At 48.2% G+C, this 217,500-nt stretch overlaps 4 protein-coding genes across 4 annotated transcripts in view; all 4 read left to right on the top strand.

Moving 5' to 3' along the window:
* LOC129694204 (uncharacterized) overlaps positions 1-761 on the top strand; it is a 6,361-nt gene extending 5,600 nt beyond the window's left edge. Inside the window, exon 3 of the mRNA XM_055630921.1 lies at positions 1-761. This exon is cut by the window's left edge and continues 229 nt beyond it. Within this exon, the coding sequence (XP_055486896.1) occupies positions 1-25 (25 nt within the window). The 3' untranslated portion in view covers positions 26-761.
* A 22,952-nt stretch (positions 762-23,713) lies between these two features.
* Positions 23,714-43,526, top strand: LOC129694205 (allograft inflammatory factor 1-like). The gene is made up of 6 exons (XM_055630922.1): positions 23,714-23,842; positions 32,418-32,479; positions 39,682-39,748; positions 41,035-41,076; positions 41,982-42,144; positions 43,226-43,526. The coding sequence occupies exons 1-6, from the start codon at positions 23,830-23,832 to the stop codon at positions 43,308-43,310; spliced, it is 432 nt and encodes a 143-aa protein (XP_055486897.1). The 5' UTR covers positions 23,714-23,829; the 3' UTR covers positions 43,311-43,526.
* Positions 43,527-51,310: 7,784 nt separating this feature from the next.
* Positions 51,311-195,541, top strand: LOC129694216 (protein PRRC2A-like). Its single transcript, XM_055630932.1, is given in 36 exon segments — positions 51,311-51,492; positions 72,589-72,764; positions 79,455-79,632; positions 88,085-88,205; positions 89,905-89,977; positions 96,017-96,160; positions 98,620-98,858; positions 104,023-104,108; positions 106,039-106,178; positions 108,293-108,383; positions 112,028-112,208; positions 118,209-118,569; positions 122,246-122,418; positions 126,328-126,688; positions 129,700-129,922; positions 131,690-134,005; positions 136,835-137,049; positions 146,489-146,637; positions 147,802-147,970; positions 149,855-149,940; positions 152,100-152,336; positions 160,272-160,505; positions 164,028-164,114; positions 166,605-166,706; positions 169,020-169,191; positions 173,091-173,206; positions 174,902-175,066; positions 177,672-177,791; positions 177,793-177,809; positions 180,344-180,590; positions 183,158-183,268; positions 186,701-186,913; positions 187,023-187,120; positions 189,497-189,518; positions 189,520-189,591; positions 191,668-195,541. Coding segments are annotated over 35 exon segments (7,644 nt in total). The 5' UTR covers positions 51,311-51,492; positions 72,589-72,649; the 3' UTR covers positions 191,878-195,541.
* A 21,624-nt stretch (positions 195,542-217,165) lies between these two features.
* The window catches only part of LOC129694215 (uncharacterized), a 10,145-nt gene continuing 9,810 nt past the window's right edge, over positions 217,166-217,500 (top strand). Inside the window, exon 1 of the mRNA XM_055630931.1 lies at positions 217,166-217,421. Coding sequence (XP_055486906.1) covers positions 217,244-217,421 — 178 coding nt within the window. The 5' untranslated portion in view covers positions 217,166-217,243. The remainder of the gene's footprint in view (positions 217,422-217,500) is intronic.

Below are 217,500 nucleotides of genomic sequence, written 5' to 3'. Positions count from 1 at the left end.
CCCGCTTTGGCCCATATCCCTGTAAACCCTCTATCATAGATTCATAGAGTGATACAGTGATTCAGTGTGGAAACAGGCCCTTCGGCCCAACTTACCCATACCGGCAGCTACACTAGTCCCACCTGCCTGCGTTTGGCCCATATCCCTCTAAACCCTCTATCATAGATTCATAGACTGATACAGCGTGGAAACAGGCCCTTCAGCCCAACTTAACCCATACCGGCAGCTACACTAGTCCCACCTGCCTGCGTTTGGCCCATATCCCTGTAAACCCTATATCATAGATTCATAGAGTGATACAGCGTGGAAACAGGCCCTTCAGCCCAGCCTGCCCATACCAGCAGCTGCACTAGTCCCACCTGCCCGCGTTTGGCCCATATCCCTGTAAACCCTATATCATAGATTCATAGTCATACAGTGATTCAGTGTGGAAACAGGCCCTTCAGCCAAACTTGCCCTCACTGGCCAACATTCCCCATCTACACGAGTCCCACCTGCCTGCATTTGGCCCATATCCCTCTAAACTCTCTACCATAGTCATAGTGATACCGTGTGGAAACAGGCCATTCGGCCCTACTTGCCCACACCGGTCAACAATCCCGGCTGACTGATGAAGGCCAATGTACCGAAAGCAATTTTTGACCACCCGTTCTACCTGCAATGCCACTTTCAAGGAACTATGCACCTCAACTCCGAGATCCCTCTGATGTACAACACTCCCCAGAGCCCTACCGTTCGCCATGTAGGTCTTGCCCATGTTAGACTTCTCAAAATACAACACCTCACCCATGTCCCAACTGTCCATTTACCTGTCTAACTGTTTCTTAAACGTTGAGATAGTCACAGCCTCAACTACCTCCTTAGGCAGCTAGTTCCATACACCCACCTGTGTGAAAAAGTTACCCCTCAGATTCCTTTTTCCCTTCACCTTAAACCTATGTCCTTTGCTTCATGATTGCTACTCTGGGTACGGGATTCTGTGGATCTACCCGATCTATTCCTCTCATGATTTTGTACACGTCTATAAAATCACCCCTCATCCTCCTGCGCTCCATGGAACAGAGACCCAGCCTACTCAACCCCTCCCTGTAGCTCACACCCTCTAGTCCTGGCAACATCCTCGTAAATCTTCTCTGAACCCTTTCAAGCTTGACAATATCTTTCCTATAACATGGTGGCCCAGAACTGAACACAATATTCTAAATGCGGTCTCACCAACGTCTTATACATCTGCAACATGACCTCCCAACTTCTTTGCTGTTATAAGAAAGAACTGCAGATGCTGGTTTAAATCGGAGGTAGACACAAAATGCTGGAGTACCTCAGCGGGTGAGGCAGCATCTCTGGAGAGAAGGAATGGGCGACGTTTCGGGTCAATAGACAATAGACAGTGTTTGCAGGAGCAGGCCATTCGGCCCTTCGAGCCAGCACCGTCATTCAACGTGATCATGGCTGATCATCCCCAATCAGTCGAGGCCCTTCTTCTCTACTGTTATCCTATACTATGTGGGGGATATGAGAGAGAATGGGAAATGAGTGAGACCAGGGGGTGATTTCCGGTAAGGTTGGGTACGTGTGACCAGAACTGACTGCAAACAAACACTACACACACCCACCCACACACACACACATAGAGATTAAAAAATGTGTGAACTTTATGAGCCAGTGGATTGGTTCAGTGTGAGCTCAGCAGACAGCTCAGAGGCGAGGTGTTGACTTTGTACACATTCATCATCATTCCTCACAACAGACAATAGACAATAGGTTGAGTGCAGCGTAGGTTCACCAGGTTAATGCCCGGGATGGCGGGACTGTCATATGCTGGGAGAATGGAGCGGCTGGGCTTGTACACTCTGGAGTTTAGAAGGATGAGAGGATATCTTATTGAAATATATAAGATTATTAAGGGTTTTGACACGCTAGAGGTAGGAAACATGTTCCCGATGTTGGGGGAATCCAGAACCAGGGGCCACACATACACAGTTTAAGAATAAGGGGTCGGCCATTTAGAACGGAGATGAGGAAACACCTTTTCTCACAGAGAGTTTGAGTCTGTGGAATTCTCTGCCTCAGAGGACGTTGGAGGCCGGTTCTCTGGATGCTTTCAAGAGAGAGCTAGATAGGGCTCTTAAATATAGCGGAGTCAGGGGATATGGGGAGAAGGCAGGAACAGGGGTACTGATCGGGGATGATCAGCCATGATCACATTGAATGGCGGTGCTGGCTCGAAGGGCCGAATGGCCTACTCCTGTACCTATTGTCTATAGTCTATCCAAACTCTGCCCACAGGCCTGGGTAACATCCCGGTGAATCTCTTCTGCATTCTTGCCAACAATGGCATCCTTCCTTTTGTTGTACATCCATATGATTTCATTTACAAAATACTTGAATCTGAAATGTCTGAAGAAACGTCACCCATTCCTTCTCTCCAGAGATGCTGCCTGTCCCGCTGGGTTACTCCAGCTTTTTGTGTCTACGATTTAAACCAGCATCTGCAGTTCCTCCCTTCTTCGGCCCCCTTTCGGTCGAGGCTGACCTGACCATGGGTGTCTCCAGGGTTGGAGGATGCCTGTGCGTGACTTTGTTTAACGAGGGGAGACTGGTGCACAGACGGTCCTTGACAGATCTGGGTCAGGATCCAGTGGCATGGAGTCCAAGACGACCTGAGACCCTTTTCTGCTGCAGCTTTCATCCGCCTTCCCAGCCGTTGTGACGCTCCACTAAGGTCAGCCATCGTCCTCCGCCTGTTCCACCGTTGAGGTCTTGGTTGGATCGCTCTATGTCAGAGACCTCCCCCTCGACCTTACCGCCATGGGTGGCCCTACCAGGAGCATCGCTCCAGACGGCATCGCAATCAGGATCTCAGGACCACACACGCTTCTCCACCACCACAAGGTGACAATCCACGGAGAAGTGGTGCCTTCCAACATATAAAATATCAAAGTTAACTTCCACAAACATTTAAGAAGATGACATATTTTATTGTCTATTCCACTTCCTGATTACTATCCGGAAAACATTAAACGTTAGAATTATTCATGGACTCAAAACTAGAGATTAAATTATAATGGAGATTACGTTACCCTCGCCCTATTCCAGAACAAGGGGTCACAGTTTAAGGATAAGGGGAAAATCCTTTAAGACCGAGATGAGAAAAACATTTTTCACACAGAGAGTGGCGAATCTGTGGAATTCTCTGCCACAGAAGGTAGTTGAGGCCACAGTTCATTGGCTATATTTAAGAGGGAGTTAGATGTGGCCCTTGTGGCTAAAGGGATCAGGGGGTATGGAGAGAAGGCAGGGATGGGATACTGAGTTGGATGATCAGCCATGATCATATTGAAGGGCGGTGCAGGCTCGAAGGGCCCAATGGCCTACTCCTGCACCCAATTTTTATGTCACTATGTTTCTATTTGTAAAAAAAACCTGTCCCGCAAGTTTCATTTAATTTTTTCCCCTCTCACCTTAAAGCTACGCTCTCTCGCAATTGATTGATCCAACCTCGGATAAAGGCGTTGACTGTCTACCCTATCTATGCCTCTCATAATTTTACTTGCTGTAACGTTTTAACACAACATTATCCTCGACGGGCCGAATGGCCTCCTCCTGCATCTATTGGCTAGTATTTCACCCACACAAAATCGGCAAGTGATAATCACAGCGCTAGGTTGAGCAGCGACAGAGTTGCTGCCTCACAGCACAAGAGACCCGGGTGCCGTATTTACGGTGTTTTTTGTACGTTCTCCCCGTGACCACGTGAGATTCCCCGCACTCAAGAGACGTACAGGTTTGTAGGTTAGTTGTCTTCCGTAAAAAAATATAAAGAATCCTTTGTGTGCGTAGGTAGACCAAAATTCTGGAGAAACTCGGCGGGTGAGGCAGCATCTATGGAGCGAAGGAAATAGGCAACGTTTTAGGTCGAGATCCTTCTTCAGTGTGTGTTAGTGTGCGGGGATCGCTGGTCGGCGTGGACTCGGTGGGCCAAAGGACCAGTTTTAATAGACAATAGGCAATAGGTGCAGGAGGAAGCCATTCGGCCCTTCGAGCCAGCACCGCCATTCAATGTGATCATGGCTGATCATCCCCAATCAGTATCCCGTTCCTGCCTTCTCCCCATATCCCCTGACTCCACTATCTTTAAGAGCCCTATCTAGCTCTCTCTTGAAAGTATCCAGAGAACCGACCTGTATCTCTCAACTAAACCAAATTGAAGTTCCGACCATTGGTCTTAAGATGTTAGAAACTCCAATCGATCTTATCATAGTTTTAGCTATCATTAATATTTCTCTTTCTTTTGCAGATTGTCTTGGTCTTCAGAGGTAAGTAGACGTGTCAGATTCATTTGTGTTTTATCTCTTGCATTCTTTCTGAATTGGAAACTAACCGTTTCACTTGCGTTCCTCTAATTCCCACCAAATTGAAACACTAACGTCTCTTCCCGTTAAACCTATTTGCTAACATAAATGTTTTTCCCCCTTGTACAGGCAATTCCTTAAATACATCGCTGAAAAGTCAACAGGTAACTAACTCTCTTCTGTTTTGCAAAAGGAAATTGGGGGACAAATGAACAATAAGCTAGTTCGGTATTCCGAAAAACGCAAGTAATTATTGGATTTGTCAAAATTCATTCGAGAATTTAAAAAAGCGAACGGGGTGCCTGGTAGCGGAGTGTAAAGGTCCCACTAACGCCACTTTTCAGCGACTGTCTTCGACCTTCAAGCTCGAGGGCACTCGCCTGAAAAACCTCGAGCTGGATCGACCGTCAGCGATGAAACCGCGAGCCGGATCGACCGTCTACACACACGCACACACACACACACGCACACACACACGAACGCACGCCCAGACACACAAACACATACGCACACACACACACGCGCACACACGCACGCACACACGCGCACACACGCACACACACACACACATCGCAAAGGTGGGGGCCAGGGAAAGCGGGGGAGCGCTGTCTGAAATTCACACTTGCGATGAACAGGAAGGTAAAAGATGGCTGCACATGTACGGTAAGTCTTTTAGAGAGCGCGGAGAGGGGGTGGGAGAGAAGGTGAGAGGAGGGGAGGAGGGGAGAGAAGGGGAGAGAACGTGGGAGAAGGGGGGAGGGAGGGAGGGAATGAGTGGAGACACGTTTAAGAAGCCAGGCAACTTTTAATAAAGTTTAGCGGACATTTAACATTACCTGTCGGTTTACTTACCTTTTTTTACTTGTGGGCATTTTTCAGCATTTTGAAAAAAACGCCGCGACCTAGCTGAAGCCTCGAGTACACGGGGTCCACTCTCGAGCATGAAGGAGAGTTAGAAAGACCTCCTACGACCTTGTATCGACCATGCTGCGAGTATGTCGAGGGCAAACTCGTCTGAACTCGCGAATTAGGTCGCCGCAGTGGAACGGGCACAGCGAGAGGGAGGGGGTAGATGCGAGCGGGAGGTGACGAGGACATTAAGAACACTCATGGGCCTGTCCCACTTGGGAGTCATTTGCGATCACGCAGATGGCGCGCGTACGTCCCAAAACCTGGGGCACCGCGCGCGATCACGCGTCACTGCCTACATCACCACGCACCATGCTCGCATAATACGCACCATGCGCGCGTGATGCGTAAATTATGTCGCAAAAATGACGCGCAAATTACGCCCAAGTGGGACAGGCAGCATCTCTGGAGAGAAGAAAGGGGTGAAACACTGTCTAAACTGATAAACTCCCCGATCATACTATTTGTTGTTAAACTGTGGTATTGTAAATGTCGTGACTTTTTACAGCACATGATGAATGTGAGATAATTAGGTATCTGACGCAATGATAATCTAATTTCCTTCCCACAGACTATATGATTATGGATGAACCAAAGAAGCACAAGGTAATATAAAACTTGTCTACTTACTTTCTTTTTGTGTGTTGTCTGATCCTTTGTGCCTGTACTGTTCTTGCAAGCAAGATTTTCATGCATACATTACAATAAAGGAGAATTATTTTCTACCTGCAGCCCATGGATCAATCATTCAGAATTAAATTACAACTATTGATTAAGATTATTCATCTTCATCTATCTATCTATATATCTATCTACCTATCTATCTATCTATCTATCTATCTATCTATCTATCTATCTATCTATCTATCTATCTATCTTCTATCTTCTATTATCTATTATCTATTATCTCTATGATCTATCTATTATATATTAAAACTCTGTGGCTGCCGGCATCCGTCCATCCGGCTGCCTTTCTGCCTTTTGATTCGTTCCATCGTGTGATGTCACAATGCCCGATACTCGCAGATGTCCAATCGGAATGGATTCATTTACATATGCCTTTGCAGGAGCCCCAGCCCCTGGTGAACGTTCCATCGTGTGATGTCACAATTCCCAATGCCATAGAGGGAGTACAGAGAAGGTTCACCAGACTGATTTCTGGGATGTCAGGACTTTCATATGAAGAAAGACTGGATAGACTCGGCTTGTACACGCTAGAATTTAGAAGATTGAGGGGGGATCTTATAGAATCTTATATTCCTATGTTTCCCTCTCCTCGCCCCTCTCCCTCTCCCACCCATCCCTCTCTCACCCACCCCCCTTCATTCTCTACCTCACCCCCTTCCCTCTCCCCTGCCCCTTCTCCCTACCCTTCTGTCCCTCTTCCACCACTCCCCTACCCCTCCCTCCCCACTCTTCCAATTCTCTCCCCCCTCCCCCCTCCACTCTCCCCCCTCCTCTCTCTCCCCCCACCCCCCTACCCCCTCCCTCCCTCCTCCCTCCCTCCCTCCCTCCCCATCCCCCCCCCTCCCCCACATCTCTCTCCCCATCCCCCTCTCTCACCCCCCACCCCGCCCTCCTTTCCCTTCCAAATCTGTCCCGTTTCCTCCTCTCCCCTCTTCTCGCCCCCCCCTCCCCCCCCACCTGTGTGTTTGGGGGGTGGTTAATGTGAGTGTGATGCCGCAGCCCCCCCCCCCCCCTCGCAAACGCCGTTGAGGAAACAGACCCAACGGGTCTGCACTTGGTCTAGTCTTTATATAAAACTCTGTGGCTGCCGGCGTCCGGTGTCCGTCCGTCCGCCTGTCTGCCTTTTGATTTGTTTCCATCGTGTGATGTCACAATGCCCAATGCTCACATATGTCCAATCGGGATGGAACCATTTACATATTGGTGCCTTTGCACCAGCCCCAGCCAGGTTCCGACCCCGCAACCGTGCTTTGGAGGGACAGACCCAATAGACCCAGGTGGTTAGTGTGATGCCTCACCCTCCGGATGGCAGGCGGCAGTCTGTGGCTGCCGCCTGCCATCCGGCTGCCGACTTTCTGCCTGACTTGTGGCTGCCAGCCTTTGATTCCTTGCTACGCCAACACCAGACGCAGAATCGCCAAGATTTTTTCCATTTCGGTAGAGATTTCACTTTTCATTCCAAGTATCCACTCATGATTACATTCATTTCGTCGTGTTTATGTACACATTTTTTTAATCAAATCCCCCCCCCCCCCCCCCCCCCCCCCCCCCCCCCCCCCCCATGTCAAACAAAACTGGCTTCTCACCCATAGAATGTGGTTGAACACCCAGAATGCCCAATGTTCACAGATGTCCAATCGGAATTCACTCATTTCCATATGCCTTTGCAGCAGCCCCAGCCCCACCCCCACCCCCGCAGCCTGTGTCATCACGTGTGTGGGAATAGAGAAGTCGAAGCCCCCCCCCACCCCACCCCCGCAAACGCGTGTTGGGGAAACAGACCAAATGGGTCTGCATTTGGTCTAGTAAGTTATAGAAGCAGAATTAGTCCATTCGGCACAACAGAGGATGTACTACCTGCAGTAGCTGAGGAAGCACAATCTGCCACAGTCTTATACGGCCATCGTAGAAACATAGAAACATAGAAAATAGGTGCAGGAGTAGGCCATTCGGCCCTTCGAGCCTGCACAGTCATTCAATATGATCATGCCTGATCATCCAACTCAGTATCCTGTACCTGCCTTCTCTCCATGCCCTCTGATCCCTTTAGCCACAAGGGCCACATCTAACTCCCTCTTAAATATAGCCAATTAACTGGCCTCAACTACCTTCGGTGGCAGAGAATTCCACAGATTCACCACTCTCTGTGTGAAAAATGTTTTCCTCATCTCGGTCCTAAAAGATTTCCCCCTTATCCTTAAACTGTGACCCCTTGTCCTGGACTTCCCCAACATCGGGAACAATGTTCCTGCATCTAGCCTGTCCAACCCCTTAAGAATTTTGTACGTTTCTATAAGATCCCCCTCAATCTTCTAAATTCTAGCGAGTACAAGCCGAGTCTATCCGGTCTTTCTTCATATGAAAGTCCTGATATCCCAGGAATTTGTCTGGTGAACCTTCTCTGTACTCCCTCTACGGCAAGAATGTCTTTCCTCAGATTTGGAGACCAAAACTGTACGCAATACTCCAGGTGTGGTCTCACCAATATCCTGTACAACTACGTAGAGTCTGTCCTCACTTTCTCCATCGTGGTCTGGTTTGGCTCAGCCACCAAGCACGATATCCGGAGGCTGCAGCGAATTGTCCGATCAGCCGAGAAAGTTGTTGGCTGCAACCTTCCCTCCAGTGACCAACTGTGGAGTCAAGAGTCTGGTCAAGAGAGTTTATTGTCATGTGTCCCAGATAGAACAATGAAATTCTTGCTTGCAGAAGCATAACAGGATATTGTAGGCATAAATACAGAACAGATCAGTGTGTCCATATACCATAGAATATATATATATAGACACATAAATAAACAGATAACCTGCTAGAGGCAGTTATAGTTCAGAGTTTGTTTGAAGTTGTGTTTAATCGCCTGATGGCTGTGGGGAAGTAGCCATTCCTGAACCTGGATGTGGCAGATTTCAGGCTCCTGTACCTTCTACCTGAAGGCAGCAGAGAGATGAATGGGTGGCCAGGATGGTGTGGGTCCTTGATGATGCTGGCAGCCTTTTTGAGGCAGCGACTGCAATAGATCCCCTCGATGGTGGGGAGTTCAGAGCCAATGATGGACTGGGCAGTGTTTACAACTTTTTGCAGCCTTTTCCTCTCCTGGGCTCTCAAGTTGCTGAACCAAGCCACGATGTACACTGCAAGGGCCAGGAAGCGAGCGGGCAAGATCATCTCTGACCCCTTTCACCCTGGCAACAAACTCTTTGAATCACCTCCCTCTGGAAGGCGACCTCGGACTGTCAAAGCTGCCAGAGCCAGACATGGTGTGAGCCAGACATAAAAACAGCTCAATAACCAAAAGTCTGTAGCCTCCTTTTGCTCTGGTATTTTATTTAATTCTTCACATGTTTAAATTATAATGTTTTATTTTTAATTGTCTATGGTATATCGTGTTGTTACTTGCGAGCAAAGCACCACGGCAAATTCCTTGTATGTATACATACTTGGCTAATAACATTTATTCAATTCAATTCAAAAAAGGGAAAGATGAAGGTGTAATGTTACAAGTGCTGAGAAAGTGCAGGTATAAAAAAGCGCAGGGGTCATAATAATGTTGACCGGAAGACTAGGAATGCATCCTTAGCATTTTCACGAGGATATTTCCAGGATTCTAGGCTTTACTTTGGACTTCAGAGATACAACTCGCAAACAGGCCCTTTGGCCAACCAATAAATGTATTCAATTCAATTCAAGTCTACTCCACCTTTCAATCATGGCTGATCTATCTTCCCATCTCAACCCCATTCTCTTGCCTTCTTCTCATAACCACTGACACCCTTACTATCTATCTCTGCCTTAAAAATATCCATCGACTTGGATTCCACCGCTGTCTATGGCAAAGAATTCCACAGATTCACCACCCTCTGGTTCAAGAAATTCCTCCTCATCTCCTTTCTAAAGGTACGTCATTTTATTCTGAGGCTGTGGCCTCTGATCATAGACTCTCCCACTAGTGGAAACATCCTTTCCACATCCACTCCAACCAGGCTAAATGTTATCTCTGTACCGCCCACTACCCTGACTTCAGTCTGAAGAAGGGTCTTGACCCGAAACGTCACCAATTCCTTCTCTCTCAGAGCTGTTGCCTGAGTTACTCCAGCATTTTGTGTCTATCTGCTCCATCCAGGCCTTTCACTTTTCGTTATGTTTCAATGAGGTACCCCCTCATCCTTCTAAACCCCAGTGAGTACAGGCCCAGTGCCGTGAAGCACTCATCATCAATTAACCCACTCATTCCTGGGATCATTCACGTAATCCTCCTCTAGATCCTCTCCAGCTGCTCAAGGGAAAATTAATTACACTGGATCTGGCAATTGAGAAGTTTTAGAAACATAGAAACATAGAAAATAGGTGCCGGAGGAGGCCATTCAGCCCATCGAGCCAACACCGCCATTCAATGTGATCATGGCTGATCTTCCCCAATCAATAACCCGTGCCTGCCTTCTCCCCATATCCCTTGATTCCACCAGCCCCTAGAGCTCTATCTAACTCTCTCTTAAATCCATCCAGTGACTTGGCCTCCACTGCCCTCTGTGGCAGGGAATTCCACAAATTCACAACTCTCTGGGTGAAAATGGGTTTTCTCATCTCAGTCTTAAATGGCCTCCCCTTAATTCTAAGACTGTGTGTGGCCCCTGGTTCTGGACTCGCCCAACATTGGGAACATTTTTCCTGCATCTAGCTTGTCCAGTCCTTTTATAATTTTATATGTTTCTATAAGAACCTCTCCCCTCATCCTTCTAAACTCCAGTGAATACAAGCCCAGTTGTTTCAATCTTTCCTCATATGACAGTCCCGCCATCCCAGGCATCAATCTTGTGAATCTATGCAGCACTGCTTCAATCACAAGGATGCCCTTCCTCAAATTAGGAGACCAAAACTGTACACAATTTGTTGTTTAGTTTAGAGATACAGCGCGGAAACAGGCCCTTCGGAACACCAGGTCCGCGCCGACCAGTGGTCAGCCTGTACACTAACACTATCCTATACAATAGGGAAATTTGCAGAAGGCAATTAACTGACGTCTTTGGAGGGTGGGAGCAAACCGGAGCACCCGGAGAAAACCTATGCGGTCAGGGGGAGAACGTACAAACTCTGTACACACATCTATCGTCAGGAATTGAACCCGGGTCTCTGGCGCTGTGAGGCAGCAACTCTACCGCTGCGCCACCGCCCATATTAAGAAATGGTCTTAAATTGCACATAGGATTCACACAGGAAATTGAATGATATTTTTAGTAATGAATTCTGCGAAAAGCAACTGTGAGCAGACTGAACAATGTGGCATCATAGAAGCATAGATACATGGAAACATAGACAATAGACAATAAGTGCAGGAGTAAGCTATTCGGCCCTACGAGTTAGCACCGCCATTCAATGTGAGCATGACTGATCATCCACAATCAGTAGCCCGTTCCTGCCTTCTCCCCATATCCCTGACTCCACTATTTTTATGGCCCTATCTAGCTCTCTCTTGAAAGCATCCAGAGAACCGGCCTCCACCACCCTCTGAGGCAGAGAATTCCACACTCACAACTCTCTGTGAGAAAAAGTGTTTCCTCGTCTCCGTCTAAATGGCTTACCCCTTATTCTTAAACTGTGTGGCCCCTGGTTCTGGACTCCCCCGACATCGGGAACATGTTTCCTGCCTCTAGCATGTCCAAACCCTTCACAATCTTATATGTTTCAATGAGGAACCCTCTCATCCTTCTGAACTCCAGAGTGTACAAGCCCAACTGCTCAATTCTCTCAGCATATAACAGTCACGCTATCCCGGGAATTAACCTTGTAAACCTACGCTGCACTCCCTCAATAGCAAGAATGTTCTTCCTCAAATTAGGGGACCAAAACTGCACACAATACTCCAGGTGTGGTGTCACTAGGGCCCTGTACAACTGCAGAAGTATCTCTTTGCTCCTATACTCGATTCCGCTTTTTATAAAGGCCCACATGCCACATAGACAATAGGTGCAGGAGTAGGCCATTCGGCCCTTCGAGCCAGCACCGCCATTCACTGTGATTATTTCCTTCCATCACAGTGAGGAATGTGGGGAATCCGCTGTGGTGGGTGTTTATGGTAACTTTTATGTGGTTGTGTGTCTTGTAGTTTTTTTTAGTATGGATGTATTGTCTATTGTCTATTGTCTAAACAAGTTCCACTGTGCCTTCATTGGTACACATGACAATAAATAGACCTTTGACCCTTGAAACCTTTGACCTTTTGAGAGATCAGCCATGATTGGATGGTGGAGTAGACTTGATGGGTTGAATGGCCTAATTCTGCTGCTATCACTTATGACCTGATGAACTCCACATTTATCATAGGTAGACAAAAATGCTGGAGAAACTCAGCGGGCGAGGCAGCATCTATGGAGCGAAGGAATAGGTGACATTTCGGGTCGAGACCCTTCTTCAGACTGATGTGGGGGTGTGGGGGGGAGCGGGAAGAAGAAAGGAAGAGGCGGGGACAGTGGGCTGTGGGAGAGCTGGGAAGGGGAGGAGAAGAAGGGAGAAAACAGGGACTACCTGAAATTGGAGAAGTCAATGTTCATACCACTGGGGATGGATGGATGGTAAAATATAAGGTTGTTGCTCCTCCAATTTGCGGTGGGAATCACTCTGGCCATGGAGGAGGCCCAGGACAGAAAGGATGGATACGGAAAGGGAGGGGGAGTTGGAGTGCTGGGCCACCATTAACATTATTCTCTCTATTTTCAAAGCCCAAAGGGAATAAGCCTTCAAGCTCCAACCAAGAGAGGAAGAAGAAGGGAAAACAAAAATCACAACAGGCCAACAGGGTGGAGGATATGCAGCGTGGCAATGTCCAGTAACTAAAGACAACCCTACTCTTATTGAAAAAAAGCATGGACCATATTCAACGGAGTCGTGAGCAGACAGTAGCTGTACATCTATTGTCTCTACCTGAGATTTATTTTGGGTTTTATTTCGTATTTTCCCATTTTAGTCAAGGAAACGTGAATATTCTTTTCTTTTGCAATCGGCGGCACAATATGCCGACTGTGCACTTGTGTGTCGTCCAAAAATGTCACTGTGCTGTGAATTTGTGGCAATAAAGAAGCATCGAACCATTGAGCTAGGAGCAAGTAACTGCACCCATTTCTGTCCAGGAGAAGATGGAGAGGTTGCAATGGACGGGGTGCAACGGACGTTTAAAAAGACAAAATGAATGAATGATTGAATGAATGAATGAATGAATGAATGAATGAATGAATGATGAGTGAGTGAATGAATGAATGATGAATGTGATGAGTGAATGAGTGGATGATGAATGAATGAGTGGATGATGAATGAATGAATGAATGCATGATTGAATGAATTAATGATTGAAATGGTGAATGGATGAATGAATGATTGAATGAATGAATGAATTAATTAATGATAAGTTAATGAACTAATCCCTTCCCCCTGCCTTCTCCCCATAACCCCTGACACCCACACTAATAAAGAATCTATCTATCTATCTGTCTATCTGTCTATCTGTCTATATGTCTGTCTATCTATCTATCTATCTATCTATCTATCTATCTATCTATCTATCTATCTATCTATCTATCTATCTATCTATCTATCTATCTATCTATCTATCTATCTATCTATCTATCTATCTATCTATCTATCTATCTATCTATCTACCTTCAGGCCCCTGGTTCTGAACTCCCCCAACATCCTGAGCCACAAGACTCCCCGAGCCATCAGACTCTTGAATCCATGTAATGTGCCGCCACTGTTATCTATTTTATTTTTTTATCTATTTTATCGTTTTGTTATTTTATGTTGCACGGTGGGCCAGATGCAACAAAATTTCATTCAGACTTGCATTTGTTGGTGTATTTTTGAATGACAATAAAGTCTTGATTGATTGATTCATTCATTCATTCATTCATTGATCGCTATCGGGTCCAAACCCTTAATAATCTTATATGTTTCGATGAAATGCCCTCTCATCCTTCTAAACCAGAGTATACAAGTCAAGACACTCCATTCGCTCAGCATATGACAGTCCTTTATTCTGTCAAGTCAAGTTTATTTGTCACATACACATACGAGATGTGCAGTGAAATGAAAGTGGCAATGCTCGCGGACTTTTGTGCAAAAAGACAAACAACCAAACAAACTATAAACACAATCATAACACATATATACCTTTACATAATAAATAATGGAAGGGAAAACGTTCAGTAGAGTTAGTCCCTGGTGAGATAGGAGTTTACAGTCCGAATGGCCTCTGGGAAGAAACTCCTTCTCAACCTCTCCGTTCTCACCGCATGGCAATGGAGGCGTTTGCCTGACCGTAGCAGCTGGAACAGTCCGTTACAGGGGTGGAAGGGGTCTCTCATGATATTGTTGGCTCTGGAGTTGCACCTCCTGTTGTATAGTTCCTACAGGGGGGCAAGTGAAGTTCCCATAGTGCGTTTGGCTGAACGCACAACTCTCTGCAGAGCCTTCTTGTCCTGGGCAGAGCAATTCCCAAACCAGATGGTAATGTTCTCGGACAAGATGCTTTCCACCGCCGCTGCGTAGAAGCACTGGAGGATCCTCGGAGAGACTCTGAATTTCCTCAATTGCCTGAGGTGGTAAAGGCGCTGCCTTGCCTTACTCACGAGTGCTGAGGCGTGTGATGCCCATGTCATATCCTCGGAGATGTGGACTCCCAGATATTTAAAACAGTTCACCCTATCCACAGGATCCCCATTTATCCTCAATGGAGTGTACGTCCTCGGATGATGTGCCCTCCTAAAGTCCATGATTAGCTCCTTCGTTTTTTTGATCTTCAAGAGGAGGCTGTTATCCTGGCACCAGAGTGCTAGATCAGCCACCTCCTCCCGGTAGGCCTTCTCGTCGTTGTCTGAGATCAGGCCCACCACCACAGTGTCACAGTCATTCTAAGACTGTGGTCCCACGTCAAAAAATATGGTCTGTATAATATTTTGAATTGAATCAAGGAGTGTCTAGCATTTAACAAGCAGTGATTTATATATTGTAAACTTGCATCCCAATTTCATCCCATGTGCCTTTTATTTTGGATTGAGCCAACTTGTCTTCCCATGCTCATCTATATAATTCTGAAGACGGGACTTCAGTATCTAAGAGGATATTATAAATATAAGATACTAATTTATTTGTGTTGGGATGTCTATTAAAACATTCATCTGCGTATGTAGTTTTACATAGTCTCTAAGTCTCTAAATCTTACATAGATGCAGGAAAAATGTTCCCAATGTTGGGCGAGTCCAGAACCAGGGGCCACACAGTCTTAGAATAAAGGGGAGGCCATTTAAGACTGAGGTGAGAAAAAACTTTTTCACCCAGAGAGTTGTGAATTTGTGGAATTCCCTGCCACAGAGGGCAGTGGAGGCCAAGTCACTGGATGGATTTAAGAGAGAGTTAGATAGAGGTCTAGGGGCTGGTGGAATCAAGGGATATGGGGAGAAGGCAGGCATGGGTTATTGATAGGGGACGATCAGCCATGATCACAATGAATGGCGGTGCTGGCTCGAAGGGCCGAATGGCCTCCTCCTGCACCTATTTTCTATGTTTTTATGTTTCTAAGGTGCAGATATCTAAAAAAATTATTAGCGTGTAACTTGTATTTCTGCTGTAGATCCTGAAATGGGAAACAAAATATCGTATTTGGTAAAGGTCTCCCACAGTCTTAATTCCATGGGTTTACCATTGAACAAATCCTCTATCTAAAACAGTCGGTTTAAATAAAGAGTTATTTGCAATCGGGAGAAAAAGCGATGAATTACCCATTTTTAGAGTGGGTTTTAATCGTTCCCCCATACGTATAGTACGATGTATAATCGGATTTCCACCGTATGTTTTTTCATTCATATTAATCGGAGCTAGAAGAATCAAGCCTATTTCTCCATCTTTAGCCAGTCTAGCTGTTGATCAATGTCATCCAGGCAGAAGATAATATTTTTAATATTAACTGCCCAATAACAAGTTTGGTAAAGCTAATCCTCCATTAACTTTACTTGCATAAATATATGTTATTTATTCTGTGGTTCTTATAGTCCCAGATAAAATTTCTAACAATTAAATCAATTTTTTTGAAGAATTTTTTTTTCAGAATCGATTGGAATAAGTATAATAATTGTGGGAGAAAAATCATCTTTATAGCATTCATTCTACCAACTAAAGAGATGGGAAGTGTTTACCAATATTGGATATTTCTGGGTCAAGGAGAAACATTTTCTTTGAATAAAGAAGTATATTTCTTAGTCACATAGATTCCAATGTATTTAAACTTGTCTTAGGCGATTTTACAAGGATACTGTTGGAGTATAAGGGGGTTTTGTTCCATCATTGGCATAATTTCGCTATTTTTCCCAACTAATTCTATATCTTAAAGGGCTCTTAAAGATAGCGGAGTCAGGGGATATGGGGAGAAGGCAGGAATGGGGAACTGATTGGGGATGATCAGCCACGATCATATTGAATGGAGGTGCTGGCTCGAAGGGCTGAATGGCCTACTCCTGCACCCGTTGTCTATTGTCTATTGTCTATTATGAGTTCTAAGTATAACCAGCTGGTCTGTGTTAGTGGGTTTACTAGGAATGATGATGAATGTGTACAAAGTCAACACCTCACCTCTGAGCTGTCTGCTGATCTCACACTGAAACAGTCCACTGGCTTTTAAAGTTCACACATTTTTTAATCTCTATATGTGTGTGGGTGGATGTGTGTGGTGTTTGTGTTTGTTTGCAGTCAGTTCTGGTCACACGGACCCAATCTTACCGGAAATCACCCCCTGGTCTCACTCACTTCCCATTCTCTCTCATATCCCCCACAGAGTATAGCATAACAGTAGAGAATAAGGGTCTCGACTGATTGGGGATGATCAGCCATGATCACGTTGAATGGCGGTGCTGGCTCGACGGGCCGAATGGCCTCCTCCTGCACACATTGTCTATTGACCCGAAACGTCGCCCATTCCTTCTCTCCAGAGATGCTGCCTCACCCGCTGAGTTCCTCCAGCATTTTATTCTTAAACTGTGTGGCCACTGGCTCTGTACAATGAATCTGAGGACAGTGGGTCGAAGGGCCTGTTTCCACGCAGTATCTCTAAAGGCTCCAAAGTAAAGTCTATGAAGGAACTGCAGATGCTGGAAAATCGAAGGTAGACAAAAATGCTGGAGAAACTCAGCGGGTGAGGCAGCATCTATGGAGTGAAGGAAATAGGCGACATTTCGGGACGAAACGTCGCCTATTTCCTTCGCTCCATAGATGCTGCCTCACCCGCTGAGTTTCTCCAGCATTTTTGTCTACAAAGTAAAGTCTACTTGGTTTTGCTGCCTCGCACCTTGAAGCCACTCCTGTGCTGTCAACACCAGTCTGGGTGTTGAAATAAGTTCAAACTTCATTGTTAAGGCCCTAGTTTGGAGGTCTTTTATGTGGTGGGTGGAGGGGAGGGGAAGGGGGAAACTTTATTTCTTAGTCCCCTACCTGGTCGGAGAGGCGGCTTCCCTCCGAGCAGCTTCTTCGCCCCTACTATCGAGACTGGAGCGGCGTTTCCTGTCTGTACCGGCCGGGACGGCAGCTTCGGCGGCGGTACAGCGCTGGGACACCAGCACAGAGCGGGCGATGCCTTACTGGGACGCCGTGCGGTAAGCTCCGGAGTGCGGTTCCCGCCGACTCCAACATCGAGGAGCTGCGGCTGCGGAGCGTCCAGCCGCGGGCGGGCGGGCGGGCGGCGCTGGATTTAAAACACCGCGGAGCCTGGGGTCGAGATCGCCAGAGACGGGGCTCCAACCAACGTGGCCTGAGGACTACGGGAACCGCGGTCTCCGGGGAGGGAACAGCTGCTCCAGACATTTCCTAGCCGCTGAGGAATGTTTTACCCAACGCTTTCCGGCAAAGAGGGCCTGAAAACATCGGACTGGCTGCGGAGACCACAAATAGGCCCCGACCTCAGGTGATTCACAGAGGAAGAGGACTTAACTTTCTGATGACTTTCCCCACAGTGGAACATTTTGATTCTGTTGTGGGGGGACGTTCTTGATGAATTCTATAATGTGTTGTGTCATTTTTCTGATTTTTTAATTTTTCTATGGATGTACGGAAACTTTATCATTTATTATATGTGAAGCACTTTGAACTATTTAAACGTGCTATATAAATAAAATGTACTTACTTACTTACTAGTTGGTTCTGTGTGAAGTTGGTTGGCACCATGATCTTTGATGTGAAAACCAACGGAAAATGTGATGCAGACAGACTTTATTAATAGCTCAAGGTTTCAGCTAAACCATTAGCCTGTTTACAACCTTCACCACTCCATCCGTTTGTCCATGTTGTGAAACATGTTCACCCCCCCCTCCCCTTCCACCCTGGGCCGAAGGACCTGATTCCACGCTGTATCTCTCTAGTTCTCTCTTGAAAGTATCCAGAGAACCGGCCTCCACCGCCCTCTTAGGCAGAGAATTCCACAGACTCACAACTCTCTGTGTGACAATAGACAATGAACAGGAGACGATATCTCAGAGAATATTGTGGCGTGCAGTTTTGCTCTCCTAATTTGAGGAAATACATCCTTGCTATTGAGGCAGTGCAGCGTAGGTTCACCAGGTTAATCCCCGGGATGGCGGGACTGTCATATGAGGAAAGATTGGAAAGTCCGGGCTTGTACTCACTAGAATTTAGGATGAGAGGGTATCTTATAGAAACATATAAAATTATAAATAGACAATAGACAATAGGTGCAGGAGTAGACCATTCGGCCCTTCGAGCCAGCACCGCCATTCAATGTGATCATGGCTGATCATCCACAATCAGTACCCCGTTCCTGCCTTCTCCCCCATATCCCCTGACTCCGCTATCTTTAAGAGCCCCATCTAGCTCTCTCTTGAAAGTACCCAGAGAACCGGCCTCCACCGCCCTCCGAGGCAGAGAATTGCACAGACTCACAACTCTCTGTGAGAAAAAGTGTTTCCGCGTCTCCGATCTGAATGGCTGAGGAATCACTTTTCCAGGATGAGGGGGGGATCTTATAGAAACATATAAAATTATAAAAGGACTGGACAAGCTAGATGCAGGAAAAATGTTCCCAATGTTGGGCGAGTCCAGAACCAGGGGCCACAGTCTTAGAATAAAGGGGAAGTCATTTAAGACTGACGTGAGAAAAAACTTTTTCACACAGAGAGTTGTGAATTTGTGGAATTCCCTGCCACTGAGGGCAGTGGAGGCCAAGTCACTGGATGGATTTAAGAGAGAGTTAGATAGAGCTCTAGGGGCTAGTGGAGTCATGGGATATGGAGAGAAGGCAGGCACGGGTTATTGATTGGGGACGATCAGCCATGATCACAATGAATGGCGGTGCTGGCTCGAAGGGCCGAATGGCCTCCTCCTGCACCAATTGTCTATGTTTCAAATTGATGTGCAAATATTGGGGAGGGGGCGGGGGGGAGTTAAGTCTCATTCGACCCCACGACAGAAGGGGAGGAGTTGTACAGTTTAATAGACACTGGGAAGAAGGATCTCCTGTGGCGTTCTGTTTATTTGAGAAGGAACTGTAGATGCTGGAACATCGAAGGTAGACAAAAATGCTGGAGGAACTCAGTGGGTGAGGCAGCATCTATGGAGCGAAGGAAATAGGCGACGTTTCGGGTCGAGACCCTTCTTCAAACTAGTAAACCTATCTCTTCCCACCTTAAACCTGTGCCCTCCTGTTTAATCTGTCCTACTACTGAAAAAGACTGTGACTGTCTCCCCTATCTACACCACTCCTGGTTGTTTACAACAGATAATCCTCCGACATTTTCACCACCTCCAATGGGATCCCACCACTGGCCACATCTACCCATCTCGTCCCATGTCGGCTTTCCACAGAGACCGCTCCCTCCGTAACTCCCTGGTCAATTCGTCCCTTCCCACACAAATCACCCCCTCTCCTGGTACTCTTCCTTGCAACCGCAGGAAATGCTACACTTGTCGCTTTACCTCCCCCCTTGACTCCATCCAAGGACCCAAGCAGTCGTTCCAGGTGAGGCAGAGGTTCACCTGCACCTCCTCCAACCTCATCTATTGCATCCGCTGCTCTAGGTGTCAGCTGCTCTACATCGTTGAGACCAAGCGCAGGCTTGGCGATCGTTTCGCCCAACACCTCCGCTCGGTTCGCAATAACCAACCTGATCTCCCGGTGGCTCAGCACTTCAACTCCCCCTCCCATTCCCAATCCGACCTTTCTGTCCTGGGCCTCCTCCATGGCCAGAGTGAGTCCCACCGCAAATTGGAGGAGCAGCACCTCATATTTCGCTTGGGTAGTTTACACCCCAGTGGTATGAACATTGACTTCTCCAATTTCAGGTAGTCCCTGCTTTCTCCCTCCTTCCCCTCCCCTTCCCAGCTCTCCCACAGCCCACTGTCTCCGCCTCTTCCTTTCTCCCCCCCCCCCCCCCCCCCACATCAGTCTGAAGCAGGGTCTCGACCCGAAACGTCACCTATTCCTTCGCTCCATAGATGCTGCCTCACCCGCTGAGTTTTGTCCACCTGCTGTTTGTTTGGTCAGCTCCTCATCTTTAGATAGCTTGCTGCTACCCTCCTCTGGCTGCGAGTGGCACTGCAGGTTGAGTAGGCTGGGTCTCTATTGCATGGAGCGCAGGAGGATGAGGGGAGATCTTATAGAGGTGTACAAAATCATGAGAGGAATCATAGATGCAAAGAGTCTTTTACCCAGAGTAGGGGAATTGAGGACTAGAGGACATCGGTTCAAGGTGAAGGGGAAATAATTTAATAGGAATCCGAGGTGGACAAAAAATCTGGACTTTGTGTAACTTTGTGTAACGTACCCTTTCACACCTTACCCTTCCATATCTCTAGTCTCCCTCTCCCCCTGCCTCTCAGTCTGAAGAAGGGTCTCAACCCGAAACTTCACCTATTTCTTAGCTCCATAGATGTTGCCTCACCCGCTGAGTTTCTCCAGCATTTTTGTCTACCCCAACATCGGCAACATGTTTCCTGCCTCTAGCGTGTCCAAACCCTTAATAATCTTATACGTTTCAATAAGATCCCCTCTCATCCTTCTAAACTCCAGAGTGTACAAGCCCAGCCGCTCCATTCTCTCAGCATATGACAGTCCCGCCATCCCAGGGATTAACCTGGTGAACCTACGCTGGGCTCCCTCAATAGCGAGAATGTCCTTCCTCAGATTTGGAGAGCAAAGCTGCACACTCAGCGCTTTAACTCCCCAGTCCCAGAGGGGGAAAGGATAGTATGTGACACACTGGCCCCCTACACAACACAGATCCGGAGGGGGAGAGGACATCGTGTGACACGATGACTCACCCAGTCAAAGAGATTGTGTGCCTTTTTCCCCACATGAATGACGAGTCAGTGCTTTTATAAATATGTTTGCTTGTATCCAGCCATCCTCAGACTTTGTTACACTCTGACTTCATCCCGTCAGCTCGGAAATATGTGCGGCTCATCGCAAAAAATGAAACATTTGTAGGCAACTCATCCCTTCCCACCCAAACCACCCCCTCCCCAGGTTCCTTCCCCTGCAACCGCAGGAGATGCAACACCTGTCCCTTTACCTTCTCCCCTCAACTCCGTACAAGGACCCCGACAGTCTTTCCAGGTGAGGCAGAGGTTCTTCCACTTGCACCTCCTCCAACCTCATCTACTGTATCTGCTGTTCCAGGTGTGGACTCTAAAACATCGGCGAGACCAAACGCAGATGAGCGATCATTTCGCTGAACACCTCCGCACAGTCCGCCTTAACCTGCCCGATCTCCCGGTGGCTCAGCACTTCAACTCTCCCTCCCATTCCCAATCCGACCTTTCTGTCCTGGGCCTCCTCCATTGTCAGAGTGAGGCCCAGCACAGATTGGAGGAACAGCACCTCATATTTCGCTTGGGTAGTTTACACCCCAGCGGTATGAACATTGACTTCTCTAACTTCAGATAGCCCTTGACTTCCCTCTCTCTCCATCCCCTCCCCCTTCCCAGTTCTCCCGCCAGTCTTACTGTCTCCGACTACATTCTATCTCTGTCCCGCCCCCTCCCCCGATGTCAGTCTGAAGAAGGGTCTCGACCCGAAACGTCACCCATTCCTTCTCTCCAGAGATGCTGCCTGTCCCGCTGAGTTACTCCAGCATTTTGTGCCTAACTTCAAGTCACAGAGTCAGTTAGGGAACAACCCCTCCGGACCATCCGGCATTATTCCACAGCAGAGATGGACACATAATGCTGGAGTAACTCAGCCAGGGCCGGATTTAGATGAAGAGAGGCCCGAGTCTGTTCCACTTGTGAGGCCCCTCCCAATCCCGCACCCCCACGACTAGAGGAAGATGGTCCACCAGATTGACACCGACTTGCAGCCGAGCGTGGCCAATGAGATAAGGGGCTGGAAAGCTGTGCATATTTATTTATTTATTTATTGCCAGTGCTAGTGTTGAGTTATCGGCTTAAAACACTGTTATTCTGAAATGGAGGGGAAGGAGAATTACTGAAGGGTTGCTTAGAGACTATAGTGCGTTGTGACAGCATATGTATGACAGTGTCAAAAATATTATACACTTGGCCACAGGCCCCCTAGATTTCGAGGCCCGAGGCTTCAGCCCATGAAGCCTAGTGGTAAACCCGGCTCTGAACTCAGTGGGACTGGCAGCATCCCTGGAGAGAAGGAATGGGTGACGTTTCGGGTCGAGAGCTTTCTTCACACTGAGAGGCGGGGGGGGGGGGAGACTAGAGATGTGGAAGGGTGAGGTGTGAAAGGGTATGTCACACAAAATGCTGGAGCAACTCAGCGGGTCAGGCAAAATCTCTGGAGAACATGGAGAGGTGACGTTGGGGGTCGGGACCCTTGTTTTTATCAGTGTGAAGATGGGGTCCTGCAGGTCCTTGTTTCTACAACCCATTGGTTGTACAAGCTATGAGTCGCACTGTGGCGCAGCGGTAGAGTTGCTGCCTCTCAGCGCCAGAGACCCCGGTTCGATCCTGACTACGGGTGCTGTCTGTACGGAGTTTCAACTAGACTGAACTAGACTGGAGAAAAAGAATGGGAGAGGTTTCAAGTCAATAGACAATAGACAATAGATAATAGGTGCTGGAGTAGGCCATTCAGCCCTTCGAGCTAGCACCGTCATTCAATGTATTCATGGCTGATCATCCACAATCAGCACCCCGTTCCTGCCTTCTCCCCATATCCCCTGACTCCGCTATCTTTAAGAGCCCTATCTAGATCTCTCTTGAAAGCATCCAGAGAACCTGCCTCAACCGCCCTTTGAGGCAGAGAATTCCACAGATTCACAACTCTCTTTGTGAAAAAGTGTTTCATCATCTCCGTTCTAAATGGCTTACCCCTTATTCTTAAACTGTGTGTGTAGCCCCTGGTTCTGGACTCCCCCAACATCGGGAACATGTTTCCTGCCTCTAGCGTGTCCAAACCCTTAATAATCGTATATGTTTCAATACGATCCCCTCTTGGCTTGGGTATAAATTGGCTTGGGTATAAATGGCAATTGTCCCTAATGGGTGTAGGATAGTGTTAGTGTGTGGGGGTCGCTGGCCGGCGCGGACCCGGTGGGCCGAAGGGCCTGTTTCCGCGCTGCATCTCTAAACTAAACCAAACGACGCACACAGAAACTTGTTTTCTTTTTAACAAATGGCCTTGTGGGAGGGAGAAAATAAGGAACATTTACCCTTCGAAAAGCCATGAGAAAAGTGAAGTGTAAGCAGCAAGCTAATGACATCAGCAGCAGGAAGTTAAAACGATTCAGTGTTTCCTGAGTATCATTTGAGATCATATTTTGGAGCGAGCGAGAGAGAGAGCGAGTGAGAGAGGGAGAGGGAGACAGAGAGGGAGACAGAGAGAGATAGAGAGGGAACAGTGAGCAGAGTGCAGCACAGCCTGCTGATGGATCGTCAAGGTAGGAAGATCCTTTGTGGTCTATCTTGTGTCAACTGGGTGAAAGAATGGGTTGACTGGGCTTTCACTCACTGGAATTTAGAAGGATGAGAGGGATTCTTGTATTCACTGGAATTTAAAAGGATGAGAGGGTTTCTTGTATTCACTTGAATTTAGACGGATGAGAGGGACACATAGAAATGTAAAATTCTCAAGGAATTGGACGGGCTAGATGCAGGAAAAATGTTCCCCATGTTGGGGGAAGTCCAGAACCAGGGGGTCGGTGTTTCAGAATGAGGGGTTTAGGCCACTTAGGAATAAGGAATGAATACTTATAAGATTGTTAAGGGTTTGGACACACTAGAGGCAGGAAATATGTTCCCGGTGTTGGGGGAGTCCAGAACCAGTGGCCACACAGTTTAAGAATAAGGGGTAAGTGATTTAGAACGGAGACGAAGAAACACTTTCTCTCACAGAGAGTGCTGAGTCTGTGGAATTCTCTGCCTCAGAGGGCGGTGGAGGCCAGTTCTCTGGATACTTTCAAGAGAGAGCTAGATAGGGCTCTTAAAGATAGCGGAGTCAGGGGATATGGGGATATGGGGAGAAGGCAGGAACGGGGTACTGATTGGGGATGATCAGCCATGATCATATTAAATGGCGGTGCTGGCTCGACGGGCCGAATGGCCTACTCCTGCACCTACTGTCTATTGTCTATTGAGATGAGGAAAAATCTCTTTGAGCCAGAGAGTTGTGAATCTGTGGAATTCTCTGCCACAGAAAAGGCAGTGGATGTTTTCAAGAGAGAGTTTGATTTAACACTTCGGGCTAACGGAATTGAGGGACTATGGGGATAAAGCAGGAACTATAAACAATAGACATCTGCGGTTTCTTGCTTCACATGGAATTAATGCAGATCGGATCAACAAAATTGTGATTTTGGGTTGGGACCGTTCTTCTGATGACCCATGATGTTACTCCAGTATTTTGTGTCTTTTCAGTCAAAATATTGTGTTTTAATAACAAATTCGATTGTTTCGATATCCAAGACTAAGGAGATAGTGATCGACTTCAGGAAGCAAAATTGTGTGCAGTTTTGGTCTCCAAATCTGAGGAAGGACATTCTTGCTATTGAGGGAGTGCAGCGTAGGTTCACCAGGTTAATTCCTGGGATGGCGGGACTGTCATATGTTGAAAGAATGGAACGGCTGGGCTTGTATACTCTGGAGTTTAGAAGGATGAGAGGGGATCTTATTGAATCATACAAGATTATTAAGGGTTTGGGACACGCTAGAGGCAGGAAACATGTTCCCGATGTTGGGGGATTCCAGAACCAGGGGCCACTGTTTAAGAATAAGGGTAAGCCATTTAGAACGGAGATGATGAAACACTTTTACTCACAGAGAGTTGTGAGTCTATGGAATTCTCTGCCTCAGAGGGCGGTGGAGGCCGGTTCTCTGGATGCTTTCAACAGAGAGCTTGAAAGGGCTCTTAAAGATCGCAGTGTCAGGGGGTATGGGGAGAAGGCAGGAACGGGGTACTGATTGGGGATGATCAGCCATGATCACATTGAATGGCGGTGCTGGCTCGAAGGGCTGAATGGCCTACTCCTGCACCTGTTGTCTATTGTCTATAATTAACCTACAAACCAATCAAGAGAGTTTTATTGTCATGTGTCCCAGATAGGATAATGAAATTCTTGCTTGCTGCAGCACAACACAATATGTAAACATAACACAGAACAGGGGATAAAAGATCAGTGTGTCTATATACTATAGATTATATATATACACAATAAATAAACAGATAAAGTGCAATAGGCTGTTATAGTTCAGAGTTTGTTTGATGACATGTTTAATAGCCTGATGGTACTAAACCAAAGATAGACACAAAAAGCTGGAATAACTCAGCGGGTCAGGCAGCATCTCTGGAGAAAAGGAATAGGTGACGTTTCAGGTCGAGACCCTCTCGCTTTCAAAATCGTTTCGCTGAACACCTTCGCTCATTCCTCCTGGTCCTATCTGACCTCCCGGTTTCTAAACATTTTAATTCCCATTCCCACACTGACCTTTCTGTCCTGGGCCTCCTCCATTGTCAGAGTGAGGCCAACCGCAAATCGGAGGAACAGCACCTCATATTTGGCTTGGGCAGCTTACACCCCAGCGGTATGTCTATGTCTATGTCTATGTCTATGTCTATGTCTATGTCTATGTCTATGTCTGACCTGAGACGTCACCCATTCCTTCGCTCCAAAGATGCTGCCTGTCCCGCTGAGTTACTGCAGCATTTTGTGTCTATCTTCGATTTAAACCAGCATCTGCAGTTCATTCCTCCACAGTATGAATATTGATTTCTCTAACTTCGAGTAACCCTTCCATCCCCTCTCACTCCATCCCTCCCCCACTCATGTCGTGCCAGCTTCAAAGTACTCTTGTTGTGTCTCATTGTCAGTAACTCGTTTTCACCTCGACCACAGCTAACAATGGCCCGTTTGTTTATCATCGTTACTTTTTTTGCATATCTTTCATTCATTTGTTCTGTAACTCTCTACATCACCATCTATATCTCTCGTTTCCCTTTCCCCTGGCTCTCAGTCTGAAGAAGGGTCTCGACCCGAATGGACATTCTTGCTATTGAGGGAGTGCAGCGTAGGTTCACCAGGTTAATTCCCGGGATGGCGGGACTGTCATACGCTGAGAGAATGGAGCGGCCGGGCTTGTATCCATCACCCATTCCTTTTCTCCATAGATGCTGCCTGACCAGCTGAGTTACTCCAGCTTTTCGCATTGATTCAAGTTTCCCCTCCGGGTTTTTCAAGTCTTGGTGAACAACACAGACAACCAAGTGAAAGAATAAATACAAGGGGGGAAAATAGAGTGAAAATAAAAGTAACCTTTTCTTCTTCATCCAATTTTCCACGCTGCCTGCAAAAATAGTTGCCACAAAGTCTAAAACTTTTGAAGGACAACCTGTTGACCAATTATTTGTATCCCACTCAAGACAAAATTAGCAACTTTGGAGAAGTAAAAGTCATTCTGAAACAGTTTTGCAAAGTTACATGCCGACCAACATGTCCCATCTACACCCGACTACCCGCGTTTGGCCCATATCCCTCTAAACCTGCCCTATCCATGTCCAAATGTCTTTTCAATGTTGTTGTACAAACAAGGAACTGCGGACTTGAACAGATAACTGCCACGGGTGCTTATAGGCACACAGGTGTGATGGGGGGGGGGGGGGGGGGGGGGGGGGGGGGGGGGGGGGGGGGGGGGGGGGGGGGGGGGGGGGGGGGAGTAAAACTGATAGATAGTTGGGACAAAGGCCAGTGAGTAAAACTGAAGGGTTTTAGTTTTAAAGCTACTCCAGTACTTTGGATGTCAAGTTGGGAATAGGAGAAGTACAACGGGATCTGGGGGTCTTTAAGAAGGAACTGCAGATGCTGGAAAATCGAAGGGAGACAAAAGTGCTGGAGAAACTCAGCCGGTGCAGCAGCATCTATGGAGCGAAGGAAATAGGCAACGTTTCGGGCCAAAACCCTTCTTCAGACTGGGGGGTCCTTGTTCATCAGTCATTGAAAGTAAGCATGCAGGTACAGCAGGCAGTAATGAAAGCGGATGGCATGTTGGCCTTCGTAACAAGAGGAGTTGAGTACAGGAACAAAGAGGTCCTTGTGCAGTTGTACAGGGCCCTAGTGAGACCACACCTGGAGTATTGTGTGCCGTTTCGGTCCCCTAATTTGAGGAAGGACATTCTTGCTATTGAGGGAGTGCAGCGTAGGTTCACCAGGTTAATTCCCATGATGGCGGGACTGTCATATGCTGAGAGAATGGAACGGCTGGGCTTGTACACTCTGGAGTTCAGAAGGATGAGAGGGTATCTCTTTGAAACATATAAGATCATTAAGGGTTTGGACACGCTAGAGGCAGGAAACATGTTCCCGATGTTGGGGGAGTCCAGAACGAGGGGCCACACAGTTTAAGAATAAGGGGTAAGCGATTTAGAACGGAGATGAGGAAACACTTTTTCTCACAGAGAGTTGTGAGTCTGTGGAATTCTCTGCCTCAGAGGGCGGTGGAGGCCAGTTCACTGGATACTTTCAAGAGAGAGCTAGATGGGGCTCTTAAAGATAGCAGAGCCAGAGGATATGGGGAGAAGGCAGGAACGGGGTACTGATTGGGGATGATCAGCCATGATCACATTGAATGGTGGTGCTGGCTCGAAGGGCCGAATGGTCTACTCCTGTACATATTGTCTATTGTCTATTTATAATTTTATACGTTTCTATAAGAGTCCCTCTCATCCTTCTAAATTCCAGTGAATACAAGCCCAGTCTTTCCAATCTTTCCTCATATGACAGTCCCGCCATCCCGGGGATTAACCTGGTGAACCTGCGCTGCACTGCCTCAATAGCAAGGATGTCCTTCCTCAAATTAGGAGAGCAAAGCTGCACGCCACAGTATTCTCCGAGACCTTCAGTTTCCCCCCCTTCCCTCACTCCCCCACACTCCAAAGATGTGCAGGCTCGTTGTTTAATTGGCTTGATGTACGTGTAAAACTGTCCCTAGTGTGCGTGGTATGGTGTTAGTGTGCGGGGATCGCTGGTCGGCGCGGACTCGGTGGGCCGAAGGGTGTGTTTCCGCGCTGTATCTCTAAACTAAACAAACGTGTATTTACGTGTGGGAAGGAACTGCAGGTGCTGGTTTAAACCGAAGATCGCCATAAAGTGCTGGAGTAACTCACCGGGTCGGGCAGCATTTCAGAAACGTTACCAATTTCTAAACTGAATTGATGGATGGGCAATAAAATAAATGCCTGCATACATTGTCATAACAAGCATTAGAGTCCGCTGCAAAAAGCCACGTGCAGGTCACACCGCAGTCTTGATGATCTTGCGTTCTCTGAAGAAAGATTAGCGTCCCTCTTGTGTGCTCACCACAAAACCCTTCACCTCAAACGTGTCTTGTGGCTCAGTGGTGCAGCGGTAGAGTTGCTGCCTCACAGCGCCAGAGACCCGGGTTCGATCCTGACTACAGGGTGCTGTCTGTACGGAGTTTGCACCTTCTCTCCGTGACCTGCGCGGGTTTTCTCCGGGCGCTCCGGTTTCCCTCCACACTCCAAAGACGTGCAGGTTTGTAAATCAATTGGCTTCGGTGAAATTGTAAATCGTCCACTAGTGTGTGTGTGTGTGTGTGTGTGTGTGTGTGTGTGTGTGTGTGTGTGTGTGTGTGTGCGTGTGTGTGTGTGTGTGTGTGTGTGGTGTGCGTGCGTGTGTGTGTGTGTGTGTGTGTGTGTGTGTGTATTCCTGGATGGGGTGATCGCTGGTCGGCGTGGACTCGGTGGATCGAAGGGCCTGTTTCCGTGCTGTTTCTCTAAAGTGAAGTACTAAAAGCCTCAGGAATTCAACAAGGCGAGCTAACCGTTGATGCATGACATCAGGTGTACACGACTAGCAGAATTCTCACCCACAACTTGCCCCAAGCTCACTGTTATTGTGCATGTGCGTGCCTATATGCCTGTGTGCGTGTGTGAGTCTGTGTGTGTGTGTGTGTGTGTGTGTGTGCGTGTGTGCGCGTGTGTGTGTGTGAGTCTGTGTGTGTGTGTGTGTGCGCGTGTGTGCATGTGTGTGCGTGTGCATGTGTGTGTGTGTGTGCGTGTGTGCGTGTGTGTGGGTGTGTGTGCATGTGTGCACACGTGTGTGTGAGCATAAAAGCATATATACATATCTGTATGTATGTATACATATACAGTATATATTGTATAGAGATATATATATTTGCATGTTATTTAATATATTTATATATCTATATACTGAACTAATTTTTTTTCCTGGTTTATTATATTGTTTACAGTGTATTATGTTTACATATTCCGTTGTGTTGCTGTATGTAAGGATTGCATTGTTCTGCCTGGGACATTTGACAATAAAACACTCTTGACTCTCGACTCCACTCAACATCCCAGTGAAGTTGCCGTCACCACGTTGACTAAAACCGACACAAAAACGCCGCTGGTCAGCAAAATCGGTTTTGCAGCCGCAAATGTGACTAATTGTGACCGACCGAATGTTGCACAGAGACCACATCCTGAAGCACGCGCTGGGCCACATCTGGCTGCAGCTGTACTGGTGGGTTGACACACAGTTCCGAACCAGCAGTTCAGAACAGTTTCACTATGTGTAAACCACCAATATTGGGCCTGTCCCACTTGGGCAATTTTTTTTCACCGACTGTCATAGCCGTGGCAGGTCGCCGAAAAACCGACGACTATTCCAACAACTGTACAAGGTTAATTCCCGGGATGGCGGGACTGTCATATGCTGAGAGAATGGAGCGGCTGGGCTTGTACACTCTGGAGTTTAGAAAGATGAGAGGGGATCTGATTGAAACATATAAGATTATTAAGGTGCTGCTGCACCCGCTGAGTTTCTCCAACATTTTTGTGTACCTTTGATTTTCCAGCATCTCCAGTTCCTTCTTAAACAAGATTATTAAGGGCTTGGACACACTAGAGGCAGGAAACCATGTTCCCGATGTTGGGGAAGTCCAGAACCAGGGGCCACAGTTTAAGAATAAGGGGTAAGCCATTTAGAACGGAGACAAGGAAACACTTTTTCTCACAGAGAGTTGTGAGTCTGTGGAATTCTCTGCCTCAGAGGGCGGTGGAGGCCAGTTCTCTGGATGCTTTCAAGAGAGAGCTAGATAGGGCTCTTAAAGATAGCGGACTTCTCTAACTTCAGATAGCCCTTGCTTTCCCTCTCCCTCCATCCCCTCCCCTTCCCAGTTCTCCCACGAGTCTGACTGTCTCCGACTACATTCTATCTCTGTCCTGCCCCCTCCCCTGACATCAGTCAAAAGAAGGGTCTCGACCCGAAACGTCACCCGTTCCTTCCCTCCAGAGATGCTGCCTGTCCCACTGAGTTACTCCAGCATTTTGTGTCTGTCTTCGGTGTGAACCAGCATCTGCAGTTCCTTCCCACAGCAAGGTAAATATACCCAAAGTACCAAGTATCCTTTCATGAGCTAGGGTACTGTCCGATTCACCTCTACCCCATTGCGGATATTGGACTTTGTCTCTGGAACTGATGCGTTACAATGCTGAGACCTACATTCTGCACTCTGTATCTTCCCCTTCACTTGATCTATGGTACTTAAGTTTAATCTGATTGTACTTATGTCTAGGTAGACTAAAATGCTGGAGAAACTCAGCGGGTGAGGCAGCACCCATGTGGCGAAGGAATAGGTGACGTTTCGGGTCGAGACCCTTCTTCAGACTGATGTGGGGGTGGGGGGGGAAGAAGAAAGGAAGTGGCGGAGACAGTGGGCTGTGGGGGAGCTGGGAAGGGGAGGGGAAGGAGGGAGAAAGCAGGGACTACCTGAAATTGGAGAAGTCAATGTTCATACCGCTGGGGTGTAAACTACCCAAGCAAAATATGAGGACTCTTGCAATTAGCCTCAGTGCCCTTTCACTGCAGAGGGTGAAAGAAATCAGAGTGTTTATTCACAGATTTGTGTTTATCCTCCAAATTGCAATGGGCTCACTCTGGCCATGGAGGAGGCCCAGGACAGAAAGGTCAGATTGGGAATGGGAGGGGGAGTTGAAGTGCTGAGCCACCGGGAGATCAGGTTGGTTATTGTGAACCGAGCGGAGGTGTTGGGTGAAGCGATCGCCAAGCCTGCGCTTGGTCTCACCGATGTAGAGCAGCCGACACCTAGTGTTCTCCCACAGCCTACTGTCTCCGCCTCTTCCCTTCTTCTTCCCGCCCACTACACCTCCATAGATGCGGCCTTACCCGCTGAGTTTCTCCAGCATTTTGGTCTACATTCGATTTTTCCAGCATCTGCAGATCTTTCTTAAACGTACTTAGGCCCAGTATTATCACTGTACCTTGGTGGACGTGACAATTATTAACTAAAATTAAATGGCCTGTCCCACTTGGCAATTCTTTTCGGCGACTGCTGGCATCGTTGACTGACGTATCAGGTCACCGAAAAATATGCGCCGTGATGACGCGTGATACGGCGGTGATGCGGCGAGATGGCGTATGACACGGCGTGACGAGGCGGTTAAGCGGCATAGACGCACGGTGTTTTTTCAAGTGTCGCAACGTTTTTGAAATGTTCAAAATCTTTTGGCGACGCTGATATATATTTTTTCTTTTCTTTTTAATATGTTTTATTATTTATTATTTTATTATTTTTATGATACTGACTGTAATGGGAAATTCATTTTGTTGTCTCTAATTGAGACAATGACAATAAATTTGAATACAATACAACAATACAATACAATATGACGTCGGCAGTCGCCGAATAAATCGCCAAATGGGACAGGCCCTTAAGACTACACTTTACCGAGGTCATTTATTGTTAAGGTAGATACTGAAAGCTGGAGTAACTCAGCGGGACAGACAGGCAGCATCTCTGGAGAGAAGGAATAGGCGACATTTCGGGTAGAGACCCTTCTTGTTGAAGGTTCTGCAACACCCGTTCCTTCTCTCCAGAGATGCTGCCTGTCCCGCTGAGTTTCTCCAGCGTTTTGTGTCCATGTTCGGTGTGCGGTTCAACCTGTGTATGTTAACTTCTGTCCTTTAAACGCCTCAGGTGGAAAAGCCTTTGGAATCCTAAAGGCCCAACAGGATGACCGTCTGGAAGCTATCAACAAGGTAAGGAGAGGGAGAGAGGGATTCAAACTGTGGTCAAAGCACCAAGGTCAGCCACAAAAAGCCAGAGTAACACTATGGCACGGCGGCGCAGCGGTAGAGTTGGTGCCTCACAGCGCCGGAGACCCAGGTTCGATCCTGACTACGGGCGCTGTCTGTATGGGGTTTGTACGTTCTCCCCGTGACCTGCGTGGGTTTTCACTGAGATCTCCAGTTTCCTCCCACACTCCAAAGACATGCAGGTTTGTAGGTTAATTGGCTTGGTGTGTGTGTAAAATTGACCCTAGTGTGTGCGGGATAGTGTTAGTGTGCGGGGATCACTGGTCGGCGCGGAGTCAGTGGGCCGAAGGGCCTGTTTCCGCGCTGTATCTCTAAACTGAACTAAACTCAGTGGGACAGGCAGTATTCTCTGCCTCAGAGGGCGGTGGAGGCCGGTTCTCTGGATGCTTTCAAGAGAGAGCTAGATAGGGCTCTTAAGGATAGTGGGGTCAGGGGATATGGGGAGAAGGCAGGGACGGGGTACTGATTGTGGATGATCAGCCGTGATCACAGTGAATGGTGGTGCTGGCTACAAGGGCCGAATGGCCTCCTCCTGCACCTATTGTCTATTGTCATCTCTGGAGAGAAGGAACGGGTGACGTTTCGGGTCGAGACCCTTTTCGACCCGAGACCGTGAGTCAGGGGAGAGTGGCCACCCTTACACGGAGATATGGATAAATAAGGGCAAGGTGTGAAAGCAACATATCAAAGCAGAAGGTACACAAAAAAGCTGGAGAAACTCAGCGGGTGCAGCAGCATCTATGGAGCGAAGGAAATAGGCAACGTTTCGGGCCGAAACCCTTCTTCAGACTGATCGGGGGCGGGGGTGGGTGGGGACAAGAAAGGAAAAAGGAGGAGGAGCCCGAAGGCTAGGGGATGGGAGGAGACAGCAGGGGGACTGAGGAAGGGGAGGAGACAGCAGGGGGACTGAGGAAGGGGAGGAGACAGCAGGGGGACTGAGGAAGGGGAGGAGACAGCAAGGGCTAACAGAATTGGGAGAATTCGATGTTCATGCCCCCAGGAAGCAGACTCCCCAAACGGAATATGAGGTGTTGTTCCTCCAATTTCCGGTGCTGCTCGCTGTGGCCATGGAGGAGACCCAGGACAGAGAGGTCGGAGACGGAGTGGGAGGGGGAGTTGAAGTGCTGAGCCACCGGGAGGTCAGCTTGGTTATTGCGGACCGAGCGGAGGTGTTCGGCGAAACGATCGCCCAACCGCCGCTTGGTCTCACCGATATAGATCTACTGACATCTAGAGCAGTGGATGCAATAGATGAGGTTGGAGGAGGTGCAGGTGAACCTCTGTCGCACCTGGAACGACTGTTTGGGTCCTTGAACGGAGTCGAGGGGGAGGTAAAGGGACAAGTGTTGCATCTCTTGCGGTTGCAAGGGAAAGTGCCCGGGGAGGGGTGGTACGAGAGGGAAGGGAAGAATTGACAAGGGAGTTATGGAGGGAGCGGTCTTTGCGGAAGGCAGATATGGGGGGAGATGGGAAGATGTGTCGAGTGGTGGGGTCACGTTGGAGGTGGCGAAACTGACGGAGGATTACTTTTTGTATGTGACGGCTGGTGGGGTGAAAGGTGAGGACTAGGGGGACTCGGCCCTTGTTGCGAATGGGGGGATGGGGAGAGAGAGCAGTGTTGCGGGGTATGGAAGAGACCCTGGTGCGAGCCTCATTTATGGTGGAGATGGGGAACCCCCGTTCCCTGAATAATGAGGACATTTCAGATGTCCTGGTGTGGAACGCCTCATCCTGGGAGCAGATGCGGCGTAGACGGAGGAATTTGGAGTAGGGGATGGAGTCCTTACAGGGGGCAGGGTGGGAAGACGTGTAGTCCAGATAGCCATGGGAGTCAGTGGGTTTATAGTGGATGTCGGTCAGAAGTCTATCACCTGCAATGGAGATAGTGAGGTCAAGGAATGGTAGGGAAGTGTCGGAAATGGTCCAGGTGTATTGGAGTGCCGGATGGAAGTTAGTGGTGAAGTGGATGAAGTCAGTCAGTTGTGTGCGGGTGCAGGAGGTGGCACCAAATGCATCAAAGCAGATGTTTAAGAAGCAGATGATGATCAAGGAAATGTAGAATGGATTATTGGTGGCTGAGTGGTGACAAAACCTGGCATACAATAGGTAAAGTTAAACAGGTGGACAGTGAGACTAGTCGGATAACTAGGGTGGTGGAGGGGATGGAGAGAGAGGGAAAGCAAGGGTTACTTGAAATTAGAGAATCAAATTATACCGCTGGGGTGTAAGCTGCCCAAGCGAAATATGGGGTGCTGCTCCTCCAATCTGCGCTGATTCTTTCCATATCAATCAAGGTTACTAGAGAAGATTATGGTTTTAAGAAGCTTTTTCATAGGCAAGGAATAGAGAGATATGGAACTTCTACAGGCAGATGAGATCAGTTGAACTTGGCATCATGAGGTCATACTGTCATAACTTTGATCATTTTCATAATTCATAAATGTCATCATTTTCTCACAGGGAGTTGTGAGTCTGTGGAATTCTCTGCCTCAGAGGGCGGTGGAGGCCGGTTCTCTGGATGCTTTCAAGTGAGAGCTAGATAGGGCTCTTGAAGATAGCGGAGTCAAGGGATATGGGGAGAAGGCAGGAATGGGGTACTGATTGGGGATGATCAGCCATGATCACAGTGAATGGCGGTGCTGGCTCGAAGGGCCGAATGGCCTCCTCCCGCACCTATTGTCTATTGTCCTATTGTCTAAGATACTGTAAGTGATAGGAGAAGAATTAGACCATTCAGGCCAATAAGTCAACTCCGCTATTCAATCATGGCTGATTTATCTCCTTTGTTTAGTTTAGTTTAGAGATACAGCGCGGAAACAGGCCCTTTGGCCCACTGAGTCTGTACCGACCAGCGATCCTCGCACACTAACACTATCCCACACACACTAGGGACAATTTTACACATAGACACCAAGCCAATTAACCTACAAACCTGCACGTCTTTGGAGTGTGGGAGGGAACCGAAGATCTCGGAGAAAACCCACGCAGTTCACGGGGAGAACGTGCAAACTCCGTACAGACAGCACCCCAGGTATCCGGCGCTGTATTCGCTGTAAGGCAGCAACTCTACCGTTGCGCCACCGTGACTGCCCTACCAGGGCTGCATTGTATCAGGCAGTTGCCCGATAACAGCTGGGAGCAAACTGTCCCTGAATCTGGAGGTGTGCGTGCGTTTTCACACTTCTGTACCTCTTGCCCGATGGGAGGGGGGGAGAAGAGGGAGTGGCCGGGGGTGAGACTGGTCCTTGATTATGATGCTGGCCTTGCCGAGGCAGCATGAGGTGTAGATGGAGTCAATGCTATGTTCTTTTAGTGGACAGAAAGTTCTGACAAAATGCTTTGTCCAAGGGTTTACTGAAGTTGGGAGTTAGCAGAAATTGGCAACACTCACATCCCAAAACCACATTTTGCTTTGAATGAAAGGGGAGTCTACAAATCACAAGATGGACCCAAACTGCTGGAGAAACTTAGCGAGACAGGCAGCATCTCAGGAGAGAAGGAATGGGTGACGTTTCCCAGGATGGCGGGACTGTCATATGCTGAGAGAATGGAGCGGCTGGGCTTGTACACTGGCGTTTAGAAGGATGAGAGGGTATCTTATTGAAACATATAAGATTATTAAGGGTTTGGACACGCTAGAGGCAGAAAGCATGTTCCCGATGTTGGGGGAGTCCAGAATCAGGGGCCACACAGTTTAAGAATAAGGGGTAAGCCATTTAGAACAGAGACGAGGAAACACTTTTTCACACAGAGTCTTAGTTAAAACAAATGTAGGTCCCTTGCAGTCAGAAACGGGTGAATTGATCATGGGGAACAAGGACATGGCAGACCAATTGAATAACTACTTTGGTTCTGTCTTCACTAAGGAAGACATAAATAATCTGCCGGAAATAGCAGGGGACCGGGGGTCAAATGAGATGGAGGAACTGAGTGAAATCTAGATTAGCCGGGAAGTGGTGTTATGTAAATTGAATGGATTAAAGGCCGATAAATCCCCAGGGCCAGATAGGCTGCATCCCAGAGTACTTAAGGAAGTAGCCCCAGAAATAGTGGATGCATTAGTGATAGTTTTTCAAAACTCTTTAGATTCTGGATTAGTTCCTGAAGATTGGCGGGTAGCAAACGTAACCCCACTTTTTAAAAAGGGAGGGAGAGAGAAAACGGGTAATTACAGACCAGTTAGTCTAACGTCGGTAGTGGGGAAACTGCTAGAATCAGTTATTAAAGATGGGATAGCAGCACATTTGGAAAGTGGTGAAATCATTGGACAAAGTCAGCATGGATATATGAAAGGTAAATCATGTCTGACGAATCTTATATAATTTTTCGAGGATGTAACTAGTAGAGTGGATAGGGGAGAACCAGTGGATGTGGTGTATCTGGACTTTCAGAAGGCTTTCGACAAGAGGTTGAATACTGGGTATTGATGTGGATAGAGAACTGGCTGGCAGACAGGAAGCAAAGAGTAGGAGTAAACGGGTCCTTTTCACAATGGCTGGCAGTGACTAGTGGGGTATCGCAAGGCTCAGTTCTGGGACCCCAGCTATTTTCGATATATATTAATGATTTGGACGAGGGAATTGAATGCAACATCTCCAAGTTTGCGGATGACACGGAGCTGGGGGACAGTGTTAGCTGTGAGGAGGATGCTAGGAGTCTGCAAGGTGACTTGGATAGGCTGGGTGAGTGGGCAAATGCATGACAGATGCAGTATAATGTGGATAAATGTGAGGTTATCCACTTTGGTGGCAAAAACAGGAAAGTAGATTATTATCTGAATGGTGGCCGATTAGGAAAGGGGGAGATGCAACGAGACCTGGATGTCATGGTACACCAGTCATTGAAAGTAGGCATGCAGGTGCAGTAGGCAGTGAAGAAGGCGAATGATATGTTAGCATTCATAGCAAAAGGATTTGAGTATAGGAGCAGGGAGGTTCTACTGCAGTTGTACAGGGTCTTGGTGAGACCACACCTGGAGTATTGTGTACAGTTTTGGTCTCCTAATCTGAGGAAAGACATTCTTTCCATAGAAGGAGTACCGAGAAGGTTCACCAGACTGATTCCTGGGATGTCAGGACTTTCATATGAAGAAAGACTGGATAGAATCGGTTTGTACTCGCTAGAATTTAGAAGATTGAGGGGGGATCTTATAGAAACTTACAAAATTCTTAAGGGGTTGGACAGGCTAGATGCAGGAAAATTGTTCCCGATGTTGGGGAAGTCCAGAACAAGGAGTCACAGTTTAAGGATAAGGGGGAAATCTTTTAGGACCAAGATGAGGAAAACCTTTTTCACACAGAGAGTGGTGAATCTCTGGAATTCTATGCCACAGAAGGTAGTTGAGGCCACAGTTCATTGGCTATATTTAAGAGGGAGTTAGATGTGGCCCTTGTGGCTAAAGGGATCAGGGGGTATGGAGAGAAGGCAGGTACAGGATACTGAGTTGGATGATCAGCCATGATCATATTGAATGTCGGTGCAGGCTCGAAGGGCCGAATGGCCTACTCCTGCACCTATTTTCTATGTTTCTATGAGTTTGTGGAATTCTCTGCCTCAGAGGGCAGTGGAGGCCGGTTCGCTGGATACTTTCAAGAGAGAGTTAGATAGGATTCTTAAAGATAGCAGAGTCAGGGAATATTGGGGAAGGCAGGAACGGGGTGCTGATTGTGGATGAGTAGCTATGATCACATTGAATGACGGTGCTGGCTCGGAGGGGTGAAAGGCCAACTCCTGCACTTATTGTCTATTGTTTGGGGTCGAGGCTCATCTTCAGACTTAAGAAGTCTTCGGTCTTCAGTCTGAAGAAGGGTGTCGAACCGAAACGCCGCCCATTCCTTCTCTCCAGAGATGCCGCCTGAGTGACTCCAGCATGTTGTGTCTATCTTCGATATGAACAGCATCTTCAGTTCCTTCCTCATTTGCACTCTTGAAATAACAACTTACATGAAAGGACTGACTAGGTCAGCGGAATTATAATGCAACAATGAAAATGATCAACTTTGAAAGAGTTTCACTTGAGGATGTTTCCTTGTGACTCAGTGTGTACAAAAATAGCAAGGATGGTTAACCCCTTGTGTACCAATGAACTGCAGATGTTGGGTCACACCGAATATAGACACAAAATGCTGGAGTAACCCAGCGGGACAGGCAGCATCTGTGGAGAGACGTTTCAGGTCGAGGCCCTCCTTCAGACTGAGAGTCAATAGACAATAGACAACAGACAATAGGTGCAGGAGTCGGCCATTTGGCCCTTCGAGCCAGCACCGCCATTCAATGTGATCATGGCTGATCATCCCCAATCAGTACCCCGTTCCTGCCTTCTCCCCATATCCCCTGACTCCGCTATCTTTAAAAACCCTATCTCTTGAAAGCATCCAGAGTACCTGCCTCCACTGCCCTCTGAGGCAGAGAATTCCACAGACTCACCACTCTCTGTGTGAAAAAAAGTGTTTCCTCGTCTCCGTTCTAAATGGCTTACCCCTTATTCTTAAACTGTGTAGCCCCTGGTTCTGGACTCCCCCAACATCGGGAATATGTTTCCAGCCTCCAGCGTGTCCAAACCCTTAAAAATCTTATGTGTTTCAATGAGAAAACCTCTCATCCTTCTAAACTCCAGAGTGTCCAAGCCCAGCCGCTCCATTTTCTCAGCATATGACAGTCCAGCCATCCTGGGAATTAACCTGGTGAACCTACGCTGCACTCCCTCAATAGCAAGAATGTCCTTCCTCAAATTAGGGGACCAAAACTGCACACAATACTCCAGGTGCGGTCTCACTAGGGCCCTGAACAATTGCAGTTCCTTGCTCCTATATTCGACTCCTCTTGTTATAAAGGCCAACATGCCATTCGCTTTCTTCACTGCCTGCTGTACCTGCATGCTTACTTTCATAGACTGATGAACAAGGACCCCCAGATCCCGTTATACTTCCTCTTTTCCCAACTTGAAGCCATTTAGATAGTAATCTGCCTTCCTGTTTTTGCTACCAAAGTGGATAATCTCACATGTATCAGGGGAGAGGTGGACACAGAGATGAAGCTTTGTCCCCATCTCCTACCTCCTTCTTCCCTCTCTTCCACCCTGTTCCCCTTCCCTTACCTCCCCCTCTCACTCCCCACTGACGTTGGGAACGTTTTTCCGTCCCCAGGACTACCTGGAGAACCCGGAGTACAACGCCAACCCCCATCTGGAGGACATGCTGAGAGCTTTCAAAGGTAACGCCGCTCTCTCACCGCGGGAGGGGAGGAGAGGGGAGGAGAGGAGAGGGAGGGGAGAGGAGATGGTAGGGGAGGGGAGGAGAGGAGGAGAGGGGGGGGAAGGGGAGGAGAGGGGAGGAGGGGAGGAGAGGGAAGGGGAGGGAGAGGGGAGGTGAGGGGAGGAGAGGGGAGGGGAGGAGAGGAGAGGAGAGGGAGAGGAGAGGAGGAGGAGGGGAGGAGAGGAGAGGGGAGGAGAGGGGAGGGGAGAGGGGAGGAGAGGAGAGGGGAGGGGAGCAGAGTGGAGGGAGAGGAGAGGAGAGGGAGGAGGGGAGGGGGGAGGGGAGGGGAGGGGAGGGGAGGGTAGGAGGGGAGGAAAAGAGAGAACATGTGGTGAGAAGAGTGGGGAGGAGAGGGGAGGAGGAGAGGAGAGGGGAGGGGAGAGGGGAGGGGAGGGGGAGAGGGAGGGGAGAGGAGGGGAGGAGGAGGGGAGAGGAGAGGAGAGAGGAGAGGAGAGGAGAGGAGAGGGGAGGGGAGGAGGAGGGGAGGGGAGGAGAGGGGAGAGAGGGGAGAGAGGAGAGGGGAGGAGAGGAGAGGAGAGGAGAGGAGAGGAGGAGAGGAGAGGAGAGGAGAGGAGAGGAGAGGAGAGGAGAGGAGAGAGGAGAGGAGAGGAGAGGGGAGGAGAGGAGAGGAGAAGGGAGGAGAGGAGAGGTGAGCAGAGGAGAGGAGAGAGGAGGGGAGGAGAGGAGAGGAGAGGGGAGGGGAGAGGGGAGGGGAGGGAAGGAGAGGGGAAGGAGAGGTGAAGAGAGGGAGAGGGGAGGGAGAGGAGGTGAGGGTGAGGGGAGGAGAGGGAGATGGTAGGGGAGCGAAAGCGAGGGGAGGGGGGGAAAGGGAGGGGAGGAGAGGGGAGGGGAGGGAAGGGAAGGGAGGGGAGGAGAGGGGAGGGGGGGGAGGGGAGGAGGTAGGAGAGGAGAGGGGAGGAGAGGAGAGGGGGGGGAGGAGAGGGGAGGGGAGGGTAGGGGAGGGGAGGGGGGGGGGGGGGAGGGGAGGGGAGGGAGGAGAGGGGAGGGGAGGGGAGGGGAGGAGGGAGGGGGGGGGAGAGGAGAGGGGTGAGGTGGGTAGGAGCGGAGAGGGGAGGAGGAGGAGAGGGGTGAGGTGAGGGGAGAGGGTAGGGGGAGGGGAGGGTAGGGGGAATGTGAGGGGGAGTTGCATTTTTTCATCTTTCTCAACTAAACTGAGGCCTGATATCTCCTCACGACTGAATCACACTCATGGGTAAATACATATCTAATTCCGCTTCCTTCCAGAGAAATACATGGAGTTTGACCTCAACAACCAGGGTGATATCGGTAAGATTCACGTTCCTCAGTATTGAGTCTGGAAGTTGGGAGGTCACGTTGCAGTTGTACAAGGCATTGGCGGGGCAGTATTTAGTTCAACGGTTCAATAAGGGGCCCACTATCTACGGAAAGTGAACCTGCGTGTCACACACGTGACCGGGTGACATCCCACACAAAGTGACACATTCCTCGCAAGAGATGAATCTTATACGTGGCTATTTTCCTTCCCACAGGACTATAACGCATGCCTGCTACAGATATCAATGTCCTAGCTTTTTAAACTTTGCAAGAGTCTGTATGATAGAACTGAGTTGTGAAAAAAAAATGCTCTCCTGTGAGGCCACACACATGACCGGTCGATACCAGTAGACAATAGGGAGAGGCCACTCGGCCCTTCGAGCCAGCACCGCCATTCAATGTGATCACGGCTGATCGTCCCCAATCAGTACCCCGTTCCTGCCTTCTCCCCCATATCCCCCTGACTCCGCTATCTTTAAGAGCCCTATCTAACTCTCTCTTGAAAGCATCCAGAGAACCGGCCTCTGAGGCAGAGAATTCCACACTCACAACGCTCTGTGAAGACGTACCGGCTTGTTGGTTAATTGGCTTCGGTAAAGATTATAAATTGTCCCTAGTGTGTGTAGGATAGTGTTATTGTACGGGGCGATCGCTGGGCGGTGCGGACTCGATGGGCCGAAGGGCCTGTTCTCTAAACTAAACCTAACCATAGTAGACAAACAGGTTTGTAGATTCATTGGCTTCGGTAAAGATTGTAATTCGTCCCGAGAGTGCAGGATAGATGTATGGTCGGGGCGGACTCGATGGGCCGAAGGGCCTGGTTGTGGAGGTTGGCGGAGCTGCTGTCGCGGGTTCGATCCTGACCTCCTGCTGCTAACCTGTGTCCCTCCTCTCAGGTACGATGGGGCTGAAGAAGATGCTGGAGAACCTGGGGGCAGCCAAGACTCACCTGGAGCTGAAGAAGATGATAAGGGAGGTGACGGGCGACATGAGTGATACCATCTCCTACCAGGACTTCGTGAAGATGATGTTGAAGAAACGGTCGGCCATAGCCAAGATGTGAGTCACTGAGAGAGACTTTCCCACCACTTCCCATCTCCTCCCCTGTCTGCTTTACGCAGAGACCGCTCCCTCCGTAACACCCTGGTCAATTCGTCCCTTCCCACCCAAACTACCCCCTCCCCTGGTACATTCCCTTGCAACCGCAGGAATGCTACACTTGTCGCTTTACCTCCCCCCTCGACTCCATTCAAGGATCCAAACCGTCTTTCCAGGTGAGGCAGAGGTTCACCTGCACCTCCTCCAACCTCATCTACTGCATCCGCTGCTCTAGGTGTCGGCTGCTCTACATCGGTGAGACCAAGCGCAGGCTTGGCGATCGCTTCGCCCAACACCCCCGCTCGGTTCACAATAACCAACCTGATCTCCCGGTGGCTCAGCACTTCAACTCCCCCTCCCATTCCCAATCGGACCTTTCTGTCCTGGGTCTCCTCCATGGCCAGAGTGAGTCCCACCGTAAATTGGAGGAGCAGCACCTCATATTTCGCTTGGGTAGTTTACACCCCAGCGGTATGAACATTGACTTCTCCAATTTCAGGTAGTCCCTGCTTTCTCCCTCCTTCCCCTCCCCTTCCCAGCTCTCCCACAGCCCACTGTCTCCGCCTCTTCCTTTCTTCTTCCCCCCCCCCCCCACCCCCCCCCACCCACATATCAGTCTGAAGAAGGGTCTCGAACTGAAACGTCACCTATTTCCTTTGCTCCATAGATGCTGGGTTTCGCCAGCATTTTTGTGTCTACCTTCGATTATTCCAGCATCTGCAGTTGCTTCTTAAGCATTTAGAATATTGTGTTCAGTTCTGGGCACCATGTTATAGGAAAAATATTGTCAAGCTTTAAAGGGTTCAGAGAAGAACCCCCCCCCCCCCCCCCCCCCCCCCCCCCCCCCCCCCCCCCTCCCCAATAGACAATAGGTGCAGGAGTAGGCCATTCAGCCCTTTGAGTCTCCAATAAACAGACTCGGGGCAGGGATACAGAAGTATAGATGTTTCGGGGGGAGACCCTTCTTCAGAAGGCAGGGATCAGTTTGATGAGGTCGTGGGGGCTGATTTAACCGCTGTTGTTTCCTGTCTCTCGTTCACAGAATAATGATCTACGAAGACAAGGCCAAGGAACCGAGAAAGCCCATTGGCTTCCCGACAAAGAAAAGCTTCAGCGACCTCCCGTGACCCATCAGTGTCCCGCTACCTCGGTCCAACCCTGCCTCCGAACCTCCACGGTACCGAGCTCCGTACATCTTACAGCCTGAATAATGATTGAATTAGTTAATGAATGAATGAGTGAATGATTGAGTGAGTGAATGAGTGAGTGAGTGAGTGAGTGAGTGATGAGTGAGTGAATGAGTGAGTGAATGAGTGAGTGAATGAGTGAATGAGTGATTGAATGAGTGAATGAGTGATTGAAATGAGAGTGAATGAATGATGTGAATTAATGAATGAGTGAATGCATGAATGAGTGAATGAGATTGAGTGAATGAGTGAATGAATGTATGATTGAGTGAATGCATGAATGAATGAGTGAATGAATGATGAATGAATGAGTGAGTGATGAGTGAGTGAATGAGTGAATGAGTGAATGCATGAGCGAGTGAATGAGAATGAATGAATGAGTGAATGAGTGAGTTAATGAGTGAGTTAATGAGTGAATTAATGTGAGTGAATGAGTGAATGATTGAGTGAATGATGAGTGAATGTATGAGTGAATGCATGAGTGAATGAGTGAATGAGTGAATGAATGAATGAATGAATTGAATGAATGAAAGACAAAATCATTCAATTAATTAATTAATTGATCAACGAGCAAACCAATTAATTAATTAATTGATCTGTTGCTTCCTTGATGATCCAATGAATTAATGAATTATTTAATTCATTGGTTAATGATTTGATTGATGGATTAATGAGTGAATGAATGAATGAATGAATGAATAAATGATACTTTATTCTCACACGTCATGTCACAAGACACAGTGATATGCTTAGCTTTGCACACGCAAGGTATGCAACGAGTTGCCACATAAAGGGCGACGACAGAGTTACAAAAGATCCCCTTTTGTTCTCCCCCCCACCCCCCCCTCTCGGTGGTCTCCACACGCCGGCTCCCCCTTGGTCCTCAGAACGCTCGTCCGTCCTCCAGCCCCATGTCATGTCTACCACCACCGGACCACCCACCCCGACGCCAACCGGTGACCCTCTGAAACTCCGCGCCCCCCCCCCCCCCCATCCCCCATCCCCCCCCCATCCCCCATCCCCCTCCGATCGCCCGGAAAGCTGGAAGGGAGCAGCGTGGAAAACCCGGGACTAATCAAACAGCCACATTAATGTGTAATAAAACACTCCGTTATGTTTGCTCGTTGCCTTTCATCAGTTACTCCGACGATCCCGGTTTCTCTTCAAAGTTTAACTCTCGCTGTTTGCAGGTGCAGCATCTGTGTGTGTGTGTGTACTGTGTTTCACTGGGAATGAGAGATTAAAGCACTTTTTAACGTACTTTTCCGTTCAAGCAGTTTGTTTTGTTAATGCACGCACTCTTGTTAATCACTCTTCTGTAAGTTTCAATGAGGTACCCGCTCATCCTTCGAAACTCCAGCGAGTACCGACAAAACTCCAGTGCCGACAAACGCTCGTCACAGGCTCACCCACTCATTCCTGGGATCATTCTTGTATATCTTCATAACAAGGGGAGTTGAGTATAAGAGCAAAGAGGTCCTTCTGCAGTTGTACGGGGCCCTAGTGAGACCACACCTGGAGTATTCTTGCTATTGAGGGAGTGCAGCATAGGTTTACACAGTTAATTCAAAGGTTCCAAGGTTCTTTATTAGTCACATACACCAATTGGTGTAGTGAAGTGCGTATTGCCAGGATGGCAATAATTCCCGGGATGGCGGGACTGTCATATGCTGAGAGAATGGAGCGGCTGGGCTTGGACACTCTGGAGTTTAGAAGGATGAGAGGGATCTCATTGAAACACATAAGATTTTTAAGGGTTTGAACACGCTAGAGGCTGGAAACATATTCCTGATGTTGGGGGAGTCCAGAACCAGGAGCCACAGTTTAAGAATAAGGGGTAAGCCATTTAGAACGGAGACGAGGAAACACTTTTTTTCACACAGAGAGTGGTGAGTCTGTGGAATTCTCTGCCTCAGAGGGCGGTGGAGGCAGGTACTCTGGATGCTTTCAAGAGATAAGGCTTTTAAAGATAGCGGAGTCAGGGGATATGGGGAGAAGGCAAGAACGGGGTACTGATTGGGGATGATCAGCCATGATCGCATTGAATGGCGGTGCTGGCTCGAAGGGCCGAATTGCCTCCTCCTGCACCTATTGTCTGTTGTCTATTGTCTATTGACTCTCAGTCTGAAGGAGGGCCTCGACCCGAAACGTCTCTCCACAGATGCTGCCTGTCCCGCTGGGTTACTCCAGCATTTTGTGTCTATCTTCGGTGTGACCCAACATCTGCAGTTCATTGGTACACAAGGGAGTTTAGAATGATGAGAGGGCATCTTATTGAAGTAGTAGTAGCCCACCCACCTCGGTCATGACTGACCATAGGTGATGCATCCTAGTTTACAGGTGATGTGGGTGGGATGTAAGCCTGGGCGATGTCATATGGAGGACAGGCTGTTGCCCATGCAGAACGTCCCCCCTCTCCACGACGCTGATCGATCTAAAGGGCCGTTACCATTGGCACCAGCGCTGCCGCAGGAGCTGCCAGAGCCAGGTTGTAGACAACGACAAACTACCTTAGAGGCTCCGACTCCGGATTCTCTCGAGGTTTACTCCTGGAGCCTTTTCCATGACTGGATATGGCCACAAGGCAGTGGAGGTTTTAAATCAGAGATTCCCCCCTCCGAGATGGACTGCCTTCCCAGGATGACGAGCCCCATCTGCCCGAGGTCTTATTGAAACATATAAGATTATTAAAGGTTTGGACACGCTAGAGGCAGTAAACATGTTCCCGATGTTGGGGGAGTCCAGTACCAGGGGACACATAGTTTAAGAATAAGGGGTAAGCCATTTAGAACGGAGACGAAGAAACACTTTTTCACACAGATAGTTGTGAGTCTGTGGAATTCTCTGCCTCAGAGGGCGGTGGAGGCAGGTTCTCTAGATACATTCAAGAGAGAGCTAGATAGGGCTCTTAAAGATAACGGAGTCAGGGGATATGGGGAGAAGGCAGGAATGGGGTACTGATTGGGGATGATCAGCCATGATCATATTGAATGGCCCGAAGGGCCGAATGGCCTACTCCTGCATCTATTGAAAACAAAAGGAAATGAAAATCCCGGATAGAGAGGATGTGGAGAGGATGTTTCCAGTCTAGTGGAGTCTCAGACCAGAGGTCACAACTTCAGAATAAAAGGACGTTCCTTTTAGTGTCCAAACCCTTAAAAATCTTATATGTTTCAATAAGGTTCCTTCTCATCCTTCTAAACTTTAGAGTGTACAAGCCCAGCCGTTCCATTCTCTCAGCATACGACAGTGCCGTCATCCCGGGAATTATCCTGGTGAACCTACTGCACACAATACTCCAGGCGTGGTCTCACTGGGGCCCCTGTACAACTGCAGAAGGACCTACATTCAACTCCTCTTGTTATGAAGGCCAACATGCCATTTGTTTTCTTCACTGCCTGCTGCACCAAATTTGACCAGGTCAGACGGGGCATCTTGCTTGGCATGGGGCAGTTGGGCTGAAGGGCCTGTTGGACTCTGTGACTCCAAGAATGAGGTGGGCCAGAGGGCCTTTCCATGTAGAACGATGCACAGGTGGTGACACTCTGAATGTCTGTCAGTCCCAGCTGTAGTCCTTCTGTCAGCCACTTGGTGGCAGTACTGCCCCACTACAGCACAAACCCTGGACTTCAGGGCCTGTCCCACTTGGCGATTTTTTTCGGCGACTGCCGGCATCATTGCCTGACGTTTCAGGTCACCGAAAAATTTGCGGCGTGAGCGGCGGTGACACGGCTTGATAACGTATAGACGCGCTGTGCTTTTTCAAGGGTCGCAAGTTTTTTTTGTCGCCGCTGGATTTTGAAAGTTCTAAATCTTTTGGCGACACTGATATGACTCTGACATGTGGGACAGGCCCTTTAAAGCTCTTTAACGTGCTTTTCAATGAATGCCGTTTCTGTTAGAATAGAATAGAATGCAATTTATTGTCATTCAAACCTAGTTTTGAACGAAATATCATTTCTACAGTTTTTAACATTACAAAACAATCCAAGACCCACACTTAACACAGTTTAACATAGAATCCATCACAGCATACTCGAGTCTCCAACATCTCCTCACTGTGATGGAAGGCAAAGTCTTTATCTCTTCCCTTTGTTCCTTCTCCCGTGGTCCAGCAGCCCAACTACAGTGTCGAGGCGAACTGGGGCTCCGATGTTAAAGCCCCCGGCGGGCGATGGTAAGTCCTGAGGCCGTTTAAGCCACGCCGGGCGACGTTAGGCCCCGGCTCCATGTCCTTAAACCCGCGATTCCAGCGGGAGAAGTCGCCGTTGTGGAGGTCGGAAAAGTGGTCTCCCACCAGGGACCTGCGAGCTCCCGATGTTCCCGTCCACCGGGTCTGCGGCCGGTGCCTCCGAACTCCAAAAGTCGGGTCGCAGCCGCGCGCCACCACAGCTCTTCCCGCTTCGAACTTGGCCAGCTCCGCGATGTCAGTTCCACAGTCTCTGCAACTGGAGCCCTCAGGTTAGTCCCGGCCGGAGGTCGCCGCCGGCTCCACGATGTTAGGCCCAACGACATCCGAGACCCGACAGGGAATAGTCGGGTCCCCGCACAGGGAAGAGATTTAAACGGTTTCCCCCACAACCCCTCCACCACCCCCCACATATACACAGCTAAAAAAATAAATAAAAACTAACTCAAGACATTCAGATTCAGATTCAGATGCAGATTCAATTTTAATTGTCATTGTCAGTGTACAGTACAGAGACAACGAAATGCATTTAGCATCTCCCTGGAAGAGCGACATAGCAAATGATTTGAATAAATAATAATGTGTCCGGGGGGGGTGGTGATTGGCAGTCACCGAGGTACGTTGTTGAGTAGAGTGACAGCCGCCGGGAAGAAGCTGTTCCTCGACCTGCTGGTTCGGCAACGGAGAGACCTGTAGCGCCTCCCGGATGGTAGGAGGGTAAACAGTCCATGGTTGGGGTGAGAGCAGTCCTTGGCGATGCTGAGCACCCTCCGTAGACAACGCTTGCTTTGGACACACTCAATGGAGGGGAGCGAGGAACCGGTGATGCGTTGGGCAATTTTCACCACCCTCTGCAATGCCTTCCGGTCGGAGACAGAGCAGTTGCCATACCATACTGTGATGCAGTTGGTAAGGATGCTCTCGATGGTGCAGCGGTAGAAGTTCACTAGGATCTGAGGAGACAGATGGACCTTCTTCAGTCTCCTCAGGAAGAAGAGACGCTGGTGAGCCTTCTTGATCAGAGTAGAGGTATTGTGGGTCCAAGAGAGGTCATCGGAGATGTTGACTCCCAGGAACCTGAAGCTAGAAACACGTTCCACCTCCGTCCCGTTAATATGGATGGGGGTGTGCGTGCCGCCTCTGGACTTCCTGAAGTCTACAATGAGCTCCTTGGTCTTCTTGGAGTTAAGGGCCAGGTTGTTGTCAGCGCACCATGCTGCTAAGTGCTGGACCTCCTCCCTGTAGGCCAACTCATCGTTGTATCATCTGCATACTTGATGATGGTGTTAGTACCATGTACAGGTGTGCAGTCATAGGTGAAGAGGGAGTAGAGGAGGGGGCTCAGCACACAGCCCTGTGGAACGCCGGTGTTCAGGGTGAGGGTTGAAGAGGTGTGCTTGTCTAACCTCACAAACTGGGGTCTGTTGGTTAGAAAGTCCAGTATCCAGTTGCAGAGGGAGGGGTCGATGCCCAGGTTACCGAGTTTGGTGATCAGTTTTGATGGTATAATGGTGTTGAATGCTGAGCTGTAATCGATGAACAGCATTCTTACGTAAGTGTCTCTGTTGTCGAGGTGGGAGAGGGCGGAGTGAAGTGCCGTTGAGATGGCATCCTCCGTACTCCTGTTCTTGCGGTAGGCAAACTGATAGGGATCCAGTGTGGGGGGTAGGCAGCTTTTGAGGTGTGCCAGGACCAGCCTCTCGAAGCACTTGGTGATGATGTGGGTAAGTGCAACTGGGCGGAAGTCGTTGAAGCTTGCCGCAGTGGAGTGTTTTGGCACTGGCACGATGGAGGTGGTTTTAAGGCACGTGGGGACAACTGCTTGGGCAAGTGACAGGTTGAAGATGTCAGTCCAGACGTCTGTCAGCTGCGCAGCACAGGCCACATACATTTAACAAGTTAACACAAGCAGCGATTTATGTAAACTCGTACTGACGTCAGCTAATTTTTAGTTTAGTTTAGAGATACATCGCAGGAACAGGCCCTTCGGCCCACCGAGTCCGCACCGATCAGCGTTTCCCGCACACTAACACCATCCTACACAAACTAAGGACAATTTTTATGTGCAGGAAAGAACTGCAGCTGCTGGTTTAAATCGAAGGTAGACACAAAATGCTGGAGTAACTCAGCGGGTGAGGCAGCATCTCTGAAGAGAAGGAATGGGCGACGTTTCGGGTCGAGATTCTACTTCAGACTGAAGAAGGGTCTCGACCCGAGACGTCGCGCATTCCTTCCCTTCAGCATATAAAAGGCATGCTCAGTTGGGTTCAGATCAATCGGGTGATTGACTTGGCCACTCAAGAATTTAACACTTTTTAGCTTTGAAAAACTCCTTTGGACCATAGGACCATTATACCATTGAACCATACGACCATTGGACTATTGTGCGGCACGGTGGCGCAGTGGTAGAGTTGCTGCCTCACAGCGAATGCAGCGCCGGTGACCCGGGTTCCATCCCGGGTGCTGTCTGTACGGAGTTTGTACGTTCTCCCCATGACCTGCGTTGGCACAGGGCCATAGGACCATTGGATCATAGGACCAGCGTAAGGCATTGGAATGCCCTATCAGCCAGCATCAGAGATCTCCAAAACATCAACACATACAAAGATGCAACTCCAAAAGCATCTCCATCTCGACCAGCACGTGCCGCACAATTGTCCAATGGTCGTATGGTTCAATGGACCAATGGTACAATGGTCCAGAGGAGTTTTTCAAAGCTAAAAAGTGGTAAATTCTTGAGTGGCCAAGTCAATCACCCGATCTGAACCCAATTGAGCATGCCTTTAGTATGCTGAAGGGAAAACTGAAGAGGACTAGGCCCCAAAACCAGCATAAGCTAAAGATGGCTGCAATACAGGCCTGGCAGAGCATCACCAGAGAAGACACCTAGCATCTGGTGATGTTCATGAACAGGCAGGAGTAGAGGCCATTCGGCCCTTCGAGCCACCACCGCCATTCAATATGATCGTGGCTGATCATCCAAAATTTCGTTCATGGTTCATGTGGCAGCATGTTTTCATCAAATGACAATAAATAAATGAGTAGACAGATAGATAAATAGACAGATAAATAAATAGATAGATAGACAGACAGACAGACAGACAGACAGACAGACAGACAGACAGACAGACAGACAGATAGATAATTAGATAGACGGACAGACAGATATAGATAGACAGATAGATAATTAGATAGACGGACAGACAGATAGATAGATAGATAGATAGATAGATAGATAGATAGATAGATAGATAGATAGATAGATAGATAGATAGATAGATAGATAGATAGATAGATAGATAGATAGATAATTAGACGGACAGACACAGACAGACAGACAGACAGACAGACAGACAGACAGAGATAAATAGATAGATAATTAGACAGACAGACAGACAGACAGACAGACAGATAGATAGATAGATAGATAGATAGATACAGACAGACAGACAGACAGACAGACAGACAGACAGACAGACAGACAGATAGATAGATAGATAGAGATAGATAGATAGATAGATAGATAGATAGATAGATAGATAGATAGATAGATAGATAGATAGATAGATAGATAGATAGATAGATAGATTGATAGATAGATAGATAGATAGATAGATAGATAGATAGATAGATAGATAGACAGAGTCCATGCTACGGTTGGGGCGGGGCCAATGCTAATATTAGGGGGCGGGGTCTATGCTAATATTAGGGGGCGGGGTCAGGGTGAATGTTGGGGGTGCCGTTGGTACAGCCGGGTATTTCTTTCCCCGGGGGGAGGGGGCGAGCGAGCGAGCGAGGAAAAAAAAAATAGTGGAGGCCGCAGACGCGGAGCGGGAGAGAGTTAGCATCCGTCTCCATCCGCGCTCCTCCGTCGCTTTATTTATTCTTTGGTATCGGTAGATACAGAGCGTAGGGCCTGGTGAACGAGCCCCGGTGAGTATTGAGGGCGGATGGGCGGGAGGATGGTGGTTTTTTCATATTTGAAGCGGAGGAGGAGGAGGAGGACGGCGCGGCCGCCATTTTGTCACAAGATGGCTGCGTCTTCAACCCTCCCTCCCCTCCCCTGGTACAAGTGCAACCCCTGTCCCACCTGGGGAGGAGAAGTTCCTGGGGAAAGACTCCTTCCCTTCCCCCCCCCCCCCCCAAAGAAAATCAAAAAAATAAAAAAAAAAAAAACTCCCCCCCCCCCCCCCCCCCCCCCAAAAAAAAAAATAACCCAAGTTTATTTATGTTTTAAATAATGCAGGGAGATTGTTCCCGGTGTTTAAGAGGGAACTGCAGATCCTGGAGAATCGAAGGTTACACAAAAAAGCTTCTCCAGATTGTTCCCGATGCAGGAAGATTGTTCCCGATGTTGGGGAAGTCCAGGACAAGGGGTCACAGTTTAAGGATAAGGGGGAAATATTTTAGGACCGAGATGAGGAAACCATTTGTCACACAGAGAGTGGTGAATCTGTGGAATTCTCTGCCACAGAAGGTAGTTGAGGCCACTGTTCATTGGCTATATTTAAGAGGGAGTTAGATGTGACCCTTGTGGCTAAAGGGATCAGGGGGTTTGGAGAGAGAGACAGGATACTGAGTTGGATGATCATATTGAATGGTGGTGCAGGCTCGAAGGGCCGACTGGCCTCTACTCCTGCTGTACCTATTTTCTATGTTTCTATAATTCTGAGTGCCAATTCCCTCTTTCTAAAACATCAACCTCTCATGGCCGCACAATAATCAGCACTGTAAAGGCCTGGGTCTCGCTTTTTACTCCAGCTTTTTGTGTCTATCTCATCTAATTAGGAGCCTCTTTACTCATTATCTCTCCAGCACCTTTATTGATGTCCCACTGCACTATTGCTCGGACCCGAGTAAAAAAACAGCAAGATTATTGTTGATGCTAAAGTATTTTTAATCTGCCCCCCACCCACTAGTCTTGGTCTTCCAAAATATTCCAAATGGAATTTAAACTGGAGATGGCAGTTCAATATCCTTTCACTTGCAAGATTACCATGAACCACATGAAGGTTGATGCATTAAAAGGGAAAATAATCATTCTCCCTCCCCCCCCCCCCCCTCTCCTGTCCTTGCGAGATTGATGCTTTAGAAGTGAAAATGTTCTTGTTATTCCCTTTATCTCCCCCTTTTTCTAGCAAGATTATTGCGAGGCCACTGAGGGTTGATGTTTTAGAAGAGAGAATGCCCCCTCTTACCCTGCTCATTTTCTTGCAAGATTATTATGAGCCTATAAAAGTTGATGCTCTTTAGAAGGGGAAATGTTCTCTCCATTACCCACTCATTTTCTTGCAAGATTTATTAAGAACCCATCGAGGTTTATGCTGGAGGAGAGAAAATATTCTTAATCTCCCTCATTTTTTGTTAAGATTATTATCCCATGCTGCTTCAGAACAGAAAATATTCTCCGACAGCCCCCTCTCCGTCTCATAGATTATTTTTTTAAAGGCCGGTTGGCAGTTGAGCCTGCCTCCATTTTCTTTATTTAGTTACTTTTATAACGATGGGTAAGATGAAGCATCCAGATCTTTCTTCGATTGCTAATATAAAGACGCTTGCTGTTTTAAGTAGAAATATCCCGAGCTTCTGTTATTTATGTAGCCTGTTTTCTTTTCCAAAAAAGGAAATCAGATTTGGTATGAATAGGCTGTTTATGCTCTTTATTTTGAAATAATATTCATTTTAGGAAGATGGGCTCTGCTTTTACAAAGCAGAAATGCCTTCAGTTCCACCAGAGGGTTTTGTATTTTCTGCTCTGCCATGGTGGCTGAATGTTTAGAGGCACTCATCGCGGTTGAAATATAATCCTTTTATTTACACAGTTCCAGCCATCCACATTAGAACATAATGTATCTTTGATGCAGATTCTAAAAAAAAATATGTGCTCTTAAAACATTTTGTTTCCCCATTGGGATTTTTTTGCATTTTCTTTTGAAATGAGGGGAACAGTTTTACTGGATTTGAGATTCTTCTGTTGTGGATATCGCTACAATCCCAAATCTCTTTCCTCTTGCTTTCGTCTCTCTCTCTCTCCCCCCCCCCCCCCCCCCCCCCCCCCCCTTAAAAACACTTGGGTTGAATGCACTATTCACAAAGGAGTTGTGTGTTAGAGCTGCACCTGGCCCTTCTGTCTGTAGTGAAGTAGTTCAAACAAGCACAAATCACTAACTGTATGGAGAGGGTTTTTGTTGGCTTCCTTGTAAAAGTGTCCTCGTATTGCTTTATTCATAATTTATTAAGAAGTCGTTAATTTTGTCCCGAATATCGTTTTGCAACAGCATTCCTCTCACATTATGGTTAACGGCCTATTCTGTGGGAATTCCTCTCAAAACTATCAGTGCTTCAACCCTGTGCTGCCCCAATAGAGGCACTGATGCCCCCCCCTCCATATCCCCGCTGCCCCCCCCCCCCCCCCAGTTCCAAGTAATCTTGCCAAACCTTTGCCACATTATTAAAATGCATGCTGTATCATTAATACCTGGCAGCATGTGTATAACCAAAATAACACGCACCTACCTGTTAAAGCAAGATGTGTATGCACATTGCTTATAATTCGCGGCTGCACCTATCTTGGGATGCCTGCCGTAAGTCAAAAAACTTTGTTCTGTTTATTTTAACCAGCTTACCAGTAGCATGATCTCACAAGTATCAGTGAGATAAATGGCTAGGTAATCCAACAAGATGGTGGAGCAATAAATGTAGGCCAGCAAACCAGGCGATATATCTCAGCTGTGTGTATGAAGTAACTGCAGATGCTGGTTATACACCAGATAGACACAAAATAGACACGTACCTCCAGGCAGTCCCAGGCAGCTTCTCTGGGGAGAAGGACTATGTGATGTTTTGGTTTGAGACCCTTCTTCAGACTGAGAGTCATGGGAGAGGGATTTGATCTGTCATTTTCACATCGTACTCTTCGATATCTCTAGACTACCTCTCCCCTGATTCTCCGGCAGAAGAAGGGTCTTGAGCCGAAAAGTCGTACATTCCTTCTCCCCAAAGATGCAGCCTGTCCCGCTGAGTTACTCCAGCATTTTGTGTCTATCTTCGATTTTTCTCGGCTTCTTGGCCCCCGGCACAATGTACAATGTACACACAGCGGAGATGGGTCTCGCGTTTCACTCGAGATGTGATCCCTTCCACAACCTATTTTTTATTTCAGTTGTGCATTGAGCTGTCAGCTCGGGTATTTTCTTCTGAAGCTCCAGCCACTGTCTACTGACTGAGCTGAGAATCCATAATTTGTGAAGCAAAAAATTCCATCTATAATTTTCCATCCTGAAATTCCGTGGCGAAGTTTCCGAACGACAAAATGTCTCAAAACCTTGTGTCTGTATTTGTACAAAGTGGTATGGTTAGTTGAGCTGCTACCTCGCTGTTCAGGTTTGTTTATTTAGAGATACAACATGGAAACAGGCCTGAAGAAAGGTCTCAACCAGAAACGTCACCTATTCCTTTGGTAGACAAAACTGTTGGAGAAACTCAGCGGGTGAGGCAGCATCTATGGAGCGAAGGAATAGGTGACGTTTCGGGTTGAGACCCTTCTTCCGACTGAGAGTCAGGGGAGAGGGATTTGATCTGTCATTTTCATACCGTACCTATCGATATCTCTAGACTCACACTCGACCCGAAACGTCACCTAAATTCCTTTGCTACATATGTGCTGCCTCACCCGCTGAGTTTCTCCAGCATTTTTGTCTACCTCCGATTTTCCAGCATCTGCAGTTCCTTCTTGAACATTTCACCTATTCATTTGCTCCAGTGATGTCGTCTGACCCTCTGCGTTACTCCTTTTTGTGTCTATCAATGGAGACAAGCCCTTCAGCCCATCGAGTCCATTCCCACCATCGATCACCCGTTTGCACGACTTCCCTGTCATCCCACTCTCTCAAACTCTTCCTGCACACTAGGGGCAATTTAGAGGATAATTAACCTCCAAATCAGCTCGACTTTGGGATGTGGGAGGCAGTTCCAGCGACCCAGGTTCAATCCTGACGTCTTGGACTGTCCGCGTGAGGTTTGCATGCTGTCCCTGTGACTGCATGAGTTTCCTCCGACATCCCACAGAAGTGCAGGTTGGTGGGTTGATTGGCCACTTAATCTTCCCCCTGTGTACTTCAGGGGTAAAAATGATGAGGAATCATTATGTAGGAAGCAGAATAGGTTGTAGGGAAAATTAGTGGAGGGATGAGATTGGCGTAGCCTCATTCTATATCAAAAGGAAAAATTGAGATATGGAGCCCCTGAAATATTTGTTTGTTAAATTGGCTTCAGAGATGCGTGTAGCTATGGCGTTTCACAACGCCAGGATAGTATTTTTGTCTATTCCTCTCCTCCCCACCCCAGATGCCGATGGTAATTGTGCTAATATTGAAGGAATATCACCTTGTTGCCTTGAGGTTGGGATTTTGGCAGAGCGAGTGATGGCCTTGCAAGCCATCCTTATGTTGTGGTGCTAAACACGAGGTCAGGATTTTGAAAGGAATTTTGTTCACTGATTTGGAACGACTCCATTTGTCAGGTAGGGCAGTGATAATTGAGATCTATTAAAGGAACTGCAGAGGGTAGAGAAAAATGCTGGAGAAACTCAGCGGGTGAGGCAGCATCTATGGAGCGAAGGAGTAGGTGACTTTTTGACCTTTCGCTCCATAGTTGTTGCCTCACCCGCTAAGTTTCTCCAGCATTTGTGTCTACCTTCGATTTTTCCAGCATCTGCAGTTCTTTCTTAAACAAAGGAACTGCAGATGCACGTTTATACCAAAGATAGACACAAAATGCTGGGGTAACTCAGCACGTCAGGCGGCATCTCTGGAGAAAATGGATAGGTGACATTTCGGCTCAGGACGCTTCTTCAGACTATTATATTGTTATTTAAGTGATTATTGAGACCTTGCTTTGCAATTCCATTTGAATTTTCCATAATGGACTTGATGGCACCCACACAAATGGCAATTTCATAACAGGTAGGCAAAAATGCTGGAAAAACTCAGCAGGTGAGGCAGCATCTATGGAGCGAAGGAATAGGTGAAGTTTCGGGTCAAGACCCCTTCTTCAGACATCCATAGATGCTGCCTTACCCGCTGAGTTTCTCCAGCATTTTTGTCTACCTTTGATTTTTCCAGCATCTGCAGTTCTTTCTTAAACATTTCTTATAACAGAGTCATTGTTTCAATGATATTATGTACATCTTTGGGATCTTTGTGGGATACTTCTACTCATGAATGTTCTAAAGTCAGTATTCTTCCATGTATTTATGCATGAGTTTGATTGGGTGGCACAGCTGGTAGAGATGTTGCCTCAAGGTGCCAGAAAACTAGGTTCGATCCTGACCTCGGGTGCTTGGGTTTCCTTCCACATCCCAAAGATGTGCATGTTTGTCAATTAATTGCCTCTGAGTGTGTGGGGATTGGATGAGAACATGCCTTAACATAGAACTCGTGTGATAGGTGGTATGCCTGCACTCGGTGGGCTCTAGGGCCTGTTTCCGTGCTGCATCTCAAACTAGAAAAACTAAAAGTCGGGGGAAATGGCCACCCAGCGGGATGTTCTATACGGTGTTTGTCATGGTGGAAGGTGGAGAATTTGAAATGTTTTAAAATTCAAGATCGGATTCCGACTTTTGTTTTTTTCCCTCCGGTGGGATAGATTATATTTTTCTTTCTGTTACTCTTTGGGTTTCTGGCTCAACCTGCGTTGCAGAGGACTGTGTGACTTATTGTGATGTCACTATGCAAGGTCTTTTATAAGTACCACTGGCTGGAGACAGGAACTCAGGTTGGGGCTCTACAAAAACGTTTATCTGAGTTGCTTCTCACTAAACTAAGCAACAAAAGCCACAGTTTCATTAACTTCTTCTGAGTAAGTCGCTTCTTTGGATCTCTCGGGTGTCACTAGCCATTGTAGGTAGAAAATATTGAAGACTGAATTAGTTGAATGTGGTCTTTTCAACAGGGGTAATCATGGTGGGCCTGGCATTTAAGTCTCTGCTTAGATTTCACATTGCTTTTGTCTATTTGAGAGATAACTGTACTTCGGTACCTTTGACAATACTAAACTAAACCTCTTGGCTATCCATAAGTTGTTGTTGGCCATGCTGACCCTTTGTAGAATTCAAAAGGAAATCCAAAAGAAATCAAAAGGAAATCAAACAGAAAAGGCAGAGGTTCGCTTGCACCTCCTCCAACCTCATATACTGTATCCGCTGTTCCAGGTGTCAACTTCTCTACATTGGCGAGATCAAGCACAGGCTCGGCAATCGTTTCACTGAACACCTCCGCTCAGTCTGTCTTAACCAACCTGATCTCCCGGTGTTTAAGAAGAAACTGCAGATGCTGGAAAATCGAAGGTAAAGACAAAAATGCTGGAGAAACTCAGCAGGTGAGGCAGCATCTATGAAGCAAAGGAAATATATGCCTATTTCCTTCGCTCCATTGATGCTGCCTCACCCGCTAAATTTCTCCAGCATTTTTGTCTTGATCTCCCGGTGGCTCAGCACTTCAACTCCCCCTCCCGTTCCCAATCTGTCCTTTCTATCCTGGGCTTCCTCCATTGTCAGAGTGGGGCCCAGCGCAAATTGGAGGAACAGCACGGTAGACAAAAATGCTGGAGAAACTCAGCGGGTGAGGCAGCATCTATGGAGCGAAGGAATAGGTGACGTTTTGGGTCGAGACCCTTCTTCAGACTGCTTTCTCCCACATTTTTGTCTACCTTCATATTTTGCTTGAGTAGTTTACACCCCAACGGTATGAACATTGACTTTTCTAACTTCAGATGGCCCTTGCTTTCTCTCTCCACCCCCCTTCCCCGTTCTCCCACTAGTCTTACTGTCTCCGACTACATTCTATCTCTGTCCCGACTCCTCCCCTGGCATCAGTCTAAAGAAGGGTCTTGACCCGAAACGTCGCCCATTCTTTCTCTCCGTAGATGCTGCCTCACCCACTGAGTTACTCCAGCATTTTGTGTCTACCTTCGAATTAAAACAGCATCTGCAGTTCTTTCTTACACAAAAGGAAATCCCGTTGTGTTCTATGATTCTTTATTTTCTTTCTATAAATCCTGGTGGCTGGTGTGGTATTCAATGATTCCTCATTTTCTTCTTATACGCTTGGATGCAAGGTGTAGGCGGGAGTTGCAATGTGATCAATCTCTCGTCCTCAACTGCTGAATAACGTGTTTGAGGGGAGGTTGTCAAGATTCTATGGCGATGCTTGTTTGTTGAAGGCTGACAGTTTGGCGCAACTGAACTTGTGGTTCAACTGAACCAGGTGATTCTCCAGATGAAGGAGATGTTTGCAATTGATTGTTGCCAACATTGAGCGTGTGGAATGGACTTTTGTCAATGGAGCCAAATTGTGGCAACTCGTGCATGTGTGATCTGTGCAAAAAGAATTTTGCATGATGGGGAAGTGCCTTTGGATAGAATTCCACAATTTTGTTCATTTACCAGGGACTTAAGAACAGACAATGAATTATTTCTTGCTCTTGTTAGCAGTATTCCTGGACCTTGCTTAAAAATTGTTTCGAAAAATGAACTGCATAACGCTGGTATACCAAAAGAAACCACAAAGTGCTGGAGGAACTCAACGGGTCAGGCAGCATTTCCAGCATGGACATGGCGCATATCAACCTATCTCGACAAGAACCTCGACCCACTGCAGTTCGCTTACCGCCACAACAGATCAACGGTGCATGCAATCTCACTGGCTCTTCACTCCGCTCTGGCTGACTTGGACAACAAAACCCATATGTCAGGCTGTTATTCATTAACTACAGCTCGGCATTTAATACCATCAACCCCTCCAAGCCGGTTACCAAGCTCTCAGATCTGGGTCTCTGCGCATCCCTCTGCAATTGGATCCTCGACTTCCTCATCCACAGACCACAGTCTGTCCGTATTGGTGGAAATGTGTCATCCTCGGTAACAATCAGCACGGGAGCACCTCAAGGCTACGTGCTCAGCCCCCTGCATTACTCACTCCATACCCATGACTGCGTAACCGGACATAGTGCGAACTCCATCATGAGGTTCGCCGACGACACTACTGTTTTGGGACGTATCACTGAGGGGGATGAGTCAGAGTATAGAAGTGAGATCGACCGATTGACCAAATGGTGCCAGCACAATAACCTGGCTCTCAACACCAGCAAAACCAAGGAACTGATTGTGGGCTTTGGAAGGGGTAGGATAGGGATCCACGATGGTGGGAAGGATCAACAACTTCAAATTCCTGGGAGTGCATATTTCTGAGGTTCCTGGTCCCAGCACACTGATACAATTATAAAGAAAGCACATCAGCGCCTCTACTTCCTGAGAAGATTACGGAGAGTTGGTATGTCAAGGAGGACTCTCTCGAACTTATACAGGTGCACAGTAGAGAGCATGCTGACTGGTTGCATCGTGGCTTGCTTCGGCAACTCGAGCATCCAGGAGCGAAAAAGATTGCAGAAAGTTGGGACCACTGACCAGTCCATCATCGGCTCAGATCCCTTCGATGGTGGGGTGGTCAATTGCAGTCGCTGCCTCAAAAAGGCTGCCAGCATCATCAAGGACGTACACTGGCCAGACACTCATCTCTCCGCTGCCATCAGGTAGAAGGTAGAGGAGCCTGAAATCTGGTACATCCAAGCTCTTGAACAGCTACTTCCCCACAGCCATCGGGCTATTAAACTCACCATCAAATAAATTCTGAACTATCCCCTTCTACTGATACTCTCCTCCGCTGGTCCTCGCCCTTAATTATTTTGTTTGACTGCTCCCATTTCCTCCAAATACAAGTCTTAGCTATGGGCACGCGCATGGGCCCTAGCTATGCCTGCCTCTTTGTTGGGTACGTTGAACAATCCTTGTTCGGGGCCTACCGCGGCCCTATCCCCGAACTCTACCTATGCTACATCGACGACTGCATTGGTGCTACCTCCTGCACCCACACACAACTCACTGACTTCATCCATTTCACCACTAACTTCCCTCCGGCACCCAAATACACTTGGACCATTTCCTACATTTCCCTACCATTTCTTGACATCACTATCTCCATGCAGGTGATAGACTACTGACTGACATCCACTATAAACCCACTGACTCTCTTGGCTATCTGGACTACACTTCTTCCCACCTTGCTTTCTGTATGGACTCCATCCCCTACTCCCAATTCCTCTGTCTACGCCGCATCTGCACCCAGGATGAGGTGTTCCACACCTGGACGTCCTCATTCTTCAGAGAACGGGGGTTCCCCTCTTCTACTATAGATGAGGCTCTCACCAGGGTCTCTTCTATACCCCGTGACGCCCTTTTCCTCACCTTCCACCCTACCAGCCATCACATACAACAAATAATCCTTTGACATTTTTGCCACCTCCAACGTGATCCCACCACTTGCCACATCTTCCTATCTCCTCCCCTGTCTGCTTTCCGCAGAGACAGCTCCCTCCAGAACTCCCAGGTCAATTTGTCCCTTCCGACCCAAACCACCCCCTCTCCGGGCACTTTCCCTTGCAACCGCAAGAAATGCTACATTTGTTGCTTTGCCTTCCCCCCCCACCCCCACCCCCCTTGACTCCATTCAAGCAGTCTTTCCAGGTGCGGCAGAGGTTCACCTGCACCATCTCCAACCTCATCTATTGCATCCGCTGCTCTAGGTGTCAGCTGCTCTACATCGTTGAGACCAAGCGCAGGCTCGGCGATCGCTTTGCCCAACACCCCCGCTCGGTTCGCAATTACCAACCTGATCTCCCGGTGGCTCAGCACTTCAACTACCCCTCCCATTCCAAATCCAACCTTTCTGTCCTGGGCCTCCTCCATGGCCAGAGTGAGTCCCACCGGAAATTGGAGGAGCAGCACCTCGTATTCCGCTTGGGTAGTTTCTCCAATTTCAGGTAGTCCCACCTGTCTCCTCCCCTACTCAGCTCTCCCTCAGCCCACTGGCTTCACCCCTTCCTTCCTTCTCCCCCCGCCCTCACATCAGTCTGAAGAAGGGTTTCGACCCGAAACGTTGCCTATTTCCTTCGATCCATAGATGCTGCCTCACCCGCTGAGTTTCTCCAGCATTTTTGTCTACTTTCGATTTTCCAGCATCTGCAGTTCATTCTTAAACAAAACTCTGAACTATAACAGCCTATTGCACTTTATCTGTTCATTTATTTGTGTATATATATGGTCTATGCTATATAGACACACTGAACTGTTCTGTATTCATAGCAAAGGGATTTGAGTATAGGAGCAGGGAGGTTCTACTGCAGTTGTACCGGGTCTTGGTGAGACCACACCTGGAGTATTGCGTACAGTTTTGGTCTCCAAATCTGAGGAAGGACATTATTGCCATAGAGGAAGTGCAGAGAAGGTTCACCAGACTGATTCCTGGGATGTCAGGACTGTCTTATGAAGAAAGACTGGATAGACTTGGTTTATACTGTCTAGAATTTAGGAGATTGAGAGGGGATCTTATAGAAACTTACAAAATTCTTAAGGGGTTGGACAGGCTAGATGCAGGCAGATTGCTCCCGATGTTGGGGAAGTCCAGGACAAGGGGTCACAAATTAAGGATAAGGGGGAAATCCTTTAAAACCGAGATGAGAAGAACTTTTTTCACATAGAGAGTGGTGAATCTCTGGAACTCTCTGCCACAGAGGGTAGTCGAGGCCAGTTCATTGGCTATATTTAAGAGGGAGTTAGATGTGGCTAAGGGGATCAGGGGGTATGGAGAGAAGGCAGGTACGGGATACTGAGTTGAATGATCAGCCATGATCATATTGAATGGCGGTGCAGGCTCGAAGGGCCGAATGGCCTACTCCTGCACCTAATTTCTATGTTTCTATGTATTTATGCTTACTATATTCTGTTGTGCTGCAGCAAGCAAGAATTTCATTGTCCTATCTGGGACACATGATAATAAACTCTCTTGACTTGACGAGGTTACGATTTGGGTCAGGACCCTTCTTCAGACCATTAAAATTAGTGTGCCTAGTCTTCCTTGGGTAAACTGGAACACTAAGAGAATGGCATGTTCCCTTACCGTGATGAACAAGGCATGCAAAGCAAAGCTCGCCCTGGTTTCCTTGTGCACACATGGACTGGGAATTCTCGAAGGATTCCAGGATGCTAATTTCCTTTTCCGATATAGACTTCCAGTTTGGAGATAGACACAAAGTGCTGAACCCTGCTGCCATTCTGGAGAAAAGGAATAGGTGGCGTTTCGGGTCGAGACACTTCTTCCGAAATGTCACCTCTTCCTTTTTTCCAGAGATGCTGCCTGACCGGCTGAGTTACTCCAGCATTTTGTGTATATCTTTGGTGTGAACCAGCACCTGCAGTTATTTTGGGCCTTGCAATTTTTAAGGCCCAGACAACCTCATAGCTTTTAAAGTGTAACCATCCCTCCAACGTGGAGGAACAATGAAAGTTCATTATAAAGACAGAAATTGCTGGAAATACAAAGGAAGTTGGGCTATATTACGGGAGAGGAAACTGCTAAGGTTTCAGGTTAAATCCCATACTTCAGTCAGAACTGGACTTTAAGGCTGAAGGTGAATCTGGACCTTCACAGCATCAATCTCTCAGTTGAATTAAACTGCAAATTGTTCATTAAATGTGCCTTAAGTAAAGAAACATTGTATTTTGCAGAGGATTGTAATCTGGCATAGAAGTTCTCTTGTACAATTTGCACAAACAAAAATGGAATTTGGAAATTTGATATTGGAAATGAGAGGCAGTTCCTCTGTTTCGGATAGAGTCTGTGTTGGTAAACATGGCTCTCCCAGTTGTCGAAACAGTGCAAGGTACTTTTATTTTGCCACCACGCTTCGTCATTTTTACGCCAATGGTCATCTATCCTTTACAACTCTGACAGTGTGACCTTATCGAAATAAAGTTCAACATATTGAACACAAAATTCTAGTTGTGACTGGACTGATGTTTGTAACAGTTCAATGTGATTTCCTTTTGCAACCTATGCCATTTATTCATGAAGTCCAGGATGAAGTTTGAATGTCATAGTTACCCCTTGAGTTCCCTCTCCTATCGGGCAAGAGGTACAGAAATACCCGTAGTCAGGATCGAACCTGTGAGGCAGCAACTCTACCGCTGTGCCACCATGCTGTCCATGTAATTCACTGTACTTGGCTCATTTACTTTTCTGTACTCTCAAACTGGCAACTTCCAAATGTCAAATTCTTGTACATGCAAATGTTGTGTTATTTATCTACAGAGTCTAACTGTTAGTGATGTACAAGCAAAATACTGCCTGTCACTGCTCTGACTGACTAGTATACTCTTGCATGTAACCCTTGGAGATCTAAGGGACACATTAGCCACGGGGAGGGTGGTGCTTATATGGAATGAGTTGCCAAAAGAGGTGGCAGTGACAGATAATATAACATGTAAAAGAGATAGTCCGAGTGTAAAGCAATATGAGCCTAATGTAGGCAAATGGAATTAACACAGATGGACATCTTGGTTGGTATGAGCGAGCTGAGCCAAAGGGCCCATTTCTGTGCTGCATGGCTCGATGACTGCAAACTTGCCTTTTGTTAGAATCCCTTTCTTCCCTCCTCCTTGATTAATATCTTGGTAGATTCCCAGAAGAATGAAGATCATTTCCTTGTTCCGATGGAAACCCGGAATTCTATTTGGGTGCAAGCTTAAGGGGCTGTCCCACTGTGGCAACATAATCCGCGAGTTCTGGCGAGTTTGCCCTCGACTCGTACTCGCAGCACAATCGACATGAGGTCCTAGGAGGTCTTTGTAACTCTCCTTCATGCTCGAGAGTAGTCCCCGCGCACCTGAGGCCTCAACTGGAGCTTTTTCAACATGCTGAAAAATGCCGGCGAGTTAAAAAAAAAAAAAAAAGCTGCCATGGAAAAAATTGTTACTTTTTTTACTCGTAGGTTTAGTCGAAGTAGGTCGTAGTAGGTCTACATGTTATTCGTTGGTTGTCGTAGATAGTCTTCAACATAGTCGAAGGAGGTAGTCTTCACTCTCCACTATTCGGTGTCCAATTTTCCAGAAGCTCATCGAAGCTAGTCTTTAACATAGTTGAAGGAGGTCTTCAACATGCCTTTTTTTTTTCAAACTCCTAAACTCTTCTAAACTCACCAATTAGGTTGCTGCAGTTGGACAGCCCCTTTCTTTTTTTGGTTGGAGTTACAGAATCCTGAAATTGGATGATTAACACCATGACTAGACATAATATCGCTGGATCTTGGTGGCAGTTTTGAAATATCTCATTAAATAACAAAGAGCCTTTGTGCGACATTTACAAACGAAAATAAATTTGACCTACTATCTATGGCTCTCATAATTTTGTGTTTCCGGTGTTCCAGAAAAGAACAATCCAAGTCTGTCCAACCAACCCTGTTGCTTCATCCAGGCATCACTGGGTTCTTTTTAAAAAAAGACACATAGTGCTTTGGTAACTCAGGGGGTCAGGCAGCATCTCTGGAGAAAATGGATGGGTGGGATCTTTCATCCCTAAACGTCACCTGTATGTACATGAAATGTTGCCAGACTAGCTGAGTTACTCCAGCACTGTCTTTCTTTTGTAAAGCAGCATCCTTGTAATCCGTAAATCTGGTAAACCTATTCCAAAGCCTCCATATCCCTTTCTGTAGTGGGGCGACCAGAACTGCGTTCAATACTCCAGATGCGGCCTAACCAATGTCCTATACGGTTGCATCATGACTCCCTGACTCTTGTACTCGGTGCCCCGAGCTATGAAAGCAAGTATACCATATGCTGCCTTGAGTAATTTATTGTAAACATTGTATTTGCCAGAAATTCTAGTGCAGCATTTGTATGGCTCCCTGCATGACTGGTTAAACCCTCATTGTGTATGCCGAAGTACCAGGCAGATTGAATTTCCATTAATAAGGCCTGCATGGTTGGTCGATTTTAAGCCTGCTGCTGGATTTAATTACAAGCTTTCGGGAGCAGGGTTACACTTGGGTTTGTATTTGTTTAGTTTCCTCTTCAGCTTTTCTGCAGTGGAGTTTTTGTATGTTGCTCATCTTGAAGGCTGCTGCTTGAAGATGTTGGAAATCTGGTTTTGAAGCACAAGAACCTCAAACATGCTTTATTTGGCACCTGAAGTTTTAAAGTCTCCTGTTCTCACTGGAGCTTCTACTTTGCTGTTTAATAAGAAATGTGGAGCAGAAAATGGGGATTTTAACTGCCCCACAGGTGTGAGTGCTCATGTTGCACGCTGATTATCTTTTGCACACGAACCTCAGCAGGTTGCTTATCAACTGGAGAGGATCAAAACTGTGGCAGATCCTGTCCTGTTATAAGTAAGTTTGAAGAAAGGTCTCTACCCAAAACGTCACCCATTCCTTCTCTCCAGAGATGCTGCCTGTCCCGCTGTGTTGCTCCAGCAGTTTGTGTCTATCTTAAATACAGTTTAAGTTTGACTTGAATTGAGGAAAAACAGATTCCCAGTTTGGCACACTGAAAGCAATGTCTCTCTCTCTTTCTCCGTCTCTCTCTCTTTCTCCGTCTCTCTCTCTTTCTCCGTCTCTCTGACTCTCTCTCTCTCTCCCTCCTCTCCTCTCTCCCTGGTTTTTCCCCTTTCCTGATATCCACATCCAATAAATGAAGAAATAAAGCATTTCCAGGTACTCGGCACCAGAAGGTGCACAATAGAAAACGGTTTAGGGGTGATGGTGGTCGAGGTTAATGCCCGACTTTACCAAGTGGAGAAGCAAGCTATGTTTGCCATGTGAGGTTCTGGAGAGAGCTTTTTAAAAAATTATGCATTTCCTTGGAATGCTTGACTCTAGACCTTGGATCAGCCATGATCGTATTGAATGGCGGTGCAGGCTCGAAGGGCCGAATGGCCTACTTCTGCACCTATTTTCTATGTTTTCTATAACATTGCTGTGACATTCTTTGGATTTCTGTGGCATCTTTAACAGCCTCTTGGTTATGTTAATTCTCCAATCCTCTAATTACAGCATTTGGTCGTGAGCCAAACCAACAATGCCTGACCAGCTCCATTTTAAAAGGCTACCAGTGTTTACTCTTTAACAATTGCAAGCAAATGACTGCCCCAAAAGCATTATTGCGATTGGATTGTAATAAAAGGTTTATCCTTTCTGCAACGTTGTGAGGTTATGGTTTAATTCGCAACATGCCTGGTGGATGTCTCGAGTTCTTTCACCATAGTGATGAAGCTCCTGTAAATACAGGGAACTCCCATTTCAACGGCTTCTTTGTGTTCTTCCAGTGACTTCTTTGACTTTCTAATTATTGCCTTCAGTGCAGTGGTACGGTTTCTTCATATAATTTACAGACAAGCTCAAACCTATTCAACTTTTCCTTTTTTGTGCCACCTGGGGCTAAGAAGACTGAAGTCATTTACAGCTTGGAATTGCTAGTTCTCTCCTCCCTCTGCCCTTCATTCTAGCTTTAATGACTCGGTGGTGAAACCTAGTGCAAACCAATCCTACTACTGAAGAAGGGTTTCGGCCCAAAACGTTGCCTATTTCCTTCGCTCCATAGATGCTGCTGCACCAGCTGAGTTTCTCCAGGAATTTTGTGTACCTACTACAATTATTGCTATGTGTATTGGAACCGCTGACCACTGCAGCCAATGAAATCTCATTGCATCTGCTTTATGGTTAGAAACAAGAAATTGCAGATACTGGCTTACAAAAAAAAAAGACAAAGTGCTAGAGTAACTCAGCGGGTCGGGCAACATCTCTGGCGAACATGGGGAGGTGATGTTTCGGATTGGTACCCTTCTTCAGGCTGATTGTGGTGGGGAGGAATGCTGTCACTTGTCAGGCTATCCAGCTCTTTTGCAGTTTTTAACTCTTTCCCCCCCCCCCCCCCTCCCCAAATCAGGCTGAAGAAAGATCCTGACTCGAAACGTCACCTATCCATGTTCTCCAGAGATGCTGCCTGACCTGCTGTTACTTCAGCACTTTGTGCCCTTTTTATTGGATTGCTTCTACTAGGGCAGCAAAGAAAGTGTGACCTTTCCCGAGGATAAGATAATTAACTGGGAGTCATCCTTGCTGGTAGGGGAAGGTGTGGGTGGTGTGGGAGGGAATGAGCGAGCAGTGTAAATTGCATAAGAACTGCATTGGGTGTGACTGGTTCATACCAAAATAGTATAGATTTCAACATTTGGCATGAGATTGTGCACTATTTGTAACCAAACTAATATTAGCTTAGTGGTTGTAAAACAATCATTGACTTTGGCTTTGAATGTATCATTTAGAATGGACACCAGTGCTCATTCTTTGAAGCCGCCCATAGTTTTATTACGTGTAGGATAGAACTCCAGATGCTAGTTTAAACCGAAGGTAGACACCAAATGCTGGAATAACTCGGCGGGACAGGCAGCATCTCTGGAGAGAAGGAACGGGTGACGATTCAGGTCTGAAGACGCCCATTCCTTCTCTCCGGAGATGCTGCCTGTCCCGCTGAGTTACTCCAGCATTTTGTGTCTACCATAGTTTTATTGTGCCGTTTTTGGGGACTGTGGTAACTGAATAATGGACAATAGGTGCAGGAGTAGGCCATTCGGCCCTTCGAGCCAGCACCGCCATTCAATGTGACCATGGCTGATCAACCTCAATCAGTACCCCGTTCCTGTTTTCTCCCCACATCCCCTGACTCTGCTATCTTTAAAGCCCTCTCTAGCTGAAAGTATTCAGAGAATCGGCCTTCACAGCCCTCTGAGGCAGAGAATTCCACACTCACAACTCTCTGTGAGAAAAAGTGTTTCTAAATAGCTTATTCTTAAATTGTGGCCCCTGGTTCGGACTCCCCCAACATCGGGAACATGTTTCCTGCCTCTATCATGTCCAAACCCTTAATAATCTTATATGTTTCAATAAGATATCCTCTCATCCTTCTAAACTCCAGAGTATACAAGCCCAGCCGCTCCATTCACTCAGCATATGACAGTCCCGCCATCCCGGGAATTAACCTTGTAAACCTACGCTGCACTCCCTCAATAGCAAGAATGTCCTTCCTCAAATTAGGGGAGCAAAGCTGCACACAATACTCCAGGTGTGGTCTCACTAGGGCTCTGTACAACTGCAGAAGGACCTCTTCGCTCCTATACTCAACTCCCCTTATTATAAAGGCCAACATGCCAATCGCTTTCTTCACTGCCTGCTGTATCTGCATGCTTACTTTCATTATTCAAATATTTTTTTTGAATTCTTGCAGTTTTCGAGGTTAATGAACTGGAGTTCAAGTGATTCTCATTGCAAGTTGATGGGCAGTTTTTTTCAAAGGCAGAATTTTCTGGCTGTGCCTTTTGGTATCCTGATTAACTCTTAAGCTTTAAGAACATAATAGCTCCCGCATTTGCTTCTTGTTTCTTATCAAGTAGTGGATAGGGTAAAATGGTGTATGGCCTACTCCTCGTAGAGTGCAAATGCTGTTTGGTACACAATGCAATCAGTCTTAGACCTCTTTCACATTCTCTCCCAATCCCCTGCTGATATCATCGTTGCTGAAAAATATAGCTAACCCTGTCCTGAATATGGTCATTGTCTAAGGTAATGCACCGTCAGCCCTTTCATTTGTATCTGTCATTCCCCGAGGGTTATGTCTTGGGTTATTTTGTCCTACATGCTATACTTCAGCAGTATCATTTACAAGTCTGCTGCCAACTTTCACAAACATGAAGACAACTTCAGCTTTGTCCCTTCAGTTTTCCGAATTCTTTGTCAATCATAGAGCTGCTTAAGTGTTGTCCTGGATAAAGGGCTGTTTACTTTAGCATTTTTTTTTGTTGCATATCTTTCATTCATTCGTTCTATATCTCTATATCGCCATCTGTATCTCTTGTTTTTCTTTCCCATGACTCTCAGTCTGAAGGCTCTCGACCCGAAACGTCACCTATTCCTTTTCTCCAGAGATGTTGTTTGACCCGCTGAGCTGTCTTATTTAAAGAGAAATTTCCCATTGGCTTGGCATTAACACAGCATGTTTGACTTGATTAAATCTTACATTCACATCCCTCCTTACAGTTGGGAGTTGACTGTGTTTGATGTTGAGCTTCATACTGGGATAATTACTCTTAATTCCATGTTTCTTTAACTGTTTTTATCATATTCCTTTCTTCCAGGCTACAGGTGCTTGACAATAGACAATAGTGCAGGAGTAGGCCATTCGGCCCTTTGAGCCAGCACCGCCATTCAATGTGATCATGGCGGATCATCCCCAATCAGTACCCCGTTCCTGCCTTCTCCCCATATCCCCGACTCCGCTATCTTTAAGAGCCCTATCTAGTTCTCTCTTGAAAGTATCCAGCCACCACCCTCTGAGGCAGAGAATTCCACAGACTCACAACTCATAACAACGGGCGGGTTAATAGGCAACCTGTTAGACAAAAGCCAGATATGAAAAGCAGCACCTTTCCATGTAATCCAGCAATGCTATGCAACCAGCTGAGTTACTCCAGCATGTTGTCTCTGTTTTTTGCAGAAAAGCATCTGCAGTTCCTGGTTTCTGAATTCCTGCAGCAATTTAATTTTTGTCTGATCAATGGTTTACTTGCTTTCTTTTGAGGTTATTTTAAATTGTTTCAAGATTGAAATTTTTTTTCCTGGTTGTTAACCATTTTTGATGTTTCATTTATGCTGTTTAAAACACTCTGAAAATAAAAAAATTATAAAATTTTTTTTTTTTTAATCTTTAAAAAAAAGACTTGCATGGTTTACACAAGAAATGTTGGATCAATAATAAGGAACACTATGGGCATTTGGTTTATTAGAGATGTAGGATAGACCATCAAAAGGTCATAAGTGATTGGAGTAGAATTAAGCCAGTCTACTCCGCCATTCAATTATGGCTGATCTATCTATCTCCTTTCCCCATTCGCCTGCCTGCTCCCCATAACCTCAGACATCTGTACTAATCAAAAATCTATCTATCTCTGCCTTAAAAATATCCTCCGACTTGGCTTCTGCAGCCTTCTGTGGCAAAGAATTCCACAGATTCACCTTTGACAAAATAAATTTCTTCTCATCTTCCAAAGAGAACGCCCTTTAATTCTGAGGCTATGACATCTTTAGTCTGAGACTCTCCAACTAGTGGAAACATCCTCTCTAGGATGTGAGAAAGGATTTGGGAGTGCAGGAAAAAATTGACATGAAATGGCCTTGGCAAGCAGGCTTAAGGAAAATCCCCCACATCTGTAAGCTTGTTGAAAGTCACATGGTAGTTAGGGATCAGTAGATTCCTTTAGAGACCAAAAAGGAAATCTATTTGTGGAGCCAGGAGATATGTGTGGAATACTTCTCGTTGTTATTCATAAGGTAGAAGGATGTGGACTGTGAGCGAAGGCCTATGTTGATATTACGGTGCGTAGTACTGTGTCAGCAAGTAATTGAAGATATTAGCACACATTAAGGTGGATACATCCCAGGGGCTGTATCCCCATATGCTATGGAAAGAGAGGAAGGCGTTTTACTGGGTCTCTGAGATTTTTGCATCTTCATTTGATATGTGTGAGGTGCCAGAAGACTGGAGGATGGTTAATATTATTCCTTATTTAAAAAGGGGGGTAAGGATAAGCCAGAAAACTACAGGTTCATGGTTAGATCAAGATTCCCGCACTTACAATTGGGACCAGAAAATGGCACGAAACTAGGTATACTGTATAAGTGCTTATTTATAGTGATACACTAAAGGGCCTGTGCCACTTAGGCGATTTTTCAGCGGACTGCCAGCGAATGCGAAGTTCACAGCACTCGCCTGAAAAACCGGGAACTGGAACAGTGACTGTCAGAGTGGAACACGAGCGCACACACACACGAGATAGTTGTGGCAGATACTATAACAACAGTTGGACAGGTGCATGGATAGGACAGGTTTGGAGGGATATGGACCAAGGTGGGACGAGTGTAGCGGTCTGAAATTCACACTGTGCAAAGCCAATGTGATACATACACACCACGATGAACAGGAAGGCTAATGGCCCTGTCCCACGGTACGAGTTCATTCCAAGAGCTTTCCCGAGTTTGCCCTGATTCGAACTCGGAGATTTACGGTAATGGCCGCTCGTCGGTACTTGGGGCTCTCGTGGACAATTTTCAACATGTTGAAAAATCTTCATGAGTCTCCCCGAATACCTGCCGTTAGCGTTACGAGCCGCTAAGAGACGTCCCCGAGCTCCGACATACCCGCTACATTCATTCTCCGTGCTTCCCACGAGTTTGATTTTTTTTTAACTCGGGAGAGCTCTTGGAATGAACTCGTACTGTGGGACAGGGCCTTAGATGGCAAGCACAGTGTACAGTAAGTCCTTTAAAGTAGGGGGGGGGGGGGGGAGGAGAAGGAGTGGAGACACTTTTAAGAAGCCAAACAACTTTTAGTAAGCCAGAGATACGCAGCTGTGACGTTTGGCAGGCATTTAACCGGTCAGTTATCCTTGGTTCTGAATGAGCCAATGAAAATGCCCGTTCAGCAAAGGCGATTAACTAAAACTAACTACGACTTCCTCGACTACCCGTAACTACATGGCGACCAATTTTTGGTCACGGAAATTTATTTCAACATGTTGAAAAATTTGCGGCAACCATACTGAGGTCGCGACTAGTTCCCTGAATGCGGGAACTCCTCGCAACCATGAAGGAGACTCACCAGAGACCACCAGCGAACATGTGGCAACCACGAGGCAAGCGCAGAGTCTCCTGCACTTGCCTAAAAAGTCGCCCAAGTGGGACAGACCCTTAAACCAAACAGAAATTCCTAGCGCACCTGGCGCAAGCTGTATCCTCTGAGTTACTCTGAAGAAGGGTCTCGACCTGAAACGTTGCCCATCGCCTTCGCTCCATAGATACGGCCTCACCCGCTGAGTTTCTCCAGCATTTTTGTCTACCCAGAATTTTGTCTATATCTTTAGTGTAAACCAGCATCTGCAGTTGCTTCCTACTTTGTTGGTTGAGTTTTGGTCATGGAATGTAATCGAGAATCTCTGTGAAATTGTACAATGCCGTCAATATGTTTGAATGAATGTTTACAGTTAATTTCTCGGCAGCTGATCGGAATATTGTCTCCCTTTTCTACTATAGAAGGAGGCACGTTTCAAGGGGTGCCTAAAGGAACCACCGTACTCAATGACCTTCCAGCGAGATGTCAGATCGTTTGGGGCAAACTGCAAAGGGAAAGGATGGAAAAACCAAGTACTCGTCACTCAACCTATTTGATACTTACAAAGGAAAGTCCTTAGAAACCCAGAAACCTACAGGTAATTTGAGAGCAATCGCGATGGCTGGGTGGTTGTTGTTGTTAAAAAGCCTGCAAGGACTTGTTCTTGCCAGTCTTTGTATATGTGTTCGTTCCTAGGAGTGCTTTGGTCCAATTTTAAATCGTTCAATAGACGATAGGTGCAGGAGGAGGCCATTCAGCTCTTCCAGCCAGCACCTCCATTCACTATGATCATGGCTGATCATCCCCAATCAGTACCCCGTTCCTGCCTTCTCCCCATATCCCTGACTCCGCTATCTTTAAGAGCCCTATCTAGCTCTCGCTTGAAAGCATCCAGAGAACCTGCCTCCACCGCCCTCTGAGGCAGAGAATTCCACACTCACCACTCTCTGTGAGAAAAAGTGTATCCTTGTCTCCGTTCTAAATGGCTTACTCCTTATTCTTAAACTGTGACCCCTGGTTTGGACTCTCCCACCTTGTTAATCTGCTTGACGTTTCAAGTATTTGTAGCCATGTGCTTTGAGACAAAACTTTTTTTTTCCCCTTGTACTCCTGAAAATCTTGAAAGTGAAGTAATACTCCTGGCCCTGTACATTTGCAATTCTGTGGCAAGTGATCACTTGGCAGGCTTTCTTTCCCAGTACTGATCCCTCACCTCCTCCCTCTGCTTGGGTATGTGCCAGTTTTGCCCTTGGTGCCAAGTAACCCAACAACAGCTAGTATTCAAACAGCACAGTAGCGCAATGAGAGAGCTGCTGCCTCCACGATCCAGCGACCTGACTTTGATCCTAGCTTGCGGTGCCATCTGCGTGGACGTTGCACATGGCTTTTCCCCACCTGCTCTAGTTTCCTCTCCAGTCCTGTGTGAGAATGATTAATTAATTGGCCACTTTAACACTCATTGGACAATCTGGGTGGAGTGTGATTGGGGGGTGGGGGGGGGGTTGGTGGTTAGTGGTGCAGAGTTAATGGGAATACAGAAATGAGGTACTACAAGTTGGTTTACCAAAAAAACACAAGGTGCTGGAGCAACTCAGCAGTCAGGCAGCATTTCTGGAGAATATAAGTGATTGGAGTAGCATTAGGCCATTCGGCCCATCAAGTCTATGCCATTCAATCATGGCTGATCTACAGTATCTTTCCCTCTTAACCCCATTCTCCTGCCTTCTCCCCATAACCTCTGACACCAGTACTGAGTTCTCCAGGGTTTTCTCACCCACCCTGTCCTAACACAGCTATTGTTACAATTTTAATGTTCTAACGTCATCAGTTTAACTTGCATTCTTGATGATCAACTACAATTTAAGTAGTTATATAATGTGATATATTGTGGGTGAGGAAACAAACATTTTTAAACATCATCCATTCCTTTTCTCCAGAGAATGTGGTGTTTTGGGAAGAATGTTTCCACCCCAGACCATCACCTATTCATGTGTAGGAAAGAACTGCAGATGCTGGTTGGAATCGAAGATGGACACAAAATGCTGGAGTAACTCAGCAGGACGGGCAGCATCTCGAAAGAGAAAGAATGGGTGACGTTTCGCATCTCGACCTGAAACGTCACCCATTCCTTCTCTCCAGAGTTGCTGCCTGTCTGGCTGAGTTACTCCAGCATTTTGTGTCATTATCTATTTATGTTCTCCAGAGATACTGCCTGCCCTGCTGAGTTACTCCATCGCTTTTTGACTTTTATTAATTCATGGGAACGCTGGGCCAATACAGTTTATTACGTGAGATGTGATTGCTAGTCTGTGTGGGTTATAGGTCCTATTTTATGACCTTTGATGCCTTTTATATACCAGTATATTGTTAAACACTATTAAAACAAATCTTGAGAATTGTGCTGCATGTAGAGAGGCTTGTGCAGAGACCCGAAACGTCACCTATTCCTTCGTTCCATAGATACTGCCTCACCCGCTGAGTTTCTCCAGCATTTTTGTCTACCAAATTTAATGGTGGTAATCTAGTCTAAAGAAGTCCAGAGAGGTGATTGCAGACCAGCACAATGACCAGTTGATCTGTTAATTTGGACAATTGTATAAACAAGTTTGGCAGACACAAAATGCTGAAGTAACTCAGCGGGTGAGCAGCATCTCTGGAGACAAGGAATGGGTGACGTTTTGGGTCGAGACACTTCACTGATGTCAGGGGAGGGGGCGGATCAAAGATAGAATGTAGGCGGAGACAGCAAAACTGGTGGGAGAACCGGGAAGGGGATGGAGAGAGTAAGCAAGGGCTATCTGAAGTTGGAGAAGTCAATGCTCATATAGCTACATTCTTTATTTGTCCCACCCCCTCCCCTGACATCAGTGTGAAGAAGGGTGTCAACCTGAAACATCATCCATTCCTTCTCCAGAGATGCTGCCTCACCCGCTGAGTTACTCCAGCATTTTGTGTCTACCTTCGATCTAAACCTGCAAACGAGTTTGGCATCTTCTTTGGGCCTGGATGCCACGTAATATTTTGCTGTTTGCGACGGGGCCCTTTCAAATGCTATCTCTGTTATGTGGTTCTTAAGTCTGTTCCTCTCCCTTGCCTTCAGGGCATTTTTATTGCTAAGATGATTTGATGTATTGTTTTGGGCTAATGCTAACCAGAAGGAGTCATAGGATTAAGAATTTTTGGAGCACCAACAGTGAAGAAAGCAGGCCAATCGATAGGAGTTTAGGTGGATTTACCTCAAAGAATATTAGATTCCTTTTCCCTTTCTCGACCAGTTTTGGTGGTAATGCACCAACTGCGCCTAGCGACATTGCGAAAGGAATAAACGGGGACAGTACAGTTCTTTTTGTCCCACATTATCTGCGATGACCATGATGCCAAGTTGATTCAATTTCTTCCGCCTGCATGCTGTCCACATCGCTCCAATCCCTGCATGTCCTTGTGCCCCGTTACAAGCCTCTGAAATGCCACTCTCATATCTGCTTCCACCACCACACTGGCAGCACGTTCCAGCTGCCCACCTGTAGAAAGCAAAATTTGCCTTGCAAGTAGGCAATAGGTGCAGGAGTAGGCCATTCAGCGCTTCGAGCCAGCACCGCCATTCGCTGTGATCATGGCTGATCATCCACAATCAGTACCCCGGTCCTGCCTTCTCTCTATATCCCTTGACTCTGCTATCTTTAAGAGCTCTATCTAACTCTCTTGAAAGCATTCAGAGATTTGACCTCTACTGTCTTCTGAGGCAGAAACTTCCACAGATTCACAACTCTCTGGGCTAAAAAGGTTTTTCATCATCTCCGTTCTAAATGGCCTAGCCTTTATTCTTAAACTGTGGCCCCTGGTTCTGGATTCCCCCAACATCAGGAACACATGCCCAATCCCTTAATAAACTTATGTTTCAATAAGAGACCCTCTCATCCTTCTAAATTCCAGAGTATACAAGCCCAGCCGCTCCATTCTATCGACATATGACAGGCCCACCATCCTGAGAATTAACTTTGTGAACTTTTCCCCTCTCACCTTGAAGCTATGCCATCTAGCCTTTGATGTTTCCACTTTGGGAGGGTGGTATGGTGTGGGGAGTAGGTTCTGACTGTCTAGCTTTCCTGTGCCTCTCATTTTCTATACTTCTATCAGGTCTCCCCTTGGCCTCGGGTGCTCCAGAGAAAACAATCCGTGCATCAAACCTTTCCTTATAGTTAATACCCTGTAATCCAGGCAGCATTTTGGTAAACCACTTCTGCACACTGCCCAAAGCAGCCACATCCATCCTGTAATTAATGCCTTGCAGAGCTTCTTACCAAAGACAACAATTGGAGCTAATTGCAATTATTATGCTCTTTCAGCTCATTTTCTGAGTCGCTTCAGTCATAGGCAACCCGCTAATTGTATCTCCACGGAAGACACAAAAAGTTGGAGTAATCTCTGGAGAGAAGGGATGGGTGGCGTTTCCGGTCGAGACCCTTCTTTCTCCACTCCATTCTCCTTTCTCTTTTTCTGCTCCCCCCAAATCCATTTTGCAAAATAACAGGACAGTCTAGCTTTTTTTTTTGTACGAGACAGAGGATGCCAGGGAGCTGAGATGTGGAATCTATACGGCTTAATTTTTAATGAATGTATGAATCTGTTAAAATGTATATAATGGAGTCGGACAGCACAACCCAGGCCCTTCGGCCCACCACATCCATGCTGACCTTTTATGCTCTTCGATGCTAATGGCATTTCCCTGCATTTGGTCACATCCTCAGCGCCAACTCTCCTCTTCGCCAAACCAACAAGACTGCCTATTTCGCAAAGAGTAATAACTTCCCAGTTTCAGTTAAACATCTGTTTTTAACATCTCCAATTTATTTTTGGAACAATAGTATTTCTCATTCAGGTTTTATCAATGTTCACAATAATGTCCTTGTTTTCCTCCTCTCAAGCAATGCGCGTAGCCTTGTCCTGCAGTTGAACTGACAATTTCTCAAGTCTCTGGGTGGTTGTGAGAGGCTGTGCTGCTGGATCTGTTGTATAAAAAAAAATAATAATAGTGAGGCTTCAGCCAAAATATTGCATGCAGTTTACAGTTACAGTGCAAACTAGGCCCTTCAGCTCACCGAGTCCACACCGACCAGCGATTTCCCCCCGTGAACTTTTCTCTCACCACACACACACACACACACACACACACACACACACACACACACACACACACACACACACACACACACACACACACACACACACACACACACACAAATTAACCTACAATCCTATATGTCTTTCAAGTGTGGAAATAAATCGAAGATCTTAGAAAACACACGCATACCACTGGGAGAAAGTACAAACTCCATACAGACAAGAACCCAAAGTCGGATCAAAACCAGTTCTCTGGCGCTCTACCGCGACGCCACCCTTCTTTCTGTCACTAGACTACCATAAAGATGCGACACCAGTAGAGAGGATGCAATGGATGTGTGGCTGGGTGTTACACAATGTTAATTATGATAGGTGGTTGGTCTGATTGGGGCGTTTATCTTGAAGCAAAGGAAACTGCAATGATGTCAAATTACGTACGGAATGAAGTAAGGCCAGGCATGTTAAATAGAACAAATTGGTTTCCCTTTAGGAAGACCTTGTAGCTTGATGTCTATTAAAAATAATTGATGAAATGATTAGAAAAAAAGGAGTGCTTAAATGTTCCACTGATGCTGGTGGGATTCTCTACCTGGCATCCAGAAAGTGTGGTGGAAGCAAAATGCCTCTAATCTTGAAACAAAATGCTCTTTGACCCATAACACCCATAACACTGCCGTGGAATCAACAACATCAAACAATATCAACATCGTCTAGTGGCTCTTTCTGTACCACATCTTTAAGTAATCATCGTTTATTAGCCAAATGGAGTTGTATAGTACTGAGATATGCCATTTGACCCACCATTTCCTTACTGGCCATTGTTCCCATCAACATTTATGCCATTTGTTCACATTGGGTCCATATTCATCTATGTATCAACAGATCATGTAGGTGCACAGAGTTTCTTGCCCAGAGTAGGTGACTCGAGAACCTAAGGACGTAGGTTTAATCTGAAGGGGGAAAGATTTAATTGGAATTCGAGGGGTAACTTTTTCACACAGAGGGTGGTGTGTGTATGAAACAAACAGCCAGTGGAGGTAGTTGAGGCAGGGACTGTGCCAACATTTAAGAAACAGTTAGACAGGTACATAGGACAGGTTTGGAAGGATATGGACCAAACGCAGGCAGGTTGGAACTGGTGCATGTTGGCCGGTGTGGGCAAGTTGGGCTGAAGGGTCTGATTCAACACTGCATGACTCTATATAGGCGGTCCTGGCTGATAGAAAGCTGAGAGCAGGACTTGAATCGTCATCACTGACTTCTTGCACACAAGGCGATACAGCTGCTAATTGACCACCAGACTATTTTGATGAAATAGTGGATTGAATGTAATTCTGATCAAAACGTTGCACAGACTGCCATTGTTTGACTGTGTCCATCATTAACCCACTATCTGAGTGGTGCAGTATGAATCGCACAGCTGTGGCTGTGCCTTGTGATTTACTCTATGCCCACTACAATATTGACCGGCAAAGCTCAGCGGCAGAGTTGCTGCAGTAGAGAGCCAGAAACCCGGGTGCAATCATGACTACAGGCGTTGTCAGTACGGAGTTTGTGCGTTCACCCTGTGACCTTGTGGGTTTTTCCTGGGTGCTCAGGTTTCCTCCCACATTCCAAAGACGTACAGTTTTCGGTAAAAATTGTAAATTGTCCCTCGTGTTAAAGACCTGTCCCACTTACGCGACCATTACAGGTGACTGCCGGTGCCCATCATAGGTCACCAAATTATAGTGTCTTTCTGGTCGCCGCTGAATTTTCAAAATGTTGGAAATTTCGGCGGCCTATCATGGGTGCCGGCAGTCAGGTCAAAAGTCAAAAGTCAAAGTATCCTTTATTGTCATTCAGACCTTTTGGTCTGAACGAAATTTCGTGCCTTGCAGTCATACATATAATAAAAATAACAAAAACACACAATAAACACAAATTTAACATCCACTACAGTGAGTTCACCAGGCACCTCACTGTGATGGAAGGCAAAAGTCTTAAAGTCGCATGTAAAGGTCGCGTAAGTGGGACAGGCCCTTTAGTGTGCAGGGATCGCTGGTCGACACTCGTTGAGCCGAAGGGCCTTTTTCTGCGCTGTATCTCTAAACAAAACTAAATATTGTCTCTGTCTTTTGACGCAGCTAATCTGAATGCCCGTATATGTTTGTTTTTCCGTTGACAGTCACCGCACGTCATGGATTGCAGAGTCTCGGTAAAGTTGCCGCTGCTCGGCGTATGCCACCCCCTGCAAACCTGCCAAGCTTAAAAGCAGAAAATAAAGGCAATGACCCCAATATTTCTTTAGTACCAAAAGACGGAACAGGATGGGCAAGCAAGCAAGAATCGCAAGACCAAAAGAGGTAAGTGCTTTTAACAGTTATCGCCCTGGACATTCGGGATAGGAGGCTGCACAGGATTCTTGTTTCTGTTGCACTAAATGTTCTTGTATTGAGATCCCAACACTAACTTGTCTGCAAATTATATTGGAAATAGCCAAATAGTGTTTTTTTTTCTTTTTGCATTACTTCTCTGGACATTGGCATTGCTGGTAAAACTGGTATTTATTGCCTATCTTTAAAATGCCCTTGTGGTGGTTCCTCTTTCCACAAATGAGCTTCTACTTTGAAACTTTTTCCACGAGTAGTAGCTCTACTCAATAACCAAAAATCTGTAGCCTCTTTTTGCTCTGATATTTTATTTAATGCACATGTTTTATTATTAATGTTTTATATTTCAATCTTACCTGTCACTGTATGTCATGTTGTCACTTGCGGGCAGAGCACCATGGCAAATTCCTTGTATGCGAATACTTGGCCAATAAACTTATTCATTCATTCAAACATTGCAATCCTCGTGGTTAAGCAATTCGAACTACAGCAACGATGAAGGATTACTAATACATATTATAGCATAGTATAATACCCGGTGATGCAGCGGTAGAGTTGCTGCCTTACAGCGAACGCAGCGCCAGAGACCTGGGTTCGATCCTGACTGCGGGCGCTGTCTGTACGGAGTTTGCACGTTGTCCCCGTGACCTGTGTGGGTTTTCTCCGAGATCTTCGGGTTCCTCCCACATTCCAAAGACGTACACATATGTCGGTTAATTGGATTGGTAAATGTAAAAATTGACCCTAGTGGGTGTGGGATAGTGTTGATGTGCAGGGATCGCTGGTCGGCGCGGACCCGGTGGGCCGAAGGGCCTGTTTCCGCGCTGTATCTCTAAACTACCTAAACAAATCACGATGCTCCATGAATTGGCAGGGAACCTGCATGCGGTTGTGTTCCCATGTGTTTGTTGCCATTGTTCTTCGTATAAAAGGTCATGAGCTCTAGAAATGGCCTAGGAAGATAATGGCAATGCATTTAATGTGCGATACCCTGTCTCCACTGCATGTCAGTGCATGGTGGAGGGAATAAAGGCTTCAAGATGGTTAGTGGAGCACCTCATTCGTCCAGCACTGAGACAGTGTGCTGCTTAGATCTAGATGTGGCCGAGTTTCTTGAGATTTGTTGGCACTGCAAGCAAGTGGAGTGTATTCCATCTGATTTGTGCCTTGTAGATGGTCGAAATGCCTCGAGTGTCAGGAAATGAGTCGCCCGCCTGCAGGATATCGGCTTCTGACTTATTCTTGTAGTCATGCTACTCGTGTTCCAGGTTAATGATGAACCTGAGGTTATTGATGATTAAAGTATGGTCAGTGTTCATGCCAAGAGTAGGTTCCCTCTTGTTGGAAGAGAACCTTGTCTGGCATCTGTGCATGACTGTCTTCTTCTTGCGTATGGTGTGCACAGCCTAAAGTTCTGGGTCAACTTGTTCTATTTGATCTTGTTTGTGCACGTCGGGTTGATTGCATTAGTCCAAACAGGGTGCACCACGTGAAGGTTGCAATCTCCCACTCCTGGATGAATGCTACTTGCCACGTACCGTGCTCGATTTGTTGTTGTCTCGGCTCGATGCATTTATTGGCTGCAAACATAATCGAATTGCAAAAATAATGAAAAATGATAGTCCTGGGGAACACTCCTAATTTAATAATGGATGGCAGAACAGTCCGTGATAAAGCAACTGAAGGTGGTTGGGTCGATTAATGTTCTGTTGCTGGGATGGTTGACCCCTCTTCCTCTTTTTTTCTACACACACTGCCCCTCCCCCCTCCTCCCTCACCCGCCCCTCTCCTCCCCTCTGCAACCCCCTGACCATTCGATAAACATGAAATCCCGGAGTAGCTCAGTGAGTCTGGCAGCATCCCTGAAGATAAAGAATAGGCCACGATCCTGCTTGGAACCCGACCTGAAAAGTTGCCTATTCCTTTTCTCCAGAGTTACTCCAGCATTTTGTGTCCATCTTCGGTATAAACCAGCATCTGCAGTTCCTTCCTACACACACCAGTTGCCCATCTGACTTCAGCCATACAGGGGTGCCTCAATTCAGCACTCATTTCTTCTTCTTATCGAGTGCACACACAAAATTAGAAGTTGTTCAGCCAGAGCTGAACACACTTTTCGGCATCCACATACAATGGTGTCTGTCTTGTCGTTTCTTGTGCGTGGTGGTGGAGAGATTGGTGGAAACAGGGCTGTGACGTGACCCCAGCACTCACTTGAGTATTATTTTGTTGGCAAGGGCAGGCACTTTGCTTGCCTCAAATTCAACTGTCTGGTCCATGTTAGGAGCAAGGAAGTGATGTCTGGAGGCGTGTGTTCCTTGTGAAATCCAAACTGGGTATGAGTGAGTAAGCACCGCTCAATCGCAATGTGGCCTAAGTTACTGATTTGGGCAATAGTCAGCTGAATTTGAATTGTCTGTGAAAGGATATACCTAGGCGACGTTCCACATTGCTTTGCCAGTGCCAGTACTATAGCTTTAGGCCACAGTGGCGCAGCGGTAGAGTTGCTGCCTTACAGCTAATGCAGTGCTGGAGACCCGGGTTCGATCCCGACTACGGGTGCTGTCTGTACGGAGTTTGTACGTTCTCCTCGTGACCTGCGTGTGTTTTCACCGAGATCTTCCGTTTCCCCCCCCCCCCCCACACTCAAAACGTACAGGTTTGTAGGTTAATTGGCTTGGTGAATGTAAGAATTTTCCCTAGTGGGTGTAGGATGGTGTTAGTGTGCGGGGATCGTTGGTCGGCGTGGGCCGAAGGGCCTGTTTCCGTGCTGTGTGCAAAAAAAAATATACGTCTTCTAGATGCACCCGGACGCATCCTCAGTGATGTGCCCTGGGGTCATCGGGTGTTTTGGGTCTCACAACATCAGACACTCTCGCCCAGGCAACCCAGCCAGGGTTGATCAAGCCCTGACTTGTGTCCCAGCATCAAACGCCCACGGATCAGCCCTCATAATAACTACTCTGCAGGGGTTGGGAGACTCTAATGCGTGGAGGGACGGGGCTCTGTGGGGTGAGTCCTGGCCTGGCTCCTCTTGCGTCTCACCAGGTTCCAGGCCTGTGCGCTGCACCTCCTTCTCCGAGCATTTCATTCTCGCCTGATGGATTTTATGGCCATGGTGGTTCATTAGGCCTTTCCGTAGCTTTATTGGGTGTCTTTCTCACGAAAGACACAGACTGGGGTGCTAACCCAGCCTTTCCCGGCTGCCGTCTCCATGCCGTCAGCTGTCTCTCCAGTAAACTAAACTGCTCTATAACAGCTTGGCTGGAGGTGCAGCTAATTCTGGAGAGCAGGCCATCAGTCCTTCAGATGGGATGTGATCTGGTTCCATTTCCTTTGTGGTATCCACTGCAGTTTCTTGATATCTCTCGGAGTGAAATAAATTGGCTGGCGCCAAGTGAGGATCTCAATAGGAAACTGAGATGCACCATCAATTCATCACTTCTGGTTTGTCATGGTTCAGCCACTACGTTAGCAAATGTATTCTAGGTTCCTCCATTGTTAAGTGTAGATAGGTTCGTGGAGCTTGCTGCTTCCTCCCCCAGTATGATGAAGCGTCCCAACCTAAAGCTTTGTCCGTCTATTTCCTCCACAAATGTCTCCTGACCTGCTCGGTTCCTCCGACATTTTTTTTCTGCTCTTTCTCTATCTTTGTTGGCTATTCTATTGACCATCACAATTCACAACTATTGTTCGGAGGAAGGGTTCTGACCTTAAATGTCACCTATTCATAGGGACTCTGCTCCGATCTGCTGAGTTACTCCAACGCTTTCTAATTTTTTTGCAAACCAACATCTGCAAGTTCCTTGCTTCATCTTCACAACTGTAAGCTTTAATCCCTGGTTGTGAGATCCACACACACCGCAAAGGCGGGGTCCAGGGCAAGCGGGGGGAGTGCTGTCTGAAATTCACATGGTGCAAAGCCAAGGTGATACAGACACACTGCGATGAACAGGAAGGTTGGCGCTGTAATTAAGATGATAGCACAGTGTACAGTAAGTCCTTTAAAAGAGTGAGGGGGAAGAAGGAGTGGAGACAACTTTTAAGAAGCCAGACAAAGTTTAATAAGCCAGAGATACACAGCTGTGAAGTTTGGCGGAAATTTAACATTACCGGTCGGTTATCCTTTGTTCTGAAAACTCCTGGTTCCGTTTTTTTTTCCCTCCAATGAGCCAATAAAAAGGCCAGTCAGCAAAGGCGATTAACTAAAACTACCTAAGGGACAGAAGTTTAGGGGTAACATGAGGGGGAACTTCTTTACTCATAGAATGGTAGCGGTGTGGAATGAGCTTCCAGTAGAAGTGGTGGAGGCAGGTTCGTTGGTATCATTTAAAAATAAATTGGATAGGCATATGGATGAGGAATGGAGGGTTATGGTACGAGTGCAGGCAGGTGGGACTAAGGGAAAAAAGTTGTTCGGCACGGACTTGTAGGGCCTGTTTCCGTGCTGTAATTGTTATATGGTTATACCCCGACTACCTAGAACTACATGGTGACCCCACTACAACTGCACCAACAGGATTATTGATTATCTCCATGCCGACCAATTTTTGGTCGCAGAAAAATGTTCAACATGTTGAAAAATTAGCGGCGACCATACTGAGGCCGCAACTAGTTCCCAGAGACCAACATCGAACATGTGGCGAGCGCAGAGTCTCCTTGCACTCACCTAAAAAGTCGTCTAAGTGGGACAGGCCCATTAGCTCTTTCTTACTGCAAATCTTTGTCACATATAACCATATAAACCATATAACAATTACAGCACGGAAACGGGCCATCTCGACACTTCTAGTCCGTGCCGAACACGTAATCTCCCCTAGTCCCATACACCTGCGTTCAGACCATAACCCTCCATACCTTTCCCGTCCATATAACTATCCAATTTATTTTTAAATGATAAAAACGAACCTGCCTCCACCACCTTCACTGGAAGCTCATTCCACACAGCCACCACTCTCTGAGTAAAGAAGTTCCCCCTCATGTTACCCCTAAACTTCTGTCCCTTAATTCTCAAGTCATGTCCCCTTGTTTGAATCTTCCCTACTCTCAGTGGGAAAAGCTTATCCACGTCAACTCTGTCTATCCCTCTCATCATTTTAAAGACCTCTATCAAGTCCCCCCTTAACCTTCTGCGCTCCAAAGAATAAAGCCCTAACTTGTTCAACCTTTCTCTGTAACTTAGTTGCTGAAAACCCAGGCAACATTCTAGTAAATCTCCTCTGTACTCTCTCTATTTTGTTGACATCCTTCCTATAATTAGGCGACCAAAATTGTACACCATACTCCCGAATTGGCCTCACCAATGCCTTGTACAATTTTAACATTACATCCCAACTTCTATACTCAATGCTCTGATTTATAAAGGCCAGCACACCAAAAGCTTTCTTTACCACCCTATCTACATGAGATTCCACTTTCAGGGAACTGTGCACAGTTATTCCCAGATCCCTCTGTTCACCTGCATTCTTCAATTCCCTACCATTTACCATGTACGTCCTATTTTGATTTGTCCTGCCAAGCTGTAGCACCTCACACTTATCAGCATTAAACTCCATCTGCCATCTTTCAGCCCACTCTTCCAACTGGCATAAATCTCTCTGTAGACTTTGAAAATCGACTTCATTATCCACAACCCCACCTATCTTAGTATCATCTGCATACTTACTAATCCAATTTACCACACCATCATCCAGATCATTGATGTACATGACAAACAACAGTGGACCCAACACAGATCCCTGTGGCACCCCACTAGTCACTGGCCTCCAACCTGACAAACAACCATCCACCATTACTCTCTGGTATCTCCCATTCAGCCACTGTTGAATCCATCTTGCTACTCTTCCATTAATCCCCAACCATTGAACCTTCTTAACCAACCTTCCGTGAGGAACCTTGTCAAAGGCCTTACTGAAGTCCATGTATACAACATCCACTGCTTTACCCTCATCAATTTCCCGAGTAACCTCTTCAAAAAATTCAAGGTTCTGATTTTTTTTCTTTTGCTGCAGCTGCACACATTAAATTGTACGTGGTTTGTACCCGTACTAAATGCTTTAATTTGCTTTAATAGTTTTCTGTATTTATCCCCTTCTCCCTGGGTAAGAAAATCAAAATAGTCCATTAGTTGCAATTTTTGAATCCGCTAGGGTTTAAGTGCCTTAAGGTTTGAATAACAATTTTAAATATTCAATTTTGGATCAGAGTATACATTTGTTTTTTTTTAAAAGGCAATAGGCAGGGTGAATGAGTGGGAATGCACATCATTTGATTTTAAAGGTGATTAGTCATGGCTGGTTGAGCAGCTCAATCTATTTTGTCCATAAAGTCCGCAGGGCTGTCCTTACTCACTAGGTTGAAGTCTTGTCATAAGCATGATATAAAACTGAAATTGTGTGAATTGTTGTTCATTCTTGGGGTGGCACGGTGGCCTCGGGGGTGGAGTTGCTGCCTTGCAGCACCAGAGACCCAGGTTCGATCGTTGCTTCCTGTACGGAGTTTGTACATTCTCCCTGTGACCTGCGTGGGTTTTCTTCGGGTGCTCCGGTTTCCTCCCACACTCCAAACACATGCAGGTTTGCGGGTTAATTGGCTTGGAAAAATTGTAAATTGTTCCTAGTGTGTAGGATAGTGCTAGATGACCAAAGGAGGAGGGCTGACTGAACTTTGTTGCCTTCCACCACAGTGAAGAATGCTGTGGTGGATGTTTGTGTTAAATCTTATTGTGTTCTGTGTGTTCTTTTTAAGTGTATCGCTGCTGGCAAATTCATTTCACTGTACCTTCGGGTGCATGCGATGAATGAAATTGACTTTGACTTTGTTTGTCGGTGCGGATTCGTTGGGCCAAAGGGCCTGTTTCCGTGCTGTGTATCTAAACTAAACTAAAACCAAACGTATCAATGCTGAGGCTTAATTTCTGGCTGTGTTCATCAAATTTGTGCTTTTTTTGGTACCAGCAACCTGTAACTCAAAATTAGTGTTTGGTCCTATTTTTTTTTTTTCTTTCAAAATGTTTACTTTATTAGTTAAGTTTGTATTTTCAGACATTTTTTTAAATAAGCGTTGACCTTGATAATCTTTAGCTTGCCTTCTGCTCTAAATCTGGTGTCCAGCATCTGCCGCCTCCGCCTCCTCCTCCTCCTCCCTGCTAACTTATTGAGAATGAGTGAATTTGTGAATTGAGGACCTTAAAACTGTCTGAAGCTCCCATCCTCAACTGTCCTTCTGTAAGGCTTTTAAACTTCCAAGCTCTCTGCTACCTTATTGCAGATGAACTACTGTGATCTTTTTCTCCAGTTCTGCCTCCTTGGCAATGGTGCAATGCGCTTTGGCTGAACCCGATTCCATTTTTTTTGTTAATACTACATTTCCTCCCAAGTGCATTTTGTTTTGCTTTTCAAAGAAACCAGAGGACATAGGGGCAGAATTAGGCCATTCGCCCCATTGAGTCTACTATTTGATCATGGCTGGTCAATTTTTCCCCTGTCGACCCCATTCTCCTGCCTTCTCCCCATAATACCCTTGCTGATCGGGAGCCTATCAATGTTTAAGGAAGAGCTGCAGATACTGGAACCCGTGATAGCAGTTCTTCCTTAAGCATTTTGTCTACTCCACTGCGAAATCTCCTCAAGGTATTCTTATTTTGAAAAGGTTCTCCTCCTCTCTCCAAAGACAGTTCTTCTTCCCGCCACCCCCACCCCCACATCAGTCTGAAGAAGGGTCTCCACCCAAAACGCCACCTATTCCTTCTCTCCATAGATGCTGCCTCACCCGCTGAGTTTCTCCAGCATTTTTGTCTACCTAAGAGCTTATCAATGGCTGCTTTTAAAAATGCCCAATGACTGTCTCCATGGATCCCTTTGGCGATGAATTCCACGAGTTCCTCATCCTCTAGTTAAACAAACTCCTCCTCCATTCTAAAGATGGTTCCTCTTATTCTGAGGCTGTGCCCTCTAGTCCTAGACTCTCCCACCACTGGAAGCATTTCCACGTCCACTCTAGGCCTCTCGTTTTCCTCAAACCTATTCAGTGATGTTCACAGGTTATAGAAGTACAATTAGGCCATTCAGCCAATCTCGTCTACTCCGCCATTCGATCATGGCTGATCTCTGCCTCCTAATCCCAATTTCCTGCCTTCTCCCCATAACCGTTCTAATCAAGAATTTGTCTATCTCTACCTTAAAAATATCCACTTGGCCTCCACAGCCCTCTAGCAGTGAGTTCCACAGATTAACTACCCTCTGACTAAAGAAGTTCCTCCTTACCACCTTTCTAAAAGAGAAACCTTTAATTCTGATCCTATGACAATAGACAATAGGTACAGGAGTAGGCCATTCGAGCCAGCACCGCCATTCAATGTGATCATGTACATGGTACGATCCATACTGTATATTTCATCCTCCTTTCCTTTTGCTGTTGTTTTCAGTACCGATGCATCGACATCTCAGCAGCCGGAATCGCAGCAGCCGCCGGCTTCACAGACGTCTGGCTCCAGTCAGCCGAAACGTCCAGTAGCAGCAACAGCAGTGGTAGTAACACCACAGGAGGTATGACTCGACCTAACTTGCAAAGAAATCCGGGTGGGACCGTAATTCACTTTGCTTAATCTTTCTGTTTGTAATACAAAATTTAGCTGTCCTTTTCTTTAAGAAAAAAAGAGGTAATTCCAGCTTTGGGAGGTAGACAAAAATGCTGGAGAAACGCAGCGGGTGAGGCAGCATCTATGGAGCGATGGGATTGGTGATGTTTTGGGTCGAGACCCTTCTTCAGACCTCTTCTCTGACTGCCCCCTCTTTAACAACCTCCTCTCTCACTGCCCCTCTCTGTGATTCCCCCTTCCCTCGAACTCTACGCTCTAGACCACATCTTAACCCAGAAAAGAAACCTATTCCTTCGCTCCATATATGTTGCCTCACCCGCTGAGTTTCTCCAGCATTTTTGTCTACCTTCGATTTTTCCAGCATCTGCAGTTCTTTCTTAAACATTCCAGCTTTGGGTGCAGTTTGTGATCAGATGGTTGCAGGTTGAAACAATAAATAATGGGTGCAGGAGTAGGCCATTCGTCCTTCGAGCCAGCACTGTCATTCAATATGATCATGGCTGATCATCCACAATCAGTACCCCATTCCTGCCTTCTCGCCATATCCCCTGACTCCGCTATCTTTAAGAGCTCCATCTAACTCTCTCTTGAAAGCATCCAGAGAATCGACTTCCACTGCCTTCTGAGGCAGAGAATTCCACACTCACAACTCTCGGTGTGAAAACGTTTTTCCTCATCTCTGTTCTGTATGGCCTACCCATTATTCTTAAACTGTGGCCCCTGGTTCTGGATTTCCCCAACATTGGGAACATGTTTCCTGCCTCTAGCGTGTCCAAACCCTTAATAATCTTATATGTTTCAATAAGAACCCCTCTCATCCTTCTAAATTCCAATGTATAGAAGCCCAGCCTCCAACCTCTGAGGGATTTGGATGATGTGCAGTCAGATGAGATCAGTTTAACTTGGCGTTATGTTCAGCACAAATCTTGTGGGCTGAAGGGCCTGTTCCTGTGCTCTGCACTTCTATGTTCTATCCCAAAGCTGTGTGGTTTGTACTTGGCCCCTTTAAATTGCCCTGATTGTGTGGGGAATGAACGAGACAGTGGGATAGCATTGAGCCCGTGTGAATGGGTGATCGATGGTCAGCATGGAATCGGTGGGTTTGATGTTGCATCTCTAAACAAAACTAAAGCTAAACTACTTATAGAACCATATAAAATTATAAAAAGAACTGGACAAGCTAAATATTTCCCAATATTGGTAGAGTCCAGAACCAGGTACCACGATCTAAGAATAAAGGGGAGGCCATTTAAAACTGAGATTAGAAAAAACGTTTTCACCCAGAGAGTTGTGGAATTCTCTGCCACAGAAGGCAGCGGAGGCCAATTCACTGGATGAATTTAAAAGAGAGTTTGATACAGCTCTTGGGGCTAGCGGAATCGAGGGATATGGGGAGAAGACAGGCAAGGGGTTACGGATTGGGAACGATCAGCCATGATCACAATGAATGGCTCGAAGGGCCAAATGGCCTCCTCCTGCACCTATTTCCTATGTTTACTTGCGAAGCTGGAATAACAATTCGAAAACTATTTTGGCATAGTTTAATTTGGAAATGAGAGATGAGCGAATAGTTTAGAGGTTGGGGTAGTGAAGTGCTAGAAATGAATATGACAGCCCAACATAATTTCTTCTCTTGCTCATCATAGGCCACCCCTTCAGCACAAGGCGGAACAAAATCCTGGGCACAGGCCAGCGTTACACATGGTGCACAAGGAGATGGTGAGTCCAAAATTCATGCCTAAATGTTTGCTTGTAAACTTGAATGCTGCCAATTCTGATGTCTTCGTGCCGTTTGTGCCTTGGAGATGGACTGCATGTTTTTTATTTTTCAAGATTGCATTCGGTTACATCATCTCCAAGAGTGTGCCTTCAATTCAGTGGAATTGCCATAATCAAATTTTACTCCCTCCGTTCATGTTTTATTTAGAGATAGACAATAGGTGCAGTAGTAAGCCATTTGCCCCTTCAAGCCAGCACCGCCATTCAATGTGATCATGGCGTATCATCCCCAATCAGTACCCAGTTCCTGCCTTCTCCCCCATATCTTTAAAAGCCCTATCTAGCTCTCTTGAAAGTATCCAGAGAACCGGCCTCCACCGCCCTCTGAGGCAGAGAATTCCACACTCACAATTCTCTGTGAGAAAAAGTGTTTCCTCATCTCCGTTCTAAATGCTTGCCCCTTATTCTGAAACTGTGGCCCCTGGTTCTGGACTCCTCCAACATCGGGAACCTGTTTCCTGCCTCTAGCGTGTCCAAACCCTTAATAATCTTATATGTTTCAATAAGAATCCCACTCACCCTTCTAAAGTCCAGAGTGTACAAGCCCAGCCGCTCCCATTCTCTCAGCATATGACAGTCCCACCATCCCAGGAATTAACCGTGTAAACCGACGCTGCACTCCCTCAATAGCAATTGCAGCATAGAAACAGGCCCTTCGGCCCACCGAGTCTGGGCCGACCAACAATCGCCCATACACTTTTTCCATCCACTGTATGGACAATTTTATCAACGCCAATTTAACTGCATGTCTTTGGAATATGAGAGGAAACCAGAGCACCCGGAGAAAACCGACGTCGTCACAGGGAGAACAGACAAACTCTGTGCAGTCTGCACCCGTAGTCTGTATCGAGCCTGGGTCTCTGAGAGTCAAGAGTGTTTTATTGTCATATGTCCCAGATAGAACAATGAAATTCTTACTTGCTGCAGCTCAGCAGAACATGCATACATAGTATGATATAACAAATGAGAGAGAAAAGAAAAGGTAGACAAAAATACTGGAGAGGTGAGGCAGCATCTAGGGAGCGAAGGAATAGGTGAAGATTCGGGTCAAGAAAAGCTGTCAAAAACGTACAAAACAGTGCAACAATAATAATACCAGTCTATTGTGGTTCAGAGCCTATATGAGGTTGTCATGTTTAATAGCCTGATGGCTGTAGGAAAGAAGCTGTTCCTGAACCTGGACGTTACAGTTTTTAGGCTCCTGTACCTTCTTCCCGATGGCAGTGGTGAAATGAGTTTGAGACCAGGATGATGTGGATCTCTGATAATTTTGGCTGCCTTTTTGAGGCAGCGACACTGATGAATTCCTTTAATGGTGGGGAGGTCAGAGCTGGTGCAGTGCTTTGCCGTCTCTGGTGCTGTAAAGCAACAACTCTACCGTTGTGCCGCCCTGGTCCGGCAACATCTCTGGAGGACATGGATAGGTGACGTTTTGGGTTGGGATCCTTTCTTCTGAAGCGCCGTCTATCCATGTCCTCCAGAGGTGCTGCTTGACTCACTGAAATACTCCAGCACTTTGTGTCACTGCAATTGACGACTCCAATCATTGATTTTAAAATGCGTCCTTTTTTTGAAGGAGGAATGCATATATAATCTACACTCTGCATGAAAGGAGTGGAGCACTTTATAATTCCCAGCTCGGGCTGATGAGGTTAAGGGCAAGAGCTGTGAGCTCATTGCACAAAGTGCATGCTTCTGTTTTGTCAGCTAATTGAAAACAAGGCAGGAAAATGCGTTCTAATTTTCTTGCTACGCAGAGATTAACCCAGTTCCAAAACCACTGCAGCTGCCCAGTCCACCAAGTGAAAAGATAATTTAACCCGAAGGTAGACACAAATTGTTGGAGTAACTCAGCGGGACAGGCAAGCATCGCTGGCGAGACGGAATGGGTGACGTTTCGGGTCGAGACACTTCTTCAGACTGATGTCAGGGGAGTTGGAGGTTCATAAATACGGAATTGTATAGATAAGGAAGTGTAAGGTGTGAAAACGGGACAAGGGGAATGGGGATCAACAAAAATGTAGAATAGATCGTTGTTAGTTAGAAGGTAACAAACAGAAAATGTAGGCGGAAACAGTCAGATTGGTCAGAGAACTGGGAAGGGGGAGGGAATGGAGAGAGAGGGAAAGCAAGGGTTACTTGAAGTTGGAAAAGTCAATGTTCATATCATACCACTGGGGTGTAAACTGCCCAAGCGAAATATGAGGCGCTGTTCCTCCAATGTGCGCTGGGCGTCACTCCGACAATGGAGGTGGCCCAGGACAGAAATAGGTAGGGAGGAACTGCTGGCATAAACCGAAGATGGACACAAAGCTGGAGTAACGCAGCGGGACATAGAAACATATAAATTAGGTGCAGGAGTAGGCTATTCGGCCCTTCGAGCCTGCATCGCCATTCAATATGATCATGGCAGATCATCCAACTCAGTATCCCGTACCTGCCTTCTCTCCATACCCCCTGATCCCCTTAGCCACAAGGGCCACATCTAACTCCCTCTTAAATATAGCCAATGAACTGGCCTCAACTACCCACTGTGGCAGAGAGTTCCAGAGATTCACCACTCTCTGTGTGAAAAAAGTTCTTCTCATCTTGGTTTTAAAGGATTTCCCCCTTATCCTTAAGCTGTGACCCCTTGTCCTGGACTTCCCCAACATTGGGAGCAATCTTCCTGCATCTAGCCTGTCCAACCCCTTAAGAATTTTGTAAGTTTCTATAAGATCCCCTCTCAATCTCCTAAATTCTAGAGAGTATAAACCAAGTCTATCCAGTCTTTCTTCATAGGACAGTCCTGACATCCCAGGAATCAGTCTGGTGAACCATCTCTGCACTCCCTCTATGGCAATAATGTCCTTCCTCAGATTTGGAGACCAAAACTGTATGCAATACTCCAGGTGTGGTCTCACCAAGACCCTGTACAACTGCAGTAGAACCTCCCTGCTCCTATACTCAAATCCTTTTGCAATGAAAGCTAACATACCATTTGCTTTCTTTACTGCCTGCTGCACCTGCATGCCTACCTTCAATGACTGGTGTACCATGACACCCAGGTCTCGCTGCATCTCCCCCTTTCCCAATCGGCCACCATTTAGATAATAGTCTGCTTTCCCGTTTTTGCCACCAAAATGGATAACCTCACATTTATCCACATTATACTGCATCTGCCAAACATTTGCCCACTCACCCAGCCTATCCAAGTCACCTTGCCGTCTCCTAGCATCCTCCTCACAGCTAACACTGCCCCCCAGCTTAGTGTCATCCGCAAACTTGGAGATATTGCCTTCAATTCGCTCATCCAGATCATTAATATACAGGCGGCATCTCTGGAGAGAAGGAATGGGTGGCGTCTCGGGTCGAGACTACTTCTTCAGACGGGGTCAGCGTGGGAATGGGAGGGGGGGGTTTAAAGCGTTTGGCTTCACCCCATCTCTGCACCTCAATATTTCCGTAACTAGAAATAGTAACCCTGAAATTATCTGCTCAGTGATATTATGATGTCATAATGTTGTAACCTGATTGGCTGCTTTTACTATAGTGGCTATGTTACCTGGTGTGCAGGTGAGTACTATTTTTAATTAAGAAACTTGCCACCTTCAATTTATCTAGTTCCAATGGATTTTTCTCAAAGAATATCTAATGTTGAAGGCTTGACCCTGCATATTTGATTTAGAAAAGAAACGCATGTAAGATCTGACCTGATGTTCATGCTTTGCCGCTCTTACAGATTGTATCTCCGTAATAAATTCAATTATCTCTCTATTTAATTTGATTTAAAGAAACAAGAAGATCGACACATAAAGCTGGAGTAGCTCAGCGGGAAAGGCAGCATCTCTGGATAGAGGGAATGGGTGACGTTTCTGGTTGAGACTCTTCTTCAGCAGTCTGAATAAAAGGAGTCGGAAGATGGGTCTCGACCCGAAACGCCACCCATTCCTTCACTCCAGTGATGCTTCCTGTCCCACTGAGTTACTTCAGCATTTTGTGTCTATCTTTGGATCAAACCAGAATCTGCAGTTCCTTCCTCCACAAAAGAAACATGAATACTGATTCAAGTACTTGCGTTCCGCTGACGGTTTGGACTTGATTGATTGCGCTTATCTCGGCTGCCAGTTGGAATCTGGAGCTGGTATGTGCGCCACAGTGGCGCAGCGGTTAGAGCTGATGCATCCCAACGCAAGAGGCCTGGGTTCAATCCTGACGGGTGCTCTCCCTCTGGAGTTTGTACGTTCTCGTTGTGACTGTGTGGGCTTTTCCCAGGAGCTCTGGTTTCTCCCCACGTTCCAAAGATGTGCAGGTTTGTAGGTTAATTGGCTTCTGTAAATTGTCTGTAGTGTGTAGGATAGAACTAGTGTACAGTGATTGCTGGTCGGTGTTGACTCGATGTGCCGATAAACCTTGTTTCCATAGGGAGACACAACCTGCTGGAGTAACTCAGCGGGACAGGCAGCATCTCTGGAGAGAAGGAATGGGTGACGTTTCGGGTCGAGCTAATATTTCTCACTGGAGACAGATAAATGTTTAAAAAGATAGGGAATTTGAAAGCTATAGGAAACAGGCAGAGCAGAGAAGTTGGGGTAAGTCAATATGAAAAAATGTGTAAGAAAGAACTGCAAATGCTGGTTTAAATCGAAGGTAGACACAAAATGCTGGAGTAACTCAGCGGGAAGGCAGCGTCTCTGGAGAGAAGGAATCGGTGACGTTTCTGGTCTCCAGACTCATGGACTTGACCCGAAACGCCACCCATTCCTTCTCTCCAGAGATGCTGCCTTCCCGCTGAGTTACTCCAGCATTTTGTGTCTAAAGTAAGCTTGCTTTGTTCTGCTTCAGAAAGTGGATGGCAGAGGGTGTATTCTGGCCTCCACTTCAGTGTATGAGAGCATAACTGCATTGTTTGAGATGCTGTTTATAGACTTTCCACTCCTGGTTACACTTGAGCGCAGAGGTACAGCTGGTAGAGTCGCTTCCTCAACGCGCCAGAGACCCAGGTTTGATTGTGACCGCTGCTACTGTCTGTGGAGATTGTGCATTCTCGCTGTGAGTGCGTGGGTTTCCTCCAGGTGCTCCGGTTTCCTCCCACATCCTTTAGTAGTGCTTGTAAACATAGCTGAAACAAAAAAGATAAAAATGTATGTGACTACTGTGTGAAAAAGTGTTTCCTCGTCTCCATTCTAAATGGCTTACCCCTTATTCTTAAACTGTGTGGGCCCTGGTTCTGGACTCCCCCAACATCGGGAACATGTTTCCTGCCTCTAGCGTGTCCAAACCCTTAACAATCTTACATGTTTCAATAAGATAACCTCTCATCCTTCTAAACTCCAGAGTATACAAGCCCAGCTGCTCCATTCTCTCAGCATATGACAATCCCGCCATCCCGGAAATTAACCTTGTAAACCTACGCTGCATTTCCTCAATAGCAAGAATGTCCTTCCTCAATTTAGGGGACCAAAACTGCACACAATACTCCAGATGTGGTCTCACTAGGACCCTGTACAACTGCAGAAGGACCTCTTTCCTCCTATATTCAACTCCTCTTGTTATAAAGGCCAACGTGCCATTCGCTTTCTTCACTGCCTGCTGTACCTGCATGCCCACTTTCATTGACTGATGAACAAGGACCCCCAGATCTTCTTGTACTTCCACTTTTCCCAACTTGGCACCATTTAGATAGTAATCTGCCTTCCTGTTTTTGCTAAGGTGGTTAACCCTTGGAGACCCTTGGACTATCTTTGATCAGACTTTACTGGCTTTATCTTGCACTAAACGTTATCCACATTATTCCCTTTATCCTGTATTTGTACGCTGTGGGTGGCCCGCTTGTCTGGCTAGCAGGCGACAAAATGTTTCCACTGCACCTCGGCACACGTGACAATAAGCTGAACGAAGCTTGGAGCTTTTGGTGTGAGAGGGGCTTCTCTTTTTGTAGTGGAATTCTGTTTGGGGTCCAGTTGAATTTTCTTTTAATAAAAAATCTCTTGTGCTCAGGTGGAAAGGGATCAAACCAACAGTCGCCATTCTCTCGCGAGGAATTTCCAACCCTTCAAGCGGCTGGAGATCAGGACAAAGTTGGCAGAGAAAGGGACATTGCAGATCAGTCGTATGGGCCCGGACCAAGCCTCCGCCCTCAAAGTAAGTCTCTGGTCTGTCTGGGTTTGTGGTTGTTTTTTTATTACACGTGGGACTTTGTGTGATATTCGCAGGAGGATCATTTCCCTCTATTCTCCCATGGGATGAAACATCCTCTCCATGTACGTTCTCTTCTGATAAGACAACCTGCACCTTTCAGATATGAATCTAGTAAACCATAAGGTCATTCGTGAAAGGAGCAGAATTGGGCCATTCGGCCCATCATGTCCACTGCGCCATTCAATCATGGCTGATCTATCACTCCCTCCCAACCCCATTTTCCTGCCTTCTCCCCATAACCCCTGACACCATCACTAATCAAACAAGAAGAAACATAGAAAATAGGTGCAGGAGTAGGCCATTCGGCCGTTCGAGCCAGCACCGCCATTCAATATGATCATGGCTGATCATCCAACTCAGTATCCCGTACCTGCCTTCTCTCCATACCCCCTGATCCCTTTAGCCACAAGGGCCACATCTAACTCCCTCTTAAATATAGCCAATGAACTGGCCTCAACTACCTTCTGCGGGAGAGAATTCCAGAGATTCACCACTTTCTGTGTGAAAAAGGTTTTCCTCATCTCGGTCCTAAAAGATTTTGCATATTCTAGCTAAAAACAAAATCACACAAGATCACACTTAATCCTAGTGCAAAAACACTATATCCGTAGTGCAACCAAAGATATTCCAATCTGAAGAAGGGTCTCGACCCGAAACGTCACCTTTTCCTACGCTCCATAGATGCTGCCTCACCCGCTGAGTTTCACCGGCATTTTTATCTACCTTCGAATTTTCCAGCATCTGCAGTTCCTTCTTAAGCATCACACAAAGCATGATTAGTTTGTGAGATGCTGAAGAATTGCGAGTTCTTCAGTCAGAAGTCGAGAGGAATTCGGAGCTTCTGGGGAGCAGGAAAGGACCTTCCAATTTCCAATTGAGCTCTTGAACACTACACAACACTAACCTCCACTGAACCAGGGAGTTTTGAAGTGTGGAACTAGACACTGCAGATGCTGGTTTACAAAAAAAGACACAGCACTCGAGTAGTTCAGCGGGTCAGGTGAACACGGAGCCTTCTTCAGATTGGAATATCTTTGGATGCACTATGGACATAGTGTTTTTGCACTAGGATTAAGGTTATTATTTTGTTATTATTTTATTAGATTTATAATGTGCTTGCAGTCCTGTTAAGCTGCAGAATGTAATAGCCCTGTCCCACTGTACGAGTTCATTCCAAGAGTTCTCCGGAGTTTAAAAAAAAAATCAAACTCGTGGTAAGCACAGAGAATGAACGTAGCAGGTACGTCGGAGCTCGGGGACGTCTCTTAGCGGCTCGTAACGCTAACGGCAGGTACTCGGCAAGACTCGCTAACGGCCGGTAAGCACGGGAAGACTCGTGAAGATTTTTCAACATGTTGAAAAATGTCCACGAGAGCCCCGAGTACCGACGAGTGGCCATTACCGTAAATCTCCGAGTTCGAAGCGGGGCAAATTCGGGGAGAGCTCTTGGAATGAACCCGTACCGTGGGACAGGGGTTTAAGAATCCCATTGCTCTGTCAATATGACAATTAAACACTCTTGACAATTTCCGCTCAATGCGTATGAGACTTTATTTACAGGCACTGCAACACAATTGGTACATTGATTTGAAGCTACCGGTGATGCCCATTTTTGTTTTAGAGATACAGCGCGGGAACAGGCCCTTCGGTCCACTGGGTCCGCACTAACCAATGATCCCCGCACATTAACACTATCCTACACCCTTTAGGGACAATTTTATTATACAATTAACAATCCAATTAACCTACAAACCAGTACGTCAGACGTCGGCAACCTACGGCCCCAGTGCCGAATGGGGCCCGTAACCCGAAATCATCCGGCCCGCAGGCGGTTTATTCCCCCACCCGTAACCATCCGGCCCACTGGGCACCCCGAGCAGCAGCCAGGTGCTGGCTGTATCACATCCTGCGCAAAGCCACCACCACGCCCGCGCACCTTCTGTGGACACGTTTAAGATGCTGGAAAAAATCGAAGATACACAAAAATGCTGGAGAAACTCAGCGGGTGAGACCTGCAAAGATTGCATGAGGCTGCCTCACCCGCTGAGTTTCTCCAGTAATTTTCGTCTACCTTCTGTGAACATGTGATGCCTGCCATCCGGGGCAGGATCCATGTGTACATGTGATAGATGTGGCCCGCCATCCGCTCACAGACATGCGTCCGCCCCGGCCCCAATGGAGAACAAGGTTGCCGACCCCTACTGTACGCACGTCTTTGGAGTGTGGTAGGAAACCAAAGATCCCGGAGAAAACCTACGTGGAGAACGTACAGACAGTACCCGTAGTCGGGATGGAACCCGGGTCTCGCTGTAAGGCAGTAACTCTACCACTGCACCACAGTGACCGCCCGATTTGTGTATCTTGTGTATCTGTAGCATCTTGACTTTTCTCCTTCCTTGCAGATGTGACCAGCTGGAGGGAGGGTGGTGGGCGGAACTTGGGTGCTCCGGGTGTCTCTTTGATCGAGGGGGAAACCAAAGAGCTAAGCTCAGAAGAAGCAGCAAGCTCTATAGCATCCTCAGCCGACCCGAAAGTGCCTGCGAGGATGGCCGAACAACCACCTAGATCAGGGAGCGGCGTGCCCCAGCAGGCAGTTCCCCAGCCCTACCCTCCACCATACAGGGGGATGATGCCGGCTTTTGTAAGTAACCAAGAACTTTGAACAGACGACGATTGACGGGTAACGGGAGCAGGAGGAAATCTTCCTCATTAGAGTTATAGTTCTACAGGGCTGTGGAGTCGTCAAGTCAGATTCCGAGCAACTTTGGTGCTACCGGAGTTGGTAAAAAAAAGTCCCGACTCCGACTCCGACTCCAACATAAATTTCAGAGACTACGTAAATCGGAAAAAAATCCCACTTTGGATTTTAGACAATAGGCAATAGGTGCTCATGGTGTCATTCAATGTGATCATGGCTGATCATCCCCAATCAGTAGCCCGTTCCTGCCTTCTCCCCATATCCCCTGACTCCGCTATCTTTAAGATCCCTAACTAGCTCTCTCTTGAAAGTATCCAGAGAACCGGCCTCCACCGCCCCCTGAGGCAAAGAATTCCACAGACTCACAACTCTCTGTGAGGAAAAAGTGTTTCCTCGTCTCCGTTCTAAATGGCTTACCCCTTATTCTTAAACTGTGGCCCTTGGTTCTGGACTCCCCCGACATCAGGAACATGTTTCCTGCCTCTAGCGTGTCCAAACCCTTAACAATCTTAAATGTTTCAATAAGATCCCCTCTCTTCCTTCTAAACTCCAGAGTGTACAAGCCCAGCCGCTCCATTCTGTCAACATATGACAGTCCCGCCATCCCGGGAATTAACCTTGTAAACCTACGCTGCACTCCCTCAACAAGAATGTCCTTCCTCAAATTAGGGGACCAAAACTGCACACAGTACTCCAGGTGATAGTTACAGTCACACCACCCACTCAGGTCAGCGTGGAGAGACTGTTCTCCACACTGAAAATAGTTAAATCTGATTTAAGGGCTTCAATGAAGGAGGATCTGGCAGAAGCAGTTCCGTTCCTGAGCACGTTATTAATACATTTTAGGTGTGTTTAAAAAGGAACTGCAGATGCTGGAATATCGAAGGGAGGCAAAAATGCTGGAGAACCTCAGCAGGTGAGGCAGCATCTACGGCTCCATAGATGCTGCCTCACCTGCTGAGTTTCTCCAATACATTTTAGGTATGTACTTTTGTAGCAAACTTAACTCCTGTGCATTTACTTTTAATTTCTATTGCACTTGAGAATTGTTTTTGTCATAATTTTGCCATTTAGCTCCTACCTGTGGCCTTAGTTTAATACATTTTGGAGTAAGGCTTTTATAATTTGTTTTTAATACAGGTACAATGGAATTTTAATTTTGTCATAGGCCTTTCTGTAATCTTTTTCTTTTAGCATGATGAATTATGTTTTTTTTCCAAGGATAAACAACAAAAAAGCCACAATAGCATAGCTACGACCATTAGACTCAAAACTTTAAGGACATGGGTTTAAAAGGTAGACTGATGGTCCTTATGAAATGCCATCTTGTGCAATGTCATCATGGCAGATTTAGAATTATTATATCTAGGAGTCGGATACACAAGAAATCATGGAGTTAGAGTCGGGTGTTTTGGGTATTGACTCCACAGCCCTGTCGTTATGAATGAAAATAATATCTCATTACATGTGATCTGATGAAGCAAACTGTCCGCTAACTGCCCCACAGCCAAATTCCTTACAGCCAAGGTGCACTTAACTTGGTGGATCAATGAGTGTGTGGTATAACAAATAGTCTGATCTCCAGCACCATCACTGGCTCTGTCGGGCAGTCGAACGTTCACACTTAGATCAGTAATCTGACTCCAGTGTTCTAGTCATTCACATGATGTTGCCATCCAGTGACAGCTGGAAGGTGCTCTGAAGTCAAGTGGATATCTTGTTTAGTTTAAAGACGCAGCACTGAAACCGGCCCGTCCGCCCACTGAGTCCACACCGACCAGCGATTCCCATACATTCCACACACGCACACACGCTTTTAAATGGTTTATCCAGTTCACCAAAGGTTTTATCATGTTGTAAAACGGGTACCTTGTTAGAGTTGTCACCTGTGAATTAGTTACTTGAGATAAAGGGCCTGTCCCACTTGCGCAACCTTTACAGGCGACTGCCGGCACCCGTCATAGCTCGCCGAAATTTTCAATGTGGATAATTCAGCGGCGACCAGAAAGACGCTACGTCTCTTTGGAGACCTCTAACGACCATAGGAGACCTCTCACGACCATACAGCCTCAACTTCTTCTTCCCCCTTCTCCTCCCCCTTCACTCCCCGCGCTCTCCAAAGGACTTACTGTACTTTTACCTTCCTGTTCATCGCGGGTGTGAATTTCAGTCATCGCTCCCCCGCTTTCCCTGGCCCCCGCCTTTGCAGTGTGTGTGTGTGTGTGCGCTGACAGTCTATCCAACTCTCGGTTTCATCATTGATGGTGGATCCAGCTAGAGGTGTTTCAGGCGAGTGCCCTCGAACATGAAGGTCAAAGCCAGTCGTTGAAAAGTCGCGGTGTTGGGACAGGCCCTTAAGGCAGCAACTCTACCGCTGCGCCACCATGACTGCACCACTGTTTCTTAAACATTGCGACAGTATCTGCCTCAACTACCTCCTCTGGCTGCTCGTTCCATACACTCACCACCCTTTGTGCAAATAAGATGTTTTTAACGTTACCCCTCGGGTTCCTATTAAATCTCTTCTCCCTTCCTCCTCCACACCTTAAACCTATGCCCCTTGGTTCTCAATTTCCCATTCTCTGGGCAAAAGCAATAGATCATGCGAGTCTCAGCTTATCCTGACGACAAATGACCTGGCCAAGCACCTTGATAGTAACGTCATCACGGATTTAGTTGTGCTGGACTTTTCTAAAGCATTTGATGTCATCCCACACCAGAGACTGCTTCGGAAGCTTGGCTTCTATGGTATTCGTTCCAACACGAAACAATGGATTTCCAGTTTCCTGACAAAACGTCTTCAGCGTGTGTGTGTGAACGGAAAGAGCTCCAATTGGCATCCAGTGTTGAGTGGTACACCACAGGGCACAGTACTTGGCCCACACCTATTTTTGCTTTACATAAATGACATCCATGAAAAAGTCGCAAGTACGACCAGACTATTCGCTGATGATTGCTTGCTGTACCGTCCAATTAAGTCAGCTGATGATGAAGATGCTCTCCAAAAGGATCTCGGTACTATGGTTGAGTGGTCACAACAATGGGGCATGCAGTTCAACGCTTCCAAATGTGAAACTATGCGTCTCACCAGAAAGAGGAATCCAGGCGAAACATCTTACAATATACTTGGTGACACCCTTGAAGAATCCAAACAAACCAAGTATCTTGGCATCAAATTGCAGAATAATCTGTGTTGGAATGGTCACTCGTCATGCAACGGTGAAAGCAACAGGTGTCCTAAACTTTCTGAGGCGCAACTTTCATCATTGTTCAACTTCTGTCAAGGAGAGGCTATACTTCACCCTCATTAGACCTTATTTGGACTACGCAGTTGCAGCATGGGACCCATACACAAATAAAAACATTTCTTCCATCGAACGTGTCCAAAGACAGGCAGCTCGATTTGTTAAACCTATGAGAGAGAAGAGAGTGTCACCAAACTTCTGAATTCTCTGGGGTGGAAGGAACCCTCTCCAAGACAGACACACGTGAAGCTCACCGTTTGACCTGTTTTTACAAAATGTTAAATGGTCAGCTCGACATAGACTACAAGACCTACACCAAACCCAAACCAATTAGGAGCAGACGAGGGCATTCGATCCAATTTGTGATCCCAGCTACAAAGACAGATGTGTACAGCAATTCGTTCTTCCCCCGCACAATTAAAGCATGGAATAATCTCCACCCAACTATAGTTACCCAACCAGATGCAACGAAATTTAAAGTAGCTCTTTCTTCCCAATAACCCTTTCTGGCTTAAGCCCTCCCTTCACCACCTCCAGTTTAAATTCCATTTGGAATATTTTGGAGGACCAAGAAACCAAGAACCAAGAACCAAGACCGTGCACATGCCTGTTCCATTCCCCTCATGATTTTGCACAAACATGCATTTATGGACCTGTAGAGAGAGAGGATAGATTTGGGGAAAGTTAAGCATTTTAGTTTTGACTGGATTTCAAACTTCAAAAATATCTCATTCATAAAAAGCAGTCGTCCATACCCAAGGGTATATCATTTGATAACCATTCTTTGAGCACGAGCCTAAAATATAACAAAACTGAAGTTGAAGCAAAGGCGTTATGAAAATCCAGTGACCCATTTCATCTGTGACCAAAATCAACATTTCAACAAAGTGAAGTGAAAATAAGCTTTGAACTAGCTGTCTGTTGGTTTGATCCAGGTCGGTACAGTTTGACCTGAAGGCCTGAACACTATCGATTCCACACTGGCTCTGGGAATTGCATCTCTTTGCCTTTGTAAACAACTCTGATGGAGTTACCTTGGGAAAGGGGCTGTGTAATGGGGGAATCAAAGGGCAGGAGGTGTAGGATTTGTAATCCAATTTCTGTCTTGGATCAATTCTATTAACTGGTATATTATTAATGTTGTTGAGAAAATGTCTGTCCTGTTGAATTGCACATCACTAACTGTTTTACATCGACTGGATCTGATGCAGTTCTGAATGTCTGAAACATGACTAGACCATACAAAAACAAATTATTTTCTTTTGAAGTACTGCCAGGACACTGGTTACCTTTTATCTAGCTTGAGGGCTCTTACCTTTTATCTAGCTTGAAGGCTCTTTTTTAAAAAAAAAAATTTAAAAAAATAAAAAAAATCTAGTAATAGACAATAGGTTCGTGCCAGCACCGCCATTCAATGTGATCATGGCTGATCATCCCCAAACAGTACCCCATTCCTGCCTTCTCCTCATATCCCCTGACTCCGCTTTCTCTAAGAACCCTATCTAGCTCTCTCTTGAAAGTATCCAGGGAACCGGCCTCCACCGCCCTCTGAAGCAGAGAATTCCACAGACTCACAACTCTCTGTGTGGAGAAAGTGTTTCCTCATCTCCGTTCTAAATGGCTGACCCCTTATTCTTAAACTGTGTGGCCCCTTGTTCTGGACTCCCCCAACATCGGGATCATGTTTCCTGCCTCTAGCGTGTCCAAACCCTTAATAATCTTATATGTTTCAATAAGATCCCCTCTCATCCTTCTAAACTCCAGAATGTACAAGCCCAGCTGCTCCATTCTCTCAGCATATGACAGTCCCGATAGTAATTGGAAACTTCTTTTGATCCTAGTCTTTTGCTCTTTTTTTCCAGATGTATCCTCCATATTGTGGTTTACCGTTTCCGACACCTTACGGACCACAGGGACAATACAGATACCCATCACCCGACGCCAGCAAGTAGGTTCTCTCTGGTTACGCTATCTTGTTATAGTGCTATACATGGGGCACGGAACCGGGAGGGGGGTTGGGGAGTTGCAGCCCCTCCGCTTTTTTGGCGAGACGTGCTTCATAAGCCAAAATTATCCGGCCCGCGGGCGTATTTTTCTCTTCTTCTGAGGACCTCCGACATCCAGAATCTCAGAACAAGCGCACGGTGAGTGCGGCAAAGCCACGCCCAGCCGTGGCGGGAACCGACTGCGCCGCCACCCTCCCAAAACCCTCCCTCCGCTCAGCGGCCAACCACAGCGCGGTTCACAGTCAACATATGGGGCAGTGAATGAAGCGCTGTGATTAGCCGCTGAGTGGAAGGGAGGGACGGTGGGCCCCAAGAGAGAGAGAGAGAGTCGGCCCCGAGAGGGGGGGGGGGGCATACTGTTTGAGTTGGGGGATGGCCGAGGCGGGTGATCAGTGATCGCTCAGCAACCCCCCCCCCCCCCCCCCCCCCCCCACTTTCAAAAACGTTCTGCGGCCCCTGCAATATAGAGGTCTGTACATTGGGACTTCACAGTTTGGTTCTTTTATGGACCGGTTCTAGCCATGTCTCAGTGGTATTTGAGCCAGAACGTAATGGTTTCATTCCCATCCTGTGCCCTGCAGCTAGTTTAGTTTAGAGATACAGCGCGGGAACAGGCCCTTCGGCCCACGGAGTCCGGGCCGACCAGTTCTTTCCCCTTACACTAGCACTATCCTACACGCTAGGAACAATTTGCAATTTTTACCGAAGCCAATTAGCCTACAACCCCTTTGGAGTGTGGGACGAAACCAGAGCACCCAGAGATCATGGGTTCAGAGTGAAGGGGAAAAGACCATGCAGGTCACGGGGAGAATGTACAAACTCCTTGCAGACAGCACCCGTAGTCGGGATGAAACCCGGGTCTCCGGCGCTGCATTCGCTGTAAGGCAGCAATTCTACCGCTGCGCCACCGTGACTGCCCTTTTAGTCGTTTATAGTGGACGGTTGGCTATAATGGACACCATTTCCACTTGATATTAATCACACTATTTGTAAACCTTCATTACTTGAGAAAAGGACCAATTTGTGTTTCTTGGGGACCAGATCTTGGTGTTCCTGCGCATGCAAAATGAAGGGGGAAACTAAAAGGTGTACAGGGCAAATTCTGAAAGCATCACATTTTAACTAGTGAGGAGGCAAGCACTGCAGATGCTGGCTTACACCGAAGATAGACACAAAATGCTGGAGTAACTCAGCGGGACAGGCAGCATCTCTGGGTGATGTTTCGGGTCGAGACCCTTGTTCAGACTGAGCTGCAGATGGTGGTTTACACCAAAGATGGACACAAGTCAAGTCATGAGAGTAATTGTCATGTGTTCCAGATAGGACAATGAAATTCTTGCTCTGCTTCAGCACAACACAATATTGTAGGCATAAATACAGAACAGTTCAGTGTGTCTACATAGCATAGACCATAAATATACACAAATAAACAGATAAAGTGCAATAGGCTGTTATAGTTCAGAGTTTTGTTTAAGAATGAACTGCAGATGCTGGAAAATCGAAGGCAGACAAAAATGCTGGAGAAACTGGCGAGTTTAATAGCATGATGGCTGTGGGGAAGAAGCTGTTCCTGAACCAGGATGTTGCGGATTTCAGGCTCCTGTGCCTTCTACCTGATGGCAGCGGGGAGATGAGTGCGTGTACCAGGATGGTGTGGGTCCTTGATGATGCTGCCAGCCTTTTTGAGGCAGCAACTGCGATAGATCCCCTCGATGGTGGGGAGGTCAGAGCCGGTGATGGACTGGGCAGTGGTCACAACTTTCTGCAGCCTTTTCCGCACAAAATGCTGGGGCAATGCAGCGGTACGGGCGCGCCCCGTTTTTTGCCAAGTGGTCAGCTGGTCTATAAAATGCCCTTCTGTTTTCTCCGCAGGTTTCCTCGTGTTCCAGCACCTCGATTACCACAGCATCCCACGCGGATGACTGAAGCAGTAAAGCGACCCTCCATCCTCAAACAGGACGACTTGAAAGAGTTTGATGAGCTTGAAAATGAGACTGATGATGGCTGGGCAGGTAAACCTCCTGAGGACTGGAAGACAAGCCACTGTAACTGCTTTCTGCTGAATATTTTGGTCTCCTCTACTAATTGGAATTCCAGGTCACACACCCCTTCCATGACACAGACATTGTCTAGCTTCTTATTGTGAACTTGTCAGAGTCAATGTTAAACCATAAAATCCTTCTAATTAATCTTCGAATTAAAAGAAAATGTGCATTTTAACACTTATTCTGCTGTCTATTTAACTGTTCTTTTAGAAACATAGAAATTAGGTGCAGTAGTAGGCCATTCGGCCCTTCGAGCCTGCACCGCCATTCAATATGATCATGGCTGATCATCCAACTCAGTATCCCGTACCTGCCTTCTCTCCATACCCCCTGATCCCCTTAGCCACAAGGGCCACATCTAACTCCCTCTTAAATGTAGCCAATGAACTGTGGCCTCGACTACCCTCTGTGGCAGAGAGGTTTGCTTTCTTTCTCTTGACCTCCATCTTCAGCGCTTCAACAGCATGGTCCAACCTACTTTTGTTGTCACCATTTTTGATTTTAATGCGTTCTTATATCTTTATTCCCATCAATGAGTTTAAAAATGAAGGTAGCAGCTTTATGGATTTGAAGGTGTATCATTTTAATAATCTACATTATCAAATTTGACTTGGGGAAACTAGATGAATGGTTCCATTTCCTATATCAACACAAAGCAGGCTGGGTTAAAGGTTAAGCTCATCAGAAGTTGGCATAACTTGAGAGCAGTAACTTTGATACCTCATGGTACTAGAAATGTTATCGACAACAGGTGCAGGAGTAGGCCATTTGGCCCTTCGAGCCAGCACCGCCATTAAAGGGGGAGTACAATGATATCTGGGTGTCCTTCTTCTTCAGACACTGAAAGTAAGCATGCAGGTACAGCAGGCAGTGAAGAAAATGAATGGCATGTTGGCCTTCATAACAAGAGGAGTTGAGTGTAGGAACAAAGAGGTCCTTCTGCAGTTGTACATGGCCCTAGCGAGACCACACCTGGAGTATTCTGTGCAGTTTTGGCCCCCTAAATTTGAGGAAGGACATTCTTACTATTGACGGAGTGTGTGTAGGTTTACAAGGTTAATTCCTGGGATGGCGGGACTGTCATATGCTGAGAGAATGGAGCGGCTGGGCTTGTATACAAGGTTAATTCCTGGGATGGCGGGACTCGTATGCTGAGAGAATGGAGCGGCTGGGCTTGTATACTCTGGAGTTTAGAAGGGTGAGGGGGGATCTTATTGAAACATATAAGATTATTAAGGGATTGGACATGCTAGAGCAGGAAACGTGTTTCCGATGTTGGGGGAGTCCAGAACCAGTGGCCACAGTTTAAGACTAAGGGGTAGGCCATTTAGACCAGAGATGAGAAAAAACCTTTTCACCCATAAAGTTGTGAATCTGTGGAATTCTCTGCCTCAGAGGGCGGTGGAGGCCAATTCTATGAATGCTTTCAAGAGATAGATAAAGCTCTTAAAGATAGCTGAGTCAAGGGATATGGGGAGAAGGCAGGAACGGGATACTGAATGTGGATGATCAGCCATGCTCACAGTGAATGGTGGTGCTGGCTTGAAGGGCCGATATGGCCTACTTTGGTCTATTGTCTGATTGAGTAGCATGTAAAACAAAGCTTTCCCCTGTGCCTCGATACACACGACAATAATAAAGCAAAATCTCTAAATTAGCGTAGAATTGATGTGAGCCAATAGAGAAGTCTGTCTGTTAAAGAAGTTCCCAAATTGCTTATGGTAGTATCATATTCAAGATAGACACAAAATACTGGAGTAACTCAGCGGGCCAGGCAGTATCTCTGGAGAGAAGGAATTGGTGATGTTTCGGACACAAAACGTCACCCATTCCTTCTCTCCAGAGATGCTGCCTGTCCCGCTGAGTTACTCCAGCATTTTGTGTCCATCTTTGGTTTCAACCAGCATCTGCAGTTCCTTCATGCACATGATATTCCAGATGACTGGTTTGTTCTTCCTCTGTTTGCTATCTATAGTTTACTATCTATAGCATGGCTTGTCTATTGAACTGGACCAGAGATGAGCAGCTGGGTACTGGGGCCAGGAGCATTACTTATGTACCCTGTACCTTTACTTCCACAGGAGCACACGAGGAAATAGACTACACTGAAAAGTTAAAATTCAGCGATGACGAAGACGATGATGATGCTGAAAAGGGAAAATCTGAAAATTGGTACGTATCTATTATAATAATAATAATAATAATAATAATAAATGTTATTTATGGGCGCCTTTCAAGAGTCTCAAGGACACCTTACAAAAATTTAGCAAGTAGAGGAAAAACATGTAAGGGGAATGAAATAATTAGTAGAGACATGACTAGTACACAAAGTAAAGACAGAATTCAATTCAAAACACAATATGAGGCAATTAATGCACAGATGAAAAGGGAGGGGGACATGGGGCTAAGGATAGGCAGAGGTGAAGAGATGGGTCTTGAGGCGGGACTGGAAGATGGTGAGGGACACGGAATTGCGGATCAGTTGGGGGAGGGAGTTCCAGAGCCTGGGAGCTGCCCTGGAGAAGGCTCTGTCCCCAAAACTGCGGAGGTTGGACTTGTGGATGGAGAGGAGACCGGCTGATGTGGATCTGAGGGACCGTGAGGGTTGGTAGGGGGAGGGGAGGTCAGTGAGATATGGGGGGGCCAGATGGTGGAGGGCTTTGTAGGTGAGGATCAGGATTTTGTAGGTGATCCGGTGGGAGATGGGAAGCCAGTGAAGTTGTTTGAGGACTGGAGTGATGTGATGCCATGATTTGGTGTGGGTGATGAGTCGGGCGGCTGCGTTCTGGACCAGTTGGAGTCGGTTGATGTAGGTGGAGCTGATGCCAAGGAGAAGTGAGTTGCAATAGTCCAGTCGGGAGGAGATGAAGGCATGGATGAGTCTTTCAGCAGCGGGAGGTGTGAGAGAGGGTCTGAGTTTGGCGATGTTGCAGAGATGAAAGAAGGAGGTTTTAATGACATGGTGGATGTGAGGCTCAAGGGAGAGGGTGGAATCAAAGATCACGCCAAGGTTGCGGGCCTGGGGAGATGGGGAGACAGTGTTGCCGTCGATGGTGAGAGTGGGGTTATTGATTTTGCCGAGTGTGGCTTTGGAGCCTATGAGGAGGAATTCTGTCTTATCGCTGTTGAGTTTGAGGAAATTATGTTGCATCCAGGTTTTTATAGCTGACAAACAGGAGTTGATATGGGAGAGGGGGGGGTTGTGGGGGGATTTGGTGCCGAGATAGATCTGGGTGTCATCGGCGTAACAGTGGAAGTCCAGGTTGAAGTGGCGGAGTATCTGACCAAGGGGTCAGTATAAAGAGTATATGTATTAACAAAACATTGAATCTAGAGCAATGTCTTTTTGATGTTAGACACAAAGTGCTGGAGTAACTCAGCGGGTCAGGCAGGGCAGCGTCTCTGGAGAGAAGGAATGGGTGATGTTTCAGGTCGAGACCCTTCTTCAGACTGATGATCTGGCCTTCAGTCTGAAGAAGGGTCCCAACCCGAAACGTCAGCCATTCCTTCTCTCCAGAGATGCTGCCTGACCCGCTGCTGCCTGGCCTGGCCTGGCCTGTCCCACTTTCACGACCTAATTCACACCCTTTTTTATTCGTGGACATTTCTCATCATGCTAGAAAAAACGCCTCGACCGACTTAATGTCACGAGTATCTACGACTAGCATCACGGCCTGCTACGACCTCGTGACGACCATGCTGCGAGTAAGAGTCAAGGGCAAACTCGGCAGAGGTTGTGAATTAGGTCATGAAAGTGGGACAGGCCCTTTACGCCAGTATTTTGTGCGTACCTCCGATTTAAAGCAGCATCTGAAGTTCTTTCTTACACATCTTTTTCATGTTGATCTATCATTTAGAACGGAAATGAGGAAACACTTTTTCACACAGAGAGTTGTGAGTCTGTGGAATTCTCTGCCTCAGGGGGCGGTGGAGGCCGGTTCTCTGGATACTTTCAAGAGAGAGCTAGATAAGACTCTTAAAGATAGTGGTATCAGGGGATATGGGGAGAAGGCAGGAACGGGGTACTGATTGGGGATGATCAGCCATGATCACATTGAATGGCGGTGCTGGCTCGAAGGGCCGAATGGCCTCCTGCTGCACCTATTGTTTATTGGGACCCAACGGGTCCATGTTTGGGTTCATATTATCACTTTCTCTCGGAACCCCAAGCAACCTCTCGCATAACCCTGGTTGAGAAACGCTGCTGTATAGACTTCACACTACAATGGTTGCCCTTTGCACTTTGGTTCATGCACTGTCATGGACACGTTTGCTTCGAATAACTGATCATAGAAACATAGAAATTAGGTGCAGGAGTAGGCCATTCGGCCCTTCGAGCCTGCACCGCCATTCAATATGATCATGGCTGATCATCCAACTCAGTATCCCGTACCTGCCTTCTCTCCATACCCCCTGATCCCCTTAGCCACAAGGGCCACATCTAACTCCCTCTTAAATATAGCCAATGAACTGGCCTCAACTACCCTCTGTGGCAGAGAATCATTTATGGTGTATTTATTCAATTTGTTTTTGTTCGAATGTGCCTGTAAAGCAGAAGCAAGTAAGAATTTAATTGCTCCCATCGCAAAGAGTGCACATGTCAAATAAACACTTGACTGTTGAAAGTACCCCCAATGGTCTAGCCTTCAGTCTGAAGAAGGATCCCGACCCAAAAAGTTTGCCTCTCCATGTTCTCCAGAGATGCTGCCTGACCCGCTGAGTTACGCCAGCACTTTGTGCCCATCTTTGGTATAAACCTCCATCTGCAAACCTTTGTTTCTGCAGTAATGGTTCTCCAAAGTCATCTGCTTTGTGCATCGCCATGGAGTTTTGTTTTCTGGTTCTTCATTCTCCAGCCATTCAATTCTTTGATTTAGGTGGTCATGCTGTCAGTACAAATCTCGCTTCTCTCAAAAATTTATATTCCAGCAATTTAGCATAATTGTTTCCAGCGCAACATTTTCTGGTTAAGAAGGAACAGATGATGGATAATTGAAGGTAGGCAAAAATGCTGGAGAAACTCAGCGGGTGAGGCAGCATCTATGAAGCAAAGGAAATAAGCAACGTTTCGGGTCGAAACCGAAAGTTCGGTTGTTCTTTGTTGGTGAATCAAGTTTCAGTCTTCACAGGAGTAGCTATGCTCACATGTGTTCTAATCCTGCTCTTTGTGATGTCCTGAAAACTGGCACTTTTTTTTAGAATTGCTGATGTTAAATATGTAGCAAGCAGTTTCTTGCTTTGCCGATTGGGGTGTGCCTTTAGTAGTGCCTATAAACATGGGTGAAAAGAAAAATGTCTCTCTGCACATGCAGAGAAAATGGCTAATCAAAAAATTACATTGATTTATTCTGAAGAAGGGTCTCGACCCGAAATGTCGCCTATTCCTTTACTCCATAAATGCTGCCTCACCCACTGAGTTTCTCCAGCATTTTTGTCTACCTTCGACTTTTCCAGCATCTGCAGTTCCTTCTTAAACACTAATTTGTTTGATGCTTTTAAAATAGCTGGAGGGCCATTTTAACCTCTATCAAATACGATGTGTAGGTATGTAAAATGCTGGCAGCTTTTTTCCTCCATTGCTTTGGTGAACGTCAGGTCAGGTTAGGGTCATCACCTCATCTGGATTCTAGGTCCAGTTCCAGACCAAGTCTGAAACACAGAAACATATAAAATACATCCAGCATTTTTGTCTACTATCTTTTTCTGGTGTTGTGTGGCGTCTGATTTTGAAAAGCTTATGTAGCACTGCAGTTATGGTGCGTAGTTATAACATTGTCGGGGGCGGATGCTGAAAATGATCATCTTGTTCTGTGAAGGGGCGGCCAGTTGAGTCGGCCTGAACGGCAAGAGCTGCGCAACTCTGAGCACAGGAAGGAGACCCCCTCGGATGAGCACTCGAATGTCAAGGCAGCTCGGGGTGAGGGTCCAGCTCCTGCTGCAACTGAACTCGGGCCAGGCAGAGTCCCCGCCAACTGGGGGCCTGCTGCAGAATACCAGGTACGGACCAGAGAATTAACAGTTTGTTTGTTTGTCATAGGGCATGGAAACAGGCCCTTTGGCCCAACCTGCCCACACCAACCAACATGTCCCACCTGCCTGAATTCATCCCATATCCCTCTAAATACGTTCTATCCATATACCTGTCTAAATGTTTCCTAAACATTGCTGTGATAGTCCCAGCCTCAACTACCTCCTCCAGTTGCTCGTTCCATACACCCACCACCTTTAGTGTAAAAAAATATATATAAAAAATAAAAATTATATCTCAGGTTCCTATCAAATGCTTCCCCCCTCAACTATGTCCTCTACTTCTAGATTCCCCTTCTCTGGGCAAGCAAATCTGTGCGTTTACCTGATCTATTCCTCTTGCAGAGCTGCCAAGTAGTATGGATTTTACTTATTTTGTATGGAAATGCGATCAGAATACGGATGTACGGATTTGCATTGTAAAATATGATTTTTTTTAAATCGGCCCAACTTCCTGTTTCATCTTGCTGCTTAAAAAATGCAATGATATAAAGTCATACTGTAACTCTAAAAATTATAGCAGATTAAATCTCTTAGTATTTTAAATTTCAAGAAATTGGATGATTATTTTTGTAAGCCTGTCCCGCTCCAGGTTTAAACAACGCTGTCAGTTTAGCGCGTGGGAATTTAAACAAAGAGCTGTCGGCTACAGCTCTGTGGGTTCTAAATATAGCACTACCAGCTGGAGCGCTATGGGCTTTAAACATAGGGCCATGGGCTTTACACATAGGGAGAGGGAGGGAAAGATGAGGGAGAGGGAGGCTTCCAAAATGGCTTCTACATCATCATCTGGTGCTAAAAGTAGGAAGTAGTCGTTCAAACAGCAGTATACAAAGAGATGGCAATGAATGCACGGTCAAGTAAGGTGTGTAGACGACATGTCAATTGGTAGCAAAGTTATGCATCCTTGTACTCTTTCATGGGTCTGACTGCACATTTAAAAAAAAAAAAAATTTTTAATTCAGCAAAATGGCACTGTCTAAAAATAGTTTTCCTCAGCAAAATACTGATTTTCAGGTACCAGAAAACTGAAATGCTCTGACAAAACTTGGCAGCTCTGCGCTTGTGATTTTACACACCTCTATAGGATCACCCCCTCATCCTCCTGCGCTTCAAGGAATAGAGTCCCAGCCTGCTCGAACTCTCCCCGCAGCTCGGGGGGGGGTGTGTGTGTGTTCCTAACCCTGGTGTGCGATTGTAACCTGAGCCATGAAACCAGTGCGCTCATCGGGTCCAGGGGGCTGATTTAATCAGTGGGACCACAGTTAATGTGCATTGCCGTAGGGATAAACTTTGATGATGCCGATGTGTTTTAAAGCTATCTTTTTTTTCCTCTTGTCGTATGGGAACATTGGAATTAAGTTGGGACGTTAGGATTCTTGTGGTAGATGTTTAGTAAGATGTGAGGGTGTTTATGACAAATGTTTCCTGTGGCATAGTCTGTGGATGGAATTACTGCTGGCAAGTATCCAGGCACTGCATACTTGGTAAGGGAGTGTTGCAACAGATAAAATAATGAAGGATGCTCTATAGCTGCAGCTGTGAGTGTGGCCGAGGGGAGGAAGAGGGGGAGTTGTTAGCGGGAGGAAGGGAGTCTTTTAGGGGCATGATAAGTGTCTTGTAAACCACAATAACCTTTATCTCTGTACTATTGGTTGTTGAATTAGTTGCCTGCCACATTGTGAATCACTTTCCTGATGACTTTACCAAGAGTTGGCTTCACCAAAGAATTCTCGGGATGGCGGGGCTGTCATAAGCTGAGAGAATGGAGCGGCTGGGGTTGTACACTCTGGAGTTTAGAAGGATGAGAGGGCACCTTGTTGAAACAAATAAGATTATTAAGGGTTTGGACACGCTAGAGGCAGGAAACATGTCCCCGATGTTGGGGGAGTCCAGAACCAGGGGCCACAGTTTAAGAATAAGGGGCAAGCCATTTAGTTGTGAATCTGTGGAATTTTCTGCCTCAGAGGGCAGTGGAAGGCAGCTCTCTGGATATTTTCAAGAGAGAGCTAGATAGGGCTCTTAAAGATAGCGGAGTCGGGGAAGAAGGCAGGAACGGGGTACTGATTGTGGATGATCAGCCATGATCACATTGTATGGCGGTGCTGGCTCGAAGGGCCGAATGGCCTACTCCTGCACCTATTGTTTAATGGCTATTGCCTCTCTTTGCCACCTTTGGTTTTCGGTCTGAAGAAGGGTTGCAACCCAAATCATCACCTATCCATTTTGCTCAGAGATGCTGCCCAACCCGCTGATTTATAGAGTCTTACAGCGTTGAACAGGGACCTTGGGGCCCAACCTGACCATGTCAATCACACACTAGTTCCACCTGCCTGCGTTTGGCCCATATCACTCAACCTGTCCTATCTGTGTACTATCTAAATGTTTTTTAAACATTGGGATAGACCCAGCCTCAACTACCTCCTCTGGCAGCTTGTTCCATACACCCACCTCTGTGTGAAAAAGTTACCCCTCGGGTTCCTATTAAATCTCTCCTCTCCCTTCACCTTGAACCTATGTCCTGTGGTTCTCTATTCTCCTACTCTGGGCATGGGACTCTGTGGGCCTACCTGATCTATTCCTCTCATGATCTTGTACACCTATATAGGATTACCTCTCAACCTCCAGTGCTCCAAGGAATAGAGACCCAGCCTGCTCAACCTAAGGTCCAGCATTTTGTGCCTACCTTCAGACCCTTTACCAAGCTGGTTTTCTGTGCTGGATGTGATGAGTGGACTGATATAGTGCTAGGTGACCACGTTGATATCTGCCAGGTGAAATGATGCATGGGACGAGCAAATTGAAAACCACAGGCTGTCAAGTTTATATTCCTCGTTTGCTAAAAAACTGTCGGGTTATAAAACTAAACCAACGCAAACCCAGGGCCATTCCGGATCTCATCCAAGTCCAAAGTTGACTGCATGGCTCTTCCATGTTCTGGAAAGCCACTCCTGGCCAATTCCGAGCTGGCTATAAATCCCAACCTGGCCAGCAATGCTTGCATGCTTCGAATTAAAATAATTATTTGGACATTTAACTATACTCCTGCACCTATTGTCTATTGACTGGGGTCGGACAAGTCTTTACTACTTACTTTGTTTTTGCGCTAATGACTTCTGGCGTTGAAGGAAGGAAGCTAGAGGCGTTTTAAATCTTTCTCCTTCCCCTCGCACCAATGCCTACCACGAGGTTGGAGCAAACTATCCTAACGTATTAAAACTCAGTAACTAATGTGTCTTTTTAGGGTCGAAGAACAGGATCAGGCATGGTCTCGCCCCACGAGCATCAGGTTGCTCCAGGGCCATACCGCATCTCCAGGCAGGCTTACCCGAGCGTACACCAGGTTTGTAGGGCCAGCTGTAGGTTAAGACACTAGACTGACTTTTAGTTCAAGCTTCACTAAGGTGTGTTTCAGGTTTTTTAAGTTAAAACCAGCTTTGAAACTATCTTTCGACTTTTGATCTGGAGGAGAGGGATGAGTCCAGAGTCTGGTAACATGAAAGAAACTGCTGAGGTTTCAGGGACATTCCTGAGAGTTTTGTGAATGAGCGCTGGGAGGCAATCTTCCTGGGAAATCCACTAGCGTGCACTAGTTTTTTGTTTTTTTTTGCGGTCTCTTTTGAGGCAGTATTCCTTTGTAAGAGACCTGGCACTTGATCTGTGAGGCAGCCTGAAGGTAAAGCACTAGGTGTGTGGCAGAGGCTTCTTTTGAAGACGACAGGAGATAATATGGTGGGGGCTGTGATTTTGGACTTCCCCTTCAACCGGTCAGAACCTGCACAGCCTCAGGATAGTGCTGCTAATCCAACAGCGGCTGATGGATAAGATTTCTTTCAAAGTGAAGTAAAAGTTTCAAAATAAGTCTCTCCACCTTTCCGACTCAATTCTCATCTCCCTTTTGTGTTTCCTTCCCTGGCATGAATCGTCCGTTGCCCTCAATCCTTTTACTTTTTCCTTTCAATGGTTTTTTTTGTTTGGTGCGGTGTGTCGTGTCCACTTGAGCAAGAGTGGTTCCGAAGATGGAGAAATCTTTAGTGTGCCACTGCAATGGTCTTTTTTGTTTTATTTAACTGCTCTCCAGTTCTTTGTCTTAGAACAGAACAGTCGTGCTTCTCAACCTTCTTACCCTTGCAGAACCCTTGAAGTGATTTTCATCTCGGGGGAACCCCTACATAAAAATTATTATATATCTTTATTAATCTCTTTCTTTCGCTTTCATAAACTTAAAGTTCGTAAGGCAAACACAATATATTTTTCCGATGACTGGTTTGAGCAAAAAATAACGTATGTTTTTCCTCAAGTTTATTAATAATTATTAAAAGTTATTAAAAATAACTGAAATCAAACTGCTTGTTGAAAACGGAAGCAAATAAAGGCAAACAGAAGAACTAGCGGAAGAGGGAGAGAAAAAGAAAACAACACACAAACTTTTCATAAACTAACAAAAACATACATAAATAAACGATACACGAACACAAAATATACATAAACGGACTTACATTTCAAAAATTCATATAGCATCTCTAATTGATGGGTAAAAATTACTAAATAACGTGGGTGAATGAGGGACTGTACCTGCAAGGCAGGAAGCACAGACAGGACTGATGGAGACCGTGCGAGCGTCTGTACTCGAGTGAGTCACTTGATGATACACGAATCTGTCACATCCAGCTCCTGTCCATTGACCACTAAAGGCCGTTTCACACTGGCCCCGTATAGACGTCACTAAATATGACGTCGCTAAAAAGATGTCGCTAAATATGAGGTACATGTGTAATAAAATTGCGAATATGAAATTAAACACAGAAATGCATTTACAAAGGATTAGCCTATTTATCACTATTCCTCTCGGAACCTGTTGCGACCTCTCATGGAACCCTCGTGTTTCGGAGCACCCCGGTTGAGAAACGCTGGTCTAGCACAAGAACAGACCCTTCGGCTCACAATGTCTGTGCCAAACATGATGCCATGGCTAACTCTTATCTGCCTGTACGTAATCCATATGCCTATCCAAAAAATCTTTTTAATGCTGCCATCATATCTGCCTCGACCACCACCACCACCACCAGTAGTCCAGGCATTCACCTGCCTATGTGGTTATTAAACAAAAACTTGCCCGGTGCATCACCTTTTTAAACTTTACCCCCCTTGCCTTAAAGTTGTGCCCTCTAGTATTTGATATTTTCATCCTGGGGGGGGGGGGAATAGAAAGATTATTACTTTCTTTAAAAAAAGTTCAAGCTGTCTAGCCCAGTATCATGAGGACCTGAACTAGTCGGGCTGCCTTATGCAATCTTTCTGCGTTCATATGTCCAGAGTAGACCAGGGTCTTTTATACACCCTTCCCCTTTGCTGGCTAAGCCCTTGTCTGATTCTTTCGATGTGCATCTCTTTAGCTAAGACTTGCCGTATTAACGGCCTGTCCCACTTACGCGACCTTTACCAGCGACTGCTGGCACCCGTGATTGGTCGCCGAAATTTTCAACATGTTAAATTCAGCGGCGACCAGAAAGACACTACGACTCTTTGGAGGCCTCTCATGGCCATACAGGCGACCCCTGACGACATGTCGTGGGTGACCTCTCACGACCATAGGAGTCCTCTCACGACCATGCAGGCGACCACTGGCGACCTGTCCCGGGTGACCTCTAATGACCATACAGCCTGTATGGCCGTGGGAGGTCTCCAAAGAGTTGTGGCGTCTTTCTGGTTGCCGCTGAATTTTCAGCATGTTGAAAATTTAGGCGACCTATGACAGGTGCCTGTAGTCAAGGTCGCATAAGTGGGACAGGCCCATTATCCATCTGCATTAAGTTGGAGTTTTATTGCGCCATCTATTGAGGGTGGTCACTGTTATATGGTCCTGCAATAGTCCATGAGAGACCTATCTCTGTCTGTGAACCTCTGCCTCCTGACATGAGAGTTTTAACCGGAGCTTCCCCCCCTCCCGCTCTTTCCTCCCCCCCACAGCAGGCTGCGGTCCCCCAGGATAAAGGCAACCCGGCCCTGGCAAACCAAAAGGCGCCCGTGGGTGAAGACGAGGACGAGGCCTGGCGCCAGCGGCGCAAGCAGTCGTCCACAGAGATCTCTGCCGCGGTGGAGCGGGCGCGCAAGCGGCGCGAGGAGGAGGAGCGGCGCATGCAGGAGGAGCGGCGGGCCGCCTGCGCGGAGAAGCTGAAGCGCCTCGACGAGAAGTTCGGGGCGTCGGAGAAGCGGCAGAAGTGTGAGCAGGAGAAGGAGGAGGTGGCGGAGGGGAAGGAGAACGAGGAGCCCGTCGGCTCCAACAAACGGCAACGCACGGCCAGCAGCAGCAGCTTTGAAATGACTCAAGGTATTTCAAATGTGTTACTTGCCAGTCCCTTGCTACTTGGATGTCCTTGTACATCATTCACTGAAAATAAGCATGCAGGTACAGCAGGCAGTGAAGAAAGCGAATAGCATGTTGGCCTTTATAACAAGAGGAGTTGAGTATAGGAGCAAAGAGGTCCTTCTGCAGTTGTACAGAGCCATAGTGAGACCACACCTGGAGTATTGTGTGCACTTTTGGTCTCCAAATTTAAGGAAGGACATTCTTGCTATTGAGGGAGTGCAGCGTAAGTTCTCTGGGTTAATTCCCGGGATGGCGAGACTGTCATATGTTGAAAGAATGGTGCGACTGGGCTTGTATACACTGGAATTTAGAAGGATGAGAGGTTATCTTTTTTAAACATATGATTATTAAGGGTTTGGACACGCTAGAGGCAGGAAACATGTTCCCGATGTTGGGGAAGTCCAGAACTAGGGGCCACAGTTTAAGAATAAGGGATTGGCCATTTAGAATGGAGATGAGGAAAAACGTTTTCACCCAGAGAGTTGTGAATCTGTAGAATTCTCTGCCTTGGAAGGCAGTGGAGGCCGATTCTCTGGATACTTTCAAGAGAGAATTAGATAGAGCTCTTAAAGATAGTGGGGTCAAGGGATATGGGGAGAAGGCAGGAACGGGGTACTAATTGGGGATGCTCAGCCATGGTCACAGTGAATGGTGGTGCTGGCTCGAAGGGCCAAATGGCCTACTCCTGCACCTATTGTCTATTAGCTGAACTTGCTACCGGTTCCTCCACAATACGCTTGGGTACAATGTTCCCCAGTTAGTTGACACCATGGTGCATCTGTTAGTACTGCTGCCTCACAGCGCCAGAGACCCGGGTTTGATCCTGACCTCTGGTGCTTTCTGCGTGGAGTTTGCACGTTCTCCATGTGACCATGTGGGTTTCCTCCCATGTCCCAAAGTCGTGCGGGTGTGTAGGTCGACACAAAATGCTGGAGTAACTCAGCAGGTGAGGCACCATCTCTGGAGAGAAGGAATGGGCATCGTTTCGGGTCGAGACCCTTCGTCAGACTGATGACGGGAGGGGGCGGTGCGAAGATAGGATGTAGTCAAAGACAGTAAGACTGGGAGAACTGGGAAGGAGGGGGGGATGGAGAGAGAAACCAAGGGCTATCTGATGTTCGAGAAGACTATGTTCATACCGATGGGGTGTAAACTACCCAAGCAAAATATGAGGTAGACAAAAATGCTGGAGAAACTCGGTGGGTGAGGCTGCAACGATGGAGCGAAGGTATAGGTGATGTTTCGGGTCGAGACCCTTCTTCAGACTGGGTCTGAGCGAAATATGAGGTGCTGTTCCTCCAATTTGAGCTGGGCCTCACTCTGACAATGGAGGAGGCCCAGGACAGAAAGGTGAGATAACCCCCTGAACATTGCCCCTTATGTATATAGAGCGGATGAGAAAGTGGGATAACGTAGAACGTGTATGGACGGTGTGGGCTGAAGGGCCGTTGGCCCCGTTTCCATGCTATATCTCTGAACTTACAAGGTTGATCTCTCTAAATAGCCCCCTGTATGTGGGGAGTGGGTGAGAAAGGCGGAGATCGGTGGGCCAACTAGCCTGTGCCCATGCTGTATCTCTGAACCAAACTAAAGTGGGTGCACAAGTGATTCTCTGCTTTGTGCCTTGTGGCAGGCCTGGCAAATAATCGTGTCCACATATCACCCATCGCGATGACCCTGCAGCACCGCACGCAGCAGCAGCCTTCCGGAAATGATGCATTTGCTGCATTAGGCAGGACAACAGTTTGTGTACTGCATTCACGCGCTGTTTAAAAATTAGTATGTTCAGCCACAAACCTGGCTCTTATAATTGTCCTCAACTGCCCTGTTAGTTTGGCATTGATCAGTTGGCGTGTTTCCAAATGGCGTGCAACGCCTGTTTAGCAGACTGCTGTGATCTACGTGTTGTTAGCAAGCATGACCATTATCTACACCTCCAGTCCCACCCGTTCAACCAATTTAGTTTAAGAAAGAACTGCAGGTGCTGGAAAAATCGAAGGCAGACAAAAATGCTGGAGAAACTCAACGGGTGAGGGCAGAATCTATGGAGTGAAGGAATAGGGTTTTTTTCTGGGTTAAGATGTGGTCGTAGAGTTCGAGGGAAGGGGGAATCACAGAGGGCGGGGGCAGTGAGAGCGGAGGATGTTAAAGAGGGGGCTGTGAGAGAGGACGTCTGAAGAAGGGTCTCGACCCGAAACGTCACCTATTCCTTCGCTCCATAGATGCTGCCTCACCCACTGTTTCTCCAGCATTTTTGGCTACCTCCCAATGCTGGAATGAAAGCTCTTTTTTTCTTAAAGAAAAGGACAGCTACATTTTGTATTACAAACAGAAAGATTAAGCAAAGTGAATTACGGGGCCGCCCGGATTTCTTTGCAAGTTAGGTCGAGTCATACCTCCTGTGGTGTTACTACCACTGCTGTTGCTGTTACTGGACGTTTTGGCTGACTGGAGCCAGACGTCTGTGAAGCCGGCAGCTGAGATGTCGATGCATCGGTACTGAAAACAGCAAAAGGAAAGGAGGATGAAATATACAAAATGGATCGTACCATGTACCAACAACATAGCTGTTCATGTTCTACGTCCAAACCTCAACCTTCTAAACTCCAGCAAGGAAGCGTCCCTTCTTCTGAGGAAGGGTCTCGACCCGAAACGTCACCTATTTCCTTCGCTCCATTGATGCTGCCTCACCCGCTGTGTTTCTCCAGCATTTTCGTCTACCTCTGGTATTTAGTGCTCATCCCTAATGACGACGGATCTCCTCTAACTGAAGCAGACAATCCATTGAAGGTACTCCCGCTGTGTGTTGGCACCAAATGCTGGGGTGACTCAGCGGGACAGGCAGCATCTCAGGAGAGGAAATATCGGTGACGTTTCAGCCTGAAGAAGGGTCTCGACCCAAACATCACCCATTCCTTCTATCCAGAGATGCTGCCTGGCCCGCTGATAACTCATTTTAGTTTAGTATAGAGATACGGCCCACCAGGTCCGCGCCGACCAGCGATCCCCGCACATTAACACTATCCTATACCCACTAGGGACAATTTTTCACACTTACCAAGCCAATTAACCTACAAACCTGTACATACGTCTTTGGAGTGTGGGAGGAAACCGAAGATCTAGGAGAAAACACACACAGGTCAGGGGGAGAAGGTGTAAACTCCGTACAGACAGCACCCGTAGTTGGGATCGAACCCGGGTCTCCGGTGCTGCATTCGCTGTAAGACAGCAACTCTACTGCTGCGCCACCTATTGATAGGGCTGAATGATGTTTTTTATAAATGTATAAATTGATTTTAAAAAAAAGGAGGGAATGACAATATATTTATATTAAACATCATTCAGCCTCATCATTATGTCTATCTTCGGTTTTGTGTCTACAGTTTAAACCAGCATCTGCAGCTCCTTCCTACACCCTCCCCCCACTGTGCACTCACGTCAATGTGTAAAACCCTCCCCCCACTGTGCACTCACGTCAATGTGTAAAACCCTCCCCCCACTGTGCACTCACGTCAATGTGTAAAACTTACACGTCAACTTGGGGGGCTTGCCTGGCTACACTGGAAATGATGAGCACGGGAGGTTCGATTAAATGCAGATGACTCTATTTATTTGATCTTTTTTTGTTTCTCTCCAGCTGAACCTCCACCTCCTCCTGAAAAGGAGACGGTTGAAGTGAAAGAGGAGACGGGGGTGGCAAGAGTGGAGTCAAAAGTAGAGGTGGTAGTGCAGGGGAGGCAGCCGCAGCCCTCGCAGGGTTACTCCAAGTACCAGAAGTCGTTGCCGCCCAGGTTTCAAAGGCAGCAGCAGGTAAGCCTTGTGATTGAGTAGTCAGTGATGGCCCCCATTCTTAGTCACGTGTGTGGCCAAAAATATGAAATACATCTCTTCAGTGTTTCCACTTTGAAGGAAATTACCCGAAATTTGGGAAATTCTGGTTGCCTTCGGGTAATTTTAGGATAATTTACTGGGTGGAAGTGTGAACTGTGAGGAGGATGCTGTTAGAATGCAGGGTGATTTGGACAGGTTGGGGGAGTGGGCAGATGCTTGGCAGATGCAGTTAAATGGGCAGATAAATGTGAGGTTATCCACTTTGGTAGCAAAAAAATGAAGGCAGATTACTATCTGAATGGCGACAAGTTGGGAAAAGGGGAAGTACAAGGGGATCTGGGGCTCCTTGTTCATCAGTCTATGAAAATAAGCATGCAGGTACAACAGGCAGTGAAGAAAGCGAATGGCCTTTACAACAAGAGGAGTCGAGCATGGGAGCAAAGAGTGCAGTTGTGCAGAGCCCTAGTGAGACCACACCTGGAGTATTGTGTGCAGTTTTGGTCCCCTAATTTGAGGAAGGACATTCTTGCTGTTGAGGGAGTGCAGCGTAGGTTTACAAGGTTAATTTCCGAGATGGCGAGACTGTCATATGCTGAGAGAATGGAGCGGCTGGGCTTGTACACTCTGGAGTTCAGAAGGATGAGAGGGGATCTTAGACAATAGACAATAAACAATAGACAATAGGTGCAGGAGTAGGCCATTTGGCCCTTCGAGCCAGCACCGTCATTCAATGTGATCATGGCTGATCATCCCCAATCAGTACCCCGTTCCTGCCTTCTCCCCATAACCCCTGACTCCGCTATCTTTAAGAGCCCAATCTAGCTCTCTCTTGAAAGCATCCAGAGAGCCTGCCTCCACTGCCCTCTGAGGCAGGGAATTCCACAGACTCACAACTCTCTGTGAGAAAAAGTGTTTCCTTGTCTCTGTTCTAAATGGCTTACCCCTTATTCTTAAACTGGCCCCTGGTTCTGGACTCCCCCAACATCGGGAACATGTTTCCTATTCATGTACCTGTCTTAACTGTTTCTGAAATGATGGGATAATCCCAGCCGCAACTATCTTCTCTTGCAGCTTGATCCGTACACCCACCGCCCTTTGTGTGAAAAGATAACCCTTCAGATTCTTAGTAAATCTTTTCCCCTTCACCTTGAACATATGTCCTCTGGTCCTCGATTTCCTACACTGGGCAAGATACCTTGTGCATCTACCTGATCTATTCCTCTCATGATTTTGCACCCTTCTATAATATCTCCCCTCATCCTCCTGCGCTTGATGGAATAGAGACCCAGCCTACTCAACCATTCCCTGTACCCTCTAGTCCTGGCAACATCCTCGTAAATCTTCTCTGAACCCTTTCAAGCTTGACAACATCTTTCCCTGTAAGAGCAGAGCAGCACAGCAACAAGGCCTTCAGCCCACATTATCTCTGCTGAAAATGATGCCCAGCTCTACTCCTATCGCACCATATCCCGAATGTTCTTGTGCTTATTTAAATGCCGCTATCGTATCAACCTCCACCGCTGCCTCCTCGATGTGCCCGGAGAAACTTCTGTTAAGTTTAATTTTGGGTTTAAGAATAAGATAGCAAGTGTCCCCAGTAACACAGCCCATTCGTAGGCCCCCCTCGGTCATGACTGACCATGGGTGATGCGTCCTAGTTGTTGGCTGCTTGCTCCAAACCCCGGCTAGAGCAGTGGCGTCTCCTCCATTGCCAGAGTGAGCAACACCGGAAATTGGAGGAACAGCACCTCATATTCCGCCTGGGTAGCCTGCGGCCGGCGGGCATGAACATTGAATTCTCCCAATTTTGCTAGCCGTTGCTGTCTCTTCCCCTTCCTTAACCCTCGAGCTGTCTCCTCCCATCCCCCCGCCCTCGGGCTCCTCCTCCTCCCCTGTTTCCTTCCTTCTCTCTCTCCCCCACCTCCTATCAGTCTGAAGAAGGGTTTCGACCCGAAATGTCACCTATTTCCTTCGCTCCATAGATGCTGCTGCACCTGCTGAGTTTCTCCAGCATTTTTGTGTACCCCGGCTAGAGCAGCGTCTCTTGAGGCCGAAGAGACCAATGCGGGCGTGATGGTCTCTGTGGCAAAGGTCACATTTGTGTGTGGTCTCTGGTCTGTTGAAGTTGCTGCGCTCCTTTCTGCCGCTGCGTTCAACAGTTTCTCTTCCCCCGTTTTGAGATGTTGGTTCGGGGTACCTCTCCACCTCGTGCAGTCAGCTGCAAGGCTGTCCCAGGACTCCACAGCCCACACTCATTTTCATCTGGATTTTAATCTCGAGCACTGTCTTGTGTGAACGTAGCTTGATAATTTCCCTAACTCGCTATTTATTTTACTTACTTACTGCCTGTTATGCCGTGGCAACGAAGGTCCTCCACTCAGCAGTGTTGATTTCTTCAGTTGCTGTTTCCGTAACATATTTGTTTTACGAGACAGGGTTGTCAGCCCTGTGCTCAACCCCCAACCTGGAGGACCAGTGGATCACTCTTCATCTCACCTCTATTTTCGACCTGTCCAGCATGGGAGACACTAACAGGAGATGAATCTCCCGCTGGCATAGCTCTAGGGGTCACTGAGACACACAAGCTCCCCGACCACGACAAGTTTGCAATCCATTTTACAATATTTATTTGACAGATTATTTTATATGTACAATTTCTATCAAGGCTGGTGCAATTTCTATCCAATAGATATAATGCATACATTGGATCTTCAGGAGAAATTGCCCCACTTTTATCTGAAGATGGTGCAGTGACCTCAGTCAAGGCTTCGGTTTACTGCCGTCAGTAAGAGGCTGTTTGCTTATAAATAGACTCTTCTAGCTGATTGCAATAAAGAACGCTTCTCTGAGACCTGCTTCCAACGTGGCATGTTGTCAGGAAGTTGCCCTAGATAAGTGATGTCTCAAATGGGAGAGACTAGATACGTAGTTGTCTGAACTCTCTGATGGAGTGCAAAAAAAACTGTAAATCATCCCCTCATTCCCTCAAAACTAATGGAAGTCTGAAGAAAGGTCTCGACCTGAAACGTTGCCTATTTCCTTCGCTCCATAGCTGCTGCCTCATCTGCTGAGTTTCTCCAGCATTTTTGTCTACTCTCAAAGCTAATGGCAGGTTGGCCTTCATCGCGAGAGAATTTGAGTATAGGAGCAAGGAGGTCCTACTGCAGTTGTACAGGGCCCTGGTGAGATCACACCTCAGTATTGTGTGCATTTTGCATCTCCTAATTTGAGCAAGGATATTCTTCCTATTGATGGAGTGCAGCGTAAGTTAGGAAGCGAGCGGGCAAGATCATCTCTGACCCCTCTCACCCTGGCCACAAACTCTTTGAATCACTTCCCTCTGGAAGGCGACTCCGGACTGGCAAAGCTGCCACAGCCAGACATAAAAACAGCTTTTATCCATGAGTAGTTGCTCTACTCAACAACCAAACATCTGTTTTTATTATTAATATGTTTTTGTTCATCTTTTATTATTTTTATTTTAATCTTAAAATGAACGTATTTAAAATACCAAAGAGTAAAAGAAGATTCAACAAAATAATCCTCCCCGACTGACGGCCACAATTAAAACATTAGTAAGTCATGAGGGCTATTTTAACAAAATATTTTACATTTTCAAGTATATCTAATTGAAGTTTCTTGGATGCAGCCTTATTAGATAACAGTTAACTTAATGCGGCATTCCGCCATGAAAAGGTTCCCCACCCCTGCTCTAACCTGCAGGAGTCGGTGTAGATAGTTTGCTCGAGGTATTTTAGCCGCATCCTCTTGGAAGCTGGAGAGGAAAAATTGGACGTTCCATTGCACGTTCCAAAGGGTTTTTTTAAAGCGGTTATACATCGATGGTAACACTATACGCCACCGTCTCTGCATTTTCTTTTGATTCAGGAACAGCTGCTGAAGCAGCAGCAGTGGCAGCAGCAGCAGCAGCAGCAACAACAGCAGCAGCAGCAGCAACAACAGCAGCAGCAGCAGCAGCAACAGCATCACCACCACCAGCAGCCCTCCCAACAGGCTCCAGTGCAGCAGCCGCCTCTGCCACTTGCAATGGCCCCGCCGTCAGCACCCATGCACCCACAGCAGCAGCAGAAGCCCATGTACCCGGGCTCAATCGGCCGGCCGCCTCCGCCCCCCATGCCCCCCATGGGCTATGACCCGCGATGGATGATGATGCCACCTTACATGGACCCTCGCATGATGCAGGGCCGTCCTCCCATCGATTACTTCCCACCTGGCGTTCACCCATCAGGCAAGTAAAAACCAAAGATCCTATATACAGCGAGCAAGATAGACCACTCACGAAAAAGACGTAGTACGGTCATGGGCAGATTCATGGGTAATTTTCGGCCCCATTTCCGTAACCGGCTTCCGTCCCCGCACCAAAGATCCCGTAGCAGAGCAAAGATAACTAGTGCGGAGACGGAAGCCGGTTACAGAAAAATCCTCGTAAAAATAAAAGTTATTTTGTAAAAATCTTCTCCTCATTTTCAGAGTTTTAATTTATTAACACAAACTGTCCCCCCGCAACGTTGATTGCACTGCGGGAGGGATACCCAAAGTCGGGTCGGTTACTGAAATGGATGGGGGAAAAAGGCCCATGTTTCGCTCCGTGGCGTACTACATGTCAGCCCGCATTTAGCAGGATTGGTCTATCTTGCTCCGCTATAGGATCTTTGGTAAAAAAACGCTCGCTCCCCTCCACCTTTAACAAGTGCAGGGCTCTTAGTCCACCAGTCATAGGCCATTTGTTCAATCAAGTCGACTCCGCTGTTCAATCATGGCTGATCTATCTTCCCCTATCAATCCCATTATCCTGCCTTCTCCCCATTACCGCTGACACCCTGACTAATCAAGGTGTGTAGGTTAATTGGCTTGGTAAAAAATCAGATTTTATGTCCATCGCATCTACTCTGCCATTCAATCATGGCTGATCTATCTTTCTCTCTCAATCCGACAATCCTGCCATCGCCCCATAACCACTGACACCGTACTAACCAAGAATCTTATCGCATCTTCCCATCTCCTCCCCTTTTGACTTTCCGCAGAGACCGCTCCCTCCGTAACTCCCTGGTCAATTCGTCCCTTCCCACCCAAACCACCCCCTTCCCCTGGTACTTTCCCCTACACTTGTCGCTTTACTTCCTCCCTTGACTCCATCCAAGGACCCAAGCAGTCTTTCCGGGTGAGGCAGAGGTTCACCTGCATCTCCTCCAACCTCATCTATTGCATCCGCTGTTCTAGGTATCAGCAGCTGTACATACATCGGTGAGACCAAGCGCAGGCTTGGCGATCGCTTTGCCCAACACCTCCGCTCAGTTCGCAAAAAGCAACCTAATCTCCCAGTGGCTCAGCACTTCAACTCTCCCTCCCATTCCGAATCCGACCTTTCTGTCCTGGGTCTCCTCCATGGCCAGTGTGAGTCCCACCACAAATTGGACAAGCAGCACCTCATCTTTCGCTTGGGCAGTTTACACCCCAGTGGTATGAACATTGACTTCTCCAATTTCAGGTAGTCCTTGCTTTCTCCCTCCTTCCCCTCCCCTTCCCAGCTCCCCCACAGCCCACTGTCTCCACCTCTTCCTTTCTTCTTACCGTCCCCCCGCCCCACCTCCTCGTCAGTCTGAAGGGGGTCTCGTCCCGAAAAGTCACCCATTCCTTCGCTTCATAGATCCTGCCTCACCCGCTGAGTTTCTCCAACATTTTTGTCTACCTTCGATTTTTCCAGCTTCTGCAGTTCTTTCTTAAAAAAGAATCTTATCAATCTCTGTCTTAAAATTACCAGTGACTTGGCCTCCACAACCTTCTGTGGCAATGAATTCCAGTTTAAGTCCATTTGCAAGAATAGCCAGTTTTAGTAACAAAAGGGGATGGGGAGCAACATGTAAAAACAAACAACCGCAAGTGCTTGATTATGAATAAAAGGCTCCAAGTGCTGGAGTAACTCAGCAGGTTAGGCAACATCTCTGGAGAAGATGGATAGATGACATTTTGGGTCGGGACTTGTCAGTAGGGTCCTGTCCTCAAATGTGACCTAACCATGTTCTCCAGGGAAGCTGTCTGACCTGCTGAGTTACTCTTTTTTTTTTAAAAGGTAGCAACATTATTATTGATAGTGATAAAATTCAGAGAGAAAATTAGTTAAAGGAACCTTCAATATATTTTTTTTAACAAAATGGGGGATGAGGGGGGGGATCTTATAGAAACCTATAAAAGAACTGGACAAGCTAGATGCAGGAAAAATGTTCCCAATGTTGGGCGAGTCCAGAACCAGGGGGCACACTTAGAATAAAGGGGAGGACATTTAAGACTGAGGTGAGAAAATACTTTTTCACCCAGAGAGTTGTGAATTTGTGGAATTCCCTGCCACAGAGGGCATTGGAGGCCAAATCACTGGATGAATTTAAGAGGGAGTTAGATAGAGCTCTAAGGGTTAGTGGAATCAAGGGATATGGGGAAAAGACAGGCACGGGTTATTGATTGGGGACGATCAGCCATGATCACAATGAATGGTGGTGCTGGCTCGAAGGGCCGAATGGCCTCCTCTTGCACCTTTTTTCTATGTTTCTATGTAACACTTTATTCATTTATTATTGAAAATTAACAGGTCCATGTGTAAAATCTGCTCAGTAGACTAACAGTTGGACACAAAGCTGGAGTAACTCAGCGGGACAGGCAGCATCTCTGGCGAGGCGGAATGGGTAGTTTCGGGTCGAGACCCTTCTATCAGACTGAGAGTCGCAGGAAAGCGAAACAAGAGATCTGGAAGATGATATAGTGAGATAAAGAACAATGAATGAAAGATGCGCAGAAACGAAACGATGATAAAGGAAACAGGCCATTGTCAGCTGTTTGTTGGGTGATAACGCAAAGCTGGTGCGACTGTGGTGAGGGATGGAGACGGAGAGATAGGGAATGCCGGGGTTACTTGATGTTAGATAAATCAATATACTTCTGGACTATAAGCTGCCCAAGCGAAATATGAGATGCTGTTCCTCCAATTTGCGTTTAGTCTCACTGATAATGGACGAGACCTGACAATAGACTCTTAGTTTGAACAACAACAGTCAGACCCGTCTGAAGAAGGGTCTCAACCCGAAGCGTCACCTGTTCCTTCTCTCTAGAAATGTTGCCTGTCCCGCTGAGTTACTCCAGCTTTTTATGTCTATCTTCCGTTCTATTGTGTAGCTAGCTGGCTTTAGTGTTGGACCCACTTGCCGATGATGGTGATGAAAGTACATCCGGTGTGTTGTGCTGCTGCAGGTTTAATGGCTCGCGAGCGCTCGGATAGCGGCGGTTCTGGATCAGAACCCTTTGACCGGCACCCGACGAGGGGCACCCCTCCTATTGACCCCAAGTTGGCCTGGGCTGGTGACGTGTTCCCGTCAGCGGAGATGCGGCCTATGGCCTCGCCCATGAGACCACATGAAGATGACGACAAAGGCTTGAGGTCTGTTCACGCGAATGTTGAACTCGCTCGTTTTAGGTAACTTCTACAAACGCTCTCCTCTATCTCTCTCTCTCTCCCCCCTCCGCCCCCTTACCCCCTACTAAAAGTCAGTTATCCAATCCCTATCCAGCACTGCCCAACAGAAATGCAGATGTGAACCTTCCTGAGGTCATTCTGTTGCCGCCCCTGATCTGTCCTGGTCATTTCTCACTTCCGTGCCCGCAATGGGTCCGAGGAGGTGTCCCGACATGAGGCGATATCCATCTTCTCCAGAGGTACTGCCTCTCGCCGTGCATTGCTCCAGCATTTTGTCCAAGTCAAAAATCAAAGTCAATTTTATTTATCACGTGCACCCGAAGGTGCAGTGATATGAATTTGCCAGCAGCAATACACTCAAAAAGAACACGCAATACACAATAGAATTTAACACAAACATCCACCGCAGCATTCTCGACTGTGGTGGACAGCAACAAAGTTCAGTCAGTCCTCATTTGTTCACCCCTGGTCGGGGCCATAAACTATAAACCCTCCGTAGTCGCCGCTACGGACGGCCACCGATGTACAGGCCCTCTCGTCGGGTCGGTCGAACACCCAACGTCGGGTCGGTCGAACACATTCCGCGGCTTGGAAGTCCCGAATTGGCGCTTTCTTACCGGAGACCGCAGCTTCAGGATGTGTCTATTTGGGCGTCACGGGAGGCGCAGCGTTGGAGTTGCTGCCTTCATAGCGAATGCAGCGCTGGAGACCCGGGTTCGATCCCGACTACGGGCGTTGTCTGTACGGAGTTTGTACGTTCTCCCCATGACCTGTGTGGGTTTTTCCTCCAAGATCTTCGGTTTCCTTCCGCACTCCAAAGACGTACAGGTTTGTAGGTTAATTGGTTTGGTGAATGTAAAAAAAAATTGTCCCTAGTGTGTAGGATCGTGTTGATTTGCGGGGATTGTTTGTCGGCGCGGACCCGGTGGGTCAAAGGGTCTGTTTCCGCGCTGTATCTTTTCACAAAACTAAACTAAACATGTACAGATGACATTTCGGTTCAGGATCCACAACGATCTTCAGATCTGTAGAAGGATCCTAACCCGAAACGACGCCTTTCCACGTTTTCCTAAAATCAAGTTATAGTAATAGAATTAGGCCATTCGGCACATCGAGTCCACTCCGCCATTCAATCATGGCTGATCTATCTCCCCCTCCTAACCCCATTCTCCTGCCTTCTCCCCATAACCCTTGACACCCATTTTAATCAAGAATTTGTCTTATATCTGCCTTAAACATATCCACATTGGCCTCCGCATTCCTCGTGCAATGAGTTTCCACAGATTAACTAGCCTCAGACTAAAGACGTTTCTCCTCCTCTCCTTTCTCAAAGACTGACTGCAGCAGACCCGCTCAGTTATCCCTTCGCCATCGTCACTTTTTTTGAATATCTTTCATTCATTTGTTCTATATCTACATGGCCGTCTAAATCTCGCATCTTCCTTTTCCCAGACTCTCAGTTCTACCGAGTCTCTCACTCTACCAGTGCCACCAACTACGTAATAAATCCCATCCACATAATTACTAACATTTAAAGACACATGCCATAATTAACACAAAATAAAGACAAATGGCCATGACGGAATGGTCTCGACCCGAAACGTCACCCATTCCTTTTCCCCAGAGATGCTGCCTGACCCGTTGCTCCAAACCTTTTGTGTTCGTCTTTGAGTTATTCCACCATTTTGTGCGTGCCCGCGTCTCGACCGGCGTCTGCAGTTCCTCGTTTCCGTTCTTGTTCCCAACAGCTTTCTGTTTGACCCGCAGGAGTGACACACCGCCGGTCCGACATCGAGACTCTGGGCATCCACAGTCCTTCATGGGCGGCCTCCAGCAGGTCCCGGACGCTGGGCCTCGCCACATGGCGCAGATGCAGCGCTACCCGCTGGTGGAGCGGCTGGACGATCAGAGGCAGAGCCCCTGGCAGAACTCGCTGCCCGGCGTGCAGGCGGAGCTGGGGCGGGACAGGCGGATGGAGATGTCCGTCCACCTCCAGCATGCCCAGCGCAAGGCAGACCAGGAGCCAATGATTACCCGCAGGGACGCTGTACAGCACCCGCATCCGCACCCTCACCCTCACCCACACCAACACCAACACCCGCACCCGCACCCGCACGAGGACAAGAAGATGGAGGCCCACGCCATGCACGTTCAGCGTGAGTCCGCGCAGCTCTCCGCTAACAGCGTGAAGAAAGCAGGGCCCCACTCGCAGCCCCTGGAGCTGCTGCAGCACAAGGAAGACCACGGGGCCAAAGAGGGCAAGCAGGACGAGGGCAGGAAGGGAGACAAGCCGGGCCGCCAGGGAGACATGCACAGGCCTCAGAGGAAGGATTCCAAGACGGAGACCCGCTGGGGCCCGCGGCCGGGCAGCAAGAACCGCGATGAGATGGGGGAGAAGCCGGCCCGCCGAGCCGGCCCCATCAAGAAGCCGGTGCTGAAGGAGCTGAAGAGAGAAGACAGCGAACAGGAGGTTGATCGGGGGAAGCCAGCGGCCGGAGAGAAAGCTGCCGTCAAAGGGAAGGACAAACCACCGGAATCAAGCGACCTTTCCAAGTCGGATTCTTCCATCAGTTTGAAGGTGAACCAGCCCGGTCCGTCTGCGGCTGCCTCCAACAAGTCCTTGCCGGGCCCTCCCGCGGCCAACTTGCAGGACGATCGTGGGAAGGCCAAGCCTTCTGGCAAGGAGCAGCGGCCGGAGAAAATCAAGCCGTCTAAGCCGCCCCCGAAGGACTATGGTGGCGGGCCTCCGCCGCCGCGGCGCAACCGGGACCGCGACCACTCGTTCGAGCGCAACTTCTCTGGCCGGGGCCGAGCAAGGGGCCGGGGGGAGTTCTTCTCGCGGGGCCGGGGCTACCGCGGTGCCTACGGCGGCCGGGGGCGAGGCGGCCGGGGCCGCAGCCGGGAGTTCCGGGGCTACCGCGAGCCGGTGTACCGCGCCGACGAGGACGGCCCCAAGGGCGCCTTCCGCCCGCGCAACCCCAGCGAGACGCGCAGCGAGGGCTCGGAGTACGAGGAGATCCCCAAGCGGCGGCGCCAGCGGGGCTCGGAGACGGGCAGTGAGACCCACGAGAGCGCCAGTGACGTGGCTCACTCCGACAAGGAGGCCTCCTCCAGCTCCAAGGAGCCGCCCAAGGAGTTCCGCAACTCCGACCAGGGCCGGGTGGACAAGAGGAACTGGTCCGAGCCGCCGCTGAAGTTTGCCGACAAAATGCCTCCCCGTCTCAGCGACTCCACCCGCGGCAGGGTCTTCACCCCGCGGGGAGTGCCTTCCAGGAGGGGCAGAGGGGGGGTGCCGCGTGGTGGTGGTGGTGGTGGTGGCGGCGGTGGGAGTGGGGGCCGTCCCCAGCAAGGTGGCTGGGGCCCGCCTTCCAAGATGTCCCCGCCCAAGAAGCAGCCTTCCAAGGAGCAGGTGAGGGGGCCGGAGAGCAAGCCCCCGGAGGTCCCAGCGTCATGCAAGGAGAGCGACCGCAGCCTGGCGGACAGGCCGGCTCCGGCTGTCGACCCCGGATGCTACCCTGAGGCTCCTCCGATGCACCGGCTGGAGCGGCCCATGGACCGCCCCCCTCGCCGACGGCGTCACGGACGGTCCCAGCAGCAGGACAAGCCACCCCGCTTCCGCCGGCTCAAGCAGGAGCGCGAGGTGGCTGCCAGGATGAACGGCGAGCGCAACCCGTACCCGACCGACGAGCCGCCGCCGGCCCACCCCCCGCCCAACCCCCAGACCGAGGAGATCAAGGAGGTGGTGCGCAGCGCCGCCGGCACCAAGTCACCGGACCTGTCCAACCAGAACTCCGACCAGGCCAACGAGGAGTGGGAGACGGCCTCCGAGAGCAGCGACTTCACCGAGAGGCGGGACAAGGACGGCGTCTTCGTGAAGGGCACCCCCGGCGGCGTCAAGTCTATGGATCCCAGCGCCGCCCAGAAGAAGGAGTCGTCCAAGCGTAGCTTCTCCAGCCAGAGGCCCGGCATGGATCGGCAGAATCGGCGCTCGAATCCCGGTGATTCTGGCGGCAGGAGCAGCCGCAACAGTGCTGGATCCATGAGGAATGACAAACGCAACTGGTCTTCTCCAAAGAACAGGAGGTAGGTGAAGGGGAGCACAGGGACATGTGTAAAAGATCAGAAAGGTGCATTAAGAATGCAGGAGTCGAGGAACATTGGTAATAAATGAAAGGTAGACAAAAACGCTGGAGAAACTCAGCAGGTGAGGGCAACGGAAGAGGTGGGGTCAAGACCCTTCGGACTTGGGGGCTGGAAGAAAAGATAGGTAGGAGACAAGAGCTGGGAAGGGGAGGGGAAGGAGGAGAAAAAGTCAGGACAGGTGATTGGAGAAGTCAATGCTTCTATGGAGTGTAGGAAGAGGATTAGTTTCGGGTAGGTCCCCTTGCAGTCAGACTGATGTGGGAGTTGATCATGGGGAACAAGGATAATGCGGACCAATTGAATAACTACTTTGGTTCCGTCTTCACTAAGGAAGACATAAATAATTTGCCGGAAATAGCAGGGGACCGCGGGTCAGGGCCAGATAGGCTGCATCCCAGGGTACTTAAGGAAGTACCTCCAGAAATAGTGGATGCATTAGTAATAATTTTCCAAACTCTTTAGATTCTGGAGTTTTCCAAAACTCTTAGATTCTGGAGAGTTTCCTGAGGCGGGGAACTTTTTAAGAAGGGAGGGAGAAAGTAAGGACTACCTTAGTCTAAATTGGGGGAAAAGTGCTAGAGTCAGTTATAAAGTGGGATAGCACCACATTTGGAAAGTGGGAAATCATTGGACAAAGTCAGCATGGATTTATGAAAGGTAAATCATGTCTGACATATCGTATAGAATTTTTCGAGGATGTAACTAGTAGCGTGTATAGGGGAGAACCAGTGGATGTGGTGTATCTGGACTTCCAGAAGGCTTTCGACAAGGTCCCACATAAGAGATTAGTATACAAACCTAAAGTACACGGCATTGGGGGTTCAGTATTGATCTGGATAGAGAACTGGCATGGAGGCAGGAGTAGAGTAAACGGTCACAATACGGCAGGCAGGGACTAGTGGGGTACCGCAAGGCTCAGTACTGGGACCGCAGCTATTTACAATATATATTAGTGATCTGGATGAGGGAATTGAAGGCAATATCTCCAAGTTTGCGGATGACACTAAGCTGGGGGGCAGTGTTAGCTGTGAAGGATGTGGAGACTGCAAGGTGACTTGGATGTGAGTGGGCAAATGTTTGGCAGATGCAGTATAATGTGGATAAATGTGAGGTTATCCATTTTGTGATTATCTCGCCAAGCCTGCGCTGGAGGTGCAGGTGCAGCAGGCAGTATGGTACACCGATGAATGTAGGCAGCAGGGACAGGCCTTGCTATAGAGGGAGTGCAGAGAAGGTTCGAACAGGTGCAATAGATGAGGTTGGAGGAGGAGCAGAATAAATGATAGCGCATGATAAAGGATATTACACCAAGAATGTAGACTGTACAGCTGACAGTGAAGAAAGCGAATGGCATGTTGGCCTTCATAACAAGAGGAGTTGAGTATAGGAGCAAAGAGAAACCTTTCTGGGGTTGTACAGATGCCCTATGTGGGAGACCGCACCTGGTAAGTACCCGAGTGTACAGTTTTGAGAGTGGTGAATCCTAATTCTGAGGAAGGACATTCTTGCTATTGAGGGAGTGCAGCGTAGGTTTACAAAGGTGAGGTTGAAGATCAGAGGAAGAGAATGGCGGTGCACGTCCAACACTCCTGATTTTCCGGCACTACCCAAGCGAAATTTGTTCCAGAGGCATTAGAAAAGTCTGGACTATCTGGGTTTTGCGAACGGGGAGCACGGCCAAGCCTCGGTCTCAGAGGAGTCCCAACGCGGATACTGGAGGAGCGGTCAGCTGAGGGATATTACACCAAGATATCAGCAGCTGACAGTGGAAAGCAACGGGCCTTCATAACTGCCGGCAAAGAGGTCTGCAGTTGCCGGACCGCCGGACAGTTCCCCTAGAGCCCCTATTGCTGCAGGGGGTGAATTCGACCCGCAGTTCGGCCGCGGAAGTCCCGATGAGGTCGTGTTTTGGACACCTCACCCGGCCTAGGCGTCACTGTTTTGGGGTGGACTTGTAGAGTATACAGTGTGGAATCAGACCCGACTTGCCCACACCTGGCCAACAATGTCCCAGCGACCCTCGTCCCACCTTCCTGCGTTTGGTCCATAACCCTCCAAACCTGTCCTATCCATGTACCTGTCCAACTGTCTCTTAAACGGTGGGATAGTCCCTGCCTCAACTACCTCCTCCGGCAGCTTGTTCCATACACCCACCACCCTCTGTGTGGAAAATGTCACCCCTCGGATTCCTATTAAATCTTTTCCCCTTCACCTTGAACTTGTGTCCTCTGGTCCTTGATTCCCCTACTCTGGGTAAAAGACTATGTGCGTCTACCCGATCTATTCCTCTCATGATTTTGTACACCTCTATAAGATCTCACCTCACCCTCCTTATCCTCCTACGCTCCATGGAATAGAGACCCAGCCTACTCAACCTCTCCCTATAGCTCACACTCACAAGTCCTGGCAACATCCGTGTACAGGAGGTTTCAAGTGCGCTCTCGTGGTTGTAAAGGAGGTGATGGACCACCAGTTGCTGGAAAATCGGTGATGGACCATACTCCCTCTTTAAGGCCATGAGGTTTATGCTACTTTCAAGAGAGAGCTAGATAGGGCTCTTAAAGATAGTGGAGTCGGGGGATATGGGGAGAAGGCAGGAACGGGGTACTGATTGGGGTTGATCAGCCATGATCACAGTGAATGGCGGTGCTGGCTGGAAGGGCCAAATGGCCTCCTCCTGCACCTGTTTCTATTCTATTCTATTCTGTTCACACACTGAAGTGAAGGAATGAGGGTGTGCTCAAAGAGTTGACGCGATTTCATTGGCAGGCCTGTGGAAGAACGTGGACCGCCCCTTCCTGCAGCTCTCTCTCAGAATGCCAGCGCCGTGTTCAGAGTCGATCGCATCATCCCCAGCGATTCGGCTGCCATCCAGCAGGCCATCGCAGAGGTCAACAGCCGGCAGAAGGACCGCAAGCTGGTTCCCGGCAAGGCCAAGGAGAAGAGCGACATGCTGACGCAGTTTGACCTGAATAATTATGCGGGTAAGTGCAGTAGCAGTTTTCCGTAACATCGCGGAGTCGCGCGGTTTGAGGGCTCTCGACCCGAAACTTCACCCGTTCCCTTCCAGCGATGCTGCCTGTCCCGCTGAGTTACTCCAGCATTCTGTTCCCATGTTCAAGACCTGCTGGCAACATTTGAAATGTCCAAATCCCAAACGTTGCACCATCTGATAATCACATCTCGCTGCACTCGACAAGTGATTTGCTTATGTGTGTGATAATTCAACTCCTCAGCAGTTGAGTCAAGCATGTTCAAGTACTTGTGATCTTCATACCTTATAGGAGCAGAATTAGGCCGTGCGGCCCATCAAGTCTACTCCGCGTTTAATCATGGCCGATCTGTCTTTCCCTCTCAACTCCATTCTCTTGCCTTCTCCCCATAAACCCCTGACACCTTTGCTAATCAATAATCTATCAATCTCCACCTTAAAAACCCCAGTGACTTGACCTCCACAGCCACGTGTGGCAATGAATTCCACAGATTCACCACCCTCCAACTGAAGAAATTCTTCATTTGAGAATTATTTTTATTTCCCTTCTAAAGTTACGACCTTTTATTCTGAGGCTGTGCTCTCTGGTCCTAGACTCTCCCACTGGTGGAAACATCTTCTCCACATCCACTCTATCCAGGCCTTTTGCTATTCAGTAAGTTTCAATGAGGTTTCCAGCCACCCCCCCCCATCCTAAACTCCGGCGAGTACAGTCCCAGTTTCATCAAACACTCATCATACGTTCAGCCAATCTTATTACATGATCCTCAGATATTTTCAGCAAAGCTTCAATGTTTCAAGTTTACAGATGCAATGCGGAAACAGCACATTTCTTGGCTTAGTTTAGAGATACAGCGCGGCAACAGGCCTTTCGGCCCACCGAGTCCGCACCGACCAGCGGTCCGCATGCACTAGCACTATCCTACACACTAGAGACAGTTTACAACTTGTGACCGAAGCCAATAAAACTACAAGCTTGTGCGTCTGTGGGATGTGGGAAGAAACTGGGGCAAACCCACGCTGTCACGGGGAGAACGTGCAAACTCTGTCCAGACAGCACCCATAGTCGAACCCAGGATCGAACCCACGTCTGCAATTCCACGGATGCCGGCTGCCTTCCCTCTGCTTGCACACAGCGGCAAGGTGGTGTAGGGGTCGAGTTGCTGCCTCACAGCGTCAGAGACCCGGGTTCGATCCTGAGTTTGTACGTTCTCCCCATGACTTGTGCTGGTTTCCTCCAAGATCTGTGGTTTCCTCCAACACTCCAAAGGTTTGTAGGCTAATTGGCTTGGTATGGATTTAAATTGTCCCCTAGTGTGTGTGGGATAGTGTTTGTGTGCGGGGATCGCTGGTCGGTGTGGGCCGAAGGGCCTGTTGCCACGCTGTATCTCTAAACTAAGCGCATGAAGAAGGGTTTTGGACCGAAACGTTGCCGATTTCCTTTGCTGCATAGATGCTGCCTCACCCGCTGAGTTTCTCTAGCATTTTTGTCTACCTAAGAAATAAACAGTATGATGTTCACTGCATGGCTGCTCAATGTATCAGTCAGTCCCTTTGACTGCTAGAACAACGAGCTGAAAATTGTTCACAACAGCATTCGGTTCAGTTGTCAAAGCTTGCTCTTGTGACTAAGCCTGACTGACCTTGAGGTGCTGTTGCTGCCGTTGCCTCTGACGATGAGAGCTTAATGGATCTTCAAAGCAGATCAGGCTCCTGCTCTTCCTTTATTGATTGCTCCTAATGAAAGTGCCGAGGCGCGGATAAGAGCCTGATAAATTGCAAATGTTTAATGGTTAAATGCTCTGATCCGCACGTCAAATTAGATTACACTGACTTTTGTTCGGCTTTTACATCTTTGTATTTGCATTTTCGTGTAATTTTATGGCATTGTATTGAAGCATTTCTAAAATTATAGCATTGTAATGCTTTGAAGTTGTTGAGTGAACCTGTAGAAGGCATTCTGTGACACCACTGGTCACAAGCAGCAGGAATTATGAATAAACTGCTTCATGGCCATCCAGTTTTCTTATCTCTGCCAGTACTCAAGAAGGGCCCTTGTCCCAATTTTACAAACACACGATGAGATCAAGCACAGGCTTCGCCCAACACTTCCGCTCAGTCACAATTAACCAACCTGATCAGCACTTCAACTCCCCCTCCCATTCCAAATCCGACCTTTCTGTCCTGGGCCTCCTCCATGGCCAGAGTGAGTCCCACTGCAAATTGGAGGAGCAGCACCTCATATTTCGCTTGGGTAGTTTACACCCCAGCAGTATGAACATTGACTTCTCCAATTTCAGGTAGTCCGTCCTTTCTCCCTCCTTCCCCTCCCCTTCCCAGCTCTCCCACAGCCCACTGTCCCCGCCTCTTCCTTTCTTCTTCCCGCCACCCCACCCCCACATCAGACTGAAGAAAGGTCGCGACCCGAAACGTCACCTATTCCTTCTCTCCATAGATTTGAAGTTGTATTTAATAGTCTGATGGCTGTGGCGAAGAAGCTGTTCCTAAACCTGGATGTTGCAGATTTCAGGCTCCTGTACCAAGTCAAGTCAAGTTCTGATTGCCCCCAAGCAATTACCTTTTACCAGAAGGCAGCGTGGAGATGAGTGTGTGGCCAGGATGGTGTGGGTTCTTGATGATGCTGCCAGCCTTTTTGAGGCAGCGACTGCGATAGATCCCCTCGATGGTGGGGAGGACAGAGCCGATAATGGACTGGGCAGTGTTTACTACTACTTGACCAGGTTGTAGCTTGTATTCCAAGAGAGAGAGAGACAAGTCCAGGCTTGCCTTCGGGTGATGTATATTGAGACAGTGACCAATGCTTTTGAAATATCTTGTGCTGGAAGTACCAACTGATAAGATGCCTTTGAAATGTGCCGATTAATTGATAAGAGACAAGCTCAGACTGGTCCTGTAGTGATGGATTTTGGCTGCATCTTGTGACCATGACTCGTATCTTTGGAATGTGACTAAGTGATACCCACACAGTATAAAACACCATGCAAATCTTTGTTCATTGAAATGGTGGCATGGGGAAGTCAAGACTGAGGTGAGAAACTTTTTCACCCAGAGAGTTGTGAATTTGTGGAATTCTCTGCCTCAGAGGGCAGTGGAGGCCAAATCACTGGATGGATTTAAGAGAGGGTTAGATAGAGCTCTAGGGGCTGGTGAAATCAAGGGATCTAGTGAAAAAGGCAGGCGCGGGCAAAGGTCCTATAGCGAGCAAGATAGTCCACTCGACGAAAAACACATAGTACGGTCATGGGCAGATTCATGGATAATTTTCGGCCCCATTTCCGTAACCGGCTTCCGTCTCCGCACCAAAAATCCCATAGGATACTAGTGCGGAGACGGAAGCCAGTTACGGAAACATCCTCGTAAAAATATAAAAATGGCGGCGGCGCGGGCACACCGCGACGCCCTGTGTCTCCCTAGAATGGGAAAAATAGCGACGATCCCCTTACCTGCTTCAAGGCTGCTCACTCGGAGCAGTCTTGTACTCATCTCGTACAGCCGACAGGAACTTCTGGACTTCGGTTCCTGCGGCTGCAACAACTTTTTGGACGATCTCCCTCTTCCGTCTGAGCTCATCAGAGCAACAGAGCACCCGACTGGAGACCGCCAGGTGAGTCGCGGGGTTGGAGACCGCCATCCGACCCGCGGAGCCCAACCGACCCCCGGTCCTCACCCGACCCCCGGTCCTCACCCGACTCCCGGTCCTCACCCGACTCCCGACTCCCGGCCCTCACCCGACCCCCGGTCCTGGCCCGACTCCCGGTCCTGGTCCTCGCCCGACGCCCGGTCCTCACCCGACCCCCGGAGCCCAACCGTCCCGCGGAGCTGGAGAATGCAAGGTGAGTCCCGGAGCTGGAGACCGCCACCCGACCCGTGGAACTGGAGAACACCCTGGAGCTGGAGAACGCCACACGACCCGTGGAGCTGGAGACCGCCACCCGACCCGTGGAGCTGGAGAACACCGCGGAGCTGGAGAACGCCCCGGAGCTGGAGAACGCCACCCGACCCGTGGAACCCGGAGAACACCCTGGAGCTGGAGAACGCCACCCGACCCGCGGAGCTGGAGACCGCCACCCGACCCGCGGAGCTGGAGAACACCGCGGAGCTGGAGACCGCCACCCGACCCGCGGAGCTGGAGACCGCCACCCGACCCACGGAGCTGGAGACCGCCACCCGACCCGCGGAGCTGGAGACCCCCACCCGACCCGCGGAGCTGGAGACCGCCACCCGACCCGTGGAGCTGGAGACCGCCACCCGACCCCGCGGAGCTGGAGACCGCCACCCGACCCGCGGAGCTGGAGAACACCGCGGAGCTGGAGACCGCCACCCGACCCGCGGAGCTGGAGACCGCCAGCCGACCCGCGGAGCTGGAGACCGCCACCCGACCCGCGGAGCTGGAGAACACCGCGGAGCTGGAGAACGCCACTGGAGAACGCCACCCGACCCGCAGAGCTGGAGAACGCCACCCGACCCGTGGAGCTGGAGAACACCCCAGAGCTGGAGAACGCCACCCGACCCGCTGGGCTGGAGAACACCGCGGAGCTGGAGACCGCCACCCGACCCGCTGGGCTGGAGAACGCCAGGTAAGCCCCGGGGCTGGAGACCATCAGCAGAGCCGCGGGGCTGAAGACCGCTGGCGGAGTAACGCAGACGCGGAGCAATGAAGCGGCAGAACACCAGCGCGCACCAAGCCAGCTCGGCCCACCAGAAGCACCAACAGACGGCGACGCGTACGAAAACACCGCCGGGGGACGCAGAGGTGGGTTAAAGGCCAGGTTAGAGCTAGCCCCACACAGGGCAGCGATTCCTAGCCTTTTCCTCGCCAACGTGCGCTCACTGGCAAACAAAATGGATGAACTCCGGCTAAGGATCACCTCCCACAACTGGATCAAGGACTGCAACATCCTGATCTTCACTGAAACTTGGCTCAACACTGACGTTCCTGACAGCGCCATCCAGCTATCGGGGCGTCATTTACTCCGAGCGGACAGGACATCAGACTCCGGTAAGACCAGAGGTGGGGGTCTGTGCATTTATGTAAACAAAGCATGGTGCACGGACTCCACCATCATCGAGAGTCACTGCTCAGCTAACCTTGAGTTCCTCTTGGTTAGATGCAGACCGTTCTATCTGCCCAGAGAGTTCACCTCCACTGTTGTGACTGCAGCCTATATCCCTCCTGATGCTAATGCCAAGCTTGCAATGAAAGAGCTGCATACTGCCATTAGCAAACAACAGACGCACAACCCCGAGGCAGCCTTCATTGTTGCGGGTGACTTCAATCACTCCAACCTGAAGACTGTACTCCCCAAATTCCACCAACATGTATCCTTCCCCACTAGAGTAGACAAGACACTGGACAAAGTCTACACCAACATGGCTGAAGCTTACAAAGCCATCCCCCTCCCCCACCTTGGTCAGTCTGATCACGTCTCATTGTTCCTGCTCCCTAAGAACTCCCCACTCATCAGACGGGTTAAACCAACTGTGAGGACAGTTAAAGTCTGGTCAGAGGAAGCGGACTTCACACTTCAGCAGTGTTTTGGAAACACTGACTGGAAGGCGTTTGCAGCCCAGGCCACCCTTGACTCTTACACGGACATTGATTCCTACACATCCTCTGTTCTGGACTTTATAAACTGCACCATCAATAGTGTCACCTCCCTCAAACAGGTGACCATATTCCCGAATCAGAAGCCATGGATGAACAGCGAGGTCAGGCTACTGCTGAAAGCACGGGACACCGCTTTCAGGTCAGGTGATGCTCGAGCCTACAGTTCATCCAGGGCTAACCTGAAGAGGGGCATCAGGAAGGCCAAGCACTGCCATAAGCTCAGGATTGAGGAGCACTTCAACAACAACTCCGACTCCCGACGCATGTGGCAAGGCATCCAGGCCATCACGGACTACAGACCCTCCAACATCACCCCCACATCCAGCGACGCCTCCTTCCTTGAGGAGCTTAATTACTTCTATGGCCGCTTCGACAGGGACAATCTAGAGACAGCCATCAAGGCTGTGCTACCTGCCGATCACCAACCCCTCACACTCACCCCCTACGACGTGTACGTGGCACTGAGTAGGACTAATGCACGTAAGGCTGCTGGCCCTGACGGCATCCCCGGGCGCGTGCTCAGGGCCTGTGCTGCGCAGCTGACAGACGTCTGGACTGACATCTTCAACCTGTCACTTGCCCAAGCAGTTGTCCCCACTTGCCTTAAAACCACCTCCATCGTGCCAGTGCCAAAACACTCCACTGCGGCAAGCCTCAACGACTTCCGCCCAGTTGCACTTACCCCCATCATCACCGAGTGCTTCGAGAGGCTGGTCCTGGCACACCTCAAAAGCTGCCTACCCCCCATACTGGATCCCTATCAGTTTGCCTACCGCAAGAACAGGAGTACGGAGGATGCCATCTCAACGGCACTTCACTCCGCCCTCTCCCACCTCGACAACAGAGACACTTACGTAAGAATGCTGTTCATCGATTACAGCTCAGCATTCAACACCATTATACCATCAAAACTGATCACCAAACTCGGTAACCTGGGCATCGACCCCTCCCTCTGCAACTGGATACTGGACTTTCTAACCAACAGACCCCAGTCTGTGAGGTTAGACAAGCACACCTCTTCAACCCTCACCCTGAACACCGGCGTTCCTCAGGGCTGTGTGCTGAGCCCCCTCCTCTACTCCCTCTTCACCTATGACTGCACACCTGTACATGGTACTAACACCATCATCAAGTATGCAGATGATACAACGGTGATTGGCCTCATCAGCAACAACGATGAGCTGGCCTACAGGGAGGAGGTCCAGCACTTAGCAGCATGGTGCGCTGCCAACAACCTGGCCCTTAACTCCAAGAAGACCAAGGAGCTCATTGTAGACTTCAGGAAGTCCAGAGGCGGCACGCACACCCCCATCCACATTAACGGGACGGAGGTGGAACGTGTTTCTAGCTTCAGGTTCCTGGGAGTCAACATCTCCGATGACCTCTCTTGGACCCACAATACCTCTACTCTGATCAAGAAGGCTCATCAGCGTCTCTTCTTCCTGAGGAGACTGAAGAAGATCCATCTGTCTCCTCAGATCCTGGTGAACTTCTACCGCTGCACCATCGAGAGCATCCTTACCAACTGCATCACAGTATGGTATGGCAACTGCTCTGTCTCCGACCGAAAGGCATTGCAGAAGGTGGTGAAAATTTCCCAACGCATCACCGGTTCCTCGCTCCCCTCCATTGAGTCTGTCCAAAGCAAGCGCTGTCTGCGGAGAGCGCTCAGCATCGCGAAGGACTGCTCTCACCCCAACCATGGACTGTTTACCCTCCTACCATCCGGGAGGCGCTACAGGTCTCTCCGTTGCCGAACCAGCAGGTCGAGGAACAGCTTCTTTCCGGCGGCTGTCACTCTACTCAACAACGTACCTCGGTGACTGCCAATCACCCCCCCCCCCCCCCCCCCCCCGGACATTTATTATTATTTATTTAAATCGTTTACTATGTCGCTCTTCCAGGGAGATGCTAAATGCATTTCGTTGTCTCTGTACTGTACACTGACAATGACAATTAAAATTGAATCAGAATCTGAATCTGAAAAATCCCATAGGATACTAGTGCGGAGACGGAAGCCAGTTACGGAAACATCCTCGTAAATATAAAAGTTATTTGGGAAAAATCTTCTCCTCATTTTCAAAATTATAATTTATTAACACAAACTGTTCCCCCGCAACGTTGATTACACTGCTAGTCGGGTCGACTCGGGTTACTGAAATGGATGGAAAAAAAGGCCCATGGTCCGCTCCGTTGCGTACTACACGTCAGTCCATTGCATTTAGAAGGAATGATCAATCTTCCTATCTAAAGGATCTTTGTGCACGGGTTATTGCTTGGGGGCGATCAGCCATGATCACAATGAATGGCGGTGCTGGCTCGAAGGGCCGAATAGCCTCCTCCTGCACCTATGTTCTATGTTTCTAAGTGTCTATTCCTTACTTGACTGGTGTATCCCCGTCACTTCTGCCGGCTAATGATCAGTAAAGCTTGAGTTGGTTTACCTCACGTTTTTGTCGGTTGTCTGTTTATTAAGAAGTGAACCTTATCACACGTCCTCCAGAGATGCTGCCTGACTCGCTGAGTTACTCCAGCACTCCGTGTCTTCCTTCCTTTCGACTTGCGCTCACTGGAAAAATGTTCACCAAAGTCCCAAACATGTCAGAGTATCGGTTTACCGTTGTCCCATAAACTGGACTGTTTCATCACAACCATTAGGTGCCTTGTTTAAGTTGAATTACCTTCAAGTCTATTGATAGTGTTGCAGGCTGTTTTGGCCTGGTGTTGGCCATAGAAACCACTTTCTATGCAGTTCTAAGATGGGCACAAAATGCTGGTGTAACTCAGCGGGACAGGCAGCATCTCTGGAGAGAAGGAATGGGTGACGTCTTGGGTTGAAATCCTTCAGTCCTTTTTAGTATGGGCACGCGCGAGACCTGAAGTCCCATTGACTTGGAAAGCTAGGTCCACTACACATTTAATAAAGTTTCGATGTTGTCAGATATTCTTGCCGCCCTTTCTCTACCATTTTGATCTATTAGTCGAGGTTATGATTTACTATTATTAATCTGCCATGTACAGGGGGATTGTGGAACTATTGCGTTCCTGTCAGGTAAACAGAAATGCCATCTAAAATTATCTGTAGGTTGATTGAGTAAACGTATGCTGACATTTTGACGGCACTGGGCCTGTGCTCGCTGGAGTATAGAAGGATGAGTGGGGATCTAATTGAAGCTTAGCATAGAGTGAAAGGCCTGGATACAGTGGATGTGGAGAGAACGCATCTACCAGTGGGAGAGTCTAAAACCAGAGGGCATAGCATCAGAATAAAAGGATGTACCTTTAGAAAGGAGACGAGGAGGAATTTCTTTACTCCGAGGGCGAGGAATCTGTGGAATTGATTGTGGCAGGCGGTTGTGGAGGCCACGACATTGGGTATTTTTCAGGCGGAGGTTGACAGATTCTTGAATGGTAGAGGGTAAAAGTCCAGGGTTATAGGGAGAATGCAAGAAAATGGGGTTGAGCAGACAAGATGGATCAGCAACGATTGAATAGTAGAGTAGACTCAATGGTCTGAATGGCCCAATTCTGCTCCTATGACGTGTGAATTTGTGAACATCAACTCGTCAGGTTGAGCTGCATTTGTGGGAAGCGGAAATTAAATGTGTTTGATGACCTATCATCAGAAACGTGATTGAGAGGTGACGAAGGGACGTGTGTTTTTTTTTTTTTTTTTTTTCTCCTTTCTCCACACATGCTGAGGGTTCCCAGGATTTTCAGTGTTTTTTTTTGTTTCAGATTTGCAACATCTGCAGTACTTTGTTTTGCTTCTGGCCTCACCGTTCTTTCCTCCGCGCTGCAGGTGTGGTGATCATTGACGATCACCCGACGGTCTCTGCGGACGACGCCACCATATCCCCCATGAACGATGGCTTCACCCGAGTCATTTCCAAGCGGCAGAGGAGAATCCTGGATGACGAGCGGCGCAAAAAAGAGGAGCATCTACTTCAGGTAAACGAAAGCGCGCTGGTTTATAGACAATAGACAGTAGGTGCAGGAGGAGGCCATTCGGCCCTTCGAGCCTGCACCGCCATTCAATGTGATCATGGCTGATCATCCCCAATCAGTACCCCGTTCCTGCCTTCTCCCCATATTCCCTGACTCTGCTATTTTTAAGAGCCCTATCTAGCTCTCTCTGGAAAGTATCCAGAGAACCGGCCTCCACCGCCCTCTGAGGCAGAGAATTCCGCACACTCACAACTCTCTGTGTGAAAAAGTGTTTCCTCGTCTCCGTTCTAAATGGCTTACTCCTTATTCTTAAACTGTGTGGCCCCTGGTTCTGGACTCCCCCAACATCGGGAACATGTTTCGTGCCTCCAGCGTGTCCAAACTCTGAACAATCTTGTATGTTTCTATGAGATCCCCTGTCACCCTTCTAAACTCCAGAGTGCACAAGCCCAGCCGTTCCATTCTCTCAGCATATGGCAGTTTATGTTGGAAGGAACCGCAGATGCTGGTTTGCACCGAAGATAAGCACGAAATACTGAAGTAAGGGTCGACACAGTGGTGTTGCGGTAGAGGTGCTGCCTTGCAGCGCTGGAGACACCCTGATTCGATCCAGACTACGTGTGCTGTCTGTACAGAGTTTGTACATTTTCTCCAGGTGCTCCGGTTTGCTCCCATACTCGAGACGTACAGGTTTGTAGGTGAATTTGCTCGGTATAAATGTAAATTGCCCTGAGTGTGTGTAGGATGGTGTTAATGTGCGGGGATCTTTTCTGTCTTTGTCTTCATCTCAATCTGCATCTCTTTTGATGTCTCGTTTTGACACCTTATTTTTTGCTCAACCCAGTTATCAGAAATAAAAATTACGTTTGCCTTACGGAATTGCCTTAATGAAAGAGAAAGAAAGAGATTAATAAAGATATATAATCATTTTTATGTAGGGGTTCCCTGAGACATGAAAATTATTTCAAGGGTTCCGCAGGGGTAAAAAGGTTGAGAAGTGCTGGTCTAAAGTAAGATCCATGCTTGCCAACTGAGACTGAAGGTGGTGCTGGAACTGATTGTAAATCAGGGCCAGCAGAGCTGCAGCCTCAGAGCACATGGAATGTTTCGTGTCTTGGGACGATGTGTGTGTGTGTCTGTAACACAACAATGCTATTTACTCACCAGAAGGCAGTTAAAATCTGTGGGATGGATACTCTGCAAGCTTCCTTGCCTGGTTTCCCCAAGAAGCAATCAAAGAAGGTGACACTCTCCACCAGCAAGTCGGAAGAAAGCACCAAGGGTCAGAGTAATGCGACTGACCTGGGAACTCGGATCTGGAATACCACACATTCCGGTATGTGATGCTGCAATGCAATAGGAAGATAGCTTGAAGTGGTGGACACAATAGTATGTGGGTTTTTTTAGTGTATCAATAATTCTCAAAAAAAACTTCAAATACTTTTGCAGGTGCTATCTCAACGTTTATCAAGTACTATTGCAACGTTTAAAGGGCTGTCCCACTTACGCGATATATTTTTTTTGGGCGACTGCTGCAAAATATTCGGCAACAGGGCGTTAATTTTTGCTGTCGTAGGTGCTGTCGTAGATTGTCTCCATGTGTCGTTGGTGAATTCCATTAAAACTAGTCCCTGGTAGTCGCCTAAAGAGTTGTCTAAGTGGGACAGGCACTTAAGAAACATTTAGACAGGTTCATGGATAGGACCGGTTTGGAGCGATATGGGCTAAAAGCAGGCAGGTGGAGACTAGTGTAGGCAAGTTTGGTTGAAGGTCCTGTTTCCACTCTATTGTTCTCTGACTCTTAAGCTTACAAGTCTCCAAAGTACCATGTGGTTCAGAGTTCCAGGTGAGGCAGAGGTTCACCTCCTCCAACCTCATCTACTGAATTCACTATTCCAGGTGTCAACTTCTCTACATTTGCGAGACCAGGTGCAGGTTCGGCGATCGTTTCGCTGAACACCTCCGCTCAGTCTGTCTTGACCTACCTGATCTCCCGGTAGTTTAGAACTTCAGCTCCCCCTCCATTTCCCAATCCAACCTTTCTGTCCTGAGCCTCCTCCATGGCCAGAGTGATGCCCAGCGCAAATTGGAGGACCAGGACCTCGCATTTCGCTTGGGCAGCTTACACCCCAGCGGTATGGCCTACTCCTGCACCTATTGTCTATTGTATTTGATTTAGTTTGCAGACAACACATGGAAACAGGCCCTTCAGCTCACCGAGTCCATGCTGACCAATCACCCGTTCTCGCACTAGTTCTATGTTTGGAAGCCTTTGCTACTGATTCAAAGTTTGTGTCAATTCTGGTGGCTTATAGACAACAGTGCAGGAGTAGGCCATTCGGCCCTTCGAGCCAACACCGCCATTCAATGTGATCATGGCTGATCATCCACAATCAGTACCCCGTTCCTGCCTTCTCCCCATATCCCCTGACTCCGCTATCCTTAAGAGCCCTATTTAGCTCTCTTGAAAAGCATCCAGAGAACCGGCCTCCACCGCCCACTGAGGCAGAGAATTCCACAGACTCACAACTCTCTGTGTGAAAAAGTGTTTCTTCCCCCAACATCGGGAACTCGTATGCTGAGAGAATGGAGCGGCTGGGCTTGTATACTCTGGAGTTTAGAAGGATGAACGGGGATCTTATTGAAACATATAAGATTGTTAAGGGTTTGGACACGCTAGAGGCAGGAAACATGTTCCCGATGTTGGGGGAGTCCAGAACCAGGGGCTACAGTTTAAGAATAAGGGGTAAGGCGTTTAGAACGGAGATGAGGAAACACTTTTTCACACAGAGAGTTGTGAGCCTGTGGAATTCTCTGCCTCGGAGGCGGGTTCTCTGGATGCTTTCAAGAGAGCTAGATAGGGCTCTTAAAGATAGCGGAGGTACACAAAAATGCTGGAGAAACTCAGCGGGTGCAGCAGCATCTATGGAGCGAAGGAAATAGGCAACGTTTCGGGCCGAAACCCTTCTTCAGAGTCAGGGGATATGGCTTTCTGACTCTTAAGCTTAGAAGTCTGGGGCCACACATTTTAAGAATAAGGGGTAAGCCATTTAGATATGGAGAACGCAAGAACGAGGTACTGATTGGGAATGATCAGCCATGATCACAATGAATGGCGGTGCTGGTTGGAAGGGCCGAATGGCCGACTTCTGCACCTATTGTCTATTGTCAAATCATTGTCCTTTTTAATATCTTTTTTTAATGTTGCCCGCTCTTGCAGTTGGCTCCCTCACTCCTCCAACAACCACTGGACTGGCCACTTGGATTAAACCTCTGAATGTCTTTGCCGAGGCAGTCAGCACGGAGGTAAGAAATGCTCCGGGACCTCTTGCGATCGCTGGGGTAAACTTCACAGTGCTTTGTTCTGACTACGCACTAGCCACGCACCTGACTCTTCAGAAAACTGTGTGAGTGATACAGATGGGGTAGCAAGCAAGCAAGCTAGTTTATTTAAACGGCACATTTCAGCAACAAGGCAATTCAAAGTGCTTTGCACAAAGCATTAAAAATAAATCAAAAGCAATTTAAAACAGTCATTAAAAAGAATAGAAGATAAAAAGGACAAAGAACATTTGTTGTCACATACACCAATTGGTGCAGTGAAATTTGAGTTACCATGCAGCACACAAATAAGATACACACAACACTATAGAATTTAACATAAAACCTTAAACAATACCCACAGCAGAATCAACGTTTCCCACAGCGAGGGAAGGCACCAAAGTTCACTCCTCTTCCTCTTGTTCACCCGTGGTTAAGTCCTATTGAGGCCTCCGCAGTGGCTGCAACGGCGGGCCGATCTTTCAGGCCCTCTCGCCGGGATGATGGGACTCCAGCGTCGGAACGGAAGTACACTCAGAGGCCTGGAGTTGAAGTAGAATAATACAAGTATAAAATAGAAGAATAAAAGTTACAGTGCCATGTAAGAAATGGTTCATTATTTAATTGAATTAAAATTAAAAGCAGCGTCAAACATAAAAGTCTTCCGCCCCGATTGAAAAGAACTGAGAGTTGGAGCGGACCTGCATTTTTCTGGAAGTTTGTTCCATATGTGTGGTCCATAAAAACTAAACGCTGGTTCTCCACATTTGGTTCTGACTCTGGGGACAGAAAGCAGACATGTCCCAGACAACCTGAGAGGTCTGGATAGTTCATAATGTAGCGGAGCAGAGATGTATTTTGGCCCTGGACCATTCAGTGCTTTATAAACCAATATAGACGGCCAAATATTGCCTTCCAGTTTGGTTGAATGGGTAAAGGTGAGCAGTAATTAACAGGGCACTGCAGCATATGGGTCTGTTTGATATTTCCCCCACATACCTAGGAATGGGCTGGGCTTTGCTCATTGTCTTCTTTGGTTTGGGTAGATATTAAAAATCTAGTGCTGTTCCCACTCCACACACCTAGACACCTAGATACAAACTCTCAACCAATGCGTCACTTTGCTGTCGTATGAAGCAAGTGTTCCATTGCCAAGTCAAGGCAACTTTATTTGTCACATACACATACAAGATGTGCAGTGAAATGAAAGCGGGATTGTGCAAAAAACAACAGAACAGAACAGAACAGAACCAGTATTTACATTTTAGAAAAAATAAAAAGACACATCACAACAGTAAATTAGACCCTGGTGAGGTCAGAGTTTACAGTCCTGACGGCCTGTGGGAAGAAACTCCGCCTCATCCTCTCTGTTTTAGCAGCATGACAGCGGAGACGCTTGCCTGACCGCAGCAGCTGGAACAGTCCGTTGCTGGGGGGGTAGGGGTCCCTCATCATGCTTCGACACAAAATGCTGGAGTAACTCAACGGGACCGGGCAAATCACAAGCATAACATGTAAACCAGAAGGAATCTACTATCCCGCTCATTTTCTCCCATTGCTGAATTAAATGAGTTCAACCAAGGCGTCAGTCTGATCCTTCAGTGGATCTTTAAGGAGGATGTAAGCCAGGGTTCCTGCTTTTGGCTTGCTGTTTAGTGACCCATGCTCAAACAGTGCAAAAGCTTAGATGCCTGAATGATTTGCCTGTGCGGTTTGTTTTTTCCATTTGCATCCGGCACAATTATTTATTTATTTGTTTTCCCCCCTTCCCCCAACTTCTCCGAAGTTTGAAGAGCCTGCTGGCGCTCACTGTCTGGGTTCAAGCATCGAGGCCGGTTCACTTTAGCGATGTCTGGGAGGGCGGCTGACAACCTCACAAGGAACTCACCATCACCACATGGGGGGGGAGAGGAGTATTGGTGTCGATTCTGCTTTGCTTGAGTACAAAACTGGCTCCAGGACCTCGAGGGTTAACTAGGTTTGCAGGTGGAAACGTGAAACTTCCGACAGCTGAAGCCAGTGGCCGTGGATTTTTTTTCATTTGCTCCGGCTCAAAGATAATGAGTTAATGCCATGCACTTGAGAAAGGACAGTGTAGTTTGCCGTTTTTGATTAAACTGCTGCGTGTGTATCTCTGTTTCAAGGCCAGCCAGACTGACAGTGGGGTGGATTTGAGCAGCGACTGTCAGGTCTCGTCCAGCAGTTCCTCACAGCGTAGTTCTCCAGACGGCAGCCTGAAAACAGACGCCGGGGAGCGCGTTGGGCTAATTAACCGGATCAGCACTAAAGTGGTCGATATGCGATCATCAGACAACCAGCTCCCCGAACCCAAAGAGCAGAAACAGAGGCCTGCTAGGACAGGAGCGCTGAAAGACACCAAGGTATAGCACTTTCACTTGTGACTTAGTTTTATTAACCACCTTGTCTTCCGCACAGCATCTCTCTCATCCGCTGGTCACCCCCACGCGATCCGTCCTTCTCTGACCCCACTCTTTATTCCCAGTGCTGTCTGACCCTAAACAGTGAGCTTCAGCAGGCTGTGGAGCCTTCACAAACGTGCTTTTGTTTTCTGAGAGCACTGGTGAGCGATTTGGGTCATTTCAATGGGTCATTTATAAAAAATAAAAAAACCCAGTCCCAATTGGCAATCAAATCCAGGACCTTCTGGTTTGCATAGTGTTGGGGCATTGCGACGGCAAAGGAGGTCCCGGAGTGAGCCAGGAAGCTAAAGGATAAGGAATGACTCGCGTTTAATGTTTAAGAAGGAACTGCAGATGCCGGAAAATCGGAAGGTAGACAAAAATGCTGGAGAAACAGCGGGTGAAGCATCGTTATTTTAACGAACGTAATATCAGAACGTTGCTTGAAGATGATGATCCCAAATCGTTTAATAGACGGTATTGCAGGGCGCCAATCTGCAAGTGTTTTCCCAAAGCTTTCAATTCACTTTTTTTGCTGCAGTCGTTCCTGGTTTGCGTAGCCTCTGCTTTGCCCAGGATGCATCCTCTGTCATATATCCAGTGCTGTTTCTTCGCTGTTTCGTCTCCTTTTGCCCCCGGCCCTGTGCTCCAACTACGGGCATTCTCGCCATTCCTCTGCATGTGACGTGATCGGCCAGCCACATTTCTTGTCCCAGCGTTGACAACAGTGGGGGTCGGCACGGTGATGCGGTGGTAGAGTTGCTGCCTTGCAGCGCCAGGGATCCGGGTTTGATCGTGACTGCGGGTGCTTGTCTGTGCGGAGTTTGTATCTTCTCCCCATGACTTGCGTGGGTTTTCTCTGGGATCTTTGGTTTCCTCCCACACTCCCAAGTCGTGCAGGTTTGTAGGTAAATTGTCCTTGGTGCGTGTGGGATAGTTTTGGTCTGCAGGGGTTGCTGGACAGCATCGGCCAAAGGGCCTGTTTCTGTGCTGTATCTCTAAACTAAACTGTGTTTACTAGTGCAAAATTCCTTCCTGAAACCCTGCATTCCTTCCTGTGACCCTCCATTCCTTCCTGTGACCCTCCATTCCTTCCTGAAACCCTCCATTCCTTCCTGAAACCCTCCATTCCTTCCTGAGACCCTGCATTCCTTCCTGTGACCCTCCATTCCTTCCTGTGACCCTCCATTCCTTCCTGAAACCCTCCATTCCTTCCCGAGACCCTCCATTCCTTCCTGAGACCATTCCTTCCTGAGACCATTCCTTCCTGAGACCCTGCATTCCTTCCTGTGACCCTCCATTCCTTCCTGAAACCCTACATTCCTTCCTGAGACCCTGCATTCCTTCCTGAAACCCTACATTCCTTCCTGAGACCCCCCATTCCTTCCTGTGACCCTCCATTCCTTCCTGAAACCCTCCATTCCTTCCCGAGACCCTCCATTCCTTCCCGAGACCCTCCATTCCTTCCCGAGACCCTCCATTCCTTCCTGAAACCCTCCATTCCTTCCCGAGACCCCCCATTCCTTCCTGTGACCCTCCATTCCTTCGTTAGACCCTGCATTCCTTCCTGAGACCCTGCATTCCTTCCTGAGACCCTGCGTTCCTTCCTGAGACCCTGCATTCCTTCCTGAGACCCTGCATTCCTTCCTGAGACCCTGCATTCCTTCCTGAGACCCTCCATTCCTTCCTGAGACCCTCCATTCCTTCCTGAGACCCTCCATTCCTTCCTGAGACCCTCCATTCCTTCCCGAGACCCTCCATTCCTTCCCGAGACCCTCCATTCCTTCCCGAAACCCTCCATTCCTTCCCGAGGCCCTGCATACCTTCCTGTGACCCTCCATTCCTTCCTGTGACCCTCCATTCCTTCCTGAAACCCTCCATTCCTTCCCGAGACCCTCCATTCCTTCCTGAGACCCTTCCTGAGACCCTTTCCTTCCTGTGACCCTCCATTCCTTCCTGTGACCCTCCATTCCTTCCTGAAACCCTCCATTCCTTCCCGAGACCCTCCATTCCTTCCTGAGACCATTCCTTCCTGAGACCCTGCATTCCTTCCTGTGACCCTCCATTCCTTCCTGAAACCCTATATTCCTTCCTGAGACCCTGCATTCCTTCCTGAAACCCTACATTCCTTCCTGAGACCCTCCATTCCTTCCTGTGACCCTCCATTCCTTCCTGAAACCCTCCATTCCTTCCCAAGACCCTCCATTCCTTCCCGAGACCCTCCATTCCTTCCTGACCCTCCATTCCTTCCTGAAACCCTCCATTCCTTCCCGAGACCCTCCATTCCTTCCTGTGACCCTCCATTCCTTCCTGAAACCCTCCATTCCTTCCCAAGACCCTCCATTCCTTCCTGAGACCATTCCTTCCTGAGACCCTGCATTCCTTCCTGTGACCCTCCATTCCTTCCTGTGACCCTCCATTCCTTCGTGAGACCCTGCATTCCTTCCTGAGACCCTGCATTCCTTCCTGAGACCCTGCGTTCCTTCCTGAGACCCTGCATTCCTTCCTGAGACCCTGCATTCCTTCCTGAGACCCTCCGTTCCTTCCTGAGACCATTCCTTCCTGAGACCCTGCGTTCCTTCCTGAGACCCTCCATTCCTTCCCGAGACCCTCCATTCCTTCCTGAGACCCTCCATTCCTTCCCGAGACCCTCCATTCCTTCCTGAGACCATTCCTTCCTGAGACCCTCCATTTCCTCCTTCTCCCTGTTCAGTTTTACTACTTTAATCACACTCTTTGATCACGCTGCCTGATGCGTATCTATTTGACAAAGCATTGTTCAATGGAGAAAAAGGATGTTTCTACACTAAATAATTTATGAATTGAATTTGTATTTAAATGAATATCAGTTAAGATTTAGTCTTGGCGTGAATTGGTAGATTTAATTTTAGTAATAAAAGGCAAACTTGATTTAATGTTGCTGTAACTAATATTCTGGATGCGTGCAAATTGCTAACATGCCTTACATTGGAAGTAAAAGTAAATAGGAGGTGGAGTGAAGGGCCTGTCCCAATTAAGCGATTTTTTTTTGGGCGACTACAGGCGACTGCTGCAAAACTTTTTTGCAGTCGTAGGTTGTCGACAGGTGAATTCCATTAAAACTAGTCCCCTGGCAGTCGCCTAAGTGGGACAGGCCAATAACAGCAATCATGACAAAGAACTGTGTAAATAAAATCTGATTAACTGGAATAAAACTAATTGTGTTCTTGAGGGATGATCGGTGAGGTAATTCTGTGTTTTATGTGCTTTACATATTTGTTCTCTGTGAACTTGGTTTTGGTTTTTTATTGATGCGAGTATAGAATACAGTGAAGCTTTTACATGCTATTGAATTAAGTCAGACTATCCTGTAAATGAGTACAATCCAGCCATTTACAGGTACAACAGGTAGTGCATAGAGAAGATTGCCAGACTGGAGTATAGTGTTAGGGTATTGTAGTGTTACAGTTAAGGGTGACGCTGTAATGCAGCGAGCCGAGTTGTTCCCTGAAGGGCCTGTCCCTCCTTTGACATAAAATTTGAAATAGAATCATTACATTAGGGGATCTCATTGAAACATATAAGATTGTTAAGGGTTTGGACACGCTAGAGGCAGGAAACATGTTCCCGATGTTGGGGGAGTCCAGAACCAGGGGCCACACAGTTTAAAAATAAGGGGTAAGCCATTTAGAACGGAGACTAGGAAACACTTTTTCTCACAGAGTGGTGAGTCTGTGGAATTCTCTGCCTCACAGGGTGGTGGAGGCGGGTTCTCTGGATGCTTTCAAGAGAGAGCTAGATAGGGCTCTTAAAAATAGCGTAGTCAGAGGATATGGGGAGAAGGCAGGAACGGGGTACTGATTGAGGATGATCAGCCATGATCACATTGATCAGAAGAGCAGAATGGCCTACTCCTGCACATATTGTCTACTAGATGTCTCTCTGACATTTACGATTACTGCTGTATAGATGTTGCAAGGGGGAGGGGGGTGGGGGAGTAGGCAGTTCAGTGGTCTGATGAGAGGGGGAAGACGCTTTAACTGAGTCTGATGATATGTGTTTTCAAGCTTTTGCACCTTCTGCTCGATGGGATAAGAGAGAATAACCAGGGTGGGTGTCAGCTGCTCTACATCTGTGAGACCAAGTGTAGGCTTGGCGATCGCTTCGCCCAACACCTCCGCTCAGTTCACATCAACAAACCCTATCTCCCGGTGGCTCAGCACTTCAACTGATCACTCCATAGCCAGAGTGAGTCCCACCGCAAATTGGAGGAGCAGCTCCTCATATTTCGCTTGGGCAGTTTACACCCCAGCGGTATGAACATTGGGTCTCGACCCGCAACGTCCTTCCCCACCCCCACATCAGTCTGAAGATGGGTCTCGACCCGAAACGTCGCTTATTTCCTTCGCTCCATAGATGCTGCCTCACTGGCTGAGTTTCTCCAGCATTTTTGTTTACCTTTGATTTTCCAGCATCTGCAGTTCCTTCTTAAACAGGGTGGTTATGTTGGCTGCTTTCCTGAGGCAGCATAAACTGTAGGTGGATTGCACCATAGTTCTGCTTTTGGTATAAGGAATGGGGGTTTTGCAAGAATTAATTTAGAATTCAACCCATGCCATCTTGTTCAGTAAGGATTTTCCTTTGCTCCACACGCAGGAGCAAATTAAAAATATCACTTTGATATCAATCAATCAATTTTTGTCCAGCTGAGAGTGAATCAAGAGGTCATAGCCTCAGAATTAAAGTCTGAAGAAGGGTCTTGACCCGAAACGTCACCTATTTCCTTCGCTCCATAGATGCTGCCTCACCCGCTGAGTTTCTCCAGCATTCTTGTCTACCTCAGAATTAAAGGGCGCTCATTTAGAAAGGAGGTGAGGAGGAACTTCTTTAGTCAGAGGATAATTAATCTGCGGAACTCATTGCCGCAGAGGGCTGTGGGGGCCAAGTCAGTGGTTATTTTTAAGGCAGAGATAGACAAATTATTGATTAGAACAGGTGTTATGGGAAAATTGGATTAAGAGGCAGCGATATAGACAATAGGTGTTGGAGGAGGCCATTCGGCCCTTTGAGCCAGATCCGCCATTCAATGTGATCATGGCTGATCATGCCCAATCAGTACCCCGTTCGTGCCCTCTCCCCATATCCCCTGGCTCTGCTATCTTTAACAGCCCTATCTAGCTCTCTCTTGAAAGTATCCAGAGAACCGGCCTCTGGCAGAGAATTTCACAGACTCACAACTCTCTGTGTGAAAAAGTGTTTCCTTCGTCTCTGTTCTAAATGGCTTACCCCTTATTCATAAACTGTGTGGCCCCTGGTTCCTGACTCCCCCCCAACATCGGGAACATGTTTCCTGCCTCTAGCGTGTCCAAACTCCTTAATAGTCTTACATGTTTCAGTAAGATCTCCTCTCATCCTTCTATACTCCAGAGTGTACAAGCCCAGCCACAGCTTGAGAGAATGCTGTGTGGATCACAAGCATTTATCTTGAGCTGTGTGATCAGAAGTATACTTGGAGTGTGGATGCGACCGGGCAGACCCAGCATTGTTGCCCCTTCTTGAGCACCACTTGAGACTGTGAACTAGCTGTGCCATTTTGTAGGGTATTTAGCAGTCAGCCACCTGGGCCAATATGCAAGAATTGTAGGTTTCCTTTCCTGCATAATGGCAGTAAACACAATGAACTAGTGCTGCATTCATGGTCGCTATTACCGAAGCTCTTTTTGTCATCCCAATTATTCAATTTAACTGACTTTTTGGTTTCCAAACTACCAGGAGAGTTGTGAGTCTGTGGAATTCTCTGTCTCAGAGGCCGGTTCTCTGGATACTTTCAAGAGAGAGCTAGATAGGGCTCTTAAAGATCGAGGAGTCAGAGGATATGGGGAGAAGGCAGGAACGGGGTACTGATTGAGGATGATCAGCCATGATCACATGGCTGGAAGGGCAGAATGGCCTACTCCTGCACCTATTGTCTATAAGATGTTTCTCTGACATTTACGATTACTGCTGTACAGATGTTGCGACCCAGTGTCTTTGACCCAATGTCTCTCAGACCTGAGCTTACACATGTGTAAAGAGGTAATCAAAGGTCTTTGAGCAGATGTCCCAGATTCCTGTGATCACCACTCTACAGATGTGCAACCTAAAGTCTTTGACCCAATGTCTCGCAGACCTTTGATTACCGCTCTACAGATGTCCAGCCTAAGGTCTTGGAGCAGATGTCTCTCAGATCACCACTCTACAGGTGTGCAGCCTAAGGTCCTTGAGCATGTTTTTCAGCAAGTTGATCTCCAAAATTCTGTTTCTTTGTGCGTCAGCACTTGCTGATAACGACGTCCAACAAACGTCCGTGTTGGTGGATTCGTGCAGGACTAGAACTGCAGGTGGTGGTTTAAACCGGAGACTGAGTAACTCAGCGGGGCAGGCAGAATAGAGTCGCTGACCACGACGGAGAGATTATAGCTCACGAAGCATTGGTGAAGGAAATGGGATTGCTCCGTAAGCCAGCCCAGACAAGATAGACTGAAGTCTGACCTAAAGGGGTCTGAAGAAGGGTCTCGACCAGAAATCTCACCCATGGGTGATGTTTCGGGTCGAGACCTTTCTTCAGAGTGGTTAGGGATAAGGGAAACGAGAGTTATAGACGGTGATGTGGAGAGATAAAGAACAATGAATGAAACGATGATAAAGGAAACAGGCCTTTGTAAATGAAGAGGGGTCTCGACCCAAAACGCCGCCTATTCCTTCGCTCCATAGAGGCTGCCTCACCCGCTGAGTTTCTCCAGCTTTTTTTTATCTACCTTTGATTTTTCCAGCATCTGCAGTTCTTTCTTAAACAGATGGACTGAAATGGTCTCTTTCTGGTTATTGATGGTGTCAAATTGATTTTAGTTTATGCTTGGATTAGAGATGCAGCGTGGAAACGGGCCCTTTGGCCCACCGAGTCCACGCCGACCAGCAATCCCTGCTACTCCAGCACTGTTCTACACGCTAGGGACAATTTGCAATTATTACCCAAGCCAATTAACCTACAAACCTGTGCATCTTTGGAGTGTGGAAGGAAACCAGAGCACCCATTTGGTCACGGGGAGAACGTACAAACTCCTCACAGCCATTTAGAACGGAGACGAGGATTTGAGGAAGGACATCCTTGCTATTGAGGGAATGCAGCGTTGGCTTACAAGGTTAATTCCTGGGATGGCGGGACTGTCATATGCTGATAAGAATGGAGCAGCTGGGCTTCTACACTCTGGAGTTTAGAAGGATGAGAGGGTTTCTCATTGAAACATACAAGATTGAGGGTTTGGACATGTCAACGGCAGGAAACATGTTCCCGATGTTGGGGGAGTCCAGAACCAGGGGCCACAGTTTAAGAATAATGGGTAACCCATTTAGAACGGAGACGAGGAAACACTTTTTCTCACAGAGTTGTGAGTCTGTGGAATTCTCTGCCTCAGAGGGCGGTGGAGGCCGGTTCTCTGGAAGCTTTCAAGAGAGAGCTAGATAGGGCTCTTAAAAATAGGGGATATGGGGAGAAGGCAGGAACGGGGTACTGATTGGGGATGATCAGCCATGATCACATTGAATGGCGGTGCTGGCTCGAAGGGCCAAATGGCCTACTCCTGCACCTATTGTCTTAAAAAAAAATTTTTTTTTTAAACATTTAACGTTGCCCCTCTCACTCTAAAGCTGTGCCCTTTAGTATCTGATTTCTCCATCCTTGGAAAAAAGTCTGACTATCTATCATCTCCATGTCTCTCATAATTCTATCAGATGGGTGCTTCCGTTTCTGTGTTCACCCCCCTCCCCCTTGTGAGGTAGATATTACTAATGGAATATACTTTGAAGTGTGTTCTTGTTTCAAAAGACAGCACTGCTGGGATTAATACGCCGTCCACTGAAAGTCTGCATTTGGTCAAGTTTCAGGAGTCTGGCAGCGAAGTGGGAAAGGAGCACAAGCCCGGGCCGATCGGCAACGAGCGTTCACTGAAGAACAAAGCGGCACGCGAGGGGCAGCACAAGGGGAGTCCTGACCGGGGCGCCAAGGCCGTTGGCTTCTCCGTGAGCAGCCGGCCAAAGTCCAAGCCCGACCCCGACTTGCTTCTGGAGACGGAGGTTGCCGTGCCCCCCATCCAGTTTGGAGCGAGCGCAAAAGTGAGTCGCCGTGTGGTGCCGATTGCCTTTGCCGGGTTCAGCTTCATGTCGGCGGTGGGTGGAATAACCTCAGCAACTAGATAAACAAGAACGCAGGAAGGATAGATAAGACACAATGCTGGAGGAACTCAGCGGGGCAGGCAGCATCTCTGGACAGAAGGAATGTGTGACATTTCGGGTCAAGACCCTTCTTCAGATTGGATTTGTCTCGACCCAAGATAGGCACAAGATGAGACTCTTGAGTCTGAAGAAGTACCTCGACTCGAAACGTCACCCATTCCTTCTCTCCAGAGGTGCTGCCTGTCCCGCTGAGTTACTCCAGCATTTTGTGTCTTTTTTCGGTTTAAACCAGCATCTGCAGTACCTTCCTACAAATCTCTGGAGTACATGGATAGGCCACATCTTGGGTCAGTGCCCTTCAGTTTGAAGAAGGGTCCTGACCCAAAACTTCACCTATCCATGTTCACCAGCGATGCTGCCTGACCCGCTGAGTTACTCCAGCACTTTGGCTTCTCCTCTCGATGCTTGAACATTGCCACCTTCATCTGCTCTCCACTTCACAGGCTTTTCACCTTAACTACCTGTCTGTTTGCTGCTTCCTCCCTCCCTCCTGCTCCATTTTCCCCTTCCCTGCTCACTTTACAGTTGCCTGAGTTACTCCAGCATTTTGTGACCATCTGCAATTCCTTCCTTCACAAGGAACTGCAGATGCTGGTTTACAGACACAAAATGCTGGAATAGCTCAGCGGGACATTCACCCCCTCAGTTCAGTTCAACCATTCAATTAGATTCTGTCCAGATAGTTTGCTTCCATCCACCTCATTGCAGTGTGTTTGCTGAAGGAGCAAAGAGGTTCTTCTGTTGTTCAGGGCCCTAGTGAGACCACACCTGGAGTATTATGTGCAGTTTTGCTCCCCTAATTTGAGGAAGGACATTCTCCCTCTTGCGGGAGTGCAGCGTACAAGGTTAATTCCCGGGATGGCGGGACTGTCATATGCTGAGAGAATGGAGCGGCTGGGCTTGTACACTCTGGAGTTTAGAAGTATGAGAGGGGATCTTATTGAAACATATAAGATTATTAAAGGGCTTGGACATGCTAGAGGCAGGAAACATGTTCCCGATGTTGGGGGAGTCCAGATCCAGGGGCCACAGTTTAAGAATAAGGGGTAAGCCATTTAGAATGGAGACGAGGAAACACTTTTTCTCACAGAGAGTGGCGAGTCTGTGGAATTCGCTGTCGTGGAGGCCGGTTCTCTAGATACTTTCAAGAGATAGTTAGATGGGTCTCTTAAAGATAGCGGAGTCAGGGGATATGGGGAGAAGGCAGGAACGGGGTACAGATTGTGGATGATGAGCCATGATCATATCGAATGGCGGTGCAGGCTCGAAGGGCCGAATGGCCTACTCCTCCACCTATTGTCCATTGTCTGTGAGACAACTTTATTCTCCAGAGCAGATGTTAACTCGGATTCTGAAGGAGGGTCTCCACCCGAAACGTCACCTATTCCTTTTCTCCAGAGATGCAGCCTGACCTGCTGTGTTGCTCCAGTTTTTTATGTCTTCTCTTTGGTTTAAACCATCATCCGCAGTTTCTTCCTGCGCTAACTCAGATTATGATACGATACGATAGAACTTTATTTATCCCATGAGGAAAATTGATCGGCCAAATCATAACACACAAGATACATAAAATATGAAATTAAAGTGACGAGTGGAAAGGATTGGGGATGTGCAAAGATTTGGGGTGGGGTGGGTGAGGGGAGTCAGTCTCAGTCGACCCCATGACAGAAGGGGAAGGAGTTGTACAGTTTGATAGCCACAGGGAAGAAGGATCTCCTGTGGCGTTCTGTGCTGCAACTCGGTGGAACCAGTCTGTAGCTGAAGGTGCTCCTCAGGTTGACCAGTGTGTCATGGAGGGGGTGAGCTGTATTGTCCAAGATGCTCCACGGTTTGGGGAGCATCCTCCCTTCTGAGACCACCTCACGTGAATCCATCTCCAACTCTGCCCCCAGGACAGAGCCGGCCTTCTTTGTGAATCCCATTGGTGTCCACAGCCTTCGTTCGCCCTGCTGCCCCATCTTGCTGCGAATAAGGTGGCACTGGCTACCACCGATTGGTAGAGAAACAGAAACAAATAGGTGCAGGAGTGCCATCACAGCCATTCAATATGATCATGGCTGATCATCTAAAATCAGTACCCCGTTCCTGCTTTTTCCCCATATCCCTTGATTCCTTTAGCCCCGAGAGCTAAATCTGCTGCTTCTTACTGCAGACGTTGAAGGTGTGGACCCTTCCCTCCAAGACCACTTCCCATGAATACATCTCCGCCCCCAGTTCGCCCCAATTACCCCTTGTTTCCCCCACCACATCTATGTGTTTTGTCCACCATTTTGATTCTCCTTTACTGATCATCAGTGTGCCATGATTTAAGAGCACAATAGACACTGGAGGAGGCCATTTGTCCCTTCGAGCCAGCACCGCATTTCACTGTGATCGTGGCTGATCATCCCCAATCAGTACCCCGTTCCTGCCTTCTCCCCATATCCACTGACTCCGCTATCTTTAACAGCTCTATCTAACTCTCTCTTGAAAGCATCCAGAGAATTGGCCTCTACTGCCCTCCAGAAAATTCCACAGATGCACAACTCTCTGGATGAAAAGGTTATTCCTCATCTCTGTTCTCAATGGCTTACCTCTTATTCTTAAACTGTGGGCCCAGGCTCTGTACTCTCCCAACATTGGGAACCTGGTTCCTGCCTCTGGCTTGTCCAATCCCTTAATAATCTTATATGCTTCAATAAGATCACCTCTCATCCTTCTAAATTCCAGTGTAAACAAAGCCAGTCGTTCCATTCTCACAGCATATGACGGTCCTGACATCCCGGGAATTAACCTGGTGAACCTATGCTGCACTCCCTCAATAGCAAGAATGTCCTTCCTCAGATTTGGAGACCAAAACTGCACACAATGCCTCGGGTGTGGTCTCACTAGGGCTCTGTACAACTGCAGAAGGACCTTTTTGCTCCTATACTAAACTCCTCTTGTTATGAATACTGTGGATTCCGACAACAGTATTCTGTTTCTTATTCAATTCTGTTGTGCTGCAGCAAGCAAGAATTTCATTGTCCTATTTGGAACACATGACAATAAAACTCTCTTGACTTGACATACTCTGTAGCACCACTAATGCCTTTGAAGGGAGAAACTGCTAACGTTTAAGGTGGATGGCCTTCGATTATACTTTCATGGAAGTTTCCGATGAAAGGTCTTTGGTTTGACATGTTAATCCAGATTATCTTGGTCACGAGGAAAGATGTTGGCATTCTTGTCATTTGTGAAATAATGAGGGGCGCGTGTAATGCCGTCGTCTGAGACATGGTTCAGTTGTACAGAGACTGCAGGCGGTTAATAGGCTGCAACGAGCGATTGTCTTTTGTTGGATTAATGCAAAAGTGACAGTCGTTACTTCTAATAATTAATGTTGGCTAATTTTTATTTTTCTTCTGTGCCTTCTCCTTTCAGGACTCTGATTTCAGTCTGGCTGTGAACACCTTGCCCAGATCCGCATGTTCATCACCCAATACCCTGCAGAATGCTGCCAGCAATGATGTACGTGCACTCTCTGTTCAGTTTAGTTTATTGTCATGTGTAGTGAAAGCATTTGTTACGCGCTATCCAGTCAACAGAAAAACACACGTCATTGCAATCGAGATGCACCGTGTATTTACCGTACATTAGAGATAAAGTAAGAAATGCCGCTATATGAGTAGAGATTTAAGAGCATGGAGCAATTGTAATATGTTTGTCGATCTGTTTCTGTGGGTTGCTCACAAACAGTCGCCTGCGTTTTTCGCCACCTTGGAGCAAACTAAAAAAAATGTTCAATGCCTCGTTTAAAACATGTAACTACTTCATCAACCCTGTTCTATTTCAGAGTAGTTTTCATGGAAGACAAAAATGCTGGAGAAACTCAGTGGGTGAGGCAGCATTCTTTGGAATGAAGGAATAGGTGACGTTTCAGGTCGAGACCCCCTTCTTCAGACAATAGTTGATAGGCAGATTCCCCTCGGCCAACAAGGAACCGTTCTATATTTCCGTGATCATCCTCTGCTTTGATCTGTCATTTCTGCACCTTGCTCTTCCATATCTCAAATTTCTCCTCTCTCCCCTGACTCGCAGTCTGAAGAAGGGTCTCGACCCGAAGCATCGCCCATTCCTTCTCCCCAGATAGATTTTTTGTCTATCTTATTCTATATCGCAGCAGTCACTTGTGTTACTCGAGGTAGAGAGTGTAGATTCAAGAGAGTTTATTGTCATGTGTTAATAGCCTGATGGCTGTGGGGAAGTAGCTATTCCTGAACCTGGTCGTTGTAGATTTCAGGCTCCTGAAGGCAGCGGGGAGATGAGTGTGTGGCCAGGATGGTGTTGGTCCTTGATGATGCTGCCAGCCTTTTTGAGGCAGCGACTGCGATAGATCCCCTCGATGGTGGGGAGGTCAGGGCCGATGATGGACTGGGCAGTGTTTACAACTTTTTGCAGTCTTTTCCGCTCCTGGGCGCTCAAGTTGCCGAACCAAGCCACGATGCAACCGGTCAGCATGCTCTCTATTGTGCACCTGTAGATGTTCGACAGAGTCCTCCTTGACATCTAATCTGTTTAACCTTACCCACTGCCTCGAGGATATAAGATGTTGGATGGCCCAGAACTTCCTCCAACTAAACAAGAGTAAGTCTGAGGTCATCCTTCTCGGCCCCTCGGACTCGATCAAAATGATAGCAGGCAGCCTTGGAAGCCTTACCCCATTACTCAAACCTCACGTCAAAAACCTTGGCGTGATATTTGACTCGGCACTGAAATTTGACAAGCAAGTCAATGCCGTGGTAAAAGCTGCTTCTTCCAGCTTCGGACGATAGCTAAAATAAAACAATTCCTTCAGTTTGATGACCTGGAAAAGATCATCCACACATTCATCTCCTCCCGCCTAGATTACTGCAACTCCCTTTACACTGGCATCAGCCAATCATCCCTGTCCCGCCTGCAACTGGTCCAAAACGCCGCAGCAACACTCCTGACGGGCACCCGAAAAAGGGACCACATCACCCCGATCCTGGCCTCTCTCCACTGGCTCCCTGTGTGATTCCGTATAAACTTCAAGATACTCCTCCATGTCTACAAAGCCCTCAATGGGCTTGCCCCCTCCTACATAAAAAGTCTTCTCACCCACCACTCCACCTCAGATCGGCGGACTTGGGGTTACTGAATATCCCACGGTCTAGGCATAAGCTCAGGGGCGACCGTGCCTTTGCAGTTGCAGCCCCTAGACTGTGGAACAGCATCCCCTTTCCCATCTGAACTGCCCCCTCCATCGACTCTTTTAAGTCAAGACTAAAGACTTATCTATACTCCCAAGCCATTCCTGACGTCCTCTGAGTGAGGGCACCCGAAGGAAAGTGTCAGGACTGCTCTCTAGTTGCTGATAAGAGGTCAGGACTGCTCTCTAGTTGCTGATATCATCTTATCAGCAACTAGAGAGCAGTCCTGACACTTTCCTTCGCTCCATAGATGCTGCTGCACCCGCTGAGTTTCTCCAGCAATTTTGTGTACCTATGTATGTAGTTTGTTTTGTTGTGCTACTCTTATAACAAATGTAAAGCACTTTGGCCAACGAGAGTTGTTTTTTAAATGTGCTATATAAATAAATGTGACTTTACTTGACATACCGACTCTCCGTAATCTTCTCAGGAAGTAGAGGCGCTGATGTGCTTTCTTTATAATTGCATCAGTGTACTCGGATCAGGAGAGATCTTCAGAGATATGCATGCCCAGGAATTTCCACCATCGACCCGTTGATATAAACAGGACTGTGGGTCCCCATCCTACGACTTCCAAAGTCCACAATCAGTTCCTTGGTTTTGCTGGTATTGAGAGCCAGGTTATTGTGCTGGCACCATTTGGTCAATTGGTCGATCTCACTTCTGTACTCTGACTCATCCCTCAGTGATACGTCCCACAACAGCAGTTGGAAATGTTGAGTTCATCATCTCACTGTTTGAACAGATACGGGATGTGTTGAAGTTTTTGTATTGTCCTCCTTTCCAGGTGCCTTTAGCTCCCCCACTCGCAGTGGCCACCATTGAAGCCCCACCACAGGAGAGCGAAATGGCTCCTGCATCTCTTCCCGGAAATGAATTGACTCTTAAGGTAGGACTTGTAATTTGTTGTTCATTTCTGCTGTTTGGGTGGCGCAATAACACAGCGGTGGAGTTGCTGCCTCGCGGCGCCAGAGATGCGGGTTCGATCCTGACTACGGGTGCTGTCTGTGCGGAGTTTGTACGCTCTCCCCGTGACAATAAACAATAGGCACTTCGAGCCAGCACCCGCCATTCAATGTGATCATGGCTGATCATCCCCAATCAGTACCCCATTCCTGCCTTCTCCCCATATCCCCTGATTCCGCTATCTTTAAGAGCACTATCTAGCTCTCTCTTGAAAGTATCCAGCGAACCGGCCTCCACCACCATCTGAGGCAGAGAATTCCACAACTCTCTGTGTGAAAAAGTGTTTCCTCATCTCCGTTCTAAATGGCTTGCCCCTTATTCTTAAACTGTGTGACCCCTGGTTCTGGACTCCCCCAACATCGGGAACACGTTTCCTGCCTCTAGCATGTCCAAACCCTTAATAATCTTATATGCTTCAATAAGATTCCCTCTCATCCTTCTAAACTCCAGAGTGTACAAGCCCAGCCGCTCCATTCTCTCAGCATATGACAGTCCCGCCATCCCGGGAATTAACGTTGTAAACCTACGCTGCACTCCCTCAATAGCAAGAATATCCTTCCTCAAATTAGGGGACCAAAACTGCACACAATACTCCAGGTGTGGTCTCACTAGGGCCCTGTACAACTGCAGAAGCAACTGTATGCCTGTGCACTTAACAATAAACAAAACTGATGTGTTGTGGAAATTGCAAAGTGCCTTCATTGCACGACAGGCTGAGTACAGGATTGTTCATGCAAGTGTGAATTTACACAAGTCGCCGATTTCACACGTGTATTTAGCTGTGCAGGAAGGAATTGCAGGTGCTGGTTTGCACCAAAGATAGACACCAAATGCTGGAGTAACTCAACAGGTCAGGCAGCATCTCTGCAAGAAGGAATGGGTGACGTCTCAGGTTGAGACCCTTCAGTCTGAGACGAGAAGACTGGGGAGAAACAGACTAGAGATAAATGGAAGGGTAAGGTGTGCAAACGATCAAGGAAATGTAGAATGGATCATTGTTAGTGATGGGGAAGTTGATAGAGGCATCCAATCAGTAAAATTAATCCAGTTAGTAAAACCGGTTGGAAAATTAGGGTGGGGAAGGGCTGGAGAGAGAGGGAAAGTAAAGATTACTTGGTTATAGAAATCAATATCAAAATGTGTGAGGAAAAGTGACTTAACCAAAAATGTCACCTGATTTTCTGTAGAGGTGCAGTCTGACCCGCTGACCCAGCTTTTTGTGTTTACCTTCAATATTCATACCATTGGGTTGTAAGCAAAAATGCTGGAGAAACTCAGCGGGTGAGGCAGCATCTATGCAGCGAAGGAATAGGTGACTTTTCGGGTCGAGACCCTTCTTCAGAATCGACCCGAAACGTCACCTATTCCTTTGCTCCATAGATGCTGCCTCACCTGCTGGGTTTCTCCAGCATTTTTGTCTACCTTCGATTTTTTTTTTCCCCCCCCCAGCATCTGCAGTTCTTTCTTAAACATTGGGTTGTAAGCGAGCGTTTGACGGCACTGGGCCTGTACTCGCTGGACTTTAGAAGGTTGAGGGGGGGGGGGAACTCATTGAAACGTACAGAATAATGAAAGGCCTGGATAGAGTGGATGTGGAGAGGATGTTTCCACTGGTGGGAGAGTCTAGGACAAGAGGTCATAGCCACAGAATTAAAGTCTGAAGAAGGGTCTTGACCCGAAACGTCACCTATTCCTTCGCTCCATAGATACTGCCTCACCTGCTGAGTTTCTCCAGCATTTTGTCTACCTCAGAATTAAAGGGCGCTCATTTAGAAAGGAGGTGAGGACGAACTTCTTTAGTCAGAGGATAATTAATCTGTGGAACTCATTGCCACAGAGGGCCGTGGGGGCCAAGTCAGTGGTTATTTTTAAGGCAGAGATAGACAAATTATTGATTAGAACAGGTGTTATGGGAAAATTGGATTAAGAGGCAGCGATATAGACAATAGGTGCAGGAGTAGGCCATTCGATCCTTCAAGCCAGACCCGCCATTTAATGTGATCATGGCTGATCATCCCCAGTCAGTAACCCGTTCCTGCCTTCTCCCCATATCCCCTGACTCCGCTATCTTTAAGAGCCCGATCTAGCTCTCTCTTGAAAGTATGAGCCGTGATTGAATGGAAGAGTGCACTGGATGGCCCGAATGGTGTAATTCCACTGCTATTACTTGCACGCTCCTCCAATATGCGTGTGGCCTGTCTCCCATGTATTTAGCCTCTCGTTCTCTGGCCCACAGATGGAATCTGCTCGCAAAGCGTGGGAGAAGTCGCCGAGCATCACCGAGAAGGAGGTTGCTGCGGGCGTGACCAACGCGGACATGCCCGAGATGACCGGCGGCTACCACTCCTTCATCACCTCCATCCCGGCAATACCAGTGGCCTCGGTGGCCCCATCCGCCACCCTCTCAGGTTGAGTATTTCACTGCTTGAAAGCAATGCCAAGACTCTCACGACAAATCTCCTCACGCCACCCTGCCGTCTCGGAGGTAATCTCCGCTTCCTGCCCACTCTCTCCCCTGTTTCCTCCTCGTAAGTTCCCCCTTCCCCTTTGCATTGCATCCGAAAGCCCCTGTCCCACCTAGTAGACCTAAACAGCAACCTCTGGTGACCTTGCCCGCCACCCAAGGTTTCCATGAGGTCACCGGAGGTTTTGGTCACTCTCCCTAATGGTGGAAAGTGGTTTCCGCGTGGTCGAGGCTTCATCTAGGTTGCTGCTATTTTTTCATCATGATTAAAACTGGCCTCGACTAAAAATAGGTTGCCGTTTTAAAAATCGCTCATTTTTTAGTCGCAGATCTAGTGGAAGCCGGTTTTCTTCATAGTCGAGGAAGGTTTTCAACATATGCGTGGGAGGTGGTAGGAGGTTGCAGGTCACCTCCACCTTGATTTGGGTTTTTTTGGGTGGCGGGAAAGGTCACCAGAGGTTGCTGCTTAGGTCTCCTAATTGGGACGGGCTAAACTCACTTCTCCAATTAAATCTCACTCTCTCATCTTGCAGAAACAAGGAACTGCAGATGCTGGTTTACAAAAAAAAAAAGGACACGGTTGCTGGAGTAACTCAGCAGGTCAGGCAACATTGTTGAAAAAAGATCCCCACCCTGAACGTCAACCTATTCCTTCTCTCCAGAGATGCTGCCTGTCCCGCTGAGTTACTCCAGCATTTTGTGTCCATCTTCAAAATAAATTCCTCCTCATCTCCCTCCTATCTCCCAGTCTATTTGAACAAGTGTAGTGTGTTCTCTTTGCTTCACCAGTTCCAAGTCTTCCATGCTACTGAACTAACTTCTTGACTAAACTGGCCTTGAATGGATTGGAGGTAGACACAAAATGCTGGAGGAACTCAGCGGGCCAGGCAGCATCTCTGGAGAGAAGGAATAGGTTGACGTTCAGGGTGGGGATCTTTTTTCAACAATGTTGCCTGACCTGCTGAGTTATTCCAGCAACCATGTACTTTTTTTTTTTTGTAAACCAGCATCTGCAGTTCCTTGTTTCTGCAAGATGAGAGAGTGAGATTATCTACGGCATCTACGGAGAGAAGGAATGGGTGAAGTTTCGGGTCGAGACCCTTCTTCAGATTGGACTTGTCTTGACTGAAGATAGGCACAAGATGAGACTCTTGAGTCTGAAGAAGGGTCTCGACTCGAAACGTCACCCACTCCTTCTCTCCAGAGATGCTACCTGTCCCGCTGAGTTACTCCAGCATTTTGTGTCTTTCTTCGGTTTAAACCAGCATCTGCAGTACCTTCCTACAAATCTCTGTAGTACATGGATAGGCGACATCTTGGGTCAGTGCCCTTCAGTTTGAAGAAGGGTCCTGACCCAAAATGTCACCTATCCATGTTCACCAGAGATGCTGCCTGACCCGCTGAGTTACTCCAGCATTTTAGCTCCTTCCTTCTCCTCTCGATGCTTGTACATTGCCACCTTCATCTGCTCTCCACCTCACAGGATTTTCACCATGACTCCCTGTCCGTTTGCTGCTTCCTCCCTCCCTCCTGCTCCCTTTTCCCCTTCCCTGCTCACTTTACAGTTGCCCGCATTGTTCTTTCCTGTTTAGAGTAAGGCAGCGCCGAGCTCACTGGGTCCGCGCCAACCAGCCGAAACGGGGCACTTCTGGTTTTTGTTATTTTTTTGTTGGGGTGTGTGTGTGTGGGGGGGTGGGGGGTGGGGTGGGAGGGGGGGGGGAACTCACTAGGTCCGTGCCAACCAACGCGATCCCCACACATTAACACTATCCTACACCCACTGGGGCCAATTTTGGCTGGGATGGTGCAGCTGACTACTGGCCAGAACAACCACACAATTGGCCACAAGAGGCCCGAATAAAACCCTTGCCACACTGTTAATGTGGGTGTGTGGTGTGTCAGATAATGAACTGTGCAAAAGTGAGGCAGTGTTCCTCTGCTTTTGGAGAGAGCATTTGTTACTACAGTGCATTAGCACCACCTGCTGGTGGAGTATATTCTCACAGAAAACCCCTTGGCTCATTTTCAAGACTCTTGAATAGACAATAGGTGCAGGAGGCGGCCATTCAGCTCTTCCAGACAGCACCGCCATTCACTATGATCATGGCTGATCATCCCCAATCAGTACCCCGTTCCTGCCTTCTCCCCATATCCCCTCACTCCGCTATCTTTAAGAGCCCTATCTAACACTCTCTTGAAAGCGTCCAGAGAACCGGCCTCCACCGCCCTCTGAGGCAGAGAATTCCACACTCGCAACTCTCTGGGTGAAGTTTTTCCTCATTTCCGTTCGAAATAGCCAACCCCTTATTCTTAGCCTTCCCTGCATTGAGAAAGGAGATTGCACTTCTACACAAGACATTGGGGCTGAATTAGGCTATTCGGCCCGTTCGATCATCCGGTGGTGAATCTGTGGAATTCTCTGCCACAGAAGGTTGTGGAGGCCAAGTCAGTGGATATTTTTACGGCAGAGATATATAAATTTTTGATTGGTGCGAGTGTCGGGGGTCATGTGGGGGGAAGGCAGGAGAATGGGGTTAGGAGGGAGAGATAGATCACCCATGATTGAATGGCAGAGTAGTCTTGATGGGCCGAATGGCCTAATTCTGCTGCTATCACATGACCTGATCGGTTGGTTATTGAGCTTTAATATTCTTTTGCACGAGATCTTGCACCATTCTGCTTGTACCTCGCTGTTGTGTTTATTGTGTTCATCATTACTGTGTGTACTCGTGTGATCAAGAAATGCCCTTGCATTGTGGTGGAAGTGACAACAAATTAATCTGTCCTTTTAATCCTAATTTCTATTGGAGAAGCCAAGCTGTGCCCTTAACCGTTTCTTAAGCAAGTTAATGCACCTTCGTCACAGACAACAATGGACCATTGTGGGCTGCACCTTTCACTGTTCACTGGATCATTGTTGCTTCTTGCGTATCTTTCATTCGTTGGCGGTCATGGTGGCGCAGCGGTAGAGTTGCTGCCATACAGCGAATGCAGCGCCGGAGTCCCGGGTTCCATCCCAACTACGGGTGCTGTCTGTACGGAGTTCGTACGTTCTCCCCGTGACCTGCGTGAGTTTTCTCCGAGATCTTCGGTTTCCTCCCGCACTCCAAAGACGTGCAGGTTTGTAGGTTAATTCATGTGATCAAGAATTAACCTAATTAATTGGCTTGGTAAAATAATGTCAAAATGTCCCTTGTGTGTATAGGATAGTGTTAATAAACAATAGGTGCAGGAGTAGGCCATTCAGCCCGTCGAGCCAGCTCCGCCATTCAATGTGATCATGGCTGATCACCCCCAATCAGTACCCCGTTCCTGCCTTCTCCCCATATCCCCTGACTCTGCTATCTTTAAGAGCCCTATCTAGCTCTCACTTGAAAGTAGCTAGAGAACCGCCCTCTGAGGCAGAGAGTTCCATGCGCTGGGATCGCTGGTCGTCGTGGAACCGGTGGGCCGAAGGGCCTGTTTCCATGCTGTATCTCTAAACTAAACGTAATTAAATCTCTACATCACCGCCTATATCTCTCACTTACTTTTCCCATGACTTTTCCGTCTGATGAAGGGGCTCGACCTGAAACGCCACCCATTTCACTGTACCTTAATTGGTACATGTGGCAATTAAATTGAATCGTGAATCTTCCTTCTCTCCGGAGATGCTGCCTGACCCAGCTGAGTTACTCCAGCTTTCTGCGTCTTCGTATCTTCGGTTTCAAACCAGCATCTGCAGTTCCTTCCTGCACATTAATGCTGTCGTATTTTGTCCACAGCTCCCTAGCCTATGTTGTTGGCGATCCTTGCTTTGTGATTTGAAAGCAAAATCCAATAATGTTTTGCCTGCCCCAACAGCCCCAGGAGGCCAGATGCCACCCTGCTACTTGGAGAGTCATTACTACGGTGGTCAGCCTCGCGGGATGCCTCCCCCCATCTCCCAGCACCAGGGGTTCCAGCCTGGACTCTCGCGGGTAAGACCTTTCATCATCTTTTATCGCCTCTTCCACTCTGATTCTGAACGGCCCTTCCACAAGCTGCGTTTGCACGCACAGAGTCTCTTGCCCAGAGTAATGGAAATCGATGGGTCTCTATTCCATAGAGTGCAGGAGGATGAGGGGAGATCTTATAGAGGTGTACAAAATCATGAGAGGAATAGATCCGGTAGATGCACAGTCTCTTGCCCAGAGTAGTGGAATCAAGGACCAGAGGACGAAGGTGCAAGGTGAAAGGGGGAAAAGATTTAACCGCATTTGGAATATTGTGTTCAGTTCAGGGCACCATGTAATGGGAAAGATATTGTCAAGCTTGAAAGGGTTCAGAGAAGATTTACGAGGGTGTTGCCAGGACTACAGGGTGTGAGCTATAGGGAGAGGTTGAGTAGGCTGGGTCTCTATTCCATGGAGCGCAGGAGAATGAGGGATGTATAAAATCATAAGAGGAATAGATCGGGTAGATGCACACAGTCTCTTGCCCAGAGTAGGGCAATCGAGGACCAGAGGACACAGGTTCAAGGTGAAGGGGGAAAGATTTAATAGGAATCTGAGGGGTAACTTCTTTCACACAAAGGTGGTGGGTGTACGGAACAAGCCGCCAGGGGAGGTAGTTGAGGCTGGGACTATCCCTACGTTTAAGAAAGGGTTAGACAAGTACATGGATTGGTCAGGTTTGGAGTAATATGGACCAAGCGCAGGCAAGTGGGACTAGTGTAGCTGGGACATTGTTGGCCGGTGTGGGCAAGTTGGGCCGAAGGGACCTTGCAAAATTGAATTGAATAAATGTTATTAGCCAAGTATGTATACATACAAGGAATTTGCCTTGGTGCTTTGCTCGCAAGTAACAACACAATATACAGTAGACAATTAAAATTAAAACGTTATAATTTAAACGTGAATTAAATAAAATACCGGAGCAAAGGGAGGCTACAGATTTTTGGCTGTTGAGTAGAGCTACTACTCGTGGATAAAAGCTGTTTTATGTCTGGCTGTGGCAGCTTTGACAATCCGGAGTCGCCTTCCAGAGAAAAGTGATTCAAAGAGTTTGTGGCCAGGGTGAGAGGGGTCAGAGATGATCTTGCCCGCTCGCTTCCTGGCCCTTGCAGTGTACTTCGTCAATGGGGGGAAGGTTGCAGCCAATAACCTTCTCTGCTGATCGGACGATTCGCTGCAGCCTCCGGGTGTCGTGCTTGGTGGCTGAGCCAAACCAGACCATGATGGAGAAGGTGAGGACAGACTCTACGATGGCTGTGTAGAATTGGACCATCATTGCCTGTGGCAGATTGTGCTTCCTCAGCTGCCGCAGGAAGTACATCCTCTGTTGGGCCTTTTTGGCTGTGGAGTCGATGGTAGCCCCCCCACTTAAGGTCCTTGGAGATGATAGTTCACAGAAACTTAAAAGACTCCGTAGATGTGACTGTGATGTTGTTGATGGTGAGTGGGTGCTTGTGCTTTTAATAATGAAATAATGAGAAAGATAACGTGCACTTATGCAATGCTTTTCGTGACCCTGGAACTAAAGACATTTGCATCTGTGACTTGAATTTTTTTTTTTTTTTTAAGTTTAAGAATGTAAAAGACATCTTGAGGCTGCTTCACCATTCACCATGTCCGTAGGCTTTCTAATCACCTCTTCTTTCTGTCTGTTTCTCTTCCCTCCCCCCCCTCCCAAAGCCCTTAATTTCCCTGCAGTTCCAAAAATCTGCCGTTCAAGTGCTTGGTGGAGATTATGGGAACGCAAGAGACTGCAGATACTGGAACCTTGAGCAGAAAACTGTGCCAGAAGAACACGGAGGGTCAGGCAGCATCTGTGGAGGGAATGGACAGGCGACGTATCAGGTCGGGACCCTTCTTCACATCATCGTCTGTCCATTCCCTCCACAGATGTTGCCCGACCCACTCAGATACTCCAGCATTTTTTAATTTTTTTTTGCTCACTAGGGGTGCCTGCACCCATTAGGTCTCGAGGGCAATTGGTCTGCTCTGCTGTTCCATGTTAAATTCGTACGGACTGTGATCAAACAGTGAGCCGCTATGGTGCACCTTGCCAGTGGAATTGGCAATGACCCCAAGGAGTTAAGACAATAGACAACAGGTGCAGGAGGAGGCCATTCGGCCCTTCGAGCCAGCACCGCCATTCAATGTGATCATGGCTGATCATCCCCAATCAGTATCCCGTTCCTTCTTCCCCCCCCCCCCCCCCCCCCATATCCCCTGACTCCGCTATCTTTAAGAGCCCTATTTAGCACTTGAAAGCATCCAGAGAACTGGCCTCCACTGCCCTCTGAGGCAGAGAATCAAACACAGCTTTCTGTGTGAAGAAGTGATTCCTCGTCTCCGTTCTAAATGGCCTACTCCTCATTCTTAAACTGTGTGGCCCCTGGTTCTGGGCTCCCCCAACATCCGGAACATGTTTCCTGCCTCTAGCGTGTCCAAACCCTTAACAATCTTATATGTTTCAATGAGATACCCTCTCATCCTCCTAAACTCCACAGTATACAATCCCAGCAACTCTATTCTCTCAGCATATGACAGTCCCGCCATCCTGGGAATTAACCTTGTAAACCTACGCTGCGCTCCCTCAATAGCAAGGATGTCCTTCCTCAAATTAGGGGACCAAAACTGCGCACAATACTCCAGGTGCGGTCTCACTCGGGCTCTGCACAACTACAGAAGGACCTCTTTGCTCCTATATTCGATTCCTCTTGTTATAAAGGCCAACATGCCATTCGCTTTCATCACTGCCTGCTGTACCTGCATGCTTACTTTCATAGACTGATGAACAAGGACCCCCAGATCCCGTTGTACTTCCCCTTTTCCCAACAACACCATTTAGATAGTAATCTGCCTCCCTGTTTTTGCTACCAAAGCGGTTAACCTCATATTTATCTGCATTACGTTTACAACGTGGAAACATGCCCTTCGCCCCCAACTTCCCCACGCGACCTACATCTACACTCTTCCCACCTGCCTGTGTTTGACCCTATCCCTCTAAACCTATCCTGCCTATGTACCTGTTTAAATGTTATTTACCTGTTGTGTTAATACCTGCCCGAACGCCCCCCCCCTCCAGCCTCTACCTCCACCAGCAGCTCGTTCTATCTACCTACCACCCTTTTTGTGTGGTGAGGCAGAAGTTGACCTGCACCTCCTCCGACCTCATCTATTGCATCCACTGCTCTAGGAGTCAGCTGCTCTACGTCGGTGAGACCAAGCACAGGCTTGGGGATCGCTTCACCCAACACCTCCCGCACAGTTCGCAATAACCAACTTGATCTCCCGGTGGCCCAGCACTTCAACTCCCCCTCCAATTCCCAATCCGACCTTTCTGTCCTGGGCCTCCTCCATGGCCAGAGTGAAGCCCACTGTAAATTGGAGGAGCAGCACCTCATATTCCGCTTCGGCAGTTTACACCCCAGCAGTATGAACATTGACTTCTCCAATTTCAGGTAGTCCTTGCTTTCTCCCTCTTTCCCCTCCCTTTCCCAGCTCTCCCTCAGCTTACTGTCTCCACCTCTTCCTTTCTTCTTCCCCCCCTCACCCCCACATCAGTCTGAAGAGGGGTCTCAACCCGAAACGTCACCTATTTCCTTTGCTCCGTAGATGCTGCCTCACCCGCTGAGTTTCCCCAGCATTTTAGTCTTCCTTCGATTTTTCCAGCATCTGCAGTTCTTTCTTAAACATAAATAATCCTTTTTGTGTGTGTGTGTTTGAAAATTCATGTTTCCCTTCAGATTCCTATTAAATCTTTCCCTCCTCGTATTAAACCAATGTCCTCTGGTTCTTGATTCCCCTAAGAGTAAAATACTCTCCCCCTCTAATGACCTGAAACACCTCTATAAGATCCTCCTGTGCTGGAAGAAATAAAGTCCTAACTTGCTCAACCTTTCCCAATAGCTCAGGCCCTCAAGTCCTGGCAACATCCTCTTAAATCTCTCCACCCTTTCCAGCTTTTACCAACATCGTTCCTGCAACCAGACCAGTGGTTCTTAACCTGTATGGCACCAGTACGCGCACAAAATACTGTATGTTGACAAAAGTGCTGGAGAAACTCAGCGGGTGAGGCAGCATCTATGGAGCAAAGGAAATAGGCAATGTTTCGGGCCGAAACCCTTCTTCAGACTGATACTGTATGTGGTGTGTACCTTTGTTAGGTTCCTAAACATGGGCTCAACAAGTTGATATGTTATTTGTGTCCCCTTCATGACCCCTGGCATAGCCCAAAATGACCCCCAGGTTAAGAACCACTGACCTAGGTGTTCAGAACTGAACACTTTTTTTTTAATGTCAAAAGGTATCCAATACTTTTTCAATATGCATGATTAATTTGTCCAAGGTTACCTTGTGGTCATTTAAATATCACTTCAAAAAAAAAAAAGGGGGGGGTTGATTTTCAAGAATCGGATACAGAGTGGATTTGTGACAATCTTGTTTTGTGTTGCAGGCCATGCCGACCCAGCAGATCTCGCTTCCTCTCCACACTCCTCTCCAGGGCCAGGGCCAGGTCTCTGCTCTTGGTATCAGACAGGGGACACCAGTTTCACAAACGCAGGACATGTTCACCTTCCCTCCAGTCTTTCAGGTGAGGCTGAGTCATGGCAGCGTGCTGCTTGGAATGGAACATTTTATTGTCACCTGTGACAAGGCACAGTGAAATTCTTTCCTTGCCGACCCAATGTATACAAATGAATGAATAAGTTTATTGGCCAAGTATTCACATACAAGGAATTTGCCTTGGTGCTCCGCCCGCAAGTGACAACATGACATACAGTGACAGTTCAGAATGACACATAAAACATTAAACATTAATAACAAAACATTATTGATTTAACATGTGAATTAAATAAAATACCAGAGCAAAAGGAGACTACAGATTTTTGGTTATTGAGTAGAGTTACTACTCGTGGATAAAAACAGTTATTAAGTCTGGCTGTGGCAGCTTTGACAGTCCGGAGTCGCCTTCCACAAGGAAGTGATTCAAAGAGTTTGTGGCCAGGGTGAGAGGGGTCAGAGATCTTGCCCGCTCGCTTCCTGGCCCTTGCAGTGTACAGTTCGTCAATGGGGGGGGGAGGTTGCAGCCAACAACCTTCTCAATTGAAACTTTCCGAAGCGAATTCAGACCCAGCGCCGTCAAACGCTCTTCATACGTTAATCCAATCATTCGTGGGATCGTTCTTGTAAACCTTCTCTGGACCCTCTCATCCTTCCTCACATTTAATTCACATGTTTAATCAATAATGTTTAATTATCAATGTTTTATGTCTCATTCCTGTCACTATGTCATGTTGTCACTTGCGGGCGGAGCACCAAGGCAAATTCCTTGTATGTGAATACTTGGCCAATAAACGTATTAATCAATTCATGGGGCCCCACAACTGCTCACGACATGCCTGCCTTTATTTATACCCTCTGGCAGTCCTTGCTGCTATTCAGTTAGTCATTCCTTCATGTATTTTCATCACGTTTTGAGCCATTTGCACTGAGAAGAAACAGCTCGAGATCATAGACACAGCCTCGGGTATTTTGCAGCAGTCATTTTGACAACTAATAGATCTTTTTTTTTAATTGCAATGGCAAGTTTCTGGTTGTTCAAAATACTTTGCAAAATATGAAGAATGTACGTCAGGGGAAATTGGACCTGAGAAGAAGAAAAGAATAGATAAATATGTATAGGGAGGAACTGCAAATGCTGATTTGTACTGAAGATATACACGTCAAGTCAAGTCACTTTTATTTTTTATAGCACATTTAAAAAAACAACTCTCGTTGGCCGAAGTGCTTTACATTGGTATAAGAATAGTATAACAAACAACAGAGGTTCATAGATTAAATACAAACATCACTACATACATATAGCCCTCTCTCAGAGGACGTCAAGAAAGGCTTGGGAGTGGAGATGAGCTTTAAGTCTCTACTTAAAGGAGTCGATGGAGGGGGCAGTTCTGATGGGAAGAGGGATGCTGTTCCACAGTCTAGGAGCCTATCGACAGATAAATCAATAGTGAGATTTTATGGCAGTATTAGGTAGTTGGAACAATTCAAAGTTACTGTAACAACAAATTAGCTTTAAATGCATTTCCCTGGTTCGAATTTTTAAAAGCTCCATAGAGCTTTTTGTTTTCACTTTTACTGTTCCCACTGCCTGATTCTCTCTCTTCCACTCCCTCCCCCCCCCCCACCCTCTCTCTCTCTCTCTCTCTCTCTCTCTAAACGTCCATTAAATGAGCTAAATTGTCTTTGCCTCTGGTGTAGTTTCTCACTGCTTGCCTCAGCAACAGTGAGAGGAGATCTTATTGAAACGCATAAGATTATTAAGGGTTTGGACACGCTAGAGGCAGGAAACGTGCCCGATGTTGGGGGAGTCCAGAACCAGGGGCCACACACAAAGTTTAAGAATAAGGGGTAAGCCATTTAGAACGGAGACGAGGATACACTTTTTCTCACAGAGAGTTGTGAGTCTGTGGAATTCTCTGCCTCAGAGGGCAGTGGAGGCCGGTTCTCTGGGTACTTTCAAGAGAGCTAGATAGGGCTCCTAAAGATAGCGGAGTCAGGGAATATGGGGAGAAGGCAGGAACGGGGTACTGATTGGGGATGATCAGCCATGATCACATTGAATGGCGGTGCTGGCTCGAAGGGCCGAATGGCCTACTCCTGCACCTAATGTCTATTGTCTTAACACCTTCCACGGGGAACTAAAAGTTCGCAGTATATACAATGTTTCCATATTCACATATTCTGTTGTGCTGCAGCAAGTAAGAATTTCATTGTCCTGTCTGAGACGCCTGACAATAAAACTCTTGACTTGTGTTAGCGTATGGGGTAGACAAAAATGCTGGAGAAACTCAGTGGGTGAGGCAGCATCTATGGAGCGAAGGAAATAGGCAACGTTTCGGGTCAAGACCCTTCTTCAGACTTGCCAACATCTGCAGTTCCTTCTTAAACATTAGTGTATGGGGTGATTGCGGGTCGGTGTGGGCCGAAGAGCCTGTTTCCACGCATTATTTTTTTTAAGTGTAACGAGTGGTGGTTTTTATTAATTAATTTTACAGTTGGGTTCTATTTTCATTTGCGTGCCATTGGAATATCTGACTGCAAGCGTCCGTTTTATTTTGACAGGTCTCAACAGTTGTACCTTCAGCCTGGCCTGTCGCCACCGTCGGCAGCTATGGTGCAAGGGTCAACGCTGATATCCGGGGGGCCGGTGAAGGGCCAGTATGTTGGCTTCTCAGCCATGCAGGCTGGGGAGGTGACAAAGGCCCCAGCGGGGCTGCCCTACCAGCAGGCAGCTTGCACTCCTCCGATGTCCGTCATCTACAACACCCAACTGGGCAACTCCCAGCTCATTGACTCCCAGTTGATACAGGTAAGGAAGGAGCTGATACCATCCAAGTCTCAAGTTTATGTGTAATGGGCCTGTCCCACTTGGGTGTTATTTGCACGTCGTTATTTGCACGTCACGCAGATGGCGCGTGAAGATTTTGTACATCCCATCGTGACGCGTAAATGATGCCGCGTAAATTACGCGCAAATAACGCCCAAGCGGGACAGGCGCTAAAGAGGGAACTGCAGATCAGTGTTTCCACTTTGAAGGAAATTATCTGAAATTCGGGGAATTGTCTTCGGGGAATTTTAGGGAAATTAAATAATTTAAGGAAATTTCAGGAAATTTCCCAGCCCTGGTGAGCCTTCCCCAACTACGCACGTGCGACTGCCGCCCCAACTACCCACGCGCGGATACCGGGCCCACTGTGCACGCGGGGTCCAATCAGGCGGGGGGGGGGGGGAAGTACGTGCCTGTGTATTTACGACCGCCCGCGCAGTTCGGGGAGGCCCGTCAGCCGCGTCACAATTGAAAATGGCGGCAGTGACGCGGTAGGGACTCCCGACTCCCCGCGTGTGCAAAGTGGGCCCCGTATCCGCGCGGGCCGAAAAATTCCATCAAATTCCAGGAATTTGGAATTCTATTTCAGGATTATTATTTTTTTGAGGGGTGGAAGCACTGATCGCTGATGCTGGTTGAAACTGAAGATGGACACAAAATGCTGGAGTAACTCAGTGGGACAGACAGAGCATCTCTGTCTCGTTCTGTTATCTCGCTGGTTGCTGCCTGTCCTGCACAGTTACTCCAACCTTTTGTGTCTATCTTCAAGTCTCGAGTTATGCTGCTTGTCAGAGTCATGGCTGCTGGGAGGATTTCTTCTCTCCATAGATCCAATCTCACCATCTTGTCCTGGTTCTTCATCCTGTCTCTTTACAAGCACATCCATTTCCTGTTTCACTGTTCTATTATGATCCATGTTCTTGGGATATCAATATCTAAATCCAAATTTTTTTAGTTATTTTATGTTATGACATCGGTTGGAAGCTTCAAACCAAATCTCGTTGCGCTTATGTGCAATGACAATAAAATATTATTATTATTTTTATTAAGACCTGGAACAGAATTAGGTCATTCATCGTGTCTTCTCCGCCATTCCATCTTGACTGATCTATTTTTTCTCCCTCAACCCCATTCTCCTGCCTTCTTCCCGTAACCTTTCCTTGCTATTGAGAGAGTGCAGGGTAGGTTCACCAGATTAATTCCCGGGATGGTGGGACTGTCATATGCTGATAGAATGGAGCGGCTGGGCTTGTACACTCTGGAGTTTAGAAGGATGAGAGGGGATCTTATTTGAAACATGTAAGATTATTAATGGTTTGGACACGGTAGAGGCAGGAAACATGTTCCAGATGTTGGGATAGTCCAGAACCAGGGGCCACACAGTTTAAGAATAAAGGGTGGGCCATTTAGAACGGAGATGAGGAGGAGCTTTTTCACACAGAGAGTTGTGAGTCTGTGGAATTCTCTGCCTCAGAGGGCGGTGGAGGCCGGTTCTCTGGATGCTTTCAAGAGAGAGCTAGATAGGGCTCTTAAAGATAGCGGAGTCGGGGGATATGGGAAGAAGGCACGAACGGGGTACTGATTGGGGATGATCAGCCATGATCACATTGAATGGCGGTGCTGGCTCGAAGGGCCGAATGGCCTACTCTTGCAACTATTGTCTAAAGGATGGATCAAAGATGGTTTCTAATGGATTTGATGCAGTCGGTTGCTGTGGTATAAAAAGAACTGTAAGCTGGCACTGTAGATATTCTGCTGCAATTTGAAAATGCCCTTGGCTCAGTGCAGTGGTTGAGCCTGAGGCAATTCTTAACATGCATGCATTGTGCAAAGAGAGAGAGAGAGAGAGGCATTCAGCACTCCGCTGCCAGCTGGGACTGCTGAGTTTAAGTTAACAAAATGCCGTAGTTCACCTTTTGCGTAGGAACTAACTGCAGATGCTGGTTTAGACACAGTTCTCAGACAGATAGAAACATAGAAAAATAGAGCATAGGTGCAGGAGGAGGCCATTCAGCCCTTCAATCCAGCACCGCCATTCATTGTCATTGTCCCCGATCAATAACCCGTGCCTGCCTTCTCCCCATATCCCTTGATTCCACTAGCCCCTAGAGCTCTATCTGACTCTCTCTTAAATCCATCCAGTGACTTGGCCTCCACTGCCCTCTGTGGCAGGGAATTCCACAAATTCACAACTCTGGGTGAAAACGTTTTTTTTTCACGTCGGTCTTAAATGACCTCCCCTTTATTCTTCAGGACTCGCCCAACATTGGGAATATTTTTCCTGCATCTAGCTTGTCCAGTCCTTTTATAATTTTATATGTTTCTATAAGACCCCCCCCCCCCCCATCCTTCTAAACTCCAGTGAATACAAACCCAGCCTTGCCAGCAATGTGTTCGTCCTTTCGACTTTTTGTTGTTGTTTTTCGTCGCATTTTTCCACGCCCGCCGTTTGCCAGGCTGCGTTCTGGCTCCTGCACGCACAGCGCTGAGTGCGTCTGGGTGAATTGCATTCAACGCTAACATTCTTTGCCTTGGACTTTTTGCGACAGATGCGACAAGGCTTGGCCCAGCCGTCTGACTTCTACACCTCGCCGCTGCAACAGCCCAGTCAAAGCAACTACTTCACAGCGCCGCCAATGTCCAGTGGGCCGCTCCACCAGGTAATCCTCACCAGTGCTCTTCACTGCGGCTACTTGCGTACGGAGTATTGCGTACAGATCTGGTCTCCTAATTTGAAGAAGGACATCCTTGTGATTGAGGCAGTGCAGCGTAGGTTCACGAGATTGATCCCTGGGATGGCGGGACTGTCATATGAGGAAAGATTGAAAAGACTAGGCTAGTATTCACTGGAGTTTAGAAGGATGAGGGAGGGACCTTATAGAAACATATAAAATTATAAAAGGACTGGACAAGCTAGATCCAGGAAAAATGTTCCCAATGTTGGGCGAGACCAGAACCAGGGGCCACACAGTCTTAGAATAAAGGGGAGGCCATTTAAGACTGAGGTGAGAAAAAACATTTTTACCCAGAGTTGGGAATTTGTGGAATTCCCTGCCACAGAGGGCAGTGGAGGCCAAATCACTGGATGGATTTAAGAGAGAGTTAGATAGAGCTCTAGGGGCTAGTGGAATCAAGGGATTTGGGGAGAAGGCAGGCACGGGTTATTGATAGGGGACGATCAGCCATGATCACAATAAATGGTGGTGCTGGCTCGAAGTGCCAAATGGCCTCATCCTGCATCTATTTTCTATGTCTGTTTCACCTGAAAATTGCTTACAAGTGGGACAGGCGGCATCTCTGGAGAGAAGGAATGGGTGACGTTTCTGGTCGAGACCCTTCAGACTGGTTAATGATAAGGGATCAGCCATGATCACATTGAATGGCAGTGCTTGCTCAAAGGAATGAATGGCTTACTCCTGCACCTATTGTCTATTGAAACGAGAGAGATAGGCGGTGATGTGGACAGATGAAGAACAATGTATGGAAGATATGCTAAAAAGTAATACTGATAAAGGAAGCAGGCCATTGTTAGCAGTTTGTAGGGAGAAAATGAGAAGCTGGTGCAACTTGGGTGGGGGAGGGAGAGAGAGAGAGAGAGGGGGGGGGGAATGCCGGGGTTACCTGAAGTGAGAGAAATCAATATTCATACCCCCTGGGTTGCAAGCTGCCCAAGGGAAATATGAGATGCTGTTCCCCCAAACTACAGTGTGATTGCAACGGGATTCTAAACTTCAAATCGGCTCTTTGTATTTTATTTGAGAAAGAACTGCAGATGCTGGATAAAATCGAAGGTAGACACAAAATGCTGGAGTAACTCAGCGGGTGAGGTGGTCACGGTGGCACAGCGGTAGAGTTGCTGCCTTACAGCGAAATGCAGCACCAGAGACCCGGGTTCGATCCCGACTACGGGTGCTGTCTGCACGGAGTTTGCACGTTCTCCCCGTGACCTGCCGGGATTTTCCCCGAGATCTTCTGTTTCCTCCCACTCTCCAAAAACGTACAGGTTTGTAGGTTAATCGGCTTGATAAAATGTTTTTTTTTTTTAATAATAAATTCAAAACAATTTGTCCAATGCTGAGTGTTGCTCTACCTAGAGCTTTTCAGCGTACTACATCCAGATCTCAATCCAGGCAGCATCTATGGAGAGAAGGAATAGGTGAAGAAGAGTCAAGAGTTCAAGAGTTTTATTGTCATGTGTCTTGTAAAGAAGTGTTGGCGACACACTGTGACTTTACTTCATTTTATTCATACTGTATTTTATACAAGGAGCACTAGCTGTAATTGGTCATGTCACGGAAACTAGTGAGCGATATGTGGGTGGGGAGGTTGTAATTATACTTGTGATATGGGGAGTGGTTAGTGGGGATGAGGTAACTATATTAAAGGCACATGCATATCTCATCTACATCCTTCCCCGGAAACGAAAGGCAAACAAAGTAGTGACAGGGCGACCACGTCTCATGCGCTAGAAACGGTTAAGCAAAGAATAGAATAGAATAGTTTCTTTATTGTCATTGTAACATGAGCCATGTACAACGAAATTTAAAAATGTCAGCCAGTCAGTGCACCATTCAAACATTTCTAAAAGCTAACGACTAAATAAATATCACGAAAATAGCACGCATAAACACCCAACCCTCCATCCTTCTGTCGATTTCACAGTGTACCACAGTCCCTTAGTATGTCTCACCATAGTCGCCATAGCGGACAGGCGGCTTGACAACCGTCCTGACCGGGTTCGCATCTCGCCATCTTCCCTCCCTGCAGGAAGAAGTGGAACAGGTGCAGACGGCCGAACTGGAACGGGGGAGCTGGGAGGGGACGGAGAATGCAAGGGCAGGAGGGGATGCAGGGTCAGCAGCGGGCAGGGCGAGGGAGGATGAGCCGGAGGAGGATTGGCCTGATAGAGCTGAGAGGGTAAAGACCGTGGCATGCGAGGGGGGGGGCGGGCAGAGCATCGCCCAGAGGCCGAAATTGCAGTGGGGGAGCAAAAGGATCCGCAGGCGGCGGTCGTGGCTCGTTGACGAGCCGCAGGTGTTGGCGGGACCGGCGGTAGACGGTTCCTGCATGGTCGACGAGATAGGACCTAGGCGACCCAGCAGAGGCGACGACGGTAGCGAGCCTGGAGTGACCGGAGGGAGTCTGCATGCGGATGACCTGACCGGGGAAAAGGCGCCACAGGGGGCGGCAGGACTTGTCATGGGAGCGCTTCTGAACATCGCGTGTAAGGGCAATGCGCTCCTGAACAGCAGCGGGCTTGAGGACAGAGGGGATGAGTGAGCGCTGGGCCACCGGGATCGGGGGTCTGGTAGTGCGAGGCATGAGCCGCTGAGCAGGGGAGCCCATTGCAGGGTCACGGGATATGTTGCGAAGGTTAAGGAGGGCTAGGAAGAAGTCGGAGTTAGACAAGCGACATTGTATCTGGGACATGTAGATGAGATAGGACAATGACATTCTTGCTTGCTGTAGCACAACACAATATGTAAACATAATACAGAACAGGAGATACAAGTTCAGTGTGTCTATAGACCATAGATATACACAATAAATAAACAGATAAAATGCAATAGGCTGTTATAGTTCAGAGTTTCTTTGATGGCGAGTTTAATAGCCTGATGGCTGTGGGGAATAAGCTGGATGTTCCAGATTTCAAGCTCCTGTGCCTTCTTCCCGATGGCAACGGAGAGATGAGTGTGTGGCCAGGATGGTGTGGGTCCTTGATGATGCCTTTTTGAGGCAGTGACTGCGATAGATCCCCTCAACGGTAATGGACAGAGCTGGTGATGGACTGGGCAGTGGTCACAACTTTCTGCATTCTTTTCTGCTCCAGGGCGCTCAAGTTGCCAAGCCAAGCCACGATGCAACCGGTCAGCATGCTCTCTACTGTGCACCTGTAGACGTTCGAGAGAGTCCTCCCTAAACATCACCCATTCCTTCTCTCAGTAGATGCTGAGATACTCCAGCATTTTGTGTCTGCCTTTGTATTTGGCTGGTTTGTTGTTGTTGTTGTTGTTGAGTGCTCTCGCCTCGGTTCTCACTTCCGCTCCCTGCACTCACTCTCCAATGCTTTTCTCCCCCACCCCACCCCCCAGATGTTGGTGCCCATGCTGGGCTCCCAGCTCTCGGTGCCGGGCTTTGGATCCATGCAGCAGCCCCTGGTTCAGCTTCCGCAGTCTCTGCATCATTCCCAAGCTCAAGCCATCCCTCCCGGAGCACCCAGACGAGTACTACACTCCGGCTTCCACACCGCAGCACCCACTCTGGGACGAGAGGTTGAAAGAAAATACCCAGCATTTCATTTTAATGTTTGTTTTTTGTTTTTTTAAAGGTCTTCAAATTTCAGCATGAGATTATAATTGCCTTCCTTGCATGTTAACCATAGTGCTCTTTTTTATATGTGTATATATAATGCAGGTTAATCCAGTGGATCCTAAGGCATTTCATTTGGACAGGAAGATGAATCAGTCTCCTGGTGCACTTGGTTATACTGTTCCTTCACAGACAATGTTCAGGTGAGAGGTTTATGCTGACCGTGTCTAGATTTGTCTCGGTATTTGTAGCATAAGGTTGTCTTTATACCTTCATAACAAGAGGAATCGAATACAGGAGCAAAGAGGTCCTTTTGCAGTTGTACAGGGCCCAAGTGAGACCACACCTGGAGTATTGTGTGCAGTTTTGCCCAGTTGGCCTTCATAACAAGAGGAGTTGAGTACAGGAGCAAAGAGGTCCTTTTGCAGTTGTACAGAGCTCTAGTGAGACCACACCTGGAGTATTGTGTGCTGTTTTGGTCCCCTAATTTGAGGAAGGACATTCTTGCTATTGAGTGAGTGCAGCGTAGGTTCACCAGGTTAATTCCCGGGATGGCGGGACTGTCATATGCTGAGAAAATGGAGCAGCTGGGCTTGTACACTCTGGAGTTTAGAAGGATGAGAGGGGATCTCATTGAAACATATGATTGTTAAGGGTTTGGACACGTTAGAGGCAGAAAACATGCTCCCGATGTTGGGGGAGTCCAGAACCAGGGGCCACAGTTTAAGAATAAGGAGTAAGCCATTTAGAACGGAGACGAGGAAACACTTTTTCTCACAGAGAGTGGTGAGTCTGTGGAATTCTCTGCCTCAGAGGCAGGTTCTCCGGATACTTTCCAGAGGGAGCTAGATAGGACTCTTAAAAATAGTGGAGTCAGGGGATATGGGGAGAAGGCAGGAACGGGGTACTGATTGTGGATGATCAGGCATGATCACATTGAATGGCGGTGCTGGCTCGAAGGGCCAAATGGCCTCCTCCTGCACCTATTGTCTATTGTCTCAGTTTCCCAAGCTACTATCTACTTGTTCTGCATTCTATCCTGGGCCTTCACCACTGTCATAGTGAGGCCCAACGCAAATTGGACGAACAGCATCTCAGATTTTGTTTGGGCAAGCGTACACCCCTAGCGGTATGAACATTGACTTCAACTTCAAGTAACCTTCAGTACATCGGCGAGACCAAGCGCAGGCTCGCCGATCGTTTCGCTGAACACCTCTGCTCAATCCGCCTCGACCTACCTGATATCCCGGTTGCTCAACACTTCAACTCCCCCTCCCATTCCCAATCTGACCTTTCAGTCCTGGGCCTCCTCCATTGTCAAGAGTGAGGCCCAGCACAAATTGGAGGAGCAGCACCTCGCATTTTGCATGGGTAGTTTACACCCCAGCAGTATGAACATTGACTTCTCTAACTTCATATAGCCCTTGCTTTACCCATCCCTCTCCCTAGTTACTCCAACAGTCTTACTGTCTCTGACTACATTTTAGCTCTGGCCCACCCAGTCCCCTGAAGTCAGTGTGAAGAAGGGTCTCGACCCAAAACGTCACCCATTCCTTCTCTCTAGAGATGCTGCCTCACCCGCTGACTTACTCCAGCATTTTGTGTCTGCCTTTGCTACTATCTACCTCATCAGTAGCCCTCGGACTATCTTTGATCGGACTTTACTGGTTTTACCTTCCACTATTCCCTCATCATGTGTATTGATACACATGTAAATGGCTCGATTGTAATCATCTATTGTCTTTCTGCTGACTGGTTAGCACACAACAAAAGCTTTTCATATACCTTTGTACATGTGACAAAAACTAAAGTTATAGGAGCAGAATTAGGCCATTCGGCCCATCAAGTCTACTCTGCCATCTATCTTCCCCTCTCAACTCCATTCCCCTGCCTTCACCCCATAACCCTGACATTGAAATCTGTTGTCTTTTATATTCTGTTTGTAAGGGGGATTGGCCAATGCAGGTTTTGCAGTGAGTGTAAGAGGCTTTGCAGTCACACCAGGGGTTTAGTATAAAGTCATGGTGTGATAACAAAGAACGGCAGATGCTGGTTTATTGCAAAAAATAGAAACCAAATGTTGGAGTAACTCAGCTGGTCAGGCAGCATCTGTGGAGAACATGGATAGGTGACGTTTCACAGATTGCTGGAGTAACTCAGTGGGTCAGGCAGCATCTGTGGAGAACATGGATAGGTGACGTTTCACAGAGTGCTGGAGTAACTCAGCGAGTCAGGCAGCATCTGTGGAGAACATGGATAGGTGATGTTTCACAGAGTGCTGGAGTAACTCAGTGGGTCAGGCAGCATCTGTGGAGAACATGGATAGGTGACGTTTCACAGAGTGATGGAGTAACTCAGCGGGTCAGGCAGCATCTGTGGAGAGGTGACGTTTCGGGTGGGAACCTTTTTGATGTCCGAGCCGGACGAGCTTACTTGACGGTCACTGAAGTGGGGCGGATACAGGAGCTCGGCTTAACAATGGTAGACGTGGTGGTGAGAATGCGTCCTCTGAATCTTTCATTTGTGTGTTTTTTTTTTTTTTTTTAATCTCCCCCCCCCCCCCCCCCCCCCCTCCCCAGGCCTGGCACTACGAGCCCCCGGGGGAAAGTCGCCTGGACCTGCCCAGTGCGGCATCAATCCCCTGCCGTGTTTCAGAGGGAACGTGTCCCAACAGGTAAGCATCTTTGTGCTCCTTCTCCAACTCCCTGGTGGACATTGAGTGCGATGTTGGGCCGGAATGTGAAACCAGTCTGGAGAGACTGTCATGACGGAGAGACTGATGTCTGAAGAAACGTCAGCCATTTTGTCACCCACCCTGCCTGTCCCACTGAGTTACTCCAGCATTTTGTTTCATCTTTGCCATGAATATTTACCCCTCTAACATCAAGTAACTCTTGCTTTCCTGCTCTCTCCCCATCCTAGTTCTCCGACCAGTCTGACTGTCCTCCTGATTACATTTTGCCTTTGTATGCTTCAATAGACAATAGGGTGCAGGAGTAGGCCATTCGGCCCTTCGAGCCATTCAATGTGATCATGGCTGATAATCCCCAATCAGTACCCCGTTCCTGCCTTCTCCCCATATCCCCTGACTCCGCTATCTTTAAGAGCCCTATCTAGCTCTCTTTTGAAAGTATCCAGAGAACCGGCCTCCACCGCCCACTGAGGCAGAGAATTCCACAGACTCACCACTCTCTGTGTGAAAAAGTGTTTCCTCGTCTCCGTTCTAAATGGCTTAATCCTTATTATTAAACTGTGGCCCCTGGTTCTGGACTCCCCTGACATCAGGAACATGTTTCCTGCCTCTAGCGTGTCCAAACCCTTAATAATCTTATTTGTTTCAATAAGATCCCCTCTCATCCTTCTATACTCCAGAGTGTACAAGCCCAGCCACAGGTTGAGAGAATGCTGTGTGGATCACCTAACCCTAAGCCCAGCCGCTCCATTCTCTCAGCATATAACAGTCCCGCCATCCCGAGAATTAACCTGGTGAACCTACGCTGCACTCCCTCAATAGCAAGAATGTCCTTCCTCAAATTAGGGGACCAAAACTGCACACAATATTCCAGGTGTGGTCTCACTAGGGCCCTGTACAACTGCAGAAGGACTTCTTTGCTCGTATACTCTTGTTATAAAGGCCAATATGCCATTTGCTTTCTTCACTGCCTGCTGTTACTGCATGCTTACTTTCATAGACTGATGAACAAGGACCCCCAGATCCCGTTGTACTTCCCCTTTTCTTAACTTGGTGCCATTTTGATAGTAATCTGCCTTCCTGTTTTTGCTACCAAAGTGGATAACCTCACATTTATCCGCATTATACTGCATCTGCCGTGCATCTGCCCACTTCCCCAACCTGTCCAAGTCACCCTGCATTCTCATAGCATCCTCCTCACTGTTCACACTGCCACCCACCTTTGTGTCATCTGCAAATTTGCTAATTTCAGTGTTTGACGTGGGCTTTGCCCATATAGTTGGTGAACTGTGGCATGGTTTTCCACTTTCCCGCCTCCCAAAACACAGCCTGTATTTTGGGTGTACACAAGAATAAGAAAAGAAGTACTATAAAAACATGTCATAGACGATTAGGCAGGTATATGGATAGTTTAAACTAGGAAATGCAGGTGTTGGTTCATAAGGTCATGTGATAGGAGTAGAATTAGGCCATTCAGCCCATCAAGTCTACTCCATTTCATCATGGCTGATCTATCTCTCCCTCCTAACCACATTTTCCTGCCTTCTCCCCATAACCCCTGACACCCGTACTAATCAACAATCTATCTATCTCTGCCTTAAACATATCCATTGACGTGGCCTCCGCAGGCTTCTGTTGCAAAGAATTCAACACATTCACCGCCCTCTGACAAAAGAAATCTCTCCTCATCTCCGTCCTAAAAGATCTATCTCGGCCTTAAACATATCCATTGACTTGCCCTCAGCAGGCATCTATTGCAAAGAATTTCACCGTGTGCCTGAAGAGATTTCTCATCTCCTTCCTGAAAGATCGTCCTTTAATTCTGAGCCTGTGTCCTGTGGTCCAAGACTCTCCACTCTATCAAGGCCTATTTTCCACACCGTATCACACTAAATAAACGCTACTTTTTAAACGTGCGGGGAATTTATGGAGCCTTTCTCTTCCCTTCGGGCCTGGCCGTGTTTGAGACGGGACTGCCTGCAATCGCCGTGGAAACTGGAGACAAGTCACAATAAACTCTCTTTCTTTTTATTTTTTTGTTTCGAACTTTCCTGGCAGGCAAAGCAGCGGGCCGAGGTGCTGCAGAGCACCCAAAGGTTCTTCGAGCGAGTGACTCCGCGCAGCAGCAGCAGCAGCAACCCCAGCGAGCAGCAGGAGGGAGACAGCGCGCAGCCACGCAGGGGGGACAGATCTTTGGGCAACCCCAAGCCGGCGCGGACCGGCCCCATCAAGCCTCCGAGCACTAGGCCTCAGGATGAGAAACTGTGACGGGCCAAGCGACGAGACTGCAGCCTCTCAAAAACTGAAGGAATCTACATCTCAAGGGGGTTTTATTTGTCTGTCTCAAAGGAATATGGCTTTTTGTTTTAGAAAAGAAAAAAAAAAGATGAAATGTGACTGATTTCAGTGGACTACACACGCGGGCCGAATCCAGCAGCTTGATGGCGAAGCTGAACTTGGAGAAAGGAATAGGCAGAAGAGGCGACCCAGTCCTTTTTTAAAGAAAAGAGATTTCTCTACCATAACGAAGCATTCATCTTATTGGTAACTAGTAAGTCCTTGTAGATCCACTTAATAAATGCCAATCCCTTATAAGGCATCTGCTTTCTTTGAGGGGGACTAGGCCGCGTAAAGACTAGAATCGGTTTGGACACCACAAAAGGGTGTTTTAGAGTAAGAGGGGCCACTCAGTCGAGCATTTGAAAAAGTAACGAGGACAGATCGGTCCGAGCTTCTGTCTTGTCTGTGTTTCCACAAAAAAAACGGTTGTGAATGTTTGCAAATGGTGGTAGACGCGTACAAATGACTAATTCCACGGCTCTCTCGCTCTGCGGCATCGCACTATTTAAGAGGCACGTCTGCCTTTGATCCGTGCAATCTGTACGTCAACCAGCGAGATGTCTTCCCTCACCCCCCACCCTCCAAAATCCCAGCTGTTCCTGCAACAACAACATGAATAAAACGCACAAGGGCTTTTTTTGAAACTTCCCTTCGGTTGGTTTCCCTCCCCTCCCCTCCCAGATAGACCATCCCGGTCGGTATTGAGTCTCAAAGCAGTGCAGGAGACGAAGGCAACAGGGTTTCCAGTCTGGGCCCACGCACGTTGCAGTTTCCAAGCCTGGGCGATTTCGAGAAGTTGGGGGGGTTAACATTTAGCTACATTCTTCAGGACAACGGCAGCTGCAGGGGGACAGATTAACTTGTGAGATTTAAAAATGGCCCCACTCACCCAAAGGGCGTGCATACACCAACGGTTAGAAGCAAGCTTCACTAGCTGCCCCGTAAACTGGATCTAGCCTGGCGTCGAATGACGTTTTTGAATCTCAGATTGATCAAAAGGTGCTTTTTCTTTGCCCCTTTCCACCACCCCCACCCCCCAATCTCCCGACTACCGAAACGTCGTAGTGAACGAACTCACTGCGCTGGGGAGGGTATTTTTAGCGTGACTCTGTCTGTGACAAGGCAGTCCGGCCCCCCAAGACCAGACGATTGCAGTGTCAGAAAGGGCAGAGAGAATGCGTAGCTAGCTGCCTGCGCTCATTTCTGTCGCTGGCTTGCCATGCGAGGAACCTATAGTCTGTCCCGTGGATGGTGGGAGGTGGCAAAGACTTTTTTGGGGGAGGGGGTTTTTTTATAACGCTGAAGATTTAACAGATGGCTCCCCGTCGTGGCTAGTTACCAGATACAGTCCCGTCTGTCACCTCTGCCTTTTCCTCTCTTTGTCTCGTGAGCCAAAGCTCACGGGATCCAGTATCTGCGAGAAATTCACTAACGTTGTTTTTGGAACACTTGAGTTACAGCCAAACTTTTCGTTTTGTTTTTTTTTTTGTTTGGAGGTGTCTTTCTCCGCCCCCCTCCCCCTCCCCCCCCCCCCCCCCCCCCCCCCCCGCACTCCGACGTTCTTGCCTGAAGGAAAGGGGAGTTGTAAGCAGCTAATAAATTCTTCCGACTAATCGCCTCGCTCGCTTGTTATTGTGGGGAACGGCAGTATGAACGCACGGGTCTGGAGTGTTGGAACGCAGGAAGTGCACATATTCCCGCTGTTGCTATTTTGTAGGGAGCAGATGGGGTTGGGATGACAAGTGTTTGTTCAGGCTAGGCTGTACAAAAGTTGTAAAATCCACTCGATGTTTAACGTGAATGACAACGACTTAGTGGCCTTGTTAGTTCAAGTCTTCAGCGGGAGATTCGGGGCTTGAAGAAGCAAATGGAATTAGTTGAGGAAGCCCATTGATGCCTTTTTTTTGTTTGTTTGTTTGTTTGAATTTGGCCCACGGTAAGGAGGTGGGATATTTTGGGGTTTTTGTACTGGTGGGGTGCGCCCTCTTTCCCCCCCCCCCACCCCCCACCGGAGACGGTGCTTGGTTCAGATGTAGTATCTGTTTGCGGATACGCGGTCTTCCTCCGGCACCACCACGAGCGCCCCGTTCTCGCCGCGCGGCTCGGCGTAGTTAAAGAACCGGCCACGGCGGAGGGCAGGCCAGAACCGCTCGTCAAAAGGCGAGATGAACGCTTTGGTTCTCCTCCTCATACAGTGACTCGGAATCGCCACCTACCAGTCGGTCAAGCTCAGAGAAGGGACACAAACTGCCGCCAACTTCAAACATTGTGCAAGTTTTCAAAGACTTTTTTTTCTTCTTAAGGGGTTTTTCTCCCCGGTGTTCCTCATTTTATCTCCCCCCCTCCCCCACCTGCTCTGAGTCTTCCACCGAGTGATGGAGGGGGAGGGGGGGGTGTCGGCCTCCAGGTTTTGTCGAGGCCCTCGGCTTGTGACTTATTCCCCTTGCCCCTCAGTCTCGGGGGAACCCTGGGCCTGTTCACGCAACACCCCCCCGCCCAATTCCGGGGGGGGGTGGGGTAGTGTTCACCGTCCACAGTTTCTCGCTTCCACCCCCACCCGCTTCCCACATCCAACCCTCCGCCCCAAGATTCCACAGGTAAGTCGGCAAAGTTTGGAGAAGCGGCCACAACGTCCAATGTCCATTGGGTTGGCAGTAACCACTGTGCGAACTGCCTGCCTCCAAGTGTCCAGAAAGAAGAACTCGAATGTCCAGACATCGTTCATCCAAGGGCAGCATCTCGACCCATTTTGCGCCAGTCTTTTTTTTTTGGCAGACCATTAAAAAAAAAACTTCCTCCACTCCCGCTTGGGACTTGCAAATTCCTTGCTTCACCACTGCATTTGTGCCAGCCAAGTCTTCATCGTTTAAAACTGGTCCATGGTTAAGGCACCACAAACGCAAGCCACCCTTTCATAGAGTAACGCCATCCGTGGAATTAGACACTTTGCCATGCGGACATGTTGAGCCAACAGGTAAGGAGGGCAGGATTGTCACACCTGAGCCACCCCTCCCACCCTACGGAATAATTTCCAGTCCTTGGGAAGAGCAGCCAGTTAGAGGATTGAGATTATTAACAATTTGGTCGGACTGATTTATTCGAGGTTTGAATGCACGGCTCCTGACTGCGCTGCCCGCCATCTCCTGAGCCATCAACGTTGGTGGAAGCACAGGCACGATCATGTGGACCAGCAAGACTCGGGCAGCGCCGCCAGGGAACAAGTTGCAAGGGGGATGTTACTCTTTTCTTTAATACATATGTGTGTGTGTGTGAAGAAAGCCACAAAAACAACTTTTGTACCGACCTACCACTATTTTTAAACCTTTCATGTTCAAAAGTGAATTTAAAAAATTTGCAGGGGGGAGGGAGGAATTGCAAGCACAGGGGGGAGAGATGGGGGAGAAAAAACAAATCCTTTTGGTGATTGTGTGTGACCTCATTTGTGATGGGCCAGAATTGTTCTGTGATAAGGTTCGCTCGTTGAGAAGCTCTCTGCCTGCCGTATTGTTTGCCTGGCCCCAGTTTCATGTACTGTCACACTGTAATTTATAATGTCCCTAATAAAAGTGGCTGTTTCCAGGGCTGCAGCAAACTTGCTCCTCCGTATTTCAATCCGCTGCTTGGCAGCGTGTGTGTGTATGTGTGTGTGTGGGGGGGGAGGAAGAGGTCACCATGACCTCCACTGTTCGAACCACTTGGCTGCCTCTTGGTATTGCGGCCTTAAGGGGCTGTCCCACTGTACGAGCTAATTCAAGAGTTCCCCCGATTCGAACCCAGAGAATTACGGTAATGGCCGCTCGTAGGTACTCGGGGCTCTCGTGGTCATTTTTCAACATGTTGAAAAATCTTCACAAGCTTACCGCGTTTCCCGAGTACCTGCTGTTAGCGTTACGAGCCGCTAAGAGACGTCCCGAGCTCCGACGTACCCGCTACATACATTCTACGTGCTTACCATGAGTTTGATTTTTTTTTTAACTCGGGAGAGCTCTTGAGTTAGCTTGTACGGTGGGACAGGCCCTTCACGCTGGAGAATGCAAGTCACTAAACAAGCCACTCACATGGGTGGAAATCTTGGGGGGGACATGGGGGCCGTCTCCCCCCATGCTTTGAGAGGTGGGGGACAATCCCCCCATGTTTTTAATCTGGATTTTATCAGCCGCTTTCTAAGGGCTGAATCGGCCCGTTCGCGGGGACTTTCATCGCCCGGCGCGGCATAAAATCAAACAGCTGCATCGAGGATCCCGATGTTGAAGCCACTGCCGGGCGATGAAAGGCCCCGCGAACGGGCCGGTTCAAGCCTCGCGATTTGGGGCGGACAAAGCTGCTGTTGCTGGAGTTCGGAGTCGGTCACCAACCAGGTCAGCTCCCGATGTTACCGTCCACAGGGCTAATGGCCGAAGCCTCGCGTGTGTGTGCACGTGCGCGCCCGGCCACCAAGAAATTGGGTGTGTGTGTATGTCCCATGTTTTGATAGCAATTCCCGTGCCTGACTGCAACACTGGTGTGTGGGGCAGCGGTAGAGTTGCTGCCTCACAGCGCCCGAGACACGGGTTCGAACCAGACCACGGGTGCTGTCTATACGGAGTTTGTACATTCTCCCTGTGACCTACGTGGGTTTTCTCTGCATGCTCCAGTTTCTCACACTCGCAAAACGCTCAGGTTTGTAGATTAATTGGCTTTGGTAAGTGTTAATGTGTGGGAATCGCTGGTCGGCACGGACTCGATGGGCCGAAGGATCTGTTTCCAAGCTGTACCTCTAATCTAAGCCTGTCCCTTATACCTCCTTCCCTCGACTCCATCCAGGAATCCCAACAGTCTTTTCAGGTTCACATGCACCTCCTGCAACCTCATCTACTGCATCTGGTCTTCCTAATACATTGGCGGTTATACATCTGCAGTTGTACAGAGCTCTGGTGAGAGCACATCTGGAGTATTGTCTACAGTTCTGGTCTAATTTGGGGAAGGACGTCCTTGTGATTGAGGCAGTGCAGTGTAGGTTCACGAGATTGATCCTTGGGATGGCGGGACTGTCATATGAGGAAAGATTGAAAAGACTAGGCTTGTATTCACTGGAGTTTAGAAGGATGAGTGGGAATCTTATAGAAACATATAAAATTATAAAAGGACTGGACAAGCTAGATGCAGGAAAAATGTTCCCAATGTTGGGCAAGTCCAGAACCAGGGGCCACAGTCTTAGAATAAAGGGGAGGCCATATAAGACTGAGGTGAGAAAAAACTTTTTCACCCATTGAGTTGTGAATTTGTGGAATTCCCTGCCACAGAGGCAGTGGAGGCTAAATCACTGGATGGATTTAAGAGAGAGTTAGATAGAGCTCTAGGGGCTGGTGGAATCAAGGGTTATGGGGAGAAGGCAGGCCCGGGTTATTGATTGGGGATGATCACAATGAATGGTGGTGCTGGCTCGAAGGGCCGAATGGCCTCCTCCTGCACCTATTTTCTATGTTTCTCTGAAACCAAGTGCAGAATAAGCAACCGTTTGAACGTTTTTGCTCGGTCTACGGGATCTCCTTGGTTGCCAACCTTTTCAGCTCCAATTCCCATTCCCAATCTGACCTTTCTGTCCTGGGCCTCCTCCATTGTCAGAGTGAGGCCCAGCGCAAATTGGAGGAGCAGCACCTCGTATTTCACTTGAGTAGCTTACACCCCAGCGGTATGAACATTTAATTTTTTCATTTTAAATAGCTTCTACTTCCCCTTCCCACCCTCTTTACGTGGTCCACCATTTTTCGATGAATACAAGCAACCTGGCGTGCACAAATTAAAGATCACACAGAATTAAGTCTGAGTCTGAAGAAGGGTCTCGACCCAAAACGTCACCCGTTCCTTTGCCCCATAGATGCTGCCTCACCCGCTGAGTTTCTCTAACATTTTTGTCTACCTTCAAATGTTCCAGCATCTGCAGTTCCTTCTTAAACATCAAACAGAACAAGTTGTCTTACACCTTAGGCTGTGCACGCCATATTGTCCACATTGTTCCCCAGCTAGCAATAGACCTACCAGGCACTAACTGTCTCTTGAAAGCTTCCAGAAAGCCAGCCTTCCTAGGCAGAGAATTCCAGAGACTCACAACGTGATCATGGCTGATCATCCCCAATCAGTAACACGTTCCTGCCTTCTCCCCATATCCCCTGACTCCGCTATCTTTAAGAGCCCTATCTAAGTCTCTCTTGAAAGTTTCCAGAGAACCGGCCTCCACTGCCCTCTGAGGCGGAGAATTTCACACTCACTGTGTGGAAAAAGTGTTTCCTTATCTCCGTTCTAAAAGGCTTACCCCTTATATGAACTATGGCCCTGGTTCTAGACTCCCCCAACATCGGGAACATGTTTCCTGCCTCTAGGGTGTCCAAACCCTTAATAATCTTATATGTTTTCAATAAGATGCCCTCTCATCCTTCTAAACTCCACAGAGTATACAAGCCCAGCCGCTCCATTCTATCAACATATGACAGTCCCGCCATCCCAGGAATTAACCTGGTGAACCTTCGCTGCACTCCCTCAATAGCAATAGTTGGCCCGGGTGCTGGACTGCTCACAAAGCCCAGCCGGCGGGCCAGCTGAGTTTTAGCCCAGGCCGATGATCGGCCATGAGAAGGGGTGGTAGTGGTGTCGACGGACAGCTGGCTGGGCTGCCGACCGACCAACTGGGCTACGGGCGAGGCTCTGCTGCTGCACTCCATGGGCTGCACTATGTCGAGACGGGGCCGGATGCAGCGCTCCGACCCGACAGTCCCCTCGACCCGAGTAGTAGCGGTAAAATACGGGGCTAGGGCGGTCCCATACGAGACAAACCCAATGTATGTAGATCAAAATGCTGGATAAACTCAGCGTGTATAGCAGCATCCATGAGGCGAAGGAATATGTGACGTTTCGGGTCGAGACCCTTGTTCAGACTGATGTGGGGGGTCGGGGGATTGACGGGAAGAAGAAAGGACGAGGTGGAGACTGGGCTGTGGGAGAGCTGGGAAGGGGAGGGGAAGGAGGGAGAAAGCAGGGACTACCTGAAATTGGAGAAGTCAATGTTCATACCGCTGGGGTGTAAACTACCCAAGCGGAATATGAGGAGCTGCTCCTCCAATTTGCGATGGGACTCACTCTGGCCATGGAGGAGGCCCAGGAAAGAAAGGTCGGATTGGGAATGGGAGGGGGAGTTGAAGTGCTGAGCCACCGGGAGATCAGGTTGGTTATTGCCAACTGTCTAATGTCCTTCCGCTGCTGGACATGGGGGGCAGGGTGTGGTGGAGACGCCCCTCAAAATAAGGGAAGGGATCCCAGGCAGGGGGCCACATGAGTGGCAAGGGTGGGGGGGTAAATTTGTGCATGCAGTATTGAATGTATGTAGGTAGAGCCTTAGAGAATGTCGGATGGAGTTTTGTAAGTATCATGTCTTGTATATTTATTTCTCGACTAAAGTATATTTTCATTTTTTTTTTTTAAATAAATAAATAAATAGTTAAGCGAAGGTGCTGGGCGAAGCGATCGCCAAGCCTACGCTTGGTCTTTGCCTCAGAGGGCGGTGGAGGCCGGTTCTCTGGATACTTAGATAGACAATAGGTGCAGGAGTAGGCCATTCAGCCCTTCGAGCCAGCACTGCCAATCAATGTGACCGTGGCTGATCATCCCCAATCAGTACCCCGTTCCTGTCTTCGCCCCATATCCCCTGACTCCGCTATCTTTAAGAGCCCTATCTAGCTCTCTCTTGAAAGCTTGGGCTTTAAGACAGGGCTCTTAAAGATAGCGGAGTCGGGGGATAAGGGGTGAAGGCAGGAATGGGGTACTGATTGTGGATCATCAGCCATGATCGCATTATAATAATAATAATAATAATAATAATCTTATTTATAAGATGTATTATTTATATAGCACATTTTTAGTCAACTTGAATTGACCCCAAAGTGCTTCACATAATTACATTACATTTACACACAGGCAAAGGTGGGTGAAGTGTCTTGCCCCAAGGACACAACGACAGTATGCACTCCAAGCGGGATTCGAACCGGCTACCTTCCGGTCGCCAGCCGAACACTTAGCCCATTGCGCCATCTGTCGTCCCACTGCATTGAATGGTGGTGCTGGCTGGAAGGGCCGAATGGCCTACTCCTGCACCTGTTATCTATTGTCTATTGTGGACAATTGGCAACCCCAGTGAGCTAGTGATGGGCTGAAGAGCCCGTTCATTTGCTGTGTCTCTAGCTGAAAGCCGTGCATGAGTTGGCATCATTCCAGTTCTCCTGTGCAGCACAGCAACAAGGGCGAAACAAATGAAGCTTGCTGGTCCGCTGCAGATAATGCCGGGTGATTCACTGGTGAGTGGATCACAACACGGCCCTGCCCAGATCTGTCTGAGCAGTGCAGGTAGAACCGGCAGCCTTTGGGAAAACCCATCGAGGAAACACCGACCAATGTTTGGTTTACGTTTGAGACACAGAGCGGAAACTTGTCCATGCCAACAGTGATCCCCGCACGCTGGCGTTGCCCTAGACACTCGGGACAATTTAAGGGCCAGTCCCACTTGGGCGTCATTTACACGACACTATTGATGCGTCACGACGCACGGGCACGTGATGCGCGCATGGTGCGTGATGTCCTAGGCAGTGTCACGCGCGGCGCCCCCGGATTTTGGGATGTACAGAATCTTGGCGTGCCCTCTGCGTTACGTGCAAATGACGCCCAAGTGGGACAGGCCCTTTAATGTTATTTAAACAAAGCCAATTAACCTATAATCTGCATGTCTGTGGAGTGTGGGAGGAAACCAGTGCTCCCGGAGAAAACCCATGCGGTCATTGTGAAAACGTAGAGACAGCACCCGTAGTTGGGATCTAATCCGGGTGCTCCGGTTTCCTCCCACACTCCAAAGACGTGCAGGTTTGGAGGATAATTGGCTGCGGTAAAGATTGCAAACTGTACCTAGATTGTGGGATAGGCTAGTGTACGGGAATCGCTGGTCGGTGCGGACTCGGTGGGCCAAAGGGCTTGTTTCCGTGTTATATACACTATACACCATAGACACTATATACACGTGACAATAACAAACTATATTCTTATGCATTCACGCTGATGTTCATTGAGTGAAAACAGTTCATGAAAACTGCACAAAGATGTCTTCTCCAGCTTTCTCTCCCTGTCTGAAGTCAGCCTGGGGACGGAGCCCCCCCATCAGAAACGTCACCTATCCATGTTCTCCACAGATGCTGCCTGACCTGCTGAGTTACGCCAGCACTCTGTGAAACGTCACCTATCCATGTTCTCCACAGATGCTGTCTGACCCACTGAGTTACTCCAGCACTCTGTGAAACGTCACCTATCCATGTTCTCCACAGATGCTGCTTGACCCGCTGAGTTATTCCAGCACTTTGTCCCTTTTTGTCTAAACCAGCACCTGCAGTTCCTTGCATCTTCAAGCCCTTCCCTGTAACCTGTCACAGGCCAGGCTCAGATCAAGTGTTGGAGTAACTCAGCGGGTCAGGCAGCATCTCTGGAGGAAAGGAATCGGTGACGTTTCAGGTCGAGACCCTTCTTCAGACTGTGTGAAACGTCACCTATTTATTTTCTCTAGAGATGTTATCTGACCCGCTAGGTTACTTCAGCTTTTTGTGTCTATCTTTGTTTTAAACCAACATCTGCAGTTCCTACACAGATTTCTGTTTCTTCCCAGCTGTTAGAAACATAGAAAATAGGTGCAGGAGGAGGCCATTCGGCCCTTCGGCCCTTCGAGCCAGCACCACCATTCATTGTGATCACGGCTGATCGTCCCAAATCAATAACCCGTGCCTGCCTTCTCCCCATATCCCTTGACACCACCAGCCCCTAGAGCTCTATCTAACTCTCTCTTAAATCCATCCAGTGATTTGGCCTCCACTGCCCTCTGTGGCAGGGAATTCCACAAATTCACAACTCTCTGGGTGTAAAAGTATTTCCTCACCTCAGTCTTAAATGGCCTCCCATTTATTCCAAGACTGTGTGGGGCCCCTGGTTCTGGACTCGCCCAACATTGGGAACATTTTTCCTGCATCTAACTTGTCCAGTCCTTTTATAATTTTATATGTTTCTATGAGAGAGCCCCTCATCCTTCTAAACTCCAGTGAATACAAGCCTAGTCTTTTCAATCTTTCCTCATATGACAGTCCCGCCATCCGAAAAAATTTTTCACCCAGAGAGTTGTGAATTTAGAAACATAGAAGCATAGAAAATAGGTGCAGGAGGAAGCCATTCGGCCCTTCGAGCCAGCACAGCCATTCATTGTGATCATGGCTGATCGTCCCCAATCAATAACCCGTTCCTGCCTTCTCCGCATATCCCTTGATACCACTAGCCCCTAGAATTTGTGGAATTCTCTGCCACAGAAGGCCAATTCATTGGATGAATTTCAAAGAGAGTTGTATCGTTTCCGCGTTGTATCTCTAAACTAAACTGGATAGACACAAAAATAATTTCAAGACAGTTAGATGGAGCTCTGGGGGCTAGCGGAATCAAGGGATATGGGGAGAAGGTAGGAACGGGTTATTGATTGTGGATGATCAGCCATCAGTCAGCTGAGAATAATTTGGCAAAAACACACAGTATCTCGTTATCTGCCTCCGTCAGGAAAGCAGATCATCCTTTGGATTTTATTTTTTATTTTTTGTAACAAGTTTATAAACAAAATTCCCGGAACATTCCAGAAAGGTGCAGCGCTGTTGTTACCCCCTCTGGATGTATCGAATCTCGTGAAGGGAGGTCTTCAGTTGCATCCCCTCCCAAGTATTCGGGTGGTCCGAAGATAGACACACACAAAGTGCTGGAGTAACTCAGCGGGTCAGGCAGCATCTCTGTAGAGAGGGAACAGGTGACGACTCTCTCTTAAATCCATCCAGTGACTTGGCCTCCACTGGGAATTCCACAAATTCACAACTCTCTGGGTGAAAAAGTTTTTTCTCACCTCAGTCTTAAATGGCCTCCTCTTTATCCTAAGACTGTGGCCCCTGGTTCTGGACTCGCCCAACATTGGGAACATTTTTCCTGCATTTAGCTTGTCCAGTCCTTTTATAATTTTATATGTTTCTCTAACATCCCCCCCCCCCCCCCCCCATCCTTCTAAACTCCAGTGAATACAAGCCTAGTCTTTTGTTAACTTCAGGTAGCCCCGGCATTGCCCTCTCTCTCCATCCCTCCTCCACCCAACTTGCACCGGCTTCTCGTTCTCACCTAGCACACAGCCGACAATGGCCTGTTTCCTTCATCATCGTTCCTTTGTTGCATATCTTTTATTCATTTGTTCTATATCCTTCTACATCACCATATTGTCTCTCTCCTTTCCCTTTCCCCTAACTCTCAGTCTGAAGAAGGGTCTCGACCCGAAACGTCACCCAGATCTTGTCCCCATGAGATGCTGCCTGTCCCGCTGAGTTACTCCAGCACTTTGTGTCTATCTTTGGTATAAAGCAGCATCAGCAGTTCATTCTTTCAATCCTCCATTTGCTCATTATGTGTGTGAGGCAGGAGAGGGCTATTAACTATAAAACCAGCCCCACTGAAATCACCCTGACACACGCACACCCTTATCCGCATCTGCCCTTATGTACATGATCGAACCTTGCCCCAGAGCAACTCCCTGAGAAGGCCAGCAGCCCAGACCATCACACAACACAACCTCCCTTCCACTGACTCCATCTACACCTCGCGCTGCCTTGGCAAGGCCAGCGGCATCATCACGGACCAGTCTCACCCCGGCAACTCCCTCTTCTCCCATCGGGCAAGAGGTACAGAAGTGTGAAAACGAACGCACACCTCCAGATTCAGGGACAGTTTCTTCCCGGCTGTTATCAGGCAATTGAACCGTCCCACCACAACCCGAGAGAACTACTCCTGGCCTCCTCCTGCACCTATTTTCTATGTTTCTATGGGATATGGGGAGAAGGCAGACACGGCATATCTGAGGAAGGATGTGCCGGCTCTGGAGAGGGTCCAGAGGAGGTTTACGAGAATGATCCCAGGAATGAGTGGGTTAATGTATGATGAGCATTTGTCGACACTGGGCCTGTACTCGCTGGAGTTTAGAAGGATGAGGGGGAGACCCCATTGAAACGTACCGAATAGTGAAAGGCTTGGATAGAGTGGACGTGGAGAGGATGTTTCCACTAGTGGGAGAGTCTAGAACTAGAGGTCACAGCCTTAGAATTAAAGGATGTTCTTTTAGGAAGGAGATGAGAAAACATTTCTTTATCCAGAGGGTGGTGAATCTGTGGGAATTATTTGCCACAGAAGGCTGTGGAGGCCACAAGAGATAGATAGATCCTTGATTAGTACAGGTGTCAGGGGTTATGGGGAGAAGGCAGGAGAATGGGGTTGGGAGGGAGAGATAGATCGATTTGAATGGCGGAGTAGACTTGATGGGCCGAATGGCCTAATCCTGCTCCTGTCACTTATGACCTAATAAACTAAACTAGTGCTTATGATATATGACCATTGTCCTTGCATCTCTCTCCCCCCCTTCCCTCAACCTCAACCTCAACCCTCCTTCGACCACAACCCTCTCCCCCCTCCCCTCTCATCTCTAACCCCACCCCTCCTCTCTTCTCCCCCTCTCAAGGATCGAAGGGCCGTATGGCCTACTCCTGCACTGTTGTAGAACGTCAGTACCTCCACCAATATAAAGCACTTTGGCCAACGAGAGATGTTTTTTTAAATGTGCTGTGGAAATAAACTTGACTTGACTTGTACCTATTGTCAAGATCCGGGGCTTCAAGATGCCACAGGATACAAACCACTCCCACCACCTCCCCCCCCAACACCCTCCCTCCCTTCCATCCGTCCCCACCTCCTGAAGTCCACGCAAGCCTTCGGCCCATCGCCACTCTGCTGTCCCACTTCAAGAAGTTACTAGGAGTCTCACCGAAGGTCCCACTTCAAGAAGTTACTAGATGTCCCACCAAAGGTCCCACTTCAAGAAGTTACTAGATGTCCCACCGAAGGTCCCACTTCAAGAAGTTACTAGGAGTCTCACCAAAGGTCCCACTTCAAGAAGTTACTAGGAGTAGGAGGAACTGGCAGAAGCATCTCCGGTGAAGAGGCAGGTCGGTCGCTCTCTCTCGTGTCTCTCTCTTCAGAGTCCCACTGGCTCTCCGGCGGGGCTGTCGTGGGGTGGACCGGGTTCTGGGACTTCCCCTCCCTCGATTGGCAACGGCTCCTCTGGGTGACCCGGGCGCAGACTGACCCCTAGGACTAGTAGTTGCAGGGTCCCGTACACCAGGGCGACCAGGGGTAGGTAGGTCTGGAGCAGCCACAGGACTAGCATCATGCCGTAGGAGGCGACGAGGAATAGTCCCATCCCATGGAGCCAGAGTCCCAGAAGATCCTTCAGACCCAGGACATCCAGGGACACCCTGAAGACGGGCGAGGCGAGGCAGAGGAAGGTCACCACGCACAGGTCGAAGAGGTGTCGTAGGAGGTTGAAGGAGATCTCGAAGTGGTCGTGCTGGACTCGCCGCGTTGTGTCCTCTTCTCCCCCCGGCCACTCCTTCTTCACTGGTGTCTCCTCCCCCTCCTCCTCCTCCGCCAGTTGTTGCTGGTCCCGGCCCTGTCCCCGACGCAAGGGGCCGAGCGGCCGCCACCGCCTCCACCACCAGCGGTGCCCCCACCACCACCACCAGCCGTCCCGGAGAGCGGTCAGGAGGCCGGCCAGCAGCCGAGGGGCCGAGCCCAGCCACCGGGAGACATCCCCCGTCCACCGGGGAGTTCCCGGGGCCGGAGGGGTCGCGGTCGCGGTCGCGGTAAGTCGTGTCCCCATCGCAGGCTCTCGGCGGCGGTCGCAGCCCCCCCCCCCTAAAACGCAAGGCTAATGCTCCATCAGAAAACTTCCAGCGCAGCGAGCTTGAGAACAGAGAAGGGATCGCAGAGGTTAGAGGAAGCAGTTGAGGCTCCTTCCTTCAGCCCTCCTCCAAGCACATTCTTTCTGACGTTTCTCCTTTCTCTCCCTCTCTCTCTGTTTAAGGCAGTAAGGGCGGAGTATGAAACCGACACAAAGCTGGAAACTTGCCAGGCAAGGCAGCTTGCAACAGGCGTCCTTGGAGGGGAGAAGGGTGAGGGGAGGAGAGGGAGAGAAGGGGAGGGTGAGGGGAGGGGAGAAGGAGGGCAGGGGGAGAGGGGGGGGGGGGGGGGACAAGAGGGAGAGAAAAAGTCCCCTCTCTTCCCCTCTCCCCCTTCCCTCCTCTCTCCCCCTCTCCCCCTCCACTCTCCTCCACTCTCCCCTCCCCTCTCTCCCCTCCCCTCTCTCCCTCCCCCTCCCCTCTCTCCCTCCCCTCTCCCCCCCTCTCCCCTCCTCCTCTCCCCTCCCCTTCCCCGCTCCCTCTCTCCTTCTCTCCTCCCCCCCTCCCCTCCCTCTCCCTCTCCTTCCTCCTCTCTCTCTCTCCCCCCTCCCTCTCCTCTCTCTCCCTTCCTGTCTCACCCTCTCTCCTCCCCTCTCTCCCCTCTCCCCTCTCCCCCCTCCCCTCCCTCTCTCTCCCCCCTCTCCTCCCCTCTCCTTCCTCCCCTATCCCCTCACCCTCTCCCTCTCCCCTCCCCTCCCTCCCCTCTCTCCCCTCTCTCCCCCCCTCCTCTCTCCTCTCCCCTCTCTCCACTCTCCCCTCTCCTCCTCCCCTCCCTCCCATCCTCTCACCCCTCTCCCTCCCCTCTCCCCCTCTCCTCTCCTCCCATCCTCTCACCCTCTCCCTCCCCTCTCACCCCTCTCCCCTCTCCTCCCCTCCCCTCTCTCCTTCTCCCACTCTCCCCACTCTCCCCTCTCTCCCAATCTGGGTCCCATTAACCTTCAGTAGGGGACATGTTCTACAGTGCCCGTCCCACAAGCAAGAAACACAAAAGTACTGTGTGTGGGTGAAATGTGTAAATATTGAACCCGCTCCATCTCATTTCCACTGCCTGTTCTCTTTGCTTCCCACGGTTCCACTCACTCCCCTCCCTCCCCGTATTCTCCCACTGGCTCGCAAATAAACAAATTCTTTATCTGTTCACATAAGTTCTCGGAGCAGAATTAGGCCATTCGGCCCATCTAGACTGGTCCGTGTTCATCATTCAATGAAAGTAAGCATGCAGGTACAGCAGGCAGTGAAGAAAGCGAATGGCATGTTGGCCTTTATAACACGAGGAGTTGAGTATTGGAGCAAAGAGGCCCTTCTGCAGTTGTACAGGGACCTGGTGAGACCACACCTGGAGTATTGGGTGCAGTTTTGGCCTGTTGGCCTTCATAACAAGAGGAGTTGAGTACAGGAGCAAAGAGGTCCTTCTGCAGTTGTACAGAGTCCTGATGAGAACACACCTAGAGTATTGTGTGCAGTTTTGGCCTGTTGGCCTTCATAACAAGAGGAGTTGAGTACAGGAGCAAAGAGATCCTTCTGTAGTTGTACAGGGCACCTAGGGAGACCACACCTGGAGTATTGTGTGCAGTTTTGGTCTCCAAACCTGAGGAAGGACATTGAGGGAGTGCAGCGTAGGTTTACAAGGTTAATTCCCGGGATGGCGGGACTGCCATATGCTGAGAGAATGGAGCAGCTGGGCTTGAACACTCTGGAGTTTAGATGGATGAGAGGGTATCTTATTGAAACATATAAGATTATTAAGGGTTTGGACATGCTAGAGGCAGGAAACATGTTCCCGATGTTGGGGGAGTCCAGAACCAGGGGCCACAGTTTAAGAATAAGGGGTAAGCCATTTAGAACGGAGGCGAGGAAACACTTTTTCTCACAGAGAGTTGCGAATCTGTGGAATTCTCTGCCTCAGAGGGCGGTGGAGGCCGGTTCTCTGGATGCATTCAAGAGAGAGCTAGATAGATCTCTGAAAGATAGTGGAGTCAGGGGATATGCGGAGAATGCAGGAGAATGAGGTTGGGAGGGAGAGATAGATCAGCCATGATTGAATGGTGTACTAGACGATGGGCTAGTGATTGGGGATGATCACAGTGAATGGCGGTGCTGGCTCAAAGGTCCGAATGGCCTACCTGCACCTATTGTCTATTGTGTATTGTCTATTATCACCTATCCATGTTATCCAGAGATGCTGCCTGATCTGCTGAGTTACTCCAGCACTTTGTGTATATTTTATTTTGTGAACCAGCATCTGTAGTTCCTTATATTTCCAATTTGAGAGTTTTTTTTTACAGAAGTTCCAAGCCTCAAACATACAATGTAGAAACAAAGAACTGCAGATACTGGTTTACAAAAAATAGACGCATATTTCAATAGACAATAGACATATTTTGTTTGGGCAGATCACAACCTCGCATTATGAAAGTTGATTTCTCTAATTTCAAGTAACCCTTTAATTTCCTCTCTCTCTCTCTCTCTATATATATCTCTCCCTCTCTCTCTCTCTCTCTCTCTCTCTCTCTCTTTCTCTCTCTCTCTCTCTCTCTCTCTCTCTCTCTCTCTCTCTGCCCATTCCCCATCCTAGTTGTCCTGCTAGTTCCACTGATCACATCCATATATTCCTTTGTTATCACCTATTCCACAGTCAACAATGGACCCTTGTGGGCTCAATCTCTCCTTGGCCGTCGATGCTGCCTCTCATTTGCTCTTCGTTTAATTAGCGTATTAGGTCATAAGATCATAAGTGATTGGAGTAGAATTAGGCCATTCGGCCCATCAAGCCTGACATTCAATCACGGCTGATCTATCTCTCCTTCCTAACCCCATTCTTCTGCCTTCTCCCCATTACCCCTGACACCCGTACTGATCAAGAATCTATCTTTCTCTGCCATAAAAATATCCACTGACTTGGCCTCCACAGCCTTCTGTAGCAAAGAATTCCACAGATTCACCACCCTCTTTTTTGTAGTGTAGTTTGGTTTTAGAAATACAGTGCGTTAACAGGCCCTTTCTCACTCCCAAATAAGGAACAAAAGGTCCTTTATGGGACACGGGATGGGACAAATTCCAGACGGCAATTCGTTGACCGACTGGGCCGTGGCTGGGTGAATGATGAGTTGTCCCGGGGGATGCCCGCACAGTCCAGCGCCCCGTCCAACTCATGAATCGATGATCGGCCGTGAGAAGGAGGGGTAGTGGTGGTGTCGGAGGTAAGCGAGGGTCAGACAGCTGGCCGGGCTGCCGACCGACCGACGGGGCCACGGGCGAGGCGCTGCTGCTGCTGCTGCTGCACTCCATGGGCTGCACTACGTCGGGACGGGTGAGGCGGGGGCCGGACGCGACAGTCTCCTCGACCCGAGTAGCAGCGGTCAAATACGGGACAAGGGCGGAAAGAATTTAGCCCAATGTACGGGATATCCCGGCTAATACGGGACAGTTGGCGACCAACACCCATTCTGATCAGGAAGAACACCCTTTCTAAATGAAGTAGTTACTTTCGACTACAGGCTGTGACATGTCATAGAGGAGGGAGAGACCTTGTGTGAAGTGAAGCATATGTCCTACAGGAAGAGCCTACAGCCGCTCCTCTGGTGTGTATTCAATCCTTTCTTTCTTGAACTAATGCCAGGACCAAATATCTTATAGCAGAGCTTCGCTATAAGATCTTTGGTCAGGACTCACTGTGATACAGGAAACAGGAAGCCAGCCTTCTGTCTCCCACTTGAAGCAACAAAGAGATCTGTAATTGCTATGATATTTGTGACTCAGTCCTGGGAGGTGAGTCAGTCACAGTCAACATAGAAACATAGGTACACAAAAATGCTGGAGAAACTCAGCGGGTGCAGCAGCATCTATGGAGGGAAGGAAATAGGTAACGTTTCGGGCCGAAACCCTTCTTCAGATGCTGCTGCATCCGTTGAGTTTCTCCAGCATTTTTGTGTACCTTCGATTTTCCAGCATCTGCAGTTCCTTCTTAAGCACAACATAGAAACATAGTTGCAGGAATAGGCCATTCAGCCCTTCGAGCCAGCACCACTGATCATGGCTGATCATCCACAATCAGTTCCCCATCCCTGCTTTTTCCCCATATCCCTTGATTCCGTTAGCCCCAAGAGCTAAATCTAACTCTCCCTTGAAAACATCCAGTGAATTGGCCTCCACTGCCTTCTGCGGCAGAGATTTCCACAGATTCACAAATCTCCGGGTGAAAAAGTTTTTCCTCATCTGTCCTAAACGGCCGACCCCTTATACGGTATAGTTTAAGAAAGAACTACAGATGCTGCAAAATCGAAGGTAGACAAAAAATGCTGGAGAAAGGGGTGGCGTTTCCAAAATGCTACCAGAGGGTGGTGAATCTGCGGAATTCATTGCCACAGAAGGCTGTGGAACCAAACTTTTTTTTACACTTATTATATTGTGTACAGTGTACAGGGATAGGAGTAGAATAAGGCCATTCGGCCCATCAAGTCTAGTACGCCATTCAATCATACGCCATTTCCCAACCCCATTCTCCTGCCTTCTCCCCATAACCCCTTACACCCCTACTAATCAATAATCTATCTATCTCTGCCCTAAAAATATCCCGCTTGGCCTCCACATCCTTCTGTGGCAATGAGTTCCACAGATTCACCTGGTTGCCTTTTGGAAACGCCACCCCTCACCCTGTATTATGAAATAAAACATTTGTGTTTCTTTTAATACAAGGCAGACTGCATCGTGCAGCGACCTGGGTCTGGTTTACAGAAGCGCACCCCCACACACTCCTTTTTTTATTATATATATATATATATATATTTGTTTTTAAATATTATTATTATTCTTTTATTATTTATTTTTACTCCTGGTTTAGGGGAATCTACCCTCACACTCCCTTTTTTAAAATTATTTTATTTAAATAATTTATTATTATTATTATCATTATTATTATATATTTTTTACTCCTGGTTTACAGGAGTGCACTCCCCGCTCCTTTCTTTAAATTATTTTAAATGTTTTTAAAATATTATTATTCTTTTATTATTTATTTTTGCTCCTGGTTTACAGGAGCGCATCCCCACACTCCTTTTTTAATTATTTTTTATAATTTCTTATAAATATTATTATTATATATTTTTTTACTCCTGGTTTACAGGAGTGGATCCCCACACTCCTTTTTTTTATTATATTAAAAAATTAAATTATTTATTTTTAGTTCTGGTTCACAGGAGAGCACCTCCCACACACACTCCTTTTAAAATTATTTTTTAATAATTTTTTATTAATATTATTTTTTTTTTACTCCTGGTTTACAGGAGCGCATCCCCACACTCCTTTTTTAAATTATATATATTTTTTAAATTAAATGATGAGTGATTTTGACTCCTGGTTCAGAGGAGCACATTTAATATTATATATATTTTTTTAATTAAATGATGAGTGATTTTGACTCCTGGTTCAGAGGAGCACATTTAATATTATATATATTTTTTAAATTAAATGATTAGTGATTTTGACTCCTGGTTTACAGGAGCGCAACCACGTGTGTCCGACACATTGTATCGAGTTTGTGACGCGAGGGGGCGGGGCCACGTTGGCGCTCTTTGCTCAGGCGGGCGCGCCGGACACCTAAAGATCCGACATTTTCCCGCCCACCCCGGGGTCCTCGGGCCCTGCTGCGGACGCCACGTGGTCGCGGGGCCGAGCGGAGCAAAGGGGGTGCGCTCCTGTAAACCAGGGGGTGCGCTCCTGTAAACCAGGGTATGTGGGTGCGCTCCTGTAAACCAGGGGGTGCGCTCCTGTAAACCAGTGTATGTGGGTGCGCTCCTGTAAACCAGGGGGTGCGCTCCTGTAAACCAGGGGGTGCGCTCCTGTAAACCGGTGTAAGGGGGGGCGGGAGGGAGCTCCTGTAAATCAGGGGTGGCGCTCCTGTAAACCAGTGTATGTGGGTGCGCTGCTGTAAACCAGGGGGTGCGCTGCTGTAAACCAGGGGGGGCGCTCCTGTAAACCAGGGGGTGCGCTCCTGTAAACCAGTGTATGTGGGTGCGCTCCTGTAAACCAGTGTAGGAGTGGGTGCGCTCCTGTAAACCAGTGTATGTGGGTGCGCTCCTGTTCCCTGAACCAGTGGGTGCGCTCCTGTAAACCAGTGGGTGCGCTCCTGTAAACCAGTGGGTGCGCTCCTGTAAACCAGGGGGTGCGCTCCTGTAAACCAGGGGGTGCGCTCCTGTAAATCAGGGGGTGCGCTCCTGTAAATCAGTGTAAGTGGGTGCGCTCCTGTAAACCAGGGGGTGCGCTCCTGTAAACCAGGGGGTGCGCTCCTGTAAATCAGTGTAAGTGGGTGCGCTCCTGTAAACCAGGGGGTGCGCTCCTGTAAACCAGGGGGTGCGCTCCTGTAAACCAGGGGGTGCGCTCCTGTAAACCAGGGGGTGCGCTCCTGTAAACCAGGGGTGTGCGCTCCTGTAAACCAGGGGTGCGCTCCTGTAAACCAGGGGGTGTGCGCTCCTGTAAACCAGGGGGTGCGCTCCTGTAAACCAGGGGGTGCGCTCCTGTAAACCAGGGTAAGTGGGTGCGCTCCTGTAAACCAGGGGGGTGCGCTCCTGTAAACCAGGGTATGTGGGTGCGCTCCTGTAAACCAGGGGGTGCGCTCCTGTAGACCAGGGTAAGGGGGTGCGCTGCTGTAAACCAGGGGGTGCGCTCCTGTAAACCAGGGTAAGGGGGTGCGCTCCTGTAGACCAGGGGGTGCGCTCCTGTAAATCAGTGTATGTGGTGCGCTCCTGTAAACCAGGGTAAGTGGGTGCGCTGCTGTAACCAGGGGGTGCGCTCCTGTAAATCAGTGTATGTGGGTGCGCTCCTGTAAACCAGGGTAAGGGGTGCGCTCCTGTAAACCAGGGGGTGCGCTCCTGTAAACCAGTGTATGTGGGTGCGCTCCTGTAAATCAGGGTAAGGGGGTGCGCTCCTGTAAACCAGGGGGTGCGCTCCTGTAAACCAGGGGGTGCGCTCCTGTAAACCAGTGTATGTGGGTGCGCTCCTGTAAACCAGGGGGTGCGCTCCTGTAAACCATGGGTGTGGGTGCGCTCCTGTAAACCAGGGGGTGCGCTCCTGTAAACCAGGGGGTGCGCTCCTGTAAACCAGTGTATGTGGGTGCGCTCCTGTAAACCAGGGGGTGCGCTCCTGTAAACCAGGGTAAGTGGGTGCGCTCCTGTAAACCAGGGTAAGGGGGTGCGCTCCTGTAAACCAGGGGGTGCGCTCCTGTAGATCAGGGTAAGGGGGTGCGCTGCTGTAAACCAGGGGGTGCGCTCCTGTAAACCAGGGGGTGCGCTCCTGTAAACCAGGGTAAGGGGGGTGCGCTCCTGTAAACCAGGGTAAGGGGGGTGCGCTCCTGTAAACCAGGGGGTGCGCTCCTGTAGATCAGGGTAAGGGGGTGCGCTGCTGTAAACCAGGGGGTGCGCTCCTGTAGATCAGGGTAAGGGGGTGCGCTGCTGTAAACCAGGGGTGCGCTCCTGTAAACCAGGGGGTGCGCTCCTGTAAACCAGTGTATGTGGGTTGCGCTCCTGTAAATCAGGGTAAGGGGGTGCGCTCCTGTAAACCAGGGGGTGCGCTCCTGTAGATCAGGGTAAGGGGTGTGCGCTGCTGTAAACCAGGGGGTGCGCTCCTGTAAACCAGGGGGTGCGCTCCTGTAAACCAGTGTATGTGGGTGCGCTCCTGTAAATCAGGGTAAGGGGGGTGCGCTCCTGTAAACCAGGGGGTGCGCTCCTGTAAACCAGGGGGTGCGCTCCTGTAAACCAGGGTATGTGGGGTGCGCTCCTGTAAACCAGGGGGTGCGCTCCTGTAGACCAGGGGTGCGCTCCTGTAAACCAGGGTATGTGGGTGCGCTCCTGTAAACCATTTGGTGCCTCGCTCCTGTAAACCAGGGTAAGGGGGTGCGCTGCTGTAAACCAGGGGGTGCGCTCCTGTAAACCAGGGGGTAAGGGGTGCGCTGCTGTAAACCAGGGGTCGTGCGCTCCTGTAAATCAGTGTATGTGGGTGCGCTCCTGTAAACCAGGGTAAGTGGGTGCGCTGCTGTAAACCAGGGGGTGCGCTCCTGTAAATCAGTGTATGTGGGGAGCGCTCCTGTAAACCAGGGTAAGGGGGTGCGCTCCTGTAAACCAGGGGGTGCGCTCCTGTAAACCAGTGTATGTGGGTGCGCTCCTGTAAATCAGGGTAAGGGGGTGCGCTCCTGTAAACCAGGGGGTGCGCTCCTGTAAACCAGGGGGTGCGCTCCTGTAAACCAGTGTATGTGGGGTGCGCTCCTGTAAACCAGGGGGGTGCGCTCCTGTAAACCAGGGTGTGGGGGTGCGCTCCTGTAAACCAGGGGGTGCGCTCCTGTAAACCAGGGGGGTGCGCTCCTGTAAACCAGGGGGTGCGCTCCTGTAAACCAGGGGGTGCGCTCCTGTAAATCCGCTCCTGTAGGGGGTGCGCTCCTGTAAACCAGGGTAAGCGCTCCTGTAAATCAGTGGGTGCGCTCCTGTAAACCAGTGGGTGCGCTCCTGTAAACCAGTGGGTGCGCTCCTGTAAACCAGTGGGTGCGCTGCTGTAAATCAGGGGGTGCGCTCCTGTAAACCAGGGGGTGCGCTCCTGTAAACCAGGGTAAGTGGGTGCGCCCCCTGTAAACCAGTGGGTGCGCTGCTGTAAATCAGGGGGTGCGCTCCTGTAAACCAGGGGGTGCGCTCCTGTAAACCAGTGGGTGCGCTCCTGTAAACCACACTGGCGCGCTCCTGTAAACCAGTGGGTGCGCTCCTGTAAACCAGTGGGTGCGCTCCTGTAAACCAGTGGGTGCGCTCCTGTAAACCAGTGGGTGCGCTCCTGTAAACCAGGGGGTGCGCTCCTGTAAACCAGGGGGTGTGGGTGCGCTCCTGTAAACCAGGGGGTGCGCTCCTGTAAACCAGGGGGTGCGCTGCTGTAAATCAGGGGGTGCGCTCCTGTAAACCAGGGGGTGCGCTCCTGTAAACCAGGGGGTGCGCTCCTGTAAACCAGTGGGTGCGCTCCTGTAAACCAGGGGGTGCGCTCCTGTAAACCAGGGGGTGCGCTCCTGTAAACCAGTGGGTGCGCTCCTGTAAACCAGTGGGGTGCGCTCCTGTAAACCAGGGTATGTGGGTGCGCTCCTGTAAACCAGTGGGTGCGCTCCTGTAAACCAAGGTCAGTGGGTGCGCTCCTGTAGATTTTATTAGTAATCTATTTTAATTTAAATGGTAATTAATTTTTTCAACGATTTGATTTAAGTGCTATATACATACAAATGACTAAATGGTCGGTGGACGGTAAGGAGGGGAGGGGGTTGTGGGGGGGGGGGGGCAAATGTAGTGATAAATCCCAAACAGTGGGAGTGGGGGGGGAAGGGGAGAGGGGGGAGGTGGAGAGAGTGGAGAGATGGAGGGTGTGAAGGATAGTGGGGAGAGGGGGAAGGTGAGGAGGGGGTTGGGGGTTGGGGATGGGGGGAAAGGGATGGAGAGGAGGGGAGGGGGTGGGGAGAGTGCGAGTGGGTGGAGGGTAGAGCAGGGGGGGAGGGGGGTTGGACAGGCTAGATGCAGGAAGATTGTTCCCGATGTTAGGGAAGTCCAGGACAAAGGGTCACAGTTTAAGGATAAGGGGGAAATCCTTTAGGGCCGAGATGAGGAAAACATTTTTCACACAGAGAGTGGTGAATCTGGAATTCTCTGCCACAGAAGGTAGTTGAGGCCACAGTTCATTGGCTATATTTAAGAGGGAGTTAGATGTGGCTAAAGGGATCAGGGGGTATGGAGAGAAGGCAGGTACGGGATACTGAGTTGGATGATCAGCCATGATCATATTGAATGGCGGTGCTGGCTCGAAGGGCCGAATGGCCTCTACTCCTGCACCTATTGTCTATGTTTCTATGTAAACCGTGACGTGACTGCTGGGTGTGCTCCTCTACACTAGAGGGGGGACGTCTGGTCGGGTCGGGTGGGCTGGGGGTGGGTGCTGGTGTCGTGTGGAGTGAGGGTTAATTCTTATTGAGCGGGCACATGTGGAGAGGGTGAGGCCACATGGCCACCAGGTAGACACCAGTGGGCTGTTGATGCCAGTGCGGGGGGGATGTGTGTAACAGAGCGGTAAATGATGAACTCTTTCAGACTAGAGTTACTGACGTACGTACGAGTGACGATTCTCACAGTGCTCTGAACCGCTTGTGCCCGGGTCTGGTCTGTGCCACCATGGGACTGTAGACACGTGTCTGACCCACTTTATCTTCTCTCTGGCACAGGGACGGGGAGGGGGGCGGTGGTCAGGTGGGCACGAGCCTGGCTCACCGCACCAGTCTGGCAGACGATGCACAGAGGGTGTGTGCCAACCTCACTCACCGTGGCAACACTGCATCACCCACAGCTCCCAGTGTCCGTGCCACCAGATGCCAGTGGCCCAGCGGAGCCGTGCAGGGGGTGCACACCTCTAGATCGTCAGTGGAGGGTAAGGAGGGGAGAGGGGAGGGGTGGGTGGATGGAGGAGTGGGGGGGGGGAGGGAAGAGGTGGTCGGGGGGGGGGGGGGGGATAAATCGGGGGGGGGGAATCTAGTGATAAATCCCAAACAGTGGGGGGAGAGGTGGAGGGGAAGGGGGGAGAGGGGAGGGAAGGGGAGAAGGAGAGAGGAGGGGAGGGTGGGGGTGGGTGGAGTGGGAGTGGAGGGGTGGTTGGGTGGGAAAGAAGGAGGAGGAGGGCTGGGGAGAGGGGGGTGGGAGGGGTAGAAGAGGGGAGGGGTGGGTGGGGGAGGGAGGGGTGGTGCAGGGGGAGAAGGAGGGTGCGCTCCTGTAAACGATGGTCGGGGGTGCGCTCCTGTAGATTTTATTGGTAATCTATCCAGAACAAGGGGCAAGGGGTCACAGCTTAAGGATAAAGGGGGAAATCTTTTAGGACCGAGATGAGGAAAACATTTTTCACACAGAGAGTGGTGAATCTGTGGAATTCTCTGCCACAGAAGGTAGTTGAGGCCACTTTGGTCTTGTAAGCCGTGACGTGACTGTGCTGGGTGCGCTCCTCTATACTAGGGGGGCGGTGTGTGTGATGTGTGGTCGGGTGGGGGGGGCGGGGGGGGGTGTGGGGGGGGGCTGTTGGTGTCTTCAGACATAAGTGTGGAGTGAGGGTGAATAAGTCGTATTGACTGCGGTTCCTCCAGCACTTTGTGCCTTGTTTTATCTAAGGCAGCATCTGCGGTTCCTTGTGTCTACATTGACTTTAATTACAGGTGTGGGCGGGCACATGTGGAGAGGGTGAGGCCACATGGCCACCAGGTAGACACCAGTGGGCTGTTGATGCCAGCGCAGGGGGGGGGGGGGGGGGGGGGTGTGTAAGAGAGCGGTAAATGATGAACTCTTTCAGACTAGAGTTACTGACGTACGTACGAGTGACGATTCTCACAGTGCTCTGAACCGCTTGTGACCGGGTCTGGTCTGTGCCACCCTGTGACTGTAGACATGTGTCTGACCCACTTTATCTTCTCTCTGGCACAGGGACATGGAGGGGGGCGGTGGTCAGGTGGGCAGGAGCCTGGCTCACCGCACCAGGCTGGCAGAGGGTGTGTGCCAACCTCACTCACCGTGGCAACACTGCATCACCCACAGCTCCCAGTGTCTGTGCCACCAGATGCCAGAGGTGGGTACAAGTGCAATTTATTACAATTTAAATAACTCTGTCGAGTCGTGCAGCGCGGAAACAGGCCCTTCAGCCCAAC

Source organism: Leucoraja erinacea, unplaced genomic scaffold, assembly GCF_028641065.1.
Source record: "Leucoraja erinacea ecotype New England unplaced genomic scaffold, Leri_hhj_1 Leri_57S, whole genome shotgun sequence".
NCBI lineage: Eukaryota > Metazoa > Chordata > Chondrichthyes > Rajiformes > Rajidae > Leucoraja > Leucoraja erinaceus.
The sequence above is the reverse complement of the archived record's forward strand: the minus strand, read 5'-3'. Positions and strand labels throughout refer to the sequence as shown.

Excerpts from the sequence above, each read along its gene's own strand:
- LOC129694205 (XM_055630922.1), top strand. Across the intron at positions 41,077-41,981 it reads CAACAACCAGGGTGATATCG|GTACGATGGGGCTGAAGAAG; the intron begins GTAAGATTCACG and ends CCCTCCTCTCAG. Across the intron at positions 42,145-43,225 it reads CGGTCGGCCATAGCCAAGAT|AATAATGATCTACGAAGACA; the intron begins GTGAGTCACTGA and ends TCTCGTTCACAG.